Source organism: Ranitomeya variabilis, chromosome 4 (assembly GCF_051348905.1).
Source record: "Ranitomeya variabilis isolate aRanVar5 chromosome 4, aRanVar5.hap1, whole genome shotgun sequence".
Lineage (NCBI taxonomy): Eukaryota > Metazoa > Chordata > Amphibia > Anura > Dendrobatidae > Ranitomeya > Ranitomeya variabilis.
The window spans coordinates 468546246-468834603 of record NC_135235.1 but is presented as its reverse complement, the minus strand read 5'-3'; the positions used below and the strand labels follow the sequence as shown (position 1 = coordinate 468834603).

Below are 288358 nucleotides of genomic sequence, written 5' to 3'. Positions count from 1 at the left end.
GCATCGTGTGGTGGTCTTGACTGATCACAAAAATTTGATGTATCTCGAGTCTGCTAAGCGCCTGAATCCTAGACAGGCTCGTTGGTCGTTGTTTTTCTCCCGTTTTGACTTTGTGGTCTCATACCTGCCTGGTTCGAAGAATGTGAAGGCTGATGCTCTTTCTAGGAGTTTTGTGCCTGACTCTCCGGGAGTCTCAGAGCCAGCTGGTATTCTTAAAGAGGGAGTAATCTTGTCGGCCATTTCTCCTGATTTGCGACGTGTGTTGCAGAGATTTCAGGCTGGTAGACCTGACCCTTGCCCACCTGATAGACTTTTTGTTCCTGATAAATGGACCAGCCGAGTTATCTCCGAGGTTCATTCCTCAGTGTTGGCAGGGCATCCTGGGATTTTTGGTACCAGAGATTTGGTAGCTAGGTCCTTTTGGTGGCCTTCCTTGTCGCGGGATGTGCGTTCTTTTGTGCAGTCCTGTGGGATTTGTGCTCGGGCTAAGCCTTGCTGTTCTCGTGCCAGCGGGTTGCTTTTGCCCTTGCCCATCCCGAAGAGGCCCTGGACACACATTTCCATGGATTTCATTTCAGATCTTCCGGTGTCTCAAGGAATGTCTGTCATCTGGGTGGTGTGTGATCGCTTTTCCAAGATGGTCCATTTGGTGCCCTTGCCTAAGTTGCCTTCCTCTTCCGATCTGGTTCCTTTGTTCTTTCAGAATGTGGTTCGTTTGCATGGCATTCCTGAGAATATTGTGTCTGACAGAGGATCCCAGTTTGTGTCCAGGTTCTGGCGATCTTTTTGTGCTAAGATGGGCATTGATTTGTCGTTTTCATCTGCCTTTCATCCTCAGACTAATGGCCAGACGGAGCGAACTAATCAGACGCTGGAGGCTTATTTGAGATGTTTTGTTTCTGCGGATCAGGATGATTGGGTAACCTTCTTGCCATTGGCTGAGTTTGCCCTCAATAATCGGGCTAGTTCCGCTACTTTGGTTTCGCCATTTTTCTGCAACTCTGGTTTTCATCCTCGTTTTTCCTCGGGTCATGTTGAATCTTCTGACTGTCCTGTGGTGGATTCCGTGGTGGATAGGTTGCAGCGGATTTGGAATCATGTGGTGGACAACTTGAAGTTGTCACAGGAGAAGGCTCAGCGTTTTGCCAACCGCCGCCGCGGTGTGGGTCCCCGACTTCGTGTTGGGGATTTGGTTTGGTTGTCTTCTCGGTATGTCCCTCTGAAGGTTTCCTCTCCTAAGTTTAAGCCTCGCTTTATTGGTCCTTATAAAATTTTGGAAGTCCTTAATCCGGTCTCTTTTTGTTTGGATCTTCCGGTGTCGTTTGCCATTCACAATGTGTTCCATAGGTCTTTGTTGCGGCCGTACGTTGTGCCTGTGGTTTCTGCTGTTGACCCTCCTGCTCCGGTCTTGGTTGAGGGCGAGTTGGAGTACATGGTGGAGAAGATCTTGGATTCTCGTCTCTCTAGACGGAGGCTTCAGTATCTGGTCAAATGGAAGGGCTATGGTCAGGAGGATAATTCCTGGGTGGTCGCCTCTGATGTTCATGCGGCCGATTTGGTTCGTGCCTTTCACGCTGCTCATCCTGATCGCCCTGGTGGTCTTGATGAGGGTTCGGTGACCCCTCCTTAAAGGGGGGGTACTGTTGTGAACTATATTTCTTGGCTCCCTCTTGTGGTCACTAGCGGTATGACACTTGGATTATCTTTCTCCAGGTTGGTACCCACCTGGTTCGTTAGGCCTTGGGTGTTCCTATTTAGACTTCCTGGAAACTCAGTCTAGTGCCTTTAATCGATGTAGTCAGTCTATGTCTGTTTGCTCCTGACTCCTGGTCTCCGGTTCTTTGCAAAATAAGCTAAGTCCTGCTTTCTTATTTTTGTTATTTCGCATTGCTTCTATTTTGTTCCAGCTTGTTCATAATGTGAATTCCTGATTTTTGCTGGAAGCTCTAGGGGGCTGATATTCTCCCCCCACACCGTTAGTCGGTGCGGGGGTTCTTGGATATTCAGCGTGGATATTTTTGTAGGGTTTTTGCTGACCGTATAAGTCCTCTTCCTGTTTTCTGCTATTAATTAGTGGGCCTCTCTTTGCTAAATCTAGTTCATCCTTACGTTTGTCTTTTCTTCTTACCTCACCGTTATTATTTGTTGGGGGCTTGTATTATAACTTTGGGGTCCTTTCTCTTGAGGCAAGTGAGGTCTTATTTTCTCTGAAAGGGTTAGTTAGTTCTCCGGCTGGTGCGAGACGTCTAGAATCAACGTAGGTACGTTCCCCGGCTACTTCTAGTTGTTGTGCTAGGATCAGGTATACGATCAGCCAAGTTACCACCTCCCTATGAGCTGGTTTTTGTGTTTGCGGACTTAGCTGGAACTTTTGCGATCCTCTACCACTAGGATCATAACAGGAATGTTCCTGTCACTCCCTGGACATCTCATCACAGCCGGAGAACTAGCTACCCCTAAAGGTAGAAACAGGAAAGCTATCTTGCCTTAGAGAAAATCCCCAAAGGATAGGACAGCCCCCCACAAATATTGGCTGTGAGAGGAGAAGGAAATGACATACGTAGTATGAAACAAGATTTAGCAAAGGAGGCCAATTCTAGCTAGATAGACAGTAAGGAAAGAAACACTGTGCGGTCAGTAATAAAAACTAGAAAAAGTCCACCGCAGAGATATGCAAAAATCTCCACACCTGACTAAAGGTGTGGAGGGCAAAATCTGCAGCCCAGAGCTTCCAGCTTAGCTAAATATATACATACTGATAAGCTGGACAAATGAACAAAACATAAATGTGCTGAACAATAAGTCCACAACAAGTGGACTGCAAAAGGACAAGCAAGGACTTAACTTTGCTGAACGGGTCAGAGAGTCAGGGAAATCCAAGAGCCGTGCCTCCAGGCAAGAACAATTGACAACTGGCATTGATTGAGGGATAAAGCCAGACTAAAATAGCCGAGCAGAAAGAAGATCAGTGGAAGCAGCTGCTGATACTAAATCCAAGAAGCAGCTATACCACTCAAAACCACAGGAGGGAGCCCAAGAGCAGAATTCACAAAAGTGCTACTTACAACCACCGGAGGGAGCCCAAGAGCGGAATTCACAACAGCGTAGATGGTAAATAAGGTATGGCACGCACAGTGCATTTTAAATCCTTACTGGATGCTACATAATGTTAATGGTCCAGTGAGCCTAGTTTAATCCGGCGATCCAGAACCTTGCACATCAGTAATCTGTTTCCAGCATTTAGCTTACTGTGTGCGCACGGAGCACTACTTCCGGTTATGCGCAGTGGTGTGGCATGCAGGCTACAGCCTTAACGTGGAACGCTGAAGTTACCAGTACTAGACGGAGGTTAGACTTCCATTCATGCGTACTAGAATGGAGGCACGCTGCAATTTGAATTTGCGTTAACAACATTGAGTGGACTTCCGCACTTGCGCAGTAGGTTTACATCCACGCCGGAGCAGCATGATCTTCTTTGGGATTTGGCAGGTAAACAATCTATCACCCAGGTTGCGTTTTGCCATCATTAATTAGTGATGGCGCTGATTGGAGCACTCGTATGAACGGGGGTACTTAACTCCACCCGTTCAGGCCGCTGGCTATGCTACTCATCCATGGCATCTGGTATCTGACATTTTTCTGATGGGCCGAACCACGGGGAAACGCGTTGAGGCACAAAGTGTTCTGATAAGTAACACGCATCAATGCGGATACTATTGACATACCCTATAGTTTGGCTCAGTGTATCTCTATGGGCATTCTATAGTAATAACTGATGTTGTCAGCCTCATCTATGGGCAGCTATTGGACTGATGATTGATATATATATATCTGTGCTCAAATCGGCTAGACAGCTACAGGATATAATCATGTGTGGTATGGGTAATAGTTCTTGTTTATACTGAAGTACTATGTTTATGTGGCATATCTGGTAGCATACCCACTGCAAATTAGCAGTATTTAGCGATTAATGTATCGAAGGGGCTGGATCCCTGTAAAAAAAATTACAGCATTTATCCTGCTCCTGCCTCTTTTTTGCTAATTTCATTATATTGTGTTTTTTTTATTTTTTTTACCATTTTTTTGCTTTTCTTCATCTCTATTCTTATACATTATTGTTTTCTCACCTGCATAGTAGGGTGAGATAGGGCAGTGAGGGTTAGTCCACGTTGAGTGGGGGCGCCAAAAAATCGTTATTAGGGTGCCAACCTCCACAGCCAGGCAGGTGACAGGAAAGGTTATTGCAGGGTATGCGCTAGACCTTAGTCTTTTTTGTCTCTTTTAGGCAGATTTTTTTTTTTTTCCCTGCCATTAAGCACTGGGTTGGTGTGTGTTTTAAAATTTATAATAAAATTTTGTTTTAATGGGATATATGTTCACTAAGCTTTAACTCTAGTTCCCAGTATGTGATTTTTTTCTAGTATTAATACCAGAAATTAATGTGCAATTAATTGATGCTGCAGATCGAGAATTGAAAATATGCCATTTTAGAGCAATACATAGGGCCCGGCTTGTGCTTCCTGAGACATGTGCTGCATAAATTGTTAAAAGGGTTGTTTAGGACCTAATACTGGATGATTCACCTCAATATAAGATTGGTGGGTGTCCGACTCTCTCAAGAACAACTGAAACTGCTTCAGAAGCAACCCGAAATAAGGCAAGCTCACTGTTGGGTGCATACGCTCAGGAGGTATGCATCCATCACTGTGCACTGTCAGGATGGATCCCAAAGCATCAGTCCACCATGGTGACCCACTGTAAAGAGACGTATATGACATGGTATTCATCTCTGTGCGGTGTTCCCCTGTATGGGAAAGTGCAATCTGCTGCACTTTCCTATATAGTTACATAAGTGCAAGCTGGCCCAATGGAGGCTTAAAGAACATAAATTTAGCTTGCGTATAGTGAATGATCAGCCTTCGCGACTTTACAGCATACACATGGAAAGGTTTTTGGATGTATACTGTAGGCTAGGTGCACGGATGCATTATGCAGGTAGCCTAAGCAATCTACGGGCTATATACTGCAACCCCATACATTGTTTTGTGGCCACTGCCTGAATACTGCAGTACATTCACTCCAATCGGAGAACATGCTCAGTACTCACCTACTAAGAAATATGCAGGGCTGCATTATTTTGCCCGTACATCACTTAGGTCTGAACGCTGCCAGAACAGTTTTCAGTTGATGGCTGGGTGTGCTGGTGTCTGAGCTCCAACTATCTGATAATGAATAACTGTCCAGCGGATAGATAATCAATTATTAGACCCGGAGAAGCCATTTAAGTGCATTCTCCCCTCTGCAGTAATGCCATACATGTTGACGTTAAGTGTGGTTTGGGCACGTTGCTTGGCTCAGAAAAAGGGGCCATTTGGCATTCCGAGTTTGGATTTTACTGGATTGTTTTTTGGGAGTCATATTTTTTTTCCAAAGCTTCTGAACTAGTAGGAACATTATTATTATTATTATTATTATTATTATTATTATTATTTATTTATATAGCACCATTAGTTCCATGGTGCTGTACATGAGAAAGGGGTTACATACAGAGTTACAGATATAGTTTACAGTCAACATGTTTATAGTGACAGACTGGTACAGAGGGGAGAGGACCCTGTCCTTGCAGACTTACATTCTATGGGATAGTGGGGAAGAGACAGAAGGTAGGGGGCGATGGCGATGCGGTGCCTCTGGCGATGGAGAGGCGGTGGCTCTGGCGATGGCGAGGCGACAGAATGGTTATTGCAGGCTGTAGGCTTTTTTGAAGAGATGGGTTTTCAGGTTCCGTCTGAAGGATCCGAGGGTGGTGGATAGTCGGACGTGTTGAGGCATGGAATTCCAGAGGATGGGGGATATTCGGGAGAAATCTTGGAGGCGGTTGTGTGAGATACGAATAAGTGTGGAGGAGAATAGGAGGTCTTGGGAGGATCGGAGATTACGTGAGGGAAGATATTGGGAGATTAGTTCAGAGATATAGGGAGGGGACAGGTTGTGGATGGCTTTGTAGATCAGTGTTAGTAGTTTGAACTGGATTAGTTGGGGAATTGGGAGCCAGTGGAGAAATTTGCAGAGGGGAGAAGCAGGGGAGTAGCGAGGAGAGAGGTGGATTAGCCGGGCAGCAGAGTTGAGGACAGACTGGAGTGGTGCAAGAGAGTTAGCGGGGAGGCCACAGAGGAGGGTGTTGCAGTAGTCAAGGCGGGAGATGATGAGGGCATGCACAAGAGTTTTGGTAGATTGATGGCTGAGGAAGGGACGGATTCTGGCAATATTTTTGAGTTGGAGGCGACAGGAGGTGGCAAGAGTTTGGACGTGCGGTTTGAAGGACAGGGCAGAGTCGAGACTTACCCCGAGGCAGCGGATTTCAGGTGCGGGAGAGAGCGTGATGCTGTTTACCATAATAGATAGGTCAGGTAGGGGGGATACGTGAGATGGGGGAAAGATGATGAGTTCGGTTTTGTCTACATTGAGTTTAAGGAAGCGAGAGGTGAAGAAGGAGGATATGGCTGACAGACACTTCGGGATTCTGGACAGCAGAGAGGTGACATCTGGGCCAGAGAGGTAGATCTGAGGGGCCCTAGGACAGAGCCTTGAGGGACTCCAACAGAGAGAGGGCGGGATGAGGAGGTGGTGTGGGAGTGGGAAACACTAAATGTGTGGTCGGAAAGGTATGAGGCAATCCAGGACAGGGCAAGGTCTTTGATGCCAAGGGAAGAAAGAATCTGTAGCAGTAGGCAGTGATCGACTGTGTCGAAAGCAGAGGACAGGTCAAGAAGGAGGAGGATGGAGAACTGTCTGTTAGCTTTGGCTGTGACTAAGTCATTAGTAATTTTGGTCAGAGCAGTTTCGGTGGAGTGGTGGGGGCGGAAGCCAGATTGGAGGTTCTCAAGGAGAGAGTTAGATGAGAGGTGGGAGGAAATTTGAGTATGGACATGCTGCTCAAGGAGTTTTGAAACAAACGGGAGCAGTGATATGGGGCGGTAGCTGGGCATAGCAGTTGGGTCAAGGTTAGTTTTTTGAGGATGGGTGTGATGGTGGCATGTTTGAAGGCAGAGGGGAAGGTACCAGAAGATAGCGATAGGTTGAAGAGATGGGTTAGGGCTGGAATGAGCATGTTAGTGAGGTTGGGGAGCAGGTGGGAGGGGATGGGGTCAAGTGCACAGGTGGTGAGGTGCGATTTGGAAAAGAGGCGAGTAAGCTCTCCTTCAGTGATGTTGGAGAGGGAGGTTATTAGGGAAGGGCAGAGGTCTGGTATATGGAGTGGTTGGGGTGGTGGAACAGTTAGGGTTTGCCTTGTTTGGTCGATCTTGTTTTTGAAGTAGGTGGCAAAGTCCTCGGAAGAGATGAGGGGAGTTGGAGGTGGCAGTGGTGGGCGGAGGAGGGAGGTAAATGTGCTGAATAGTTGTTTTGGGTTGTAGGATAGTGAAGATACTAGGTTAGTGAAATAGGTCTGTTTAGCGGAGGTGAGGGCTAATTTGAAGTCAAATGTAGCTTGTTGACAGACGAGAGATCTGAGTAGAGGCTTGTTTTTTTGTGTGATGAGATTACATTTTTATTGGTGCCATTTGGGGTACATAACTTTTTTTATTTGATTTTCATTCAAATATTTGAGAAGCAGAATGAACAAATAAAAATCAATTCAGAAATTGTCTGTTTTTTTTACATTTTATTTTATGCTGTTCATGTGATAAGGCGACATTTTTCTTCGTGCCAGTACAATTACAGAGACGCCAAAGTACCGTAATTTAGTATTTTTATAATTTGCTGTTTTTGAACGCTAAAACACTTTTGCAAAAAAAGTGTTTGTTATTACCATATTATGGGAGCTACACCTTTTTTATTTTTCCACTGAATGAGCTCTGTGGGGACTTGTTTTCTTGCAGGATGAGTTGACGTTTTTATTCGTACATTTGTGGACTATGTATGCTTTTAGCGCTTCTTTTTTAATTTTTGAGTGGCAGAGTGAACATAAACCAGAAATTCATAAATGTTTTTTATTTATTTATTTATTTATTTTTTTCACATCATTTACGGCGTAGTAAAATTGATCAGGGCACTATATTCTTCAGGTCATTATGATCGCAGTGATACCAGGTTTATAGAGGTTTTTTATGTTTTGCAACCTCTACACTCTAAAATAGATTTTTTACAAACAATAATTTGTTTTTCCATCATCATACACTGATAGCTGTAACCAGAGGCATAGCTAGGGTTTTGGTTCTGGGAGGCAAAGCTTCTGAGTGGGCCCCTAACCAGGTAACCTTGATTAAAATTGGCTGACGCACCCTAATAGTGGATGTAGGAGAACCTCAGCAGATGACTGCGATGTTGCTGAAAATAATCTCTATATAAAGACCAACATGGATATTACCGCCATATGGTCAGTGGTAGATACCAGTCCTGCAGAACATATAACAGATCAAAGTACAGTTACAGATGGTGACTTGCAGCTGACGTTCTTTCTGATGGAATTGTTCACTTTTCCTGTCTTTTCCATCTGGCTCAGACCACCATGATAATTTCTTCCAGCCAGGACTCGTCTGCAGAGATTACAACAAAGACACACTTCACGTCTCATATTTTCAGCACCGTCCCCATCTATTCCCAACCTGCACAAACTCTTTATCCTGCTGATACCCCATGACACGATAGGACTGGCGAGTAAGCTGGGACCAGAGGCACCTTTCCTGGCCCTAGCACTAAGGGGCACCCTAGCTCGCCCTGTTCCCTGGGATACCTCAGATGGCGAGAATGCCGGGGCCTCCACCCTTGTCCTATCTCCTAGCTGCAGCCCTGCATCTGCCCCTCCCCCACCTGGGGAAGAGAGGCGCTACCGCGTACCGCAGTACACCAACCCGAAAGATAGGGGAACAAAGACAAGGGTAAAAGAAAATTCCACTCACACAAATGATACTCTCACAAATAACAGAGGTATTCACCAGGGTGTGAAGGAAGGGGGGAAGAAAATAAGGTAGGTAAGGATGAGGAATTTCCAAACGTACAAACCAAGGAACAGTCTCACAGTAAACTCCTCAAGCTCTCCAAACACCAGCTTTTCCCCCTCCAGATTTCTGTAGCAAGTGCTAACTCAGACAAAGACCTGGGCAGAAGGCCTAGCTTTTATGGGAGAGAGGAGCACAGCTGAATGCAGGGATTTCCACATGGCCGATTAACCCCTGTCCTGCTGTAAGAAAACAAACACATATAAAGGGAATCTGTCACCCCAAAAATCGTATATATGAGCTAAGGCCACCGGCATCAGGGGCTTATCAACAGCATTCTGTAATGCTGTAGATAAGCCCCAGATGTAACCTGAAAGATAAGAAAAACAGGTTATATTATACTCACCCAGGGGCGGTCCCGGTTCGTTTCGGGTCAGATGGGTATCACGGTCCGGGTCCGGCACCTCCCATCTTCATACGATGACATCCTCTTCTTGTCTTCCTGCCACAGCTCTGGCGCAGGCGTACTTTGCCCTGTTGAGGGCAGAGCAAAGTACTGCAGTGCGCAGGCGCCGGGAAAGGTCAGAGTGGCCCGGCGCCTGAGCACTGCAGTACTTTGCTCTGCCCTCAACAGGGCAGATAAAGTACGCCTGCGCCGGAGCCACGGCAGGAAGACAAGAAGAGGACGTCATCGTATGAAGATAGGAGGCGCCGGACCCAGACCGCGACGCCCATTGGACCCGAAACGATCCGGGACCACCCCTGGGTGAGTATAATTTAACCTGTTTTTCTTACCTTTCAGGTTACATTGGGGTGTGTTATGATCCGGTGACCTTGGAGCCGCATGAGAGACTTTCTCAGGAGTAGGTGGTACCTGTACTGACCGCAAACCCTAAACTAACACAGCAACTAGAAGTAGCCGTGGGATGTACCTAACAAGTCCTAGACACCTCGACACAGCCGGAGGACTAAATACCCCTATAGATGGAAATGGGAATTCTATCTTGCCTCAGAGCAGAACCCCAAAGGATAGGCAGCCCCCCACAAATATTGACTGTGAGTATAAGAGGAAAGACACACGCAGGCAGAAAAACAGGATTTAGCAAAAGAGGCACTTCTAGCTAAATAGAAAAGGATAGGACAGAATTCTAAGCGGTCAGTATTAAAATCCTAAAAATATCCACAGCTGATAATACCAATATTCTACATCTAACTAAAGACATAGAAAGTATATCTGCATCTCCTGAGAATCCAGTATAACTGAAAAATCCAAACAAAGTCTAAGCTGGACAAAAACACAATGAATTGCACTGAATTGCAAAGCACACTGCATGTGTGCACAGAGACAATAAACCAGACACTTAGCTGAATTGGCAGTAGGGCATGAGGAACCAGAGAGAGATGCAATCCCTCCAAGTACAATGGACAACTGGCAAAGACTCATGGATCCTGCACACCTAAATACCTAATAGAGCTGCAATCAGCAGAAACACCTGCCCTGGATTACAACCCCAAGACAACTGCACTACCACCACCAACCACCGGAGGGAGCCCAAGAGCAGAATTCACAACAGTACCCCCCCTTGAAGAGGGGTCACCGAACCCTCACCAGAGCCCCCAGGCCGATCAGGACGAGCCAGATGAAAGGCACGGACCAAATCAGCAGCATGGACATCAGAGGCAAAAACCCAAGAATTATCCTCCTGGCCATAACCCTTCCATTTGACAAGGTACTGAAGCCTCCGCCTCGAAAAGCGAGAATCCAAAATCTTCTCAACCACATACTCCAACTCCCCATCAACCAACACAGGAGCAGGAAGATCAACAGAGGGAACAACGGGCACCACATATTTCCGCAATAAAGATCTATGGAAAACATTATGGATGGCAAAAGAGGCCGGAAGGGCCAAACGAAAAGACACCGGATTGATAATCTCAGAAATCCTATAAGGACCAATAAACCGAGGCTTAAACTGAGGGGAAGAAACCTTCATAGGAACATGACGGGAAGACAACCAGACCAAATCCCCAACCCGAAGCCGGGAACCAACACACCGACGACGGTTAGCAAAACGCTGAGCCTCCTCCTGAGACAACACCAAATTGTCCACCACATGAGCCCAAATCTGCTGCAACCTGTCAACCACAGAATCCACACCAGGACAATCAGAAGGTTCAACTTGCCCCGAAGAAAAACGAGGATGAAAACCAAAATTACAAAAGAAGGGCGAAACCAAGGTAGCCGAACTAGCCCGATTATTAAGGGCAAACTCGGCCAATGGCAAGAAAGCCACCCAATCATCCTGATCAGCAGACACAAAGCATCTCAAATAAGTTTCCAAAGTCTGATTAGTTCGCTCGGTCTGGCCATTTGTCTGAGGATGAAATGCGGAAGAAAAAGACAAATCAATGCCCAGCCTAGCACAAAAGGCCCGCCAAAACCTGGAAACAATCTGGGAACCTCTGTCGGACACAATATTCTCCGGAATACCATGCAAACGAACCACATGCTGAAAAAAACAACGGAACCAAATAAGAAGAGGAAGGCAATTTAGGCAAAGGCACCAAATGAAACATCTTAGAAAACCGGTCACAAACCACCCAGATAACCGACATCCTCTGGGAAACCGGAAGATCTGAAATAAAATCCATAGAAATATGCGTCCAGGGCCTCTCAGGGACCGGCAAAGGCAAAAGCAACGCACTAGCATGGGAACAACAAGGCTTGGCCCGCGCACAAGTCCCACAGGACTGCACAAAAGAACGCACATCACGCGACAAAGAAGGCCACCAAAAGGACCTACCAACCAAACTCTGGTACCAAAAATACCAGGATGGCCAGCCAACACAGAACAATGAACCTCAGAAATCACTCTACTAGTCCATCTATCAGGAACAAACAGTTTCCCCACTGGACAGCGATCAGGCTTGTCAGCCTGAAATTCCTGCAGAACCCGTTGCAAATCAGGGGAAATGGCAGAAAGGACCACCCCTTCCTTCAGAATGCCGACCGGCTCAAGTACCTCAGGAGAATCAGGCAAAAAACTCCTAGAGAGGGCATCAGCCTTAATATTCTTAGAACCCGGAAGATACGAGACCACGAAATCAAAACGGGAGAAAAACAAGGACCATCGAGCCTGTCTAGGATTCAGCCGTTTGGCAGATTCGAGGTAAATCAGATTTTTATGATCGGTCAAGACCACAATACGGTGCTTGGCTCCCTCAAGCCAATGTCGCCATTCCTCAAACGCCCACTTCATAGCCAACTATTCCCGATTGCCGACATCATAATTGTGTTCAGCAGGCGAAAACTTATGGGAAAAGAAGGCACACGGTTTCATCAAGGAACCATCAGAATTCCTCTGAGACAAAACGGCCCCTGCCCCAATCTCAGAAGCGTCAACCTCAACCTGAAACGGAAGAGAAACATCTGGCTGACGCAACACCGGGGCAGAAGTAAATCGGCGTTTAAGCTCCTGAAAGGCAGAGACAGCCACAGAGGACCAATTCGTTACATCAGCGCCTTTCTTCGTCAAATCGGTCAGGGGTTTAACCACACTGGAGAAGTTAGCAATGAAACGGCGATAAAATTTAGCAAAGCCCAAAAATTTCTGAAGGCTCTTCACGGATGTGGGCTGAATCCAATCATGAATGGCCTGAACCTTAACCGGATCCATCTCTATAGATGAGGGAGAAAAAATGAAGCCCAAAAAAGAAATCTTCTGCACTCCAAAAAGACACTTAGACCCCTTCACAAACAAAGCATTATCACGAAGGATCTGAAATACCATCCTGACCTGTTTCATATGAGACTCCCAATCATCGGAAAAAATCAAGATGTCATCCAAATATACAATCATGAATTTATCAAGATAATTCCGGAAGATATCATGCATGAAGGACTGAAAAACAGATGGAGCATTAGAGAGCCCAAATGGCATCACAAGGTATTCAAAATGGCCTTCGGGCGTACTAAATGCAGTTTTCCATTCGTCACCCTGTTTAATACGAACAAGATTATACGCCCCTTGAAGGTCAATCTTAGTAAACCAACTAGCCCCCTTAATCCTAGCAAACAGATCAGAAAGCAAAGGCAAAGGGTATTGGAATTTGACCGTGATCTTATTCAAGAGGCGATAATCAATACAGGGTCTCAAGGAGCCATCCTTCTTAGCAACAAAAAAAAATCCCGCTCCCAACGGTGAAGATGATGGCTGAATATGCCCTTTCTCCAAAGACTCCTTAACATAACTCCGCATGGCGGTATGTTCCGGCACAGACAGGTTGAAAAGTCGGCCCTTAGGAAACTTACAGCCTGGAATCAAGTCAATAGCACAATCACAGTCCCTATGCGGTGGAAGGGAACTGGACTTGGGCTCATCGAATACATCCTGAAAATCAGACAAAAACTCTGGAACTTCAGAAGAGGAGGAAGAGGAGATTGACATCACAGGAACGTCATTATGAACCCCCTGACAACCCCAACTAGTCACAGACATAGACTTCCAATCCAACACAGGATTATGTATCTGCAACCATGGAAAACCCAGCACAATAGCATCATGCAAATTATGCAACACCAGAAAACGACAATCTTCCTGATGGGCTGGCGCCATGCACATGGTCACCTGTGTCCAAAACTGGGGTTTATTTTTAGCCAAAGGTGTAGCATCAATGCCCCTTAAAGGAATAGGGTTCTGCAAAGACTGCAAGGGGAAACCACAACGCCTGGCAAATTCAAAGTCCATTAAGTTCAAAGCGGCGCCTGAATCCACCAACGCCATGACAGAAAATGACGACAATGAGCAGATCAAGGTCACAGATAACAGAAATTTAGGTTGTACAGTTCCGATGGTAACTGAACTAGCGATTCTCTTTGTACGCTTTGGGCAGACTGAAATGACATGAGAAGCATCGCCACAATAAAAACACAACCTATTCTGACATCTGAATCCTTGTTGTTCCGTTCTAGACAGAATCCTATCACACTGCATAGGCTCAGGCATCAGCTCTGAGGATAACGCCACAGCGCGCACAGCTCTGCGCTCCCGCAAGCGCCGATCAATCTGAATGGCCAGAGACATAGAATCACTCAGACCAACAGGCGTGGGAAACCCCACCATAACATCTTTAACAGATTCAGAAAGACCCTTTCTGAAAATTGCCGACAAAGCATCCTCATTCCATTTAGTCAGCACAGACCATTTTCTAAATTTCTGACAATACAATTCTGCCGCTTCTTGACCCTGAGACAGGGCCAACAAGGTCTTCTCCGCTTGATCCACAGAATTTGGTTCATCATATAATAATCCTAGAGCCTGAAAAAAGGCATCTACATTAAGCAAGGCTGGATTCCCAGATTCCAGGGAAAATGCCCAATCCTGAGGGTCGCCACGCAGCAGGGAGATGACAATTTTAACCTGCTGAATGGGATCACCAGAGGAACGAGGCTTCAGAGCAAAAAACAGTTTACAGTTGTTTTTAAAACTCAAAAATTTGGACCTGTCCCCAAAAAACAAATCAGGAGTAGGAATCCTAGGCTCTAAAAGCGGAGTCTGAACAATATAATCAGAAATACCCTGTACCCTAGCAGCAAGCTGGTCTACATGAGAAACTAATCCCTGAACATCCATGCTAGCACAAGACTCCTCAGTCACCCAGAGGAAAAGAGGGAAGAAAAGACAAAGCAGGCTACAGAAAAAAAAAGGCTCTTTCTTCCCTTCTTCTGAGATGCATTTAACTCATTGTGGGCCAGTTGTACTGTTATGATCCGGTGACCTTGGAGCCGCATGAGAGACTTTCTCAGGAGTAGGTGGTACCTGTACTGACCGCAAACCCTAAACTAACACCGCAACTAGAAGTAGCCGTGGGATGTACCTAACAAGTCCTAGACACCTCGACACAGCCGGAGGACTAAATACCCCTATAGATGGAAATGGGAATTCTATCTTGCCTCAGAGCAGAACCCTAGAGGATAGGCAGCCCCCCACAAATATTGACTGTGAGTATAAGAGGAAAGACACACGCAGGCAGAAAAACAGGATTTAGCAAAAGAGGCACTTCTAGCTAAATAGAAAAGGATAGGACAGAATTCTAAGCGGTCAGTATTAAAATCCTAAAAATATCCACAGCAGATAATACCAATATTCTACATCTAACTAAAGACATAGAAAGTATATCTGCATCTCCTGAGAATCCAGCATGACTAAAAAATCCAAACAAAGTCTAAGCTGGACAAAAACACAATGAATTGCACTGAATTGCAAAGCACACTGCATGTGTGCACAGAGACAATAAACCAGACACTTATCTTAGCTGAATTGGCAGTTAGGGCATGAGGAACCAGAGAGAGATGCAATCCCTCCAAGTACAATGGACAACTGGCAAAGACTCATGGATCCTGCACACCTAAATACCTAATAGAGCTGCAATCAGCAAAAACACCTGCCCTGGATTACAACCCCAAGACAACTGCACTACCACCAACAACCACCGGAGGGAGCCCAAGAGCAGAATTCACAACAGGGGTGCCGGTGGCCTTTGCTCATATACGGTTTTTGGGGTGACAGATTCCCTTTAATTCACCGGAGAAGTGCTTCTCAGTGGCGCAGCAGCTTCGGTCTTCTGGCACTGCTTTGTGGCGGTAACTCCGTGACTCCCCAATACTGAGCCGCTGCTGCCGTATGTGTCCCTATTACTGCACCTGCTGTGTGGTTCTCTGTGCCCTCTAAATTCTAAAGCAATCCTCTAGAATATAGTTATGCTGGGCTCAAGTGCCCTAATAAACAGTGCTCACACTTTGCCCCCCTAGAAAGTAATGCCTTCTGTGTGCCCCTTTGATAGTCACAGTAACCTGAGTTCCCCTATAACAATAAGCGCCCATTTAACATTGAATAATTGCCCGAGTCTCTGCCCCTGTACAGCTCCCCTATGCACAGTATGATTCTCTCTTATAATGTATATAACATGATGCCCCCTCACAGTAATATACCCCACACTGTATACTGATGGTATAACTGATGGCCCCAAACTGATGGCCCCAACACTGTGTGATGGCCCCTTCACTGTAATCCCCACACTGTATGATGGCCCCCTAGATAGCCTCCATATAGTACAATGTACCAGATAGTCCTCAATATAGCATAATGCACTCCCCATAGGCTTGTATAGTATAATGTACTACCCATAAGCCTGTATACAGTAGTATAATGCACTCCCCATAGGCCTGTATAGTATAATGCTCTCCCTATAGGCCTGTATAGTATAATGCGACCGCCCCCTCCTTCCTCCCCGATAGCAACACTAATGGCCATTACTTTTTTCATTTTGTTTTCAACAAAGCTATATAGGGGCTTGTTTTTTTGCGAGACATGATGATGTTTTCATTGATACTTTTTTTGTATGTGATTTGGCTATCACTTTTTATGTATGTTTTGTCTGTCAATATAATGAAAACACTATATTTTTGGTGTTTTTTTTATAGTGTCCACCCAACATGTTAGACAAAATTACAGTTTTATAGATTGTTTAGTTCTAGAAGCAAAATTTTTTTGTGTAAAACTGCATTTTCACTTGCAAAACATTTTTCCATTTTTTTTTACTTTCCCTTTCTTTTCACATTTCTACAAACTTTATTTATCTTTTTTAAATTATTTTACTTATTCGCAGAGCTACATCACCAGAACCACCATCAGTACATGAATAAATAACCAGAACCACCATCAGTACATGAAAAAGTCATCAGAACCAACATCATTACATGAGTACATCACCAGAACCACCAAAAGTACTTGAATACAAGAAGTAAGCTTAAGGCTGAGTCACACATAACGATATCGTTAACGATATCGTTTCAACGTCACGCTTTTGCTGACGTAGCAACAATCCCGCTAACGATCTGGTTATTTGTGACAGCGACCAATGATCAGGCCCCTGCTGGGAGATCGTTGGTCGATGGGAATGATCAGGACCTTTTTTTAGTCGCTGATCACCCGCTGTCATCGCTGGATCGGCGTGTGTGACGCCGATCCAGCGATGTGTTCACTTGTAAAGCAGAGCACAGCGGTGACGTCACCGCTGTTACTGCCGGCGCTGACACATTCAGTGCAGGGAAGCTCTCGGCAGCAGCGCGTGCATATTAGCAGCGCTCTTGCCGAAAGCAGTTTTAACCCTGTGGACGCCGGCGGGGGACGTGACAGACATCAGAATGTGAGTATGTAGTGTTTTTTTTTTTACTTTTACAATGGTAGCCAGGGTAAATATCGGGTTACTAAGCGCGGCCCTGCACTTAGTAACCCGATGTTTACCCTGGTTACCTGGGTGCTGCAGGGGGACTTCGGCATCGTTGAAGACAGTTTCAACGATGCCGAAGTCGTTCCCCTGATCGTTGGTCGCTGGAGAGAGCTGTCTGTGTGACAGCTCCCCAGCGACCACATAACGACTTACCAACGATCACGGCCAGGTCGTATCGCTGGTCGTGATCGTTGGTAAGTAGTTTAGTGTAAGGCTGTGTGCACACGTAGCAGATTTTTTGCGTTTTTTTAGCGGTTTTTCGCTATAAAAACCACGAAAAAAATGCTTACATTAAACATCCTATGTAACAGAATGCAATCCGCATTTTTTGTGCACATGCTGCATTTTTTTCCTGAGCGGAATCGCAATCCAGAAAAAAACGCAGCATGTTCATTAAAATTGCGGAATCGCGGCGATTCTGCACACATAGGAGTGCATTGATCTGCTTACTTCCCGCACGGGGCTGTGCACACCATGCGGGAAGTAAGCAGATCAAGTGCGGTTGGTACCCAGGGTGGAGGAGAGGAGACTCTCCTCCACGGACTGGGCACCATATAAGTGGTAAAAAAAAAAGAATTAAAATAAAAAATAGCGATATACTCACCCTCTGGCGGCCCAACCTGTTCTCAGCGGCTTCCGAGGTGTGTGTGAAGGACCTGCGATGACGTCGCGGTCACATGACCCGCGGTCACGTGACCGCTACGTCAATGGAAGGTCCTGAACACACAGCATTAGGAACGGACGCCTCTGAGGTGAGTATAACCTTTTTTTTTATTTTTTTTATTATTTTTAACATTCTACCTTTTACTATAGATGCTGCATAGGCTGCATCTATAGTAAAAAGTTGGTCACACTTGTCAAACACTATGTTTGACAAGTGTGACCAACCTGTCAAACAGTTTTCCAAGCAATGCTACAGATCGCTTGGAAAACGCTAGCATTCTGCAAGCTAATTATGCTTGCAAAACCCTAGTTTTCTGCGGGTATATGCATGCAAATTCTGCATGCGATATACCCGCGGCAGGAGGCGCAGAATTGCCGCGGAAATTTCCGCGGCAATTCTGCTACGTGTGAACTCAGCCTTACGGTACCTTTAGTGCAGTGATCAATTGTATGCCAACTCAGCTCCATGTACAATTGTATCTCATGAATCTACAACACCCTTAACAATGGTAATGAGATGTAGGGAATTGTTCTTATCAACCTGCAGACCATATAGCAATCACAGTACTGATGAGACATAGTCACTATCACAAATAAATATTTACATCCGAGTACCTTATAGATGACATCTTCTCTGATAGGAGCTTTACATTTCTTTTTGTCTCCATCTTGTCTAGATGCCATGATGACTAGTGTTGAGCGATACCGTCCGATACTTGAAAGTATCGGTATCGGAAAGTATCGGCCGATACCGGCAAAGTATCGGATCTAATCCGATACCGATACCCGATACCAATGCAAGTCAATGGGACTCAAGTATCGGACGGTATCCCTGATGGTTCCCAGGGTCTGAAGGAGAGGAAACTCTCCTTCAGGCCCTGGGATCCATATTAATGTGTAAAATAAAGAATTAAAATAAAAAATATTGCTATACTCACCTCTCCGACGCAGCCTGGACCTCACCGAGGGAACCGGCAGCATTCTTTGCTTAAAATGCGCGCGTTTACTTCCTTCCGTGACGTCACGGCTTGTGATTGGTCGCGTGCCGCCCATGTGGCCGCGACGCGACCAATCACAGCAAGCCGTGACGTAATTTTCAGGTCCTCAATGCCTAATTCTAGGCATTCAGGATTTTAAAATTACGTTCCGGCTTGTGATTGGTCGCGTCGAGGTCACATGGGCGACGCGACCAATCACAAGCCGTGACGTCACGGGAGGCAGGAAACGCGCGCATTTTAAAATTACGTCACGGCTTGTGATTGGTTGCGTGCCGCCCATGTGACCGCGACGCGACCAATCACAGCAAGCCGTGACGTAATTTCAGGTCCTGTATGCCTAATTCTGCATTCAGGACCTGAAATTACGTCACGGCTTGCTGTGATTGGTCGCGTCGCGGTCACATGGGCGGCACGCGACCAATCACAAGCCGTGACGTCATGGAAGGAAGTAAACGCGCGCATTTTAAGCAAACAACGCTGCCGGTTCCCTCGGTGAGGTCCAGGCTGCGTCGGAGAGGTGAGTATAGCAATATTTTTTATTTTAATTCTTTATTTTACACATTAATGTTGTTTCGATACCGATACCCGATACCACAAAAGTATCGGATCTCGGTATCGGAATTCCGATACCCGCAAGTATCGGCCGATACCCGATACTTGCGGTATCGGAATGCTCAACACTAATGATGACTTTTCAGAGCCACAATTCATTTTTGCAGATTTCCCTCTTCTCTAGTTCTCTGCAGCACCTCCCAACACAGTGCCATTAAAAACAAGAGTCATTAAAATTCCCTCTGCATATATCTGTTTATATTATACCCTAAATAAGCCTTCAATTATCTGTTTATATTATACCCTAAATAAGCCTTCTATGGTGTATAGTCTCCACACAGTCTGCCCTTAGGAGCCACAACTGTCACACTGCTATAACCAACACAATGTCTACCATTATCAGCTATAAACGCCACACCGTCCGCCCTTATGAATGACGGCTTCTACTATGGCTGTCCCCTCTCTAGTTTTCCATTACACTCTCTCTATATCTCCACACTGTCCCTCTGCTGTGCTAACTTCTTTCCATTTTATGCCTCCATTCTATGCTGCCCCTTCTCCATATCCATTCTGTGAACCCTCTTCACCCTATGCCCTCATAATATCCACCACGCTGCTCTCTACAAACTGTACCCTGTCCTCACACTGACCCCCCTACATGGTATAATGGTCACCACAGCCACAGCAACCCATAACCCATACAGTATGATATCCACAACAGCCTGTGATTATATAGTACAGTCACTACTACAGCCCCCATATAAAGTGTCTTGACAAAGTATTGAAACCCCATGTACTTTCCAAAACATTGCACGCTACACCCCCAAACGTAAATCTATTTTATGTGATATACCAACACAAAGTTGCAAGTATTTGTGAAGTGTAAAGTAAATTATATATAGTTTTCAATTTATTTTTAAAAATATACCGTATTTTTCGGATTATAATATGCACTTTTTTCCCCAAAATTTTTGGGGAAAATCGGTGTGCGTCTTATAATGTGAATGTACTTTACTGGTACCATTGCTGCATGCCGCAGGCTGGGATGAAGGGGTGTCCGGCGGTGCTGTGGGTGTCCGGCGCTGCTACCCAGTGCTCTGCATGTGTCTCCAAGGGTGTCTCCAGTGCCCGGCGGCACTGCGGGGGTGTCCGGCGGTGCAACTGTGGGTGTCCGGGGCTGCTGCCCGGGGCCCGGCTGGTGTCTCCGGTGCTGCAGGTGCGCAGCCGGCACTGTCCGATGCTGCTGCGGCAGTCTCTGGTGCTGCCGGGACCCACCCTGGCAGTCCCATGATTTCCTGTGCAGTGGACTCCGGTAAAATAGCCGCCAGGGGAGCGGAGCATGCGCAGATTGAGATCTTGGTACCGAGATCTCAGGAGATGAGATTTCAGCTCTGAAATCTCATCTCCTGAGATCTCAGTGCCGAGATCTCCATCTGCACATGCGCAACTCCCCCAGTGGCCATTTTACTGGAGACCACCGCACAGGAAATCATGGGACTGCCAGGGCTCTGGCCTTTCACAAAATGTTGCCAGAGCCTCGGCAGCACCGGAGACCGCTGCAGCAGCACCGGGCAGTGCCGTCCGGTCACCCGCAGCACTGAAGACACCAGCAGAGCCTCGGGCAGCAGCACTGGACACCCGCAGCAGGACCGCTGGGCACTGGAGACACCCGCAGAGCACCGGGCAGCAGCGCCAGACATCAGCAGCACTGCCAGACACCCTTCATTGCAGCCTGTGGCCTGCAGCATCACCCCACTCCTGCCTCCAGCAGCGACCCTGGGTCCCCGCTTCACCGCAGCCACCACCCCCGGTATGCAATAAGACGAAAGGATTATAAGAAGCACCACCATTTTATTAAAAAAAATTTTTTCCTATTTTTCTCCTCAAAATTTGGGGAGCGTCTTATAATCCAAAGCATTTTATAAAGCGAAAAATACGGTAAATCTGGAAATTGTGACTTGCATTTATATTCAACCCCTTGTTGTCTGATACCCTTAAATACAATCCTGAGTGACCAATTGCCTCCAGCAGTTACATAAGTAACTTAAGTCCACTTGTGTGTAATTTATTCTCAGTATAACTACAATTGTTCTGGAAGGCCTCAGAAACTTGCGTTTGAGAACATAGGGAGCAAACCAATGAATACCAAGGAACACACCACACAGGTCAGGGATAAAGTTGTGGAGAGGAGAATACTGTAAAGGGTTAGGTTATACAAAAAGTAGCCGAAGCTCTGAACATCTCACAGTGCAAATCATCATCCAAAAATGGAAGGAGTATGGTACGACTGCAAACCTGCCAAGACATGACCGTTCACCTAAACTTACATTTTAAGCAAGGAGAGCAATAATTAGAAAAGCAGTCAAGAAGCTCATGGTCACTATGGAGGAGCTGCAAAGCTCCACAGCCCAGGTGAGAAAATGAGTTCATAGGACAACTATTAGCCGTATATTCCACAATTTATTTATTTTATTCACTTATATAGAGCCATTAATTCCACAGCGCTTTAGACAATATCGGCAATGTCCCCATTGGGGCTCACAATCTAGATTCCCTATTAGCATGTCTTTGGAGTGTGTGAAAAAACTGGAGTACCCAGAGGAAACCCATGTAAACACAGAGACAACATAGAAAATCTAGTCTTTATGGAAGTGTGGCATCAAGAAAGCCATTTCTGAAAACAAGTTATAAGAAGTCCTTGGGCAGGCGGCGGCCGGACATGATGACGCATCCACACTCAGGACCCTGCGACGTCATTTCAAATTATATCATAATTGTGACAGCTCCCTACTTAGAGTGAAGGGCATTGACATAATAGATCCTGGTATTCGCGGGGGAAAGTTAACTCAAAGACTGGCCCAACGCGAAACCAGGTGGATCTGGACTCTCGATACGGTTCATCCCAAAGGACTAAATGAAAACATCAGTTATGTTCCATTTATCTAAAATCTACGGCTTTACATGCATGTGGTTGTTTTTTCTTTTATAATGTTTTTAATTATATTATTTTCCTTTTTATTTAGCCCTACCACCAGTGATATTTTTGATGGGAAATTCTATTGCAACAGAATATGGATTGGTTTGAAGTACCTTGTGGGATTCCAATCGTTGGATTTTGCGTGTTAAATTTATTATGTTTTATTTTGACTTGTTATTCTTTATTTTATTTTTTTATTTTTATTTTATTATAATTGTATACTTCTTTCTTCATAATTAATTGCTATTTTTGTTTTTTCAATATTTATATTTTTTATTTTTCATTAATTTACATTTTCCAATATTTGCTTTTTTTTGATAATTTTATTATTTTGGTAAATCTTTATTAGATGTGACCTATGGTGGTTACTATGTGTAAAAGCTGACTCCTAATTTATAGCATGACCTCTGCAGGGTCGGCGTTAGGGGCAGGCAGACCAGGCATCTGCCTGAGGCCCCCGCTCCCTCAGGGGCCCCCAGCTAGCGGCACATCACGCAGCCGCTATGGGGCCCCTGTGAGGCAAGGGGGCCCGCCTGCCGCCAGCGCCGACTCCCCCGCCACCGCCGCATTGAACTATACCGGCGTCTGCCGGTACAGTTCAAAGCAATGATGAAGGAGAGAACGTCACCTGATGCTCCCTCTCCCATCATTCCCCGCTCTGCCTCTGACACTGCGGGTGCGCGATGACGTCATTGCGCACTCACTGTGTGCCAGGCAGTGCAGCGGCATCCGCCGAGACAGGAGCAGGGAGCAGCGCGGGCATGAGGAGAGGAGTGTGTTGTTTTTTTACTGGACTGTGGGGCCATTCTCAGGAGATATGTGGGCTGTGCTATATACTACTATGTGGGCTGTGCTGTATATTACTATGCAGGCTGTGCTATATACTACTATGTGGGCTGTGCTATATACTACTATGTGGACTGAGCTGTATACTACTATGTGGGCTGTGCTATATACTACTATGTGGGCTGTGCTATATACTACTATGTGGGCTGTGCTACATACTACTATGTGGGCTGTGCTGTATACTACTATGTGGGCTTTGCTATATACTACTGTGTGGGCTGTGCTATATACTACTATGTGGGCTGTGCTGTATAATACTATGTGGGCTGTGCTGTATACTACTACGACTACTACGTGGGCTATGCTGTATAAAACTACATGCACTGTGCTGTATACTACTACGTGGGCTGTGCTGTATACTACTATGTGGGTTGTGCTGTATACTACTATGTGGGCTGTGGTATGTACTACTATGTGGGCTGTGCTGTATACTACTACACGGGCTGTGCTGTATATTACTATGTGGGCTGTGTTATATACTAACTGGCTGTGCTATATACTACGTGGGCTGTGTTATACACTACTATGTGGGCTGTGCTATATACTTTGTGGGCTGTGCTGTATACTACTATGTGGGCTGTGTTGTATACTACTTTGTGGGCTGTGTTGTATACTACTATGTGGGCTGTGTTGTATACTACTATGCGGGCTGTGTTGTATACTACTATGTGGGCTGTGTTATATACTAACTGGCTGTGCTATATACTACGTGGGCTGTGTTATACACTACTATGTGGGCTGTGCTATATACTACTATGTGGGCTGTGCTGTATACTACTATGTGGGCTGTGTTGTATACTACTTTGTGGGCTGTGTTATACACTACTATGTGGGCTGTGCTATATACTACTATGTGGGCTGTGCTGTATACTACTATGTGGGCTGTGTTGTATACTACTTTGTGGGCTGTGTTGTATACTACTATGTGGGCTGTGTTGTATACCACTATGTGGGCTGTGTTATATACTAATATGTGGACTGTGTTATATACTACTATGTGGGCTGTGTTATATACTACTATGTGGTCTGTGTTATGTACTACTATGTGGGCTGTCCTATACACTACGTGGCTGTGCTATATACTACGTGGCTGTGCTATATACTATGTGGGCTGTGTTATCTACTACGTGGGATTTGTTATCAACTATGCAGGCTGTGCTATATACTATGCGGGCTGTGTTATACTAGCGGGCTGTGCTATATACTATGGAGGCTGTGCTATATACTATGCGGGCTGTGCTATATACTATGGGGGTATACTATATTCTATGGGGGAGGCCGTGTTATATACTATGTGGCTGTGTTATATACTATTGTGGGGGTATATTATATTCTATGGGGGAGACTGTATTATATACTATGGGGGGTACATTATATTCTATGTGGGAGGCTGTGTTATATACTATGGGGGCTGCATTATATTCTATGGGGGGCTACATTATATATTATGGGGAGGTGGGCTGTATTATATTCTATGGGGGGCTGTATTAGATTTTATGAGGGATGATTGCATCATACTCATTGATGGGGCAACATTATATTCTGTGGGGAGGTGGGCTGTATTATATTCTATTCGGGGCTACATTATATTCTATGGGGGGCTGTATTATATTTATATTCTATGAGGGGTGATTGCCTCATACTCTATGAGGGGGCTGCATTATACTATGAGGGGGGCTGCATTATGTTCTATGGGGGGTTACATTATACTCTGTGGGGTGGCTGCATTATACTCTGTAGGGTGGTGGCTGCATTATACTATATGTGGGCTGCTTCGTACTGTATTGAGGACTATGGGGAATACATTATACTATATGAAGAACTATGGGGTGCATTATACTATGGGAAGTGAATTGCACTACATGGATGACTATGGCAGTGCATTATACTATATGGAGCACTGTGAGGAGTGTATTATGCTATATGGAGGACTATGAGGAGTGTATTATACTATGTGGAGGACTGAGCAGTGTATTTTAATATATGGAGGACTATAGGGAGTGTATTATACTATATGGAGGACTGTAGTGCACATTATAATATATGGAGGACTATGGGGTGTATTATACTAAACAAGTAAAATTCTGCATATTCAGATTGTTTTTGCTGGAACAAAAATCATTGTTCTCAGCAGCACATCGCCGGTGTAAACTGTAGATGTGCTGCTGATAACATGATACTGTATGGTGATCTGTTAGAGATCTATTAGTGATTGTTCTGTACCCATCATTCTTTCTGAGACGGTGGAAAGAGGTCGGGAAACAAGCGTTGAATGACTTCAGTATTGTCAATCACACTCATTTAGCGGCCTGAACTCAGCGCATGTAAATACAACCGAAATGCTTCTGTGTGATGCGCAATATGTTAGCATTTGGAGCCCCATTTTAAACTTTGCCTAGGGCCCCACTTTGCCTAAAACCGGCCCTGTCTGTATGATTGACCTTTTGACATTTATGGTGGAGTAATATGTATTGTAATATATTGAGGATTAATGAGTTGCATATCTATCATGGATCCCCATGGGTCTTTAGTTACTATTTTTCATGTTTTTTGTTATGAAACACGCTATAAATGATGGGGTATATATGATATATTGACGCAATCCCTGTAGGAACAATAAACCTATTCCCTCCCATGTTGCAATTGGTTTACCGCAACTTTAGGCCATCAGTGGGGTTCGGCTCTCTGCTGCATATTCGCCATGATACAAACACATTGGCTTACACTGGTACGCGTGCGTGCCATGGTTCCGGAGTTTTCGCTGGCTTGCGGCATCTCTTCTGTGTGTTGTGCGGTCATGTGACCATGATGCCACGCACACGTGATGCTGCCACCGAGCATCCTTTACCATGACAATGCATGCGTCACACACAGTGGGCGCTACTTTGAAGTGATTGCTTGTATCCTGGTTATCTATATGTCATATGCAGCGGATGCTGCAATCCCATTGGAGGGGGCGCCTTTTTATACAAACATCCTTTCCCTCCACACCACCCCTTGACAAAGGCTTCTTTCAAGCCAAAATGTGCATCGGGGAGGGCACATGGCGACACTATCCCAGGCCATTAGATCAGGTATACATGTGCATTATTATATAGTGGTTGATATGTTTTTTTGTATGTATACCCTGGACTCCCTGTTTTACTGTTTATGAGGCCAATTGGAAATGTGCAATTTATTTGGGTGACATAATATAATGTTACTTCATATGCCCTGTTAGCCTGTGTGCCCACACTCTGCATGTGCATGTCTTTTGTGTCCTTCCCCTGTGTTCCATATACCTATCTTTGAATAATAAAGGTTATTAATTCTTTGATTAAAAAAAACTCTTGGAATTTTTTGATCGCCCAATTTTCTCTCCAGTTCATCTTGCTTTATGGAAGAGTGGCATCAAGAAAGCCATTTTTGAAAACAAGTTATAAGAAGTCTGTGTGCAAATGCAAGATGCCATGTAGGGGATATAGCTAGCATGTGAAAGAAGGTGATCTGGTCAGATATTACCAAATGCAAAACGTTATGTGTTGTGGAAAACTTACACTGCACATAACTCTGAAAACACCATCCCAACTGTCAAACATGGTGGTGGCATCATCATGCTGTGGGGTTACTTTTCAGGGACCTTGAAAGCTGGTCAGAGCTGATGGGGAAAATGGACCAAGCTAAATACAGGTGTCATGGTTGTGGACAGGGTTCCCTTTCCTGTCTTCTCAGGGTTCATTTTTCATGGCCTCCTTTTGGTTTGGGGAGGGCTATATTTCCCCGCCTCCGTCTGGGGATCCTTGTCAGTGATACATTTGTTCCTGACTGTGTGTCTGACCCCTGGTGTGGTTGCATACTGTTTCATCCATTTGCCTTTTAGTGTATGATCCTGTCTGTTTACTCATCTGTGCATTTGCTTTGTGACTCTGTCTTTGTTATCCGTTTCTGGCTCTGACTCTTGGCTTGGTACTCTTTCTTCCCGTCTGCCTGCCCCGTTTGGACTGCATCACTATCTCCGGCTGTCTGACCTCTTGCTATGTCTTGACCACCCTTTTGTACTACGCTGTCCTCCCGGCTTGACTTCAGCACTTTCTGACTACTCTCCGGCATCTCCGGCCAATGCCGGCCATCTGGCTCCGCCTCTGGTCACTCCCCTGGTGGTCACGTGTTTCAGGTCCTGCAAGCCGGCAGGTAAGCTTGCCGCAGCTCTCCGCACCCACTCTTGGTCTGCTTAGAACACGTGCGCAGACTCCTGCTGTAAAGTCTGCAGATGGGTTCCTGATAACAGGGAAATCCTGGAGAAAAACCTGACACTGGAGCGTAGGTTCAACATCCAGCAGGACAACAACCCTAAACATACTAAAACCCAAAACCCTAAAAATCCAATGAATAGCTTCCAATGTGAATTGGAGGGAATTTTGGTTGAGGCACATGAGAGGGGCATTATTCCCAAACAGGTGTTGGATGGACTCCTCACTAAATCCCCTAGGGTTCCCACGCTATACTTTGTCCCGAAGATTCATAAAAATCCCATTGATCCACCGGGCCGTCCAATAGTCTCTGGCATTGGGGGGTTGAGTGACCCCATATGCAAATTTGTGGACTACTATTTAAAATCTATAGTGGAGTCTCTCCCCTCCTATGCCAGGGACACGTCTGACGTCCTGTGTCGGATCAGTGGGATCCAACTGGAAGACAACATGTGCCTTGTAACTGCCGATGTACAATCTTTGTACACCTGCATCGGGCATGAAGCGGGTCTTAAAGCGGTCCGCTTCTTCCTGGATGCTAGCAGCTGGGATGGCGCCATTTGTGACCTGGTCATGGAACTACTAACATTCATTTTAACAAAAAAATTTTTTGTGTTTAAGGACGTGTTTTATTTACAGCAGCGCGGCACTGCCATGGGCGCGGCCTGTGCGCCTTCCTTAGCCAATCTCTTCCTGGGATACTGGGAGCGGGAGATTTTTGGTGGGGGGGGGCCGCAGGCCGCGGACCATGTGCAGTGCTGGTTGCGCTATATCGATGACCTGTTCATCATATGGCAGGGGCCCGAGAACGTTTTGCATGAGTTCATGAAACAACTTAATGATAACTCATATAACATCAAATTAACGTATCAGGTAAGCAGGACGGAGGTGGACTTTCTGGACATCAAAGTGGAGGTTGATGGAGATCGATACTTACAGACGGATGTCTTCAGAAAGTCCACGTCCGTCAATGCACTCCTGCATGCGGACTCTGGGCACCCCTATAGCACAATAAAAGCCATCCCAGTTGGCCAGCATCTTAGGATGAGGCGGATCTGCTCTTCTACTACCAAGTTTGAGGCCCAGGCATTGGACCTCAAAAGCAGGTTCCAAGCAAGAGGATATAGTAACAGGAACATCAAAAAAGGCTATTTGAGAGCCAAATACTCCACACGGGAAGAATTATTGTGTTCTAGTAACAAAACCAATAATCAGAGAAGTAAGGAGATGTCTAAACAGCATGACATGGTACGGTTTATCTCTACCTACAATGGAGAATGGGCCACAATGAGGAGATGTCTCCAGAAACACTGGGGCATTCTTCAAAGTGACCCATTGTTCTCAAAATGCCTTAAGGATTACCCCTCTATGACGGCTAGGAGAAGTAAAAGTCTAAAAGACCTAATAGTTTCAAGCCACTATGTTCCCAGGGTGAACAAGTACAGTTTTGGATCGGGTGGACCACCTAGAGGATGTTTCCCCTGTGGCAGTTGTATTTCATGCCCAAATATCTCTCGCATGGCCACTTTTGACACAGCTGATGGGAGGAGAACCTTCTCTATAAATCATCATATAACGTGTAACACAACACAGGTGATTTATTATGCTGTATGCGACTGCCCAAAAATATACATAGGATTGACATCTCGACGTCTGGGCACACGCATACGCGAGCATGTGCGGGATATAGTGGCTGCGAGAGAGGAAAGGGACATGATGAGACTTAAAACTATACCACGTCATTATAAACAGTATCATGGGTGTAATCCCAAGTCCTTTAAGGCACGGGGAATTGACCATATACAATGTGGTATTAGGGGAGGAGATGTGAAGCGTATTCTAGCCCAAAGGGAATGCCGATGGATTAGTACACTAGGTACCATGACACCCATTGGCCTCAATGAAACTCATGGATTTTCCTCTTTCTTATAAAATAAATACTTAGGCGGATTACAATATGTTTGTCCCTTGTACCTTACACCATCAGTTTTAATTTGGTATCTCTTTTTATCTAGTTTTTAATTATTATTAATTATTTTTTAGTGTATTTATACTTACATCCATGTCGGTGTGGCATTGGGGAGGCCTGTGTGGAGTTGCCTTGCGGGACTGAGGAGATGGAGGAGATCCCGAGCACTTTAAAGAAAGAATAATGAAGAATTAAAATGGACAATTATACAACAACCGGGCTATATAATGTGAAACAATATGTCTATAATTCACACTTTTCTTATGTTCTCAATGTTTTTTTCACTGTCTGTGATGTCGGTATATTTTAATAGTGTCATGTCTATGTACTATTTATAATGTTATGTGCCTATCTTGTCTTATGCAGACTTATTCTATATAGGGGATATATATTTATTTTATGTACCACCACAATACACTTTCATCACAATTAATTACTTGCACTTGTTTTTGTTTAATTATTTATTTTTCATAAGGGATGTATCTGGTTTGAGATACCAGAGTAATTAATGCGGTGGTAATACAGTGAGGAATCTCCTGTTTTGGAGTATTCCCTTAATATGACTATATAGCGATATAGCTATGTGGTCATCCGTTTTCTATTTTTACTCATGCACTTTATAGGCACGGTCACCTTTATATACGCTGATGTTTATAAACCGGCTGCGCTTTGCCTTCTCTCCCTGGCAGTGTCCTGTGTCGCGTGGTGTGGGTGTGGCGCCGGCCCGCTCACGTGACCGGGACCTGCAGGGGATTGAGGCTTGGAGCGCAGTGCGGGGAAGTGTCGGCGTTTCACGCATGCGCACTTTCGTATATTTGCACTATCACATGGCCGGAAATGGGCCCTATTTAAATCGTAATGGGATCCACATTAAACCACGCCCCCTGAGGAAGCGACGAGATTTGCACGCGAAACGCGCGTTGGGGTCTGCGATCCAGGATCCACACAGGACGCCTGCACACATATGGGTAAATAAATTTATCTAACTATGTTAGTTGGTTTTTACTGCCTTATGATATATGGGGAATCGACTTGACAACGCTCTTAGAAGTATACTGCTTGGTTCTATCACCACTTGCCACTGTTAGCAGGTCCCATGTGTGTGAGAGTACTTATTTACATGCACATGTTTGGGAAGCAGTGTTTATTGAATTCACTTGTGCTCTGTGGTCCCCTGGATCGCCTTTTTGATGTACCTAGGATATAGTTGCTACTTACTACCGTATGATATAGTTTTATGTATGTGATTTTCTGAAATAAAATTTAACCTTTTGAAAATTTATATTGGCTAGTTTTGACTCTCGGTTCTCCTTAGTATTATTGCCACAGATACAATGAAATGGTTTAGCTCAAAGCATATTCATGTGTTTGAATGGCCCAGTCAAAGTCCAGACCTGAATCTCATTGAGAATCCATGGCAAAAGTTGAAAATTGCTGTCCATAGACGGTCTCCATCCAATCTCAGTGAGCTAGAGCTAGTTTGCAAAGAAGAATGTGTAAAAATTCCAGCCTCTAGATGTGCAAAGCTGGTAGAGATATAACGTATTTTTTGGACTACAAGACGCACTTTTTCCCCCCCAAAAAAGGGGGGAAAATGGGGGGTGCGTCTAATAGTCGCAATGCAGGCTTACCGTGGCGGCAGAGGTACGGTGGCAGAGGTGTGGTGGCAGAGGTGCGGCGGCAGACGTGCGGGGATGAGGAGGCGCAGTGAGCGGGGTCCCTTTCCCCGGTGAGGTGATGCAGCAGCCCGGTAATCAGCAGAGCCGGGTGAATCCTGTTGTTAGCGGTGGTGGCGGCCATCTTCCGGAGGCCGCGCGTGCGCAGATGGAGCGCTCTGCTTCCCGGGGCTTCAGGAAAATGGCCGCGGGATGCCGCACATGCGCAGATGGGGATTGCGGCGGCCATTTTCCTGAAGTTGGTGGCTTCAGGAAAATGGCCACCGCGATCTCCATCTGCGCACGCGCGGCATCCTGCGGCCATTTTCCTGAAGCCCCGGGAAGCAGAGCGCTTCATCTGCGCACCCGCGGCCTCGGGAAGATGGCCGCCACCACCGCTAACAACAGAATTCACCCAGCTCTGCTGCTTACCGGGCTGCTGCATCACCTCACCGGGGAAAGGGACCCCTCTGACGCCATACCTCTCACTGCGCCTCCTCATCCCAGCACCTCCTCATCCCAGCACCTCCTCATCCCAGGACCTCCTCATCCCAGGACCTCCTCATCTCAGCACCTCCTCATCCCACGACCTCCTCATCCCAGGACCTCCTCATCCCAGGACCTCCTCATCCCAGCACCTCCTCATCCCAGGACCTCCTCATCCCAGGACCTCCTCATCCCAGGACCTCCTCATCCCAGCACCTCTGCCGGTAACCACTGCTGCAACCCTCCCATGGACACCAGGCCGTGGCGTCGCCCACCTAAGCAGGAAGGGACCCTGCTCAGGTGCACGCCGTACCGCATCACCCCACCTCTGCCGACACCATGCCTCCTGTGACCCTGCTCTGCCACCGCCAGCCCTCAGGTAAGATACTGTAAATTCGGACAATAAGACGGACCCCCATCTTATAAAAAAATCTTTTTTTCTGCAATTTTCACCCCAAATTTGGGGTGCGCCTTATGGTCCGGTGCGTCTTATAGTCCGAAAAATACGGTATGTCAAACTACTTGTAGCAATAATTTAAGTGAAAGGTGATCCTACAAAGTATTGACTCAGGGGGGGCTAAATAGAATTGCACGTCACAATTTTCTAATTTATATTTTTCAAATATTTAGAAAGTCATATATCATTTTCTTTACACTTCACAAATATTTGCTACCTTGTGTTGGTATATCATACACAAATCCAAATAAAATACATATAGGTTTGTGGTTGTAACGTGAAAAAAATGTGGAAAAGTTTATATGGTATAAATACTTTTGCAAGGCACTGTATAGTATGGCTCTCACAGCACTCCATACAGTATTATGGCCCCACTGTCCCGCACACATTATAATGGCCCCGCAGTTCCCGATACAGTATATTGCCCCCACAGCCCCTTATATACAGTATGATAGCCCCCACAACCCCTTGTATATAGTTTGATATCCCCGACAGCCCCTCATGTGCTCTCCATCACGTGCTTTCTGCCACAGCTCCTCAAGTAACCCCCGGATAAGGCACGGAGGGTCCGTAAGGAGGGGGCCATGACCGGGCAGGTTGCAAGTGACGTATGAATGGGGGATTGGGAGAAGGCAGGGGGACGGCAAGGGGGTAAGCCGGGGGGGGGGGGAGGAAGTATTAGGGGACTAATTAAAGGGGAAGTGACATAGGGGAAGTGACATAGGGGAAGTGACCTAGGACAGAGGGAGAGGGGGGGGGGACACGGGGGGATAAAAAGGATGCAGGGAGGAGCCGTAGCTCTCTTTCCCTCTCTGGACGGCCGGACATCAAGCAGCTCCCACCCCGCACCGGGCTCTCCCATTTCACAAGCACACCTTACCAGGCATGGACGTCGTCTCCAGGCTCCAGGCGGCTGCCAGCGCTCACCCCCCAGGATGGTTAGAAAGCATTGCAGAAGGTATCCTGGGGGTGGGCGGTGGTGGTATTAACAGGGAATCCTCGGTGCCGGCTGGGGGGGCAGGTCCGGGGCGCAGGAGTGAGGGCAGCTCAGGATCCCGCAGGAGGAGGGCAGGGGGTTCCACCAGTAGTAGCCGCAGGAGAAGCAGGCCCCGGGCGACGGATGCTGCACGCTCCGCTGATCAGGAAAGGCAAGGAACAGGAGAAGCTGAGCAGACGGGGGGGCGGTGGAGGGATACCGCGGGACCCACGGCAGCCCAGCAGCAGGGACAGGGGCTGGGATCACCGGGGAGGGTTCCGGGGGCAACCCCAGCAGCCGAGGCGGCCGGGTGTGTGAGCATTGTCCCCGCGGCCATGCAAGAGAGCCAGAACACATGGGCGGCGCCATCTTGTTTCCGGGGTCCTTCTCAAAGGCCCCCGGGAAGCGGGATGCCCAGCGAGGCGCCTGTGGAAAAAACGCAGATACCGGGGTCGTCCAGCCAGATGCCTGTGGGGGAAGAAGGGGGGAGGAGGCCAACACGCAGGACTAGACCCCCCGAAAGGCTGTCCATGGAGTTGCCGGTAAGAGGGCAACAGCGCAGGGCAAGGAGCCCTTCGAGGGAGCAGGGGCCAGGCGGTAGCAGAAGGCGACGGCCCATGGCCGTGAGTACCCCCAGACAGCCAGGGACCCGCAGCGGTTTGCAGGGCCAGAGCCACCAGCAAGACACCCAGGGCAGAGCCAGGCAGGCAAATAGAACTAGATAGGAGGGCCATCTCACAGCATAGCCACGGGAGCCAAGAAGAGACGGGAGACGAGCACGCTGAGGACGGACGATGGTCGCAAGGAACAAGAGGGCCCTCATTCCGGGATGCGGACAGCGGCGGCGAGGAGGATTCCCGGAGCACAGCGGCCGGGGGGAGGATGACTCCCGCGCGGCCTGGTAATTATGAACACATGCTTTCTACAGATACATATGCAGGCACATTGCAAGCGGGCGGGGGGAGCCAGGGATCGCAAGGGAATAGTGTGGCTCCTATTTTAGGGTCCTTGGAGGCCACCGCTAGGGAAATGAGGGCAATGATAACGAGCTTGGCAGACAGGATGGATCGATTTGAGGGACGCGGGCCGGGGCATCTATCAGTCTGGACGAGCCCATACTTGCTTGCTGGGGGTGGGGGAGACATGATCAGGGCCCATGAGTCGGCTGGACCGGGGGATGGGGAGAATGGGCAGCTGGATGACACGGCTCGGGGGGATATATATTTTTGTTTTACGGGTAACTTAGGTAACCACCTTAAGAAAGAGATGAGGGAAAGAATATGGAGGGACGAGTATGTGGACATCTTCTCGCTTTTGCCGGTAGAAAGGGGGAGCACAAAGGTAGGAAGGGAAGGAGGGAGGAAGGAAGAAGAGCGAACAATTACGGTGGCACACACGTTCACAAATTGGTGGCATGCCTTTACGATATTGGGTAGCGTCATTGGGGAAAAGGCGCCAGAAAACTGCTCGCAGTTGTTTTGCTACATGAACGCCATTGGCGAGGCTTACAAGTCATATGGGGGACAAGCTTGGCTGCGGTATGACGAACAATTTCGTCAGCGCAAGGCGATGCGACCATCGATGAGATGGGATCAAAAAGATATTGGCCTGTGGTTGGACGTTATGTCGCAGAATCAAAGACATTGGATGCCCTTTCAGGGAGGGGCCGGTGGCGCCGGCCATGCAGGATATAGCGCAGGAAGCCCGGCAAGGGGGAGTTTTCCAGGCCGTGGTGGGAACCAGAAACAGGGGCTTTGTTGGCAATTCAATGAGGGTCAGTGCAAATTCGGAACAGGCTGTAAATTTAGGCACATATGTTCCTATTGTGGCGGATCGGCACACGGGGTCAATAGGTGTCAGAGGAAGTACAGTGGGAAGGTGGGAGGAGCCGGTCATGGTCAAGGGGCAAACACCAGTCAAGCTGCACGCGATGCTCCCTTATCTAAGTAGGTACCCGGACAGGAAAAAAGCGGATTTGTTGATCAAAGGCTTCAAGGAGGGATTTTCTATCCCTTCCCCGGCGTGCCAAATGCCCGGGAAGCTGAAGAATCTCAGTTCGGCCTATCAGCACCCCACTGTTGTCAAACAGAAACTTGAGAAAGAGGTGCTGATGGGCCGAATGGCGGGTCCGTTTAGTTTCCCACCCATATCGGGCTTGGTGGTTTCTCCATTGGGCATTGTACCAAAGAAGGAGCCGAACAAGTTCCGAATGATACATCACCTGTCATATCCCCGTGGTAAGTCCGTCAATGACGGCATCGATCCGGATTTGTGTGCGGTGCTATACGCATCATTTGACCTGGCATTAGAATGGGTAAGAAAATGCGGAAAGGGGGCGCTGATGGCGAAAACGGATGTGGAGTCTGCCTTTCGGTTATTGCCGGTTCACCCGGACAGTCAGCGGTTGCTCGGGTGCTATTGGGAGGGAGAGTATTTCATAGACAGGTGTTTACCTATGGGATGCTCGTTGTCATGTTCGTTGTTCGAAGCCTTTAGCACATTCCTGGAATGGGTAGTGAAGGATATCACGGGATTGGGATCATTGATCCACTACCTTGATGATTTTTGGTGCGTAGGTCCTGCACAATCAGGGGTGTGCGATACCATGTTAAAAAATCTGCAAGGGGTGGCTAAAGAGTTCGGGATACCATTGGCTCCTGAAAAAACTGTCGGCCCGACGTCATGTATCTCCTTTCTGGGGATCATGATCGACACAGTAAAGTGGGAGTGTCGTCTCCCGGGAGAGAAGGTGGCAGCCCTGAAATTGGAAATAGGCAGGGCTAGGAGAGCTAAAAAGCTGAAGCTGCGGGAGGTACAGTCCTTGCTGGGGAGTTTGAATTTCGCATGTCGAGTCATGCCGATGGGCAGGATATTCACGAGGAGATTGGCGGCGACAACGGCCGGAGTAAAATCACCGCAGCATTATGTGCGATTGACAGCAGATAACAAAGCAGATCTGGCGGTTTGGGACACATTCTTAGAAAAGTACAACGGGCTGTCCCTGGTTATGGATGGGGGATGTTGTAATTCGGATATTGAATTGTACACGGACGCAGCGGGCAGTCATGGTTTTGGAGCTTACTGTCAGGGGCAGTGGTGCGCGGCAGCATGGCCAGAGGAGTGGGTGCGTTCAGGGCTGATAAAAAACATTGCACTACTGGAAATTTTCCCAATCCTGGTGGCGGTAACACTATGGGGGCATCGGCTGAGGAACCGGAAAGTTCGGTTTAAGTGCGATAACATGGGAGTGGTCATGGCCATAAATAACATCACCGCGTCTTCGCCGCCAGTTATTAGAGTGTTGAGGCAGCTGGTGTTGGAATGCTTAGTTATCAATGCTCATGTGACAGCATCTCATGTCCCGGGAGAATTTAACTCTGTCGCTGATGCGCTTTCTCGTTTTCAGTGGCAGCGGTTTCGGGCGTTGGCCCCCGAGGCGGAAGAAGAGGGCCTACCCTGCCCTCCCGGATTATGGAACGTGGCATCTGGGCGGCTGAACCGCTGATCAAGGCATCCGTAACAAGTAGAACGTGGGCGGCGTACGGACGGTCGTGGGGCCAGTGGGAACAATGGCTAGGCTGGGGGGACGAGGACATGTCGGAAGAGGAGCAGATTGGGGTGTTATTGATGGGAATTAGGCAGGCCGCAGACGATAGTTGGTCGGCGGCAAAAATGAGTCAACTAATTGCAGGATTAGCATTTGGGTTTAAACTTAGAAACAGAACCGATTTGACAAAGAGTTTCTTAGTCAGACAGGCCTTAAAAGGTTACCGGAAGGGAAAGGTTAACAAAGACAACAGGCGGCCCGTGTCTTTCGGCATGTTAGAAGTATTAGGAGAGCAGTTGGAAGGGGTGTGCAGGACACAATTTGAGGTTGGCTTGTTTAGGTTGGCCTTTTCACTCGCATTCTTTGGAGCAATGAGGATAGGGGAGCTGGTAGCGCCAGGCAAGGCCATAGCAGGAGGCATTCTAGCCGAAGACGTGATAAAGACAAAAAGGGGATTGGAATTTTGGATTAGGAGGTCAAAGACTGACCAAAGGGGAAAAGGAAAAAGGGTGTTATTGGGAAGAGTAAGCGGTTCTATGATGTGTCCATGTAAGTGTTTCGGGATATTCTCGGCAGCCAGGCCTAAGCAGGACGGACCGCTGCTATGTCACGAGGATGGGTCATATTTGTCCAGGTATCAATTCATTAAAGTATTCCGGACATGTATGGTAAGGGCAGGTGGGAACCCTGGGAGATACACAGGCCATTCCTTCCGGATCGGGGCGGCAACGGAGGCCGCGGTGGGGGGGCTGAGCCCGGAAACAGTAAAGCGAATTGGCCGGTGGGAGTCGCGGCGGTACAGGTCTTACGTACGACCTCAAGGATATGAGGCAGCGATCCCCCCCCCCGGAATTAACGCATCACACTGATTTCTTTCTGTTTGTTACAGGACAAGTCCCGATCGTGATTTGGATTCTAGGACATTCATACGTTTACTGGGGAGCACAGCGGGCTGACAGACGGACGGGCGGGAGACAGTTAGGTATGGCAAGGAATGGGGCGGTGATTAGGTGGTTGGGATACCGGGGTTTAACATGGGGCCGGGTACTGCACGAGTTTTTCAGGGCGGTAAACCTCTATGGGGTCCCAGATATATTAGTTTTACACGCAGGGGGGAACGACTTGGGGGCTATCTCGGGAAAAGGGCTGAGTGCAAAAATTAGAACGGATATAAGACAGCTGGGATTAGCATTTCCAAACTTGAGGCTGGTGTGGTCAGACATGGTACCTAGAAAAAACTGGCGAGGGGCACGGTCAGTGAAAAAAAATTAACAAAGCCCGGATAACAGTGAACAAGGAGGTATCTAAGTTCGTGTCACGGAACGGAGGGGTGACGATACGTCATGCAGGCTTGGACTCTACAGAGGGAGATTACTGGCTAGGGGACGGGGTACATTTGAACACCGCGGGAACTGACTTGTGGATTGAAGGCTTGCTTGGGGGGATGCGGAAGGCCGCAGCAGGGTTGGTTGGTGGGGTCTCGAGCACTTGAAGGTCAAGGGCTCTCGGTGTGGCGTTGGTGGGTCCTCGAAGCTGGCAAAAAAGTACGGTAGAGGGGGGATTCTTGCACTGCGGGACCCCCCACCCACTGCCATGGATAGTTACTTAGTTCGTGGTCTGGTGATACTTGCGTGATACCCGACGAGGTAGGTCGGGGTCACGCTATCGGGGGACCCGGAGGGCCACCCTGATGTTGGAGGTCGGGTGCGCGGTACCGATGGGTGGGTACCCGACGAGGGAAGTCGGGTACAGGTTAACGGATGGAGGCAACCTCTTCCCTCAACTCAGGATGCTTCTGAGCTTGGGTAAAAACGCAGCTGGAAGTAAGGCTGAGAGGGAAGAGGCAGTGCCGACGGAATAATCGCCAGACCAGGAGCGGGTTAGCTTCGAGGGCCGCACCAAGGGTCCGTTTTTATTAATATCAATAATAAATTGGCTGCTGTGGCCGTTATTATCCAAATTACTGATGTGGTGTGGTTATTCAAGAAGGTGGGGGAAGTCACGGGTAGTCAACCTTGCCAAGGTCAAGTAACCCCCGGATAAGGCACGGAGGGTCCGTAAGGAGGGGGCCATGACCGGGCAGGTTGCAAGTGACGTATGAATGGGGGATTGGGAGAAGGCAGGGGGACGGCAAGGGGGTAAGCCGGGGGGGGGGGGGAGGAAGTATTAGGGGACTAATTAAAGGGGAAGTGACATAGGGGAAGTGACATAGGGGAAGTGACCTAGGACAGAGGGAGAGGGGGGGGGACACGGGGGGATAAAAAGGATGCAGGGAGGAGCCGTAGCTCTCTTTCCCTCTCTGGATGGCCGGACATCAAGCCCCACCCACCCATCCCTGACGAAATGAAGGAAGACCGGGTCGCAGTAGCCAGATGAACCATTCGGACGCGGACAAGAGCGAGACTGATACAAGAATTACTTATTTGGCAGTTACCTTTAAGCCCAGGGGAAGGGCAGTCCATCACCATGGTTCCCTGGAGGTTTCCCCCACAGGGGGTTTTTCCTCTCCTGACTGGTGGCGGATAGCTCTTTGTGAGCGCGAGGTTCTGTTACATCATCGGATGATGATTTGAGCGTTGGTGGGTCCTCGAAGCTGGCAAAAAAGTACGGTAGAGGGGGGATTCTTGCACTGCGGGACCCCCCACCCACTGCCATGGATAGTTACTTAGTTCGTGGTCTGGTGATACTTGCGTGATACCCGACGAGGTAGGTCGGGGTCACGCTATCGGGGGACCCGGAGGGCCACCCTGATGTTGGAGGTCGGGTGCGCGGTACCGATGGGTGGGTACCCGACGAGGGAAGTCGGGTACAGGTTAACGGATGGAGGCAACCTCTTCCCTCAACTCAGGATGCTTCTGAGCTTGGGTAAAAACGCAGCTGGAAGTAAGGCTGAGAGGGAAGAGGCAGTGCCGACGGAATAATCGCCAGACCAGGAGCGGGTTAGCTTCGAGGGCCGCACCAAGGGTCCGTTTTTATTAATATCAATAATAAATTGGCTGCTGTGGCCGTTATTATCCAAATTACTGATGTGGTGTGGTTATTCAAGAAGGTGGGGGAAGTCACGGGTAGTCAACCTTGCCAAGGTCATGTGATGTCTCCAACAGCTCCTAATTTGGTGTCCAAATAATGTAAGAATTAAAAAAAATTGTTACCTAATCCTATCTCCCTATACAGTGCACCCAATCTCCACTGCTACCTTCAATAGCAGTGGGTGCTGGACGGGGCGATGCAGAGATGTCTTGCACCTCCTGACATCCTTTGCATGCGCCATCTCCAACATAGTACAGACCAAAAGTAGCCTGAGTTCTGAGAGAGTTACCAGCAGAGCAGAGAGCAGATTACAGCTCCACTGCTCCAGTCCAGGGCAGCACCAAAAAAAAATTGTATTTGTGTCTTAAAGGGAACCTGTCACCCCCAAAATCGAAGGTGAGCTAAGCCCTCCGGCATCAGGGGCTTATCTACAGCATTCTGGAATGCTGTAGATAAGCCCCCCGATGTAACCTGATGGTAGAGCAAAGTACTGCAGTGCGCAGGAGCCGGGCCTCTCTGACCTTTCCCGGCTCCTGCGCACTGCAGTACTTTGCTCTGCACTCAACAGGGCAAACAAAGTACGCCTGCGCCGGAGCCGCGGCGTGAAGACAAGAAGAGGACGTCATCGTAAGAAGATAGAAGGCCCCGGACCGGACCGCGACGCCCATCGGACCGGACCGCAGCAGGACCGCCCCTGGGTGAGTATAATCTAATCTCTTTTTCTCATCTTTCAGGATACATCGGGGGGGGCTTATCTACAGCATTCCAGAATCCTGTAGATAAGCCGCTGATGCCGTTGGGCTTAGCTCACCTTCGATTTTGGGGGTGACGGTTCCCTTTAACCCCTTAATCCCATATGACGTACTATCCCGTCGAGGTGGGGTGGGCCTTAATTCCCACCGACGGGATAGTACGTCATAGCGATCGGCCGCGCTCACGGGGGGAGCGCGGCCGATCGCGGCCGGGTGTCAGCTGCCTATCACAGCTGACATCCGGCACTATGTGCCAGGAGCGGTCACGGACTGCCCCTGGCACATTAACCCCTGGCACACCGCGATCAAACATGATCGCAGTGTACCGGCGGTACAGGGAAGCATCGCGCAGGGAGGGGGCTCCCTGCGTGCTTCCCTGAGACACTCGGTACAAGGCGATGTACTCACCTTGTACCGAGCGTCTCCTCCCTGCAGTCCCCGGATCCAAAATGGCCGCGGGGCTGCATCCGGGTCCTGCAGAGAGTACTTCCGGGTGCCGTGCAGGCGCTGGTAAGCCTGCAACGATGTGAGTGAGATCGCCGATCTGATAGAGTGCTATGCAAGCTGTCAGATCGGTGATCTGTGATGTCCCCCCCTGGGACAAAGTAAAAAAGTAAAAAAAAAAATTTGCACATGTGTAAAAAAAAAAAATAATAATAATTCCTAAATAAAGAAGAAAAAAAAAATTATTCCCATAAATACATTTCTTTATCTAAAAAAAACAAAAAAAAACAATGAAAGTACACATATTTAGTATCGCCGCGTCCGTAACGACCCAACCTATAAAACTGTCCCACTAGTTAACCCCTTCAGTGAACACCGTAAGAGAAAAAAAAAAAACGAGCCAAAAAACAACACTTTATTATCATACTGCCGAACAAAAAGTGGAATAACACGCGATCAAAAAGACGGATATAAATAACCATGGTACCGCTGAAAACGTCATCTTGTCCCGCAAAAAACGAGCCGCCATATAGCATCATAAGCAAAAAAATAAAAAAGTTATAGCCCTCAGAATAAAGCGATGCCAAAATAATTATTTTTTCTATAAAATAGCTTTTATCGTATAAAAGCGCCAAAACATAAAAAAATGATATAAATGAGATATTGCTGTGATCGTACTGACCCGACGAATAAAACTGCTTTATCAATTTTACCAAATGTGGAACGGTATAAACGCCTCCCCCAAAAGAAATTCATGAATAGCTGGTTTTTGTTCATTCTGCCTCACAAAAATCAGAATAAAAAGTGATCAAAAACTGTCACATGTCCGAAAATGTTACCAATAAAAACGTCAACTCGTCCCGCAAAAAACAAGACCTCACATGACTCTGTGGACAAAAATACGGAAAAATTATAGGTCTCAAAATGTGGAGACCCAAAAACTTTTTTGCTATAAAAAGCGTTTTAGTGCGTGACAGCTGCCAATCATAAAAATCCGATATAAAAAACGCTATAAAGTAAATCAAACCCCCCTTCATCACCCCCTTAGTTAGGGAAAAATAATAAAATTAAAAAAATGTATTTATTTCCATTTTCCCATTAGGGCTAGGGTTAGGGTTAGGGCTAGGGTTAGGGTTAGGGCTAGGGTTGGAGCTAAAGTTAGGGTTGGGGCTAAAGTTAGGGATAGGGTTGGGGCTAAAGTTAGGGTTAGGGTTGGGGCTAAAGTTAGGGTTGGGGCTAAAGTTAGGGTTAGGGTTTGGATTACATTTACGGTTGGGATTAGGGTTGGGATTAGAATTTGGGGTGTGTCAGGGTTAGGCGTGTGGTTAGGGTTACAGTTGGGATTAGGGTTAGGGGTGTGTTTGGATTAGAGTTTCAGGTAGAATTGGGGAGTTTCCACTGTTCAGGCACATCAGGGTCTCTCCAAACGTGACATGGCATCCGATCTCAATTCCAGACAATTCTGCGTTGAAAAAGTAAAACAGTGCTCCTTCCCTTCCGAGCTCTCCCGTGCGCCCAAACATGGGTTTACCCCAACATATGGGGCATCAGCGTACTCGGGACAAATTGGACAACAACTTTTGGGGTCCAAGTTCTCTTGTTATCCTTGGGAAAATAAAAATTTGGGGGGCTAAAAATCATTTTTGTGAAAAAATAATAATTTTTATTTTCACGGCTCTGCGTTATAAACTGTAGTGAAACACTTGGGGGTTCAAAGTTCTCACAACTAGTGTTGAGCGATACCTTCCGATATCGGAAAGTATCGGTACCGGAAAGTATCGGCCGATACCGTCAAAGTATCGGATCTAATCCGATACCGATACCCAATCCCAATGCAAGTCAATGGGACGAAAATATCGGAATTAAAATAAACCCTTTCTTTCCTTGTAGGTTCATTCTACATGAAGGAAAACAACTAAGAATAATGTAGGATGTATTGGGGGAGGTGGCGGAGACATTAAAGGCACAGAGGTTTAGCCCAAACAAATAGAATAGCAGGTTTTTTTGTTTTTTTTTATGACGTTCGGCGTTAGAAAGATTTTGACTGTTATTTTTTTTTTTTTTTTTCAGATATTGATGTTTCACTACTTCCACGTCCTTCACCTTCTTTTTTACTTCTCCCACTTTCTTCTTCATTATCCTCATCATCAGCTTCTTTGACATCAACTATCTTCACCTTATTCATCTTCTTCTTCTTCTACCTATATTTTTTTTTTTTTACATTGTTCATATTCTTTTTATTTAACTATTATCTTTTTCATATTCAACTTCTTCATCATATTCTTATTTGTGACAGGCATTCCCGTAGTTGTTATCTATAAAAGTTTGAAGATTACACCTTCCGTTCTGCCTGTCACAAAAGAGTTACATTTGTCCGCGTTCAGTTTGGCCTGCAGCATCAGGCTTTATCCAGGGGCACCACGAGGAGGAACGGACTCACCCCCATACACTGCTTAGTCTTCTTCTGCTTATAATTTAGATAATATCTTTTGCTCTGATATTTAGTCTTATGCTTAATGTTCTTCTGCTCTTTGTTCTGCAGCCTCTTGTTCTTCTGCTTCTCGGTCTCCCATGTCGTCGTCGTCTCCAGGGTCGTCGTCTCCAGGGTCGTCGTCTCCGGGGTCGTCGTCATCGGGGTGGTCTTCAGGGTCATCGTCTCCAGGGTCGTCGTCATCTCAGTGGTCGTCGTCTCTGGTGTCGTCGTCATCTTAGGGGTGGTCTTCAGGGTCGTCGTCTTTAGGGTCTTGAACTTGGAAATGTAGCAGAAGGTACAAGAAGGCTGAGAAAATGCCGAGAAACAGCTGATGGAACTGGAACTCGGATGGCTACCCGAAGGTCCAAGAGCCAATGGAACTACCGAGGACCAGCTGACGTTACTGGAACCCGGTTACTAAGCAGGAGGTACCCGTGCCTGAAAGCACTACCAAGGACCACCTGATGTTGGTGGAACTCGGATACCCAGAGGGAGGCACCTAAGCCAAAGGCTCTGCCCGGAACCAGCTGACGGTACTGGAACCAGGATGGGGAGCAGAAGGTACAAGAGCAAAAGACACTGCCGAGAACCAGCTGACGGTACTGGAACCCGGATGGGTAGCCGAAGGTCCAAGAGCCAATGGAACTACCGAGGACCAGCTGACGTTACTGGAACCCGGTTACTAAGCAGGAGGTACCCGTGCTGAAAGCACTACCAAGGACCACCTGACGTTGGTGGAACTCAGATACCCAGAGGGAGGCACCTAAGCCAAAGGCTCTGCCCGGAACCAGCTGACGGTACTGGAACCAGGATGGGGAGCAGAAGGTACAAGAGCAAAAGACACTGCCGAGAACCAGCTGACGGTACTGGAACCCGGATGGGTAGCCAAAGGTCCAAGAGCCAATGGAACTACCGAGGACCAGCTGACGTTACTGGAACCCGGTTACTAAGCAGGAGGTACCCGTGCCTGAAAGCACTACCAAGGACCACCTGACGTTAGTGGAACTCGGATACCCAGAGGGAGGCACCTAAGCCAAAGGCTCTGCCCGGAACCAGCTGACGGTACTGGAACCAGGATGGGGAGCAGAAGGTACAAGAGCAAAAGACACTGCCGAGAACCAGCTGACGGTACTGGAACCCGGATGGGTAGCCGAAGGTCCAAGAGCCAATGGAACTACCGAGGACCAGCTGACGTTACTGGAACCCGGGTACTAAGCAGGAGGTACCCGTGCTGAAAGCACTACCAAGGACCACCTGACGTTGGTGGAACTCAGATACCCAGAGGGAGGCACCTAAGCCAAAGGCTCTGTCCGGAACCAGCTGACGGTACTGGAACCAGGATGGGGAGCAGAAGGTACAAGAGCAAAAGACACTGCCGAGAACCAGCTGACGGTACTGGAACCCGGATGGGTAGCCGAAGGTCCAAGAGCCAATGGAACTACCGAGGACCAGCTGACGTTACTGGAACCCGGTTACTAAGCAGGAGGTACCCGTGCCTGAAAGCACTACCAAGGACCACCTGACGTTGGTGGAACTCGGATACCCAGAGGGAGGCACCTAAGCCAAAGGCTCTGCCCGGAACCAGCTGACGGTGCTGGAACCAGGATGGGGACCTATTCAAGCTTGTCTTCCTAGAGCCCCAACTAGCGGTGTTGGAGCAAAGGGTCAGCAGGGGGAGAAGAGTGTAGGCCGAAGCCTGCACTGGAGGCATTTGTAGGTCTGTTGTGTCTGCGTGGCTGTTGCAGGACACGTTGCCGGCTACACAGCAGGGGAACAGCTGGCGGTGCTGAACCCCACTGACACATTGGCTGGTGTTTATCTCTGTGCAGCTAGCAGTAGTGGGCCCCAACTGGCGGTGTTAGAGCCCAGGGTCAGCAGGAGGAGGAGAGGGAGCAGAGTGTAGGCCGAAGCCTGCACTGGCGGCAGCTTTGTGTCTGCGTGGCTGTTGCAGGACACGTTGCCGGCTACACAGCAGGGGAACAGCTGGCGGTGCTGAACCCCACTGACACATTGGCTGGTGTTTTTCTCTGCGCAGCTAGCAGTACCGGGCCCCAACTGGCGGTGTTAGAGCCCAGGCTCTGCAGGGTGAGCAGAGTGTAGGCCGAAGCCTAATTGAACCAATTTTAAAGATAACCTTTAACCCCCCTCAGGGGTTACAAACTAGAAGAGCCACACCTTATGCAGCAGTAGTGCTGCACAAGTCAAAGGTTGCTCTTTTAATTTTTCTCCTTGCACACGCTGAATGAAACACGTATAACATTTAGCCCTTTATACAGTCAAACTGTGTTGGAGGCGCGAGTTCCCTTCGTAATGAGACGCAGCACAGATGTCAAGAATCCCACCTTGGTGCTGGGTGCAGCCTCCTGAGCGTTGTTATTTGCTGTACAGGAGTCTGCACTGTCGTGTTATCCCTTGGCCTAGCGCTGTTAGCGCTGCCCATCTTCTGACATCATTTAATGTCGGCCGGTGCGGTTCGCGATGACCATGAATCCCAGCCCCGCAGTGTCTTAACATTGTTAAAACACTGCGGGGCTGGGATTCATGGCCTGGCGCAGTACATATGTTCGCCTCTCACACTGGGGTCCTTACACCCGCTTCAGACTGTGCGGCGTCAGCTGATCCCTTATCGCATGCCACGGACATGAAGCCGCACAGTCTGAAGAAGGCGGAAGGAGATGAGGGACAGGCGAACTTATGCACTGCTCATGCCCATCAATCACACCCTCGCAGTCCAAATAAATAAGACACCGAGGGGCGTTGTGTGGGTCAGGGCGGCCGCAGAGGCGCAGGCAGCCAAACAATGATGCCAGAAGACGGGCAGCGCTACCAAGGGGGTTGCAGCGTGTCATTACAAAGGAAAGTCACACCTCCGGGACGGTTAAATGGTCACACAGAGGACACATTTTAGACGTGTTTTCAGTTCCACATGTGCGAAGAGAATACGTTTATGAGCCACCTTGCACACATGCAGCATTACTGTCGTACAAGGTGGCTGTAAAACGTAGAAACGCCTGGGGGAGGGGGGACAGGTTTCCTTCAATTTCAGTTCTTGTGTCTGCGTGGCTGTTGCAGGACACGTTGCCGGCTACACAGCAGGGGAACAGCTGGCGGTGCTGAACCCCACTAACACATTGGCTGGTGTTTGGCTCTGTGCAGCTAGCACATCTGGGCCCCAACTGGCGGTGTTAGAGCCCAGGGTCAGGAGGAGGAGGAGAGGGAGCAGAGTGTAGGCCGAAGCCTGCACTGAAGCAAGTTGAAAGGGAAACTTTAACCCCCCCCCCCCAGGCGTTTGTAGCTGAAAGAGCCATCGTGTACAGCACTAATGCTGGAAAAGGTAAACTTAGCTCTTTTAATTATGGTCCTTGCACATGCTGAACCTAACACTTATGAAAAGTGTCCCCTCCTACCGTGATACCGTCCGGTTGGTGGAACTTTCCTTTGTGATGTGACGCAGCACAGCCGTCATTCTTACCCCCTTGGCGCCGTGCGCCGCCTCCTCAGCGTTGTTTGAATCAGTCCCGGAGCCTGCGCTGTTAGGTTAGCCCTTGGCCATGCACACATTTTGCGCTGCCCGTCTTCTGACATCATTTGGTGTCAGACTGGCTGCACCTGTGCGGCTGCGCTGGCCGAGATCCCGCCTCGCAGTGTCGTCTAATGTAATCCCACCGCGGGCCTGGGATCCGTGGCCATGCGCAGTGTATATCCTCACCTCTCACTCCCCTCCCTACGGCTTCTTCAGACTGTGCGGTGTCACGGCCGTGGCATGCTATTAGGGACCAGCTGACACCGCACAGTCTGAAGAAGCCGTAGGGAGATGAGTGAGAGGTGGAGGTTCAGATATGCACTGCGCATGTCCATGGATCTCAGGCCCTCAGTGGGATTAAATCAGAAGACACTACGAGGCGGGATCTCGTCCAGCGCGGCCGCACAGGCGCAGCCAGCCTGACACCAAATGATGTCAGAAGACGGGCAGCGCAAAATGTGTGCATGGCCAAGGGCTAACCTAACAGCGCAGGCTCCGGGATTGATTCAAACAACGCTGAGGAGGCGGCACACGGCGCCAAGGGGGTAAGAATGACGGCTGTGCTGCGTCACATCACAAAGGAAAGTTCCACCTACCGGACGGTATCACGGTAGGAGGGGACACATTTCATAAGTGTTAGGTTCAGCATGTGCAAAGAGGCACTTTTTCCCTTTGCATCATTACTGCTGCACAAGGTGGCTCCTTCAGTAACAAACGCCTGGGGGGGGGGGGGACAGGTTCCCTTAAATTTAACTTGTTGTGCCTGCGTGGCGGTCGCAGTACACGTTGCCGTATACACAGCAGGGGAACAGCTGGCGGTGCTGAACCCCACTAACACATTGGCGAGGTGTTTGGCTCTGTGCGGACAGCACTTTTGGACAGCAACTAGCGGTGTTGGAGCCCAGGGACAGGAGGAGGAGGAGGAGGTGGAGGAGATAGGAGGGATTGCGACACACACAGCTGGGGAACAGCTGACGTTACTGAACCCCAATAACAGAGGAGGGACTGTTGACTGTGCGGACAGCACTTCTGGACGGCAACTAGCGGTGTTGGAGCCCAGGGACAGGAGGAGGAGGAGGAGGTGGAGGAGATAGGAGGGATTGCCACACACACAGCTGGGGAACAGCTGACGTTACTGAACCCCAATAACAGAGGAGGGACTGTTGGGACTGTGCGGACAGCACTTCTGGACGGCAACTAGCGGTGTTGGAGCCCAGGGACAGGAGGAGGAGGTGGAGGAGATAGGAGGGATTGCCACACACACAGCTGGGGAACAGCTGACGTTACTGAACCCCAATAACAGAGGAGGGACTGTTGGGACTGTGCGGACAGCACTTCTGGATGGCAACTAGCGGTGTTGGAGCCCAGGGACAGGAGGAGGAGGAGGAGGTGGAGGAGATAGGAGGGATTGCCACACACACAGCTGGGGAACAGCTGACGTTACTGAACCCCAATAACAGAGGAGAGACTGTTGGGACTGTGCGGACAGCACTTCTGGACGGCAACTAGCGGTGTTGGAGCCCAGGGACAGGAGGAGGAGGAGGTGGAGGAGATAGGAGGGATTGCCACACACACAGCTGGGGAACAGCTGACGTTACTGAACCCCAATAACAGAGGAGGGACTGTTGACTGTGCGGACAGCACTTCTGGATGGCAACTAGCGGTGTTGGAGCCCAGGGACAGGAGGAGGAGGAGGAGGTGGAGGAGATAGGAGGGATTGCCACACACACAGCTGGGGAACAGCTGACGTTACTGAACCCCAATAACAGAGGAGGGACTGTTGGGACTGTGCGGACAGCACTTCTGGATGGCAACTAGCGGTGTTGGAGCCCAGGGACAGGAGGAGGAGGAGGAGGTGGAGGAGATAGGAGGGATTGCCACACACACAGCTGGGGAACAGCTGACGTTACTGAACCCCAATAACAGAGGAGGGACTGTTGGGACTGTGCGGACAGCACTTCTGGACGGCAACTAGCGGTGTTGGAGCCCAGGGACAGGAGGAGGAGGAGGAGGTGGAGGAGATAGGAGGGATTGCCACACACACAGCTGGGGAACAGCTGACGTTACTGAACCCCAATAACAGAGGAGGGACTGTTGGGACTGTGCGGACAGCACTTCTGGACGGCAACTAGCGGTGTTGGAGCCCAGGGACAGGAGGAGGAGGAGGAGGTGGAGGAGATAGGAGGGATTGCCACACACACAGCTGGGGAACAGCTGACGTTACTGAACCCCAATAACAGAGGAGGGACTGTTGACTGTGCGGACAGCACTTCTGGACGGCAACTAGCGGTGTTGGAGCCCAGGGACAGGAGGAGGAGGTGGAGGAGATAGGAGGGATTGCCACACACACAGCTGGGGAACAGCTGACATTACTGAACCCCAATAACAGAGGAGGGACTGTTGGGACTGTGCGGACAGCACTTCTGGACGGCAACTAGCGGTGTTGGAGCCCAGGGACAGGAGGAGGAGGAGGAGGTGGAGGAGATAGGAGGGATTGCCACACACACAGCTGGGGAACAGCTGACGTTACTGAACCCCAATAACAGAGGAGGGACTGTTGACTGTGCGGACAGCACTTCTAGACGGCAACTAGCGGTGTTGGAGCCCAGGGACAGGAGGAGGAGGAGGAGGTGGAGGAGATAGGAGGGATTGCCACACACACAGCTGGGGAACAGCTGACGTTACTGAACCCCAATAATAGAGGAGGGACTGTTGGGACTGTGCGGACAGCACTTCTGGACGGCAACTAGCGGTGTTGGAGCCCAGGGACAGGAGGAGGAGGAGGAGGTGGAGGAGATAGGAGGGATTGCCACACACACAGCTGGGGAACAGCTGACGTTACTGAACCCCAATAACAGAGGAGGGACTGTTGACTGTGCGGACAGCACTTCTGGACAGCAACTAGCGGTGTTGGAGCCCAGGGACAGGAGGAGGAGGTGGAGGAGATAGGAGGGATTGCCACACACACAGCTGGGGAACAGCTGACGTTACTGAACCCCAATAACAGAGGAGCGACTGTTGACTGTGCGTACAGCACTACCAGGCAACAACTAGCGGTGTTGGAGCCCAGGGACAGGAGGAGGAGGAGAGGAACACAGTGTAGGCCGAAGCCTGATTGGAGAAAGTCGAAAGGGAACCTTTAACCCCCCCCAAGGCGTTTGTAGCTGAAAGAGCCAGCTTGTGCAGCACAAAGGATGCAAAAGGAAAAGGTGGCTCTTTTCATTATGCTCCTTGCAAACACAGAACTGAACACTTATAAAATGTGTCCCCTGATACCGTGAGACCGTCCCGGAGGTGGGACTTTCCTTCGTAATATGACGCAGCACAGCCGTCATTCCTACCCCCTTGGCGCCGTGCCCCGGCTCCTCAGCGTTGTTTGATTCCTTCCCGGAGCCTGCGCTGTTATGTTATCCCTTGGCCAGGCACACTTAGCGCTGCCCATCTTCTGGCATCATTTGGTGTCAGGCTGGCTGCGCCTGTGCGGACGTGCTGGCCGAGAGCCCGCCTCACAGTGTCGTCTAATGTAATCCCACCGCGGGCCTGGGATCCATGGCCATGCGCAGTGCATATCCTCGCCTCTCACTCCCCTCCCTACGGCTTCTTCAGACTGTGCGGTGTCACGGCCGTGGCATGCTATTAGGGACCAGCTGACACCGCACAGTCTGAAGAAGCCGTAGGGAGATGAGTGAGAGGTGGAGGTTCAGATATGCACTGCGCATGTCCATGGATCTCAGGCCCCCAGTGGGATTAAATCAGAAGACACTGCGAGGCGGGCTCTCGGCCAGCGCGGCCGCACAGGCGCAGCCAGCCTGACACAAATGATGTCAGAAGATGGGCAGCGCTAAGTGTGCCTGGCCAAGGGATAACATAACAGCGCAGGCTCTGGGACGGAATCAAACAACGCTGAGCAGCCGGCGCACCGCGCCGGGGGGGTAAGAATGACGGCTGTGCTGCGTCACATTACGAAGGAAAGTCCCACCTCCGGGACGGTTTTACGGTATCAGTGGACACATTTTATAAGTGTTAAGTTCTGCGTGTGCAAGGAGCTAAACAAAAATAGCTACCTTTTCCTTGTGCAGCATTACTGCTGCACAAGGTGGCTCCTTCAGTAACAAACGCCTTGGGGGGGGGGGGACAGGTTCCCTTACATTTCAGTTGTTGTGTCAGCGTGGCGGTCGCAGGACACATTGCCGGCTACACAGCTGGGGATCAGCTGACGTTACTGAAACCCAATAACACTGGGTCGTATGTTTTGACTGTGCAGACGGCACTTCTGAGCCTCAACTGGGGGTGTTGGAGCCCAGGAATTTAAGTTCAGGTGGTAGAAAGATGAACACAACAGGAGACCTGGATACTGTAGACAGTCACCTAATTATTTAATCAGGAAGAGGAGTGGCAAATTCCGGCGAGATCCAGGCCTTGTTCATTTTCAGGAAAGTAAGCCGGTCAACGTTATCGGAGGATAGTCGCATGCGACGGTCAGTTAGTACACCACCTGCAGCACTAAAGACGCGTTCCGATAATACACTAGCCACAGGGCAAGCCAGCACCTCCAATGCATACTGGCTTAGCTCTGGCCATGTATCCAGCTTTGAGACCCAAAACTTGAAAGGTGAAGAGCCGTCTGGGAGTACAGCAAGAGGGCAAGACATGTAGTCTGTCACCATCTGACGGAACCGTTGCCTCCTGCTGACTGGAGCCGTCTGTGATGGTGTTGACTTTTGTGGCGGGCACAGAAAACTGTGCCACAGTTGGGCCATACTGCTCTTGCCTTGGGCAGAGGCACTGCTTCTGCTCCCTCTTTGTGCAGAGCCTCCACCACTGCCTGGATGCACTGAGCTGCTTTGTAATGCACTAGCAGCACTTCTCTCACTTGGAATGGAGAAGATGATGGAATTCACCAGTGTGTCTTGGTACTCCCGCATTTTTCGCTCCCGGTTCAACGGTGTGATGAGGCTTTCCACGTTGTCCCGGTAGCGAGGATCGAGGAGGGTGAACACCCAATATTCAGACATGTTGAGAATGTGGGCGATGCGGCGGTCGTTTCTCAGGCACTGCAGCATGTAATCCACCATGTGCTGCAGACTGCCAACTGCCCAAGAAACGCTGTCCCCTGCTGGAGGCGTGATCTCTGCCCGCTCATCATCACCCCACCCTCGCTGTACACACTGAGTACTGGACAATTGTGTAACTCCCTCCTCTGGACGGATGTCTTCCTCCTCCATTGACTCCTCCTCATCCTCCTCACAAACTGTCCCCTGCCTAAGCCTTTGTGAGGAACCACGTGGCGCTGACTGTCCTGAAGATGATGGAAATGTTGAATCCTCATCCTCCACCTCTTCCACAACATCATCCCTTAGCGCTTGCAGTGATTTTTCAAGCAGGCAGATAAGGGGGACAGTCATGCTGACTAGTGCATCATCTGCACTCGCCATCCGCGTGGAATAATCGAAGGGACGCAAAACCTGGCAGACGTCATTCATAGTGGCCCACTCTGTGGTTGTGAAGTCTGAACGGCGCGGAGTGCGACTTCTTTGCGCCTGATGCAGCTGGTACTCCATTACAGCTTGCTGCTGCTCACACAACCGCTCCAACATATGTAACGTGGAATTCCACCTGGTAGGTAGGTCACATATGATGCGATGTTCCGGCAGGTGGTGTCGGCGCTGCAGAGCCGCAATGCGCGCTTTTGCCGTGCTGGAACGCCGCATGTGAGCACACTCTAGGCGGACCTTGTGCAGCAGTGCATCAAGATCCGGATAGTCCCTCAAAAAACTCTGCACGACCAAATTGAGCACATGTGCCAGACATGGGATGTGAGTGAGGTTGCCGAGGCCCAGAGCTGCCACCAGATTTCGGCCATTATCACACACTACCATGCCTGGCTGGAGATTCGCTGGCACAAACCACACATCGCTCTCCTGCTTGATGGCATTCCAGAGCTCCTGCGCTGTGTGGCTTCGATTCCCCAAAGAAATTAATTTCAAGACGGCCTGTTGACGTTTGGCCACGGCTGTGCTCATGTCGGTCGTAACAGGTAAACGTTCATCACGGGTCCATGTGGAGGTGGACTGTGACGGCTCCTGCAGCGATGATTCTGAGGAACTGGTGTAAGAGGAGGAGTCAATGCGTACAGAATGGATTCCTGCAATCCTTGGAGTGGGCAGGACACGTCCTGCGCCACTCGCACGATCTGTACCCGGCTCAACGACATTAACCCAATGGGCAGTGAGGGAAAGGTATCGCCCCTGTCCATGTTGACTGGTCCACGCATCGGTGGTGAGGTGGACCTTGCTACTGACGGCATTCAGTAGCGTGTGTTTTATGTGTCCCTCCACATGCTTGTGCAGGGCAGGGACGGCTTGCCTGCTGAAGTAAAAGCGGCTGGGCACATTGTACTGTGGGACTGCCAATGACATCAAGTCACGGAAGCTGTCAGTCTCCACCAGCCTGAATGACAGCATTTCCAGTGACAGAAGTTTGGCAATGCCTGCAGTCAGAGCCTGTGCTCGTGGGTGGTTTGACGAGAAAGGCCGCCTTTTCTCCCATGCCTGTACTACCGATGGCTGTACACTGGGCTGGGAGTGTGTGGATGACTGGGAACGTGGTGCTGCGGGTGGAATTACAGCGGGTCTCTGGACAACAGGGCCAGAGGTTCTTCCACGGCGATCCTGGGAGGAAGCCGAACCAGCTGCGTGTGAGCTGGAGGAAGAGGCAACACGAGCTGAAGAGGTGGTAGCTGCCGCTGTTGTTTGGCCTAGCTCTTCAGTGTGTTTTTGTAACTCCGCCGCGTGCCTGTTGCGCACATGTTTCCACATGTTGGAGGTATTGAGGTTGCTGACATTTCGACCTCTTTTTACTTTGTGATGACACACCTTGCATTTGACATAGCAAATGTCATCTGCAACTGTGTCAAAAAAAGGACCAGGCACTGCAAGTCTTGGGAGCGCCCTTTTTGGCTTTTGGAAGAGACATGCTCCTAACGGGTGCCAAAGCGGAGGCTGCAGGATCTGCAGTCTTCCCCCTCCCTCTCCCTCTTTGGGCCGTACAGGGAATCCCTTCCTCAGAGCTGCTCCCACCACCTTCCTGTCCCTCACGCCAAGATGGGTCAAGGACCTCATCATCTACACTACCCTCTGCCCCCAACTGCTCCTCCTGGGTAGTCTCAGCAGCAGAGCACGCACCAGAAAGTGGCACCTGAGTGTCATCATCAGCGGATGCGGCCTGCGATGTGGTGACCGGAAGCACTGGCCCACCCGCCTCTTCAGAGGAAGAGAGAAAAAGCTGTTGGGCATCACTGCACCCTGCCTCTTCTTCCATTTCTCCAATGCTGCTTGGCTGGCCCCCTGTTTCCAAGCCAAGAGATTCAGAGAACAGAAGTAGAGACGGCTCCTGTCCTGGGCTCTCTGTCTGCCTGGGCAATTTGGCAGGTGGTGAAGAGACAGATGGCTGCTCTCCAGTGCTCTGTGTCTGAGAGGATGTGGCACTAATTGAAGTTGATGCATTAGCTGCCATCCATCTGACAACGGCTTCAATTTGTTCTTCACGCAGCAGCGGTGTACGGCGCTCTGCGACAAAGCTGCGCATGAAGGACTGTTCCCTGGTGAAAGTGGGTGCTGATGAGTCACCGGTGCCCGCAGCAGGCACAGAATCCCCACGTCCTCTCCCTGCTCCGCGCCCACGCCCACGTGCCTTACTCACTACCTTCTTCATCTTGGTTGACTGATAAAGATAAGCAGAAAAGTACTAAAGGCTTTGTGTGCTTATTCCTGAACAACTCCTAACAGGTATAAGAAACACTAATTTTCTAAAGTGTGGACTAGACTTTAATATGAGCTAATGTGGCCTACACAAATGTTAAGTGGTGTCACTGGTGTGTTTGGTGAACTTTATTTATTTATTTTTTGGGGACTGAACTGACAACAGAGAGAGCTGCAGTCACACGGAGACCGTGCAGACAGCCGTAAACGGCGCTGCAAGGCCCAAAAACCCTCCTCTACGTTATCCTATGTAGTGTTTTTCCACAAGTTAGCTGGAGACGGGTGGAAAGACACTAATAGGAATTTTTTGAAAAAATGTGCAGCAGCCTGCACTACTTAAAACAAAAGGAAAATTGATTTTACGGTATGACGCAGTGAAGAACCCTGAGCTGGAGACAACCAGGCTATGGCTGCTCACAGACTACAGGGCGAGCTGCAGTCACACGGAGACCGTGCAGACAGCCGTAAACGGCGCTGCAAGGCCCAAAAACCCTCCTCTACATTATCCTATGTAGTGTTTTTCCACAAGTTAGCTGGAGACGGGTGGAAAGACACTAATAGGAATTTTTTGAAAAAATGTGCAGCAGCCTGCACTACTTAAAACAAAAGGAAAATTGATTTTACGGTATGACGCAGTGAAGAACCCTGAGCTGGAGACAACCAGGCTATGGCTGCTCACAGACTACAGGGCGAGCTGCAGTCACACGGAGACCGTGCAGACAGCCGTAAATGGCGCTGCAAGGCCCAAAAACCCTCCTCTACTTTATCCTATGTAGTGTTTTTCCACAAGTTAGCTGGAGACGGGTGGAAAGACACTAATAGGAATTTTTTGAAAAAATGAGCAGCAGACTACACTACTTGAAAAAAAAACAAAAAAAAAAAACAGTATGGGGCAATGAACCACCCTCCCTGAACTGAATACAACCAGCTATGGATGGCCTATGGCTGCACTCAGACTAGAGAGTGGGCTGCACTCACACACACACACACACACAGACCTTGCAGATCGCTGTGAAAACAGCGCTACAAGGCAAAAGCAAGGTGAATAGTAGGTGAACACAGCGGTTGCTAAATTAGCCTTTGAAAAGCACAAAGAAGCAAATCGCTATCTCTAAACTGGCCCTCAGTCAGCAAACAGCGTCCTGTCACTAACTGAATTCACAGCAGAGTGAGCGCAAAATGGCGCCAGCGACTTTTAAACTGCATCATGACATCATTTCAGCAGCCAATCACAGCCATGCCAGTAGTTTCATGCCCTCCATGCTGAACAGGATGTGCCCACACTTGGAATCATTCTCATTGGCTGAATTTGTGCAGTTTGAATCTGGGAACTTCCGATTCCGGTATCCGATACGCGGCAAGTATCGGAATCCCGGTATCGGAATTCCGATACCGCAAGTATCGGCCGATACCCGATACTTGCGGTATCGGAATGCTCAACACTACTCACAACGCATCTAGATAAGTTCCTTGGGGGGTCTAGTTTCCAATATGGGGTCACTTGTGGGGGGGTTGTACTGTTTGGGTACATCAGGGGCTCTGCAAATGCAACATGACACCTGCAGACCAATCCATCTAAGTCTGCATTCCAAATGGCGCTCCTTCCCTTCCGAGCTTTGCCATGCGCCCAAACAGTGGTTCCCCCCCACATATGGGGTATCAGCGTACTCAGAAAAAATTGGACAACAACTTTTGGGGTCCAATTTATCCTGTTACCCTTGTGAAAATACAAAACTGGGGGCTAAAAAATCATTTTTGTGAAAAAAAAAAGAATTTTCATTTTCACGGCTCTGCGTTATAAACTGTAGTGAAACACTTGGGGGTTCAAAGTTCTCACAACACATCTAGATAAGTTCCTTGGGAGGTCTAGTTTCCAATATGGGGTCACTTGTGGGGGGGTTGTACTGTTTGGGTACATCAGGGGCTCTGCAAATGCAACGTGACGCCTGCAGACCAATCCATCTAAGTCTGCATTCCAAATGGTGCTCCTTCCCTTCCGAGCTCTGCCATGCGCCCAAACAGTGGTTCCCCCCCCACATATGGGATATCAGCGTACTCAGGAAAAATTGGACAACAACTTTTGGGGTCCAATTTATCCTGTTACCCTTGTGAAAATACAAAACTGGGGGCTAAAAAATCATTTTTGTGAAAAAAAAAAGAATTTTTATTTTCACGGCTCTGCGTTATAAACTGTAGTGAAACACTTGGGGGTTCAAAGCTCTCAAAACACATCTAGATAAGTTCCTTAGGGGGTCTACTTTCCAAAATGGTGTCACTTGTGGGGGGTTTTAATGTTTAGGCACATCAGGGGCTCTCCAAACGCGACATGGTGTCCTATCTCAATTCCAGTCAATTTTGCATTGAAAAGTCAAATGGCGCTCCTTTCCTTCCGAGCTCTGCCATGCGCCCAAACAGTGGTTTACCCCCACATATGGGGTATCAGCGTACTCAGGACAAATTGTACAACAACTTTTGGGGTCAATTTTCTCCTGTTACCCTTAGTAAAATAAAACAAATTGGAGCTGAAATAAATTTTGTGTGAAAAAAAGTTAACTGTTCATTTTTATATAAACATTCCAAAAATTCCTGTGAAACACCTGAAGGGTTAATAAATTTCTTGAAAGTGGTTTTGAGCACCTTGAGGGGTGCAGTTTTTAGAATGGTGCCACACTTAGGTATTTTCTATCATATAGACCCCTCAAAATGACTTCAAATGAGATGTGGTCCCTAAAAAAAATGGTGTTGTAAAAATGAGAAATTTCTGGTCAACTTTTAACCCTTATAACTCCCTAACAAAAAAAAATGTTGATTCCAAAATTGTGCTGATGTAAAGGAGACATGTGGGAAATGTTACTTATTAAGTATTTTTTGTGACATATCACTGTGATTTAAGGGCATAAAAATTCAAAGTTGGAAAATTGTGAAATTTTCAAAATTTTCGCCAACTTTCCGTTTTTTTTCACAAATAAACGCAAGTTATATCGAATAAATTTTACCACTAACATGAAGTACAATATGTCACGAGAAAACAGTGTCAGAATCGCCAAGATCCGTTGAAGCGTTCCAGAGTTATAACCTCATAAAGGGACAGTGGTCAGAATTGTAAAAATTGGCCCGGTCATTAACGTGCAAACCACCCTCGGGGCTTAAGGAGTTAAAGACGCGAATACTATTGCGTGCAGGGAGTGACGGCCGGGGTGCAGGCGGAGAGCACGGTGACCGGTGCCAATGCCTCACTGACACTGCTCACCTGAGTGCTCCCAGCAGGCTGTCAGTGTGCTGAATATCTGCGACTGAAGGTTGTCACTGCTCAAAGTCATGTTTTGTTTTGCTTTTTTTCAACGTGCACCCCCTCAGGTAAACGTGCACCCCCTCAGGTAGCGCCATAGGTGGTGCTTACCCCTTGTACTTGCCCTGCTGATGTCACCCCAAAGTTTGACTATGCCTTGGAGAATGTTACACTTCGTTGACCCCCCAAAAGTTTTGGAAGCAACATTTTACTACCCTCCTGTGGTGTGCATATACCCTGCTACTGAAACCCACCCCGTTGTGTGAGAAAACCGCAACCACAAAACGCTAGGAAGCCCACAAGACTCGGACTGCACGGATCTTGCCGTCCATTGCTTCCTTCCCCGCCTGCAGTATTCTCCGCAACCGCCCTGTAGTCATAAACCAGTAAACACTGCCCCCTACAGGCAAGCAGTGATATACGCCACTGCGAACTTTCCACTGCTGATGTTTTGTCGCTAGAGAGAAAAGTGTGTTCGTTGCAGATGGACTACAGTGTCCTCCGCTGTATCTCCATAAACACCGCAAAGGCAGCCATTTTATTGGAGATCAAACACGGGTTTGTTGAAAGTAATTCGTCAACAAAATGTCTTCAGCAACGGGGACAATTGTGAACAGCAGGTGAAAACTGTCAGAGAACGCGGCTAGTGATGACAGAAACATGGCGGCTTGTGGCTAAGCTGGGACCCGGGAGAGGGTGGTGACAAGACGTTTGTGGAGACAAAGGCTGGACTGGTGAGGAAAAGTGTTTTATACGGAGTTTCTAGGTCTGAGAAGCCATGTCTGTGGTTACATTTGTGCATGGTGTTTGCAGTAGTGTGTATTACAGTGGCTGATAGCCGCCTTCCACTGGTGCCAGCCACCTTCCGCTGATGCAGCCACCTTCCGCTGGTGCTAGTCACCTTCCACTGGTGCCAGTCACTTTCCACTGGTGCCAGTCACCTTCCGCTGGTGCCAGCCATCTTCCCCTGGTACTAGTCACGTTCCGCTGGTGCTAGTCACCTTCCACTGGTGCCAGTCACTTTCCACTGGTGCCAGTCACCTTCCGCTGGTGCCAGTCACCTTCCGCTGGTGCCAGCCACCTTCCGCTGGTGCCAGCCACCTTCCGCTGGTGCCAGTCACCTTCCACTGGTGCCAGTCACCTTCCGCTGGTGCCAGCCACCTTCCGCTGGTGCCAGTCACCTTCCACTGGTGCCAGTCACCTTCCGCTGGTGCCAGTCACCTTCCGCTGGTGCCAGCCACCTTCCGCTGGTGCCAGCCACCTTCCACTGGTGCCAGCCACCTTCCACTGGTGACAGCCACCTTCCCCTGGTACTAGTCACGTTCCGCTGGTGATAGTCACCTTCCGCTGGTGCCAGTCACCTTCCGCTGGTGCCAGTCACCTTCCCCTGGTGCCAGTCACCTTCCGCTGGTGCCAGTCACCTTCCGCTGGTGCCAGCCACCTTCCGCTGGTGCCAGCCACCTTCCCCTGGTACTAGTCACGTTCCGCTGGTGATAGTCACCTTCCGTTGGTGCCAGCCACCTTCCGCTGGTGCCAGTCACGTTCCGCTGGTGCTAGTCACGTTCCGCTGGTGCTAGTCACGTTCCGCTGGTGCTAGTCACGTTCCGCTGGTGCTAGTCACGTTCCGTTGGTGCCAGCCACCTTCCGCTGGTGCTAGTCACCTTCCGCTGGTGCTAGCCACCTTCCGTTGGTGCCAGCCACCTTCCGCTGGTGCTAGTCACCTTCCGCTGGTGCTAGTCACCTTCCGCTGGTGCTAGTCACCTTCCGCTGGTGCTAGTCACCTTCCGCTGGTGCTAGTCACCTTCCGCTGGTGCTAGTCACCTTCCGCTGGTGCTAGTCATGTTCCGCTGGTGCCAGCCACCTTCCGCTGGTGCTAGTCATGTTCCGCTGGTGCCAGCCACCTTCCGCTGGTGCTAGTCATGTTCCGCTGGTGCTAGTCATGTTCCGCTGGTGCCAGCCACCTTCCGCTGGTGCTAGTCACGTTCCGCTGGTGCCAGCCACCTTCTGCTGGTACTAGTCATGTTCTGCTGGTGCCAGCTACTATCTAATACATACTCAGTTTTCCATAATTGGTGTCAAGCATTAATAGAACGTGTTTGGAAATGTTTTAGCTGTGTGACAAATGGCTATAAGATTGCACTCAGCCAGGATTTCTATGGCCGACCTTTTAAAGGGGTATTTCATCTTTGGGGCCATTTTTATTTACTTAGCTGCATGTATTTGGGTATAAAATAATTGTTGCAATTTGGTTTAATTAAAAAATGGTGCACCATTTGCCCTTTATAGCCTCTGTATTGCACTGCTTATACACTGTTCCAAATTATTATGCACAAAGAGTTTAGGAGTGATAAGGTTAGAATTTTTTGTTTGTCATTTAAACTCATTGATGCTGATGTGTGTCAGGGCTCTTTATATCACTGAAAGCAATTGCAGATACCTGTGCACATTAGTTTGGCAGGTGTGTCCAAATAAAGGCAAGACTACTTAAGAAGGCTGTTCCACATTATTACGCAGCCTACATTTTTTGCCAAAATGGGAAAGAAAAAGGATGTGTCGGCTGCTGAGAAGCAACAAATTGTGGAGTATTTAGGTCAAGGCATGACTGCAATCAACATTGCCAAGACACTTCATCGTGATCATCGCACAATCAAGAAGTATGTAGCTGATTCCCAGCACACACGTGTGCGTGCTGATAAGGAAAAATTAAGGACTCTTTCCAACAGGCAATTGCGCAAGGTTAAAAGAGCAGCTGCATAAATGCCTTGTCATAGCAGCAGACAAGTTTTTGAAGCTGCTGGTGCCTCCAACGTCCCCAGAACAACAAGATGCAGGGTCTTTCAGAGGTTTGCAGCTGTGCGTAAGCCATCCTGTCGACCACCTCTATCCATTGCACACAAGCAGAAACGGCTCCAGTGGGCCAAACGATACATGAAGACTGACTTCCAAACTGTTTTGTTCACCGATGAGTGCCGTGCAACGCTCGATGGTCAAGATGGATGGAGTGGAGGATGGCTGGTTGATGGACACCCCATGAAAACACGGCTAAGGCGCCAACAAGTAAGAGATGGAGTAATGTTTTGGGCTGGAATCATGGGGAGAGAGATTGTCGGCCCCTTTATGATCCCTGAAAGGGTAAAGATGAACTCCATAATCTATGTGGAGTTTCTAAAACAACACTTCCTGCCATGGTTCAAGAGGAAGAACCGTGCTTTCCGGAGGAAGAACCGTGCTTTCCGCAGCAAGATCATTTTCATGCATGATAATGCACCGTCTCATGCTGCAAAAAACACATCTGCATCTCTGGCTGCTATGGGCATAAAAGAGGACAAACGTATGGTGTGGCCACCATCTTCCCCTGACCTCAACCCCATTGAGAACCTCTGGAGCATCATCAAAAGGAGTGTCTATGATGGCGGCAGGCAGTTCACATCTAAGCAACAGCTCTGGGAGGGTATTCTGTCCACATGCAAAACAATTGAAGCAGAAACCATCCAAAAACTGACAAATTCAATGGACGAGAGAGTTCAGAAGCTTCTTTTGAACAAGGGGTCCTATGTGCAAATGTAACATCACCTAGAATAAAGTTTTCACTTAAAAACTGTTTGATTTCATTTTGTAATAAGCTGATAATTCTTATGACTTCACAATTGACCATTTTTTTGTTCAAAATAAAAAAAAAAGGTTGAAAACTCTGCTGTGCATAATAATTTGGAACATGCATTTTGAGTGTTTATTTTTTTTTTAAAAGATACTGTTTTCATAGGCAGTTTGTTCCAAAACATTGCAATTATACTAGAATAGTAGATGACTGGAAAATAACAATGACTGCAATTCAGATAGGTAATTTAGAGAAAATATGAGGAAATATTATTTGCATAATAATTTGGAACACAGTGTAGCTGGCTGGAGAATGAGTCAACTTAGAATCTGTCAGTGAGCTGGCTGTGATGGGGAGTTTGTAACTTTTTTGTGTGTTCTTTTCAGATGATTTTTGTTCACAAGGTTGAATGTGCAGAGAAACAATGAGCCTGTAAAAGCCAAAAGGTGCATTTTAAAAAAAAATTAAACCCAATTGCAATTATTTTCTTTTAGCCGTGAATACATGCATTTAAGGAAAATTCTAAATATAAATGTTCCTGAAAGGTTGGCCAACACCTTTAAATGGATCAAAATTAATATTGATGGATCCAAAGTAATGAGCTTCATCAAAGGTTTAAATATTTGTAACAGCAGAATAGTGCACAGAGGATTAATATGCTAATTTCACACTGTTGTTACATTGTAGTGATGATTAATAGATGTTGGTTGTAAAGGTTATGTACTCATGCATAGTAGGCATCTAGGGATATGCCAATACCTATTTGTACTGAAAAGCCACAACTGGTCGTGATGTCCTGAGCTCCTCAAAAATCTGCACATATGATGCCAAATGCTGTGGGAAGAAATGTTTGGGGGACAAAAACACACACACACACACACAGAGCAGTATCACCTGGTAAGGATAGTGAAAGGCGGGAGTATGCATTCACCTTGTTGTAAAGGCACAACACCTTTAGATGCGTGTAACTGCTGTTGCAACCCGTGACTGGAGGAGGAAAAACTTCTTCCAGATGGATATTAGTAGAAGAGGACGATATCACCTTGATCGGACTGCGCTGCGATAAATGTGTTACTAAATGTTTATTGTACCAACGCATTTCAGCGTTTTTCTTAAAGTAAAAATTTTTACTTGAGAAAGTTGATGGTCTCTCGCCGAAACGCATTGGGCTAATAAAGAACTATTCTGGAAAAGGCTTCTCCTTTATAACAGATCTACTCTATATTTTAGGGAGTGATATTGGAGCATTATTTCAATACACTTATAAACCCTGTTCCGTCACTTCCAGCGTTACCCAACAAGCTCCGTATGGACTGCTGCCACCAGCTCCTATTCCTATGACTAATAGCGGGTCAGGAGCCAACCCAATCAGTAGCGTAATTTACTTCAGAGGACGCTGGAAGTACGTTTTAGAGCAAGAAGGATGAGACTAGTAAATATTATAATTTTTACTCCAAAAAGATTAGGCAGTGTTTACAAAAAATATAAAAAGATATTACCAAAATGAGACAATTATAATATGCACAGACAATTACAAAATAAAAGGGACTAAAGGCAAAAATAAACTTGTATTTGTCTTATATCATGGCTGACCATGCGGTGTGGGGGAGGGGTGACATCAAAATGCATCACAGAGCGTCTCTTAGCCGGCTCCCTGGGCGAAGACTTAAGGTACCTTCACACTAACCGACTTTGCAGCGATAACGATAGCGATCTGTGACGTTGCAGCGTCCTGGATAGCGATATCGTTGTGTTTGACACGCAGCAGCGATCTGGATCCTGCTGTGATATCGCTGGTCGTTGCTGAAAGTTCAGAACTTTATTTGGTCGTCAGATCGGCGTGTATCGTCGTGTTTGACACCAAAAGCAACGATGCCAGCGATGTTTTACAATGGTAACCAGGGTAAATATCGGGTTACTAAGCGCAGGGCCGCGCTTAGTAACCCGATATTTACCCTGGTTACCATTGTAAAAGTAAAAAAACCAAACCGTACATACTCACCTTCTGATGTCTGTCACACGTCCCCCGGCGTCTGCTTCCTGCACTGACTGTGAGCGCCGGCCGTAAAGTGAAAGCAGAGCACAGCAGTGACGTCACCGCTGTGCTGTGCCTTATGGCCGGAGCTCACAGTCAGTGCAGGAAGCAGACGCCGGGGGACGTTACAGACACCGGAATGTAAGTATGTACTGTTTTTTTTTTTTTTACATTTACGCTGGTAACCAGGGTAAACATTGGGTTACTAAGCGCGGCCCTGCGCTTAGTAACCCGATGTTTACCCTGGTTACCCGGGGACTTCGGCATAGTTGGTTGCTGGAGAGCTGTCTGTGTGACAGCTCTCCAGCGACCACACAGCGACGCTGCAGCGATCGGCATCATTGTCGATATCGCTGCAGCGTCGCTTAGTGTGAAGGTACCTTTAGTGCAAAATGAGCTCCCACTATCTTATACCCCCTGGCGGTGACATCACTGAGTGGGCTGAGTTATGACACCACTCCTCTTTGCTAAGCAACCAACATCTTATTCATTTTCATATCTCGGGCTGGGAAGCCCGAAGAAGGACAACACAATTACCATTTTTCTCAGCACGAAAGTGGCATTCATTTAAATCCAAACACGACTTGTCTATGTGCCTCGGTTAAGCAGTAATCTGTTTCTCGGATACTGCCGGTACAGGGTATTAGGAAACGCACTGGTGTGTAGGTCTATTAATGCACATTCCAAAAATATAACTTTAACACCTATCTCCCTACCTGGGGTCCAATTATTCCCTCTTGATTAACTCTCATACACAACAGAACGCACAAGGATGGAAACAAAATAACTGGTTTTCTGCTAACCCCCACATTCTTGAGGGAGAGGGAACAGAGTCACACTGGAGTTTCACATTACAGCTGTATTGTCAGCAGGGAGGAGCTGGGGGGAAGGGGGGGTCAAAAGCCCACAGCTTGTGTCTGTACCCTGACCTCATGGATGTAGCAGAGCTTAGTGTGCGTGATACTAGAGAATCAAATGCATAGTATTCTTGACAAGCGTGCACTACTGTGATCTGTTTTTTTAAATATACTTGCCGATTATATTCAATGGGTGCATAAAAAACAAACTGATGCCACAGGCATCATCCTGTTAGATCCACTGCAATTATCAAAACTGTGTCTTTGGCTTTTTAATTTTTATTAAATTATGAAAAACCAGATTTCATACAGATAAAAAAAAATGATCTTGTTTTTTTCTTAACGATTTTGCAAATGCTCTTCTGAACCCGGCTTTAAAGGGAATCAATCGGTAACACTATTTACCAGCAGATTTAGGGGTAATCTTCAGGTAAATAGTATTTAAATCCTTTATGGTCGGAATACTGGACCAGCGGCTACAGGGAGAAAATGAAGTTTTATTTTTTTTGCAGCCCCTGTTCTAGTGAGCGATCTGTAGTCATTCTCTGGCACATTGATTGACAGCTTCGTCTGCACACACATGCTGTAGATCTGACTGGCTGTTGGTCAGGGTTCAGGTGAGTGATCACAGCGCACTCAGTGTGTAGTGAGAGGTGACTGTAACCGCTCCCTCCCCGCCCCTATGACTTTGGGTTCAGGCCAGGAGACAATGTCGGTCTGTACAGATTGGTCTACGCTCAGACCCTGAATGTCGGATGTGTGAAACTAGCCCCAGACAGCTTATAAAGAATGGATCAGCTCGGTTCCTTGTATACAGAGACATTCGCCCTAGCACCAACAGTAAGTACAGTACAGTGAATCCATATTATGGCTGTGTACAAACAGCCGTAATCCATACTGCTTGCATCTACAGCAGGCTTTAAAAGTCTTCTGCGCACATTTTGTTTTCCCAACACTTCCATAAAAGCAAATCAATAGCATACGCCATAATGGCTTGGTATGTGAGTAGAAGCTGAAAGCCCCCATCAATTCTGAGAAAGCGGCGATGCATTTGCTGCCACCTTACCGGTATGTTCACATAGGATGACTTTTGTTTTACATGCAAATTTTGTCATGGATTGTGAGGGCATTTTTACCTTTTGTATGTGAAATCCCTAGTGAAATTACACATAGATATTTTAATTCTGCATCGCATGTAAACTTTCGCACAGATTTTTTTTGTTCCCTCAGAGTGCAAATGAGATTTGTTAAAATCCTACCCACTTTGCTGCTTTTGTGATGTGTTGCAGATTATCTGATGGAAAGTCCGCAGACCATCCTTCCCATGAGAACATTTTCTCTGCAGACTTGTGCACATAGAACCCCCAATCTCAAAATCAAAGGAAGTTCTAAGGATGAAAACATTCTGCATCTTTAGCCAATGATGAATTCTTTAGTTTAGAGTCTTCAGCTCAGACTTGTTAAATGGACAATGGGGCCCAGATTTTGTTATCCTGGTAAATAGTTGGAATGCGTAATTTAGAAAAGGCAGTCTTAGGCCGGATTCACGTTAGGTCAGTGGCTCCTTCGGAGCTTACTGTACATCTGAAGCGGTGGAAAATGGGATTCTGGTGGATGCACTGATGAGGTCATTGGCTGTAATCAGGCTTGGACTGGCCCCCTGGAGAACAGGAGAATCCTATGGTGGGCCCCTGTACAAGAGTGGGCCACCACCCTCTTATATGAATCACCACGTGCAGACAAAAGCCACATATTATTCATTTAATAATCTACCAAGTTCGTTGTTGTGATTGAGGATAATGTCACATTTGCATTTAGCTGAAAAGTGGGGCCCTGGAGTGGTTACTGGTGGGCTCTTGGCAGCCCAGTCCGACACTGGCTGTAATGATGCATATTGTCACTTTCTGCTCTGTTGCCCATAATTTCCGGCCATATCTAAATATTGTAGGCACTCACCATATCAGCATCCACATCACTGATGCCCCATGTTTGCGTTACATCCCTTTTTATTCTTTTGTATCCTCCTTTCACTTTGCTGTTGAGTGTTTAGCTTTACTTCTTTACCTGATGAGCTACTTCTTGTCTCCATCCGTCACCATCAGCTTGGATGTCATCTAACATGCTCTTGGGAGAAGTGTAGCTATGTGATGGTGTACTGTCGTCCCTGAAGGCTGACAGTCTCGGGAAGCTAATAGCTTCTCATTATTCTTTGTTGCTTAGCATCAGCAAATCCCGGATTATGCCGAGGCATTTGTATTCTTGTTTTGTTATGTAATTGGAAATCACAGTTAAATAAAAGTAGAGAATTTCTTTGCTGCGATCTATCCATGCTTGGACTCTAACAGTTATATTTTAGATATTTAGGAACGGTGGCGGGGGTGGCAGCCGAGAAGCCTTTACATGACTGCCTTCCAAGGATATGCCCTATGGATCCAAGTGAGAAGATCCAGGTAGATAAGTGCATGTCATTCATTTCTCTGTTTGTTTGAGCCTGGGTTTAATAGATATGTTCTGCTTATTTCCAGGATGGTCTTCATCCAGCTCTGGGACTCTCCACACGCCAGGCTCTGTCACGCTTACAGGAGCAACTGTCATCTGCACTGAAGAATCATCAGCAGAAAAGGACAGTGTTTTGGAGGGTGAGGTTACATGGAGTGCTGTGCACAAGGAAAGCATTTAAAATAGCTTCCATCTTATTTTTAGACTGCCTCTTTAAAGGTTTACCATACAGAATAACACACATAGACCTTATTGATGTCTCAGATAACATCTGTGGTTGAGTTTTTTCTTTTTGTTACTTGTACTGATCCATTTGGATAGACTATGCATACTAATTCCTTCAGGTCAGAACTTGTAATCAATTTTGTCACCAGTGTCTCTTTATGTGGTAATAACTCTAAAATGCTTCAACAAATCCCAGTGATTTTGAGATTGTTTTTTCGTGGCATATTGTAATTTATGATAATCGTAAGTTTAGGTCATTATGTTTTGTGTTTATTTACAAAAAATATCAGATATTTGAGAAAAATGTTAAAAATTATACATTTTCAAACTTTGAATAATTATTCCTTTAATCCAGATAAAAAAAGGAAGGAAGTAAATCCCCAACGCGAAACTTGGATAAAAGTTCAATTTATTTAGACAAATCCATTAAAATCCTTGTTTCATAGTGGTACAGCAAATAATGGGGTACATGATGCGACTAACGCGTTTCGACCTGTTAGGCCATGTGCACACGTTCAGGATTTTTCGCGTTTTTTTCGCGTTTTTTCACTATAAAAACGCGAAAAAAACGCTTACATATGCCTCTTATTATTTACAGGGTTTTCCGCATTTTTTGTGCAAATGTTGCATTTTTTTCCGCGAAAAAATCGCATTGCGGAAAAAAAAGCAACATGTTCATTAAAAATGCGGAATTGCGGGGATTCCGCACACCTAGGAGTGCATTGATCTGCTTACTTCCCGCACGGGGCTGTGCCCACCATGCGGGAAGTAAGCAGATTATGTGCGGTTGGTACCCAGGGTGGAGGAGAGGAGACTCTCCTCCACGGACTGGGCACCATATAATTGGTAAAAATAAAAGAATTAAAACAAAAAATAGTGATATACTCACCCTCTGATGGCCCCCGAAGTGTTCCCGCCTCTCCCGTGCATGCTCTCTCTTCCGTTCCTATACTGTAGATGGTGTGGTTCAGGACCTGTGATGACGTCGCTGTCTTGTGATTGGTCGCGTGACCACTCATGTGACTCACGCGACCATTCACAAGCTGCGACGTCATCGAAGGTCCTGAACCACACCGGCATCTATAGGAACGGACGCCGCTGAGATCGGCTGTCTGCAGAGGGTGAGTATAACCATTTTTTTAATTTTTAAATTATTTTTAAACATTCTATCTTTTACTATAGATGCTGCATAGGCAGCATCTATAGTAACAAGTTGGTCACACTTGTCAAACACTGTTTGACAAGTGTGACCAACTTGTCAGTCAGTTTTCCAAGCGATGCTACAGATCGCTTGGAAAACTTTAGCATTCTGCAAGCTAATTACGCTTGCAGAATGCTAAAAAAAACGCAAAAAAAAAAAAATGCGGATTTCTTGCATAAAATTTCCGTTTTTCTTCAGGAAATTTCTGCAAGAAATCCGGACGTGTGCACATACCCTGAAGGTCTTAATTCATTAAGAAGGGTGATCCCTGTGTGTGATAAATCCCCCTATGTTGGAGTGCGCAGCTGCAGATGGGTTGCTGTGTACTTTACTAAGCCTTTAACCCCTTTCTGCCAGCTGACGGGATAGTACGTCAGCTGGCAGTATCCCCCGCTTTGAGGTGCGCTCTTGCTGTGAGCCCACCTCAAAGCCTCGACATGTCAGCTGTTTTCAACAGCTGACATGTTCATGCAATGGGCGCGAGCGGAATCGCGATCCGCCCTGGCCAATTAACTAGGTAAATGCCGCTGTCAAACTCTGACAGTGGCATTTAACTAGCGCTCCCGGCTGCGCGTCCGTAAGTACTCGCACCGCTGACCCTCATCACACGATCGGGGGTCATCGGTGCGTTGCCATCACAACCAGAGGTCTCCTTGAGACCTCTATGGTTGTTGATGGCAGATTGCTATGAGCGCCACCCTGTGGTCGGCGCTCATAGCAAGCCTGCAATTCTGCTGCATAGAGGTGATCTGTGCATTACCTCTATGTAGCAGAGGCGATCAAGTAGTGCATGCTTCTAGCTCCCCATGGAGGCTATTGAAGCATGCCAAAATAAAAAAAAAAAAAAATTTGATAAAAATATATATATAAAAAAAAATATATAAAAGTTCAAATCACCCCCCTTTCGCCCCCGATCAAAATAAAACAATATAAAAAAATCAAACCTACACATATTTGGTATCGCTGCGTTGAGAATCGCCCGACCTATCAATAAAAAAAAGGAATAACCTGATCGCTAAACAGCGTAGCGAGAAAAAAAATAAAAATGGCAAAATTACGTTTTTTTGGTCGCCGCGACATTGCATTAAAATGCAGTAACAGGCGATCAAAAGAACATATCTGCACAAAAGTAGTATTATTAACCCCTTCATGACCGTGGGATTTTTCGTTTTTCCGTGTTTGTTTTTCACTCCCCTCCTTCCCAGAGCCATAACTTTTTTATTTTTCCGTCAATTTGGCCATGTGAGGGCTTATTTTTTGCGGGACAAGTTGTACTTTTGAACGACTTCATTACCATGTCGTGTACTAGAAAATGGGAAAAAAACTCCCAAGTGCGGTGAAATTGCAAAAAAAGTGCAATCCCACACTTGTTTTTTGCTTGGCTTTTTTGCTAGGTTCACTAAATGCTAAAACTGACCTGCCATTATGATTCTCCAGGTCACTACGAGTTCATAGACACCTAACATGACTAGGTTATTTTTTACCTAAGTGGTGAAAAAAAATTCAAAACTTTGCTAAAAAAAAAATAAAAATTGTGCCATTTTCCGATACTTGTAGCGTCTCCATTTTTCATGATCTGGGGTCGGTTGAGGGCTTATTTTTTGCGTGCCGAGCTGGCGTTTTTAATGATTCCAATTCGGTGCAGATACGTTCTTTTGATCGCCCGTTATTGCATTTTAATGCAATGTCGCGGCGACCAAAAAAACGTAATTCTGGCGTTTCGATTTTTTTTCTCGTTACGCCGTTTAGCGATCAGGTTAATGCTTTTTTTTATTGATAGATCGGGCGATTCTGAACGTGGCGATACCAAATATGTGTAGATTTGATTTTTTTTTGTTATTGATTTATTTTGATTGGGGCGAAAGGGGGGTGATTTAAACTTTTATATTTATTTTTTTTTTTTCACATTTTTTTTAACTTTTTTTAAATCTTTTGCCATGCTTCAATAGCCTCCATGTGAGGCTAGAAGCAGGCACAGCACAATCGCCTCTGCTACATAGCAGCGATCTGCTGTTCGCTGCTATGTAGTAGAAAATCAGGTGTGCTGTGAGCGCCGACCACAGGGTGGCGCTCACAGCTACCGGCGATCAGTAACCATAGAGGTCTCAAGGACCTCTATGGTTACTGTCCTGACACATCGCCGACCCCCGATCATGTGACGGGGGTCGGCGATGACGTCATTTCCGGCCGCCCGGCCGGATGCGGTAGTTAAATGCCGCTGTCTGCGTTTGACAGCGGCATTTAACTAGTTAATAGCGGCGGGTGAATCGCGATTTCACCCGCCGCTATTGCGGGCACATGTCAGCTGTTCAAAACAGCTGACATGTCCCGGCTTTTATGCGGGCTCACCGCAGAGCCCTGCATCAAAGCAGGGGAGCTGACATCGGACGTACTATACCGTCCGATGTCAGTAAGGGGTTAAAAACATCAGCCTGGCGCGCAAAAAATAAACCCTCACCCAACCCCAGATAACGAAAAATGGAGACGCTACGGGTATCGGAATATTACACAATTCTTTTTTTGTTAGCAGATTTTGGATTTTTTTTTTACCACTTAGATAAAAGAGAACCTAGACCTATGAACTCGTAATGACCTGGAGAATCATAATGGCAGGTCAGTTTTAGCATTTAGGCTACTTTCACACTAGCGTCGTGCACTGCACGTCGCTATGCATCGTTTTGTAGAAAAAACGCATCCTGCAAAAGTGCTTGCAGGATGCGTTTTTTGTCCATTGACTTGCATTAGCGACGCAGTGCGACGGTTGTGTCGTGTTGCGTCGGACCGTCGCCACCAAAAAACTTTGCATGTAACGTTTTTTGGTGCGTCGTGTCCAGCATTTCCGACTGCGCATGCGCGGCCGGAACTCCGCCCCCTCCTCCCCGCACCTCACAATGGGGCAGCGGATGCGTTGAAAAACAGCATCCGCTGCCCCCGTTGTGCGGCGCTTCCACAGTATGCGTCGGTGCGTTGCAACGTCGCATTGCGACTTGCAGTGCACGACGCTAATGTGAAAGTAACCTTATTGAACCTAGCAAAAAAGCCAAACAAAAAACAAGTGTGGGTTTGCACTTTTTTTGCAGTTTCATCGCACTTGGAATTTTTTTCCCTTTTTCTGTTACACAACATGCTAAAACCAATGGTATCGTTCAAAAGTACAACTCATCCGGCAAAAAATAAGCCCTCGCATGGCCATATTGACTGAAAAATAAAAAAATAAATAAAACACAATCATGTTTCTTGTTTTTCAGTACATTATGTGGTAGATTAAAAGGTATACTTGATCAAGCAAAATAAATAAACAGCACATCACCATGTTGACTGAAAATATAAAAGTTATGGCTGAAAACAGGTGGCCTAATTCTTATCCCGTTGGGGTATGTGCCCACGGTCTGGAGTTGCTGCGGGTTGGACACTGTATACTTTATGCAGTGTCAAACCCTCAGCAGCCAGATGTTACAGCATAGTGGATGGGATCACTATGCATCCACAGATGCTCATGGTCACCCTTGGAGACTGACATGCGGTGCATCCTTCCTGCATGTCTATTTCTCTTTCAGAGACGCGAGTCTCCGCAAGAGAAATTACAACATGTGCTGTTCCAAAGCGCTGCTACTTCCAGAATGTGGGCACCCGGCTTTAAAGAGTTAATATATTTTTATTTTATTTTCCTATAATTTTGTCCACCATGGAATGTTATGAAACTTTGCAAATCACTTTTTTGGATTATTTGTCTTCATTCCTGTAAAGAAGTCGCTTTATAGGGAGGTAGCAGTTTTCTATTGCAAAAAAGAAAAAAAGATATTGTTGGGTAATTTCTTGGCTAGCGCATTAGGGAAGTGTACGTCACATTTTTAGTGACAACCATTTTTCTTTTGCAAGAACAAAAAAAAGGATAATGCTGAGTAAATTTTTAGCTAGTGCGTTAGGGAAGCGTACATCGCAGTGTCAGTGACCTCCGTTTTTCTTTTGCAATAAAAAACAATAGCGTGTAACTTTAGGTAGGGCATTAGTGTAGTGAATGTCACTGTAAATTTTTGTTATACAGACTTTGTCCTTTTACATCTACTGATGTTTCTTTTCATTTTTTTCTTCTAAGTGTTTCTTCTGAATATGTCCTTTTTACTTTTTTCTATGTTTTATAATAAATAGTACCCTTTACACAAGCCCCACGCAATACACATGGAAAAGCACCACTTACACACACACATTACCACTGTTTTGAAGAGCAAAATAAAAATGGCCTGTACACTTTCCTTGCCTCCAACACAAATTCAGGCAGTGAGGAAGATCCCACATTCCTCCATTTCTTTCTTCTCCTCTTGCTCCTCATCTAGTGAGGAGGGACCTCAGCAAGGAGCCCTAGGACGCAGGCTACCCCTTCAGTAATCAATGCCATATGGACTCCACCCCCAGAAAATGATGAGCCTAAGAGTTCCGGATTTCATCGGCAGCTCAGGAATCCAATTTAACACCACTGGCCTCACTGAAATTGACTTTTTCAAATTCTTTTTCAGTGAGGAAAAAATAAATCTTATGGTGGTCCAGACAAATTTGCCTATCAATTTTCACTCAAAATCCCACGTCATCATACGCCAGATGGATCCCTGTAAATGCAGCAGAGATTGACATTTTGGGGCATTGTGGTACATATGGGCATAGTCAGAAAACCTGAGCTTAGGCAATACTGGAGTACTGATATACTCTACAGTACACCAGTATTCTGTATGGCCATGACAAGGGCACGATTTGAAGCAATCCCCACTTTTTTGCATTATAGTGATAATGCTCAGTGTCCTCCCCTAGACGATCTATACAAAATTCATCCAGTACCGTATATACTCGAATATAAGCCAACCCGATTATAAGCCGAGGCACCTAAGTTTGCCACAAAAAACTGGGAAAATTTATTAACTCGAGTATAAGCCGGGTATACATGGTCTCCTCATCCCTATCCTAGTATGCATGGCCTCCTCATCCCCATCTTTGTATGCATGGCCTCCTCATCCCCATCTTTGTATGCATGGCCTCTTCATCCCCATCCTGGTATGCATGGCCTCCTCATCCCCATCCTGGTATGCATGGCCTCCTCATCCCCATCTTTGTATGCATGGCCCCTTCATCCCCATCCTGGTATGCATGGCCTCCTCATCCCCATCCTGGTATGCATCGTCCTCTCATCCCCTTCCTGTTATGCATGGCCTCCCCATCCCTATCCCTAGTATGCATGGCCTCCTCATACCCATTCTGGTATGCATGGCCTCCTCATCCCTATCTTTGTATGCATGGCCCCTTCATCCCCATCTTTGTATGCATGGCTATCTCATCCCTATCCTGCAATGCATGGTTTCTCATTCCTATCCTGGAATGCATGGCCCCTCATCCTTATCCCGGTATGCATGGCTCCTCATCCCTATCCCGGTATGCATGGCTCCTCATCCCTATCCCGGTATGCATGGTTCCTCATCCCTATCCTGGTATGCATGGCTCCTCATCCCCATCCTGGTATGCATGGCTCCTCATCCCCATCCTGGTATGCATGGCTCCTCATCCCTATCCCGGTATGCATGGATTCTCATCCTGGACTGGTATGCATGGTTTCTCATCCCTTCCCTGGTATGCATGGCTCCTCATCCCTATCCTGGTATGCATGGTTTCTCATCCCTTCCCTGGTATGCATGGCTTCTCATCCCTATCCCGGTATGCATTGTTTCTCATCCCTATCCTGGTATGCATGGTTTCTCATCCCTATCCTGGTATGCATGGTTTCTCATCCCTATCCTGGTATGCATGGTTTCTCATCCCTTTCCTGGTATGCATGGTTTCTCATCCCTTTCCTGGTATGCATGGTGGTTTCTCATCCCTTTCCTGGTATGCATGGCTCCTCATCCCTTTCCTGGTATGCATGGCTCCTCATCCCTATCCTGGTATGCATGGTTTCTCATCCCTTCCCTGGTATGCATGGCTTCTCATCCCTATCCCGGTATGCATGGTTTCTCTTCCCTGTCCTGGTATGCATGGTTTCTCATCCCTTTCCTGGTATGCATGGTTTCTCATCCCTTTCCTGGTATGCATGGTTTCTCATCCCTTTCCTGGTATGCATGGCTCCTCATCCCTATCCTGGTATGCATGGTTTCTCATCCCTTTCCTGGTATGCATGGTTTCTCATCCCTTTCCTGGTATGCATGGTTTCTCATCCCTTTCCTGGTATGCATGGTTTCTCATCACTTTCCTGGTATGCATGGTGGTTTTTCATCCCTATCCTGGTATGCATGGCTCCTCATCCCTACCCTGGTATGCATGGTTTCTTAACCCTTTCCTGGTATGCATGGTTTCGCATCCCAATCCTGGTATGCATGGTTTCTCATCCCTATCCTGGTATGCATGGCCCTCTCATTAGTGATGAATATACTCGTTACTCGAGATTTCCCGAGCAAGCTCGGGTGTCCTCCCGAGCATTTGTAAGTACTCGGAGATTTAATTTTCCTCACCTCAGCTGAATGATTTACATCTGTTAGCCAGCTTGATTACATGTGGGGATTCCCTAGCAACCAGGCAACCCCCACATGTACTTATGCTGGCTAACAGATGTAAATCATTCAGCTGCGGCGATGAAAACTAAATCTCCGAGCACTAAAAAATACTTGGAGGACACCTGAGCGTGCTCGGGAAAGCTCTAGTAACGAATATATTCGCTCATCACTACTCCTCATCCCTATCCCTAGTATTCATGGCCTCCTTATACCCATTCTGGTATGCATGGCCTCCTCATCCCCATCTTTGTATGTATGGCCCCTTCATCCCTATCCTGGTATGCATGGCTATCTCATCCCTATCCTGGTATGCATGGAACCCCTCATCCCTATCCTGGTATGCATCGCTCCTCAACCATTTCCTGATATGCGCGGCTCCTCATCCCTATCCTGGTATGCATGGTTTCTCATCCCTATCCTGGTATGCATGGTTTCTCATCCCTTTCCTGGTATGCATGGTTTCTCATCCCAATCCTGGTATGCATGGCTGCTCATCCCTATCCTGGTATGCATGGCTGCTCATCCCTATCCTGGTATGCATGGCTCCTCATCCCTATCCTGGTATGCATGGTTTCTCATCCCTTTCCTGGTATGCATGGTTTCTCATCCCTATCCTGGTATGCATGGTTTCTCATCCCTTTCCTGGTATGCATGGTTTCTCATCCCTTTCCTGGTATGCATGGCTGCTCATCCCTATCCTGGTATGCATGGCTCCTCATCCCTATCCTGGTATGCATGGTTTCTCATCCCTTTCCTGGTATGCATGGTTTCTCATCCCTATCCTGGTATGCATGGTTTCTCATCCCTTTCCTGGTATGCATGGTTTCTCATCCCTTGCCTGGTATGCATGGCTCCTCATCCCTTTCCTGGTATGCATGGTTTCTCATCCCTATCCTGGTATGCATGGCTCCTCATCCCTATGCTTGTATGCATGGCTTCTATCAGAAAAGCATAAAAAAACGAGAAAAACCCCCCCCATCCTACTTACTGTCCATGCGCTCCATTGCAGCATCTTGTTCCGGTATCAGCTGCCCGAGCGATCACGTGTCCCCGCTACGTAAAGGAATGAATATTCACTACTCTCCATGCCTATGGGGGCGTAGTGGCGGGCATACGTGATCGCCCAGCAGCTGCTGGAATTAGCCGGCTGCAGCTGACACTGTGCGAACTATTACAGTGAAATTAATATTCACTGCCAGCGCAGTCTCTCCCCCTCCATCTCCTGGGACAATGACTCGAGTATAAGCCGAGGGGGGCGTTTTCAGCACAAATAAATGTGCTGAAAAACTCAGCTTATACTCCAGTATATACGGTAGTCGACCACTAAAGCAGAAAATTGCTGAGGCATACAACCACCATAGGAACATTGCTATAATTGAATCTCTGGTTCATTTCACAAGGAGGCTAAACTTCCAACAATACCTGCCCAGTAAGAGGTCCAGGTCCGAAATAAACCTGTGCAAGCAGGGCAAGAGTACTTCAGGGTACACCCACAGATTTAGGGTCTACGAAGGGAAGGATCCCCAGATTGCCCCCCCTCCCCCCGTCCTGGGAGTGAATGGTAAAATTATGTGGGAATTGCTGCATACACTGCTGGATAAGGGTTATCACCTCTACATTGATAACTTTTACACCAGCATTCCACTTTTCAAGACCTTGTCTGTCAGAGGTACCGTTGCAATCGGCACCATGCACAAAAATCAGCGAGGCCACCCTAAGAAGTTAATTGACCAAATGCTGAGAAAGGGCGAAAGTATAGCCAATGCAGCGACAGCATGCTGATCGTCAAGTATAAGGACAAGAGAGATGTCCTTATCTTGACCACCATACACCGTGACAACAGCTTTCTTGTCACTCTCCTAGGTACAACAACACAACTCCAAAAGCCAGAGTGTATCTTGGACTATATGAAGTACATGGTGGGTGTAGATCTCTCAGATCAGGTACTCAAACCATACAGTGCCATGTGAGTAGCTGTGTTACAAAAAAAATAAGCCATACACATTTTTCAGATGCCGCTATACAATGCTTTTGTGCTGTTTCGATCTGCAGGCTGTACAGGGACCTTCCTTCTGTTTCAGGAGGTAGTCATTAAGGCCCTAATGTTTGGCACTCAGGAAGGTGAGGGTCCCAGTCGTTCTAAAACTAATGGTACCCATATCGTGCCAGGTCAACATTTCCCAGCACAGGTTCCCCAAACAGCAAAGACGTGAAGATCACAAAAAAAGTGCTGAGTATGCTACAAGAGGTGAATCTGAAAAGATACAATTTACTATTGTGAAACCTGAACTGAGAAAGGTGGCTTTTACATTAAGGATTTCTTCAAACAGTTCCACACGTCCACAAATTAATAAAATGTGTTTTTACCCTGTTGACACAACACCCTTTTATAATCTGATTTACTCCGCACAACTTACATAACACCACATAAATTCATACACCAGTAAAACCAAAAGCATTATAATCATTACTCTAAATATGCCTCTAGAGAATTCCTTGAGGGGTTTAATTGCCAAAGTGGGGCCATTTGTGGGGGATTTCTACTGTTTAGGCACATCAGGGGCTCTCCAAACACAACATGCGCTAGTAGACCATGCCATCCAAAACTGCACTTCAAACCATCACTCCTTGACTGCCAAGCCCTGTTGTGCGCCCAAATTGTAGTTTTCCACCACACATGGGGTATCTGTGTACTCAGGGGAACTTGTACAGCAATTTTTTGAGTCCATTTTCTCCTGTTACCCTTGTGAAAATAAAAAATTGGGGCTAAAAAATATTTGTGTGGGAAAAAAGTGAATTTTTTTATTTTCGCAGCTCAACGTTCTAAACTTCTGTGAAGCACCTGGGGGGTTCAAAGTGCTCACCCCACGTCTAGATATATTCCTTGGAGGGTCTAGTTTTCAAAATAGGGTCACTTGTGGAGGGTTTCCAACTGTTTAGGCACATCAGGGGCTCGTCAAATGTGACATGGCGTCCACTAATGATGCCACATAATTTTACTTTAAAAAGTCAAACTGTGCTCCTTCCCTTCCGAGCCCTGCCGTGCGCTGAAACAGTGGTTTTCCCCCAAATATGGGGTATCGGCGTATTCAGGAGAAATAATATTTTGTGGTGCAACTTCTGTTACCCTTGTTAAAATAAAAAAAATGCGTCTTTAGTAAAATAATTTTGTGAAAATAAAGTTGAATCTTCATTTTTTCCTTCCACATTGCTTCAGTTCCTGTGAAGCACCTGAAGGGTTAATAAACTTCTTGAATGTGTTTTTGAGCACCTTGATGGGTGCAGTTTGTAGGATGGTGTCACTTTAGGATATTTTCTGACATATATACCCCTAAAAGTCACTTCAAATGTGATGTGGTCCTTAAACAAAAAATGGTGTAGTAGATTTTGTTGGTAAAATTGCTGGTCAACGATTAACCCTTATAACTTCCTAACCAAAAAAAAATGAAAACAAATGTTGCTTCCAAAATTGTCCTGATGGAAAGTAGACATGTGGGAAATGTTATTTATTAGCCATTTTTGTGTAACGTAACTCTCTGGTTAAAGGGCATAAAAATGAAATGTTTGAAAATTGAAAATTTTCAACTTTGTTTTGACAAATTTTCCAATATTTTCACAAGTAAACGCAAGTCATATCAAACAAATTTTACCACTATCACGAAGTGCAATATGTCACATGAAAACAGTCTCCAAATCGGTGGGATACTTTGAAGAGCTCCAGAGTTATTACCCCATAAAGTGACAGAATTGAAAAAATTTGCCTGATCAGGAAGGTAAAAACAAGCTTCAGGGTGTAGTGGTTAATGACTGCAAACATGTTTTATTACTGCGATCATTAACTAGCTTTATTCTACCGTGCAGTAAAATAAAAGAAATGCTGCAAGCAGAGGTAACATTTTCGTCCCCACTGTGAGCTTACTTGAGCATGGGGAGTAGTTTTTATTTTGCTCTGTTCTCAGATTTGCCCTCACCTTATATGACATGCTTGCTGGTTTGTTTTTCAGCATTTGCCATTTGAAGAGCCTCATGTCTCTTACGGCACCAAGGTCATTTTTTTTTTTATAGGTAGGTTTTCTCTCTGCAGGAATGGAGACGGAGCTTCCTCTATCATGGCAACCGCTCGTCTTGCTTTCATTGGCCTGGGGCTGCGCTGATGTTGATTGCTACACTGCTACTCTTATGTTGTTATGGCAGTCAGCCAGATGGGAGGTGAGCTTGGCACTGCTTCATGTCATTCCATTTATGCTAGCACATCTCATCCTACTGCTGAAAGCAGCTGTCAAATCTTACAGGCCTTTGCTTTTAAGACAAATTCTCACATGGTGATATATTATTGCCACGTACTGTTTTCTGTTTCCTTCATTGGAAGATAGTTCTTGATATTGCCAATTTCCGAGAGTGCCTCAATCTCCTCTCCTAATTAATGCTAACTGCTCAGAGTGACCTAATTGGCTGCTCCTTGGTATCAATTGTGATAAATTTCCTCCAAGGAGCAGACAATTTGTGGGGCATTCAGGGGTAGCGTTCACATTTTTCATAGGCTCCCAGTTTGCATAAGAACCATCCCCCATTACATACTACACGGTAACCAAAATTAGAGGCACATTAACCTTTGTGCAAATGTAATAGGTCTCACCTGCAGTCCTATGTAACACCACAGGTTGGTCTCTCAATAGAGATAATGTAGTAGATGTCACCCGCAGTCCTATGTAACAAAACAGATAACAATAACAAGTACAGAGAATGTAATAGAGGTCAACCACAGTCCCATGTAACACCTCAGATAACAGTGATAAATCTCTCAGTGCAGGTCACATGCAGGCCTGTGTGAAAACTTAGATAGCAGTGATAATGCTGTATACAGATATTGTTGTAGATCATGCTTATTGTCCTATGTGACATTAATTGTACAGCCATACAGTGACCATATAGTGTTAGATACCAGTTGTATACATACGCTCTGTAGGTCATATATAATTTTTAGCAAACATCCTCAGTGTTATCTGAGCATGCTCGGGTGCTGTCAGAGTGTCTTTGGCGTGCTCAAATACTATGTTTGAATCGCCGTGGCTGCATGTCTCGCAGCTGTTCAACAGCCGCAACACATGCAATGATTGGTTGTTTGTTAGGCAATCCCTGCATGTGTTGCGGCCGTTGAGCAACTCGAACATAGTATTCAAGCACACCAAAGATACTCTGTTAGCCCCTGAGCACTTTATCTATTGCTCGAAACGCGTCTGCCAGTACTACTATTCCCCCATGGGGGTTGAGATTTTTTATGATGTGTGAATATTTTTAATGGGAAAACTTTTCCTTCAATAAAAATTTCAATGAAATAATTTTTAAAAACGGACCCATCTGAGCTGGATTTCTCCTTGGATGCTTATCCGATCACGGTTTTCTCAACACTAGACTCATATACAGTCATGGCCAAAAGTGTTGACACCCTTGAAATTGTTCCAGAAAATGAAGTATTTCTCCGAGAAAATGATTGCAATTACACTTGTTTTTCTTTTCAGTGTATCGGAACAACACAAAAAAATACTGAGAAAAAAGGCAAATTGGACATAATTTCATACAAAACTCCAAAAATGAGCCAGACAGAATTGTTGGCACCTTTTCAAAAATGTGGATAAATAAATTTGTTTCAAGTATGTGATGCTCATTTGAACTCACCTGTGGCAAGTAAGTTTGCAACACAGGATTGTCCGGTTGGAGGATACGCAGCCCCAATCAAGTTCCAGAGAAATTCATGCTATCCTGTAGGCTCAGGGTGCATCAGTGTTAGTGTAAACTATCCATCGCCATTTGAATGAAATGAAACGCTATGGTAGGAGACCCAGGAGTACCCCCCTGCTGACACAGAGACCTAAAAAAGCTGCATTGCAGTTTCCCAAAATGTACGTGAACGTAGAAGGGAAGTTCCCCAAAATGTACATATATTGCATATCAGCATATATATGCTAATATTTATTGCCCCCCGCCAGTGTGTAATAATACAGTGAGGAAAACAAGTATTTAGTCCACCAATTGTACAAGTTCTCCCATTTAAAAAGATGAGAGAGGCCTGTAATAGACATCGTAGGTAGACCACAACTATGAGAGTCAAAATGAGAAAACAAATCCAGAAAATCACCTTGTCTGATTTTGCAAGATTTATTTTGCAAATTATGGTGGAAAAATAAGTATTTGGTCATTAAAAAGTTAATCTCAATAATTTTTTATAGATCATTTGTGGGCAATGACAGAGGTCAAGCGTATTCTGTAAGTCTTCACAAGGGTCAAGCATATTCTGTAAGTCTTCACAAGGTTGGCACACACTGTTGGTGGTAAGTTGGCCCATTCCTCCATGCAGATCTCCTCTAGAGCAGTGATGTTTTGGGCCTGTCGCTGGGCAACACGGACTTTCAACTCCCTCCAAAGGTTTTCTGTGGGGTTGAGATCTAGAGACTGGCTAGGCCACTCCAGGACCTTCATATGCTTCTTACGCAGCCACGCCTTCGTTGCGCTGGCGGTGTGCTTGGGATCATTATAATGCTGAAAGACCCATCCACATTTCATCTTAAATGCCCTTGCTGATGGAAGGAGGTTTGCACTCAAAATCTCACAATACATGGCCCCATTCATTCTTTCATCTACACGGATCAGTCGTCCTGGTCCCTTTGCAGAGAAACAGCCCCAAAGCATGATGTTGCCACCCCCATGCTTCTCAGTAGGTATGGTGTTCTTTGGATGCAATTCCGCATTTTGTCTCCTCCAAACATGACGAGTTTTGTTTCTACCTAACAGTTCTACTTTGGTTTCATCAGGCCATATGGCATTCTCCCAATACTCTTTTGGAGAATCCAAATGCTCTCTAGCAAACTTTAGATGGGCCTGGGCATGTACTGGCTTAAGCAGGGGGACATGTCTGTCACTGCAGGATCTGAGTCCCTGGCAGCATAGTGTGTTAATGATGGTAGCCTTTGTTACGGTGGTCCCAGTTCTATGCAGGTCATTCACTAGGTCCCCCATGTGGTTCTGGGATTTTTGCTCACCGTTCTTGTGATCTTGCATGGAGCCCCAGATCGAGGGAGATTATCAGTGGTCTTGTATGTCTTCCATTTTCTTATTATTGCTCCCACAGTTGATTTCATTATAGCAAGCTGCTTGCCTATTGCAGATTCAGTCTTCCCAGCTCTTTGGTCTTCACCATAGTGGAGTTTGGAGTGTGACTGTTTGAGGTTGCGGACAGGTGTCTTTTATACTGATAACAAGTTCAAACAGGTGCCATTATTACAGGTTATGAATGTCGGACAGATGAGCCTCTTGAAGAAGTTACAGGTCTGTGAGAGCCAGAAATCTTGCATGTCTTAAGGTGACCAAATACTTATTTTCCACCATAATTTGCAAAATAAATTTTGCCAAATCAGACAAGGTGATTTTCTGGATTTGTTTTCTCATTTTGACTCTCATAGTTGTGGTCTTCATATGATGTCAATTACAGGCCTCTCTCATAATTTTAAGTGGGAGAACTTGCACAATTGGTGGTTGACTGACTAAATACTTTTTCCCCACTGTATATGCAGTGGCGGAAATAAGTATTTGATCCCTTGCTGATTTTGTAAGTTTGCCCACTGACATAGACATGAACAGTCTATAATTTTAAGGGTAGGCTAATTTTAACATTGAGAGATAGAATATTAAAAATAAGGTCCAGAAAATCACATTGTATAAATTATATAAACTTATTTGCATTTTGCAGTGAGAAATAAGTATTTGATCCCCTACCAACCATTAAGAGTTCTGGCTCCTACAGACCAGTTAGACACTCCTAATCAACTCGTTACCTGCATTAAAGACAGCTGTCTTACATTGTCACCTTTATAAAAGACTCCTGTTCACACACTCAATTAATTCGTCAGACGCTATCCTCTACAACAGGGGTGTCAAACTACATTCCTCGAGGGCCTCAAGCCGTGCTTGTTTTCAAGATTTCCTTCTCATTGCACAAGGTGCTGGAATCATTCTGTGCAGGTGATTAAATGATCACCTGTGCAATACAAGGAAATCCGGAAAACATGACCTGTTTGCAGCCCTTGAGGAATGTAGTTTGACACCCCTGCTCTACAACATAGGCTAGACCAAAGCTGGAATGTGCTACAAAACCATAAGTAAGACGCTGGGTGAGAAGGAGACTGTTTGAAATTTGAAGAAATACAGAATGACTGTCAATCAACATCGATCTGGGGCACCAGGCAAAACCTCACCTTGTGGGGTATCCTTAATCATGAGGAAGGTGAGAGATCAGCCTAAAACTACACGGGGGGAACTTGTTAGTGATCTCAAGGCAGCTGGGACCACAGTCACCAAGAAGTGGACCAAAATGCCTCCCGACATGTGCAAGCCTCATCAACTACAAAAACGTCAGATTGCTGTGCTTGTCAACAAGGATTTTGCCACCAAGTATTTAGTCTTGTTTGCCAGAGGGATTAAATACTTCTCTCCTTCGCCTCATAGGGGGACACAGGACCATGGGTGTTATGCAGCTGCCACTAGGAGGCTGCCACTAAGTTAATACAAAGAAAGTTAGCTCCTCCTCTGCAGTATACATCCTCATGCTGGCTCCCAGAGAACCAGTTCAAACTTAGTGTCCACCCGTGCAATGACAAGCTCTGGCGGCTCCGCCCAGAAATCTTGCGCTTCTCGTCCAGGATGAGAGAAACCTCTGTAATCTCGGCGGCCATATTTTGGGGACACAGGATCTTCACCTGCTGCCTCCGGACTCAAGCTGACATCTGAAAGCGGGGTTTTCTCTGCAGGATCCGTGCGGTACTTAGCGCCGAGGACAGCGCTAATCCAAGGACACAGGATCTGGGTAAGGGAGTGCTACACACTCCTTCCTCCTCCCATCTGCAGTTACCCTTTGGTCTGTAGGAATCCCTATAGAAGGCACACATAGAGGGGTACACCATGTCCCAGTCAAAAGCACCTAGGAAACTTAACAAGACTGTTAGTCTTCTTCACCTCATGTAACTCTTGCCTGTCTGCATTTTCTAAAGCACAGAGTTCACTACTCTGCAATGACTGCAACTCCAAATATGCTCAGGAGCTGCTGCCGAGCCCAGTGTGCTTAGTCCCCCTGAGTGGGCTTCGTCACTGTCACAATCCATGGCTTCTCTGGCCAAGGCGATTTGAATCCCTCCGTGATCCCTCCGTGGATTGGAGCTTTCCCATGACTGTTGCAGATGGATCCTCCTTAGCATCTGTGAGCTCTGCTTCTCGCTCTCCCTCACCTGGCATTTGTAGTGATCATAGTTCTGAGTATGAATGTGATGCTTTCTTGGATCTGGACTCGCCAGAGTTTCAGAAAACGGTGGATGAGCTTATTGAGGCAGTCAACCAGACTCTGAAGGTTGACGAGGACTCTGGTTCTGCTCCAGGTCATGCACTGTCCTTTAAGAGGACTAAACGTCAGCATAGAACCTTTGCCTTTCACCCGGAGTTTCGCGCTATAATTATTTGGCACAGGGAGCGAAAAGATAAACGCTTCACTGCTCAGAAGCCTCTTGAAGCGAGGTTTCCTTCTTTAGCTTATCTGCGGAAAGATTGGGCTGAGTCTCCGGCAGTAGATCCTTCGGTATCTCGCCTTGCTTCCAAAACCCTTCTGTCCCTACCAGATGGATCATTGATTAAGAATCCTACAGATCGCCAGATTGAAAATCTGGCCCACTCCGTCTTTGACGCCTCAGGCTCAGCACTTTATCCATCATTTGCTGCGGTGTAGGTAGCTAAAGCAATGGTCTCCTGGTCGGAGACCTTGGTTAATTCCATTCAGAACAGTAATCTCCCCCCGGAAGCAGCACATCTGGCCAGTCAAATTTCACGGGCAGGAGACTATTTGGTATATGCCACTTTGGATGCGGCTAACAGTGCTGCACTGTCAGTGGCAAATGTCATCACGATCAGAAGAGCATTATGTCTTAGAGAATGGAAAGCGCTCTCTGCGTCCAAAAAATCTCTGACGTCCCTCCCTTATCAGAGTGGCCGTTTATTTGGAGAGAAGCTGGATCAACTTATATCCCATGCTACAGGAGGGAAGAGCAAGTTTCTTCCCCATCAAAGGCTCAGGCGACCCTTTCGGCTTCAACATCAAACTCGTTTCTGTTCCTTTCGCACCAATCCGGGCTGGTCCACTACTTCCTCCACATGGGAGTGCTCCCCACGCAGGGACAAAAGAATCCCAGGTTTGCTAGAGGTCCAACCAGCGGTGGAAGGGTCGACCCATACAGTCTAGATCTAAAGGATCTAGGTCCCAGAGACTTTCCGCACAATGACTCTTGGCTTTGTCCGGTCGACAGCACCAAGGTAGGCGGCCGTACACTCCTGTTTCGTCAGGCCTGGCGAATGGGTCATATAACTGGTGTCTTCCGGATACAAGTTCGATTTTTTCCATCATACATGACGGCACCACAAGAGAGGGGATCCGCCCATCAAGGACAGGAAACCTTCAAGATAAAAGGGGCGGCTCCTCTCTCCACATCAGTTGGTTTCCTGTCCTTGACAGGGAACCCTCAAGATGAAGACTTCTGATGAAGACAGAAGAGGATGCCTGGGTCGGGTGGATATGGGGCAGGCGCTAGTCTGCTGCACCCGTCACCAGGTTCTGGTAGTCGCCTCGGGGGCCATGTATTCCATGCCCCCCTGAGCGAAGCATGGCCGCAGCCCGTGAGGCGAACGCCCGGGTGAAGACTGGGCCTCGGAGGCCATGGCGGTGTAACCTCCCTGTGACCATAAAACCTGCTGCTCCCTTGGGATCCACGGAGGTCACAGTTATAGTGCCCTCCCTGTTGATCCATGGTGGCCATGCAGCCTGTGAGACACATCGGTGCCCAGGCTAGGTAAGGCTCCTCGGAAGGTATTGAACCCTCCCTGTTGAGCGCTGAAAGGGGGGTTTTCCTCTCCCTCCCTCCCCCTCCTTCCCTCTCCTTCCCTGTATGGAGTACCTGTAAGCAGGCTGGGGCGCAGGGGGGAGAGCGGTGTATGTGGCAGCGAAGGCGGGGTGACTGCAGCTTCAGTTCGGTGACCAGGAGCCCAGCACACGGTGAAGTTTCTTCTCAGCGCGTGTGTCGGCCGGAAGCAGGAAGTGCGCACGCGCATGGGCTTCATCCGGGATTCGGCAGCACTCGGAACCTTAGTTGCAGGCGAAGGGGCAGGGAGACCAGGAGTTCCAGCGCGCACCGGAAGTAGTGGCCGGGTGCGCGCATAGAAGAGGATGCGCAGATGCTGGCACTGGGAGCAGGATCAACCAGGTGAAATAGTTGATTAAGTAGCGCACACCGGACTTAACTACCGGTGGCGCGCATGGGCACAAATGAAATTACCAGCTGAGGCTGGATGGCGGCAGAGGCAGGTTCAGCCAGGTGATTGGTTGTATTCACGTGCACCGCAGGTGGTACAGGCACAATCAACCAGGTAATCAATCAATAAGCCGGTGCGCACATGCACCTAATTACTGAAGCGACCAGTAATGGCAGGATCAACCAGGTGATTCATTAAAAAAAAACAAATAACCACCTCCCTAAAGAGAAGATATCCTTTTGAAGAGGAGGCGTCCTCATCTTGGGATAGAGCCCCAAAAATTGATGTGGCAATTTCAAAAGTTGCCAGAAAATCCTCCCTGCCATTCGAGGATTTAGGTTCTCTAAAAGAATCTCTGGATAGAAAAGTGGATGGTTCCCTGAAAACAGCATGGGAAGTCTCAACAGGGGCACTAAGGCCAGCTATCGCAGCCACTTGTGTAGCCAGATCCCTTAAAATCTGGATAGACAACCTGGAGGAACAGGTAGAACAAAAAGTTCCCAGAGAAACTCTCCTAGAGGCAATACCAACCATGAGAGCAGCGGCAGTGTTTCTAGCTGAAGCATCAGCAGACTCGGCTAGACTGGCGGCAAAGTCAGCAGCTTTAGCCAACACAGGACACCGGGCGGTATGGCTTAAATGCTGGCCAGGAGATACACAGGCAAAGATGAATCTTTGCTCTTTGCCTTGTCAGGGGAACTTCCTGTTTGGACCGGCATTAGACGAGGTGTTGGAGAAAGCCGGTGACAAAAAGAAAAATTTTCCAAAACAGCCATTTCAGCCCTTTCGGCACTCCTTTCGGAGAGGCCAAAAATTCTGAAGGCAGCAGTATAGAGACCGAGACAGGAGCAACTTCGATAAGCGGTCCAGGGGAGGAAAAGGCTTCTATTTTGGCAAGTCTCCCAGTGACGGTCCTTCTCAGGTGGGAGTGAGGCTCTCTCACTTCCTTCCAGCCTGGGAGAGGATCTCATCCAGCGTATGGATCCGACAGATCATAGGATCAGGCCTAAAATTAAAATTCCACCACTGGCCTTCAAGAAGATACATGCAGACCCCGGTACAGTCCTCCCAAGAGAAACAAGACAGTCTGGAAGGAGAAATAATATCACTCCTAGACAAACACGTCTTGGAAGAAGTTCCAACAGAGGAAAGGATGGAAGGGTTTTACTCCCCCCTTTTTCTCATTAAAAAACCGGACAATTCTTGGAGGACAATAATAAATTTAAAAGGCTTCAACAAATATCTAATAATTCCATCTTTCAAAATGGAAACCATAAAATCAGCGGTGAAACTTCTATATCCTCAGTGTTAAGGTACCTTCACACTGAGCAACTTTCCAACGAGAACGACAGCGATCCGTGACTTTGCAGCGTCCTGGATAGCGATCTCGTTGTGTTTGACACGCAGCAGCGATCAGGATCCTGCTGTGATATCGCTGGTCGGAGCTAGAAGTCCAGAACTTTATTTCGTTGCTGATCACCCGCTGTCATCGCTGGATCGGCGTGTGTGACGCCGATCCAGCGATGTGTTCACTTGTAACCAGGGTAAACATCGGGTTACTAAGTGCAGGGCTGCGCTTAGTAACCCGATATTTACCCTGGTTACCATTGTAAAAGTAAAAAAAAAAACAAAAAAACACTACATACTCACATTCTGATGTCTGTCACGTCCCCCGGCGTCCACAGGGTTAAAACTGCTTTCGGCAGGAGCGCTTGCTAATGCTGCGCTGCTGCCGAGAGCTTCCTGCACTGACTGTGTCAGCGCCGGCCGTAAAGCAGAGCACAGCGGTGACGTCACCGCTGTTACTGCCGGCACTGACACATTCAGTGCAGGAAGCTCTCGGCAGCAGCGCAGCATTAGCAAGCGCTCCTGCCGAAAGCAGTTTTAACCCTGTGGACGCCGGCGGGGGACGTGACAGACATCAGAATGTGAGTATGTAGTGTTTTTTTTTTTTTTTTTTTTTTTTACTTTTACAATGGTAACCAGGGTAAATATCTGGTTACTAAGCGCGGCCCTGCACTTAGTAAACCGATGTTTACCCTGGTTACCCGGGTGCTGCAGGGGGACTTCGGCATCGTTGAAGACAGTTTCAATGATGCCGAAGTCGTTCCCCTGATCGTTGGTCGCTGGAGAGAGCTGTCTGTGTGACAGCTCCCCAGCGACCACACAACGACTTACCAACGATCACGGCCAGGTCGTATCGCTGGTCGTGATCGTTGGTAAGTCGTTTAGTGTAACGGTACCTTTACATGTCCGTCCTAGACCTCAAGCACGCTTATTATCACATCCCAATCAGACAACAAGATCGTCAGTTTCTCAGAGTGGCAGTTCAGATGGGGTCCCAGTTGCGTCACTTTCAGTACAGGGCTCTGCCCTTTGGGATAGCAACAGCCCCACGGGTGTTTACAAAACTGATTGCAGAGGTCACAACACATCTCAGAGAAAAAGACACTCTGATAATACCCTACTTAGACGACTTCCTGATAGTGGGGAAAAACTTTTCTCACTGTCAGGAGCAGGTCAGAATAGTGATGGACACTCTACAGACACTAGGATGGCAACTGAACCTCAAGAAATCCAAACTAGAGCCAGCAATGGTCCAGAATTTCCTAGGGATAACGGTAGACTCCGTGGCGCAGGAATGTCGCCTCCCAGAGGAAAAAGAGGAAAAGATAAAACAAATGATTATGTCCACATTAAAAAAACCAGAGATGACTTTAAGAAGAGTCATGTCGGTGTTAGGGTCTCTAACCTCCTGCATACCGACAGTAAAATGGGCCCAGTTCCATGCAAGAGAACTGCAATGGTGTGTGCTGCAGAACGACCTGGAACTTCAGGGGCAGCTAGAGCAGAAGCTCATTCTCCCACTCTCTGTACTCCAATCACTCAGATGGTGGTTACAGATAGTCATCTCCGAGAGTTCCCTGGACATACACAGCCTCCAAAGTAATTTAATATTAGTTGTTAGTAGCTTTCAGCTTGTCTGCATTGTTGGGTTTGGTGTCTCTCATCTTCCTCTTGACAATACCCTATAGATTCTCTATGGGGTTAAGGTCAGACGAGCTTCCTGGCCTATAAAGCACAGTGATACGGTTGTCTTTAAACCAGGTATTGGTACCCTTGCCAGTGTGGACAGGTGCCAAGCCCTGCTGGAGAATTAAATTTCCATCTCCAAAAAGCTTGTCGGCAGAGGGAAGCATGAAGTGATCTAAAATTTCCTGGTAGACAGCCGCACTGACTTTGCTCTTGATAAAACATGGAGGTGGAGCAAAGGGATGTCTTATGTAATAAAGAAATACAAGCAAGTTTATTCTAAAATGGAGGCAATTTGTTGTGAATTGACGCTCTTTGGGTGGAAAAAAGGAATATGGTTGAGCCCTTCACATCTACAGCATGGTATATACTTGAGGATCTCAATAACAACCTGGGGCTATTGGAACTGAATTAAAGTAGGAGAGGTTATTTCTAGGTCAGTGCTCATAATTTATAATTTGATTACAAAATAACAGTTTTTCATGATGTTGCTCAATGTCAGCTAGGTCACATGTTTAAATAGTTGATGATAGTTTAAAGATTTTAATTTTGATCTTTGTGTTTGTCATGCCAGCTTAATTTGCAAAAGTATTATTTGTCCCGTCTGCGCACAGGCATTTGATTTTCTTCTACAGTCTGGTGTGTTAATGTATTTTCTGAAAATTTCAATAAATATGCGGTTTTATAAAAAAAACGACACAGTGGACCTACACCAGCAGATGACATGGCTCCCCAAACCATCACTGATTGTGGAAACTTCACAGTAGACCTCAAGCAGCTTGGATTGTGTACTTCTCCACTCTTTCTCCAGATTCTGGGGCCTTGATTTCCAAATGAAATGCAAAATTTACTTTTATATCAAAACATCTTGGACCACTGTGCAACAGTCCAGTTCTTTTTCTCCTTGGCCCAGATAAGATGCTTCTGGCATTGTCTATTGGTCATGAGTGGCTTGACACAAGGAATACAACCTTTTTGTGGCTTACCCTCCCTCCTTTGGAGTGTGTCAGTGACTGGCTTCTGGACATCTGTCAAGTCAGCAGTCTTCCCCATGATTTTGGAGCCTACTGAAACAGAGTAAGGGGCTATTTTAAACGCTTAGAAAGCCTTTGCAGGTGTTTTTTGTTCATTATTCTAATTTACTGAGATGACTTTTGGCTTTTCATTGGCTGTAAGCCATAATCATCAACATTAACAGAAATAAACACTTGAAATAGATCACTCTGTTTGTTATGACTCTATATAATATGAGTTTCACTTTTTGTATTGAAGAACTGAAATAAATTAAGTTTTTTAATGACATTCTAATTTTGTGAGAAGCACCTGTAAATCCCATTTGAACACCAGTGGAGAGATCTTAAAATTAATAATAATAATAATAATAATAATAATAGTAATAATAATAATTTTATTTCTATAGCGCCAACATATTCTGCAGCACTTTACATTTTAGAGTGGACTTGTACAGACAATAGGCATTACAGCATAACAATGAACACATAGATCAAAACATATACCAAGAGGAATGAGGGCCCTGCTCGCAAGCCTACAATCTATGAGGAAAAAGAGGAGACACAAAAGGTGGATGGTAACAACTGCTTTCGTTGTTCGGACCAGCCATAGTGTAAGAATCTGGTGTTCATTAGTGATGGGCGAGCACTAAAATGCTCGGGTGCTCGTTGCTCGGGTCTAGCAAGTTGGAATACTCTGGTATTCGGACAGAACAACGAGCCCAATGTCAGTCTATGAGAGGCCAGAGCATTTTTACTGCGATCACCCTCGGGGGTCCTTTTAAGGTATAAAACGTCTGAAAATGATGGAAACACTGCTCAAATGACATGGGAACATCATGGCAAATGTCCCTGGAAGCATTTCTGACTCCTAGGTCACAGCTGTAAACAATGTTGTCAGAGTTTCCATTTTTACAGGTGTACCAAAAAACGAAACCAAAATGGATTTTGCTGGGAAATATGTTAAGGTACATCCTTTCCAGGGTAATGACTTGTATATAAGGCAAAATAATTAACCCCAGACCAAAATGTTCCTCCACCACTTGAGCTATGTTCACACGCAGCGTTTTTGATGCGTTTTTCAACTTTAACATTGCTTTCAACCAATACAAATGCATTCACTGGGAAATGTCATTGTAACATTTAACAACCCTAGCTGGCCATGTGGTGTGTGACACATAAGGAGACGCATCTTATTTCATTTATGAAGGAGGGACTCTGAAAGTCACAAAGCCTATTTTTAGAGGGGCATCAGGCGGCATTAATATTCTTAAAGGGCCATTATTAAACAGTGGGTCTCCTATGCTGTTATTGCCTATGCAGTGAGTGGCTGTGCTGCCAAGAATTACAACGCACCCCAATACCCCTTTCACGAGAGGTACAGGAGGGCTTCCTAAAAAAATTTTGCTTTGACTGAAAAGCTTGCCCTGCTACCAAGTCATATGCACCCCAATAAGCCTTTGAACCCAGGTATTGGATGGCCACAGGAAAACCCACTTCACATTATTCATTTTGTTCTCCCATACTGTTTTCTTATGCATTGACTGCAAAGCCTGCCCTGCTACCAAGTCATATGCACCCCAATAAACCTTTGAACCCAGGTTTTGGATGGCCACAGGAAAGCCCACTTCACATTCTTCAGTTGGTCCTGCTATACTGTTTCCTTATGCATTGAATGCAAGGGCCGCCTTGATTCAAATTTGCACACACCCCAATCCCCGCTTGGAAGAAACATGGAGGAGGGACTCATAAAAAAAACTGTCATATTCCAAAGGTGCAGCGGGTCTCCTAGACTCGTAATGCCCATACACTAAGTGTATGGGCTGACAAACATTTTCTCCTGGGGGGTACACATCAACATACTGTGTAATTATTTTTATTACGGGCATTATAAACACCCTTTCAAAAAACTAGAGTGGCTGTAGCAGCACGGAATACGTTAACCCTGGTGATCTAGTGGCGGTGGATGATGAGACGTGGAGGAAGGCCTCATTAAAAAAAGGCCCAATTTAAAGGAGCGGGTCTCCTAGACTTGGAATACCCATACTTTAAGTGCATGGGCTGACAAACATTTCCCCATGGGGGGGGTACATTTTTTAAAAATTATTTATGGGGATCATAGACACCCTTGCCAAAAAATTGACTGGCTGTAGCAGCATAGAACACGTTCACCCTGGTGTTTTAGTGGTGGTGAATGATGAGGATGAGGACAAGGAGGAGTACACCAAACAGCCATAATCAGGAAGCGTATACCCATGTGTGGGTATGAAGAGGTGCATGGGAATACACCTCCCAAAAAGACATTGTATTGGAGGTTATGTTTCGCTGTAATTTGGTGGTGTAGAGAAGTCTGGCCCAATTCAGCCCTTGTTCATTTTTATAAGAGTCAGCCTGTCTGAATTTTCCGTTGACAGGCGGTTGCGCTTATCTGTTATAATTCCACCAGCGGCACTAAAAACCTGCTCTGACAAAACGCTAGCGGCAGGGCAGGCCAGGACCTCTAAGGCATAGAGAGCCAGTTCTTTCCACGTGTCCAGCTTGGATACCCAATAATTAAAAGGCACTGAGGAATCACGGAGGCCGTTGGTACGATCAGCAAAATACTCCCTCAGCATCTTAGAAAACATTCCATTCCTTGTGACATTACCCCACGCCTCAGGGCCAGGGCGATGGGAGGGTCTCAGAAACCTGTCCCAGAACTTTGCCAGTGTTCCCCTGCCTCTGCTGGATTGGAGTTGTATCTCTCTCTTTCCTGTACTCATTGGTTGTCCAACGAACTATTATGTCTGCCGCCAGCGTTTTGAGATGGGAATTGTTTTTACTAATTCTGCAACAATGGCCCTCTGGTAATGCAGCATTTTAGTACACCTGTCTACCTCTGGAAGAAGAGATTGAAGGTTCTCCTTGTAGCGTGGGTCTAAAAGTGTCACTACCCAGTAATGACTGTCACCTAAAATTTTTACAATACGAGGATCACGGGAAAGGCAGCGCAACATAAGGTCAGCCATGCGTCCCAGACTGGTAACAGGCAAGCCTTCCGTGTCCTCACCAACAGGACGACTGACCAAGGTGCTCTCCCCTCCTCCTCCTCTTCCTCCCTGTCCTAAGGCTATCCACGCTGAACAGACGGTATGACAGTTGTGCTTGTAGTACCGTCTACAGCGCATGAAAGTAGCTCTTCCTCCTCCTTTTCCGCATTGTCAAACATTCCATGTTGGGATGACATGAGGCTGGGCTGTGTAATCACCCTGTATGGTTCCTTGCTCCATGTCCTTCTGCTCCGCCTGCAATGCCTCCTCTTTCATTGTGAGCAGAGAGCTTTTCAGAATGCAGAGAAGCGGGATGGTGACACTAATTATGGCGTCATCGCCACTCACCATCTTGGTGGACTCCTCAAAGTTTTGGAGGATGTTACATATGTCTGACATCCATGTCCACGCCTGAGGTTTTATGTGTGGAGTCTGACCTGAAAACTACGGCCTTGTTGATGCTGGTATTGAACAACTGACCTCTTCTGCTCACAAATCCTTTCCAACATCTGCAGTGTAGAGTTCCAACGCGTAGGGACATCACACACCAGTCGGTGAGCCGGAAGCTGCAATCGCTGCTGAAGTACGGCAAGGGTGGCTGAAGCTGTAGCTGACTTTCTAAAATGAGCACACAGGTGGCGTACTTTCACAAGCAGATCCGACAGCTCCGGGTAGCTTCTTAGAACCCGTTGAACAACGAGGTTAAGCACATGGGCCAGGCATGGTACATGTGTCAGTTCGCCTCGCCTCAGAGCCGCCATCAGGTTCCTGCCATTGTCACACAACCATGCCTGGCTGGAGGTTCAGTGGTGTCGGCCACAGATCTGCCTGCTCTTTCAGAGCTGTCCACAACTCTTCAGCATTGTGCGGCTTGTCACCTAAGCAGATTAGCTTCAGCACAGCCTGTTGCCGCTTGGATTTGGCAGTGCTGCAGTGCTTCCAGCTTGGGACTGATGTGCTCATTTCAGAGATATAGGTTGAAAGGAGGAGGAGGTGCTGGAGCTGTAGACTGTGGGGGCAACCCTGATTAATGTAGGGCCTGCAATCCTTGGCGTCGGGAGGACATGTTCTATCCCAAGGTCTGACTGGGTCCCGGCTTCCACTATGTTAACCCAGTGTGCCGTCAGCGAGATGTACCGTCCCATGGTTAGGTGTACTTTCCCAGTAACTGCATTGTTGAGGGCATGGGTAATGTTGTGGGACACATGCTTGTGTAATGCCGGGACGGCACAGCAGGAGAAATAGTGGCGGCTTGGGACCAAGCACCTTGGGACTGCCTCCATCAGATTGCGGAAAGATTCCGTCTCATCGCGCCTAAAAGGCAACATTTCCAGCGCTAGTAGACGAGAAATGTGTGAATGTAATACTGTAGCCTGTGGGGTGTTTGCTGCATATTTCCGCATGCGTTCCAATGACTGGGGTATGGACAACTGAAAGCTGCGCTGGGACAAGGATGTGGACGTGCGTGATGATGGTGCTATTTGAGTGTGGGCAACTACAGGTGCAGGGCAGGAGGCATCTACGCATGCACCGTGGGCAGAGGATTGGCTTGCACTCACAACAGTGGAAGAAGCAGTGGTGTCACCCACAGACACTGTTACTGGAGCTTGGGGTTGGGCCCACAAAGTCTGGTGCTTTGCTGCCATGTGCCTGATCATGCTGGTGGTGGTAAGGCTGGTAGTTTTGCTACCCCTGCTGATGCTGGCATGACAGGTGTTAAAGAGGCATAGATGCTCATGAGGAGAACATAATTTTACCTCTATACAAGTCACTAGTGCGACCACACTTAGAATACTGTGCACAGTTCTGGTCTCCGGTGTATAAGAAAGACATAGCTGAACTGGAGCGGGTGCAGAGAAGAGCGACCAAGGTTATTAGAGGACTAGGGGGTCTGCAATACCAAGATAGGTTATTACACTTGGGGCTATTTAGTTTGGAAAAACGAAGACTAAGGGGTGATCTTACGTTAATGTATAAATATATGAGGGGACAGTACAAAGACCTTTCTGCTGATCTTTTTAATCATAGACCGGTGACAGGGACAAGGGGGCATCCTCTACGTCTGGAGGAAAAAAGGTTTAAGCATAATAACAGACGCGGATTCTTTACTGTAAGAGCAGTGAGACTATGGAACTCTCTGCCATATGATGTTGTAATGAGTGACTCTTTGCTTCAATTTAAGAGGGGACTGGATACCTTTCTGGAAAAGTATAATATTACAGGGTATATATATTAGATTCCTTGATAAGGCGTTGATCCAGGGAACTAGTCTGATTGCCGTATGTGGGGTCGGGAAGGAATTTTTTTCCCCATGATGGAGCTTACTCTTACCACATGGGTTTTTTTTGCCTTCCCCTGGATCAACATGTTAGGGCATGCTAGGCTATGGGTTGAACTAGATGGACTTAAAGTCTTCCTTCAACCTTAATAACTATGTAACTATGTAACTATGTTTGGGGTTATCGGCAGAGTCTTTAAAAAGTAACCAGACTCGGGAAGACGTAACAGTTGGACTGGCAAATTCCGTCATGTTGGTGTTACGGGGAACGTTGCCTGCCTTCTGTCTGCAGCCACCACACTGCTTCTTCCTGCCTGAAGGCGTGCTGCGCCTCGTTCCCCCTGTGTTCTGCTGTCCTCACTCTGCATGTCCTCCTGCCAGGTTGGGTCAATTACTACACTGTGTTCCAAATTACTATGCTATAAAAGAGTTTAGGAGTGATAAGGTTAGAATTTTTTTGTTTGTCATTTAAACTCATTGATGGTGATGTGTGTCAGGGCTCTTTATATCACTGAAAGCATTTGCAGATACCTGTGCAAATTAGTTTGGCAGGTGTGTCCAAATAAAGGCAAGACTACTTAAGAAGGCTGTTCCACATTATTAAGCAGCCTACATTTTTTGCCAAAATGGGAAAGAAAAAGGATGTGTCGGCTGCTGAGAAGCAACAAATTGTGGAGCATTTAGGTCAAGGCATGACTACAAAAAACATTGCCAAGACACTTCATCGTGATCATCGCACAATCAAGAAGTATGTAGCTGATTCCCAGCCCACACGTGTGCGTGCTGATAAGGAAAAATTGAGGACTCTTTCCAACAGGCAATTGCGTAAGGTTAAAAGAGCAGCTGCAAAAATGCCTTGTCATAGCAGCAGACAAGTTTTTGAAGCTGCTGGTGCCTCCAACATCCCCAGAACAACAAGATGCAGGGTCCTTCAGAGGTTTGCAGCTGTGCGTAAGCCATCCTGTCGACGACCTCTATCCATTGCACACAAGCAGAAACGGCTCCAGTGGGCCAAATGATACATGAAGACTGACTTCCAAACTGTTTTGTTCACCGATAAGTGCCGTGCAACGCTCGATGGTCCAGATGGATGGAGTGGAGGATGGCTGGTTGATGGACACCCCATGAAAACACGACTAAGGCGCCAACAAGGAGGAGGTGGAGTAATGTTTTGGGCTGGAATCATGGGGAGAGGGATTGTCGGCCCCTTTATGATCCCTGAAGGCGTAAAGATGAACTCCATAATCTATGTGGAGTTTCTAAAACAACACTTCCTGCCATGGTTCAAGAGGAAGAACCGTGCTTTCCGCAGCAAGATCATTTTCATGCATGATAATGCACCGTCTCATGCTGCAAAAAACACATCTGCATCTCTGGCTGCTATGGGCATAAAAGAGGACAAACTTATGGTGTGGCCACCATCTTCCCCTGACCTCAACCCCATTGAGAACCTCTGGAGCATCATCAAAAGGAGTGTCTATGATGGCGGGAGGCAGTTCACATCTAAGCAACAGCTCTGGGAGGGTATTCTGTCCACATGCAAAACAATTGAAGCAGAAACCATCCAAAAACTGACAAATTCAATGGACGAGAGAGTTCAGAAGCTTCTTTCGAACAAGGGGTCCTATATGCAAATGTAACATCACATAGAAAAAAGTTTTCACTTGAAAACTGTTTGATTTCATTTTGTAATAAGCTGATAAAGCTTATAACTTCACCATTGACCATTTTTTTGTTAAAAATAAAAAAAAGGTTGAAAACTCTGCTGTGCATAATAATTTGGAACATGCATTTTGAGTGTTTATTTTTTTTAAAAAGATACTGTTTTCATAGGCAGTTTGTTCCAAAACATTGCAGTTATACTAGAATAGTAGATGACTGGAAAATAACAATGACTGCAATTCAGATTGGTAATTTAGAGAAAATATGACAATTTTATTTGCATAATAATTTGGAACACAGTGTATATCATCCACCACCTCATCTTCCACTTCCGCACCCTGGTCCTCCTCCTGACTTTCTGGCAATTGTGGCTCCTCATCGTCCACCTCTTGTGACCGTGGCTGCACAAATATTTGGTCATCACTACATGGAATCTCATCTTGCCCCGCTTCAAGTGGACCGGGCGAGAGGGGCTAATCTATAATTGGAAAAGTGAATAGGCCTTCGGAGTGTCCAAGTGTGGGATAAGTTGTCTCCGGGCACTCGGCATGGTGGGAAGAAGGAGGATCAGGGTGAGGAATATGCGGTCCAGACTCACGGCTACTCAGACCTGACCGTGTGGAAGACAGGGTGCTGGTGGTGGTGGCCAAGTAACTGGAAGTATTATCCCTATCCAACCTTTTCACACTGCTCTGGCTTCAATAGTGCTGTCTTGCTACGGTCCCCTAGGACTCATCAGGAGCATGCCCAGGCGTTGTAGGGAGGTCATACAGACAAGTGGAGGCCACAGACTACTGAACATCATTTCCTTGTCTTGAGGCATTTCCACTGAAGTTGGGTCAGCCTGTAACTTCATTTTCCACTTTGATTTTAAGCATCATTTCAACTCAAGAACCTTTCGCCCCATTCAAAATAAAACAATAAAAATAAATTCAAACATACACATATTTGGTATCGCTGCGTTCAGAATCGCCCGATCTATCATTTAAAAAAAGGATTCACCTGATTGCTAAACTGCGTAGTGAGAAAAAAAGTCAAAATGTCAGAATTACTTTTTTTTGGTTGCCGCGACATAGCATTAAAATGCAATAACAGGCGATCAAAAGATCGTATCCGCACCAAAATGGTATCGTTAAAAACGTCCGCTCGGCATGCAAAAAATAAGCCCTCACCCAACCCGAGATCACAAAAATGGAGACGCTACGGGAATCGGAATATGGCGCAATTTTTTTTTTTTTTTTTACAAAGTTTGAATTTTTTTTTACCACTTGGATAAAAAAAGAACCTAGACATGTTTGGTGTCTATGAATGACCTGGAGAATCATAATGGCAGGTCAGTTTTAGCATTTAGTGAACCTAGTAAAAAAAAGCCAAGCAAAAAACAAGTTTGGGATTGCACCTTTTTTGCAATTTTACCGTACTTGGAATTTTTTTCCTGTTTTCTAGTACAAGACATGGTAAAACCAATGGTGTCGTTCAAAAGTAAAACTCGTTCTGCAAAAACAAAGTCCTCACATGGCCATATTGATGGAAAAATAAAAAAGTTATGTCTCTGGAAAGAAGGGGAGCAAAAAACAAAAACGCAAAAACGCAAAAAGTTTTGGGGCTTAAGTGGTTAATTTGAGGGTGCCGACAATTTTTGTCTGGCCCATTTTTGGGGTTTTGTGTAAAATAATATCCCAATTTGTTTTTTGTTTTTTTTTGTGTTGTTCCATTACACACAAAGGAAATAAGTGTGTAATTGCAATCATTTTCTGGGAGAAATACTTAATTTTCTGGAATAATTTGAAGGGTGCCAACACTTTCAGCCATGACTGTATGTGTATCATGTACTAATAAATCCAGTGACTCACATGTGACCATCTTTCTAAACAAAGTACCGGTAATTAATTTTGCCTTTTCCTCTCCATTTAACCCAGACCGACATGACAATTTTTCTATCCACATCTTTTCTACGTACAATGTTGCGCACAGACATCTTTGGCTTATTGCTTTTCCAGCACCTTCTCCACTCTTCTCCCCCTTTGCAGAAACTATGTGTCTATTAACAATAGACACGCTATAAGCAATTCATTTCTATATTTCTAACCGCTGCAACATTTAGGAAGTCACTTCTCAGCTAGTACAGCTTGGAGCTCATGCACAGAGCACTGTTTGACCCCAGCCTATACCAGTTTACAGATCCCCTAATGGTCACATCATGTAGACTATCATTTACAGATATACTGTATGTGTGGAAGAACATGGGAACAGAGCGTTGTAACCTTATCAATGTTTTGGGGGAAATGCTCCAAGTCTTTGATGCTGCAGGTTTCACCAAAGGGGCTTTTAGGGTTTACAAGAACTGAGCAGTGGATGGTATGAAGAGCAACCTCAGCATGATGGGCCATCCTTTTGTTCTCACTTCTAGACAGTAATATAAATGTACACTTTTTTAGCCAGGAATTTCACAGCATAATTTCCATTAATAATCAATGGATGTAAAATTGTAGCGTTTATTTCTGTTGAAATCCTTAAAGCAAGAACCAATTGGTTCATGGAGTGGTCTGACTGGTTCCTAAACTCTACATTAGTTTGTCCATCTCTAAAAACTAAACCTATAATTAATTATACCCAAGAAATTAGTCATTAGTTGCTGACCTCAGGGTCATGTTTCTGAGAAAATATATTAATCATTGAACTTTTTAATTTTTGTTTTCATCCTCATCTCTTCTAGCCAGGGGGCAGAGGTGGGTAACGCGTGCGCCTTATTGCTGTTGCTCCTTCTCGACTTGTTTTTAATGAGACGCTTTGAAAGGTTAAAGGACAGAGAAGTGAGCAGGAGACTGCGGAGCATCATTAAACAGATTGATGGTAAGTTATTTTTATGTCCATAGCAGTCTTTACTTTCTGTGTATGCTACTGCTCTGATTTACAAAGCCACACTGTTGGCCACAAACAGGACCTGTCAGTGTGCTGGAATGGTTCAGGAAAATAGCTTGTGCAGCGATGGCAGCAATATGGAGAGAAATGCTGGATAAAAAGCGCAAGAGAGTCCTATCCAAGCAGTATAGAGGAAACAAAGGGTAAATGTGAGGTTGTGTGCGATGCAACCACTAGAAGCACATGAATTGCTTCCACAGAATTGTATATGAATTATGCCAGGGAAGGTGGAAGCATCCTGCTCTGCTTGATAACAATGACAATCCAAGACAAGAATGGAGGAATGGTGGTTTAATGTCAACACGTTTCAGAGTCACTTCAGCTGCTTCTTCAAGACAACCTTCCGTGGTTGTACTGAGGAAGGAGTCAGAGTGACTCTGAAACACGATGACATTAAATCACCATTCCTTCATTCTTATCTTGGATCGTCATTGTTATTCAGCAGCGCCGGATGCTTCCATCTTCCCTGGCATAATTAACATGAAGAAAAAGTCTCAACTGTCAATAGTGTGAAACCCCATTAAGTGAAGATCAATTACGGTATATGATTTCTAAAAAAAAACAAGCGTGTTCACAATTTTCAAGAACTCTTGACAGTAAATGGAAACATTCTTGTAAAAAGGTCATCCTGATCATGTCCTCACAACTCTTTAATCTAAAAAAAATATGTAAAGGACCTTCCTGTGTGAGTGGGACCTGTCATGTTGAACATGGTATAGAGCAGGAAACGCTGACCTGATTGATATTTAGATTTCTAGACAAAGGTTCAGTAAACTGTTTAGGAGTCCAGTGGGTCAACCTTTTCAGCGACTGACAACCTTGCCTCTTTTACTGTGCATGCAAAGATAGTAGTCAAATGCCAAGTATGCCTGCCCACTGGACTCCTCGGCATAGAAAGGAAGGATTTCTATGACAAGTTATAATGTACCTTATCACACAACACTATCAGTGTTTTTGGTTCCTCCTGTCTATATCATACTGCCCAAAGATTCAACTGTTCGATCTACGTGACAGGTTCTCATTGTGGGATAACAACTTCATCGTCCCTGGTATACTGAACACCGGGTTCTATTTTCCAGTGGTTGTTTTTTTTCTCATCTGGATGTATACTGTGGAATGCCCTAAAGGGATATGTTTTTCCTCTTACTCCATGCCAGTTGTGGGTTGTTGGCTAGGAACAATAGCTGGCACTGGCTCTCTTGAATTTGTAAAACACGAGTCTTACTGTTATTATACCTGGTACAGTAAATGGAACTTTTTTCATTGCCACAAAGGGTGCCTCATTGCCAAGGGTGCTAATACATCCCTGATGTCTTCTGCTTGTATGGAAACTATAATTGTATAGATCACATTTATACAGGTGGAGCTTGTATCCGATAAATGCAGGATAGACATAAGTTGTGTGTTTCCTGCCCCTATGTCACCCCCCCATACCTTGTCTTTGCTGTTCTCTGGAAAGCTAATGGATCATATTTCATTAGTCTCATCATCTTTTCAGTAAACCTTGTGTCATATTCCTACACAGGATAGGAACCACAACTCCTTCGTCAAACCGGAAGGCCAATTATTTGAGGTCTTGCTCTTTTTATGCTACGTTCACATTTGCGTTGTTGGGCGCAGCGACGCGACGCAACCAACAACGCATGTACACAACGCAGCGTTTTGCGACGCATGCTTTGTCATAAGATCCTACAGATCGGGACTTTCGGCGCAGGGAAAACGTTACAAGTAGCGTCCCCTGCGCCCTTTCTTGTGCGTCTATATGACGCATGCGTCGTAAAACGCAGTACAACGCATACCGGCGCATGTCCATGCGCCCCCCATGTTAAAGATAGGGGCGCATGACGTATGCGTCGACGACGCTGCGCCCAACAACGCAAATGTGAACGTAGCCTTAGCTGCATTGTTATGCACATTTAATGCTACTTGCACACTTACAGTGGGGGAAATAAGTATTTGATCCCTTGCTGATTTTGTAAGTTTGCCCACTGACAGACGTGAACCGTCTATAATTTTAAGGGTAGGTTAATTTTAACATTGAGAGATAGAATATCAAAAATAAAATCCAGAAAATCACATTGTATAAATTACATAGGTTTATTTGCATTTTGCAGTGAGAAATAAGTATTTGATCCCTCTGGCAAACACGACGTAATACTTCGTGGCAAAACCCTTGTTGGCAAGCACAGTAGTCAGATGTTTTTTGTAGTTGATGATGAGGTTGATGAATTTTGGTCTACTCCTCCTCGCAGATCATCTCTAAATGATTAAGATTTTGAGGCTGTCACTTGGCAACTTGGAGCTTCAACTCCCTCCATAGGTTTTCTATGGTATTAAGGTCTGGAGACTGGCTAGGCCACTTCTTGACCTTAATGTGCTTCTTTCTCTAGTCACCTTCCACAACAGCATAGGAGGTTGTCTCCACGCCCTAATGGGGGACAAGAAGCAAAAAGAGCTTAAAAGCCGCTCCCACCTCCTACTCACCAGTGTCTTTCCTGTCCCCCATGGAGCACGGAGAGGTTTTTTGTTCTCTCGTATGCTGTGTGGCCAGCGCCGCAGTATACCTGTCTCTTGTACAGAAGCCAGGCAGTGGTGGTCGTGGGCTCCGCTCTCCTCCTCCATGATGCTCCCGTCTCCTTGCTTTGTAGTGGATTCAGGACCTCCTGGCCCTCCCCTCCTGCACTCCCGCTGGAGGTAAAGTGGGCCAGTGATCCCCATAGCCGGAGGCCTCCCTGAGCTCTCCGGCTTCTTTTTCCTCTATGCACTCCATTCAGCGCGACCCAGAAGTGACGTCATACCACGCGCGAGTCACTTGCGGGGTTTGCTTTCCACAGTGGATCGATGTGCTTCCGAGTTTGGCTTTCTGCAGCCTCCCGGCTCACGAATGGTGTGCAGAGCACGCTGACCTTGGTGACGCCTGCTCAGGACCCGGAGGGGGAGGAGGGAAAATCTGCCAGAAGACACCTCAAGGTAAGGCTAATGCCTGCAGTATGGATGGTGTGTCTGCTTCCTGCCCTGCACCTGCAGAGCCCAGCACTGCCCCAGCCTCAGTAAGTCTGTGGAGAGAGGTGGGTCCTAGCTCGTAGACCTGGGTACAGTACTGTAGTTGGGTCTCTTTAGTTATACTTCTCCCCCTCTTTTTCTAGGGAGACAAGTCTGCCCACAAAAGACCCTACTATAAAGGTTCCTAGATGTTTCATCTGCAATAAAAAGCTTTCCTCTCTCTGGGAGAAGAAGCTATGTCAGGAGTGTACAGGTAAAGTGGTCAGGGCTGAGCATCCTTCACTCCTGGATGAAATACATACCCTTGTCAAGCAGGAGGTCCAGTCCTCCTTGGCCGCTTTTACACCTCCACCTCCTTCTCCGAGACCATCTCCCCCTAAGAAGAGAAAGATCCAAATTGAGGATTGTGACTCTGATTCTGAAGGCTCTTGTGACTCTGCTTCGAAAAAATGGGAGGAAGCTTCGGAGGCTGAGAAATATCTTTTCTACGCAGAATATATGGAGGAGGTAGTTTGTGTAGTCTGTAGCACTATGCGTTTGGAGGAGGAACAGGTTCCCCAAACAATTCAGGACGAAATGTTTGGAGGATTAAAAGCAGGAAAACAGATTGGTTTCCCGGTCCATGAAAACATCCTGAAAATGATCTCTCAGGAGTGGGAGTCCCCAGAGAAGCGGCTGAGCACCCCCTCGGAGCTTAAACATAGGTTCCCTCTGGAAGGTGAATCAGTTAGTTGGGATATTCCTAAAGTGGATGTGCAGGTGGCAAGAGTACCACTCCCCTTTGAGGAGAGGTTCCCTACTCTTCGGGCAGCCATTTCTGTCCTGTGCTCCATAAATTCTTGCATTCAGTCAGTGCCTTGGGCTCAGGCCCACTCCAGGGTCCTACAGTCTCATATTCTCAGGAGCTGGAACAGGAATCCCATCTCACTGAACAGGAGAATTCAGACTCCAGGCTGAGTAAAGGCTTCCCTGGCTTGGCGGTTGAGCCACGAAAATCTACACAGGGGTATAGCCTGGTTCCAAAAGCCTCTAGTCACAGTAACAACTGACGCCAGCAAGAGAGGCTGGGGTGTTGTAGTATCCCATACTCCTTTCCAGGGACTCTAGAGTCCAGAGACAAGTGGCAGGTTTTCCAACTTCAGAGAGCTGAGGGCAGTGGAGGAGGCCCTTCTTGCAGCAGACAACCTAGTCATTGGCTGTCACGTCAGGGTATAGGGTCATTCCATGTCAAGTGGACCAGTGGTCCCCACTCGACCTTCTCCGATTTTGCTGAAAATTTATAAGGATGTACATATATGTTTGAAAAGAGGTTCTGTAAATTTTTAGGGCCAGATCTCAAATACATTGGGCACTGTTGACCTTTCACTGGAGGTTCCACCAAGCCTGCGGCTTCAGCTAAGAGGATTTTGCAAACTTTGGCACATAGCCATTAGAGTTCTATACTGGCTATGATGCTGAAATTTGGCATACTAGCTCAACTTTTGCTGCTAAACACCATAAAATTATTACCGGCTATGACAAAACAATATTTTGGCCGGAATTTTGTGTCAAAGTAGCTTGAAAAACGCGTCGCATAAAATTTATGCCAAACTTTGCCCATATATAACTCAAGACCAAAAACCAATAGTAACTGGTGCTTTGCCCTGTACACCAAACATCTACATGACTTTGCATTGCTGCAATATCACGGTCAAAGCATATGTACCGTATATACTCGAGGATAAGCCGACCCGAGTATAAGCCGACCCCCCTAATTTTGCCACAAAAAACTGGGAAAACTTATTGACTCGAGTATAAGCCTAGGGTGGAAAATGCAGCAGCTACCGGTGAATTTCAAAAATAAAAATAGATGCTCCATATCATTCATTATTGCCCCATAGATGCTCCATATAAAGCTGTGCCATATATAATGCTCCATACCATTGATTATTGCCCCATATATTATCCATATATAGCTGTGCCATATAGAATGCTCTGCACCGTTCATTATGGCCCCATAGATGCTCCATATAAAGCTGTGCTTCATATACAATGCTCTGCACCGTTCAGTTTGGCCCCATAGATGCTCATTATAAATCTGTGCCCTATATGCTCTGCACCGTTCAGTTTGGCCCCATAGATGCTCATTATAAAGCTGTGCCATATATGCTCTGCACCGTTCAGTTTGGCCCCATAGATGCTCATTATAAAGCTGTGCTATATATGCTCTGCACCGTTCAGTTTGGCCCCATAGATGCTCCTTATAAATCTGTTCCCTATATGCTCTGCACTGTTCAGTTTGGCCCCATAGATGCTCCTTATATAGCTGTGCCCTATATGCTCTGCACCGTTCAGTTTGGCCCCATAGATGCTCATTATAAAGCTGCCCCATATGGAATGCTCTGCAGCGTTCAGTTTGGCCCCATAGATGCTCCACATAAATCTGTGCCATATATAACGCTGCTGCTGCAATAAAAAAAACAAAACACATACTCACCTTTCTTGCTTGTAGCTCCCCAGCGTCCGGTCCCGGCGTCTCTCAGCACTGACTGATCAGGCAGAGGGCACCGCGCACACTATATGCGTCATCGCGCCTTCTGACCTGAACAGTCAGAGCGGAGAGACGTCGGGAAGATGGAGCGGCGCCCGGCGTGTGGATCGTGGACAGGTAAATATGCGATACTTACCTGCTCCCGGCGTCCCACTCCTTCCCCCGGACAGCTGGTCTCCGGGTGCCGCAGCCTCTTCCTCTATCAGCGGTCACCGGCACCGCTGATTAGAGAAATGAATATGCGGCTCCACCCCTATGGGAGTGGAGTCCATATTCATAAGTTTAATGAGCGCTGAACAGGGGAAGAGCTGAGGCACCCGGAGACCGTGGGACTGCAGGGGGAGCGCCAGGAGCGCCGGGACTAGGTAAGTAAGCCTCATCGCCCTCTCCCCCTCACCCGCAGACCCTGCCACAGACCGTGACTCGAGTATAAGCCGAGAGGTGCACTTTCAGCCCAAAAATTTGGGCTGAAAATCTCGGCTTATACTCGAGTATATACGGTATTTGTGGAAATATTCACACCCACATATGATGAAAAACTTAAAAAAATGAATTTTACCTATTTTTAGGTCAAATTTCTCAAAAAGGGTACCCCTAAAATATATTAATTCTGATATCATTAGAAAGAGCACATTTTTCTCTACAAGGATCATTGGTTTTTTTTTTTTGGAGTCTCTCAGTTTAAGAAATGAAAAATGCCACTGAACATGGTGTTATTTATTAATACGCAATGAATAGTAACTGCACTATTCAAACCCTTGCGTTGGTCCATGGTGGTTATACCATAACCAATTCCCTAAGAATTGGTATTATAATCCTATTAAGAATTGTAATAATGCTGTCTTTCGAGAATTGGCAGCCCCATCGCCTAGGAGCCATGGCCGATAGCCGTGCAAGGCGAGCCTCGGGCAGTCTCTTTATCGCAGGTTCCGGAGCCTAAGGGTGGGTGTCTTTGCCTAGGATCCCAAGCCTAATATTGGGTATCTTTTGTTGGTTCCCAAGCCATAATGTTCGGTCTAAGTGGTCTGGAATTGTTGCTGAATTTGCAACATAATCGGTTCAGAGAAGCTGTATTGTTGGCCCATTGCTGTCCAAAAAGGTCCAAATCTTGACATTGGCACCTAAAAGTTGGTCCATTAAGGCTATATCAGACGAATTCGGTGTCTCTGAACGAATGGTCAAACAAGCTCGAAAGCTTAAATGTGAACATGGGATCTTAGCCTTACCTAGAATGAAGTGTGGCAAGAAAGTTTCTGAGGAAGTGAAGAAAAAGGTGCAGGCATTTTTTGAGGATGAATTCAGTCGAATGTGCCCTGGTAAAAAAGACTATGTATCAGTGCGAATAGTAGGAGAAAAAAAGCAGATGCAAAAGCGACTATTACTGAGCAATATGAGGGAAATGTTTGTTGCCTATCGGGATCGGAATGGCCCTGAAATTGGATTTTCCAAGTTTCGTGAGCTTCGACCAAAGTGGTGCATAACCGTTGGATCTGCTGGAACACATTCCGTTTGTGTGTGTGTGTACCATTCACCAAAATGTCAAACTAATGCTTGCAGCATGCCCAATCAATGATGACTACAAAGAGCTCATATGCAAAATGGTCTGTGGAATTGAATCCAAGGACTGTATGCTTGGCCGTTGTGATAAATGCCCGGGTCCTGAAGTTTTAAAAGAATTTCTAGTCAATGTGTTTGTCAACAGTGACCCTGAAGATATTATTGAGTTCAAACAATGGATTCACACTGATCGAGACACGCTTGATACCAAACAACTGACTATAGAAGATTTCATTGAAGAGTTGGCTTTGAAAATTTGTAAACTTTGTAGCCATCACTACATCGCCAAGCATCAAAGTTGATATCTGAAATCGTTGAAGGAAAATCTGAGACCTGGAGAGCTTGTGATCCTTATGGACTTTGCTGAAAATTACTCATTTATTGTTCAAGATGCCATTCAAGGTTTCCACTGGGAAAATAGTCAAGCTACAGTACACCCATTTGTAATTTACTTCAAGGAGTTAAATGGTGAAGCTGCGCAGAACATCAGCTTGTGCATAATCAGTGATTGCTCACGACATGACACAGTTGCAGTCCACACTATCTTAACAGTAATTTTGGAGTATCTCAAGGCTCTCATCTATGGGATTCGTCATATCCACTACTTCAGCGATGGATCTGCAGCCCAGTACAAAAATTTCAAAAATGTTCTCAACTTGTGCCACCACAATGCTGATTTCAATATCAGCGCTGAATGGAATTTTTTTGGTACCAGTCATGGAATGTCGCCCTGTGATGGGATTGGAGGGACAGCAAAGAGGTTGGCAGCTCGTGCCAGTCTTCAACGCCCAACTGAAAAGCAAATACTGACCCCGGTGGATTTATTCAACTTTTGCAACGAGCAACTGCATGGAATCAAGTTTTTTTTTGTTCCAAAAGAAAAAATTGACGAAATACGGGTAGTTCAAGAGGAAAGGTTCAAAGATGGACATACAATTGCTGGAACAAGAGAAAATCACCAGTTTGTGCCAACTGATGACAAAAAGATTTGCATTTCAAGGGTGTCAAATGACCCATCATCTTTCATTGCCCATGTAGATAGATCTGTCAGATCAGAAATGCCTTTTGTGCCAATTGCAAACCTCCAGCCAGGGCAATACATTGCCTGCATTTACGATAGGAACTGGTGGATTGGAAATATTTTTGAAATTTCAGTCGACGAGCATGATGCATGAATAAATTTTATGCATCCTCATGGACCAGCTAGCTTCTTTCACTGGCCTGCGAGAAATGATTGACTGCTCGGGAATCCAGCATGTATCATTGCAATAATTCCAGCACCAGCTGCAACAGCAATGGGCCGACAATACAGCTTCTCTGAACCGATTATGTTGCAAATTCAGCAACAATTCCAGACCACTTAGACTGAACATTATGGCTTGAGAACCAACAAAAGATACCCAATATTAGGCTTGGGATCCTAGGCAAACACACCCACCCACAGGCTTCGGAACCTGCGATTAAAGAGACTGCCCCAGGCTCGCCTATTCTTAATAGGATTATAATACAAATTCTTAGGGAATTGGTTGTGGTATAACCACCATGGACCAACGCAAGGGTTTGAATAGTGCGGTTACCATTCATTGCGTATTAATAAATAACACCATGTTCAGTGGCATTTTTCATTTCTTAAACTGAGAGACTCCAAAAAAAAAAAGAAAAAAAGATCCTTGTAGAGAAAAATGTGCTCCTTCTAATGATATCAGAATTAATATATTTTAGGGGTACCCTTTTTGAGAAATTTGACCTAAAAATAGGTAAAATTCGTTTTTTTTTAAAGTTTTTCATCATATGTGGGTGTGAATATTTCCACAAATACATATGCTTTGACCGTGATATTGCAGCAATGCAAAGTCATGTAGATGTTTGGTGTACAGGGCAAAGCACCAGTTACTATTGGTTTTTGGTCTTGAGTTATATATGGGCAAAGTTTGGCATAAATTTTATGCGACACGTTTTTCAAGCTACTTTGACACAAAATTGCGGCCAAAATATTGTTTTGTCATAGCCGGTAATAATTTTATGGTGTTTAGCAGCAAAAGTTGAGCTAGTATGCCAAATTTCAGCATCATAGCCATTATAGAACTCTAATGGCTATGTGCCAAAATTTGCAAAATCCTCTTAGCTGAAGCCGCAGGCTTGGTGGAACCTCCAGTGAAAGGTCAACAGTGCCCAATGTATTTGAGATCTGGCCCTAAAAATTTACAGAACCTCTTTTCAAACATATATGTACATCCTTATAAATTTTCAGCAAAGTCGGAGAAGGTAGAGTGGGGACGATTTTTAAAACTGGTCCACTTGATGTGGAATGACCCTATATTCGGACATCACCACCGTAGCCCACCTCAGACATCAGGGGAGCACGAAGTTCGACAGCTTGAAGAACGTATCAAGCTGGATATTTTGTTGGGCCGAAAAACACCTCTCCCTGACGGCAGTCCACCTAAAAGTTTAATCCAACCTCCAGGCAGATTTCCTGAGTCGCCAGGACATACAGCTGGGAGAATGGAGCCTGAACCAGGGAATCTTCCAGATGCTGGTAGCAAGATGGGGTCTGCCAGAGATCGACTTATTCGCCTCAGCCCAAAATGCACAGGTTGAAACCTATTTCTCCCTGAACCCCCGGGACAAGTCCAGGGGGGTGCATGCCCTCGCTCATCATTGGAGCTTCCAGTTAACCTATGTGTTCCCTCCAATTCCGATGCTAGCAAGGACTCTTTGGAAGATCGAGAAGATCAGGTACCAACCATCCTAGTGGCTCCAATGTGGCCAAGAAGGAGCTGGTTCAACCTTATCATCGATTTCCAGATAGTCGGTCCAGTTCAGTTACCACTGGGAACCGACCTCTTGCAGGGACCTCTGCATCATCCGGATGATCTTCAAATGATGAATTTAGCTGCCTGGTTACTGAAGCCCAGATATTGCATGCAATGGGCTTTTCGGACAAAGTAATTTCCACCTTAAAAAAGTCCAGGAAACCAGTCACCAATGCCATTTATAACAAAGTGTGGAAAAAATTTTCATCCTGGTGCATTTCTTACATATCAAATCCATTCCACCCTAATATTTGGCAAATATTGGACTTCTTACAGAAAGGGTTAGAGTTGGGCCTCAGCTAGCGTCGGTGCGCCGCAACGTCGCATAGCGATGTGCAGCGCACGACGCTAGTTAGAAAGTAGCCTAACACTATAGATTGGACTTGCTGTCCAATAGGGATTTAGCCTTTGGCCAGAAAGTTCTTCAGGCCGTTGTCCCTCCCTAGTGGAGAATTGGTTGGTATTCCTCCTATGCTGTCGTGGAAAGTGACTAGAGAAAATAGAATTAGTCTTGCCTGTAATTCGGTTTCTAGGAACCTTCCACGACAGCACTATTTTCCTGCCTATGTTCCTTGGATAATTCCTGGGAATCTAAAGGTAACCAGTGCTATGGTGTTAGTTGTAAGTCACTGACGAGTAGGAGGGGCTTTTAACCTTTCTATGCTTCCTGTCCCCCATTAGGGCGTGGAGACAACCTCCTATGCTGTCGTGGGAGGTTCCTAGAAACCAAATTACTGGTAAGACTAATTCTATTTTTTGAGCCACTCCTTTGTTGTCTTGGCTGTATGTTTTGGATCATTGTCTTGCTGGAAGACCCAGCCACGACCCATTTTTAATGTCCTGGCGGAGGGAATGAGGTGGTCACTCAGGATTTCACGGTACATGGCTCCATCCATTCTCCCATTGATGCGGTGAAGTAGTCCTGTGCCCTTGGCAGAGAAACACCCCCAAAACATAATGTTTCCATCTCCATGATTGACAGTGGAGATGGTATTATTTGGGTCATAGGCAGCATTTCTCTTCCTCCAAACACGGCGATGCCAAAGACCTCAATTTTTGTCTCATCCGACCAAAGAACCTTCTCCCAATCACTCACAGAATCATCCAGGTGTTCATTGGCAAACTTCAGACGGGCCTGCACGTGCTTTCTTGAGCAGGGGGACCTTACGGGCACTGCAGGATTTTAAACCTTTTCGGCGTAATGTGTTACCAATGGTTTTCTTGGTGACTGTGGTCCCAGCTGCCTTGAGATCATTAACATGTTCCCCCCGTGTAGATTTAGGCTGATCTCTCACCTTCCACATTATCAAGGATACCCCACGATGTGAGATTTTGTATGGTGCCTCAGATCGATGTCGATTGACAGTCATTTTGTATTTCTTCCATTTTCTTACTATAGCACCAACAGTTGTCTCCTGCTCACGCAGCATCTTACTTATGGTTTTGTAGCCCATTCCAGCTTTGTGCAGGTCTATGATCTTGTCCCTAACATCCTTGTAAAGCTCTTTGGTCTTGCCCATGTTGTAGAGGTTAGAGTCTGACTGATTATAAAAGACTTCTGTCCACAGACTCAATTAAAGGTGACTATGTAAGACGGCTGTCTTTACTGCAGGTAACGAGTTGGTTAGGAGCGTCTAACTGGTCTGTAGGAGCCAGAACTCTTATTGGTTGGTAGGGGATCAAATACTTATTTCTCACTGTAAATTGCAAATAAATGTATATGATTTATACAATGTGATTTTCTGGATTTTATTTTTGATATTCTGTCTCTCCATGTTAAAATTAGCCTCCCCTTAAAATTATAGACTGTTCATACCTTTGTCAGTGGGCAAACTTACAAAAACAGCAAGGGATCAAATACTTATTTCCCCCACTGTATGTAATGGCTTTTTACAGGTTATGTACAATATAAAATTGTGCAATATGATCCAATGTGGTATTACTGAATAGAATAGACTGGCTTGCTGCCTCGTTTTTTACTGTAAATAAGTAATTTGTAGCTCTTGGAAATGAGCTGAAGCACTAGCCTACTACATCATGTATTTCCATTTACTGTATTGTTGCAGATATACTAAATTGTGGACCGGAACTAATATGGGAGGATACTGTGTATCCTGATCTGTATATGCCATCAGCCCCATCATGGTCTCTTCACTGGGTTTATAGAGATGGGCGACTAGTGAACCTCCCAGTTAGTCTGCTGGTCGATGGCGATGTCATAGCTCTCAGGCCAGGGCAGGAATCATTTGCATCTCTTCGAGGCATGAAGGTAAGTGGGTCAATATAAGCTTTATACCAACGTCAAAATGACTGTGTTCCTGTGATGTTCTATTTAATTTTAATGGAAACTTAAGTATAGAAAGTACACCAAATTTTTACAATTCCATTGCATTGCATTAAAATTGATAATTCTATTAATAATTCCTCCTAATTTGTTCTAGTAGATTAGGCATTTCCTCCACAAAATTCTGGGTCTGACTGCAGGAGAAGACTTCAGGAAACTTTAGGTCTCTATTCTCCATGGCTGCCCCATGATTAGGGCCCAGCCTCTAATTTTTCTAATAATGGATGCTAATTTTTCTTTATCGTTTCATTGGGGAACACGGATAACCATAGATGCGTGCTGCTGTTGCTTGGAGGCTGACACTAGGCAAAAAAAAAAAATTACCGTATATACTCGAGTATAAGCCGACCCGAGTAAAAGCTGAGGCACCCAATTTTGCCATAGAACACTGGGTAAGCCTATTGACTCGAGTATAAGCCGGGTATATATTGTCCCCTCATCCCTATCCCGGTATGCGTGGTTCCCCCGTCCTGTGCTGCTCTGTGTGGCTCCTCCTGTTGTATGCATGGCTCCCTCAGTCCCTTCCTTGTATGCTCGGCTCCCTCGGTCCCATCCTTGAATGCTCGGCTCCACCGGTCCCATCCTTGTATGCATGGCATCCCCTTCATATTCGCCCTCCTCGCTCCGTCGCTGAATGTCCCTGCATCTCCTTTGTCCCAGCGCGGCAGTTCTTCCTATGCTGAGCGGTCACGTGGTACTGCTCATTAAGGTCATGAATATGCGCTCCACGTCTATGGGAGTGGAGTCGCGTCCATATTCATGACCTTTATGAGCGGTAAAGGAACAGGAAAGAGCTGCCGGAGCCAGGAACAGGAAAGAGCTGCCGGAGCCAGGGCAGAGATACAGGGACGAAGATGCAGCGATGGAGGGTGAGTATTGATGTCTTCTGGAAGCTGGCGGCTGCAGCTGTCACTGTGCTACAGCCGCCTGCTCCCTCTTCCCATCCCGCACCGGCTTTCTGGACCATGACTCGTGTATAATATGAGGAGGTTTTGCGTTTTCAGCACAAAAAAATGTGTTGAAAATCTCGGCTTATACACGAGTATAAACGGTAGCTCCTCCTCAGCAGAATACACCTACCAAGTGGCACAAAGCTCATCATCTGCCTCCTACTTGTTTGCAAGTAGGAGGCATACCTGGATCTTAACCCAGATCCGTCTTTTCCTTTTCAGGTCACCCTATTGTTTTTTATTAATCTTTTCCCCTTTGTCTTTTTGGTTCTCCTTCTTCAGGGTTACAGGGTGTAATTTCTCACCCTGTTGTTCCCATTCCCCACGACAGCACGATTGGAGAGAGTTGATCCACCCCAAGGATAGGAAACCCTAAAGCTTTAAAAAGCAAAGCCCTCTAGTGCGCGTCAGTGGTTTCCTGTCCTTGAGGGAGGCCCTATGACTCCCCGCTGCTGCCAGGGAGTGAAGATCACCGGGTTCCAGGGCGCTGCAGACCAGCGATGTCCTGGGCGGGTGTAGAAGCCGACGTCCGTGGACATCTCCCTAAAAGCGCAGACGGACCAGGTTAGGTGCACTTCTGGGAGCCGGCGGAAGTGGACTGACACCAGTTCCAGGGGCACGGTGCTTCCCCGGAACCCAGTGGCCGACGTCACACCCGATGGTGCAGGTCATCACTGGGAAGCCGGCGTAGCGAGGCATTCCAAAACACCAAAATAATCACCATGGACGCAAGCCCTTTTGGCTGGGGAGCACACACAGGGAAGAATTCTCTAAGGAGGATGGACGCATCCGCATCTTCTAACAGGAAAGAACTAGAGGCTGTCATACTGGCACTTCTAAAAATCCTACCAGAGATAAAAGGCCACCAAGTCAGTTTTATCAGACAACAAAACAGTCTTGTATATAAACAAGCAAGGGGGCATGAGGTCAAGGAGTCTCATGACAGAAGCAGGCAATATAATGATTTTAGTGGAAGAAAACTTAAGGTACCGTCACATTTAGCGACGCTGCAGCGATCTAGACAACGATGACAGCTCTCCAGCGACCAACGATGCCGAAGTCCGCGGGTAACCAGGGTAAACATCGGGTTACTAAACGCAGGGCCGCGCTTAGTAACCCGATGTTTACCCTGGTTACCAGTGTAAAAGTAAAGAAAACCAAACACTACATACTTACATTCCGATGTCTGTCGCGTCCCCCGGCGTTCTGCTTCCCTGCACTGTAAGCGCCGGTCTTAAAGCAGAGCGGTGACGTCACCGCTGTGCCCTGCTTTACAGCCAGCCGGCGCTGACACAGTGCAGGGAAGCAGAAGGCCGGGGGACGCGACAGACATCGGAATGTAAGTATGTGGTGTTTGGTTTTTTTTACATTTACACTGGTAACCAGGGTAAACATCGGGTTACTAAGCGCGGCCCTGCGCTTAGTAACCCGATGTTTACCCTGGTTACCAGTGAAGACATCGCTGAATCCGCGTCACACACGCCGATTCAACGATGTCTGTGGGAGATCCAGCGACGAAATAAGGTGCTGGCCTTCTAGCTCCGACCAACGATGTCACAGCAGGATCCTGATCGCTGCTGCGTTTCAAACACAACGATATCGCTATACAAGACGCTGCAACGTCACGGATCGCTAGCGATATCGTTGTTAAGTTGTTCAGTGTGAAGGTACCTTAAAGGTCACTATCAGCAAGTTATCTAAAAGGGGAGGTGAACACAAAGGCAGATTACCTCAGTTGTCATATAGTAGATCAGGACGAGAGGTCCCTAAACCCAGGGATATTGAAAAACATTTTCAGACGCTGGAGGGAACCTCAGATAGACTTGTTTGCAAGCAAATCAAACAGAAAATCTCGAAAGTTCTTCTTCCTGGATCCAAAAGACCTCCCCTACGGAGTCGACGCCCTACTCCCCAAATGGCCAAAACAGCTAGTTTATGCATTTACCCCGATTTCCTTAGTTACGATTGTTCTCAGGAGAATTTGGTCGGATCAAGCCGAAGTGATATTAATAGCCCCCTTCTAGCCCAGAAGAACCTGTTGCACCTGGCTACGTCATCTGTCACTATGGGTACTAGCAGAAATCTCAGATCTTCTATCCCAGGGGCCCATATTAGGTCCCAAAGTCAGGGACTGCCACTTGACAGCATGGCTCTTGAGCGGAAGCTTCTTGCAGCTAGAGAATGTTCAGAGGATTAATCTCCACCCTAATGAAGTCTAGAAAAAAAATTACACCAGACATCTACTCTAGAATATAGTGAAAATTCCTAACCTTTTTAAGGGTAGACTTGTTAAAAAATAGCCAGGTCCCCTGGATTCCTATTCTAGAATTTTTACAGAAGGGGTGGGAGATGGGGTTGAAAAAGAGTACCCTTAAAGTCCACACTGCAGCACTAGAGGCTTTCTTCAACCAAAAAATTGTCGATCACTCTCTAATAATAACATTTTTCAAGGCAGTCAGTAGCACTGGGGATATTCCCACAGCCACGAGCCGCCCCCTGGGATCTAAACCTAGTGTTGAAAGCTTTAGTCAAATCTCCATTTGAGCCCCTGTTAGACTGCTTGATGAAAATCACCCTGAAAACAGCCCTTCTGGTAGCCCATACATCAGCTACAAGGGTGGGGAAGCTGCACTATCAGTCAACCAACCCTTTACTCGAATCTTACCAGATAGGTCATACTTAGCCCTAACTCAGCCTTTCTCCCAAAGGTGATGATAACCTTTCACAGATCCCAGAAGATAGTTTGGCCATCCTTCTGTGATAACCCTAAAAATGAGGGGAAAAGAGAGATTCCCACCCTGGATGTTTGATGTCTGTTACAATACTTAGACCCAACCAGGGAATTCAGTAAGTCTACCTCTCTGTTTATCTTTCAGGGTCCCAGGAGAAGCCAGACGGCATCCAAAGAGTACATAGCCAGATGGGTCATGACCGGGATTGCTTTGGCCTACGCTTCGGGAGGTGTTCTGCCCACCCCCCAGACAATATAAAAGCACACTCCACAAGCACACTACAAATCTGTAGAGCTTCCACCCTCCATTTTTTTCAAGCATTACAGGTTCGACTTGGGTCCTGGGGATCTTACTTTCGGAAGGAAAGTTTTACAAGCTTTAGTCCCTCCCTAGGGGATTCCTCTGAAATCTCTCTCCATTGGTGCTCTCATGGGGAATGATAACAATGATGATTACTTAACGGTAATCGGATTTTCCAGAACCCACAACAGCAACCTTATCCCCCCCCTTTCTTGCCTCTCCTTGGTAGATGATCATGGTTGACTCACTGGATGTTGCAGTAAAAAAAAACAAAAAAACCCCACACTTTATTTTCGGATCTAGTCATGTGCAGGGTATGACATATTACCACTGGAATATCATGTATTACCAAACTTGTATATATGTATGTCTACTAAACTAACCAAATGGAGTTCCTATCAAGCTCTATAGACCACTGAAGCGTACTAGAGGGCTCCGCCTTTAAAAGCTATAGAGTGCCCTGTCCTTGGGGTGGATCCTTTCTCTCCAATGGTGCTGTCGTGGTTTCTGGAAGATCCGATTACTGGTTAGTAATCATTTTCCTGCACTTGTGCGACACCGAGAACAGTGTGGTGTCACCCACATCGCCCACTATCAGACCCGCAGGGCAGGACCTAATCCACTGTCACCTCATGGTGCTTCAGGGTAATTCCCAGTGGCGGGTCCTAGCCCTTTACCCCATGCCAGCCTTCTCAGAGCGGGCCAGGAGAAAGTCACTTGTCTGTGGCCTACCCCCTTTTTAGGGGTTGACAGTCTTCTGCATCGTCCGGGGATCCTCATGTCATCCTCACAAGCAAAATGATTCGGGACTCGCTTCAAGGTATGTCCCGTGTCCCTTCCCAGGGTCTCCCATGTGCTGGTCCTGTCTCAGCTGGCGCCGATGCGTCGTGGCTAAATCCAGGCCCTTCTGCTAATTTAGTCCCCAGCTTTGGGCCATCTCCTGGCTCCGCTTAGCCACGCCCCCTTACCAGCTCGCCGGCCAATCTGCGCACTCCATCCGGTGCGCGTTCGCTTTTAGTCCAATGAGCGAGTCTGTCAGCGTGCGGTTCCTTTTGCAGCCAGTTACAAGGCTTCTTCCCACAGATCAGTCCATGCCCTCGGTGAGACAGCCAATAAGCGAGCGGGATCTATTTACACAGGTGTCTCAGGCCTGTTGGAGCTGCCGGCCCATCTCCATGGGCCGTTACTTCTAGTGTCCGCTTCTCCTTCCGGTTCCAAGGAACACAGCACATCATCCATCATCGGCGTCCATCTCCTGCAATGGGGACACTGCAGCTTGCACCAGGATCTGGGGGACACAGCAGCCTACGCAGCTACAGCACTGACTCTGATCTCAGGGAAGCCCATTTCAGACTGGTTATATCCTCTTCCTTCAGGGGCTTAGCCCTCCTCAGCAGTATCCCTTGGCCCTCACTTATGCAAAATCTCAGGGAAACCTATTCCTGTCGCACTCCTACTATAATCCACTACGCCTGTGCCCTCTGCAAAAAGAAGTGACCCTCGGGCCAGTCCTCGGCCTTCCGCCAGGCTTGTAGCCCTTCCACCATGCCTGCATCACAGGAGTCTTTCACTGACCGGGACAAGAGCAAACCCCCTCCCCCGAAGTGGGCTGTTGCTATGTCTCAATCTGTCTCTGACCTGCCAAAGGTGTCACAATCCCTGGTCCAGGTCCTAGAGCGACTACCGAACTTGTCTGCAGCCACCAGTGCTCCGAACGCTTCCCATGATGATTCACATGCACCTGAAAACTACCCTCAGAAGGGCAGATCAAGGACTAAGTCCAGGAAGCAGGCTCATTCCAGTTCCTCATCCAGCTCTACATCCTCTAGGATGCCCTCCATGTCCCACGCCTCCTCTTCCGAGGTGGCTCTGGAGTCTGATCAAGAGTCCCAGTCAGATTATGATCCTGACACGGTCCAGAACTCCAAACTCCAGGATGTGGTTGACAGCCTCATTATGGATGAATTTCCCCCTCCAGGATCACGCCGTGTCATTCAATTGGGTTTAACGTACTTCTCGGTCGTTTTCTAATCACAAGGAATTTGAGGCAATCTTCATTAAGCCAATGGGAACATCCTGAATAGCATTTCCCTGTTAGAAAAGAACTGGGTATTTTGTACCACTTTTAGTCCGGAACTCATCACCAAATGGACAGAGTTCCCGACCGTTGATCCGCTTGTCTCCCATCTGTCCTCCAAGATGGTTCTGTCTGTTCTAGTCTTTTCCTCCCTTAAGTACTTCACTGACAGGCAGATACAATCCCTAGCTAATTCCGCTTTTGAAGCCGCTGTCACCTCTCTATGTTCCATCTTTGCTTGCACTAGGGTAGCCAAGACTGTCTCCGCCTGGGCAAAACTCCTCCGACGGGATTTTATTGGCCACCTCTCATGATAAGCCAGCTGACCTTGCGGATCAGATCACTCATTCGGGGAAATACCTACTGACCGCGTCCCTGGACTCCACCAGTTGCTCAGCTTGTGTCACCAGCAATATCATTGCCATACAGAGGATTCTTAGGATCTGCATTCCAAGCCTTCATCCGATCTCCAAGAAGTTCCTTGCTAACCTTCCTTTCCAGGGTTCGAGTCATTTTGGGTTCAAGCTGGAACAGATCATTTGAGACGCCACTGGCCATGAGAACACTTCCCCCTCATCAGCCTAGGATTCCAGAAAGTGGACTATTTTGTTTTGTCCCTTTCATCCTTTTTCGCCTCCCAGGGCCTCCTCTCAGCAGGGCCGCTCTCCCGCTCAATGGAAGAGGAAGAAAACGGCCTTCAATCCAGCTAAACACTGGCACCCTAGAGGCCGTTTCTCCAATCCCTCAGGATCCGGCTCCAACAGGTTCTCTTCTGCATGATGGGTCACTCCCACCTGGGATTCCTCCCATTGTGGGAGACCAGCTTCTTCTCTTCCAGGACGCATGGTTGTTGGTGGTCGATGATGCCTGGGTCAGAGAGATTGTGACCTCAGGTTACAATATCAAATTTTTTCCAGTCCTCAACAACCAGGCTCTCAGCTCAGGTCTCGGGGATCTTCCAAGCATTCTGCTCCCTCCTTCAGACATGGGTAATTGTAGGATGTCTCTCTCTGTCCGATTCTGGATCTCAACCGGTTAAACTGTCGAGTCCGATCCTGCCACTTCTGGGTGGAGTCTCTATGCTCAATAATGGCCTCCATGGAACCTGAGGCGTTTTTCTGCACGGTGGACATTTAGGATGCTTACCTGCACATCCCAATTTGTATCGCCAATCAGTTCACGGCCCTGTCCTTTGGCCTAGCCTCTGCTCCCAGGGTGTTTATGAAGGTCATGGTGACTGTCATGGCAAATGTCGTGGCTATTCTTCGATTCAAAGGGATACTCATCATCCCTTATCTGGAAGATCTGTTGGCCCGTCCTTCCAAGACTGCTACCAGAGTCTTCAGATCTCCCTGGATACACTCGTCCATCTCGGCTGGATAGTCAACAGGGAAAAGTCTGATCCCGTCCCGACTCCTGGTATTCTTAGGCATACTATTTGACACAGCTCCTGCCAAGATCTTCCTCCCAGAGGAAATGTTCTCAGCTGCCCTACCTCTCCTCCTCTCCCCCTGATTTGGAGAGTCAAAAAGATCAAGGCAGAGGGAGTTCCAATAATTCTGGTAGCTCCGGATTGGCCCAAAAGGACCTGGTACACAGAGTTAGTAAACCTGCTCGCGGACATTCCCTGGAGACTTCCAGACCATCTAGACTTACTCTCACAGGGGCCTCTCTTCCACCAGAATTCTTTGTCTCTGAATTTAATGGTATAAGTCTTTTAAATTGTCTTGTTAGTGGTCTACGGAGCTTGTTTTTTAGTTATCTGACCGGTTAGGACTGTGATCGGCGGCAGTGCTCAGGTGACTGGAAGGATCTGCTATTCCAGTCACCTGACCCCTGATGGCAAAAAAAAGCTTCACCAGTTATGTGACTGAGGACTGGGACATCACCTCTTTCTAACCTGATGCAGAGCACAGGAGTGGCTTGTACTGGATCCACAGGGGTGACAGCAGGTGAGTATATCGGAAATTGTTAATTTGAAGACATTCTTGCGCTTGTCCAATTTCCCTTGAGGCTAGACAACTCCTTTAAAGAGTAATGTTTCTGGTGCCTAAAATCTGTAATGTAGCGATACATGGTCTGTCTCTTCCATTGCTTGCAGGATGATGAACATATAGTCCTAGAACCAGGAGATCTTTTCCCTCCCTTCTCTCCACCGCCATCCCCTCAAGCTGAAGGCAAGAAAGCACCGCAGTACCCTCAGCAGCATCATCTGTTTCGTGTCTTGAAAACGCCTGTGATGGATAATCTAAGGTACAACAAACACGCACTTGAAATTTTGCATTTTCCACATCTCTGGATCCTGAACAGTTTTGGATTTGGCTCCATCTTGTTCTCCATTAGTATGTATGAAACATACCTGTAAACTGTCCTGTGAGATGACCTTTTTGTTTCAGGAGCTGGCTGGACCAGGCTCTCTCCCGTCCTGTTACGGCTCTGGATAATGAAAGATTCACTGTCCAGTCTGTGATACTCATCCGTGCTGTCCCTGTCATTATGGTGAGTTGATTTAGCCCTAGTTTCAGATATAGACACTGCACACTTTCAATGTTAATAAGAAAGTGTTTAATATTTATGATGGTTACATTTATTGTGGATTTTTTTCTGTGTATTGGGAAAATATGGCACACACATGTGAAGAACCTGTATTATAATGTTTACTTTTCCAAACTACAGGCTGCGTTCCTCATCACCAATGCACTGCGTTTCATCTTCCATGCTCCGGGCACACCCCCTGCCTCCTATGCTTTTCTTCAGCTTCAGGTATTGGGTCTGCATAGTTTGCATTTGGTTCTGTTTTTGTTACTATGATTTTATTTTGCTTGTAGAAATATTACCAATTTGTTTTTTTCTGAAATTTTCTAACGTAAAGAAGCACTTCTATCAAAGTTTTTAACCTCTTAATGTACTGCAGTCATCATATTATATAGCACTGGGCAATTACAATTGCTCATTTCTCCTTCGCCTCGTTGGTGGACACTGGACCATGGGTTTATGCTGCTGCCACTAGGAGGCTGATTCTAAGTGAATATAACAAAATTAGCTCCTCCTCCTCTGCAGTATACACCTACCACTGGCTCTAGCCGAACCAGTTCATGCTTAGTGCCTGTAGGAGGCACATGGGTCTAGTCTTCAGACCACAATTTTTTTATTTTCATTTTTATTTTTTATTCTTTTTTCATTTCCATCCTTTTAATGGATTACAATGGGCGACAGATCCCTTCAGGGTTCCGATGTCCCCCAACCAACAACAGGCGGGAACATGGAGTGTCGCATCCACGTACCCCCTCCTGCACCGTTAAAAGGTATGCCTGAGCTCTCTTTAGGGGCAATGGGTCCATTCAGGGCACCGATCTCCCCAAACCAACAACAGACGATAACAAAGAATGTCGCCTCCACATACCCCCTTCTGCACCAGGCTTGTTTCAGCCAGACCAACAGCCCTGCTACATCCTAGGGGAGTTAACCCCTATGGTGTTATGAGGCATTTATGGCATCCGTGCAGCCTCCACTGACAAAAAGCGGTGATGGAAGGAGGCAGACAGTCCCTTCCCACCTCACGGTCAACGGGATGGTGGATGGAGGGTTCCCTGCAATGTCCACAGCGGGGACCTAGTATTTCAGCAGCTGACCTGCATACGAAGCAGTCTGAACTCTGTGCTTCATCCTCCGGTTCTCTGTGGGACACCGTCCACTCTGAAGCCAGGCAGCCGCGGCGGCGGCCCCATGCCAGGATGCGCACCGCAGGTAGGAAATCCAGGACAGCGGTGGGTTCCTGCAGCAGAGACGCTTGGGGGAAGGGGCGAGTGCAGAAATGTTTGGTCACCGGCAGATGACTGTGGCTGGTATGACCTGATGGGAACAGGACGTTGCCCATGTTCCCGTGGCGTTCCCCTCCCTCGCCGGGTAACGCTCCTGCCGACTGCAGAAATTTAGGCCCCGGCTTGGGCCTTTTCATGGAGCAATCCTGAGGTGCCGCCCGCCGGATGAGGTTGCGCCCGTAGCCCTGAACTGGCGCATCTCGCTCTCCGTGAGATTTCCTCATATTCAACTCCCGGGTGCAATCTTTATACACCTGGCCGGCTCTTCGCAATGCTGACGCGGCGGCAAGCAGATCCCAGGGCATTTTTAAAGGGAACGCAACAGATCCACAGATCTGGGTAAGAGCCTTGACCTTGCGGCGAACACATCAGCCCACATTGGCCCTTCCCTGCATTTCCTCTACACTTCCTATTAGAGGATGATAACAGTAAAAGAAGTCAGGGGGCATACTGTAGTGCATTATGTTACTCCCTAAGACATCTATGGTGTACTTTACTTCATGTACTACTTGCCAGACTTTACCATGGGGACATAGGATCCCACCCTGCAGGGACTGTGATCCCGGCTGCACTCAAGATCCCTCCAAGGATACCTAGCCCCCCTGAGCGGATTTCGTCGCTGTCACAGTCCATGACGTTACTGGCAAAGAGATACTGCCCCTCTATCTGGGGGCCTTCGCCAGCCTGTCTCGGAGGATTCCTTCTCACATTACAGAGGGGCGACGGACCCCTTAAGGGTTCCTCTCTCCCCAATCCTACAACAGGTGGGAACGCAGAGTGTCAACTCCATGTACCACTTTCGACACCGTTTTTTGGGCATGCCTGTGATCTTCCAGGGCGATGGATCCCTTAAGGGTACCGCTCTTCCTATACCAGCAACAGATGGGAATGTGGAGTGTTGTCTCCACGTACTCCCCTCTGCACCAAGGCTCATACCGCCCTTTTTCCCGGCGCTGGACAACTATCCTGACCCATCCTCGGCAGTTAGCCCCTTGGATGTCCAGAGGCATTTACCGTGTCTGTGCGGCCCCCTCCCCGTCGCCCCTGATGAACAGTGGTGATGGAAGGAAGACAGACGGTCCTTTTGTCCTCTGACATCGGAGTGGATAGATGGAAGGCTAGGACATATACTAAAAAAATACTTTGCAAGTCAGAAGCCTAGAGGCGAGATACTCCTTTCCCCTGATTGCGGAAGAAATGGGAAGAATCCCCTCCGATCTGCTTGGCTCCCGCTTGGCCTCGAAAACCCTTGTGTCCTTACCAGATGGTTCATCAATTAAAGACCCCTCGGACCGGCAGATAGACAACCTGGCCCGTTCGTTTTTTTGAAGTTTCGGGCTTAGCACTCTCCCCCTTTTTGCCATCCTGTGAGTATTTAAAGCTTTGGTCTCTTGGGCTGATACTCTAAGCAGGACCATACAGGATAGTGACCTTCCTTTGGAAGCAGCAGAATTAGGCAATCACATCTCAGCCAGGAAATATTTGTGGCATGCGTCCCTAGACACGGCTAACCGTGCTGCGCTTTCAGCCGCAAATACCATTACCATCCGATGGACACTGTGGCTCAGGGAATGGCGAAAAAAGTCCTTGACGTCTCTGCCCTACGAGGCGTTTATTTGGTAAGAAGCTGGATCAGCTTATCTGTGTTGCCACAGGAGGAAACCGTAAATTCCCTGCCCAGCAAAGACTAGGCGTCCTTTTTATCATCAACAGCAGACATGTTTCCGGTCCTTTCGTAGCAATTCCGCCTGGGCAAAGGCAACCACCTATTCCAGCTCAGGGCGTTTCCCTCGTAGGGACAGGAGTACCCAGGTGTAAGTTTAAAATCAGCCAATCATGGAAGGGCCGAACCGTGCAAACTAGATCTAAGGGACACAAGTCCCACAGAATTTGGGCCCAGTGACTCACTGTCTTAGGGTAGGCGGACGTCTACTCCTACTTCGACATATCTGCCCTTCCGTCGTCCACGACGAATGGTCAGAGACCCGTTGTCTTTTGGATGCAAGATATTTTCCTTCCGCCCTCCAGCACTGTTCTTCCCTTCACGTCCCCCCAAAACAGTGGCGCGGGCTTGGCCTTTCTACCAAGCCATCGCTTTGTTACGCTGAGATGGGGTCGTTATTCTGGTTCAAGAAAGCGAGAGGTTTCTGGGGGTTCTACTCGATCTTAGTCGTGATCCCAAAGAAGGACGGAAGGTACAGCCATCTTGGACCTGAAGTTACTCAACAAGTTCCTCAGGCTTCGGTACTTCAGGATGGAGTCCTCCGCTCTATCATCACTACCAAAGGTTACTGCTCTTCACCGTCCGAAAGGAACATTTCCAGTTTACGGCTTTGCCCTTCGGCCTCGCCACCGCTCCCAGGCTGTTCTCAACGGTCATGGCGGTCATCGCGTCCATTCTGCTCTCTCGGGCTGTGGTCATTCCGCCATATCTAGACGGCCTCCTGATCAAGGGACCATCTTTCCAAGACTGCGTGGAGGTGTCCGTATCTCTCTGACACATTTTCTCGCCTGGGCTGGCTGATAAACTTTAACCAATCTTTCCAAGTCCGGCTCAGCAGATATCCTTTTTAGGCATGACCCTGCACACCTCCCTAGGTTTGGTAATTTTTCCTTGCGATAAGGTCATAGCCCTTCAACAGGGGGCCTGGACACTTTGTTGCCCATTTCCTCACTATTGGCCTGGGACAGGAATCCATTCTCTCTCGACCATCTATGCCGCTTGTCTCTGCGGGTCAAGCGGACGCTCAGGTGGTGGACTTTACTGTCTTCCCTCACCCAGGGAAAAATCTTTTTCTCCTAGTACAATAACTGGTGGTCTCCACCAATGCCAGCCCTCTGGAGGGGGCTGCCTTTTGTCATCACATGGCCCAGGGGCCCTGGTCTCCTCCAGAGTCACCTCTTCCGATCAATGTCTTGGCGATTCGGTTGTTCCCGTGGCGGTTCCATTACCTCCTGGCGGGTTGTCCCATCCGAATACAGTTGGACAACGCCACGGCTGTGGCGTATAACATCTCAGCGGTTCATATCCCGGGTGTGGAATACTGGAAGGCAGACTTGCTCAGCTGTCAGGGTCTGGCTTTGGGAGAGAGGTCACTTCATCCGGAGGTTTTCCAACAGATTTGTCAGTTACTTCTGAGGGTTATCAGGAAGATCAAAGCGGAAGGGATTCAGGTGATACTTGTAGCTCCGGACTGGCCTCGCCGGGCATGGTACGCGGAGTTGGTTTATCTCATTGTCAATGCTCCCTGGCGGCCACTGAATTGACCAGATTTGTTTTCCCAGGGGCCCGTTTTGCCTCCAGAACTCATGGGCCCTGTGCTTAAAGGCCTGGCCATTGAATCCTGGGTCTTCAACCGAAGTTGAGTTCTCCTGAGAAGTGGTTTTCACCATGTTTAGCGCTTGGAAACCGCATTTATCACCACACCTGGAAAGCGTTTTCTCGCATGGTGCAGGGAACGCCGGCGTTCTCTTGCCTTCTCCGTTCCGACTATTTTAAAGTTCCTTCAGAAGGTGGCTGGATTCAGGCCTAGCGCTTATTTTCCTCAAAGGACAGATCTCTGCTGTATCAGTTTTGTTTCAGTGCCAGACTGCTTCTAAGCTGCAGGTGCAGACTTCATTCAGAGGGTCTCCCAAATGTTATTCCCCTACAGAGGGCCGTTGGATACCTGGGACCTTAACTTGGTCCTGAGTGTTCCGCAGGAGGTTTCGTCTGAGCCGCTGCAGGACGTCTCTATGACTCACCTTTCCTGGAAGGTCGCCTTCCTAGTTGCGGTGACTTCGATCAGGCAGGTATCGGAGCTAGCCGCTCTTTCCTGTCAAGTTCCTTTTCTCTTTATTTCACCAGAACAAGGTGATTCTCCAACCATCCCTGTCCTTTTTAACCAAAGGCGGTCTCTTCCTTTCACCTTAACAAGGACATTGTCCTGCCCTCGTTTTGCCTGCCACCAATGCGCCATTTTGAGAGGGCTCTCTACACTCTAGATTTCGTGAGGGCTTTCAGAAGATATATCTTCCAGATGGCGTCCTTCCGCAAGACGAAAGCCTTATTCGCTCTTCCTGTGGGTCACAGGAAAGGACTAGCTGCTTCCAAGTCCACAATAACCAGGTGGATTCGCTCGTCTATTCGGGAGTCTTACCGTGTCAGAGGCAAGCCTATCCCAGTGGGGATTAAGGCACACTCCACTGGTTCGGTGGGTGCTTCTTGGGCCATTCAGCTCCAGGCGTCGGCGTAACAGGTTGCAAGGCTGCGACTTTGTCCAGTCAGCTTACCTTCTCGAAGTACTACAACATTCACACTCAGGCCTCAGCAGATGGGAGCCTGGAAAGACGGATCTTTCACGCCGTGGTAACGCATCTCTAGGCAGCTCTTGCGTGCTGTTTTGTCTGTCCTGTCGTTTTCCCACCCAGGGACTGCTTTAGAACGTACCATGGTCCTGTGTCCCCCAATGAGGCGAAGGAGAAACAGGGATTTTTGTGTGCTTACTGCTAAATCCTTTTCTCTGAGCCACTCATTGGGGGACACAGTACCCACCCTGTTGGCCTGATGGCTACGTTTGTTCTTTGGTTTGACATATTGTACCCGAATTTAATGGGTTTTATCTCCTTTTTCACTGAACTGGTTCGACTAGAGCCAGTGGTAGGTGTATACTTCAGAGGAGGAGCTAATTTTGTTACATTCACTTAGTGTCAGCCTCCTAATGGCAGCAGCATACACCCATGGTCCTGTATTCCCCAATGAGTGGCTCGGAGAAAAGGATTTTACGTTGAGTACACAAAAATCTGTTTTACCCTTCTGCCCAATTCTTGTATTTTCCATTAGTTCTATGACATCACGTGATTAAAAATTGACCAGCTGAATCATTCTAAACTCTATGTAGACATTTTTCCTGTATGAGTCATAAGTCACTGCTTAAGTCCATGGCAGGAGGGAGGAGCCGAACACCTGGGGTAGAAATTGAAGAGGGGGGATGATAAATGCAGGGACAAGAGACAACTTCCTCTTTCTATATAGAGCAGAGAAAACAGAATAATTAGCTGGGTAGAAGGGCAAAATGAGCAATTGTGAGTACACAGTGCTATATAATATGATGATTACAATATGGATGGGAGTGATTCTTACTTTTCAATATCATATGCAGAGTTTACAAGTTATTATATATGCATTGACAATGTATTATATCCCAACCTGTATTTTATGATGAAATTTGACTTGGGAATGTTTTAACTATGTGAAATAATACAACGTAGCCCACACAATGCCAGAGAGATGCAAGCTTTTTGATAAAGCCAACATATTCCTGTAGCAACAGCAGACAGAACGACTTTGGATAGCTGCTGTTTTTCAAATGCTGCTTTTGGTCTCTGACAGGGACATGTTAATATGTTAATTGCACGATTTCTGGTATGCTCATGTACTGTCTCCCATCATCCTTGAAACCGCGAGAAACTGATAAGTTGCCATGGCAGTCGGGAGCCTGCTGAAGTCCCCCACAACTGCAATCTTTATCATCCTTTGAAGTCCAACCTGATGGCTACAGAGAAGTGGCTGGTATGATAGGACTGAGTTACCTTTTTTCCTGGAATGTACCAGTGCTTCTCGCAAAATTAGAATATCGTCAAAAAGTTAATTTATTTCAGTTCTTCAAAACAAAAAGTAAAAGTCATATATTGAATAGAGTCCTTACAAACAGAGTGATCTATTTCAAGTGTTTATTTCTGTTAATATTGATGATTATGGCTTACAGCCAATGAAAACCCAAGAGTCATTATCTCAATAAATTGGAATACTTTATAACACCAGCTTGAAAAATCATATTAAAATCCAAAATGTTGGCATACTGAAATGTATGTTCAGTAAATGCACTCAATTCTTGGTTGGGGCTCCTGTTGCATCAATTACTGTATCAATGCGCCGTGGCATGGAGGCGATCAGCCTGTGGCACTGCTGAGATGTTATGGAAGCCCAGGTTGCTTTGATAGCAGCCTTCGGCTCGTCTGCATTGTTGAGTCTTGTGTCTCATCTTCCTCTTGACAATACCCCATAGATTCTGTATGGGGTTAAGGTCAGGCGGGTTTGTTGGCCAATCAAGCACAGTGATACTGTTGTTTTTAAATCAGGTATTGGTACTTTTGGCAGTGTGGATAGGTGCCAAGTCCTGCTGGAGAATGAAATTTCCATCTCCAAAAAGCTTGTTGGCAGAGGGAAGCAAGAAGTGCTCTAAAATTTCTTGCACTGACTTTGGTCTTGATAAAACACAGTGGACCTACACCAGCAGATGACATGGCTCCCCAAACCATCACTGATTGTGGAAACTTCACACTAGACCTCAAGCATCTTGGATTGTGTCTCTCTCCACTCTTCCTCCAGACTCTGGGACCTTGATTTCCAAATGAAATGCAAAATTTACTTTCACCTGAAAACAACACCTTGGAGCACTGAGCAATAGTCCAGTTATTTTTCTCCTTGGCCCAGGTAAGACGCTTCTGGCGTTTTCTATTGGTCATGTGCAGCTTGACACAAGGAATGTGACACCTGTAGCCCTTGTCCTCAATAACGTGTGTGTGTGGTGGCTCTTGAGGCAATGACTCCAACAGCAGTCCACTCCTTGTGAATCTCCCCCAAATTTTTGAATTGCCTTTTCTTAACTATCCTTTCAAGGCTGCGGTTTTCCCGATTTCTTGTTCACTTTTTTACCACACTTTTTCCATCCACTCAACTTGCCATTAATATGCTTGGATACAGCACTCTGTGACAGGGTGGATTTGATTTAAATCTAACTGATTTAAATCACGATTTAAATCACTAGTCAGTAAGGCTTGATTTAAATCAGTGATTTAAATCAAAGTTTCTACCTAAACTAGTTCTTGCTACTTTAACATGCAAGTAGATGAAGATTTTTAGAATCACTTTTTATATTACTTTTTTCTCCCCAGTTTAATGGGTTAATCATTCATATTTGGACACCACTGTTCTGTTGTACTTAGGAAGGAGAAAAATAATCCTGACCTTAATAACAATTTAAATAGATTTATTCAACTGAAACAATAACAACATTACAGCATAAGTTATTTGCTTAGACAAACATCCATGTTTGATAACTAATTTGGCTAAACAAAATATATATATATTTTAAGAAACTTAGACTGTCAGCCCAGCCGACACATGAAAAACTTAAATACTACTGTTCCTGCTGTCCTCTGTAGCTCACTTGTCGTCATCTTCATCATCATCTTCTTCTTTGTTCCTATTCATAATCTGGAAAAGAAAAACAAGCTTTCCTGCTTTATTGGGTCCCAACCGATTTCTCAATTTAGAATGAATGAGTCCAAAGGAAGAGAATATTCTTTCAACGCCTGCAGAAGAAGCTACTGCTGTTAAAAGTGAAATCATTACTTGAACAGTCTCTAAATCCAAGCGCTTAAGTGACTTCCACCAGTTTACTGGTGTGACCTTCCTTAAAATATCTTCAGCAAACATATATTTCTTGAATGGTTCCCCCTTAGCTCTGAAGTTTATTATAGTTGGCATTAAAGATGGATGATTGCTGGATACCCATGTCATAGCTAACTCCTCTTCCTCAGCACTTAGGTTTTGACCCTGATATTGGATATTGACAATATTTGCCAAAAAATGAGCTGGAGTCAGTGCTTGTCCCATTCGTTGGTTTACTGCTTGTAATTTAATTCTGTCTATGTGTAGTTCTGTTTTTAAGTGTTCACTCAGTTCCTTCCAAATTTCAACAGCATCCGCAATAAAACAGCTATTTTTCTGTATTTTGTTTAAAGCTTGAGAGATGGGTTTCAGGAAGCTCAGCATATGTTCAACATTTCTCTTAAGCCCAATGTTGAGGATTTTGGCCGTGACAGTGCCATCTATTTTATCTCGATTTTCTTCACAAAGTGTCATCAGAATAGGCCAGTTTTTTATATACTGCTCAAAACAGTCCACCACAGAGTTCCATCTAACATCTTGTGGGAGCGTTAGCTTGGTTCCACCCATCCTTTTCAGAGCTGCTGCAGCAAAATGATTATTACGGAAGTATTTAGCAATTTCAACAACATTAGCCTTTATTTCTGGAACACTTAAGTCTTTGGCTAAGAGGTGCAGCAAATGAGCACTGCAACCATATGTTATTAGCAGCTTTGTATTCCCTCCCTGCTCTTCTAAATCTCTTCTCATCTTGGATACGTTTGCAGCATTGTCAGTGACCAAACTGCGTACTAGACATTTGAATTTTTGTTCACATGTCGTTATAGCTTTTACTGCCACTTCTTGTAAGTATTCTGCTGTGTGTGCATTTCCTGACGTATCAGTTGTTTGTGCAAGGAAGACTTTACCTTCTTCTGTTGTTATACAAGCACATACAATAGGATCATTGTGGACATTACTCCACCCATCAATACTTAGGTTAACAATTTTACCCTCCAGAGCTGTTGCACATTGCTCCATTTCTCTGTCAAACACTTGATCCAGCAGTTTCCCTGCAACATCAGCTCTGCTGGGTGGACTGTATCCTGGTCTCAGTGACTGAACCATATTAATGAAATGTGGGTTCTCAGTCAGACGGAAAGAAGAGTTCGTTGCATAAATAAACTGGGCAATTTTTTCATCAATCAACTCTTTTTCTAATCTGCTAGTTCTTATCACAAACCTATCTATGGTGGTTCCAGGAGGTAAAGGTTTTTTCTTCCTTTTGGGTGATGGTGATATGTGGCTGTGGGTGTCTGATGATGATGCTGCTGCTAATGAAGCACTATCCTGGATGGATAACTCTGAAACTGTAGAACAGGATGATGGTGATCTTGGAAGTGGATAGTTTCCAGAATCCATGAATTCCCCTAAACAAAAAAAGTCAATGCTGTTATTTTATTGTTTATACAATTTCTGCTTATTGTACACAACACATCACTGCCCCTGCCCCAAAAGGAATATTTGTTTTTCTTCATAACTGTACCAAATGACAGTAACATGCAGTAATAATAAGAAATATAATTTTTTCCCGTCTCCCATGACAGCACACCTGAGAGAGGGATCCGCCCAGTCAGGACAGGAAACCTACTGAAATAAAAGGGCGGTACCTCTCCCTCGCTTCAGTTGGGTTTCCTGTCCTGATGGGAACCCCTTGTGCTGAAGAACGGCGGTTCATTTCTGTTGATAGAAGATCCACTTACCCGCTCCTGTCCCGGCACTGGAAGCACAGGCAGGGCGCCTGTATGTCGGCCTTCAGGAGCGGTAGCGCCGTTCGCAGATCCCATAGGGCTCTTGCGCACGTGCGGGCGTCGGTCCGGCACAGTCCGGACTCCTGGGGCCGGTCTCTGTCCGCCACGCCGCTCTCTCCCCCTCAGCTGGGCCACTTCCGGGTGCGCGGCTGACGTTGCGCGCAAGGTACGCTGGGAGTGGGCGTGCCCGCGTGACGTCAGACCGGCGCGCCGGATCCAAGATGGCGGCGCCCATGCAAAGAACGCCGGTAGCGCCACAGGCTACCCGGCGGTATCCAGGGGGAGGAAAAAGAGCGCAACGGTCACCGGAAGAGGTGGAGAGCACGAGTACCCTTTATTAAGGGAGAAATAACGCTGGAACAACGCTCATTTCCATACTGCTATTCCAGACATGGAGGATCGTATGGAACTACAGCAGCAGCAGCAGCCTTTACAGCAGCAGCAGCAGCGTGAGCCCCTTTCAAGTGATACACCTGCTCACCAGCGTACCAAAAAAGATAGCCGCTCGAGTGCAAGGAGTGGCAAACGCCCTGGTCGGTCGTCTCAGGATTCTACCCCCAGGAGAATCGTTCCGCGTGCTCCTAGTCCGCCTCAGATTCCGGTACCGTTTGTGGTCAGCGGGTGGTGAGTGATCTACGTGAATGTCACCCTGGTGGTAATGGGCTACATTTTCTGTTTACTTGGCAGGCGCCGAGGAAGGCTAGCTCCAAGACCAGGAATAAGGAATGTGCCCTCTGTAGAGCTCCGTTGGCAGTCCAGTGGCAGAAAAGTCTTTGCATAGATTGTATTCAAAAAACCATCCAGGAAGAAACCCCTGACTTTGCCTCTAGTCTTAGGGCAATAATTAGAGCTGAAGTAGAAGGCTCTGTTAAAGCGGCCCTTAAGAAAAAGGGTAGTAGAGACCCAGAACCGGTTTCCGCGTCAGAGGTTTCTCATTCTGAAGAGGAATATCAGGAGGATCCATTATCTCCCTGCTCCTCCGCCTCTAAGTCCTCTGGCTCCTCTTCAGATAGTGATATTGGGGGGCGTCCATGCTTTCTCACCGAGAACATGGACAAACTGGTTAAAGCCGTTAGAGCTTCTATGGGCCTAAAAGACGAGAAAACAGCCAAATCCCTGGAGGACATTATGTTCGGAGGGTTGGAGGAAAAAAGAAAACGTACGTTTCCCGTTAACTCCACAATAAAGGCCCTTATTGAAAAAGAATGGAAAAAGCCGGAAAAATCGGGTAATCTGCCCTCGGCTTCTAAAAGACGGTACCCCTTTGAGGAAAAAGATTCAGAGACTTGGGATAAAGTGCCTAAAATTGATGGCGCAGTAGCAAAATCTTCTAAAAAGCTATCCCTTCCCTTAGAGGACTCTGGGGTATTAAGGGACCCCTTAGATAAAAAGGCGGACGGTTTCTTAAGACACACTTGGAAAGCAACCGCAGGCGCTCTGAAACCTGCAATTGCAGGAACCTGTGTGTCTCGTTCCCTTATTGTTTGGTTACAGCAAATAGAGGAGCAGTTGACATCTAAAGCTCCAAGAGACGAAATTTTATCTAATGTGACTATGGCTAAAGGGGCGGCCGCCTTTATAGCAGACTCATCAGCAGATTCCGTAAGGCTGGCGGCCAGAGCTGCAGGTTTATCCAATGCAGCTAGGCGTGCTCTCTGGTTAAAGGGGTGCCCGGGAGACCTGCCCTCAAAGAATAGACTCTGTTCTATACCATGTGATGGCCATTTCCTCTTCGGTAAAAAGTTGGAGGACATTCTGGAAAAAGCCGGTGACAGGAAAAAGGGTTTTCCTCGCTTTCCAGTAGACTTTAGAAGGCCTTATTTTCGGAGGGGCAAATTTAGTAGGGGCCGCCCCCCGGGAGACAGAAGGGGCTGGGACTCCAGAGACAAAAGGGGATCTGGATATATGTTTAAAGGTTCCTCAACTTCAGCTAAAAAGCCCTCCCAATGACGCCAGGCCAGTAGGGGGGAGGCTTTCATCTTTTTTCCCAGCCTGGGTAAACATCTCCCCCTCTCATTGGGCTCTGATGGTGGTCAAAGATGGCCTAAAAATAGATTTTGTTTATCCACCGCGACGAAAAACCCCGGAAGAGCAGCTAGCCTTGGAAACAGAGGTACTAGAGCTGGTTTCAAAACGTGTTTTGATAGAAGTCCCGCGGAGGGAACAAGGAAAAGGTTTTTATTCCCCTCTTTTTTTGATAAAAAAACCAGACGGGTCACTAAGAACTATCGTCAATCTAAAAAACCTCAATCAATCGGTGGTAAACTGTTCCTTCAAAATGGGAGTCTGTAAATACAGCGATAAAACTCTTATTCCCACAGTGCTTCATGGCAGCTATCGATTTAAAAGACGCCTATTATCACGTCCCAATTCATCAAGATTTTCAAAAATTCCTAAGGGTAGCGGTTTATGTCCAAGGTTGTCTCAGGCACTATCAGTACGCTGCCCTCCCGTTCGGCCTGTCAATAGCGCCAAGAATTTTTACCAAGCTGATGTCAGAGGTCATGTCCTTCCTCCGCTCACGGGACGTGGTAATAGTTCCATATCTGGACGACTTCCTGATAATAGGGAACTCAGCGGCACACTGCCTGTCACAAATAGAAGAGGTTATGACGACACTAGAATTGCTGGGGTGGAAAATAAATCTTGCCAAATCAAGGTTGACGCCGGAGCCGGTTCAGTCCTTTCTAGGCCTGGTTCTGGACTCCGGGCGTCAGCTTTGTCTCCTACCAGAAAACAAGCTGGTCAAAATCCAAAATCTTGTGGAAGCAGCAATTCAACACCCTGTAATGACTTTGAGAAAAGCAATGTCCTTGCTGGGCTCTCTGACGTCCTGTATACCCGCAGTAAGATGGGCTCAGTTCCATCTAAGATTGTTGCAGTGGGAGGTCCTGTCGGCGCAAAAACTGTTAAAAGGGCGTTTAGAGGGCAAGCTGTGTCTTTCTTTGGGGGTAACGGATTCCCTAAAATGGTGGACCATAAGAAATCATTTAACATCGGGGGTCCAGTGGGTAACTCCGATAGAACAGGTCATCACCACAGACGCAAGCGGTACAGGATGGGGAGCTCATTTAGGGACTCTCTCAGTTCAGGGATCTTGGTCCCATATAGAGTCACAACAGGCGTCAAATTTAAGGGAATTATGGGCCGTAGAAAGAGCTGTGAAACACTTCCTTCCCATCATTCAGGGCCACCATACCAGGGTCATGTCGGACAATCGCGCAGTGGTGGCATATATCAACCACCAAGGGGGGACGAGGTCCCCTTCCCTAATGAAGTCGTTGTCTGTCCTCCTACAAATAGCAGAGCACCACCTGCTATCCCTCTCTGCTCTTCACATAAGGGGAATCGAGAATTCGAGAGCAGACTACCTAAGTCGCAAGACACTAAGGCAAGGGGAGTGGTCTTTAAATCCCCGGGTCTTTCAAAAGATAGTGCAGGCCTGGGGCTTACCTGTGATAGATTTGTTTGCCACTCTAACCAACAGGAAGGTAGACAGGTTCTGTTCACTAGACCCGAGGGAGAATCCCTTCGCAGTAGATGCCCTGCAGATTCAATGGGATTTCAGTCTCGCTTATGTGTTTCCACCAATAGCAATGATTCCAGCAGTAGTGAGGAAAATCAGAATGGAACAAGCGAGAGTAATCTTAATTGCTCCATTTTGGCCGAAAAGACCTTGGTTCTCCCTCCTGAGACAAATGTCTATAACCGATCCGTGGATCCTACCAGAGATTCCGGACCTACTAACCCAGGGCCCAATATGCCACTCTCAGGTGAAGGGCTTACATCTTGCAGCCTGGAATTTGAGAGGGCATTACTGAGTAGGCGGGGGTTTTCGCCGGGGTTAGTTTCCACCTTATTAAAAAGTAGAAAACCAGTAACATCTAGAATTTATGGTAAAACGTGGAAAAAGTTTCTGGATTTTTCGGGGCAACCTTTGGGGGACAAGGCTCCTGTGGGTACCATCTTAGAATTTTTACAAGCGGGTTTACAACTGGGGTTGGCAACCAATACACTCAAGGTCCAGGTATCGGCATTAGGTGCTTTATATAATTGCAATCTTGCCTCCAATAGATGGGTATCCCGCTTTATTAAATCCTGTAGTAGGTCTAGACCGATAAAAATTCAGAGACTTCCCCCGTGGGATTTAAATCTGGTATTAAATGCTCTAACCAATAGTCCATTTGAACCCCTGCAGGAATCATCATTAAAGATACTCACTCTTAAAACGGTCCTCCTGGTTGCGTTAACATCAGCCCGTAGGGTGAGCGACTTACAGGCCCTGTCCGTCTCCCCTCCTTACACGCAAATTTTTGATGACAGGGTAGTACTCAGATCCGGCATACCTTCCAAAAGTTGTACTTAAATTTCATAGAAGTCAAGAGATTGTGTTGCCCTCCTTTTGTAATAATCCTAGGAACCCAGGGGAGGCAAAATTTCATACACTGGATGTGAGGAGGGCTATTGTGCAGTACATATCCTTGACTAATCAGTGGAGAAAAGATCAATCCCTTTTCGTAGCCTTCCAGGGTAGTAGGAAAGGATATGGGGTATCCAAGGGTACTATTGCTAGGTGGATTAGGGAGGCTATTTCATTATCCTATGCTTCCTGTGGCGCCCCGATCCCTGATGGCATCAAGGCTCACTCCACCAGGGCCGTGTCTACTTCCTGGGCTGAAAAAGCAGAGGTATCGATAGATCAAATTTGTAAAGCCGCTACCTGGTCCTCTCCGTCTACCTTCTTTAGACACTACCGGCTAGATCTATCCTCCTCGTCTGACCTTACCTTTGGTAGAAGGGTGCTACAAGCGGTGGTCCCTCCCTAAGGTGGTTCTTTCTCCAAAAATCTCTCAGGTGTGCTGTCATGGGAGACGGGAAAACACCAAGGTTACTTACCGGTAGCCGGTTTTTCCGGAGCCCATGACAGCACCTGTATATTCCCTCCCTTCTCTTTTTCACCCTTTGGTGCGCACTTTTTAGCTGGGTGTATTTTGTTATATTTATAATGTGGTGATGGATTACCATGTACTAACCAAAAGGGCCTCTCATGCTCTGAAAACCAACTGAAGCGAGGGAGAGGTACCGCCCTTTTATTTCAGTAGGTTTCCTGTCCTGACTGGGCGGATCCCTCTCTCAGGTGTGCTGTCATGGGCTCCGGAAAAACCGGCTACCGGTAAGTAACCTTGGTGTTTCTCACACATGACAGTTCAGTCTTTAGAAATAGGATTCAATAAAAATGTTTACCAACCTGAAGATCCTGCCTGTTCAGAAGTGTTTCTTTGGTCATCTTCATCACCGCACTTCTCATGATGTTGCCTCATTCACGCCACCAGGCCTTGCATCTCTTTGTTGCATCGTTTGCATTTTGCACGCATGCCTGCCTTACCGATAGGCAAAGGAGCTTCATTAAAATATTCCCAAACTGGGTCTCTTTTACGGCCTGCTGCCATTATAAGGAAAGAATGTAATAAACCTCAGATCGTACACACAAACAGATCCAGACTTGTCTGTCTGTGGCTATGCTGCAGTATTGTGCTCAAAGTTTCACTTTAATTTTTTTGTCTGCTTGCCCTTCCTCCTCCTCACACTTAGATTCACATTCTTCTTGTGTTGTGCAGATCTATTCCACTCCAAACAATCAGAAACATATTGTCTAACTTCTTGGACTTGGCACTGAAGGGGTTGATTCTGTATTCATAGGTTTGTAGAACAATAGGATTAAGGTCTTTTTCTCAACTCTGTTCATGTTGTAACATTTTTGCCGTGAAGAACAGGCTGGGACCTCTGCGGAGTCAAATTCAGTTTTGAGAACTGCGTAAGTAAAGCGAGCGTCTGTGATAATATAGGAGAGAAACTGTCCACTAATCCTACAGAAACCTCTGGAAGAGCATGGCATTGTGAATGTTACACATATACAGCCTTTATTCTACTGAGTTAAACAACTCAGCTTTATCTCATGATGGAAGAACCTTTGGATGGTAAAATATTTTCCTCAAAAAGCAGTTTATTGAAAAAAATCCGATTTAAATCAAAAAAATCCGATTTAAATCAAAAAAATCCGATTTTTTTGATTTTTTTTAAAAAAACATTGATTTTTATCCACCCTGCTCTGTGAACAGCCAGCTTCTTTAGCAATGACCTTTTGTGGCTTACCTTCTTTGTGGAGTGTGTCAACGACTGCCTTCTGGACATCTGTCAAGTCAGCAGTCTTCCCCATGATTGTGGAGCCTACTGAAACAGACTAAGGTAACTATTTAAATGCTTAGGAAGCCTTTGCAGGTGTTTTTTTTTGTCAACCCGTTACTGACATCAGACGTACTAATACGCCGATGTCAGTATCCCCTGCTTTGAGGTGGGCTCCGGCGGTGAGCCCACCTCATAGCTGGGACATGTCAAATGTTTTGAACAGCTGACATGTGCCCGCAATAGGCGCGGGTAGAATCACGATCCACCCATGCCTATTAACTAGTTAAATGCCGCTGTCAAACTCTCATTTAAATTTAAATCGCGCTTCCGTTCCATCGGTCCGGAAATAAGTGCACCGCTGACCCCCCCCCCCCCCCTTCCCGTCACGTGATCAGGGGTTCATCGGTTCGTCGGCATGACATCCAGAGGTCTCCTTGAGACCTCTATAGTTGTCAGTGCCGGATTGCTGTGAGCGCCACCCAGTGGTCGGCGCTCATAGCAACTCAGCAATTCTACTACATAGAGGGGATCTGACCATCGCCTCTATGTAGCAGAGCCAATCGAGTTGTGCCACTTTCTAGTCTCCTATGGAGACTATTGAATCATGGAAAAAGTAAAAAAAAAAAGTGTTTAGAAATATATAAAAAAAAAATATAAAAGTTCAAATCAACCCCTTTGGCCCAATTTTATAATAAAACAAAATAAAATCAAACCTACACATATTTGGTATCGCCAAGTTCAGAATCGCCCGATCTATCAATAAAAAAAAAAAAGCATTAACCTGATCTCTAAACAGCGAAGCAATAAAAAAGTTAAAACGCCAAAATTACATTTTTTTTGGTCGCCGCGACATTGCATTAAAATGCAATAATGGGAGAATAAAAGTTTGTATCTGCACCAAAATGGTATCATTACAAATGTCAGCTTGGCACGCAAAATATAATCCCTCACCCAACCCGAGATCACGAAAATGGAGACTCTACGGGTATAGGAATATTGCGCAATTTTTTTATTTTTTTTTTTAGCAAACTTTGAATTTTTCTTCACCACTTAAATAAAAAAGAACCTAGACATATTTGGTGTCTATGAACTCATAATGACCTGGAGAATCATAATGGCAGGTCAGTTTTAGCATTTAGTGAACCTAATAAAAAAGCCAAACAAAAAACAAGTGTGGGATTGCACTTTACTCTGTCGCCTCATTGGGGGACACAGGACCATGGGTGTTATGCTGCTGTCCACTAGGAGGCGACACTATGCATAATCTGAAAAAGATTAACTGTGGCTCCTCCTGTGCAGTATACACCCCTGGACGGCATCAGCCTTCTCCAGTTTTTGCTTAGTGTCGCAAAGGAGGCACACCTAAAAGATTTTTACTCCGTTTTTCCGACGGGATTGCAGATGAAGAAAAGAAGGTCTCTTGTGAGACTCCCGGCATGGCTCCTTCCTCGGCCCCCTATTATGGGGTGCCCAGTTGAAGTTGAGATGGCTATTCCCCATGTTGCTCCTTCCCCAGTCCTTCGGGTGCTGGTTCGAAGTCGAGATCCCCCCTCCTTCCCCAATTCCTTTTGGTTTCTGGGTTGAGGTCGAGGCGAGGATAAAGGCCCCTGAAGGTGACAACAGCACCCTCCCTATCCCCCTCTGGGGGTATTAGGTTGAGACACCTCAGGTAGGGCCTGTACAGGCAGCATTCTACAGCTCCCAGCAATGGGCCAGCACACTGCGCCTGCATCCAGGGACCCCAGCCCAGCTGCGGGCTCCTGTTGGGGCCGGGGGGAGTGCAGGAAGGCAGGCATGGCACATACAGACACAGGGCTCCCTGCGCCCCTGTCTCTGCGGCAGCACCAGCTCTACACTGACTCAGGGAGACCCCTACCGGGCTCCCCCTTCCGCTTATAGCCCCACCGCCATCCTGCCTTTAAATCCGGAGGGGTCCGGTTCAGATCCGACCACCTCCCGGACTTTCGCGCCGGCCTGGAGCCCTTCTGGGCCTCAGGAATCTAATTTAGGCCCCAGCTTCGGCCTAGCTGAAGCTGCCACCTCCTCTCCGCCCCCCGGCCCGCCCCCCGGATGACAAATATGACACTCTACAGTGTCATACAGGGGGTGGATCGAGACAGAAAGGGCGTGTTTTTACACAGCCTTGCCGCCTTTTTCCAGCTCTCCGCCCCCTTCTCCTTTCCTCTCTGTCTCAGCAACCATTTTCTGCTGCAGATTAACCCTGCATCTGCCGGTCTGCAGGACCAGGACCAGGCAGCCAGTCTCCGGGGGGCACAGGACTGTGGATCTTCGGCGCTGGACCTAGGGGCACACTGGGTGGGTAAGATCACAGCTGGGTGTTTTGCTCAGCTGTGAATCCATATTACCTATAAGGCTCCCCAATAGGTTTCTCTACCCCTGTAAGGTCCTCTGCTGGCAGCACTTCTGCACTCTGTGCACTATGCCGGGCTCAAGGTCCAAGAGAACCAGGCAGAACTGCTCTTATGCATTCTGCACAGCCTGCGGGACCGCTCTCCCCAGTAGTAGCACGTACCCGCATTGTCAGAACTGAACTACTAATGTGTCAGAGCCCCAAGAAGCCCCTGCCAATGCCTCGGTGTCTAATGCCACGCCGGAATGGGCTACTCAGATATCGCAATCTATGACGCAGTCTATAGATAACCTAACCTCCACATTGCTTCAGGCTCTGCAGGTTCATGCCCCGGCTATGACCGTTACCCAGCAAAGGGACAGCTTGACTCAGGAACAAGATGACCCTGGCACATCCACGTCTAGGTCAGGACGCAAGCGGACCCATAGATCAAGTCCATCTGCGTCATCCCATAGCACACGGTCATCCCCCTCTAGGGAGAGACACCGTAGCTCCAGGTCATCTACACCGTCCCATTCCAGGGACAGACAATGCAGATCTCCGCAATCCCCGACCAGAGAAGGCCTCCTCCCCAGCCCACTCAGCAGGGGACGCCTCAGTGATACACAGGATTCGGAAGGCATCTGCGACTCTGACTCAGACAGAGAAACGGATGGGTCTCTGATCCCAATCCCTCCTAGCAATACAGCGCTAGTCGAGGACATAATTTCATCCATCCATCGGGTGCTGGACATTTCTGATTCGCCACCAGAGGCCCCAGAACATAAGATTTCTTTTGAAGGACCTCTGAAGCAGCCTAAGGTTTTCTCTAACCACCCAGAGTTTAAGGCAATCCTTAAATAGCAGCTCTCACAGCCTGAGAAAAAATTCGCTAATCGCAAATATCTGGAGGCGAGGTACCCCTTCCCACAGAAGGACTCCAAGGAATGGACAGATCCACCTGAAGTGGACCCCCCAGTCTCTAGGCTAGCAGCACAGACCCTCCTTTCACTGCCAGATAGCTCAACCCTCAGGGACGCAGCAGACCCACAGGTAGAACGCATGGCTTGTTCAATTTTCGAGGCAGCAGGGGCCTCCCAGGCTCCCGCATTCGCCTCAGTTTGGGCTGCCAAGGCCATTCTGGCCTGGGCAAAGAATTTACAAGCTCTCCAAGCATCCGCTCCTGAGCTGTCGGACCAAGCGGTTCAAATAGCAGTTGTAGCAGACTACATGCTCCATGCAGCTCTGGATTCAGCAAGGGGAGTAGCGGGGATAGCATCAAACGCCATCACGATTCGGCGTATTCTCTGGCTGCGGGAATGGAAAGCGGACGCAGCCTCAAAGAAGTCCCTCACGCACCTCCCCTACCTCAGTGGGAGACTTTTCGGTGAACAGTTGGACACTATGATATCCAACGCCACCGGGGGTAAAAGTACTTCTCTTCCCCAACTGAAACCTAAACGCACTTACAAGAAGCGTAACCAAACTCGATTCCGATCCTTTCGGAATTCCTCTGGCTGGTCCGTCTCGCGTCCAGCACAAAATCGTAACCGTTCCCCACGCAGGGAAAACTCACGATCGACGCAAAGGTCGGACAAGACCTGGCAGTCAAAAGCAGGCCAGCCTAAGCCCAGAGGAGGAAAATCTCAGACTTTCTCCTCATCATGACTCACGGACTCCGGAAGACACCACACCAGTAGGCGGCCGACTTTTGCTCTTTCATTAAGTCTGGCTGCCTATTACAGAAGACAGGTGGGTCATGGAACTAGTGTCTTCCGGATACAAAATAGATTTCACCTCCAACCCACCGGACCGATTCTTCCTCTCTGTCCCCCCAAAACTGCCAGCCAAGGCTCGTGCCTACCACCAAGCGGTCCCCTCGCTTTTTCAAGCAGGAGTCATAGTACCGGTACCCACGACCGACCGCTTCCGAGGGTCCTACTCCAATCTGTTCGTAGTTCTCAAGAAAGGAGGCAGCGTACGGCCCATACTGGACCTAAAACAGCTCAACAAATATGTACGGGTCCGTAATTTCCGCATGGAGTCCCTTCGGTCCATCATTGCGTCCATGGAGAAGGGAGAATATCTCGCCTCCATAGACATACAAGACGCATACCTGCATATACCCATTGCACCTGCCCATCAGAGGTTTCTCAGGTTCGCAATAGGCCAGGACCACTACCAATTCGTGGCTCTCCCTTTCGGACTCGCCACGGCTCCCAGAGTGTTCACCAAGGTCATGGCAGCCACCATGGACGTCCTGCACTCCAGAGGCATAGTAGTCGTTCCATACCTGGACGATCTACTCATCAAGGCTCCCACCTTCAAGGACTGCGAGCTCAGCGTCTCAATCACAACCGATACTCTCAGTCGCATGGGCTGGTTAATCAACCTACAAAAGTCATCACCAACCCCCTGAGTCAGTCCCTGACCTTCCTGGGAATGTTATTCAACACCTCCAGGGGTCTAGTGCTCCTTCCCAAGGACAAGGCACTGGCTCTCCGACTAGCAGTTCGCACCCTCCTCCGCAAACCCCCTCGATCTCTCCGGTTTGCCATGAGAGTACTCGGCAAGATGGCAGCAGCAATAGAAGCTGTCCCATTTGCCCAGTTTCACCTCAGACCTCTCCAACTAGCCATTCTCAAGTCCTGGGACAGGAATCCCTTTTCTCTCGACAGGGAGTTCCAGCTAACGTCGTCAACCAGGAGGTCCCTGCACTGGTGGCTCAAGCCAACCTCGCTAGCAAAGGGGAAATCCTTTCTCACAGGTCAATGGAAGGTTCTGACCACCGACGCGAGCCTGACGGGTTGGGGTGCGGTGCACCTACACCACAGGGCACAGGGCAAGTGGTCCCCAGTGGAAGCGACCATGCCCATCAACATTCTGGAAATTCGTGCCATCCTTCTGGCATTGAGGGCCTTCCATCACTTACTGGCAGCCTCTCACATCAGAATACAGTCGGACAATGCCACGGCTGTGGCATATGTGAATCACCAAGGGGGGACCCGCAGTACCCAGGCGATGCGAGAAGTGTCACACATCCTCCGCTGGGCGGAGGACACAGGGTCGGTTCTTTCGGCGGTCCACATTCCGGGTGTGGACAACTGGGAAGCAGACTTCCTCAGCCGACAAGGAATAGACTCGGGAGAGTGGTCTCTCCATCCCAAAATTTGTCAACAGATCTGTCTCCGCTGGGGGACCCCGGATGTGGACCTAATGGCATCCCACTTCAATGCCAAGGTCTCCAACTTCATGGCCAGAACACACGATCCACGGTCGCTCGGGTCAGACGCTCTGGTTCAGGACTGGACCCAGTTCCAGCTTCTGTATATTTTTCCACCTCTCCCCCTGATATCCAGAGTGGTGAGGAAGATCAAACAAGAGGGAGTTCCAACCATCCTAATTGCACCGGACTGGCCCAGACGCACATGGTACGCCGACATCGTACAACTCACAGCAGACGCCCCCTGGCGTCTCCCCGACCGCCACGATCTTCTATCACAAGGCCCGTTCTACCACCAGAACTCAGGGGCTCTCAATTTGACGGCGTGGCCCTTGAGACCTGGGTCCTAACCCAGGCAGGGCTCTCGACGGACGTCATTGGCACCATGATCAGAGCACGGAAACCAGCCTCTGCCAAGATTTATTACCGTACCTGGAAAGCTTTCTTTACCTGGTGCGAATCTCGTGGCCAGATCCCACTCCCATATTCCCTACCCAAAGTACTTGGTTTTCTCCAATCGGGACTGGAGGCCAGGCTGTCATTGGGCTCGCTTAAGAGCCAGGTGTCAGCCCTCTCAGTGCTTTTTCAAAGGCGCATTGCTACCAAGCCGCAAGTAAGGACTTTCCTTCAGGGGGTTTCCCGATTGGTTCCCCCCTACAGACAACCACTAGAAACGTGGGCCCTCAACCTGGTCCTGACAGCATTGCAGGAACCACCCTTCGAACCCCTTAAGGAGGTCCCGCTCCGCCTTCTTTCCCAGAAGGTGGTTTTCCTGGTGGCAATCACCTCGCTATGCAGGGTGTCTGAACTGACAGCACTCTCCTGCAGACGGCCCTTCCTGGCTTTTCACCAGGACAGGTAGTTCTTCATACGGTCCCATCCTTCCTTCCGAAGGTTGTGTCCGACTTCCACCTCAATGAGGAAATTTCACTACCATCCCTTTGTCCGGTTCCGGTTCATAGAGTGGAGAAGGCTCTGCATATTCTTGACCTTGTCAGGGCATTGCGTATATACGTGTCTAGGACTGCGTCCTTCCGGAGGTCTGATTCTCTTTTCCTCCTTCCGGAAGGCGGCCACAAGGGTCTGCCAGCTTCCAAAGCTACCCTTGCCAGGTGGATCAAATCCACCATACAAGAGGCCTACCGCCTTAAGAATTCTCCTCTTCCAGCCGGTATTACGGCACACTCTACACAGGCGGTAGGGGCCTCCTGGGCCATTCGGCACCAGGCTTCGGCACAACAAGTGTGTAAGGCGGCCACTTGGACTAGCTTACACACGTTTACTAAACACTATAGGGTTCATACCCAGTCCTCAGCGGAAGCGAGCCTGGGTAGATGTGTCCTGCAGGCGGCGGTGCCCTAAGTATAGGGGCCTGTCTGCACAATATTCGTCCATTGCTTCCCACCCAGGGACTGCTCTAGGACGTCCCATGGTCCTGTGTCCCCCAATGAGGCGACAGAGTAAAGGAGATTTTTGTGTACTCACCGTAAAATCTCTTTCTCTTAGCCTCTAATTGGGGGACACAGCTCCCACCCTGTTGCCCTTTCCGGGCCGTTGTAACTGTTGAGTTCTCATATTATTTTCTTGAGCTCGTACATAGTTGCCTTCTTACAGGCATAATTCTGTTATTCATGTTACATAGTTGCCTTCTTACAGGCATAATTATGTTATTCATGTTACGTTCCTCCTACTGCTTTTGCACAAAACTGGAGAAGGCTGATGCCGTCCAGGGGTGTATACTGCACAGGAGGAGCCACAGTTAATCTTTTTCAGATTATGCATAGTGTCACCTCCTAGTGGACAGCAGCATAACACCCATGGTCCTGTGTACCCCAATTAGAGGCTAAGAGAGAGAGATTTTACGGTGAGTACACAAAAATCTCCTTTTTTTTGCAATTTCACCGCACTTGGAATTTTTTTCCCGTTTTCTAGTACACGGCATGGTAAAACCAATGGTGTTGTTCAAAAGTACAACTCGTCTCTCAAAAAATAAGCCCTCACATGGCCATATTGATGGAAAAATAAAAAAGATATGTCTCTGGGAAGGAGGTGAGCGAAAAACGAAAAAGCTCTGGTCATGAAGGGGTTAGTTATTCTAATTTATTAATCATCAACATTAACATAAATAAACACTTGAAATAGATCACTGTTTGTCATGACTCTATATAATATGAGTTTAACTTTTTGTATTGAAGAACTGAAATAAATTAACTTTTTGATGATATTCTAATTCTGTGAGAAGCACCTGTAAATACTATCCATACTCTCATACTATAGTGGCTGAGGTCCTTGGAATCAACCTGTAAGCTATGTATTTACAAACATGGGAATATCTCTAACTCAATAACCAGAATTTTTTTCCTGTTTTCCAGTACATTGAATAGTAAAATCAGTGGTGTCATTCAAAACTGCAACTCGTCCTGCAAAAAAACAAGCCCTAATATGGCTCTGTAGGCTGAAAAAGAAAAAAATATAGCTTTGAAAAAAAACAAAAGCACTGAATATTACCCAGTTTAAAATGAGTTTATTCAATTTACAGATGCTGCTATAATCCTGTGCAGTATAGCATTATGGGTTATCCTGCGTCAAATGTTGGTGCGACATCGTATTGGCCATGGGTCAGGATTCTGAACAAATTGCGTTCTCCTTACCACAATAAAATATTCAGTACTGGTTCATTATCCTTATAAGATTACTCCTTTATTACACAGCTAAAGGCTGAGTCACACACAACGATATCGTTAACGATATCGTTGCAACGTCACGCTTTTGGTGACGTAGCAACGATCCCGCTAATGATCTCGTTATGTGTGACAGCGACCAACGATCAGGCCCGTGCTGGGAGATCGTTGGTTGATGGTAATGATCAGGACCTTTTTTTGGTCGCTGATCACCCGCTGTCATCGCTGGATCGGCATGTGTGACGCCGATCCAGCGATATGTTCACTTGTACCAGGGTAAATATCGGGTTACTAAGCGCAGGGCCGCGCTTAGTAACCCGATATTTACCCTGGTTACCATTGTAAAAGTAAAAAAAAAAACAGTACATACTCACATTCTGATGTCTATCACTTCGGCTTGATCCGACCAAATTCTCCTGAGAACAATCGTAACGAAGGAAATCAGGGTAAATGCATAAACTAGCTGTTTTGGCCATTTGGGGAGTAGGGCGTCGACTCCGTAGGGGAGGTCTTTTGGATCCAGGAAGAAGAACTTTCGAGATTTTCTGTTTGATTTGCTTGCAAACAAGTCTATCTGAGGTTCCCTCCAGCGTCTGAAAATGTTTTTCAATATCCATGGGTTTAGGGACCTCTCGTCCTGATCTACTATATGACAACTGAGGTAATCTGCCTTTGTGTTCACCTCCCTTTTAGATAACTTGCTGATAGTGACCTTTAAGGTACCTTCACACTGAACAACTTAACAACGATATAGCTAGCAATCCGTGACGTTGCAGCGTCCTGGATAGCGATATCGTTGTGTTTGACACGCAGCAGCGATCAGGATCCTGCTGTGACATCTTTGGTCGGAGCTAGAAGGCCAGCACCTTATTTTGTCGCTGGATCTCCCACAGACATCGTTGAATCGGCGTGTGTGATGCGGATTCAGCGATGTCTTCACTGGTAACCAGGGTAAACATCGGGTTACTAAGCGCAGGGCCGCGCTTAATAACCCAATATTTACCCTGGTTACCATTGTAAAAGTTAAAAAAAAACAAACCAGTACATACTCACATTCTGATGTCTGTCACGTCCCCCGGCGTCCACAGGGTTAAAACTGCTTTCGGCAAGAGCGCTGCTAATATGCACGCGCTGCTGCCGAGAGCTTCCCTGCCCTGACTGTGTCAGCGCCGGCCGTAAAGCAGAGCACAGCGGTGACGTCACCGCTGTTACTGCCGGCGCTGACACATTCAGTGCAGGGAAGCTCTCGGCAGCAGCGCGTGCATATTAGCAGCGCTCTTGCCGAAAGCAGTTTTAACCCTGTGGACGCCGGCGGGGGACGTGACAGACATCAGAATGTGAGTATGTAGTGTTTTTTTTTTTTTTACTTTTACAATGGTAACCAGGGTAAATATCGGGTTACTAAGCGCGGCCCTGCACTTAGTAACCCGATGTTTACCCTGGTTACCCGGGTTCTGCAGGGGGACTTCAGCATCGTTGAAGACAGTTTCAACGATGCCGAAGTCGTTCCCCTGATCGTTGGTCGCTGGAGAGAGCTGTCTGTGTGACAGCTCCCCAGCGACCACACAACGACTTACCAACGATCACGGCCAGGTCGTATCGCTGGTCGTGATCGTTGGTAAGTCGTTTAGTGGCTTATGAATCCTTCCCAGTGCGTGCACTGTGCGCTGCTGGGATTTTTCTGGGTTTCTGCGCAGGGACTGAAGGGTACTACTAGTGGGCGCAGCCTCACTCCATAGGCTTGTGTTGAGCGAGGCTGCGCCCACTAGTCTGATTCTGGCCAGGAATATGTATAATGCATACATTCCTACCCTCCGGTTCCAGCTCATAAACCACCGAATCTCTGCAGCGCAGTGTGCGCGCAGGGGGAATTTATAAGTCTGTAGTTACACAGATTCACTGCAGACTTATCGATTTGGACCGGACAACCCCTTTAAATGAATAAAATGTAAGTTATATGAAATCTTTTCCTACAAACCAGTATATAATTCTGCTTAACTTAATTTGCTTTTTATGATAATACTGGGAATACCTGGGAATTAGCAAGCTCCTTGACTATCCCATACCCTTTAATGATTAGACCAAAGAAAAAATGTTTATAGCCATAGGGGAGGGTCGAAGATCTGCTGCAATTCACCAATTTCAGCACTACTCTCACAGGTTGCTAAAATCAATTACAGTCTTTAAAATGTGACTTGTATTGATGATATAACATAAATATGGATGCTATATCATCCGTACAAGTCAAATTTTAATGACTGCCTCTCCTGTATCTATGTGTACCCAGTGAGAAATGTCTACGTTTTTTTTTTTTTTTTGGCATATAGGTCAATGCTGTGCTGCCAGTTCTTCCTCTTCTTTTCCCTGTCATGTGGATTTTGGTAACGGCATTATGTGAAGCTCGTGTGCTGGCCCAAATGAGCCGAAAGTATCCAACTTCTCTGGTGAGTGTTCTTTAAAATAACCTGTGCCAAAAAAGTTAAGAGCACTGGTTCACAATAATCTTGCAGCATAAACAGACTGCTGATCGTATGACAAAGGAACTAAGCTCTTGCTTATATGAAGAAACGATTTTTAAACTTTAAAAAAAAAAAAAAAAGTTGGTGGCAGCACGTTTTCCTGTGCAAATGGGACCCATGTTATCAAGAACAATGACAACCTATGCACACAGATCTATCTGTTTTTGCTCGTTCTGTGTGCATCGTGGGTTTAGACAGGCTATCGGCAAACATGTAGCCTGTTGGCTGTCATTTAATGCCGCGATTCATGTAGCGCGAACAAGCAATAAAAAAGTTTTTGCCTCTTCATAGTTGATTAACTTCCGCCGCATTTATGTGAAAACTGAAAGGGATATTTCTAGAGCAGGCTTTGTGTTAAGAGGATAAACAAATTGTATACTAGTTATATGCCCTTTTTTAAGCAGTTGTTTGCCTTTATTTTTCTTAGGTTGCAAAGTTCTCCGAGGATACTCTTAGCAGTTATACAGAGGTTGCATCAACACAGGTCTGTAAGAAGAGGATTAGCTGATGTACAGTTCCCCTTTTCTGTGCTGTATTTTTATAATTACATTATGTGCTTATTTAATAGGAGATGCTGCGCTCTTTGTGTTCTCACTTTCTACATGTTGTTAGGGGGACGTGTGAGACTCTGGCATATACTTCTCGTTTGTTGCATGGTCTAGGATCTGTCACGGTGAGTACAATAGATTGGTATAGTGAAACATTATAAGCAAGCTCATTGAGTATAGTGAGTATACCAATATCAATCTCTCCTGACTTTCACATACACATGAATGCTTAGCAGAGGCAGCTGCCAAATTTCCCTCTTTCAGTAAATGGACTTTTGGTCCCACTAAAAATGTCAGGTATGGTAACTTGTGATAATTATAAAGCTTTTAGGCAATTTAATTCACATGAAAACTTCTCTGAAGGCTAAAAATTATAAAAATGAGGGGTTTTTTTTATGTCTAGAGGAGTGATTTTTTTTCCCAACACAGATGAGGATTCTTTACACTAAGAGCAGTTAGACTGCTCAACCTTCTGCCAGAAGACTTTGTTGTGCTAAGTTGTTTAAGAGCTCGAAAGGGGCCTGAATAGCTTTGATATTATTATATATTTATGAACAAAATGCTGCTGTTTGTTTGTTTTCATGTGTAGGTTGATTGTTTGGTAAAGTTCTATAAACCTGAGGATGTTTTCTTGAGTAATGTAAACTGTGCTCTTTTAAAAGGTTATTTGCTGTGTGGACAAACAGGGAGTCCTTTCCTGGCCAAATCCCAGTCCTGAGACTGTTCTGTTTTTTAGTGGACGAGTAGATCAGACCACTGATAGACACGATGATCTCACTGATCAATTATCCCTACGTTCCTACTGCCAGACCGATTTGGAAGATGAGGTGATGGTCAAATCTAATTTTTTGTGCATCATTCTATTGATCATTTCCTTGAATTTAGCATTTCCTGGAATGTCTTTCCTATCTGTTTTCTCTGCAGCCTCAAGAGATGGTGGCACTATTAGCAGAGACCAATATCCTACAGCTAGTAAATGAGCAGGATACTACGGAGCGTCAGAATGATGTCGCTAGACCTTCTGAAACTCAGAGAAAACCTCACAGTCGGAACAAACATGCATCAGGCTCTAATGTGAGCTTCAGCCAGGACACTGGTGGTCAGGTATATAAAAAGTTTGCTAAAGTATAATGAGCTATCATTTCCAATCACACTCTTCATACGCAGAAGAATAACTCTGTTCATACATCTATTACTGTTTTACCTTAAGGTTTCTTTGTAGTATAGCATAGTATACTATTCTTTCCTGTAAAAAAAAAAAAAAGAAAAGGCAACTGAAGTGAGAGAGGCGCACGTGCTGGATTAACAGCTACAGTACACTTCTCACTACTGCTTTCTAATTTCTTAAATGCTGCTGTCCTTAGGGTTGTGCTGCAGAGAGTTAGGGGAGCAGGATCCTCCTTTCTCCTTGTGTTACATGTGGGTGACCTTAGCTAGTCTCCTGGCTTAGCATTGCTGCAGGCCTGATTGGTGGGGAACAAGGCATTTTCCTTTAGGAGTTGCTGTATATACTCATGTATTAGCCGAGTTTTTCAGCACATTTTCTTGTGCTGAAAACGCGCCCCCCAAACTCGGTTTATACACGAGTCTTTGTCCCAGAAGCTGGCGGGATATGAAGAAGGGCGGAGCAGTGGGTCACAGGAGGCAGAAGGCTGCTGCTAAAGCCTGTGCCCGCTGCTAAAGAGAAATGAATATTCACTGCACTGGCAATGAATATTCATTTTCTCTTGTAGCATGCACAGTTACAACCGCAGTCGCCAGCTTCCAGCAGCAGCCGGGCTGTCACGGGTGCCCGTTCATTAAGTTAATTAATATTCAACTCTCTCCACTCCCATAGGCGTGGAGAGAGGTGAATGTTCATTACCTTAATGAGCGGGAACACGTGATTGTTCAGCTGGAAGAGCTGCTGGCACTGGAATGAGATGTTGTGAGGGCCCGCAGGGAAGGTACCATAAGTAGGATTTTTTTTTTATAGGGATGAGGAACCATGCATACAAGGACATGGATAGGGAACCACACATACAAGGATAGGGGATAAGGAGCCATGTATACAAGGATGGGGATAAGGAGCTATGCAGACAAGGACAGGGATGGGGAGCCATGCAGACAAGGATGAAGATGAGGAGCCATGCATATCAGGATAAGGATGATGGGACAATGCATACCCGGCTTATACTCAAGTCAATACGTTTTCCCAGGTTTTTATGGCAAAATAAGGTGCTTTGGCTTATACTCTGGTTGCTCGAATATATGCTCGAGTTTGTACGGTATTGCAAGGTTTCTTATCTTTTTCCTTACCATTGATGGAAAGTTGTTTTCTAATACGCGCTTTAACCCCTTAACGACCTTTGACGCATACGCTGCGTCATGAAAGTCGGTGCCAAAACGACCTATGACGCAGCGTATGCGTCATGGAATGATCACGTCCCTGCAGATCGGGTGAAGGGGTTAACTCCTATTTTACCCGATCTGCAGGGAGAGGGGGAGTGGTGCTTCAGCCCAGGGGGGGGTGGCTTCACCCCCCGTGGCTACGATCGCTCTGATTGGCTGTTGAAAGTGAAACTGCCAATCAGAGCGATTTGTAATATTTCACCTAAAAAACTGGTGAAATATTACAATCCAGCCATGGCCGATGCTGCAATAACATCGGCCATGGCTGGAAATACTAAAGTGCCCCCCCCCACACCCACCGATCGCCCCCCCAGTGCTCCGTTAGTCCTCCGGTCCCCTCCGTCCGCCTGCCGGCTCCCCCGTCCTGCTGTCCGCTCCCTCCTTGCTCAGATCCCCCCCCCCTGTGCTCCGATCACCCCCCCTGTGCTCCGATCCACCCCCCCACCACCCCTTCATACTTACCGATCCTCCCGGTGTCCGGCCGTCTCCTCTCTGGGCGCCGCCATCTTGGAAAATGGCGGGCGCATGCTCAGTGCGCCCGCCGAATCTGCCAGTCGGCAGATTCCTTACAGGTACATTTTGATCGCTGTGGTAGGTTCTATCACAGCGATCAAAATAAAAAAAATAATAAATAACCCCCCCCCCCCTTTATCACCCCCATAGGGACAATAATAAAATAAAGAATTTTTTTTTTTTTTTTTTTCCACTAGGGTTAGGGTTAGAACTAGGGTTAGAACTAGGGGTAGGGTTAGGGGTAGGGTTAGGGTTACGGGTAGGGTTAGGGGTAGGGTTATGGCATGTGCACACAGAGCGGATCCGCAGCGGATTGGCAGCGGATTGGCCGCGGATCCGCAGCGGATTGGCCGCGGATCCGCAGCGGATTGGCAGCGGATTGGCCGCGGATCCGCAGCGGATTGGCAGCGGATTGGCCGCGGATCCGCAGCGGATTGGCAGCGGATTGGCCGCGGATCCGCAGCGGATTGGCAGCGGATTGGCCGCGGATCCGCAGCGGATTGGCAGCGGACCCGCAGCGGATTGGCCGCGGATCCGTCGCGGATCCGCAGCGGATCGGCAGCGGATCGGCAGCGGATCCGCAGCGGATCCGCAGCGGATCCGCAACGGATCCGCAGCGGATCCGCAGCGGATCCGCAGCGGATTGGCCGCGGATCCGCAGCGGATTGGCAGCGGATCCGCAGCGGATTGGCCGCGGATCCGCAGCGGATTGGCAGCGGATTGGCCGCGGATCCGCAGCGGATTGGCCGCTGCGAATTCGAAGCAGTTTTCCATCAGGTTTACAGTACCATGTACACCTAAGGAAAACCAAATCCGCTGTGCCCATGGTGCGGAAAATTCCGTGCAGAAACGCTGCGTTGTATTTTCCGCAGCATGTCAATTCTTTGTGCGGATTCCGCAGCGTTTTACACCTGTTCCTCAATAGGAATCCGCAGGTGAAATCCGCACAAAAAAACACTGGAAATCTGCTGTAAATCCGCAGGTAAAACGCAGTGCCTTTTACCTGCAGATTTTTCAAAAATCGTGCGGAAAAATCTCACACGAATCCGCAACGTGGGCACATAGCCTTAGGGTTAGGGTTGGAATTAGAGTTAGGGTTGGAATTAGGGCTAGGGTTTGAAATAGGGTTAAGATTAGGCTTGTGGTTAGGGTTACGGATAGGGTTAGGGGTGTGTTGGGGATAGGGTTAGGGGTGTGTTGGGGTTACAGTTGTGGTTAGGGTTGGGATTAGGGTTACGGTTGGGATTAGGGTTAGGATTAGGGTTGGAATTAGGGTTACGGGTGTGTTGCGGTTAGGGTTGTGGTTAGGGGTGTGTTGGGGTTAGGGTTGTGATTAGGGTTATGGCTACAGTTGGGATTAGGATTAGGGGTGTGTTGGGGTTAGTGTTGAAGTTAGAATTGAGGGGTTTCCACTGTTTAGGCACATCAGGGGTCTCCAAACGCAACATGGCGCCACCATTGATTCCAGCCAATCTTGCGTTCAAAAAGTCAAATGGTGCTCCCGCCCTTCCAAGCCCCGACGTGCGCCCAAACAGTGGTTTACCCCCACATTTGGGGTACCAGCGTACTCAGGACAAACTGGGCAACAACTGTTGGGGTCCAATTTCTCCTGTTACCCTTGCAAAAATAAAAAATTACTTGCTAAAACATAATTTTTGAGGAAAGAACAATTATTTTTTATTTTCACGGCTCTGCGTTATAAACTTCTGTGAAGCACTTGGGGGTTGAAAGTGCTCACCACACATCTAGATAAGTTCCTTCGGGGGTCTAGTTTCCAAAATGGGGTCACTTGTGGGGTGTTTCTACTGTTTAGGCACATCAGGGGCTCTGCAAATGCAATGTGACGCCCGCAGACCATTCCATCAAAGTCTGCATTTCAAATGTCACTACTTCCCTTCCGAGCCCTGACGTGTGCCCAAACAGTGGTTTACCCCCACATATGGGGTATCAGCGTACTCACAACAAACTGGGCAACAAATATTGGGGTCCAAATTCTCCTGTTACCCTTGTGAAAATAAAAAATTGCTTGCTAAAACATCTTTTTTGAGGAAAGAAAAATGATTTTTTATTTTCACGGCTCTGCGTTGTAAACTTCTGTGAAGCACTTGGGGGTTGAACGTGCTCACCACACATCTAGATAAGTTCCTTGGGGGGTCTAGTTTCCAAAATGGGGTCACTTGTGGGGGGTTTCTACTGTTTAGGCATATCAGGGGCTCTGCAAATGTAACATGATGCCCGCAGACCATTCCATCAAAGTCTGCATTCCAAAACGTCACTACTTCCCTTCCGAGCCCCGGCATGTGCCCAAACAGTGGTTTACCCCCACATATGGGGTATCAGCGTACTCAGGAGAAACTGGACAACAACTTTTGGGGTCCAATTTCTCCTGTTACTCTTGCAAAAATAAAAAATTCTGGGCTAAAAAAATATTTTTGAGGAAAGGAAACACATTTATTATTTTCACGGCTCTGCATTATAAACTTCTGTGAAGCACTTGGGGGTTCAAAGTGCTCACCACACATCTAGATAAGTTCCCTTGGGGGTCTAGTTTCCAAAATGGAGTCACTTGTGGGGAGTTCCTACTGTTTAGGCACATCAGGGGCTCTGCAAACGCAACATGATGCCCGCAGAGCATTCCATCAAAGTCTGCATTTCAAAACGTCACTACTTCCCTTCCGAACCCCGACGTGTGCCAAAACAGTGGTTTACCCCCACATATGGGGTATCAGCGTACTCACAACAAACTGGGCAACAAATATTGGGGTCCAAATTCTCCTGTTACCCTTGTGAAAATAAAAAATTGCTTGCTAAAACATCTTTTTTGAGGAAAGAAAAATGATTTTTTATTTTCACGGCTCTGCGTTGTAAACTTCTGTGAAGCACTTGGGGGTTGAACGTGCTCACCACACATCTAGATAAGTTCCTTGGGGGGTCTAGTTTCCAAAATGGGGTCACTTGTGGGGGGTTTCTACTGTTTAGGCATATCAGGGGCTCTGCAAACGTAACATGATGCCCGCAGACCATTCCATCAAAGTCTGCATTCCAAAACGTCACTACTTCCCTTCCGAGCCCCGGCATGTGCCCAAACAGTGGTTTACCCCCACATATGGGGTATCAGCGTACTCAGGAGAAACTGGACAACAACTTTTGGGGTCCAATTTCTCCTGTTACTCTTGCAAAAATAAAAAATTCTGGGCTAAAAAAATATTTTACCCTTCGCCACGACAGCACCCACTTTGAGAGAGGGACCCGCCCATAGGAACAGGAAACCTACAGAGATAAAAGGGCGGCCCCCCTCTCCTCCTCAGTTGGTTTCCTGTTCCTATCGGAACTCTCTGGATTACCTACAGACGGAGGTGGTTGGAGCGCCTCCACTTTTTCTTACCCGAGCCGGTACATCCGCCTGCGTGGTTCTCTCGGTGACAGCAGGGGCTGCGGCATCGGAAGCAGCGGCGGGGGAGCCACTGCATGCAGCCTCCCCCCTCGTCTGGGCACTATCCGGCAGGTTCCGGGCATGGAAGGCCCGGCCTATGGAGGGAGCCTGTGTGTACGGGGCGCCGATTCCAGAAAGCAGCGGCGCCGGCTCTGGCGCGCGGGTAAGTCTGCGCTGCTTCATTGAACCGGAAGTGTTAGTGCACTTCCGGTTCGCGGGGGGTGCGGCACGCTGCCTGGGACCGCGCGATTCAAAAGCGCCGGGGCACAGGGCTAGTTGCTCAATATGTCGTCCCCGGCAGATACTGAGCTTCCACTTGCTGTGGAACGTGATAGCGCTGACAAAAGTAGCGCTAAAAGCTTAAAGTCAGCGGCTAAACGGAGTGGTCATTCCATGGATGGATCTGACACTCGCAGAAGTAAATCAAGAAGTACGGATGCAGTACTCAGACCCCACACAGTGTCTCCATCTCCTAATCCGGTATAATGATGAATATAATAGCTTCACTGGGTGAGTGTTATAATCCTTTTCCCATAAGCTGATCCCTTCCTTCTCTGATTTTCCCCTAGGCTAAAAGGACTAGTAAATCCAAGCATAAAGAATGTGCTCTATGCAGGCAGCCCTTACCTGACACATATTCTAAAAGGCTGTGTCAATCCTGTATCAGCCAGACCTTACAGGATGAGGCAGCTGTTACAGCCACAGATATTAGAGCCTTAATACGGCAAGAAATACAGTCCCTGGGGTCAGAATCCTTGAAAAAGCAGGGCACTAAGCACCTATCTCCAATCTCTAGCTCAGAGTCTGAAGAGGGCCTAATTCGATCCTCCAACACCTCAGGATCATCTCCTAGTTCCTCTGAGGATGAAGGTGGAGCGTGTTTTCCAGTTGAGAGCATTGACAACCTTATAAAATCTGTAAGGAACACTATGGGGTGTCCAGACACTAAGGGAGTTAAATCTGCACAGGACATTATGTTTGCAGGCCTGGGTCATAAAAAGAGGCGAGCTTTTCCTGTAGTTTCTGCCGTTAAAGACCTTGTAAAGAAGGAATGGGACAAACAGGGGAAGGGGTTTCTCCCATCCTCTTCTAAAAGACGCTACCCCTTCAGCGATGAGGAATTGGCAGTGTGGTCTAAAGTCCCGAAGGTGGATGCAGCGGTGGCGTCAACTTCGAAACCGGCATCTCTACCTGTGGAAGATGCAGGGATTCTATTAGATCCCTTAGACCGCAAAACAGAAGCTCTTCTAAAAAGGTCCTGGGAGACAAACACTGGAGCTTTTAAACCAGCCATATCAGGCACGTGTACAGCCAGGTCCCTATTAGTCTGGGTTGACCAGCTTGAACAACAGGTGAAAGGCAAGATCACAAGGGATAAGATTCTTCAATCCTTGCCTCTGATTAAAAGTGCCGCAGCATTTCTAGCTGACGCTTCAGCGGACTCCCTCCGTTTAGCAGCCAGGTCAGCAGGTCTGGTTAATGCAGCTCGTCGTGCCCTTTGGCTCAAAGGATGGAAGGGAGACGCACAATCAAAAACCAGATTATGTTCAATCCCATGCCAGGGTGAGTTCTTGTTTCGGAAGGTTCTGGATGACCTACTTAACAAGGCAGGAGAAAGAAGGAAGGGCTTTCCTAAACAGTTTCTTCCTTCTTATAGGAGAGCGTTTAGAAGACGGCCATTTAACAGGAGGAGGCCGTATGAGGCCCAAAAAGATCGGTGGGAAACAAAAGAAACCAGACCGAAAGGTGCCTTATATAGTAATCCCGAAACATCTAAGCGGGGGAGATACCATCAGTGATGACTACCCAGTAGGGGGCAGACTGAAATTCTTTTATCATCAATGGGAAAATATAACCTCAAATCAATGGATCCTTCAGCTAATAAAATCTGGATTAAGATTAGATTTCTTTAAATTACCACAAGACAACTTTGTAGTAACATCTCTAAAAGCGCCGGAACAACAGGAAGCGCTTCAGTTAGAAATTCTGAGCCTTTTGGCAAAGAATGTTCTCATCGAAGTACCAATAAACCAGGAAGGGAGGGGGTTTTATTCCTCTTTATTTTTGGTTCCAAAACCTGATGGTACTTTTCGTACTATAATTAATCTAAAAAGACTAAATGCCTTTTTGGTTGAACACACCTTTAAGATGGAATCTATAAGATCTACTATAAAACTCTTGTTCCCTAGGTGCTTTATGGCAGGTCTGGATTTGAAGGATGCGTACTATCATCTTCCAATTCATATAGAACACCAACAATATCTCAGAGTTGCAGTAGTTCTACAAGGCCGGATCCGGCACTTCCAATTTACGGCCATGCCATTCGGCCTATCTATGGCGCCTCGGATCTTCACGAAACTTATGCTAGAGGTGATGGCCTATCTACGTCATCAAGACACATTAATTGTACCCTATTTAGATGATTTCTTAATAATTGGTAATTCAGCATCTCAATGTGAAAAACGCTTGTCTAATACCGTTTCATCATTGCAGGCCTTAGGTTGGATTATAAACTTCAAAAAATCCAGACTTCTTCCAGAAACTCGTCAGTCCTTCCTAGGACTAGTCTTGGACTCTGTAAGTCAAAAATGTCTTTTACCAGAATCCAAAAAGTTAATCATAGTTTCAAAGGTCGCTACGGCAAGATCAAATCCTCGTATGTCCCTCAGAGAGGCCATGTCTCTCTTGGGCTCTCTCTCCTCCTGCATTCCTGCGGTTCAATGGGCCCAATACCATACCAGAACCCTACAACACCAGGTGCTTCATGCTCAGTCTCATTTCCAGGATCATCTAAATTCAAAAATCACCTTATCTGAAGACGTACTTCATTCACTTCGTTGGTGGTTAAATAAAGTCCATTTGTCCAGAGGAGTCTCATGGGCATTTAGGTCCCCTAAAATACTTACTACTGACGCAGGCCCAGAGGGGTGGGGAGCCCATCTGGGTCAAAATATAGCCCAGGGTTGCTGGACTCCTTTAGAGACTCAGCAGTCTTCCAACTGGAAGGAGTTAAATGCAGTATATTATGCTTTAAATTCTTTCCTTCCTCAGCTTCGAGGTTCTCATGTCAAGATCCGGTCGGACAATACAACTGTCGTCGCGTATTTAAATCGGCAAGGCGGAACGCGATCGGAAGGTCTCATGTGTTCAGCGGCAGACATCTTCGATCTAGCAGAACCCAATTTTCTATCTCTCACGGCGGTCCACATCAGAGGTATAGAGAACTCAAGGGCCGACTTTCTAAGTCGCCACACGCTCCGCCAGGGAGAATGGACCCTCAATCCTCGCATATTCAAAAACATAGTGGACATTTGGGGTCTTCCGCAGATAGATTTGTTTGCGACCAGGAGCAACAGGCAAGTACCAATGTTTGCATCCCTGAATGTGGCAGATCGTCCAGATCTAGTAGACTCGCTCCAGTATCCATGGAATTACGATCTAGCCTACGCCTTCCCACCAATGATGCTAATTCCTTTGGTGATCAAGAAAATAAGAGAAGAAAGATCGAAGGTGATTCTGATAGCTCCATTTTGGCCAAAGAGGCCTTGGTTCTCCTGTCTTCGAGCGATGTCAGTTTGCGATCCGTGGATTCTGCCAGTGACTACAGACCTACTCTTTCAGGGTCCATTCTACCATCCACAAGTAAAGGGCCTCCACCTCACGGCGTGGAACTTGAGAGGCAGATACTAACTTTAAGAGGGTTTTCTCAAGAACTAATCAATACATTACTGTTGAGCAGAAAAAAATCTACAACTCTAATCTATAGCAGAGTATGGAGAAAATTCCTCAACTTCTATACAAAACCCTTCTCTAAGGTTCCTATTAAACCAATCCTTGAATTTTTGCAGAAAGGTCGTGAGATGGGGTTATCAGTTAATACTCTGAGAGTTCAAGTGTCTGCCCTGGGAGCCCTCTATAGTGCTAACATTGCTAGTAATAGATGGGTAACTAGATTTATTAGGGCATGCGAGAGGTGTACACCGGTTCATGTTCCACGCCTGCCACCCTGGGACCTGAATCTAGTCCTAGACTCCTTATCTGGTCCTCCCTTTGAACCTTTATATTCTATCCCTCTTAAAAACATCACATACAAGGTAGCTTTACTGATAGCCTTAACTTCTGCCAGAAGAGTGGGTGACATCCAGGCCCTCTCTATAGACCCTCCATTCCTAATAACATATCAGGATAGGATAGTTCTCAAACCTGATCCTTCATACCTCCCTAAGGTAGCTACAAAATACCATAGAGCCCAAGAGATTTTTCTGCCTTCCTTTTATGATAATCCAGCAAATTCAGAGGAGGAAAAACTACATATGCTTGATGTTAAAAGAGCAGTCCTGGGCTACATAGACAGAACCCGCTCTTGCAGACAGAGTAGGGCTCTGTTTGTGTCTTTTCAGGGTCATCGAAAAGGCCATGGAGTCACGAAAGCTACCTTGTCCCGGTGGATCAGAGAGGCTATCCATCTTGCATACTTGTCAAAAGGCGAAAGTCCTCCAGAGGGAGTAAAGGCGCATTCAGCTCGAGCCGTATCATCCTCGTGGGCGGAGAATAAAGACATTCCCATCGAGCTCATATGTAAGGCCGCAACCTGGTCGTCGCCTTCAACTTTCTATAGACACTATAGGCTTGATCTGTCTTCCGCTTCTGACTTGGCATTCGGGAGAGCCGTCCTTAGTACGGTAATCCCACCCAGGTGAAGGGTCTCTGAAAGTCTCTCAAAGTGGGTGCTGTCGTGGCGAAGGGTAAAAAGCCGGATTACTCACCGGTAATGCCCTTTTAATGAGCCACGACAGCACCCTGTCACTTCCCACCCTTGTAGATATGTATAGTTATTAATACAAAATATTCTCATGGGTGATTATAGATATAATAAAATGTACTAATAATTAAGAATGTATACTAATTTAACAATGGCGGTTCCTCTTGTACTCTGAAAAACAACTGAGGAGGAGAGGGGGGCCGCCCTTTTATCTCTGTAGGTTTCCTGTTCCTATGGGCGGGTCCCTCTCTCAAAGTGGGTGCTGTCGTGGCTCATTAAAAGGGCATTACCGGTGAGTAATCCGGCTTTTTTGAGGAAAGGAAACACATTTTTTATTTTCACGGCTCTGCGTTATAAACTTCTGTGAAGCACTTGGGGGTTCAAAGTGCTCACCACACATCTAGATTAGTTCCTTGGGAGGTCTAGTTTCCAAAATGGGGTCACTTGTGCGGGAGCTCCAATGTTTAGGCACACAGGGGCTCTCCAAACGCGACATGGTGTCCGCTAATGATTGGAGCTAATTTTCCATTCAAAAAGCCAAATGGCGTGCCTTCCCTTCCGAGCCCTGCCGTGCGCCCAAACAGTGGTTTACCCCCACATATGGGGTATCATCGTACTCAGGACAAACTGGACAACAACATTTGGGATCCAATTTCTCCTATTACCCTTGGGAAAATAAAAAATTCTGGGCTAAAAATCATTTTTGAGGAAAGAAAAATTATTTTTTTATTTTCACGGCTCTGCGTTATAAACTTCTGTGAAGCACCTGGAGGTTATAAGTGCTCACTATGCATCTAGATAAGTTCCTTGGGGGGTCTAGTTTCCAAAATGGGGTCACTTGTAGGGGAGCTCCAATGTTTAGGCACACAGGGGCTCTCCAAACGCGACATGGTGTCCGCTAACGATTGGAGCTAATTTTCCATTCAAAAAGTCAAATGGCACGCCTCCCTTTCCGAGCCTTGCCGTGCACCCAAACAGTGGTTTACCCCCACATATGAGGTATCGGCATACTCAGGAGAAATTGCCCAACAAATTTTAGGATCCATTTTATCCTGTTGCCCATGTGAAAATGAAAGAATTGAGGCTAAAAGAAATTTTGTGTGAAAAAAAAGTACTTTTTCATTTTTGCGGATCAATTTGTGAAGCACCTGGGGGTTTAAAGTGCTCACTATGCCTCTAGATGAGTTCCTTGGGGGGTCTAGTTTCCAAAATGGGGTCACTTGTGGAGGAGCTCCAATGTTTAGGCACACAGGGGCTTTCCAAACGCGACATGGTGTCCGCTAACGATGGAGATAATTTTTCATTCAAAAAGTCAAATGGCGCTCCTTCCCTTCCGAGCCTTACCATGTGCCCTAACAGTGGTTTACCCCCACATGTGAGGTATTGGTGTACTCAGGAGAATTTGCCCAACAAAATTTAGGATCCATTTTATCCTGTTGCCCATGTGAAAATGAAAAAATTGAGGCTAAAATAATTTTTTTGTGAAAAAAAAGTACTTTTTCATTTTTACGGATCAATTTGTGAAGCACCTGGGGGTTTAAAGTGCTCACTATGCTTCTAGATAAGTTCCTTGGGGGGTCTAGTTTCCAAAATGGGGTCACTTGTGGGGGAGCTCCAATGTTTAGGCACACGGGGGCTCTCCAAACGTGACATGGTGTGGGCTAAAGATTGGAGCCAATTTTTCATTCAAAAAGTCAAATGGCGCTCCTTCCCTTCCGAGCCCTGCCGTGCGCCCAAACAGTGGTTTACCCCCACATATGAGGTATCAGCGTACTCAGGACAAATTGGACAACAACGTCCGTGGTCCAGTTTCTCCTTTTACCGCTGGGAAAATAAAAAAATTGTTGCTAAAAGATCATTTTTGTGACTAAAAAGTTAAATGTTCATTTTTTACTTCCATGTTGCTTCTGCTGCTGTGAAACACCTGAAGGGTTAATAAACTTCTTGAATGTGGTTTTGAGCACCTTGAGGGGTGCAGTTTTTAGAATGGTGTCACTTTTGGGTATTTTCAGCCATATAGAACCCTCAAAATGACTTCAAATGTGAGGTGGTCCCTAAAAAAAATGGTTTTGTAAATTTTGTTGTAAAAATAAGAAATCACTGGTCAAATTTTAACCCTTATAACTTCCTAGCAAAAAAAAAAAATGTTTCCAAAATTGTGCTGATGTAAAGTAGACATGTGGGAAACGTTATTTATTAACTATTTTGTGTCACATAACTCTCTGGTTTAACAGAATAAAAATTCAAAATGTGAAAATTGCGAAATTTTCAAATTTTTTGCCAAATTTCCGTTTTTTTCACAAATAAACTCAGAAATTATCGACCTAAATTTACCACTAACATGAAGCCCAATATGTCACGAAAAAACAATCTCAGAATCGCTAGGATCCGTTGAAGCGTTCCTGAGTTATTACCTCATAATGGGACACTGGTCAGAATTTCAAAAAACGGCAAGGTCATTAAGGCCAAAATAGGCTGGGTCATGAAGGGGTTAAAATATAACCTGTTATGAGCAACAATGATCTGATTTATGAGTTTATAATCTCTATTTTAATTGAAGTGAACACTTTCACTTTTTTATGGTTTTCTCATTATCTTTTTTATTTCTACAGTTAAGCTGCGAGGTTGACGATTATGTTTGTGACTGTCACTTAGAAATGCTTCGGCTGTCCCAAGATCAACAAAACCCTCAAAGTATTCAATTTGATGAGGCCAACTGGCAGCTCCATCTTAGCTCTTTAAAACCTTTAGGTCTTAATGTGTTGCTGAACCTATGTAATCCAGGGGTGAGCACAACACTTTCCCGCTTTTCAGATCATCTGCGCCATATAGCTCTGCAAGAAACCCATAGCTCTGTGCTACCTGGACACATTCCTTGGGGACTTTGTGACTTTTCAAGACTCATAGGTACTGATCAACGATAATGTTTGCTTGCTTCTTCTCTGTCTTGTCCTGTATTGTTTTTCTCTTGTGCTCCTTTTGTTCCACAGACTTTTTTTTTAAAGTTTTTGGAATTTTCAACTCCTCAATTGATAACTGCCTCTTTCTTACTTATATTTAGGTTTCATCCCAGGAGCTAAGGACCTTTTTAAACTACAAAATCATGTTGCTCTCTATCACCTTCCAAGTGAGGAGCCCGTAAAGGAGACTTTACTTTCCAAGATTCCAACTGGTGCCAAACGTAAACCACCACTTAGTCACATGATCAGCCTTTTTGTCCGAGATGTAACTACTAGTATGTACTTTTTTTCTTCCCCTCATAATTGTCAAGTCTCATAAATGTACCTATACATGCATTCCACCTTAATGTCTTCTTTCTTTACCTCTCAGACACAGAGCAGATGCTGTCCCATGGAACAGCTGACATTATCCTTGAAGCCTGTTCAGATTTCTGGGACGGAGCTGATATTTACCCCCTCTCTGGGTCGGACAGGTACAATACATAACATTGTTTTTTTTCCCCCAGGAACCTTAAAGGAAAGGTGCCACCAGTTTTCTTGTAGTTTTTTTTTGTGAAATTAAGCTTAAAATAGAAATTTAAATGTATTAATGCAATTTTGCTTGCAAACATTTCTATATGAAAAATATTATATATTCTTACAAATATATATATTTACCACAAGGGGGAGCATTTTCCATTTTAAACCTCAAGCAGCTATAGGTACTGTAAGACTTACCAGCTTTACTGTTAGCAGCAAAATTGGGGCAGTAACTGCTGACATCACCATTTCCCTCCCCTTTTGGATGGTCTAGTATCCCTGGGGCAGAAAGAAGAGTAGCATCACAGGGCAGTGCCATTTTGGGGGTGACTGCACTGTGATCTGCTATCACCAGGAGTTACTGTTTTTCTCTCTCCCATCAGTGTCTCACCTAGATTACATGATTCTCTCACTGTAGACCACAGCTCCTTATCTTATTTTATGAAGGTATAAATCACTGCTCCTGCTGAGCAGCTGACAGCTTCTATTCCCATAATGCTAATGATACACTGTTCATTTTTAATGTCTGTGCTATTCTGCTGTGCTTTTCTCCTGCATTTTACTACTGTCAGCCCTCAATCTAGGATCTGTTCTGCTGGAATCAGTACTGCTTATGTTTTGTTAGCAGATCCGAGGGCTCCATGAAAATGGCAGCAGAAAACTCCCACTACTGTGAATTGTGCAGCCCAGAGAGGCGTGCCCAGTTCACAGCAGTGACAGTTCTATCACAATAGATAGGGTCTGAGCCCATCTGTTATCTACTATGACCATGGGGTGCCGTATTATGACAGTGATAGTGTCGTGCTGCTACTGTGAAAACAAGATGTCAGCCCCCAGTGCCTTCTTTACCACTGAGCAGTCGTTTGCACAGGCAGATCACAGTAATGTTCACTGAGCGACCTGTTTACATAGGTTGATGTGCTGTCAAGAATGATTAACTTAATCGCTTCATTGGGGGACACAGGAAACCATGGTTGTATGCTGCTGCCACTAGGAGGCTGACACTATGCAAATAGAAAAGTTAGCTCCTCCTCAGTAGTGTACACCCCACCGACCGGGGCCAGCCAAGCTGGTCAGTTTAGCTTAGTGTCAGTAGGAGGTGGACATGGGTCTTTCACTAGACCCATTTCTAGCTCTGTTTTCGTTTTTTTCTAGTAAAGAAGACACTTTGTCTGCTCTTTATGTAAATGCAAGCTCCCTTCAGGTCAGTCCTCTCCCTTCTGTCAGGACTACAGCAGCCCCCCTCTGCCCTATACCCAAGAGCCCCCTACTTCCCCAGGAGAGAGTGGTGCCCCTATCCCAGTGTGGGCTACTTCTGTCACAGTCCGTGGTGGACCTCACCAAAGTGTCGCAGACCCTGGTGTCCGTTCTTGACAGGTTGCCCCTGCCTCCGCCATTGCTAGTGGGTCGCAGGACTCACCGGATGTGCCTACCAACATAGGCCGTAAGAGATCCAGGCAGGAGCGTCGTTCTAGGTCCTCTTCCTGCTCTGTCTCTCCCCCTGGCCTCTTCCGGCAGTCAGCTTCTTCCCAGTCCTCCTCTCTCGAGTCTGGTGAGGTGGTATCGGATGTATTGTCAGAGGATGACTCGGACCTGGATTCTGACTTTTCCTCTAATATGAGTGACATGGTCCAGAGCCTCATTGTGGCAGTCAATCAGACCTTTAACATTAAGGATACCTCTGCGGAACCCGCAGAACAGGCGGTTTCGTTTATACCGTCAAGACCAGCTCCCAAGGTCTTTACCCTTCACAGAGAATTTGAGGAGGTACTTTACAGGGAACGGGAAAACCCGACCAGAGGGAAGCGCCCCGGGATCCTATATCCCTTCGCCCCTGAGCTCACTGCGAACTGGACCTCTTCCCCAACTCTGGACCCTCCAGTTTCCAGACTGTCCACCATCCTCCCGCTTACGAATGGAGCATCCCCCAAGGACTCCAATGACAGGATCATAGAGTCTTTCGCAAAGTCTGCCTTTGAAGCAGCCGCTTCTGCATTGTGCCCTGCCTTTGCCACCACCTGGGTATCAAAATCCATAGCTGCATGGGCTAAACAACTCTGTCAGGGCATTCTTTCTGGAGCTTGACCGGAGGAATTGGCCGACCACGTGGACCAGATTTCTCCTTCCGGTGAAGTACATGATATCTGCCTCCCTGGATGCCACTTCATGTGTGGCTCAGGCGTCCAGCAATATTATGGCCATCTGACGGACTATTTGACTTAAAGTGTGGCAGGAGGACTTATCTTCAAAAAAAAGTCCCTTACCAACTTGTCTTTCCAGGGTTCCCGTCTATTTGGCTCTAATTTGGATCAAATTATTAAGAAGGCTTGGGTTGAATTGGTGAATTCGGTTATCCCGTATGAACGTACATTGTATCAAAATAGAGGATGTCCAGGCAAATTTGAAAAGATCTGGGGTAGATGGAACTCCTCTTACCGTACACTATAGATCCATACTAATTAGATATCCGTGCAGGAAGCTGGGTTTATGGCTTTGGGGGCATCGCATGAAGGACAAAATAATGCAGAGTTTTCTTTTAAGCTGCAAACTAGTAGTTATTGTAGTTGATGTTATATAATCGGTTATTTACAGGATATCGTTTTTTTGACATACACAATTTGCTGTCCTTGAAATACTTTATCAATAATAGGTACAATATTTTTTGTTATGAATAAAGTACGCACCTTTTCGCATATTCAGTAAAGCAATATAATTATCTGTACTTTATGCTTTTCCTGATAATAACGAATGCAAATGTGTGTATTGTATGGTTTATTCAGAAATTAATAAACACATTTAAAATTATTAAGTAGGCCACTGGAGGGACGAGCTCCTTCCTTCCTCAGTCCAAACCTCGCCGGCCTTCTCTGAAGCGTCAGTTTCGGTCCTTTCGGCTTTTTCTTCGTTTCTCTGCGGTGGAGGTTTTTTCTAGCCAAGAGAGGCCACAGGCTCGCCAGGATAGGAAAAGGGCTTCCTTTAAACCCACCCCCTTATGACAACTCCCTTAAATCGCAAGGTAGATCGACCAGGCCTAGACCCGGCAGATCTTCCTCTGCATGACTCCACTCCAGATCCCAGAGAATCCTCCAGGCTGAGCGGCCATCTCTGTTTTTTTTTCAGAGACGTCTGGCTCGCCTCAGTGGAGGACGCATTGGTCAGGGAGGCGGTATCCTCCAGATACAAAAAGTAGATTTTTGGTTCTTACCGTAAAATCTTTATCAGAGCCTTCATTGGGGGACACAGGAAACAATGGATGTATTCTGCTGCCATTAGGAGGCTGACACTATGCAAATGAAATAAGTTAGCTCCTCCTCCGCAGTGTACACCCCACCGGGGCCAAGCTGGTCAGTTAGTATCAACGCAGTAGGAGAAACAACCTAAACGAAATCATTAGAAAAAATGGGTGGTTGCTGTGTCCCCAATGAAGGCTCTTAGAAAGAGATTTTATGGTAAGAACACAAATCTACTTTTCTCTATCGCTCCATTGGGGGACAAAGGAAACTATGGGACGTCCCAAAGCAGTACCCAAGAGTGGGAAGACTACAAGAACTTGTCAAAAACACAAGCAGAGGCGAGAATCGCTGGACGGAGACTGGTCTCTGTAGTAATAATAATCTTTATTTTTATATAACGCTAACATATTCCGCAGCGCTTTACAGTTTTTGAACACATTATCATCGCTGTCCCCGATGGGGCTCACAATGTAAATTCCCTATCAGTATGTCTTTGGAGTGTGGAAGGAAACTGGAGTACCCGTAGGAAACCCACGCAAACATGGGGAGAACATACAAACTCCTCGCAGATGTTGTCCTTGGTGGGTAATATGTGGAAGACCTTACTACCCAGGCGAAAAACGCCAGGAGAGCTGCTATTAGGAACCCAGGAAAGAATGTTACAGGAGGCTATTCAGTCAGATGCAGAGACAAGTGAGGAAGACAAAACGATGATGACTGTCCGAACAAAAGCAGGGAATCTGAGCATCCGAAGAAACTTTTCCCAGCAGAAGGAATGCAGAAACGCCCCTTTTTCCAGTTACTAAGAAATCCGGGAAAACTGCTAGAAAAACAAGAAGGAACGCGGGAAAAGAACTACCGCCAGAGACAAGCTATCCCAAAAACACCCAGGAAGCCGCTCTGAATCAAGGAAACGTGCAATTCACATAGGAAAAATAAAAACAAAACAACGAAAGAGAAACTGGTTTCCCTGAAAGGGAAAACAGAGAAGCAACACCAAGGAGGTCGAGAGACAACTGGGCTCCGGAAACGACCCAGGGAGGAGAGAAAAAAGCATTGTAACCTAATGGAGAGCAAAACACTGAAATCGTACTGAAGGAAACCTCATAGAACACTCAGGATCTCTTCAGAGCGACGCGGGTTCAGTTTCATCAACAAGCGGCTCAGAAAACAAGAACCGTCTGAAGAGACAACCCCTTGCCTGTCTACGTAGGTAGATCGTAGACTGCCGTGGTCGACTCCGCAGCCCGGATCAATCAGGAAGCTAAACTCAAGCATAATGGGATGAAAAAGGTCATAAGGGACTATGGAAATAGTTGTCTAGACGGCATGGGAAGGCACAATAGTAAATGAGCAGTCAAACCCGAATAAAAAGATGGATACCACCCTACTCTGAACATAAAGCAAATAGAAGAACTGAAGTATGCCACAGCACACATGGGAGGCGACCAGTCTAATCCATGAAAGGTTGGCCATGGGAAGGAGCACATAGCATCCAAAAGAAAACTTGACTGCCGAAAGGAACAATCATCACTATGACGTCCTGGGCAACCTTGTCAATCCTGAACAATCTGGGACGGGGCGAGAATTCTCGTGTGTGGACCCACTTACTTAAGTATGTCACAACACAACCGCAAATAACTGAAAAAATGTAAATGTGAAAATACTGATAAGGATACGATTCTTGCTGAAGGAAGAAATCTGTCGCCATGCTCCTCATTGGATCCAAGCCTGGAGTAGCCTTTGTACCCTGGTCAATGCTTGTGAAGAGTAAGGTCCAGTTCCTGTCAGAAGGGGAACTTGTTCCTGTAACGTTCGGAAATCAAATCCCGGAGCTGATAGACTCTTGTGCTCAAGACTTTATCCGGTGTCTGTAAGAAAGAAGACTGACAAACAGAGAGCTCGGGTATTGAGATAGCTCAAATGCCTCTAGGATCGTACAGTGAATAGTCATGAGAATCATAGCATATATAGGACCTAGCTCAGTAAAAATTAGCCAGAATGTATAAACGGCAATGGTAAATCAACTATGGTAGGTGTAAACCACTGGATAGTAAAGACAGCCTGATGGCAGCGCTGTAAACTGACCTACTGGATAGTTAGCGGTAGGCTCGAATAGCCAGAAAGTGAAGAAAGGCACCTGGGGAGCAAATGCATCCAGGACACAGTGTATGGCTGAAAGACACCATCCAGTACTTGACACCTGCGTGTCTGATCTACCTGAAAGTGAACTGGCAACTTAGGCTGCCGCTGTGAACAACCGTGTGGTACATGGTAGAATGTCTGTCTCACTGAAAAAGACCACAGATGTTAATGACCACGAGACACGTAGACGCCTGACTCACCTGTGAGCGGACTAGCACCGCTGCTGCAGCCAGAAGTGATGAATACCAGACACCTCTGATTCAGTGAGTGGTGAATAAAAGGGAGTGTAGGCAGATACTGGCAAAGACCCTGAAGTACATGATAGAGAGTGCTTCTGTCTCACCTGACTATGGGACAGAAGACCAGGACCAATTCCACCAACAACCCTGGGTACATCTGAACCACTGGAAAGAGGCAGATATCAACTAGATGTATTCTGTAGGTGCTGCATCTAATTCCTGGATAGCGGATAGAGTACTGCTGCAATTGAACGAGAGGAACATGAAGGAGAGTGCTTCTGACTCACCTGAATGTACTTGAGTATAGTACTGCAGTACTGAGTATAGTACTGCAGCAATCAGCCCAAGACACATCTAATGTACTGGAAAGACGACTGCTTCAATCTACCATACTGTACCTGGTGGGTGTGTTGCAATCGGCTCCGTGGAAAAATCCCTGGAGAAAAGGGTATAGGATAGAGCCGATTCTGTACTGCGGTACAGGTCTGGATGCCTGGCGGCATAAGGCAGATTAACAGTCTCACATTCGGCCATGTAGTAAGCCGTGCCATGAAGTCTGCCTTGAAGCAGGTCCTGTCCTCTCTCTTGAAGGCAAAACAGTCAGCTTGGGATCAGAGGGAGACTAAACTCTACTCTCTGTCTCCAAGCGATTTGTGGTCGGCTTTTTTTTTTTTTTTTTCACTAAAGGAATAGGAGCAGCTCCCCTCTCTGCCTAGATCAGTGTAACGCTGGCATCACGAGAAGGGCTGCGGGGGGATGCCGAATGAGCACCTGAGTTGCCTGGAGGAAAAAAAAAGCCACCTTCCTGGTCCAGGTGCCGGCAGATGGCGACCGTAGGGAGTGAGAAGAGGACCTTCATATAAACAAAGGGCCCACAGATTCTACGCCACTGATTGAGGAAGGGGGGCGTGCCACTGGAAGAAACCACCTCAAGTTCCCTATGAGGAACAGAGCCATAGGTGCTGGTCTCGACCATCTAAATGAGACGAGTGTTTTGCGGGTTCCATGGTGGCATCCTGAAAGAAAAAGGTGTTGTTGACGGCCACAATAGGGCTCTGGACCATGTCTCTCCTATCACAGGCCCGGTCAGAATCCGGGTCCAAGTAATCCTCAGACATAACATCCGCACCTGCCACGGCAGACTCTGGAGGATCAGAAAGAATATGTTCGCTGGAAGAGGCCAGGGGAAGTACGGGAGGAAGACCTAGAACTATGCTCCTGCCAATAACTTTTGCTGCCCCTGTTAGAAGGCATGGTCGGTGAATACTGCTATTGGCTGGTGACTACTAAAGGAAAGGACAGGCCATCTGTCAATAACGGCCACCAGGGTCTGCGACACCCTGGGGAGGTCCGCTACAGAATGTGACCGAGAAGAAAAACCTACACTGGGAGCAGTAGGGAGACTTTTGAGTAGCAGGCACGGGGGAGCTACTGCAGTCCTGACAGAGGGGAGAGTACTGACCAGAAGGGATCTTGCATTTACATTAAAGAACCCAAAAGGTGCCTGACAAGAGCAGGGAAAAAGGGGCAGGGGGCGAGAGCGCACTCCCACAGATTGAGGCATGATAAACAGCAGACCCACTAACTAATGCCATAAGGTTAGGGGATAGAAAGATATGTGCTGAGGAGAAGGTCAGTCTGCAGAGCAGTGATACTTACCAGGTACTGAAGCCTACTTTCAGGAGGTCGGAACAAACAGAGCGATTGCAGGAGATGTTAAGTTCCCTGCAGAAAGGTGCCATCTTCCGGGACCGGATGCCGGAAATGATGACCACAGGGAGGAAGTGGAGGGGCCACCAAGAAAATGTGCGTGCAGAATACGTGCAACTGAAGAGAGAGAGCAGGGGGCGTTACCCAAAAAAGGCCGACTCGATGAGGCTGCCAGGGGCGGGGTTAACCGCCAGAGCATGACAGCGACGATCGGGAGAAGGAACCCGCCCGAAGCTGCCGGGAAGAGGAGTTAACCGCTGGAGACAGGGGAGGAGGCAGGCCACTGGCTGCTGGAGAATATCTGCCGAAATTGCTGAGGTGAAAGAGGCGGAGTCACCTGCTGACAAAAGAAGAGGGGGCATACCCGTGATGGGCGGAAGAAAAGCCCCCAAGATGAAGGGAAGGGGGCGGGAGCTAAAATGCAGGGACTAGGCGGCTCTGAAGCTGGAGCCTAAATTTAGAACCAGGCAGCGGTCGCCGAGCAAGGGATGATAGCGCGGAGGCCCAGAAATAACCTGTAAGGTAATCCTGAGCCCCCAAGGAGGCAGGAAATAAAACGAAAACAGGCCCCAGATAAAACAAAATAGGTCTATGCAGAGAGTAATAAAAGAGGATCTTTTGGGACTTTTGGGCTAGAGAGACCTTCTGCTTACTACCATTCTCCATATTTACCATTGTGGTAATCCCTTTCTTTATCTTCTTCTTTAAACTTCATCTCTATCTTCTTCTTTTTCTTTTCCAATATCTTCCTCTTTACTAGAGTCTTCTTCTGTATTTCCTCTGGAAAACCTGTGGAGAAAAGAGATGTACCTTTCCAGAAGATGCGACTGTGCCTCCTAAAACCATCAGGCTCTGGTGGGCAAGTGGGTAGGAGACGGGGGCCAGGACCAAATCCGGATCACCTAAACACTTTTCCGTGTTAGAGGTTGGGGTCCTGCCAACTAGACATATGAGGATACGGGGTAGCAGTTCTCCTAGTCTCTATGTGGGAGTACAGTTGTGACCGTTCACACTGTATCCCTCCTGAGGTAAATGAGAAGCTCCATCTGAAAAAAGAGACATTACTGGAAAACAAGGAAAACTAAAATAGAAATGGGTCTAGTGAAAGACCCGTGGTCACCTCCTACTGACACTAAGCTAACCTGACCGCCAACTGCAGGCCAGGTTGAATAAACATCGCCAGAACATTAGAAATGGCTTTCTCTTGCATAGCCTCTTTAAACATTTTCTAATGATGCACCAAAAAAAGCTAAAATCTCTGAAACTAACAATCATTAACCACATACCCAACACTGTGACAGACCGTTTTAGTAGCTTAATAAACAAAGAAAGCTTTTGGATATTTAAGCTCGGCACACTGGCCCCATAGAGACTGAATCTCATGATAGAAAAAGTGACCAGATAAACATTATTTTATTTTCTTCTATTTATTTTTTATTTTTCTTTATTATTTTTTATTATTTATTTATTCATTTTTATTATTTTTTATATTGCTTTGTTTATATTACTTTTTTAGGATCTTACTGTATTCACCCTATAGGTTTCCAAATGTGTTCAATACAAGTTCATGGCCATATTTTGTGACAGGCTGTGTTATACGTGACAGTGGTTTTTTTTTTTAAATAATTTGCCGGATAAACAACGCTTACCTCGTTGATCGGGTGATCATCAGCCTTTTTCGACTACAAGGTTATCATGAAACGAGCTGTCTAAGAAACACTCCAACCTCAAAGTGTTGCAGCATTAATGTATACTTGGGCTATAATAATAATATTAATTTGAGAAACAAGAACCTTCAACCCCTTGATTCTCAATTCTTAAGGGACGGTGAGTGCGTCCTTTACCTCTTCATATGTGCATCATATATGCATAAAAAAATTAACTCAATCGGAAAACATTGTAAATGAAAAACAAAAATCACAAATGCCAAAATAAAATTTTTTGGGTTGCTTGCAATGCCACAAAAAATGCTGTAAAGGCGATCAAAACATCATATTTATCCCAAAATGGTATCCATAAAAACATTTTCTCCTTGCCAAAAATAAGCCAACGCACAGCTCTGTCGACCAGAAAATGAAAACGTTCCGGACACAAGCCTAAAAAATGTATTTATTTTTTTAAAATTCAGATTTTTGTTTTCACCACTAAAACAAATTGGGCAAGTTTGGCATCGCTGTAATCGTACCGATGGGCAGAATCATGCAAGGTAATTTTTACCACATAATGTACACCATGAAAACAATTCCCAAAAAGCAATGTCAGAATAGCGTTTTTTCACAATTTCTCCCCACTTGAATTTTTTTCCTGTTTTCCAGTACACTATGTGGTAAAATGAATGGTGTCATTCAAAAGTACAACTCAACCTGCAAAAAAAAAGCCCTCGTACATACATGCGGAGCAAAAAAATAAAATGATTATGCTCTGGGAAGAAGGAGAGGAAAAAAAGAAAATGCAAAATCGTAAATTGGCCATGTTGTGAAGGGGTTAAAGTCCCCTTACAAATTAAAATTTTATTTTCTCTGTATGCTTTAGGTATGGCTTTGTCAGACGTGTTTTCTCTATAGGCTTCTCTATATAGGTCTTAGAAAAAAGAGATGCATGTCATTTATGTAACTAATAAATGCCCTTTTGTGCCCTTCTTTCTAACTTCAGGAAAAAAGTGTTGGATTTCTACCAAAGGGCCTGCTTGTCTGGCTACTGCTCGGCTTTTTCCTACAAGCCAATGCACTTCTCATTGTCACCTCAGCTACATGGCAAGTGCATAGAAATGCAGCACGGTCTTGGGCACAGCGCAGTTTCAGCCCCAGGTGACGTTGGTGGGATTGCTCCTATGAAGCACACTGGCCGACATGACAGCTGGAGCTCTGATGGTGAGTGTCCCGTCACTGACTTCTCAATAGGTCCCTGCTGTGTATGAATTTTGCCTAATACTCTGCTTATTTCTTGGTACCTTGTGCTTTGTTTCATAAGCTTTCATGTCAATGTCATGTTGCCTTTATGCTTCTCTTACATATTGTCTACATATTATCCCCCTTCAACTCAGAAGGTATTGGGGAGGTGACAGAGGATTTTACTCAAGCAATGAGCGGTCAGATCTTCATGGGGATGGTCTCGTCACAATATCAGGCACGTCTGGACATTGTCCGTCTGATTGATGGCTTAGTGAATGCCTGCATCCGTTTTGTGTATTTCTCCATGGAGGATGAGCTGAGAAGCAAGGTGAAGAGGAATATTTATTTATTTATTTTTTTACTGTTTGTAACTTTTTCTAAAATGTTATACTTTTAACCAATCATGTCCCTTTGCTCAGGTGTTTGCTGAGAAAATGGGTCTTGAGACTGGATGGAACTGCCACATTTCCCTAACTCCAAATGGTGATGGGCCAGGATCTGAGGTTCCCCCATCCAGCCCCAGTCATGCTGGTTCTTTGCGAGATGATTTCCATCAGGGTTAGTCAAGTCAAGTATTTTTATATTGCGATTCCTTTGTAATGTGTCACAATTTCACCTTAAAGATAACATTATATAGGTACAGGAGTTTTGTTGCTTTGGAACACATTGCTTGGCCTAGGGCAAATATCTCATGAGCTTCCCCTAAGTTTTTAATCCAGACTTTGAAATTAAAAGAAGTAGAACTGCCCCTTTCCACCTCCTGTCTGATGGAAAGTAATATGGCAGAAAGACACAAATCATCAGGTTCTGCTGAGCTAGGCTGATTTTTCTCTTGTTCCTTCCTATTTGGCACTAATGTTCCTTTAGCAGCATGCCTTAGCATGAGATCTCTCCATACAGAGACCGGGTCTTGGAAGTGCAAGTCCGAAGCCTTAGAAGGTGGTCCCCTCTTTCTCTGGGCTATGCTCCTTTACAGTGTATAGCCTTGCCCCAGTTTATATTTATTTTTTGTAACATCGTATACATTATATTTATCTTAAATGTTCTGTATCACGTTTCCACTTCTGTTAACATAGTTGCTACTAAGCGATTAATTTCAGTAAGCCGATCACGTGTTACTCAGTTACAATTCATTTGTACTTTTTTGTTTATTTTTCTTTTTTTTTTTACCTTATTTTACTTGTTAGTGTCTCGGGAAGATGCGGAAGGTCTTCTTCTCATGGATGACGAGGGACATTCTGATATGATTAGCTTCCAGCCTACTGACAGTGATGTCCCCAGCTTTTTTGAGGACTCCAACCGGGTATGAAAAATAATTAGTTCTTTACTCATTATATGGCATTTAATAGAGGTTTAAAGAGATCCTGTCAGCAGGATTTTGCTAGGTAAACTACAGGCATTGTCATGTTGGTGTTGTTACACTGATTAAAATGATACATGCAGTGAAAAAATCCATTTATTCAGTTGCCATGACAGCACAACGAGAGAGGGGATCTGCCCTTCAGGGACAGGAAACCTCAGACATAAAAGGGCGGCCCCTCACTCCCCCGTAAGTTGGTTTCCTGTCCCTGACAGGGGAACCTCTTCAGGCAGACCCTAGAAGAGGGTTGAAGATTAAAAACGATATCCCACTTCTGACAGGCCGACGCAGGTAGCGGGGGTCCCCTACCTCGGCCTGGTCAGATTGTGGAAGCACCACACGGCAGGGGTACTGTCTGTGTCGGTGACAGCAGTGAGAAGCGGCCTCTGATAGCGTGGGCTGACTTCTAATGTGGACCGCGCACGTACCTGGTAAGTATACAGGGCTGCGCTTTGCGGGGTCGTGTCTGCTGGGGCCTCCGGGGGTCTGTGCGCTGCCTGGTGCGGACGCGCTGATTGCTTCGGGCGGTGCTGGCGTCCTCCTGCACGTGTCGGCCGGCAATGCCGCGGTCGCGACCGGAAGTGACGTTTCCGGATGTTGCGGCTGGCGGCGCGGCCTGATGACGCGGCGGGGCATGCGCAGTAGCGCCGTCCCGGTCAATGGCGGTGCCCTGTTGTCCAGGTTGCGCTGGATCTCGGCGGGGGGCGGGGGCGCGACCCTGGGGAGCGTGCCTATCAGCGCCTGGTACTGATCGCACCACCTGGAGATCCTGCTGTCCCCCACCCGGGGGTGGTACCATGGGGGTATATTTAAGATGGCACATACCGGCTGTGAGGTGCTCCTATTCCTTTCTCGTGATGGATTCGCCAGAAGGAGCATCGCAGCTGGTCAGGCAGCAGGAGTTGGAAGAGCCTCAAGTGAGCTTCCAGCGGCGATCTAGTGGCAGTAGTCGCGCTGATGGAGCTAAAGCGGCTCAGAAATCAACCAAGTCCTCAGGCCATAAGGAACCTCCGGCTAAGAAGGACCCCCCGATCACGGTACCATTCGCTGCAGGGATGGGTAAGTGAGCTACGTGAAAGTACGCTTTCTGATTGCTGTCCCTCCTTGTATTCCCTCTCTCCTTATTAGGGGAGAAAATGTGCTTCCAAGTCCAAGCATAGGGAGTGTGCCATGTGTACGGAGCCACTTCCAGATGGGCATAAAAAGAAGCTGTGCAGATCCTGCATACAGCGTTCAATTGAGGAGGAGGCCCCTGACCTTACGTCTACTGTTAGGGATATGGTTAAACAGGAGGTCAGAGATTCCATGAGGTCCAGGTCTCACAAGACAGTTTCCAAAAAAAGAAAGGAAATTTCATCCCCTGCCTCAGATGTGGATTCAGAGACAGGTGGTGTGAGCTCGGATTCTCTTCCGTCATCTTCATCTTCAGAGGACATAGAATATAGCCAAGCCTGTCTATCACTAGATAGGATTAACCACCTAGTCAAGGCCGTCAACAACACTATGGGGATTGAAGAGACCCAGTCTGAATGTTCCATCCAGGACATAATGTTCAAGGGCATAGATCGTAAATCCCGAAGGGTTTTTCCTGTGGTAGATAAAATCAAGTCGCTGATTACAAAAGAATGGAAGAAACCCGAAAGGAAGGGGTCACTTCCACCAGCATTCAAAAGGAGGTATCCTTTCGAGTAGGAGGAGGCTTTATCCTCTTGGGACAAGGTCCCGAAATTGGATGCTGCAGTGGCCAAAGCGTGCAGAAAAACTTCTCTCCCATTTGAGGATTTAGGAAACCTAAAGGACCCGCTTGATAAAAAAGCTGATGTGTTCCTTAAAGGAGCTTGGGAGACATCAGCGGGATCCCTGAGGCCAGCAATTGTGGCCACTTGCACAGCTCGGTCATTGATGGTGTGGCTGGGCCACCTGGAAGACCAGCTTAAGGATAAAGTTCCTAGAAATGAAATCCTATCTTCTATGTCCATAATTGAAGATGCAGCAGCCTTCCTTTCAGATGCGTCAGCGGATTCTGTTAGGCTGGCCGTGAGGTCCTCAGCCTTGTCCAACGCAGCCCTTAGAGCACTTTGAATAAAATGTTGGCCAGGAGACTTACAGGCCAGATCAAAGCTATGTGGCATCCCCTGTGAAGGGGTTCGTTTGTTTGGACCGGTGCTAGATGATCTGCTAGAAAAGGCGGGTGACAGCAAGAGGCGGTTCCCTCTTTTGAGAAAACCCTTTTATAGGCGAGATTACAACAGAGGATGGTCTTATCGCCAAAGATCTGACAGAGATTCAAATAGAGAATCGACCAGATATAACTCCAACAGAAGAAGAGGTAGAGGATATATGTTTAACTCCTCTCGGGACTCTATAAAAAAACCTCAATGACTGGCGGTCCAGGTGGGCGGTAGGCTTTTAGCCTTCTACCCGGCCTGGTTGAAGATCACCAGTATCAGTATCATTAAAGAGGCTTTAAAATTCCACTTCCATCATATCCCTCAGGACAAATTTAAATTAACTCCCATCTGCTCTTCTCCTGCAGAACAATTGGCACTGGAGTCAGAAGTCCAGGATCTCCAACAAAAGAGGGTTCTGATTAGAGTACCCACGGAAGAGCGAGGTAAGGGGTTTTATTCCCCTTTATTCCGGATAAAAAAACCTGATGGGTCATATCGCACCATCATCAATCTAAAAGGCCTGAATGAATTCTTGCTGATCCCATCCTTTAAAATGGAATCTGTGAAAACGGCAATAAAACTTCTCTTTCACAATTGCTTCATGGTTGTCTTGGATCTGAACGACGCCTATTACCATGTCCCAATACATGTAAATCATCAGCGTTTTCTGAGGGTGGCGGATTCACTTGCCGGCACTGTGGAGCACTTTCAATATCAGGCACTCCCTTTTGGTGTTGCAGTTGCACCCTGTGTTTTCACTAAGATCATGGTAGAGGGTATGGCACACCTTCACGAACAAAACATACTAATAATTCCCTACCTAGATGATTTATTGATTGTGGGACGTTCAGAGTCACACTGTAAAGACCAGTTGGGGAAGGTGATACCAGTGTTACATAACTTAGGATGGGTTATTAATCTCAAGAAGTCGCGTCTACAGCCCTTAAGATCACAGGAGTTTTTAGGTCTTATCATAGATTAGGGTCAGCAGGAATGTCGCCTGCCGGACTCAAAAGTGGACAGTATTCATCGGCTGGTCACCAGAACGATTAATAATCCCGTAGTCTCCTTAAGAGGGGCGATGTCACTTTTGGGTTCTCTTACTTCTTGTATTCCGGCGGTGCTCTGGGCACAGTTTCACTCCAGATCTCTGCAGTGGGATGTTTTACATAATTTTCGTCAGCTGGGGGCTAATCTCGATTGCAAATTTTCACTATCTGTTGAGACCACTAATTCTCTAATTTGGTGGACACACATACCGAGTCTTCGTAGAGGGGTACCCTGGAGAAATCGAATAACACGAGTAATAACAACTGATGCTAGCCCTATGGGTTGGGGGGCACACTTCGAGAATAATTGGATCCAGGGTTTGTGGTCCCAGTCTGAACGAAACTCATCCTCCAATCTAAAGGAATTGTTAGCGGTAGAACGCGCATTGAATGGGTTCCTTGTACCCCTGCAGGGTAGACATGTCAGACTATTCTCTGACAACCAGGTGACCGTTGCCTATATTAACCATCAAGGAGGTACGCGGTCTGGGTTGTTAATGGACGTTGCGAATCGTATTTTTCAGATGGCCGAGAATCACCTACTTTCCCTTACGGCTCTTCATATAAAGGGAAAACTCAATACCATGGCCGATTATTTAAGCCGCAACGAACTCAAACAAGGGGACTGGTCTCTAAAACTGGCTGTCTTCAATCAGATCGTACATTTGTGGGGATGTCCAGAAATAGATCTCTTTGCCAGTCGTGGAAACAGAAAACTACATCAATTCTGTTCCCTAAACCCAAAGGACAACCCATATGCAGTCGACGCTCTCCTAATCTCCTGGAACTTCAGTCTTGCCTATGCCTTTCCCCCTTCTAAACCTAATTCCTTTAGTTCTGAGGAAAATACGGGAAGACAGGGCCCGAGTGATACTAATAGCCCCGTTCTGGCCCAGAAGGTCGTGGTTCCCATGGCTGAGAAACATGTCCATTTCCCAGCCATGGATCCTCCCAGAAATACCAGACCTCCTCTCCCAGGGTCCAATCTTGCATCCACGAGTAGCCAACTTACACCTAACAGCGTGGAATTTGAGAGGTCACTACTGAAGGAGAAAGATTTTCTCAAAATCTTATAAATACACTTCTTAAGAGTAGAAAAACCTCTACGACAAACATTTATCTCAGGGTTTGGAGAAAGTTCCTATCGAGTTCAGGGGCACAGATTGATCAAAAGCCTTGTATCACTCAAATTTTAGAATTTTTACAAGGGGGACTAGAAATGGGCTTAGCCACCAGCACCCTCAGAGTTCAGGTGTCGGCTCTGGGGGCGCTATATAATTCTAACTTAGCCAGTAATCACTGGATATCTAGGTTCTTCAAGGCGGTTACCAGATCCAGACCGGTTATTAAACAGAAGATAGTTCCATGGGACCTAAATCTTGTGCTCTCAGCTCTAACACAAGCCCCGTTCGAGCTTATTGATACTGTCCCAATCAAAATCCTGTCGGTTAAAACGGCCCTCCTAGTTGCCCTCACGTCCGCAAGAAGGGTTGGTGATCTACAAGCATTGTCTAGGCAACCTCCATATATGCAGTTTAGGGAAGATAGAGTTGTTATGAAACCTGACCCACTTTATCTTCCAAAAGTTGCTTCAAAATTTCATAGACCACAAGAGGTGGTCCTACCTTCGTTTTGTTCTAATCCCTCTAATGATAAGGAACATAGATTTCATTGTTTGGATGTACGAAGGTGTCTTCTCAAATACATTTCAGTTACAGACACATGGAAAAAAGATAACTCCTTATTTATATCCTACCAGGGAGTTAGGAAGGGGCTTAGGGTATCAAAAAATACACTAGCCAAATGGATTAGGGAGGCAATATCTCTCGCTTATACCGCAGGTGGCGTGGAAATTCCAGATGGTATAAAGGCTCACTCCTCTCGGGCGGTAGCCACATCCTGGGCTGAGAGAGCAGAGGTGTCGATTGAAGACATTTGTAAGGCGGCCACTTGGTCTTCTCCATCTACCTTTCTTAGACACTATAGATTAGATCTAGGTGGCTCCTCCGACCTCAGGTTTGGGAGAAAGGGTGCTGGAGGCAGTGGTCCCTCCCTAGTCACTTTTTACTTCTCTGAAAGTCTCTCGTTGTGCTGTCATGGCGACTGAATAAATACGTACGCTACTTACCTGGTAGCAGTGTTTTTTCAAGAGCCATGACAGCACCCTTATATTCCCTACCCTCTTTGCTTATTGGGGTCGACACTTCCTTTAGTTGATTCCTAAGTTTTTTCACTGGGTGAATTGTACCATGTTTTAAAATTGTTTATGTGCTACTGACCTAGAAGGCCCCTTCGTACTCTGTAAACCAACTGATGGGGGAGTGAGGGGCCGCCCTTTTATGTCTGAGGTTTCCTGTCCCTGAAGGGCGGATCCCCTCTCTCGTTGTGCTGTCATGGCTCCTGAAAAAACACTGCTACCAGGTAAGTAGCGTACGTATTTTGTGGTTATTTTGTATTATCTTTGTTTGAAGTTTTCATTTAATGATATGATCGCGCATCGTGGTGGGCCTACAGGCCCACCCCAAAGCATGAGCATCTTTGTAATCATTCTGTGCTTAAACAACAGGTCCCTGAACCTTCAGTGACCTCCTCCTAGTTTAAATATCACGCCTGAACAGTTAGTATAGTAGTCATTAAAAAAAAAAAAGGTCTCCAACAAAATGGTGGCGCATGCGTGGTAGCATCTGTCGGCAAACAATGCTTTCAATCTGTACCACACACTGTGTATAGAGGACCAGGCGCAGTGGCGATGTCATCCTCTTCTTTGTTGGAGACCTTTTTTTTTTTTTTTTTTTTTTTTTAAAGACACTATACTGACTGTGCAGGCACGATATTTAAAATACAAGGCAGGTCACTGAAGGTTCTGTGACCTGTCATTTAAGCTTGACTCACCTCCAGATGCTTTATCATGGTTGGATACCAATGAGAGGTCTCTGCAAAATGGAGCTGGGATGAGCGACTTCTAGAGGGGTTTTCTCCAAGTACTTTTCATATACCAGTATGAGAAAGTGCTTATATTATGCGCTAATTTTGCTAATAGCCAATTCTATTCCACTACTCCACTAAGAGCCAGGAAATGTTGACTTATGATAATATATGGACTTTATTCTACATACAAACTATTGTTCCTTTAAGGGCAGTCAGGTTTGTTATTGGACCCAATTCTCTTAAGATTATTGTGTCAATATTTTTGTTTGTATGGCTTCTGGTTTTATGAAGTGGAATCTTCTAGAGTGGATTTTTTTTTATACTGCGGACGGACATATAAGAGATAAGGGACTCAAATGGGGGGAAATTATGTTTTTGGGATTATTTTACTTTTTTTCTATATGTTTTATCCTGCTCTAAAATTACGTGCTTCTTAATATGCTGCATATAATTAATGTGATAGCCTGGAATGTCAGGGGATTGAGGAAAGCTGTCAAGAAATGTGCTATGTTTTCTTGGATTCAGCAATTTTAACCTGGTATTATTTGTTTTTCCGAAACTTGCATGACCCTCCCTGTGAGAGACTCTGATTTCTAAGGAGGTTGTGGGTGGGTCCAGAGTACCATTCAGTTTTTTCTACTCATGCACAGGAAGTAGGCATTTTAGTGCGTACATTAATTCCATTTATCTGTTCCTCTTCTAAAATAAATACTGATGGAAGATATAATCTTAACTTTATTATAGTAGCTTTGTATATTCCACCCCTTACTCAGTGGAAATCCTTAAAAGGATTATATCTTTTATAAATTCCCTTCCAGAGACACCAGTTCTTATAGTAGGGGATTTTAACACCTACTTCCACCCTTTCTGGGACAAATTGCATATAGGAAGTTTTTCTCAAAATGTGCAATATTCATCTCTAGATCTGCTAATGGAGGTTGGCATGGTGGACCTATGGAGAATATGGCACCCCGATGTCATTTGTACAGCCACCCATCATTCTTTGTAAAGAACAGACCTAGCCATTGGGTCTGAATCAATCATAAACTATACTAAATCAGTAAGTTTTCTGCCAATGAGTGTCTTTCCACTTGCTTATACAGGTACAACTGCAGATATGTGTTGTGATGTCTCCTGGGGTATATACATGGCGCATCATTTCTTTTTGGCTGCAACTAATTGGCCCTACTCTTAGCTACAGAATTTTAGGTATCCGCGCTTTCAATTCTGTTGCAGCGGAATTTGGCCTCTGGCCTCCAGTTCAAGACGATCATTCAGGGTGTTTGTCCGGCTAGCTCCAACATATCATCCCCCTGTGGACCTTAACCTACTTTTGAGCTTTCTTCAGGGATCGAATCTATTCAGGACATAGTGTCTCCTTTTCGTTCCTGGAAGGTGGCCTTTTTGGCTTCAATCACTTCTATCAGACGAGTCTCAGAATTAGCAGCTCTTTCTTGCCGCTCTCCTTTCCTTGTCTTTCATCAGGACAAGGTGGTCTTGCGACCAATTCATTCTTCAGGTAGTCTCCCGTTCCACATCAACGAGGATATTTTTGTTTCTTCTGCTTGTCTCCCGTCCATCACCTGGAAAGGTCCCTATACAAGCTAGACCTAGTCCGACGCTTTCATCTCTACCTCTCATGATGAGCATGTTTCAGGTGTTCGGATGCATTATTTGTCATTCCTGAGGGTCGTTGTAAGGGAATCCCTGTCTTCAAGTCTACTACCACCTGCTGGTTCTGTTCGGCTATACTGGAGGCGTATCGAGTTAAGGGTACACCACACTCAACCGAGATATGCAGTGCGCTACCTGGTCATCTCTTCATATTTTTGTAAGATTCCACGAAGTACAGAGTTTCGCCTCGGCTGATGCCGGTTTAAGTAGGTGTTGCAAGCAGCAGTTGCCCGTCATCTGACCTGACTTGGGCACGATAGTCTGTTCCCTCATTGGGCCTGCTTTAGGACGTCCCATGGTTACCTGTGTCCCTGAATGAAGTGATAAAGAAAGAAGGATTTTTGGAACTCACCATAAAATCTCTTTCTTGGAGCCTTCATTGGGGGGGCATACAGCACCCACCCTTTAATTCTTTTGTGCCTATGTTGGGCCTGTATGTCGTTATTGTTCTTGCTTCTCCTACTACTTTTTCACTAATTGACAAGCTTTGTGCCAGTCGGTGGGTGTACTTTGCTGAGGAGGAGTTAACTCTTTTTTTGCCTATTGTCAGCCTCTTACCAACAGCATCATATACCCATAGCTACTTTTGTCCCCCAATGAAGGCTCCAAGAAACAGATTTTACAGAAAGAACCAAAAATCCTTCTTTACAAACTCTTGTCCTTAAGGCCATGTTCACACTTTGCAGGTGACCTCTGTGGGTTCTCCCGCAGCGGATTTGATAAATCTGCAGGGCAAAACTGCTGCGGTTATCCCTGCAGATTTATCGCGGTTTGTTCCGCGGTTTCCGCTGCGGGTTTCCTCCTATACTATTGATGCTGCATATGCAGCAATATGCAGCATCAATAGTAATGTTAAAATAAAAAAAGTTTATATACTCACCCTCTGACGTCCCGATCTCCTCGGCGCTGCACCCGGCGCTCCGGTTCCAAAGATGCTGTGCGAGAAGGACCTTCGTGACGTCACGGTCATGTGGCCGCGACGTCACCACAGGTCCTGTTCGCACAGCAACTCTGACCGACCGGCCGCGTGCAGCGCTGAGAGGTGAGTATAACATGATTTTTTATTTTAATTCTTTTTTTTTTACCCCAAATATGGTTCCCAGGGCCTGGAGGAGAGTCTCCTCTCCTCCACCCCGGGTACCATCCGCACATTATCTGCTTACTTCCCGCAACGTGGGCACAGCCCCATGCGGGAAGTAAGCGGTTCAATGCATTCCTATGGGTGCAGAATCGCAGCGATTCTGCACAAAGAAGTGACATGCTGCGGGTTGTAAACCGCTGCGTTTCTGCGCGTTTTTTTCCCACAGCATGTGCACAGCGGTTTGCGGTTTCCATAGGGTTTACATGTAAATGTAAACGCAATGGAAACTGCTGCGGACCCGCAGCATCAAAATCGCCGCGGATCCGTGGTAAAAACCGCAAAGTGTGAACATGGCCTAAAAGTTTTCAGCAGCTCCAAGAGGAATTAAATTTATTGCGTAACACTTTTTACCATTACCTACAAATCTGACATGCTCTCTCAGTTCAATCGGGTCTGATGGATCTTGGCATACAGCATCATCCCCTAATAGATACTATTGCTTCTACAGGTCATACAAAGGGTTTAATTTCTACCATAGATAAGTACCTATTGTCATCCCAACTGGATAATCACCCTTAACAGTTGAAGGTAAATGGGAGGCGGATGTAGGACCTATATCAACAGACAATGGAGAGAGATTATAGAAACTGTTCCCAAATTAGCCCCTTTGAGGCCCTAAGACAGGCATGTCAAACACGTGTCCCGAGGGCCGCATGCGGCCCTTCACAGGCATATCTGCGGCCCTCACAAAAGTCTCAAACTTTGTCTCTAAACACAAAGTTTGAGACTTTCGTGCGGGCCACAGATGCCCAAAACTTCACGATCAGCACTTCCGGCTCTTCATTCATTGGCCCATATCCCTGCATATGACCTGCTTACGTGATCAGCAGCCGACCAACTAGCTCCGTGTCAATCCATGACGCGTGTACTTTGGTCGGCTGCTGATCACGTAAGCAGGTCATATGCAGGGATATGGGCCAATGAATGACGACCCGGAAGTGCTGATCGTGAGTTTTGTACATCTGTGGCTCGCGTGGCTGCTGATCACCTAAGTCAGTTTTGTTGTGAGCGGAGGAAGAGTCGTGGCTGAGAGTGACTGGGGTACTGTGACCGTGCTGAGGAAGAAGGGACCCACTGCCGCACAGGCAAAGTCCGAGCAAGTGAGTGGCCCTCCTGTATGTAACCATTAAAAACTAAAGAGAGGGGTGAGCACTCAGATTATAAATAATTGTGATGCAAATGGAGAGCTGTTACTCTATGAACTGGTGGAACACCATCTGTATGTAATCTGCCATTGGTGCTGTTAGCGTAGCTACTGGGGGGGCAGAGGGGGCCATCGCCCCGGGCCCTGTCACATGAAGGGATCCACTGAGAGCCAGGGCCATTTCTGTGACGAGGCAGAACACAGCATAGGAGCAGAGCAGTATAATGTCTGCTCCCGTCTGACGGAGACTGCACGCTGCTAGCACAGTGGCCGGCTGCAGTCTCCCCCCCTGCAGTGAATGGTTTCGCCCGTCTGACCTGATGATGGAGCTTTTCCTCGGCTGCAGTTTTCTTCACTCTGTGCACGCTGAGATTGGCTCAGGCACGCTGGGTCCTAGTGCCCACCTTGCATTTCACTCACACTTCCTGGTCCTGCCTGCAGTGCAAACGTTATCAGTAAGTGCTGGGGATGGAACATTTTAGGTTTATTAAATTCAGGTATGTCACGGAGACCGTTGGGGTATTGTGGGGGCTGAAAGTGAGTGAGGGGGGACAGGGTACTGAGGGGTGAATGTGAGACCATTTGGTGGTTGTGAGGGCAGAAGGTGGGTGAGGTGGGACAGGGCCTGAGTGGGTGGATGTGAGTTGATGGGGGTATTGGGACTGAAGTGGGGGAGGGGGCAGGTCACTGGGGGCTGAATATTATAATGTTTAGTTATGATATTATATGTATTTCCATCACATAATATTTGCTGTCTGGGGAGGCTGGAGATGGGGGGGTAGGGGGCCTTTGATACGTACCACCTGGGCCTTTTATGAGTATTAGTATAAGGAGCCCCCATACAGTAACCAAGAGCTGCATCACATTTACAGCACCACTCCAGCATTATTTTTTATTTCATTGCTGGAGCGGTGCTGAAAATCCACGTCCCCTGCCCTCTGTCTGATACTCACCTTCTGGCGTTTTCATCTCCGCTCGGCTCCGTCTCCTGCAGTTTGTGGCCTGTCCAAATAAATGTTTAGTTTTTAATTGCTGTATTTTTGTTAAATATATTAGTTGCTGTTGCGCACTGCAAATATATGTTGCTGTTACATATTACTACTTCATATCTTGTTTTCATGACTGCTGTTAAAATACGTGTGTGACATTAGCTGCTGTGTGCGGCCCTCGCAACAACCTCTTGTTACTCATGTGGCCCTCAGGGTACCCTGAGTTTGACATGCCTGCCCTAAGACTATCTCAACTATTTTTAATAATCAGAGTATACAAAACTCCAAGCTTTTGTTCACAAGATAGGATATCGACATAAGGCACGAAGCCCTAGGTTTGGGATTAGTGAGGCACATTTGATGCATATGATGTGGGAATATATGTTTCCATTTTGGAATGAGGTCATCTTGATAGAAAGGGTGCATGAAGTGAAATTGTTAAAAGATTCCCATATATGTATAGATAGATGGAGTGGGTCCCGGCTTGCCTCAATTCATATGTATTTCTCGTATCATATTTCAAGCACGTAAACTTCTTGCATTTCATTGGACACACAACCTTCATTTATGAGAGAACTACATCGAAAGATCATTAATAGACTCCTCTTTCCAACCGGTTTATCTAATAAAATTTAAAAAGATATGGATTCCTTGGTTGCATACTCCCAGGGCTTTCCTCAAAATCTTCTAATTAGAGATATTATGTATTATATCCCTTAATTGTTAGTCCTCTTTTTTACTTCTCCCCCCTTCTACGAATTGTATACTGTTATTCTAGAACTGCCATTAAAATGGAAATGGTCTTCTATGGAATGTTGGGATTTGGCATTAGGGTGGGTTAGGACATTGAAGTTGAGTTACTTTGTTTATGTTTTATACTATGGAATTACGGTATGTCATTTATGTTATTTGAAAGATGGAAAAATTGTATTGGAGTTTTCCCAATAAAAATAATTTGATTTAAACAAAAAAAACAAAAAACACCATGACAAAGATGACAGAAAAACCTGAAACGGATCTCTCCACCCCAGGTATCATTTTAATCAATGTAACAGCTCCAAGATGACAATGCCTGTAGTTTACTTAGCAAAATCATGCTGACAGGTTCTCTTTTAAAGGGTTTGTTCACTATGAGAAAACTTTCATGCAAAGTAGTAGGTATGAACAAAAATCAAGTATTACTTAACCATACTGGGGTCAATGCTGGCTTTCGACCACTTACCGATCTACTTTTGGTTGCAGCACTGATGTTACATTTACAACACAGTGGACATTCGTTGAGCTCAGTGGCTTGGCCCATGTAGATGACACAATGCAATGTCAGTGCCGCAGCCAAATTGGAAGCGAGGCAGTGGCGAAAAAACACTTTTAATAATATAAGTGCTGTCAGATAGCATGCAAAGTGGTTTTCTTAAACCTATTTTGAGACATCATGTATATATACTTGTAAGAAGAGGGACCGTGCCGTGGATACCTGTTCTGTGTCGGTTCTGGAACTGTCGGAGCTGTCTCCTCTGTTGTCCTGGGGAAAGCTTAAGGGACCGGACCAATCCTTGCAGGCGGAAACAGAGGGTGTGGCTAAGGGTACACAGCCTCAGAGCGTGCGGGAACAAGGCAGCGCGCAGCAGGGAGAAGTGTGCTCCGGCCCTCGAATATCAGTATAACGCGGGCCTGCGCCCGAGCATCGCTGTCACCGCTGACAGAATCTGTGTGGAGAGACGTGCAGTGTGCCCGTTGGTCACCACGAAGCGAGGTGCCAAATGCTCCGGGCCGTGAATACTGTGAGTTCGCTGAGAGACTGGGTGCAGGACCGCCATCTGCGCCTCAATTCCCTAGTGTATATTTGCAGGACTACGGTGAACAGAGCAGTGGCCCACGCTTTCCTGGCTACATCAATATATGGACTAGGGGCTCTGCGGAAGGTACCAGAGACCAACTGCTGCCGCCAGAAGACCGATTGTCGTTGCCTTCAGGACCTCATCGGATAAGCTGTGGGCGCCATTACCTGCTTTGTGATCCACCATGTCCTAAGAAATGACTGGCAGGATAAGTTGACCCGACAAGAACTGTTAATACCTTTTCTACTGTTTTTTAACCCTTCATACTATGTACATTTTGAACTGTCTACCTCCCTGTTAACCGTTCATCTCCCTGCGAGGAGTGTTAGTGTTAATTAAAATTGTTAACCCTTGCTCTGCCTCCTGCCCGTCACTGCATCCCGCAACCTGTTCACAGACTGCAACCACCAGTTTTTCCATGTGACCTTAATAACTTTTTTCCCTGTTCTAGGCAAAACTCCCTCGCGGTATCCATCAAGTTAGACCTCATCTGCAGAACATTGATAATGTTCCTCTTCTGGTTCCTCTGTTTACGGACTGCACCCCAGAAAGTGAGTAACGTATGACAAATATGAGTGACAGAAAGAGAGTATCATTGGGTTTTCTTTATTGCTTAATTGGGGGATACAGGTAACCATGGGTGTATGCTGCTGTCGCTAGGAGGCTGACACTAGGCAAAAAAGGAAAATAGCTCCTCCTCAGCAGTATACTCCCACCGACAGGCACAAAGCACTTCAGTTTAAGCTTAGTGTCTGTAGGAGGCGGACCTGGATCTGATCCCAGATCCGCATTTTTCCTTTGCAGATTCCTTGTTTGTGTTTACTAATCTTTTCCTTTTGTTTTTCAGGTTCATCTTTCTTAGGGTAACAGGGTGTAATTTCTCACCCTGTTTTCCCTTACGTATGCGACCAACAGAGCAGTGTGGTGTCACCCACATCACGCACTCTCGGACCCGCAGGCAGGACTTTATCCTCTGTCACCCTTATGGGTGCTTCAGGGTGATTCCCGGTGGCCAGTCCTAGCCTTTTCCCCACCTTACCCCTCTCCTCAGAGAGGGCTGAGAGGAAGGCGGTGGTCACCAGCGGTGGCCTCCCCTCTTTTTGTAAGGGGTTGATGCCGTCTTCTGCACCATCTGGAGATGGTGTGGGAAGGAGAATCCCTGATTCCAGTGACCCTCTCCCACCCGAGGGCTCCTGATGTGATCCTCATCGGCGAAAAGGAACCGTGGACCCACCTTGCAGGTATTGAATGTTTCTTTCCCCCGCAGTGGCGCAGGCAGGACCCTTCAGCATTTCCATCCCTTAACAGGGGACAGGGGGGCTTTAAGCACTATTTTTTTTGCAGCTGTGGCCATTTTCCCTGTCCGGTCCCAGGCATCCTCCTTCATCCCTGGTCACGCCCCCTCTCTGGCTTCACTGCCATTCTGTGCTGAGCGCTTGAATTTTGCACTCTTTCTGGGCCAATAGGAGGCCTCGCTGGGTCGTTCTCTGCTCTGACCAGGCCACGTTCCCCTTTGCTCTCATCTTCTCGGCGCCTATCGGAGCTCACTCTCCTTGCCGGAACACGCCCACAGGCGATCCTCCTATCAGAGGAGTGCTTTCTATTTCTGCCAGCCCCCGGGCTGTCCATGCCTCCCGGCACGTCAGCCAATTGGGTACACTGGCCAGCACCTGGGCCAAGCCCACCACTCCGCATCGCACTTGCTGTGTTCAGCGTTGTCAATGCCATCTGTGATCTTGTGCCTCAGCAGATAGTGCGTCCCGTCTGAGATTTCCTTTCCTGCCTTCTCCTGCGCATTAGGCATCCGACTGCATCTACCTGCCGACATCTGACAAGGGGGGACACAGCTAATCTAACAGTCATCTGCTAACCATCGCTGGCATTGAGTAGGCCCTGCCCTCTCTCTCCTTCCCTGCCTCTGTCCCCCTATATATAGCCATTTTCAGCAGTATCACAAGGCTCGACTTATGACCAACTCTTCAGGGGGTTTTTCGTCCTCCCTCTAAGCCCACTGTGATTCATTACACCTGCAAAAGAAAGTGGTCTTTAGGTCAGCCTTCCCCTTTCTGCCTGTCCTGCAGTCTTTCCACCATGTCTGCCCCACAGGAGCACTCTAACGCCCAGGATGAGAGCACACCCCTCTCTCCGGAGTGGGCTGTTGCCATGTCACAGTCGGTTTCTGACCTGACTAAAGTATCACTGTCCTTGGTCCAGGTCCTGGAGCGTCTTCCACATCTGTCTGCCGCCACCAGTGCTCCGACTGCCTCTCATGGTGATTCACAGGCACCTGACCACGACCTTCGCAGGGACAGATCAGGTACAAAGCCTAGGAAGCAGGCTCTTTCTAGCTCCTCATCCAGTTCCCCGGGTCCCTCTACGTCAGCCAGGATGCCCTCCTCTCCCCACTCCTCATAGGCGGCTTTTGGGTCAGATGTGGATTCCCAGTCTGAGTCAGACTCTGATTCAGACCAGGCCTCATAAATGTAGGATATGGTAGATAGCTTTATTTTGGCTATTACCCAAACTCTTAACCTGAAAGAGGATGAGGTTCCTGCTCAGGAGCACTCCGTTTCCTTCAAATGAGTAAAACGTCCTTCCCGGACCTTTCCCAATCATAGAGAATTTGAAGCGATTATGGCTAAGCTTTGGGAACATCTCAAAAAGCACTTCCCGGGAAGGAAGCAGCTAGACATCCTTTATTCCTATAGCCCAGACCTTGTTGGTAAATGGGCAGAATCCCCTAAGGTGGACCCGCCGGTTTCCCGCCTGCCTTCTAAGACAGTTCTGTCTCTACGGGATGGTGCGTCTCTTACGCTATAGATAGGCAGATCAAGTCTTTGGCTAAATCCGCCTTTGAAGCGGCTGGCGCCTCCCTCTGTTCCATCTTCGCTTCCACCTGGGTAGCAAAGTCCATGTCTGCCCGGGCAAAAAAAGGCTTCGCCAGGGTATTCTAGTGACAGCTCCTCCGGATGAGATGGCAGATCAAACTGCCCATGCTGGCAAAATATCTTCTGACTGCTTTTCTGGATGCGGCCAGTTGTTCCACCAGGGCTAACAGCAGCAACATTGCTATACACCGCATCCTCTAGTTGAAGGCGTGGAACGCAGATCCACCCTCAAAAAAGTCTGTCACTAACCTGGCCTTTCAGGGTTCTAGGCTTTTCGGGTCCAAACTGGATCAGATCATTTCGGTCTCTACTGGCGGTAAAAGTACCTCTCTTCCCCAGTCCAGACCTAAACGTCCATTCAATAAGAAAGGGTCCCTGCCTTTTCTTTCCTTTCGACCCTTCACTTCTTCAGGGACTTCCTCCCAACAGGACCGCCCTTCCGCTTCAGGGGAAAGGAAGAAACCACCCTTCAAACCCGCACCTCACTGGAGGCCAAAGGGTCGCTCCTCCAAGCCCCCTGGATCCTGTTCTAACAGGTTCTCTTCTAAGTGACGGGTCACCCCTACCCAGGAATATCTCCAGGGTGGGAGGCCGGCTTCTTCTCTTCCGGGACGCATGGCTGTCAGTGGTCAATGATGCCTGGGTCAGAGAGATGGTTATGTCTGGTTACAGAAATGATTTTTCTTCTTCCTCCCAGGAAGACGTTTTTCTCTCTCACCCACCAATACCCCCGTCTCAGGCCCCAGGGGTTTTTCAGGCTGTCTCCTCCCTACTACGCCCAGGAGTAATCGTACACGTTCCCTGGAACAAACATTTTTCAGGGTTCTACTCCAATCTTTTCGTAGTCCCGAAGAAAGACTGATTGCTCCATCTGATTTTGGACTTCAAACAGTTGAACCGTCACGTTCAGATCTGCCGTTTCAGGATGGAGTCCCTACGCTCGGTGATCGCCTCCATGGAACTGGGAGAATTTCTTTGCTCTGTAGACATTCAGGATGCTTATCTTCACATTCCTGTTTATGTTCAGCATCAGGGATTCCTTCGGTTCGCTATCCAGGAGGATCATTGCCAGTTCACAGCCCTTCCTTTTGGCCTGGCTTTTGCCCCCAGAGTGTTCACTGAGGTCATGGCAGTGGTCAAGGCCATCCTTCGCTCCAAGGGGATTCTTATAATTCCCTACTTGGATGATTTTCTGATCAAAGAGGCGTCCCGCCGAGACTGCGACCAGTCTCCAGATCACTCTGGTCACTTTGGTTCGTCTCAGCTGGATTGTCAACAGAGAGAAGTCCTCTCTAATCCCAGCTCAACACCTGGTGTTTCTGGGTATGAGGTTCGACACCACCCAAGCCCGTGTCCTCCTTCCAAAGGAGAAGTTTTCATCTCTCTGCCAGGGAATTCGCTCTCTAAAGCGACCAGCTCCTCTCTCCCTGCTGTCTTGCATGAGAGTTCTGGGGAAGATGATTGCATCTATGGAACTTTTGCCCAGTTCTATACCCGTCCTCTTCAGCTGGCCATCTTGTCTGCTTGGGACATGAGAATTGTCTCCCTGAACCGGCCCATTCTACTGCCTCTCAAGAAGGTGAGGCAATCCCTGACCTATTGGTCGCTATCTGCCTCAGTCCTGGGCAGGAGATCCTTGGCCGGTTATCACCACCGACGCCAGTCTCCTCAGTTGGGGAGCGGTGTTCCGTTGCTCAGGAGGCCGCTCTCCCATAAATCTTCTGCATATCAGGGCGATCTTTCTCGCCCTTCTCCACTGGCAGTCCCTCTTCGCAGGCAAGCCAATCCGCATTCAATCGGTCAACGCAACGGCTGTGGCTTACATAAACCATCAAGGTGGGACTCGCAGCAAGCAGATTATGACAGAGGTGACAATTATTCTGCAATGGGCGGAACGTCACATCCCATATCAGCCGTTACATTCCATGGTTGGAAAACTGGGCTGCCGATTTTCTGAGCCGTCAGGGTCTTGCATTGGGCAAGTGGTCTTTCAGCACCGCCGTCTTCAACCAATTTGCCAGCAATGGGGCATCCCGGACGTCGACCTGATGACGCCTCTCATGAACCATAAGGTTCCTCAGTTCGTAGCCAGGTCCCGGGATGCACTAGCCATCGGTTGCGATGCTCTGGTAATCCCGTGGTCTCAATTCCAACTGCCTTATCTGTTTCCACCTCTCCCCTTGATTCCGAGAGTCGTAAAAAAGATAAAGGCTGAAGGGATCCCTGTAATCCTGATGGCTGCGGATTGGCCAAGACGGACCTGGTACGTGGGGGTGGTGTACATGCTAATGGATGCTCCCTGGAGGCTTCCAGACAGTCCAGATCTCTCTCAAGACCCTCTCTTCCACCAGAGTTCTCAGTCTCTGAGTTTGAACGGCATGGCCATTGAGGCCGCAGTCCTGAAGGAGGCTTGTTTTTCCCACCAGGTCATTCAGATCATGATTAGGGAGAGAAAACCAGCATCCTCGCGTTACTACCACAGATATTGGAAGGCCTTCTTCCGGTGGTGCGAGGAAAACACTTTGTTTCCTAAGTCTTTTTCCCTTCCTTCCATCCTTGGTTTTCTTCAAGCGGGTCTTGACTCAGGTTTATCGCTCAGTACTCTTGAGGGACAGGTTTCCTCTCTATTCTTTTCCAGAGAGATCTGTCTTCCCGTTCCCAGGTAAAGACCTTTCTTCAAGGTGTGGCCCACCTGGCTGCCCCTTACCATCCTCCTATTGATCCATGGGATTTTAACCTCGTTCTTGGCGCCCTCCCTTTGAGCTCATTCAAGATATTACTTTTTCTCTCTTTTCATGGAAAGTTACCTTCCTAGTTGCCATTACGCTCATCAGGAGGGTTTCCGAGTTAGTTGCTTTATCCTGTCATTCTCAATTCCTGATCCTCCATCAAGATATTGTAGTTCTCAGACCCATTCCTTCCCATGGTGGTTTCTTCATTTCACATCAATGATGACATTGTCCTTCTCTATTCCTCTCTCCGGTCCATCCCCTGGAGAAGTCCCTCCACAAGCTGGATTTGGTCAGAGCTATTCGAGTCCACCTTTTAAGGACTGCTTTCTTTAGTCAATCCAATTCTCTATTTGTCATCTCTGAAGGTCGTCGTAAGGGGCTCCCAGCTTCTTAGTCCACTATTGCCCGTTTGATTCGTTTGGCAATTTTGGAGGCATACCGCGTTCAGGACAAACAGCCTCCTCCGGGAGTGAGAGCTCACTCCACCCGGGCTGTGGGTGCTTCCTGGGCTGTTCGTCACCATGCTAGAGCCTTACAGATTTGCAAGGCTACGACCAGGTCATCCTTGCACATTTTTGTGAGGTTTTATAGGGTTCATACCCATGCCTCATCTGATGCAGGCCTGCGAAGGGAAGGTGCTGCAGGTGGCGGTTACGCACCCGCCAACCTAAGTCTGTTTTTTTTCCTTGCATTCTTTCTGTTCCCACCCTTGGGACTGATTTGGGACATCCCATGGTTACCTGTGTTCCCCAATGAAGTGATAAAGAAAGCGGGATTTTTGGTACTCACTGTAAAATCTCTTTCTTGGAGCCTTCATTGGGGGACACAGCACCCTTCCTAACTGTTTGTACCGTTTTTTGGGCCTACGTGCCTTTGTTGTTGGGTTGGTGCATATGTTGTGTTTTTCGCTGCTTCTCCTACAGCTATAAGGGTATGTGCACACGTTGCGGATTTTGGTGCGGATCCGCAGCAGATTGGCCACTGCAGATTCGCAGCAGTTTTCCATGAGTTTACAGTACCATGTAAACCTATGGAAAACAAAATCCGCAGTTCACATGCTGCGGAAAAAAACACGCGGAAACACTGCGTTGTTTATTCTGCAGCATGTCAATTCTTTGTGCGGATTCCACTGCAGTTTACACCTGCTCTGTAATCGGAATCCGCAGGTGTAAAACCACAGGTGGAATCTGCACAAAAAAAGAAGTGGAAAAACCGCGGTAAATCTGCGGTAATTCCGCAGTAAATCCGCAGTTTGGATTTCCTGTGGATTTACCAAAATCAGTGCGGAAAAATCCGCACACCTTTCCGCAACGTGTGCACATACTCTACCACTAACTGAGGTACTTTGTGCCTTTTGATGGTTTGATGGGTGTATACTGCTGAGGAAGAGCTATTTTCCTTTTTTTTTGCCTAGTGCCAGCCTCCTAGCTACAGCAGCATACACCCATGGTTATCTGTGTACCCCAATAAAGGCTCCAAGAAAGAGATTTTACTGTGAGTACCAAAAATCCCTCTTTTACACCAGGGCTCTTGAAGTCTGTATGCCAAACCTCCGACTCCTCAATTTCCCTGACCACAACTCGACAGTCCTGCCTCACTACTGAGCCTGTTCATAAAGTGAAGCACAGATTCAACTACACTAAAAGCCGAAATCTTTAGATCAGGAACAGAACAGACATTTATAGGACATTTCATAACTTTCCCAATTTCTTATGAAAATATTTACAGCATATTCTGCATTGTATTACTGAACCCAATGTATTATATATTTAGGGAGTCGGAGTTGGTCCATTTTATACCGTCTCCACCAAAATAGGCACAGACTCCAACTCCACAGCCCTGGTTTTCATTCTTCTGTGTTTCCTAGCCATGTGCGAAATGATCCAGATCATGCAGGAGTACGGGGAGGTAACATGCTGTATGGGAAGTTCTGCAAGCATCAGAAACAGTGGATTGTTCTTACAAAGTGATATCAGGTCAGCCGCTTTATTTTTTTCCCCTTTTTATCTTTTTTACTGTCTTCTGGTTTGATCCAACAAAGTTTACAATAGTCAATCAATACCGTCTAACCGAATTTCTACTATAGTTAATGACATTTCAGCATACTATAGCCGCAACGTCTTTTCATTCTCACTCTGCCTATGTTTTTGTCTGTGCTCTATATGTTAGTATAGCCCAGCCCCCTTCTCATGCCCGTCTGTTTGATTTATGACCTTTTTCATTGTTCCTGTAATTATCAGCAGTGTTTACTCTTTTACATAGACAATTGTGTTTCTGGACCTCTGTCTTGCTTGTCGTTTTGTGATGCCGGAGCCGGATTTTGTCCCCTGTTCTTGTATCACTCCACCTTCACTTGCATGCAAATGGAATTGTTCTTCTCGAGATGTGAATTTCCTTCTTGCTTGGATCCGTTTTTGTTCTTTGTAATTTTCAATATTCATTAATCTCTCCCTGTCTTGGCCAAGTTTAATTTTTGTGTTTTTGTTTTTTTTTATTCCCCCTTTCCAAGACAAATATTTATTTTATTTTTCAGTTGACATTGCCATGTGAGGGTGTGTTTTTTGAAGGACTAGTTTTGAATGTCTCCTTTCATATTATCATATTTCAACAAATTCTCCATATGGGAAGGAGAAAAACCGAGGCATCCATAAGATAATAAATGTCCAATATTTTATTAGAATTTTTTTTTTTTTCTTTAAACATAAAATTGATTAACCAACGGGTTAAATCCATACAATGGGAAACTCAATTAAAAACAAGCAACAACGGGCAAGAATGAAAAATGAGACTACTATATAGCATGTAAGATATATAAATATTATGATGACATTCAGATCCCCATATGATGAATAACATTAAATAATCTATAATAATTGTAATGAAATACAAAACTTTGCTGCGGACCTATGTCAGCCCAAAGACATGTGAAATATCAGCAAATACAATTATACAAGAAAAGGGGACTAATCATAGAGCATTTAGAACTGGAATCCAAGTTATGAAAAAATGTAAAAAAAATTGCAAAAAAAGTGCAAAGTGCTGAAGATCAATAGTCTTAAATAGATCTATTGATCACTTTTTAAAGCAAAAATTTGTGTCCATCCACCCATCCACTGAATTTTGGATATAGTATGGTGTTCTTTCAGTGGGTAATATACATGACCGGGGGATTTTTGTTTCCTTTGAACAATTACAAAATACTTATAATATACCGAAGTCCCAATTTTTCCGCTATTTACAATTCAGATCAGCAGTCCAATCACATGTACCGAATATGGGTACAGGTCGAACTATTTCAACTCTACCGTTAATAGGAATTCTTAATTCGCAGGGCCCTCAAGGACTTATTTCCTCTTTATATACCTATCTATTATCCATAGGCGAAAGATCTATCATAGACTCAATTAGGGGGAAGTGGGGGAGGCTCCTTCCAGATACACTAGGAGAAGAATGGGATGAAATCTTGGAATCTCCAACTAAGGTCTCCCCATCAATCAATAACAGGATGACCCAATTATACATTATATATCAATCCTATCTGACCCCGATTCGTCTCTTTAACCCCTTCCCGACCTGTGACACAGCGTATGCGTCATGAAAGTCGGTGCCAATCCGACCTGTGACGCATATGCTGTGTCACAGAATGATCGCGTCCCTGCAGATCGGGTGAAAGGGTTAACTCCTATTTCACCCGATCTGCAGGGAGAGGGGGAGTTGTACTTCAGCCCAGGGGGGGTGGCTTTGCCCCCACGTGGCTACGATCGCTCTGATTGGCTGTTGAAAGTGCAACAGCCAATCAGAGCAATTTGCAATATTTCACCTATGAAAATGGTGAAATATTGCAATCCAGCCATGACCGATGCTGCAATAGCATCGGCCATGGCTGGAAATCATGTTCTGCCCCCCCCCCACCGCCCCCGATCTCCTCCCCAGTCGTCCGTTATGTGGCCCGGTCCTCTCCGTCCTCCTGTCCGCTCCCCCGTCCTCCTGCCCGCTCCTTCCTTGCTCCGATCCACCTCCCCTGTGCTCCGATCCACCCCCCGAGCTCCCCCCCTTACCCCCACATACTTACCGAGCCTCCCAGTGTCGGTCCGTCTCCTCCCTGGGCGCCGCCATCTTCCAAAATGGCGGGCGCATGCGCAGTACTCCCGCCGAATCTGCCTGCCGGCAGATTCGTTCCATGTACATTTTGATCACTGTGAAAACCTATCACAGTGATCAAAATAAAAAAAAATGTAAATGACCCCCCCCTTTATCACCCTTATAGCTAGGGACAACAATAAAATAAAGAAAATATATATATATTTTTTTTCCCCCACTAGGTTCAGAACCAGGGTTAGGGTTAGGGTTAGGGTTTTCTGGTCCTCTGTGGATTTTTCCTTAGGGTTAGGGTATTCTGGTCCTCTGTGGATTTTTCCACAGCGCATTTGATAAATTCGCAGTGTAAAACCGCTGCGGACTTATCGCGGATTCAACGTGGTTTTTCTGCGGATTTCACTGCGGTTTTACAACTGCGGTTTTCTATTGGAGCAGTTGTAAAACCGCTGCGGAATCCGCAGAAAGAAGTGACATGCTGCGGAATGTAAACCGCTGCGTTTCCGCGCAGTTTTTTCCGCAGCATGGGCACAGCGTTTTTTGTTTCCCATAGGTTTACATTGAACTATAATCTCAAGGGAAACTGCTGCGGACCCGCAGTTGTGGAAACGCTGCGGATCCGCAGCGTTTTCCGCAGCGTGTGCACATAGCCTTAGAATTAGGCTATGTGCACACGGTGTGGATTTGGCTGCGGATCCGCAGCGGATTGGCTGCTGCGGATTCGTAGCAGTTTTCCAACAGGTTTACAGTTCCATGTAAATCTTTGGAAAACCAAATCCGCTGTGCCCATGGTGCGGAAAATACAGCGCAGAAACGCTGCGTTGTATTTTACGCAGCATATCAATTCTTTGAGCGGATTCCGCAGCGTTTTACACCTGTTCCTCAATAGGAATCCGCAGGTGAAATCCGCACAAAAACCACTGGAAATCTGTGGTAAATCCGCAGGTAAAACGCAGTGCCTTTTACCTGCGGATTTTTCAAAAATGGTGCGGAAAAATCTCACACGAATCCACAACGTGGGCACATAGCCTTAGGGTAAGGATGGAATTAGGGCTAGGGTTGGAAATAGGTTTAAGATTAGGCTTGTGGTTAGGGTTATGGTTAGGGGTGTGTTGGGGTTAGGGTTGTGGTTAGGGTTGAAATTAGGGTTGGGATTATGGTTAGGGGTGTGTTGGGTTAGGGTTGTGGTTAGGGGTGTGTTGGGGTTAGGGTTATGGCTAGAGTTGGGATTAGGGTTAGGGGTGTGTTGGGGTTAGTGTTGGAGTTAGAATTGAGAGGTTTCCGCTGTTTAGGCACATCAGGGGTCTCCAAACGCAACATGGCGCCACCATTGATTCCAGCCAATCTTGCGTTCCAAAAGTCAAATGGTGCACCCTTCCTTCCGAGCCCCAACGTGCAACCAAACAGTGGTTTACCCCCACGTACGGAGTACCAGCATACTCGGGACAAACTGGGCAACAACTATTGGGGTCCAATTTCATCTGTTACCCTTGTGAAAATAAAAAATTGCTTGCTAAAACATCATTTTTGAGGAAATAAAAATGATTTTTTATTTTCACGGCTCTGCGTTGTAAACTTCTGTGAAGCACTTGGGGGTTCAAAGTGCTCACCACATATCTAGATAAGTTCCTTTGGGGGTCTAGTTTCCAAAATAGGGTCACTTGTGGGGTGTTTCTACTGTTTAGGCACATCAGGGGCTCTGCAAATGCAACGTGACGCCCGCAGACCATTCCATCAAAGTCTGCATTTCAAAACGTCACTACTTCCCTTCCGAGCCCCGGCATGTGCCCAAATAGTGGTTTACCCCCACATATGGGATACCAGCATAGTCGAGACAAACTGGGCAACAACTATTGGGGTCCAATTTCTCCTTTTAGCCTTGTGAAAATAAATAATTGCTTGCTAAAACATCATTTTTGAGGAAAGAAAAATGATTTTTTATTTTCACAGCTCTGCGTTGTAAACTTCTGTGAAGCACTTGGGAGTTCAAAGTGCTCAACACACATCCAGATAAGTTCCTTTGGGGGTCTAGTTTCCAAAATGGGGTCACTTGTGGGGGGGTTTACTGTTTAGGGACATCAGGGGCTCTGCAAACGCAACGTGACGCCCGCAGAGCATTCCATCAAAGTCTGCATTTCAAAATGTCACTACTTCACTTCCGAGCCCCGGCATGTGCCCAAACAGTGGCTTACCCCCACATATGGGGTATTAGCTTACTCAGGAGATACTGGACAACAACTTTTGGGGTCAAATTTCTCCTGTTACACTTGGGAAAATAAAAAATTCTGGGCAAAAAAATTATTTTTGAGGAAAGAAAACGTATTTATTATTTTCACGGCTCTGCGTTATAAACTTCTGTGAAGCATTTGGGGGTTCATAGTGCTCACCACACATCTAGATAAGTTCCTTTGGGGGTCTAGTTTCCAAAATGAGGGTTACTTGTGGGGAGTGTCTACTGTTTAGGCACATCAGGGGCTCTGCAAACGCAACTTGACGCCCGCAGAGCATTCCATCAAAGTCTGCATTTCAAAACGTCACTACTTCCATTCCGAACCCCGACGTGTGCCCAAACAGTGGTTTACCCCCACATATGGGGTATCAGCGTACTCAGGAGAAACTGTACAATAACTTTTGGGGTCAAATTTCTCCTGTTACCCTTGGGAAAATAAAAAATTCAGGGCTAAAAAAATCATTTTTGAGGAAAGAAAAATTATTTTTTACTTTCACGGCTCTGCGTTATAAACTTCTTTGAAGCACCTGGTGGTTTAAAGTGCTCACTATGCATCTAGATAAGTTCCTTGGGGGGTCTAGTTTCCAAAATGGGGTCACTTGTGGGGGAGCTCCAGTGTTTAGGCACACAGGGGCTCTCCAAAGGCGACATGGTGTCCGCTAATGATTGGAGCTAATTTTCCATTCAAAAAGTCAAATGGCGCTCCTTCCCTTCCGAGCCTTGCCGTGCGCCCAAACAGTGGTTTACCCCCACATATGAGATATTGGCGTACTCAGGAGAAATTGGCCAACAAATTTTAGGATCCATTTTATCCTGTTGACCATGTGAAAATGAAAATATTGAGGCTAAAAGAAATTTTTTTGTGAAAAAAAAGCACTTTTTCATTTTTATGGATCAATTTCTGAAGCACATAATGGTTTAAAGTGCTCACTATGCATCTAGATAAGTTCCTTGGGGGGTCTAGTTTCCAAAATGGGGTCACTTGTGTGGGAGCTCCAATGTTTAGGCACACAGGGGCTCTCCAAACGCGACATGGTGTCCGCTAACGATGGAGATCATTTTTCATTCAAAAAGTCAAATGGCGCTCCTTCCCTTCCGAGCCTTACCATATGTCCAAACAGTGGTTTACCCCCACATATGAGGTATCGGTGTACTCAGGAGAAATTTCCCAACAAATTTTAGGATCCATTTTATCATGCTGCCCATGTGAAAATGAAGAAATTGAGGCTAAAAGAATTTTTTTGTGAAAAAAAAGTACGTTTTCATTTTTACGGATCAATTTGTGAAGCACCTGGGGGTTTAAAGTGCTCACTATGCATCTAGATAAGTTCATTGGGGCGTCTAGTTTCCAAATTGGGGTCACTTGTGGGGGAGCTCCAATGTTTAGGCACACGGGGGCTCTCCAAACGTGACATGCTATCCGCTGAAGATTGGAGCCAAATTTACATTCAAAAAGTCAAATGGCGCTCCTTCCCTTCCGAGCCCTGCCGTGCGCCCAACCAGTGGTTTACCCCCACATATGAGGTATCAGCGTACTCAGGACAAATTGGACAACAACGTCCGTGGTCCAGTTTCTCCTTTCACCCTTGGGAAAATAAAAAAATTGTTGCTAAAAGATCATTTTTGTGAATAAAAAGTTAAATGTTCATATTTTCCTTCCATGTTGCTTCTGCTGCTGTGAAACACCTGAAGGGTTAACAAACTTCTTGAATGTGGTTTTAAGCACCTTGAGGGGTGTAGTTTTTAGAATGGTGTCACTTTTGGGTATTTTCAGCCATATAGACCCCTCAAACTGACTTCAAATGTGAGGTGGTCCCTAAAAAAAATGATTTTGTAAATTTTGTTGTAAAAATGAGAAATCACTGGTCAAATTTTAACCTTTATAACTTCCTAGCAAAAAAAAATTTTGGTTCCAAAATTGTGCTGATGTAAAGTAGACATGTGGGAAATGTTATTTATTAACTATTTTGTGTCACATAACTCTCTGATTTAACAGAATAAAAATTCAAAATTTGAAAATTGCGAAATTTTCAAAATTTTCGCCAAATTTCCATTTTTTTCACAAATAAACGCAGAAATTATTGACCTAAATTTACCACTAACATGAAGCCCAATATGTCACGAAAAAACAATCTCAGAACCGCTAGGATCCATTGAAGCGTTCCTGAGTTATTACCTCATAAAGGGACACTGGTCAGAATTGCAAAAAACGGCAAGGTCATTAAGGCCAAAATAGGCTGGGTCATGAAGGGGTTAAAATGGGTCGTCTTCATTCATCAGACTGCTTGAGGTGTCACTCCAGTGATGCAGATTTCATTCATATGATCTGGAAATGTCCTGTTGTTTTTCACTATTGGAAAGAGGTGACGACATCATTGACATCCCTGGTGTCGATCCCTGTCCCGCTTGAGCCACTGATATGTTTATTTGGAGTATGGGAGGCGGAGGCCTGGGACCATTATACGGGGATCTTTCTGAGAGAAACACTGTTTATGGCGCGAAGGGTGTTAGCACTACGGTGGATGGGTGGACCTTGTCCATCTCTTAGAGCATGGGTTGACTTAGTGAATTCAATTATTCCGTATGAGCGGACATTGAATCAAAATAGAGGATGTCCAGCTAAATTTGAGAAAATATGGAGAAGATGGAACTCCTCCTGCCATACTGTATAGGTTGTAATAATTTCAGTATATGCGTAAGAAGTGGGTGTATGATTATGCAGACATTATTTATTTGCAGGGCGGAATCTATATAGAACTCTCCTCTAGGCTGCACTATATTAGTTTTAGAGGTTTTATTAGAGTTAATGTAGTTAAAGTTTAAATAAGATATTAATGATCAACATGCACTGTTTATTACCTTTTCAATACTTTAGACATGGCTATGCATGACAATTGCCTGTAATTAATGGATAATGAGGAATACAAAGCAAATGTGTGTATGATTTATCCTGCAATTAATAAACGAATTAAAAAAAAAAAAATCTGTGTCCATAGTTAAATAAACCTCAGGTAAGAGGAAAAAATGTGCTAAATATGTATCATAGCATTTAAAGACCTATTCCATTGCTCAGACCCAGTTAAATTTATATGAGATGAGGATAACTTACATGTTATGTCAGAAAATGCACATATTGTGCCCATGCCGCCACCCCGACAGCACCGTTTCGCCTACCAGGCTTCTTCCATATGGGGGCCAGATGTGACAAATGGCAACAAAAATTCCATTTACAATGAAATGGTGGGGAAAAAAAAAACAACCTACAGTTCTGCCATTGTATCTTGTGTCTTGTTTTTACAGTTTATTGTCCAGTTTTTGTATCATTTATTCTCCAGTAAAAATGACCTAGCAACATGATTTTTCATGTAGACATGTATATGCATTTTCTCCTTCGTCTCATTGGAGGACACAGAACCATGGATGTTTGGCTGCTGCCACTAGGAGGCTGACACTAAGTAAACACAAAAGGATGAGCAGTATGCACCCACACGCTGGCTCCAGCCAAGCCAGTTCATACTTAGTGTCTGTAGGCGGCACATGGGTCTGATTCAGACAACATTTTTTATCATTATTTGTTTTTTATTCTTAATTTTTTCCCCAAGGAGTAAATAATAATAATATAATAATAATAATTTTTATTTATATAGCGCCAACATATTCCGCAGCGCTTTACAACTTATAGAGGGGACTTGTACAGACAATAGACATTACAGCATAACAGAAATCACAGTTCAAAATAGATACCAGGAGGAATGAGGGCCCTGCTCGCAAGCTTACAAACTATGAGGAAAAGGGGAGACACGAGAGGTGGATGGTAACAATTGCTTTAGTTATTTGGACCAGCCATAGTGTAAGGCTCGGGTGTTCATGTAAAGCTGCATGAACCAGTTAACTGCCTAAGTATGTAGCAGTAAAAGGGGTGACGGATCCCTTCAGGTTTCCGATCTCCCCAAACCATCAACAGGTGGGAATGTGGAGTGTCGCCACCATGTCCCCCCTACACCGATTGACTATGGCATGCCTGAGCTTTTTTTTTTTAGTTTTTAAGGAGTGACGGGTCCCTTCAGGACACCGTTCTCCCCGCACCAACAACACATGGGAACATGGAGTGGCGCCTCCATGTACCTTCTGCAGCCAGGCTTTTTGCGCCGGACCATCAGCCCTGTCCCATCCTGGAGGAGTTAACCCCTAGGATGTCCAGAGGCACTTACTGGAGTCCGTGCAGCCCCCTCTGCATCACCACTGATAAACAGCGTTGATGGAATGAGGCGGACGGTCCCTCTCTGCCTCCCTGTCAAAGGGATGGTGGATGGAGGGCTCCCTGCACCGTCCATACTACAGCAGCTGACCTGTAGCAGAGACGCCGGGCACTGCGATCTCCGTCGGTTTCTCAGGAACTCCGCGGGTATGTAGGGGCCCAAGTCTCTATCGGCAGGAGGGCGCACCATCCCCCGGGGCGATCCCAGTGTGCTCTGGCCGGCACTTACAAATTTAGGCTCCGGCTTCGATCTCATCTAGGCCACAACCCAGTAGCTCTGCCCACTTCCTTGCATCGCCCAGCGGCTTTTCCCATGCCCTTGGCACTTCTCGCTCATCGCGAGACTGTCTCCTAGATTCCCGGTGGCCACTTTTATCTCCCGGGCACTTAGTTACATGTGCAGCTTCCACTGCACAGCATGGCCGCAACTCACACCAGCAACTCCCAGCTGATTGAAGCCTCGGGCTCACAGTCTCTTCATCCAGCCGGATTTCTACTACCGATGGCCTGCTCTGAGGAGTGCAGCGCCGGGAGGACCGACAGGGCCACAGGACCTGTGTAAGAGCTGCGATACAAAGAATCAGGGACTTAATGGCTCTTCTCTGCAGTATTCACCAGGGTTTCTTAGCCATTCTACCTATTGGGGCATATTGGCAGTTGCTGGGACATACTGGGGTACACCATGTCTCTCCCTAAGACATCCAGGAAGGCTAACAAAACACATACAGTGTTTTTAATCTCATGTACCACCTGCCAGACTGCGTTGCCACAGGTACAGAATACACCAACCTGCAAGGCCTGTGATCCCAAATGCGCTCAGGAGCCCTCCACCACTACCGAGCCCCGTGCACCTAGTCCCCCTGAGTGGGCTTCATCACTGTCGCAGTCCATGGCTTCACTAGCTAAAGCGATTGAGTCCCTCCACGATCCTTCCAAGTGTTGGGGCATTGGCCTGCCTGTTTTGAGGGATCCTCTACTTCACGGGAACCGTCGGCCAGCAGGGACCGTTCTCATTCTTAAAATACACAGGCATCTAGAAAACGGACCCATAGCACGTCTCCCGGGCCCTTTCATGCCTCAGCATCCGTCAGCTCCGTTTCTCGTTCCTCATCACCCGGGGGCTGCAGCGACCAGGACTCTGAGTACGAGTCTGACGTATCCCTTGACCTAGACTCACCAGATTATCAGGCGATGGTGGACAGTCTCATTGAAGCCGTCAACCAGACTTTGAAGGTTGATGATGACTCTAATTCTGCCCCCGGATCACGCGGTATCCTTCAAGAGGACGAAATGCCCTCATAGGGTTTTCTCCAACCATCCTGGGTTTCAGGACATAGTTCGGCAGCATAGGGAGCGTCCAGACAAACGCTTCACAGGTCAGAAACCTCTGGAGGTGAGATACCCTTTTCCATCGGATCTGTGGAAGGAATGGGTTCAGTCCCCTCCAGTTGGACCACCTGTATCCCGCCTGGCCACCAAAACCCTCATGTACTTAACAGATGGTTCCTCCATTAAAGACCTCATAGACCGTCAGATAGAGAACCTTGCCCATTCAGTTTTTGAAGCCTCAGGCTCGACACTCTCTCCTTCGTTTGCCGCGACATGGATAGCTAAATCTATGGTCTCTTGGGCAGATACCCTGACCAGAACCATTCAAGGTAGTAACCTTCCCCAGGAGGCAGCAGATCTGGCCAATCAGATTTCTCTGGCCAGGAACTATCTAGTACATTTTTCTCTGGACGCGGCTAACTGTGCTGTACTTGCAGGCTCCAACGCCATCACCATCAGATGGGCACTGTGGCTCAGGGAATGTAAAGCGGGCTCTGCATCAAAAAAGTCCTTAATGCCTCTGCCTTACCAGAGCGGGCGTCTATTTGTAGAGAAGCTGGATCAGCTTTGTCTCTGACGCTGCAGGAGGAAAGAGTAAATTCCTCCCCAGCAGAAAACTAGGCGACCCTTCTGCCGTCAGCAACAGACGTGTTTCCAGTCCTTTCGCGGCAATCCCAGTTGGTCCACTACAACCACCTCTTCCGGATCGGGGCGCTTATCCCATGGGAACAAAGGTCCCCAGGTCTCGTACAAAACCAACCAGTCCTGGAAACAATCTAGATCTAAGGGTTCCCGGTCCCATAGATTCTCAGCGAAATGACTCATGGCATTATCCGGTAGACACTAGCAGAGTAGGTGGTTATCTACTTCTATTTTGTCGCGTCTGGCTCTCCGTCGTTAACGACGAATGGGTCAGGGACCTGGTGTCTTCCGGATAAAAAAATATAATTTTCTTTCCGCCCTTTGCTACGATTCTTCCCCTCTCATCCCCCCAAGATAGAGGCGCAGGCCCGATCTTTTTTTCGAGCTATCGATTCTCTACGCCAAAGCGGAGTCATTATTCCGGTCCCAGAAAACAAGAGGTTCGAGAGGTTCTACTCAAACTTATTCATGGTTCCGAAGAAGGACGGAATTGTGCTGCCCATTCTGCACCTCAAACTCCTAAACCAGTTTGTCAGGGTCCGGCACTTCAGGAGTCCCACCGCTCCGTCATCACCTCAATGGAAAAGGGGGAGTTCCTAACATCCATCGACATCAGGGATGCTTACCTTCATATCCCAATTTTTTTCCCCCTCACCAGAAGTTCCTGTGCTTTGCTGTCCGCGAGAAACATTTCCAGTTCACAGCCTTACCCTTCGGGCTCGCCACCGCCCTCAGAGTGTTCACAAAGGTCATGATGGCTGTCATGTCCGTTGCACTCTCGGGGAATGGTCTTTCTGCCATACCTAGATGACCTCCTGATCAAGGGGCCGTCTTTCCAAGCCTGCTTGGAGTGCGTCTGTTTCACCTTGGATACACTTTCTCGCCTGGACTGGCTGATAAGCTTAAACAAATATTCTACGGCCCCAGCTCAGCAGATATCATTTTTGGGAATGACCCTGGACACCTCCAGAGGGTTGGTGATTCTCCCTCGAGACAAGGTCTTAGCCTTTCAAGGGAATCTGTCACCCCGGTTCATTTCGGGTCCGATGGGCATCGCTGTCCGGGTCCGGCACCTCCTATATTCATACGATGACCTCCTCTTCTTGTCTTCCTGCCGCGGCTCTGGCGCAGGCGTACTTTGTCTGCCCTGTTGAGGGCAGAGCAAACTACTGCAGTGCGCAGGCGCCGGGCCTCTCTGACCTTTCTCAGCCTCAACAGGGCAGACAAAATACGCCTGCGCCGGAGCCGCGGCAGAAAGACAAGAAAAGGACATCATTGTATGAAGATAGGAGGCGCCGGACCGCAGCGGGACCGCCCCTGGGTTAGTAGAATATAACCTGTTGTTCTTACCTTTCAGGTTACATCGGGGGCTTATCTACAGCATTACAGAATGCTGTAGATAAGCCCCTGATGCCGGTGGCCTTAGCTCATATTCGATTTTTTGGGTGACAGATTCCCTTTCAGCAGGGAGCCCATTTCCTCATTCCTTTCGATTCGGCATGGGTGCCTTGGGTTAGATGGTGGCAGTGATGGAAGCTGTTCCCCTCGCCCAGCTACACCTCTGCCCTCTGCAGCATGTGCTTCTGGCAACCTGGGACAGGAACCCTTTCTCCGTCACCTGGCGGTGCCGCTTATCTCCGCAAGTCACGCAGACGTTCAGTTGGTGGACTTTACGGTCTTCTCTCACAAAGGGGAAATCCTTTCTCCCGGTTAAATGGCACCGACGCTAGCCTTCTCGGCTGGGGCTAGCCTTCTCGGCTGGGGAGCTGTTTTTCGTCATCACACTGCCCATGGGTGCTGGTCACTTCGGGATTCGCGTCTTCCAATCAACCCCCTGGTGATTCGGTTGAACCTGTGGCAATTCCATCACCTCCTGGCGGGTCGCCCCATCCGAATACAGTCGGACAACTCCACAGCTGTGGCATATATCAACCATCAAGGTGACAGCAGGACGGCAATACGCGAGGTGGAACACATTCTCCGCTGGCCAGAGGGGAACCACTCAGTCATCTCAGCAGTGCACATTCTGGGTGTGGAAAACTGGGTGGCAGACTTCCTCAGCCATCAGGGTTATACCTCGGGAGAGTGGTCACTCCATCTGGAGGTCTTCCAACAGATTTGTTCCCGCTGGGGGACCCCGGGCGTCGATCTGATGGCATCAAGACAAAACGCCAAAGTGCCCGTGTTCATGGCTCGGTCCCGGGACCCAGAGGGCATTGGGGCAGATGCACTGGTCCTTCCGTGGCAACAGTTTCGGCTTCCGTACATGTTGCCCCCACTTCCGTTACTTCCAGGGGTCATCAGAAAGATCAAGGCAGAAGGCGTTCCAGTGATCCTAGTTGCTCCGGACTGGCCATGCCAGACGTGGTACACGGAGCTGGTGCAGCTCGTCGAATTTCCCTGGCGACTACCAGATCGACCAGACCTACGCTCCCAGGGCCCGAATTGCCACCAGAACTCAGGGGCCCTGTGTTTAACGGCCTGGCTATTGAATCCTGGGTCCTAACCCATTCTGGGTTCTCCCAAGAGGTGATTTCCACCATGAATAACACTCGGAACCCTGTATCGGTGCACATCTATCACCCCACCTGGAAAGCTTTCTTTGCATGGTGCGGAGACCGCGGTCATCTTCCTCTCGTCTTCTCCATTCCCACCATCTTCGAGTTCCTTCAGACCGGTTTGGAATCAGGTCTGGTGCTCAGCTCTCTCAAAGGCCAGATCTCTGCCTTATCTGTTTTGTCCCAGCGCATGATCGCTTCCAAGCTGCAGGTGACATTCATTCAGGGGGTCTGCCATGTGGTACCCCCATATAGAATGCCATTGGATGCCTGGGACCTTAATTTGGTCCGGGGGGTTCTACAAGAGTCTCCCTTCGAGCCGCTGCAGGACGACTTTCTGGCCCACCTTTTATGGAAGGTGGCCTTTTTCATTGTGGTGACCTGTCCTATCGAGCTACTTTCCTGGTTTTCCACCAGGACAAGGTGGTTCTCTGGCCATCCCCGTCGTTCTTGCCCAAGGTGGTCTCCTTTCACCTTAACGAGGACATTGTCCTGCCCTCGATTTGCCCAGTACACCGTGTGGAGCGGGCTCTTCAAACTCTGGATCTGGTGAGAGCTTTCAGACAGTACGTCTCACGGACAGCGTCCTTCCGTAAGACGGATGCCGTGATCGTTCTTCCTGAGGGTCACAGGAAGGGACTCACCGCTTCAAAGTCCACAATAGCCAGGTGGATATGCTCGGCTATTCAAGAGTCTTACCGCCTCAGGGGCCAGCCTATCCCAGCGGGGATTAATGCACACTCCACTTGCTTTTGGGAGGCTTCTTGGGCCATTCGGCACCAGGCGTCGGCGGAACAAGTTTGCAAGGCTGCGGCTTGGTCCAGTCTGCATATATTCTCGAAGCATTGCAACATTCACACTCAGGCTTCCGTGGATGTGGGCCTGGGCATACGAATCTTGCGGGGGGGGGGGGGGGTTTGATTTGTTCTGTCAGTTCCCCACCCAGGGACTGCTTTAGGACGTCCCATGGCCCTGTGTCCCCCAATGAGGCAAAGGCGAAACAGGGATTTTTGTGTACTCTCTGTAAAATTCTTTTCTCCGAGCCACTCATTGGGGGACACAGCACCCACCCTGTTAGCCTGAAGGTTTGAGTATTTTCTTTGGTTTGACGTTTTGTACCTTCGTATGTTGTTCACGTTCTCCTACTGCTTTGTCACTGAACTGGTTCAGCTGGAGCCAGAGTGTGGGTGTATACTGCAGAAGAGGAGCTAATCTTTTTGTGTTTACTTAGTGTCAGCCTCCTAGTGGCAGCGGCATAACACCCAAGGTCCTGTGTCCCCCAATGAGTGGCTCGGAGAAAACGATTTTATGGTGAGTACACAAAAATCCCTGTTTTTCTATTTAAAAATTGTTAAACAAATTTGAAAATTTGTAGAAAAAAACGTTTCTATTTTTCCGAGGATGAAGAAGGATGTGGGCTTGCTTTTTGCTTTTCATTTTATCAATATTTTTTGGGGGTACATGCAACATTTTGTTTACATTTTTTTTTCAGGACTTGTGGCAACTGGAAAACTAAAATACTGGGGTTTCTATTGTTTCTTTACTGCTTTTACTCTACAGGTTAATTAATTTCAGATTTTATTAGGATTTCTACAGATATGGCGATGCCAAATATGTTTATTTTTTATTGTAATTTATATTTTCCTTTAATGGGAACCTTTCATGTCTCAAAATGCTATTAACCTGCAGATATTCGGTTAATCTGCACGTTAATAGTATTGTATAGAAATGCGGCTGCTGCACTGACAGTCTGGCTACAGGTAGGAAATTAACATTATTCCTTCTGGAAGTCTCTGGCTTTCAGACATAGAGGCTTGGCTTAAATCACTGATCAGTACATAGTGAGTGGTGGCCATAACCATGCCACGGAACAGTATTAACTTGCAGGTTTCGACATGACGTGATTCAGATTTTAAGTTTAACTTTTTTAATATTTTTTTTTCCTTTTTTTTAACTTTATTTTTTTTAGGGACTTGAATCTGCGATTGTTAGATCACTTGTTCTATATACTACTTGTTCTATATGCTAATTTTGCAACATGTAGTCAAAAAGATGTTCTCCCATCCATAGGCTGAGCTTATCAAACTAATTTGCCAATTAAGTAAGCTTTTAGTACATAGATTCAAAATTCAGTGGTGATTGATATCTTACTTTATCTTCAATGCGGCTGCTTCTCTTCCAGCATAGAATCCATGGCTGTGTTCCTCTATGTCCTTTTGAAACCTTTTCACTTTCAAACTACCGTATATGCTCGAGTATAAGCCGAGATTTTCAGCCCAAAAAAATGGGCTGAAAGTGCCCCTCTCGGCTTATACTCGAGTCATGGAAGGCGGGGGGTCGGCGGGTGAGGGTGAGCGACACCTGTCAAATACTCCCCTACTCCCGGCGCTCCTGACGCGGTCCCTGCAAGTCCCACGGTGTTCGGCGCGGCAGCTTCAGGTTCTTCCCCTCTTCAGCGGTCACGTGGTACCGCTCATTAAAGTTATGAATATGGACTCCACGCCCATAGGGGTGGAGCCCGCATATTCATTACTGTAATGAGCGGTACCATGTGACCGCTCACTACAGGAAGAAGCTGCCGCGCCGTACACCGTGGGACATGCAGGGACCGCGTCAGGAGCGCTGGGAGTAGGTGAGTATATTTACCTTCACTCGTTCCACCGAAGCTCCGTGTTCCTGTCCTCTTGCTGTGACTGTACAGGCAAAGGGGGCGGTGACGTATTAGTGTGCGCGCCGCCCTCTGCCTGAACAGTCAGTGCAGAGAGACGGGACGCTGAGGAGCAGCGGGCAGCGATGAGAGGTGAGTATTAGGGTTGAGCGAAACGGATCGTTCATTTTCAAAAGTAGCTGACTTTTGGCAAAGTCAGGTTTCGTGAAACCCGACCCGACTCCAGCGTGGGATCGGCCATGTGGTCGGCGATCTTGGCGCCAAAGTCGCGTTTTGTATGACGCCTTCCCCGCCATTTTTTCAGCCAATTAAGGAGTGTGGACAGCGTGATGACATAGGTTACGGTCTGGTTTCTGACACAACATATGCTTTGCACGGAGGGGGGAGGGGGGGGGGAGAGAGAGAGATAACGAGATATAACTGCATGGAGCATTATATGGGGCATCTATGGGGCCATAACTGTGTGGAGCATTATATGGGGCCATAACTGCATGGAGCATTTTATGGGGGCATCTATGGGGCCATAACTGCATGGAGCATTATATGGGGCCATAACTGCATGGCGCATTATATGAGGCATCTTATGGGGCCATAATGAACTGCATGGAGCATTATATGGAGCATCTTATGAGGCCATAATGAACTATATGGAGCATTATATGGGGCTCCTGATTCAATATGGATATTCAAAAACACTTACCTACTACTAACCTAACCTACTAATGTCTCAATTAATTTTACTTTTATTGGTATCTATTTTTATTTTTGACATTTACCGGTAGCTGCTGCATTTTCCACCCTAGGCTTATACTCGAGTCAATAAGTTTTCCCAGTTTTTTGTTGCAAAATTAGGGGGGTCGACTTATACTCAGGTCGGCTTATACTCGAGTATATACGGTAACTGTTTTTTATTACTTTCATACCTCTGCCCATTCTTATTTTATGCCTGTTTGTGTTGACCTTTCATCTTTGTCTTATTTTTCCTCTTAGTATTTCTCTGGATCCATTGTTTCCGTCTCGGTGTTCCTGGGAAATGTTTGGATATGTGAGCGACTCTCTTAGGGCATCAGAAGAGTTCTCTCCTTTGCACCTCTCTGCTGCGCTTAACAGCCTGCCTTGTTCTCTATCCTTCAAGCGGGAGGAGAGTGTCAGCATTATCCGCCTCATTGAACAGGTCAGTGGTGGCACCAGTATGGGCAAGAGCTTTGAGGTTTGCAATGCCAGTGGGGCCTACCAGAAAGCAGTTTTGGAGCCACTAGCATATTGTTCTGGTTGGGCGAGATGCCAGCCTTCTGTTTCCTGATGGGGAGAAAAAATTTGGAAATCGTGCCATCTGCAAGTCTGTGTCTCTGATTTGACTGATAACCCTCGTCATCTTCATGCTCTCATCTCTCATGTAACATTGATGTGTCTGATATTTGCTTACAAGCTAGCTACCTATAGATGACAGTTCTCTTCCTTTTGGAGGAGAGCTTATTTGCATACCTTTTCCCAGGAAGCATTGTCTGTGCCCTCTCCTCAAAGAGAACCAGTGCCAAACAAAAATATACAAATAGGTTAAATATGATTGAAAAACTCATGGAAACTGTTGAGAATTGATCAGTTGCAGAGGAAGAAAACCTCCTTGGAGTTTGGATTTTATGTATACTTTCTTTGCAGATATACATTTTACTGTATATTCATATGCAGTTTACAGAGATTTTATGTGGGGTCAGCATAAAAATGCAGAATGCTTAATGAATGGAATGCTACATATTTAGGTATTTTTCACTATTTATTTATCTATATATATGAGGCATCGTGATTACTCGGTAATCCCGCCCCTTGCACAGTAGCTCCGCCCCCACCACATCACCACACATAATCCCACCCCCACCCCATTACCACACAATCCCGCCCCCCACCACATTACCACACACAATCCCGCCCCTCCACCACATCACCACACACAATCCCGCCCCCCACCACGTCACCACACAGTCCCTCCCCTTCAACACATCACCACACATAATCCCACCCCCAACACATCACCACACATAATCCAGCCCCCCACCACATTATTGCACATAATCCCTCCCCCCCACCACATCACCACACACAATCCCGCCCCCCCACCACATTACCACACATAATCCCGCCCCCCCACCACATTACCACACACAGTCCTGCCATCCACCACATTACTACACATTAACCCGCCCCCCTACCACATCACCACACATAATCCCGCCACCCCAGCACATTACTACACATAATCCCGCCCCCCACCACATTACCAGACATAATCCCGCCCCCACCACATTACCACACATAATCCCGCCCCACCACCACATTACCACACACAATCCCGCCCCCCCAACACATCACCACACATAATCCCGCCCCCCACCACATCACCACACATAATCCCGCCCCCCACCACATTACCACAGATAATCCCACCCCCACCACATTACCACACACACTCCCGCCCCCAACACATCACTACACATAATCCCGCCCCCCACCACATTACCACAGATAATCCCGCCCCCCACCACATTACCACAGATAATCCCGCCCCCACCACATTACCACACATAATACTGCCCCCCACCAGATTACCACACACAATCCCGCCCCTCCACCACATTACCACAGATAATCCCGCCCCCCACCACATTACCACAGATAATCCCGCCCCCCACCACATCACCCCACACAGTCCCGCCCCCCCACCACATTACCACAGATAATCCCGCCCCCCACCACATTACCACACACAATCCCGCCCCCAACACATCACCACACATAATTCCGCCCCCCACCACATTACTACAGATAATCCTGCCCCCCACCACATTACCACAGATAATCCCGCCCCCCCACCACATTACCACACATAATCCCGCCCCCCACCACATTACCACACACAATCCCGCCCCCCCACCACATCACCACACATAATCCCGCCCCCCCACCACATTACCACATAATCCCGCCCACCCACCACATTACCATACATAATCCCGCCCCCACCACATCACCACACACAATCCCGCCCCCCACCACATTACTACAGATAATCACGCCCCCCACCACATTACCACAGATAATCCCGCCCCCCCACCACATTACCACACATAATCCCGCCCCCCCACCACATTACTACAGATAATCCCGCCCCCCCACCACATTACTACAGATAATCCCGCCCCCCCACCACATTACTACAGATAATCCCGCCCCCAACACATCACCACACATAATCCCGCCCCCCACCACATTACCACAGATAATCCCGCCCCCCACCACATCACCACACTATTGTTATTAACTTCATTTTAAGTTAAATTACCACCTGCGTAAGCACTATTGAATGTTGTCATTATTTACTTTAGTTTAATCACCAGCAGCGTTAATTATTATTATTATTTATTTATATAGCACCATTAATTCCATGGTGCTGTACATGAGAAAGGGGTTACATACAGGGTTATAAATATCGTTTACAGTAATCAAGTTTACAGTGACAGACTGGTACAGTGGGGAGACGACCCTGTCCTTGCGGACTTACATTCTATGGGATAGTGGGGAAGAGACAGAAGGTCGGAGGTGCAGCAGCTCTGGCGGTTGTGAGGGGGCTGCTCTGGCGATGGCGAGGCGGCAGAATGGTTATTGCAGGCTGTAGGCTTTCTTGAAGAGATGGGTTTTCAGGTTCCGTCTGAAGGATCCGAGGGTGGTGGATAGTCGGACGTGTTGAGGCATGGAATTCCAGAGGATGGGGGATATTCGGGAGAAATCTTGGAGGCGGTGTGTGAGGACCGAATAAGTGTGGTGGAGAGTAGGAGGTCTTGGGAGGATCGGAGATTACGTGAGGGAAGGTATTGGGAGATTAGTTCAGAGATATATGGAGGGGACAGGTTGTGGATGGCTTTGTAGATCAGTGTTAGTAGTTTGAACTGGATTCGTTGGGGAATTGGGAGCCAGTGGAGGGATTTGCAAAGGGGAGAAGCAGGGGAGTAGCGAGGAGAGAGGTGGATTAGCCGGGCAGCAGAGTTGAGGACAGACTGGAGTGGTGCAAGAGAGTTAGCGGGGAGGCCACAGAGGAGGGTGTTGCAGTAGTCGAGGCGGGAGATGATAAGGGCATGCACAAGAGTCTTAGAAGATTGTGGGGTGAGGAAGGGACGATTCTGGCAATATTTTTGAGTTTGAGGCGACAGGAGGTGGCAAGAGTTTGGACGTGCGGTTTGAAGGACAAGGCAGAGTCGAGAGTTACCCCGAGGCAGCGGATTTCAGGTGCGGGAGAGAACGTGATGCCATTTACCATAATAGATAGATCAGGTAGGGGGGATACGTGAGATGGGGGAAAGATGATGAGTTCGGTTTTGTCTACATTGAGTTTTAGGAAGCGAGAGGTGAAGGAGGATATGGCTGACAGAGACTCCGGGATTCTGGACAGAAGAGAGGCGACATCTGAGCCAGAGAGGTAGATCTGAGTGTCGTCCACATACAGGTGGTACTGGAAGCCATGGGACTTTATGAGTTGCCCTAGGCCAAGGGTATAGATGGAAAAAAGTAGGGGCCCTAGGACAGAGCCTTGAGGGACTCCAACAGAGAGAGGGCGGGATGAGGAGGTAGTGTGGGAGTGGGAAACGCTAAATTTTCGGTTGGACAAGGCAATCCAGGACAGGGCAAGGTCTTAGATAGCAATGAGCATGCCGAGCGTTAGCTGGCTGGAAACATCTAGTTTTTTATAAAGATGATGCGATCTAATAATTTTGTTCTTATTTTCTTACCTAGCCAAAATAATTATCACTTTGCCTAAATTCTTCTTCCTTGTATTTATTACAGGCTCGAAATGCAACGTATGGTATTAGGAAATGTTTCCTTTTCCTCTTACAATGTCAGCTCACACTTGTGATTGTGCAGGTAAGCTTCATGTGATGCATCGCTGACTGATTTTCAAGCCTTAGGCTACGTTCACATTTGCGTTGTGCGCCGCAGCGTCGGCGCCGCAGCGCACAACGCAAACAAAAACGCGGCAAAACGCACGCTAAAACGCTGCGTTTTGCGCCGCATGCGTCCTTTTTGGCCGAAAGTTGGACGCAAAAAAAATGCAACTTGAAGCGTTTCTTGCGTCCAACGCTTGCGGCCATGCGGCGCAAAACGCAGCACAACGCATGTCCATGCGCCCCCATGTTAAATATAGGGGCGCATGACGCATGCGGCGCCGCTGCGGCGCCCGACGCTGCGGCGCTGACCGCAAATGTGAACGTAGCCTTACCTGTACACACTATGGCTGCTTGCCAGTGATGACGATATATATATACTTATTAACAGTAGAATAATGACTCATGAGAATAATAGTATGACCGATTCGGGTAGGAGCCATGGATTAGGTGCCAAGGAAGGGCTGTCTTGACATCAGAGGATTGGTTCCAGTCCTGTGCCTAAATATTTGGCTCTTTTAGTAATAGAACTATGTGCATTAGACATAATTGTTATCCTTGTGTATTTGCTTACAGTGATGGCGAATAACAAATGTAGTAAACATGGAATGTCTTAAGCTATGTTTCTTTACTTGTTTCTTGTTTTCGGTCTTAATTTCCATTTTTTGCCTTTTCCTTAGTTTTTGGCCTGTCTCATTCAGCTACCTCCTTGCCTCAGTACTACAGATATTCTTTGGCTGTCCTGTTTCTGCTTTCCATTACTCAGGTGAGTGTAGAAATATGTTTCTTTTAAAAAGGGTATTCCAGTCTTCAAAAATATGGCTGTCATAATTGTTAGACTGGTGTGGGTCCCCTGTTTTCCCCTATTTCAATGTCCATAGCACTGGCAAAGACAACCTAGCACTGCAGTCGGCTATCTTTTTCCCTCGAGCAGACAATGAACCAAGTGGCAGAGCACTACTAACTACTCCAGGCAACAGTCTTACAGTTGGGAGAATGGGAGGTATTTAGACAAAAATTCTCTGTTCTAGCAGCTGGAAGACTTGCCATCTAACAAATGAGTTTTTATTTTAACATTATATCTTCTCATTTTGCTAATTGTTCTTTCGCTATCGCTTCATTGGGGGAAACCTAATACACCATGGATGTATGCTGCTGCGTCTAGGAGGCTGACACTAGGCAGAAAAAATGAATTCCTCCCCAGCAGGCTAAACCCGCCAACTGGAACAAAGTTAATCAAGTTTTGCTTAGCCGCCAAAGGAGGCAGGCACAAGTCTGCGTTCAGACCTGTCTGTACCTATTTGTTGTGTTTTATTAATTAATTACCTTTTTTGTTACAGATACAGCTTGTGACTGAGGGCAACAGGGTGTAATTGCTCACACCCTACCTAGAGACCAAGTGAACAGTGTGGTCTAATCCAAATCATAGCCTTTCGTGTCTACCAGGCAGGACCCATCCCCCTAACACATCAAGAGTGTTTTAGGCATCAGCTCAGAGGGACAGGAGAACTGGTCCTTACCATCTACAGGTGCTTGTCACAAAATTAGAATATCATCAAAAAGTAAATTTATTTCAGTTATTCAGTACGAAAAGTGAAACTCATATAGAGTCATTGCAAACAGAGTGATCTATTTCAAGCGTTTATTTCTGTTAATGTTGATGATTATGGCTTACAGCCAATGGAAACCCAAAAGTCATTATCTCAGTAAACTAGAATAATTAACAAAAAACACATGCAAAGGCTTCCTAAAAAGGTCCATTAATCTGTTTCACAATCATGGGGATGACTGCTGACTTGACAGATGTCCAGAAGGCAGTCATTGACAAGCTCCACAAGGAGGGTAAGCCACAAAAGGTCATTGCTAAAGAAGCTGGCTGTTCACATAATGCTGTAGCCAAGCATATTAATGGAAAGTTGAGTGGGAGGGCAAACTGTGGTAGAAAAAGGTGCACAAGCAACCGGGATAACTGCACCCTTGAAAGGATTGTTAAGAAAAGCCGATTCAAGAATTTTGAGGTGATTCACAGGGAGTGGACTGCTGCTGAAGTCATTGCTTCAAGAGCCAACACACACAGACATATCCAAGTCATGGGCTACAAGTGTCGTATTCGTCATGTCTAGGATGCCAGAAGCATCTTACCTGGGCCAAGGAGAAAAACAATTGGACTGTTGCTTAGTGGTACAAAGTGTTGTTTTCAGATGAAAGTAAATTTTGTTTTTCATCTTGAAATCAAGGTCTACAGGAAGTGTGGATAGGCACACAATCCAAGCTGCTTGAGGTCTAATGTGAAGTTTCCACAATCAGTGATAGTTTGGGGAGCCATGTCATGCAGTAATTGACGCAAAAGGAGCCCCAACCAAGTATTGCGTGTATTAACTCAACTTAACTCAGTAGGCCAACATTTCAGATTTTAAAATAATTTTTCAAGCTGGTGTTATAAAGTATACTAATTTACTGAGATAATAACTTTTGGGTTGTAAGCCATAATCATCAACATTAAGGGTGAGTTTACACAGGGTGTTTTTGCTGCGTTTTTTATGCTAATTTTCATCTGCTTTTTACAGTACCAGCAAAGCTTGTGAGATTTCAGAAATCTCTTGCACACGCATGGGTTTTTTGTGTCGTCAGGATTTTGTGCTTTGCTGCGTTTTTTGGACATAGAGCATGTCACTTCTTTCAGCGTTTTTCCAGCGTTTTTCACCCATTGACTTGAATGGATGCTGAAAAAAATGCTGCAAATACACAGGTTGACTTTTCTTGTAGCATATTTGCTGCAGATTAATCAAGGACAGCCGAATGTGACCTCACACTCCGCTCTGCTACATCTAGATGGCAGACTGCATGGTGCGTCCATACAGCCTGTCATCCAAAAGAGCGGACCCGAACCCCATTCACTTGAATTGGGGAGCCCGACAATACAGTGTTGTCTTATGCATGACATCGCAGCAAACACTGCTTGTGATCGGTGGGGAAATCATCCCTGCCAGTCAAAGAGCCGCGGTTCCCACGCTGTTAGAAGACAGCGGGAGAGCTCAGCTGTGATCGGAGGTATAAACTTTACCTCCGGTCACTGGTGTCAGCTGATGAGACTACTGATCTCATCATCTGACACCTGCTAACGCTAATTACAGTGACAGCAGGAGCGGTGGATGGGAGCTTTCATCTGCCGCTCCTGCGCTATAAATAAATAATAATTGAAAAAAAAAAAAGGAGTGGGTTCTCCCCTATTTTTGATAACCAGCCAGACAAAACTCACAGCTGGGGGCTGCAACCCCCAGCTGTCAGCTTCAACAAGGCTAGTTATCAAGAATAGAGGGGTCCTCACGCTTTTTTAAAAATTATTTAAATAAATAATTTAAAAAAAACAGTGTGGGGTCCCCCCCATTTTTGACAACCAGCTTTGCTAAAGCTCACAGCTGGAGGCTGGTATTCTCAGGCTGGTAAGGGCCATTGATATAGGCCCCCAGCCTAAAAATAGCAGCCCGCAGCTGCCCAGAAAAGGCACAGCTATTGTATGCGCCAATTCTGGCTCTTTGCCCGGCTCTTCCCACTTGCCCTGTAGCGGTGGCAAGCGGGGTAATAAAATTTGTTGGGTTAATGTCACCAGTGACATTAAGCCCACGGCTTAGTAATGGAGAGGCGTCTATAAGACACCTATCCATTACTAATCCTATACTTGTTACATGTAAATAAAGACACAGCAAGAATAAAGTCCTTTAATTAAATAAAACACCACACAGTTTTACCATTTTATTATTCAGGTAATCCATGCGACGCTCTCGATTTCCTGTAGTAAAAATAATAAGCCAACACAAATACTCCCTGGTCTGACGCAGTCCAATATAACGAGTGTCCCAAGCAGTAATCCATATCTGGGGGAGATAAAATCTACAACCGGGAGTGCTGCTAATGCGACCGCTCCCGACTGTAAACTACTGGGGAATGAATGATATGCAGCTGGCACGGGCTCAGTAACTAGCGGTGACGTCACTGAGCCTGCGCGCCCTCACAGCCTGACATGAGGTAACCTCTGCACCGTGGGAAAATGCCAGTCAAGAGGTTATCGCAGGTAATCTATCTATCTATTCTATCTATCTATTCTATCTATCTATTCTATCTATCTATTCTATCTATCTATTCAATCTATCTATTCTAGCTATCTATTCTAGCTATCTATTCTAGCTATCTATTCTATCTATCTATTCTATCTATCTATCTATCTATCTATTCTATCTATCTATCTATCTATTCTATCTATTCTATCTATCTATTCTATCTATCTATCTATCTATCTATCTATCTATCTATCTATCTATCTATCTATCTATCTATCTATCTATCTATCTATCTATCTATCTATCTATCTATCTATCTATCTATCTATCTATCTATTCTATCTATCTATCTATCTATTCTATCTATCTATCTATCTATCTATCTATCTATTCTATCTATCTATCTATTCTATCTATCTATTCTATCTATCTATTCTATCTATCTATTCTATCTATCTATCTATTCTATCTATCTATTCTATTCTATCTATTCTATTCTATCTATTCTATTCTATCTATTCTATCTATCTATCTATCTATCTATTCTATCTATCTATCTATTCTAATCTATCTATTCTACAGTCATGGCCAAAAGTATTGACACCCCTGCAATTCTGTCAGATAATACTCAGTTCCTTCCTGAAAATGATTGCAATCATAAATTCTTTGGTATTATTATCTTCATTTAATTTGTCTTAAATGAAAAAACACAAAAGAGAATGAAGCAAAAAGCAAAACATTGATCATTTCACACAAAACTCCAAAAATGGGCCAGACAAAAGTATTGGCACCCTCAGCCTAATACTTGGTTGAACAACCTTTAGCCAAAATAACTGCGACCAACCACTACCGGTAACCATCAATGAGTTTCTTACAATGCTCTGCTGGAATTTTTGACCATTCTTCTTTGGCAAACTGCTCCAGGTCCCTGATATTTGAAGAGTGCCTTCTCCAAACTGCCATTTTTAGATCTCTCCACAGGTGTTCTATGGGATTCAGGTCTGGACTCATTGCTGGCCACCTTAGAAGTCTCCAGTGCTTTCTCTCAAACCATTTTCTAGTGCTTTTTGAAGTGTGTTTGGATCATTGTCCTGCTGGAAGACCCATGACCTCTGAGGGAGACCCAGCTTTCTCACACTGGGCCCTACATTATGCTGCAAAATTTGTTGGTAGTCTTCAGATTTCATAATGCCATGCACACGGTCAAGCAGTCCAGTGCCAGAGGCAGCAAAGCAACCCCAAAACATCAGGGAACCTCCGCCATGTTTGACTGTAGGGACCGTGGTCTTTTCTTTGAATGCCTTTTTTTCTCCTGTAAACTCTATGTTGATGCCTTTGCCCAAAAAGCTCTACTTTTGTCTCATCTGACCAGAGAACATTCTTCCAAAACGTTTTAGGCTTTTTCAGGTAAGTTTTGGCAATCTCCAGCCTGGCTTTTTTAATGTTTCGGGGTAAGAAGTGGGGTCTTCCTGGGTCTCCTACCATACAGTCCCTTTTCATTCAGACGCCGACGGATAGTAGGGGGTTGACACTGTTGTACCCTCGGACTGCAGGGCAGCTTGAACTTGTTTGGATGTTAGTCGAGGTTCTTTATCCAACATCCGCACAATCTTGCGTTGAAATGTCTTGTCAATTTTTCTTTTCCGTCCACATCTAGGGAGGTTAGCCACAGTGCCAAGGGCTTTAAACTTCTTGATGACAGTGCGCACGGTAGACACAGGAACATTCAGATCTTTGGAGATGGACTTGTAGCCTTGAGATTGCTCATGCTTCCTCACAATTTGGTTTCTGAAGTCCTCAGACAGTTCTTTGGTCTTCTTTCTTTTCTCCATGCTCAATGTGGTACACACAAGGACACAGGACAGAGGTTGAGTCAACTTTAATCCATGTCAACTGGCTGCAAGTGTGATTTAGTTATTGCCAACACCTGTTAGGTGCCACAGGTAAGTTATAGGTGCTGTTAATTACACAAATTAGAGAAGCATCACATGATTTTTCGAACAGTGCCAATACTTTTGTCCACCCCTTTTTTATGTTTGGTGTGGAATTATATCCAATTTGGCTTTAGGACAATTCTTTTTGTGTTTTTTTCATTTAAGACAAATTAAATGAAGATAATAATAACAAAGAATTTGTGTTTGCAATCATTTTCAGGAAGAAACTGAGTATTATCTGACAGAATTGCAGGGATGTCAATACTTTTGGCCATGACTGTATCTATCTATTCTATCTATCTATTCTATTCATCTATTCTATCTATCTATCTATCTATCTATCTATCTATCTATCTATCTATCTATCTATCCTATTCATCTATTCTATTCTATCTACCTATCTATCTATTTGAAGTTTTTTTTTTCTCTGGGGGCACTCAACTTTATTGGCATGCACAAAGAGAAAAAAAAAACGCACCAAAAACGCAATGCAAAACGCCCCTAATCCTTCGTTTTTGAGGCAGCTTCTTACCTGCCAAAAAGATCAGGTTTTGCTGCAGAAAAAAAAGCAGCAAAAACACCCTGTGTGAACTTACCCTAACAGAAATAAACACTTGAAATAGATCACTCTGTTTGTAATGACTCCATATAATATGAGTTTCACTTTTTGTATTGAAGAACTGAAATAAATTAACTTTTTGATGATATTCTAATTTTGTGAGAAGCACCTGTATTTTCGGCCCACCATAACAAGATGTGTGCAGGGAGGGAAGACATACCTTATACCAGTAACTTCTGTGATGAACTCTTGAAGGAGTTAGGATGCCAGATGTCAGCACAGAGGTCTTCAGGTACTGTCATCGCAAGACTTCGGACCACATTTTTTTCTTTATCAGGCTGCGTTCCCAGGCTCCTCTGGCAGATCGCTGGAGGAGAGCCAAGAAGCAGATACCTACAAACTCATCCTCCATGTTTTGTTAGTTTCCCTATTTCGGAGGTCTCTCCCAGGGTGGGCAGCCGTCTCCTTCTTTTCCTTGGACACTTGGTTTTCTTTTGTCGATGACATCTGGGTCAGAGAGGTCATTTCCTTCTGTTTTTTTCATGTCTTGACCAAGCGAAAACTCCCTAAATTCTGGGTTTTTCAAGGCCATCCCTGCGCCAATGAGGCGTCATAGTCGCCATTCCCAAGACAGAATTTTTTAAGATCTCTAGTCAAACTTATTTGTAGTTCTGAAGAAGGACTGATCCATCCATCCTATTCTGGACCTAAAATGACAAAACACGTGTGTCTGCCTCTGCCATTTCAGCATGAAATTTCTCCTCTCCGTGATAACTTCTTTGGAGCGCCTTTGCTTGGTAGACATCCAGGATGCTTAACTTCACATTCCTATCATTCCACGTCACCAGAGATTCCACTGGTTTTTGGTTCAGGACTTATATTACCAGTTTACGGCCCTTCTTTTCAGCCTAGCCACTGCTCCTTACTTTACGACGGTTATGGCCGCAAACATGGCTATACTCCACACCAGTTGGATTATATCCATTACTTATCTGGATAACATTCATATCAAGGCACCGTCTTACCAATACTGTTACGAGAGTCTTCACTTTATTCTCAACACATTGTCCTGTTTCGGCTAGATCATCAACAGATAGAAGTCGTCATTAATCCCGGCCCAACACCTAGTATTCCTTGACATGGATTTTGACACAGGTTGCACATGGGTCTTTCTTCCCAAGGAAAAGGTCTCTGCCTTTCTTCTCAGAATTCAGCCTGTCTGAGAGGCATACCTTTGCTCTCTTCAGTTCTACATGAGTGTGTAGGTAAAGACGGCGGCAATGGAAGCGGTTTCATTTGACCAGTTTACACCCATCCTCTTCAGCTGACCCTTCGCTCACATTGGGACAGGTCAATCCCATCAATGGATCAGCCTATTGTTTTCCCTCCTCGGCTAAGACTTTTGCTAACTTGGTGGCGTTCCTCTCCCCTCGTCACGGGAGATTCTTTTTGCCCATCTGGTGGAAGGTTGTGACAACAGATGCCAGTCTCCTGGGTTGGGGAGCTGTCTTCCATGATCTCACAGCTCAGGGCTTCTGGAAGGACCAGGAATCCTCTCTTTCTATCAACTTTCTGGAGATGAGATCCATTTACCTGGCCCTCCTCCATTCCTAAGACCCCCTGACGGCCGTCCCTTCTGCATCCAATTTTACAACGCCACAGCCATGGCATACATCAGCCACCAGGACAGAACACAAAGCTGACCAGTCATGTCGGAGGTGTCCCTCATCCTGGTTTCTGCCTAACAGATGGTCCCGGGTCTCTCCTTGTACACATTCCTGGGGTGGACAACTGGGCTACCGATTTTCTCAGCAGTGAGAGTATCTTCACGAGCGAGTGGTTTGTAAACCTGACTGTCTTCTCCCAGATTTGTCTCCGGTAGAGCACACCCAATGTCGACTTGATGGCATTCAAAATGAACAAAAAGGTTCCGCAGTTCGTGTCCAGGTCTCGCTATCCCCTGGCAATAGATTCTGACGCTCTGGTAATATCCTGGGCTCAGTTCAGCCTCCCTTATCTGTTTCCTCTCATCCCTCTAATTCCCAAGCGCCTCAAGAAGATTAAATCGGAGCAGAGGGCATTCTAGTCATCCTCATAGCTCCAGGCTGGCCCAGAAGAGCCTGTTACGTGGAGATAATCCATCTTCTCGCAGACCTCCCCTGGACGCACCCAGATCGTTCAGACCTTTCTTCCCAGGGTGCCCTCTTCCTCTAAAATTCAGTCTCTCAGTTTAACTGCATGGCTGTTGAAGCTGCAGTCTTGAAAGCTGCAGAGTTCTCTGACCAAGTTATTCAGACAATGATCAAAGCGAGAAAAACAGTCTTCCTCCCTCATATGCCATCGCACTTGGGAAGCCTTTTTTTCAATGGTGCGAGACCAGTCCTTTTCTCTTCCCTCCCTCCTGGATTTCCTGGAGTCAGGCTTGAATTCTGGCTCTCCGCTGTCTAAGGGTTCAGGTCTCTGTCTTTTCTATTCTCTTCCAGAAAAACTTGCCTTAACCTATTTGGGATATTTCTCTCACCTTTATCTCCTGCAGGGTTTCATTACTTGTAGCCATCATCTCCATCAGACGTGTCTCCAAACTTGCTGCTCTTTCCTTTCATTCGCCTTTCCTTGTGTTCCACGAGGACAAGGTGGTCCTTCTTCCGGTTTTCTTTCCTAAGGTGGTTTCCTATTTTCATGTCAATGAGGACATTATCCTTCCTTCTTTCTGTCTCTTGGTCATTCTCTCGAGTGGTCTGTATACAAACTGGATCTTGGCAGAGCTTTAAGTTTCCACGACAGCATCTTTTGTATGTTCGGATTCTCTTTTCGTGATTCCTGAAAGTTCTTGTAGAGGTCTCTCTGCTTCCCAGGCTATCATTGCTCGGTGCATTTATTCTACTATCTTGGAAGCGTATTGAGTGAAGAGAAGATCGCCCTGACCCAGGGTCACTGCTCACTCCACACGTGCAGTGGAGGACTTCCTGGGTAGTTTGCCATCAGACCTCTTCACTGCAGCTCTGCCAAGCCGCCACATGGTTTTCGGTCCAGACCTTTTCCAGTTTCTACAGAGTTCACACCTATGCCTCGGCCGATGCCAGGAAGGTTCTGTGTGCAGCAGTGGACTGGTCTTAGATCTGTGAGTAGCTGTTTTTCCCACCTTTTGGGACTGCTTTCGGACTTCCCCTGGTTTTCTGTGTGCCCCAATGAAGCGATAGAGAAAAGAAGATTTTGTGTACTCCCCGTAAAATTTTTATTGGAGCCTTCTTTGGGGGACACAGCTACCTACCTTTATTTTTGCCTTAGTTGGTTAGTTATAGCATGTCTGTTTCTCCTTCCTACTGCTTTCTCACTAACTGATTAACTCGATTCCAGTTGGTGGGTACATACTGCTTTGGAGGAGTTAATTTTATTCTGCCTAGCGTTGGCCTCCTAGTGGCAGCAACGTACACCCATGGTTTCCTGTATCCCCCAATAAAAGCTCAGAGAAAAAGATTTTACAGTGAGTACCCAAAATCTTGTTTTGTTTTTGTTTTTTCTTGACTAAAAGCTTTGTTTTGTCTTTTGACCAATCTTCATCTTATGGTGAAATACTTTAGAACTGAAAACAGGGCATTTTATCATTTATGATTAACCCTTAACTAATATTAAATATCAATTAATTGATTAATAGTCATTCATTAATGAGCTTTGAGCAATGGGGCCTATTGGATTTAAAGCATTCATTTCAGTGTTTGTTCTTACATGAACCATCTTTATGGAAGATTAGACAACCTTCATAAATCGTCCTGAACCTTTTTATAATCCTTAAGTACATAGTAACCAGCTTATTTTGTTTCGTTTTTTACTCTTTATCTTTTGTAGTGTATCTCTACTTGGAAAGCCATCTGATAATTCCATTATGACTGTAGCAACTGGAAAAAATCTCCAGTCTATACCTAGAAAGGTAAATCCAGAATGTGATAATTGTGAAATAAATCGACTATATTATTCATTTTAACCCCTTCACGACCTCCACTGTACACCTGCTTTGATGCGGGCTTCGGCAGTGAGCCCACATCAAAGCCGGGACAAGTCAGCTGTTTAGAACAGCTGACATGTGCCCACAATAGCAGCGGGTTAAATCACAATTCACCCTCCGCCATTAACTAGTTAAATGCTGCTGTCAAACGCTGACAGCGGCATTTAACTACCACTTCCGGCAATCGGGCCGGAAATGAGCGCATCGCCGACCCCCGTCACTGTGGTTGGCGCTCATAGCGCTTATCTACTACATAAGGGCGATGTGACGATCGCTACTATGTAGCAAAGCCGATCGAGTTGTGCCAGCTTCTAGGAGGCTATTGAAGCATGGCAAAAGAAAAAAAAAAAAGTTTTAAAAAATACGAAAGAAAAAAAAAAAATTTGAAATCACCCCCCTTTCGCCCCATTCAAAATAAAACAATAAAAAAAAAATCAAACCTACACATATTTGGTATCGCTGCGTTCAGAATCGCCCAATCTATAAATAAAAAAAAGGAGTAACCTGATAGCTAAACGGCGTAATGAGAAAATTCAAAACGCCAGAATTACGTTTTTTTGGTCGCCATGACATTGCATTAAAATGTAATAACGGGCGATCAAAAGAATGTATCTGCACCAAAATGGTATCATTAAAAACGTCAGCTCGGCACGCAAAAAATAAGCCCTTACCTGACCCCAGATCACGAAAAATGGAGACGCAATGGGAATCGGGAAATTGCGCAAATTTTTTTTTTTTTTTTTTTAGCAAAGTTTGGAATTTTTGTTACCACTTAGATAAAAAAGAACCTAGACATGTTTGGTGTCTATGAACTCGTAATGACCTGGAGAATCATAATGGCAGGTCAGTTTTAGCATTTAGTGAACCTAGCAAAAAAGCCAAACAAAAAACAAGTGTGGGATTGCACTTTTTTTTGCAATTTCATCGCACTTGGAATTTTTTTCCTGTTTTTTAGTACATGACATGGTAAAACCAATGGTATCATTCAAAAGTACAACTTGTCCCGCAAAAAATAAGCCCACACATGGCCATATTGACGGAAAAATAAAAACGTTATGGCTCTGGGAAGGAGGGGAGCGAAAAACGAAAACGCAAAACCAAAAAAAGGGCAAGGTCTTGAAGGGGTTAAATTATGCCTATGAAAAAGTTTTTGCCATTAGTTAATAAATTAATAAGGTTACCCACATTGTACAGAAGGGTTCCAATGATGAGTTGTTCACAGGGTATACCGCTGCTAGAGCATCTAGCTACAATGCCTACAAGTAGTATTCAACCCCCTGCAGATTTAGCAGGTTTAATAAGATGCAAATAAGTTAGAGCCTTCAAACTTCAAACAAGAGCAGGATTTATTAACAGATGCATAAATCTTACAAACCAAAAAGTTTTGTTGCTCAGTTAAATTTTTAAACATAAAAGTGTGGGTCAATTATTATTCAACCCCTAGGTTTAATATTTTGTGGAATAACTTTTGTTTGCAATTACAGCTAATAATCGTCTTTTCTAAGACCTGATCAGGCCGGCACAGGTCTCTGGAGTTATCTTGGCCCACTCCTCCATGCAGATCTTCTCCAAGTTATCTAGGTTCTTTGGGTGTCTCATGTGGACTTTAATCTTGAGCTCCTTCCACAAGTTTTCAATTGGGTTAAGGTCAGGAGACTGACTAGGCCACTGCAACACCTTGATTTTTTGCCTCTTGAACCAGGCCTTGGTTTTCTTGGCTGTGTGCTTTGGGTCGTTGTCTTGTTGGAAGATGAAATGACGACCCATCTTAAGATCCTTGATGGAGGAGCGGAGGTTCTTGGCCAAAATCTCCAGGTAGGCCGTGCTATCCATCTTCCCATGGATGCGGACCAGATGGCCAGGCCCCTTGGCTGAGAAACAGCCCCACAGCATGATGCTGCCACCACCATGCTTGACTGTAGGGATGGTATTCTTGGGGTCGTATGCAGTGCCATCCAGTCTCCAAACGTCACGTGTGTGTTTGGCACCAAAGATCTCGATCTTGGTCTCATCAGACCAGAGAACCTTGACACAGTCAGTCTCAGAGTCCTCCAAGTGATCATGAGCAAACTGTAGACGAGCCTTGACATGACGCTTTGAAAGTAAAGGTACCTTACGGGCTCGTCTGGAACGGCGACCATTGCGGTGGAGTACGTTACTTTTTGTATTGACTGAAACCAATGTCCCCACTGCCATGAGATCTTCCCGGAGCTCCTTCCTTGTTGTCCTTGGGTTAGCCTTGACTCTTCGGACAAGCCTGGCCTCGACACGGGAGGAAACTTTCAAAGGCTGTCCAGGCCATGGAAGGCTAACAGTAGTTCCATAAGCCTTCCACTTCCGGATGATGCTCCCAACAGTGGAGACAGGTAGGCCCAACTCCTTGGAAAGGGTTTTGTACCCCTTGCCAGCCTTGTGACCCTCCACGATCTTGTCTCTGATGGCCTTGGAATGCTCCTTTGTCTTTCCCATGTTGACCATGTATGAGTGCTGTTCACAAGTTTGGGGAGGGTCTTAAATAGTCAGAAAAGGCTGGAAAAAGAGATAATTAATCCAAACATGTGAAGCTCATTGTTCTTTGTGCCTGAACTACTTCTTAATACTTTAGGGGAACCAAACAGAATTCTGGTGGGTTGAGGGGTTGAATACTAAATGACCCTCTGAAAAGACTTTTCACAATTTTTAAAAAAACTAAACAAAGAAATAACATTCTTTTTTGCTGCAGTGCATTTCACACTTCCAGGCTGATCTACAGTCCAAATGTCACAATGCCAAGTTAATTCCAAATGTGTAAACCTGCTAAATCTGCAGGGGGTTGAATACTACTTGTAGGCACTGTATATTTGTTGTAATCTGTTAGGAAACGGCAGACATTTTAGATTTTCTTTTGTGCCATCACAGAGAAAAGAAGCCTTTCATGCTTCTCAATTTAATCCACTAGCTTGTCTGTGTAGAGTATAAGTGTGCCAGGTCCACCAGAGTATGAGATGCTCTTTGCTCTGGCTAATAGATAGAAATCCTGAATAGGGAACCCACCTTTAACTCTGTATGTTTTACTGTACCCTGTGTGCACAATTAGGCAATTAGTATATTTCATGATTCATTTTATTATTGAATAACTACAGTGCTGTCAGTCAGTACAAAAGGATAATAAATTTGAAACCTGAACCCTATTCAAATTTGAGAATCCACAGTGGTTGATACCTTTTAATGGTTATCTGAAAAGATGTTAACAAAGTGCAAGCTTTCGCGACTACTCTGATCTCTTCATTAGGCATAGAATAACACAAAATCTGAAGAGTCACATATTTATGCACAAAAGAACAGAGACATAATGCAATAGATAAGACAAGATAATTATCAGTTTGGGAGATGGAGAAGCAGTTGTGGTTGTAAATATTTTGGAACAGATCTTGGAGATCTGTTCCAACTACATTCCAGCTACATTCAGGACACAACTGACCTATTGAATAAACCATCGGCAATAGGTCCTCTACCAGAAGGAAACATCCTCGCCACTATGGATGTGGAATCTTTGTACTCGAATATCCCACACCAGGGTGGATTAAATGCCTTGCAAAGTCTTCATGGAAAACACAGGGACTGATGCTGATTCTGTGGTGAAACTTAAAAAATTCATCCTCACCCACAATTACTTTGAATTTGATGACAAGATCTATCTACAGGAGACTTGTACAGCAGTGGGAAGTAAAATGGCCCCACAGTATGCAAATCTTTTAATGGACAAGCTTGAAAGCGAATTTTTGTCCTCATGTCCCATCAGGCCTCTGGCCAGCTACAATTACTTTGCTGATATTTTAACCCCTTTACCCCAAGGGTGGTTTGCATGTTAGTGACCAGGCCAATTTTTACAATTCTGACCACTGTCCCTTTATGAGGTAATAACTCTGTAACTCTTCCATGGATCCCAGTGATTCTGACATTGTTTTCTCGTGACATATTGTACTTCATGATAGTGTTAAAAGTTATTTGATATTACTTGCGTTTTTTGTGAAAAAAACGGAAATTTGGCGAAAATTTCGCAATTTTCCAACTTTGAATTTTCATGCCCTTAAATCACAGAGATATGTCACACAAAATACTTAATAAGTAACATTTCCCACATGTTTACTTTACATCAGCACCATTTTGGAACCAAAATATTTTTTTGTTAGGAAGTTATAAGGGTTAAAAGTTGACCAGCCATTTCTCATTTTTACACCATTTTTCTTAGGGACCACATCACATTTGAAGTCATTTTGAGGGGTCTATGGAAACTAGACCCCCCAAGGAACTTATCTAGATGTGTGGTGAGAACTTTGAAGGCCCAGGTGTTTCACTAAAGTTTATAACGCCCCGGCGTGAAAATAAAATAATCTTATTTTTCCACAAATATGATCTTTTAGTCCCCAATTTTTTTTTTTTCCCAAGGGTAACCGGAAAAATTGAACCCCATATGTGGGTGAAAACTACTGTTTGGGCACATGGCAGAGCTCAGAAAGGAAGGAGCGCCAGATTTTACTGTTATGATTTGCAGGTGCCATGACCCACTGGGAGAGCCCATGGGGTGTCACAGAACTTTATACCATTGGGCAGCCATGCGGAGAGACTCGAGAGGAATGGTGTGCTATTTGCCTACTCCAATTAATGGGTCTGTGCACATGTCAGTGTGTTTCCACGGACCGTGTGTCTGTTTTTTTTAATGTTCGCACGAGCCACAAAACATACAGCACACGTGCATACACATAACACACATGGATGTAATCCATGTGACACGCATCGGCGCCGGGGAAGAAGCGTTACAGTAAGCGCTGTTCCCCAGCGCTGGGTGCTGAACACGGCTCTCATCATTCTCCCCTGCTCTGCCAGCGATCGGCATAAGCAGGGGAGAATGATTCTCCGACTGCTTGTGGCCGATCGCCGGCAGAGCGGGGGAGAATGATGAGAGCCGTGTTCAGCATCCAGCGCCGGGGAGCAGTGCTTACTGTAATGCTTCTTCCCTGGCACCCGTCCTTGTGGTACTGATGCGGCACACGCATGCCATACGTGTGCAGCAAGTATTACACACACGGACACTGACTTCTCCGGTACCGGAAATATCAGGATGTGTGAAAGAGGCGTTATAGCGGGTTTTTATGTTTGGCTGCTGTCACACACTAAAAGATGCTTTTTTTTGCAAAAATAGTGTTTTCATCACCATATTTTGAGAGCTATAATTTTTACATATTTTGTAAATGTCATGTCATGTGAGGTCTTGTTTTTTGCGGGACGAGTTGACGTTTTTATTGGTACCATTTTCGGGCACATGACGTTTTTTGATCTCTTTTTATTCCGATTTTTGGAAGGCAGGATGAACAAAAACCAGCAATTCATGAATTTCTTGGGCGGTGGGGGCGTTTATACCATTCCGCACGTGGTGAAATTGATAAGGCAGTTTTATTCTTCGGGTCATACCTCATTTATATCTTTTTTTATGTTTTGGCGCTTTTATACAATAAAAACTTTTATATATAAAAATTATAATTTTGTATCACTTTATTCTGAGAGCTATAACTTATTTATTTTTCTGGTGATGAAGCTGTATAGTGGCTTGTTTTTTGCAGGACAAGACGTCTTCAAAGGTACCATGTTTATTTATACCTGTCTTTTTGATCACGTGGTGTTCCACTTTTTGTTTGGCGGTATAATGTTAACCCCTTAAGCCCCGAGGGTGGTTTGCACGTTAATGACCGGGCCAATTTTTACAATTCTGACCACTGTCCCTTTATGAGGTTATAACTCTGGAACGCTTCAACGGATCTTGGCGATTCTGACATTGTTTTCTCGTGAGATATTGTACTTCATGTTAGTGGTAAAATTTATTCGATATAACTTGTGTTTATTTGTGAAAAAAACGGAAATTTGGCAAAAATTTTGAAAATTTCACAATTTTCCAACTTTGAATTATTATGCCCTTAAATCACAGAGATACGTCACGCAAAATACTTAATAAGTAACATTTCCCACATGTCTACTTTACATCAGCACAATTTTGGAACCAAAATTTTTTTTTGTTAGGGAGTTATAAGGGTTAAAAGTTGACCAGCAATTTCTCATTTTTACAACACCATTTTTTTTTAGGGACCACATCTCATTTGAAGTCATTTTGAGGGGTCTATATGATAGAAAATACCCAAGTGTGACACCATTCTAAAAACTGCACCCCTCAAGGTGCTCAAAACCACATTCAAGAAGTTTATTAACCCTTCAGGTGTTTCACAGGAATTTTTGGAATGTTTAAATAAAAATGAACATTTAACTTTTTTCACACAAAATTTACTTCAGCTCCAATTTATTTTATTTTACCAAGGGTAACAGGAGAAAATGGACCCCAAAAGATGTTGTACAATTTGTCCTGACTACGCCGATACCCCATATGTGGGGGTAAACCACTTTTTGGGCACATGACAGAGCTCGGAAGCGAAGGAGCGCCATTTGACTTTTCAATGCAAAATTGACTGGAATTGAGATGGGACGCCATGTTGCGTTTGGAGAGCCCCTGATGTGCCTAAACATTGAAACCCCCCACAAGTGACACCATTTTGGAAAGTAGACCCCTTAAGGAACTTATCTAGATGTGTGGTGAGCACTTTGACCCACCAAGTACTTCATAGAAGTTTATAATGCAGAGCCGTAAAAATAAAAAATCATATTTTTTCACAAAAATGATCTTTTCGCCCCCAATTTTTATTTTCCCAAGGGTAAGAGAAGAAATTGGACCCCAAATGTTGTTGTGCAATTTGTCCTGAGTACGCTGATACCCCATATGTGGGTGTAAACCATTGTTTGGGTGCATGGCAGAGCTCGGAAGGGAAGGAGCGCCATTTGACTTTTCAATGCAAAATTGACTGGAATTGAGATGGGACACCATGTTGCGTTTGGAGAGCCCCTGATGTGCCTAAACATTGAAACCCCCCACAAGTAACACCATTTTGGAAAGTAGACCCCTTAAGGAACTTATCTAGATGTGTGGTGAGCACTTTGATCCAACAAGTGCTTCACAGAAGTTTATAATGCAGACCCGTAAAAATACAAAATCATATTTTTTCACAAAAATGATCTTTTCGCCCCCAATTTTTTATTTTCCCAAGGGTAAGAGAAGAAATTAGACCACAAAAGTTGTTGTGCAATTTGTCCTGAGTACGATACCCCATATATGGGGGTAAACCACTGTTTGGCCGCATAGCAGAGCTCGGAAGGGAAGGAGCGCCATTTGACTTTTCAATGCAAAATTGACTGGAATTGAGATGGGACACCATGTCGCGTTTGGAGAGCCCCTGATGTGCCTAAACATTAAAACCCCCCACAAGTGACACCATTTTGGAAAGTAGACCCCCTAAGGAACTTATCTTGATGTGTTTTGAGAGCTTTGGACCCCCAAGTGTTTCACTACAGTTTATAACGCAGAGCCGTGAAACTAAAAATTCTTTTTTTTTTCTGAAAAAAGATTTTTTATTCCCCAGTTTTGTATTTTCACAAGGGTAACAGGATAAATTGGACCCCAAAAGTTGTTGTCCAATTTGTCCTGAGTACGCAGATACCCCATATGTGGGGGGGAACCACTGTTTGGGCGCATGGCAGAGCTCGGAAGGGAAGGAGCGCCATTTGGAATGCAGACTTAGATGGATTGGTCTGCAGGCGTCATGTTGCATTTGCAGAGCCCCTGATGTACCCAAACAGTATAAACCCCATATTGGAAACTAGATCTCCCAAGGAACTTATCTAGATGTGTTGTGAGAACTTTGAACCCCCAAGTGTTTCACTACAGTTTACAACGCAGTGCCGTGAAAATAAAAAATCCTTTTTTTCCCACAAAAATGATTTTTAGCCCCCCAAATTTTTATTTTCCCAGTGATAACAAGAGAACTTGGACCCCAAACGTGGTTGTCCAATTTGTCCCGAGTACGCTGATGCCCCATATGTTGGGGTAAACCCCTGTTTGGGCGCACGGGAGAGCTCGGAAGGGAAGGAGCACTGTTTTACTTTTTCAACGCAGAATTGTCTGGAATTGAGATCGGACGCCATGTCCCGTTTGGAGAGCCCCTGATGTGCCTGAACAGTGGAAACTCCCCAATTCTACCTGAAACTAATCCAAACACACCCCTAACCCTAATCCCAACTGTAACCCTAACCACACCCCTAACCCTGACACACCCCTAATTCTATTCCCAACCCTAATCCCAACCGTAAATGTAATCCTAACCCTAACTTTAGCCTCAACCCTATCCCTAACTTTAGCCCCAACCCTAACTTTAGCTCCAACCCTAGCCCCAACCCTAACCCTAGCGCTAACCCTAACCCTAGCCCTAATGGGAAAATGGAAATAAATACATTTTTTTAATTTTATTATTTTTCCCTAACTAAGGGGGTGATGAAGGGGGGTTTGATTTACTTTTATAGCGTTTTTTATATCGGATTTTTATCATTGGCAGCTGTCACACACTAAAAGATGCTTTTTATAGCAAAAAAGTTTTTGCGTCTCCACATTTTGAGACCTATAATTTTTCCGTATTTTGGTCCACAGAGTCATGTGAGGTCTTGTTTTTTGCGGGACGAGTTGACGTTTTTATGGGTAATATTTTCGGGCACGTGACATTTTTTGATCGCTTTTTATTCCAATTTTTGTGAGGCAGAATGACCAAAAACCAGCTATTCATGAATTTCTTTTGGGGGAGGCGTTCATACTGTTACGCGTTTGGTAAAATGGATAAAGCAGTTTTATTCTTCGGGTCAGTACGATTACAGTGATACCTCATTTATATCATTTTTTTATGTTTTGGCGCTTTTATATGATAAAAACTATTTTATAGAAAAATAATTATTTTTGCATCGCTTTATTCTGAGGACTATAACTTTTCTACTTTTTCATTGATGACGCTGTATGGCGGCTCGTTTTTTGCGGGACAAGATGACGTTTTCAGCGGTACCATGGTTATTTATATCCGTCTTTTTGATCGCGTGTTATTCCACTTTTTGTTTGGCGGTATGATAATAAAGCGTTGTTATTTGCCTTGTTTTTTTTTTTTTACGGTGTTCACCGAAGGGGTTAACTAGTGGGACAGTTTTATAGGTCGGGTCGCTACGGACGCGGCGATACTAAATATGTGTACTTTTATTGTTTATTTATTTATTTACAGAAATGTATTTATAGGAACATTATATATATATATATATATATATATATATATATATATATATATATATATATATATATATATATATATATATATATATATATATATATACTAGCTGTACTACCCGGCTTCGCCCGGGTTAATGACTGCTGTTAGCAAAATAGAATGTGTTAACAAAAATTTATTCTGCACACAAAAACCACAAAACAAATAGATAGAAATGTAATTATTAAAAGGCAAAAACTAAGCAAATAGAAGCATTTCACAACATATATTAGCTTTGTTATACTGAGAATGTCTTTGTTGCCTGTATTAACCAATCAGAGCTCAGGTTAATTAACTGTAGCAAAATAGAAGCTGAGCTGTGATTGGTTGCTATTGGCAGCCTGATAAATCCCCAGCCAACAGGAAGCCCTCCCCCCTGGCAGTATATATTAGCTCACACATACACATAATAGACAGGTCATGTGACTGACAGCTGCCGTATTTCCTATATGGTACATTTGTTGCTCTTGTAGTTTGCTTATTAATCAGATTTTTATTTTTGAAGGACAATACCAGACTTGTGTGTGTTTTAGGGCGAGTTTTATGTGTCAAGTTGTGTGTGTTGAGTTGCGTGTGGCGACATGCATGTAGCGACTTTTGTGAGATGAGTTTTGTGTGGCGACATGCGTGTAGCAACATTTTGTGTGTTGAGTTGCATGTGACAGGTTAGTGTAGCAAGTTGTGTGCAGCAAGATTTGTGCATGGCGAGTTTTGCGCGTGGCGAGTTTTATGTGTGGTGCATTTTGAGTATGTGCAAGTTTTGTGTGAGGCAACTTTTGCATGTGGTGCAACTTTTGTACATGTGGCAATTTTTCTGTGTGTGCAAGTTTTGCATGAGGTGAGTTTTCCATGAGGTGAGTTTTGCACGTGTGGCGAGTTTTGCGTGAGCCTAGTTTTGCATATGGCGAGTTTTGCATGTAGCGAGTTTTGAGTGGTGACTTTTGTGTTTCGACTTTTATGTGGCGAGGTTGGTGTGTGTGTGTGGTGAAATGTGTGCTGAGGGTGGTATATGTGTTCAAGCACGTGGTAGTGTGTGGCGCATTTTGTGTTTGTGTTCATATCCCCGTGTGTGGTGAGTATCCCATGTCGGGGCCCCACCTTAGCAACTGTACGGTATATACTCTTTGTCGCCATCGCTCTCATTCTTTAAGTCCTCATTGTTCACATCTGGCAGCTGTCAATTTTCCTCCAACACTTTTCCCTTCACTTTTTCCCCATTATGTAGATAGGAGCAAAATTGTTTGGTGAATTGGAACGCGCGGGGTTAAAATTTCACCTCACAACATAGCTTTGACGCTCTCGGGGTCCAGACGTGTGACTGTGCAAAATTTTGTGGCTGTAGCTGCGACGGTACAGATGCCAATCCCGGACATACACACATACATACATACACACATTCAGCTTTATATATTAGATATACCTGTATGTAATCTCCTGTATATAGTATATACCTGTGTGTCATCTCACCTATATATAGTATATATCTGTGTGTCATCTCCTGTATATAGTATATACCTGTATGTCATCTCCTCCTATACATAGCATATACCTGTGTCATCTCCTCCTGTATATACTATATACCTGTAGGTAATCTGCTCCTGTATATAGTATATACCTGTGTGTCATCTCCTCCTGTATATAGTATATACCTGTATGTCATCTCCTCCTGTATGTAGTATGTACCTGTATGTCATCTCCTCCTCTATATAGTATATACCTGTGTGTCATCTCTCCTGTATATAGTATATATCTGTGTGTCATCTCCTCCTGTATATAGTATATACCTGTGTGTCATCTCCCCTGTAAATAGTATATACCTGTGTGTCATCTCCTGTATATAGTATATAGCTGTATGTCATCTCCTCCTGTATTAGCCCTCGTTCACACGTTATTTGGTCAGTATTTTTACCTCAGTATTTGTAAGCTAAAATGGCAGCCTGATAAATCCCCAGCCAACAGTAAGCCCACCCCCTGGCAGTATATATTAGCTCACACATACACATAATAGACTGGTCATGTGACTGACAGCTGCCGGATTCCTATATGGTACATTTGTTGCTCTTGTAGTTTGTCTGCTTATTAATCAGATTTTTATTTTTGAAGGATACCAGACTTGTGTGTGTTTTAGGGCGAGTTTCGTGTGTCAAGTTGTGTGTGTTGAGTTGCGTGTGGCGACATGCATGTAGGGACTTTTGTGAGATGAGTTTTGTGTGGCGACATGCGTGTAGCAACTTTTTGTGTGTCGAGTTGCATGTGACAGGTTAGTGTAGCAAGTTGTGTGCAGCAAGTTTTGCGCATGGCGAGTTTTGCGCGTGGCGAGTTTTATGTGTGGTGCCTTTTGAGTATGTGCAAGTTTTGTGTGAGGCAACTTTTGCATGTGTTGCAACTTTTGTGCATGTGGCAATTTTTCTGCGTGTGGCAATTTTTCTGCGTGTGCAAGTTTTGCGTGTGGCGAGTTTTGCACGTGTGGCGAGTTTTGCATGTGGAGAGTTTTGCGCGTGGCGAGTTTTGAGCGGCGACTTTTGTGTTTCTACTTTTATGTGGCGAGGTTGGTGTATGTGTGGTGAAATGTGCACTGAGGGTGGTATATGTGTTCGAGCACGTGGTAGTGTGTGGCGCATTTTGTGTGTGTGTTCATATCCCCGTGGTGGTGTGATTATCCCATGTTGGGGCCCCACCTTAGCAACTGTACAGTATATACTCTTTGGTGCCATCGCTGTCATTCTTTAAGTCCCCCTTGTTCACATCTGGCAGCTGTTAATTTGCCTCCAACACTTTTCCTTTCATTTTTTCCCCATTATGTAGATAGGGGCAAAATTGTTTGGTGAATTGGAAAGCGCGGGGTTAAAATTTCACCTCACAATATAGCTTTGACGCTCTCAGGGTCCAGACGTGTGACTGTGCAAAATTTTGTGCCTGTAGCTGCGACGCCTCCAACACTTTTCCTTTCACTTTTTCCCCATTATGTAGATAGGGGCAAAATTGTTTGGTGAATTGGAAAGCGCGGGGTTAAAATTTCACCTCACAACATAGCCTATGACGCTCTCGGGGTCCAGACGTGTGACTGTGCAAAATTTTGTGGCTGTAGCTGCTACGGTTCAGATGCCAATCCCGGACATACATACATACATACATACATACACACACACACACATTCAGCTTTATATATTAGATATATATATATATATATATATATATATATTTTTTTTTTTGCATTTTTTGGGGGAATTTTTTTTACAAATGTGAATATATATATTTTTTTTACACTATAACATTGCCCCGGGGGGGGCATCATATTATAGTGTAAGATCGCTGATCTGAAGTGCACAGATCCAGGCTTCCCGGCGCCTGCTCTGAGCAGGCGCTGTGAAGCCACCTCCTTGCAGGACCCGGATGCCGCGGCCATTTTGGATCCGGGCCTGCTGCAGGGAGGAGGAGGTAAGAGACGCTCGGAGCAACGCGATCACATCGCGTTGCTCCGGGGGTCTCAGGGAAGCGCGCAGGGAGGGGGCTTCCCTATACCGCCGGAACACTGCGATCATGTTTGATCGCAGTGTGCCGGGGGTTAATGTGCCGGGGGCGGTCCGTGACCGCTCCTGGCACATAGTGCCGGATGTCAGCTGCGATAGTCAGCTGACACCCAGCCACGATCGGTCGCGCTCCCCCCGTGAGCACGCCCGATCGCTATGACGTACTATTCCGTCGAGGGTCAGATAGGCCCAGGTCACCTCGACGGGATAGTACGTCTAAGGTCAGAGAGGGGTTAACTGGAATAATGAACACATGGAGACAGCCGACACCTCACAGTCTCAGATTGGATAGTCGAGCTGTCAATCAACACACTGACAGCTCAGCACGCCCCTGTACCAGATTGGATGACCAAGCTGTCAAAGTACTGACAGCTTCAGCACACCCCTATACCAGATTGGACGGCCGAGCTGTCAGTAACTGCATCCCAGACACGCTGAGTGGTGGAACCGTGACAGTTCTGCTTCACATCACTTGTCTTATCTATTGCATTATTTCAGTGCTGTGTTGTGTATAAATGTGATTCTTCAGATTTTGTATTTTTTTTTTTTTAAATCAGATAATTTTTATTAACAATATTCAAATTGACAACTACACACAATTGTGTCAGCAAAGGAGAATAAACATGGTTACAAACATTTTGAAACAATCCCCCAGTTCCCTCCCTCCTCCCTTAAAGCCTTTGTAAACAAGAATAGGACAAAAGCGTACATTGCTTACATAATAAAACAACATCCCACTGGAATTAGTTCCTCTCCATCCAAGGATTCCAAAGTGTTTCAAAAGTTTTCATACTTTTCCTTTTTTCATAAATACCCTTTTCCATATTAATAACCATATCAGACTGTCTATAAAATTCCTGCACAGTCGGCGGTACCTCACTCAACCAGTGCCTGGCAATTAGCTTTCGCGCAACATACAATAATCTAGCTATGGCCACTTTATGATGATTTGGAACTCGGATCTCTTCCACAGATCCCAAAATATGTATCACAGGATCGCTTGTGATTGTACAGCCATACGATTTCCCAGTTGCTTCTCCCACCACCAACCAATATGAATTCAATCTCGTACATTGCCATAACGTGTAGAATCCCTGCCCCCTCGGACTGGCACCTAGGACACTCGGAAGTCTGTCTCAGCCCTGCCTTATATAGCCTATCTGGAGTTCTATATACTCTGTGAAACACATATATTTACGAAAGTCTACCCGGCTCACTTAATGATAATTGGGGAATATATTTCATGATATCCTCCCATTTATCCTCTATCCTTCCGAACTCTTCCTCCCATTTCTCTTTTGCCTTAATAGGGAGTCTATTAAGAAAGGTATATAACAAATCACTATAAATATCCGAGACTACCCCCTCGTTCCTCCCGTCGCACAGACATAGTCCACCAGAATGTCTCTATAAATTCCCATATCCATCGTTTTACTCTGCACAAGATAGGCATGTCTCAACTGTCCATATTGAAACCTACAGGTCTCCTGCAACCCGTAACTTTCCTGCAGTGCTTCAGAGGATAACATTCCTTGTGTGTCCTGAATTTGAGTCATATATTGAATACCCAATGCTTTCCAATTTTTGAATTCCCCCATTTTAATAAATTCAGGTAGTATTTCATTATGCCATATTGGGGAGAGATTTGTTAAAAGTCCCACTTCTCTTGTCTTTTTAATTGCCTCCCATACTTTTTGAACCAGTATCAAAGTATGATAGGCTGTTCCAAACTTCCCAAATCCCCCTGCCTCTAGTCCCTGAACAGATGGGTCCCTTCCCACCAACCAAACCAAAGTCCGCTGAACCGAACCCAGTCCATTCACCTCTCTCCAACCTCTCATCTGCTGACCCTGCGCTGCCAAAAAGTAGATCCAGGGATTCGGAAGGGCCAATCCCCCCCCATCTTTAGGCCTCTGAAGCAATTCCAGCCTAATTCTTGGCTGTTTCTTCCCCCAAACAAGGTCTCGAAATATAGTTAATGGTATGAAACCACTTTCGGGGCAACCAAACGGGGGAATTATGCAATATACACTCACTGGCCACTTTATTAGGTACACCATGCTAGTAACGGGTTGGACCCCTTTTGCCTTCAGAACTGCCTCAATTCTTCGTGGCATAGATTCAACAAGGTGCTGGAAGCATTCCTCAGAGATTTTGGTCCATATTGACATGATGGCATCACACAGTTGCCGCAGATTTGTCGACTGCACATCCCTGATGCGAATCTCCCGTTCCACCACATCCCAAAGATTTCATGTTGTTTACGCCAAATTCTGACCCTACCATCCGAATGTCGCAGCAGAAATCGAGACTCATCAGACCAAGCAACGTTTTTCCAATCTTCTACTGTCCAATTTCGATGAGCTTGTGCAAATTGTAGCCTCAGTTTCCTGTTCTTAGCTGAAAGGAGTGGTACCCGGTGTGGTCTTCTGCTGCTGTAGCCCATCTGCCTCAAAGTTCGACGCACTGTGCGTTCAGAGATGCTCTTAGGCCTACCTTGGTTGTAACGGGTGGCGATTTGAGTCACTGTTGCCTTTCTATCAGCTCGAACCAGTCTGCCCATTCTCCTCTGACCTCTGGCATCAACAAGGCATTTCCGCCCACAGAACTGCCGCTCACTGGATTTTTTTTCTTTTTCGGACCATTCTCTGTAAACCCTAGAGATGGTTGTGCGTGAAAATCCCAGTAGATCAGCAGTTTCTGAAATACTCAGACCAGCCCTTCTGGCACCAACAACCATGCCACGTTCAAAGGCACTCAAATCACCTTTCTTCCCCATACTGATGCTCGGTTTGAACTGCAGGAGATTGTCTTGACCATGTCTACATGCCTAAATGCACTGAGTTGCCGCCATGTGATTGGCTGATTAGAAATTAAGTGTTAACAAGAAGTTGGACAGGTGTACCTAATAAAGTGGCCAGTGAGTGTATACAATAATTGGGGCATAAGAATCATTTTAATTAAGTTTATCCTTCCCACCACTGAGAGATATAACTTGCACCACGCCCCTATTTTCTTCCTAAACCTGTCCAACGATGGTGACAGATTCAGATCGACGTCAGATTTTGTATTACCGTATTTTTCCGACTATAAGACGCACTTTTTCCCCAAAAAAATTAGGAGGAAAATGGGGTGTGTGTCTTATAGTTGGAATGCAGGCTTACCGACAGTGTGGCGGCAGAGGTGCGGGGATGATGAGGCGCGGTGAGCGGTATGGCGTGAGCAGGGTCCCTTCCACAGGTGAGGTGACGCCGCGGCCCGGTATCCAAGGAGAGCAGCAGAGCTGGGTGAGTCACGGCTTTCTCGGTGGCGGCAGCCATCTTCCTGAGGCCACGCGTGCGCATATTGAGTTTTCTGCTTCCTGGGGCTTCAGGAAAATGGCAGCGAGAGGCCGCACGTGCGCAGATTGAGATGAAGCCCTGGGAAGCAGAGTACTCAATCTGCGCATGCGCGGCCTCAGGAAGATGGCCGCCGACACCGATAAACTGATGAGTAACACAGCTCTGCTGCTCACCTTGGATACCAGGCCGCGGCGTCACCTCACCTGAGGAAGTGACCGCACATCTGCCGCCGCCACAGCACTGCCGCAACCCCCCCATGGACACCAGGCCATGGCGTCTCCCACCTAAGCAGGAAGGGACCCTGCTCAGGTACACGCCGTACCGCCCACCGCGCCTCAGCATCACCGCACCTCTGCTGACACCATGCCTCCTGTGACCCTGCTCTGCCACCGCCTGACCTCAGGTAAGAGATCTTAAATTCGGACAATAAGACGGACCCCCATCTTATAAAAAATCTTTTTTTCTGCACTTTTCACCCCAAATTTGGGGTGCGTCTTATGGTACGGTGCGTCTTATAGTCCGAAAAATACGGTAGTTTATGCCTGATGAAGAGACCTGAGTAGTCTCAGTCGAAAGCTTGCAATTTGTTACCATCTTTTCAGTTAGCCATTAAAAGGTATCAACCCCCGAGGACTCCCAATTCTAAATATTTTGGAACAGGATAGATAAGAAGTGTGAAAATTTTATTGTCCTGTGATTGAGGACAATGGTTGGGATGCGCTCAAAAGGTCTGAGGAGCACGTTCCTTTGTTGATGTAGAATGACATAAATCCCTGCGACACATTTATTCCTGCTCTGAATGTGTCAAAGGTTGTTATAAGTTTGTACTCTTACATTTTTCTGTCTCTCTGATATTTGAAGTTACCTTTTAATACAAGTAATTTCTTGTCCTTGATGCTGTGATCAGGGTTTAAAAAATGTTTAGCCACAGATAGATCACCTAGCACTAGTTCTGATCATTCAGGAAGTGAGACAAGGAGATTGTCTCTGTATCCTTGCATCTCACACACTAGAATCCTAAACTATGGCGGGGCATGTTCTCTCTGTAGATGGTTGCTGCCTGCTTATGATTGGGTAACTCATACAGGCAGAAGATGTACATTGTGGTTTTTCGTTAGTATTTAAACTGTCCATCTGGACCTATACAGCCGCTGGTTACTGATATATAATATAGTTTTTCTTATATGTGTATTCAACACTAGGATTGTTTCTTTGTTTTTTATACATGATGTTCTTAATCATAATATGTTCATTTGTGTTTAAATATCTGTAGACTTCCTTGATAAAGGCAATGGTGCCGAGACGTCGATCAGAGCATATAAATGATGATATGGTCAAAATACTTATTTGGCTAATGATTGTGTATTTGAAATAAGATTTTCTAGACCAGACAAGCCATATGACAGTGGTTTCTAGGGACCTAAACTTCCAAGAATTTATCTTATTACTGGCCTAAACTTAGAGTGAATAAACGTAGATCACACAGGCCGAAATTTCAACTAATTTGCCAACCACTGTGCTACTCTGTTATAAATTTGGAGTTCTCTACTAGATGTTTAGACATGTTTAGTTCTGCCATCTCTTTCCTGGCATACTGTAAACCAATATTTTGTGCTAAAATAATTATTTTCTCCATTTATCATTTGGGCACTTTTATTAGCCATGTTTTGTAGCCTAGATCCACCTCAAAACGGTCAAGACATGAACTGTATCTAAAACAGTACAAATGTAAATATTCACCCTGCTAACCATCCATCTGTATGATATTACCTATCTAGGTCTTCACTTGTCTGATGATTCTTTTCTCCTCTTTCAGACCCAGCACTATTTCCTGCTCTGTTTCCTGTTGAAGTTCCTTCCTTCTTCCTTCTGCTGTCTAGCCTGCTTCGGGTTCTCGCTGCAGACGTTCTGTGAGATTTCCTCCCATAGCAACATGACAAACTGTTCTGGGATTGCTGTGTACAAGTATGGGTACCTATGTTAATAACAATATCTGAACTGTTTCTCTGTCCTTGTTCTGATGTCATTCATCATATTCACTTCCTTGTAGCAACTCTCCCGGGACACCGGATTGGTTTGGCTCTTTGTCTGGGGCTCTTCTGCTAGCTCAGAAATTCTGTGCTTGTCTCATTGTTTTGCACACAGGTAAGTGCCTTGCTTTATTGTAGATTTGAGAAAGACAGCACAAATTGTAGTTTTTAACCCCTTTCTGGCAATGGATGTAATGATCCTTCCATGTGCCCTGGGCAATCGCCGCCGGGTGTCAGCTGATTCTCACAGCTGACTCCCAGCACAAGGGACCAGGAGCGGTCACAGACCGCTCCCAGCACTATAACCCCCGAAATGCTGCGATCTAACACGATCATAGCATTCCGGAAGCCGGCAGAGGGTTGAGAGCCCCTCTGCCTTTGGATCGGAGACCCCACGGCGTGACGCGATGTCCCGATCATTGCCATGGTGACCCGCAGTGCATGATCAGCAAGTCTCTCTGTCAGTGCAGAGCTGACAGTTTCTATAGCATGCAGATGCAGCTGCACCTGCATGCTACAGAAGCGATCAGCCTGTAAAAATGATTATCCAATAGTGGGACAAAGTAAAAAAGTTAGAAAAAAGTAAAAAAAAAAAATTCTCCTTCGCCTCATTGCGGGATACAGGACCATGGGTGTTATGCTGCTTGCCACTAGGACGATACTAAGAAAACTTGAACAAAATTAGCTCCTCCTCTGCAGTATACATCCTCATGCTGGCTTCAGTCGAACCAGTTCTTGCTTAGTGTCCATAGGAGGCACTTGGGTCTGGGATTCGGACCCCAACGTTATTATTTTACTTTATACATTTTTTATATTTTTACGTTTTTTCCTTCATGAAACAAAGGGGCGACGGACCTCTTCAGTGGTCCAATCTCCGTGAATCATCAACAGGCGGGAACACGGAGTGTCGCCTCCTCGTACCCCCTCCTGCACCGTTTCTTTGCCATGCCTGGGCTCGCTTTAGGGGCGACAGTTCCCTTAGGGTCCCGATCTCCCCACACCAACGGACGGTAACACAGAGTGTCGCCTCCATGTACCCCCTTCCAGAGCCAGGTTACAGCCGGACAATAGCCCTGACCCATCCCTAGGGATTGAACCCATGGGATCTACAGAGGCCCCCCATTGGCAGCCCCCACTGCATCACCACTGACAGAAAGCAGATGATGGAAGGAGGCAGTCTGTCCCTCTCCACCTCCTTATCAAAGGGATGGTGGATTGAGTGGCCTAATAAGCACAGCACATTTTCAGCTCTGCTACATCTGCGCTGCAGCACCTGACAGTGAGTAAGCTCAGCGTCCAGCGGCGGCAGGAGGGTTCCCCTCAGACGCAGAGAAGGTCCTGGTCCCTGTGGGGGTGTCCCGATGTCCGGGGGCATTTTCGCCGCTTCTGCGCTCCCCTCTCAACGTGCGCCGGCCGGCTCTGAAAATTTAGTCTCCGGCTTCTGGCCGGACTAGGCCGTGGTTCTCTCCTTCCTCCACCCACGGCCCAAAATTGAGTCCCCGGCTTCTGCCAGGACTAGGCCAGACTCTGCCCTTAATTCCGCCCACAGGGGCAGTCCCCTTGGTGCTTCAGGCACTTCTCATACCAAACGAGAAGCGCCACTGTAATCTTGGCGGCCATCTTGGACACACGTGTGTGGCTGCGTTTTTCATTGCGGTATCTGGCACAGCAGAGCGGGCAGGAACAGCAGAAAGAGCGGGGACAAGGGACATCATCCTTGGGGGCACAAGACACAGGACCAGGGTAAGCTACAAAACTGAGCTTAACCCCTTCTCTGCAGTACACTTCCCTGAGTACAGTGGGGTATCAAGGGTACACTATGTCACAGCCTAAAGCAAAGAAGGCTAGCAAAACTCAGTGGTTTTTTTCTCATGTACTACTTGCAAATGTTCTTTACCCCGGGGCCATAATACTCCTCCAGGAGCCCTCCACTAATGCAGACCCTAGTGGACCTAGACCCCCTGAGTGGGCCACGTCTCTGGCACAGTCTATGTTTTATCTGGTCAAAGCAATAGAGTCTCTACGGGACCCCTCCTCAAGTCAGGGCGTCCTTCTACCTGGTATGGAAAGCTCCCCTTCTGTATGGGAACAGTCAGCCAGCAGAGGTCGTTCCCTTGCAAGATTCGCACAAGATTCTAGAAAGAGGATCCATACCACGTCCCTCGCGCACTCTCGTGCTTCGGCGTCCATGAGTCCCAATTCCCGCTCCCCCTCTGAAGGGGTTTGCAGCAAACATGACTCAGAATACAAGTCGGACGTCTTCATAGACCCAGACTCGCAGGAGTATCAGGAGATGGTAGATACCCTCATCGAGGCAGTCAACAAGAATCTGAGGGAGGAGGAAGACTCCTCCGCTATACCAGATCACGCGGTGTCCTTCAAAAGGGCTAAACGTCCCCATAGGATGTTTGTCAATCACCCTGAGTTTACGGACATTGTTCAGAGACATAGGAATCATCCGGACAAACGTTTCACTGGGCAGAAGCCCCTTAAAACAAGATATCCCTTTGCTCCTGATCTAAGGAAGAGCTGGATAGAGTCCCCGTCAGTATATCCTCCCATATTGCGCCTCTCATCAAAAACTCTCTTATCCCTATCAGACGGCTCATCGATTAAAAATCCCACTGACCGACAGATTGAAAATCTTGCTCGGTCAGTCTTTGAAGCCTCCGGCTCTGCACTTTCTCCATCCTTTGCTGCGACATGGGTGGCTAAAGCTATGGCCGCTTGGGCAGAGGACCTTTCTAAATTCATTCAAGAGAGTAACCTCCCTCCTGAGGCAGCGAGTCTATCTAATCAGATTTCCTGGGCTGGCGATTACGTGATACACGCTTAACTAGACGCAGCTAATTGCGCTGCGTGGGCAGCCACAAATGCCATCAGGAGGGCATTATGGCTCATAGAGTGGCGCGCGGATTCTGCTTCAAAAACGTCCCTAACCTCTCTGCCTTACCAGAGCCGTTGCCTATTTGGAGAGAAGCTAGATCAACTTATCTCCGATGCTACTGGAGGGAAAAGTAAATTCCTTCCCCAGCCGGCCTTTTCTAAGTCAACAGCAGACCCATTCTGGACTTTTCGCTGCAACACAAGCTGGCCCTCTATGTCCACTTCTTCCGGCTCGGGGCATCCTCCGCGTAACGACAGGGGCTCCCAGGTCTCATATAGACCCAATCCCTCATGGAAAAGCAGGCAAAACAGTCTGGATCCAAGGGATCCAGATCCAACAAATTCTATGCGCATTAACTCCTTCTGGTATGTGACGGACACCAGCAAAGTAGGCTGCCGTCTGCTTTTGTTCCGTCAGGGATCTGGTGTCTTCCGGATACAAATACAAAATAGAGTTCTCTTCTTCCCCGCCCACACGTTTTTTCCAGTCTTGTTCCCCCAAAATCAAAAGAATCACGGGCGACAGCTTTCTACCAGGCCATAGACGCACTCCGCAAAAACGGAGTCATCATTCCGGTGCCCCAAGACGAAAGGTTCAAAGGGTTTTACTTGAACTTGTTCGTGGTTCCAAAAATGGATGGACCAGTGTGCCCCATACTGGATCTAAAACTGTTAAACAAATTCGTCAGAGCTTGTCACTTCCGAATGGAGTCCCTCCGCTCGGTCATCACTTCAGTAGAGAAGGGGGAGTTTCTCGCATCCATTAACATCCGGGATGATGATCTCCATATCCCGATTTTTCCACCTCACCAAAGATTCCTACGTTTCGCGATTCACGACGAACACTTCCAGTTCACGGCTTTGCCCTTCGGCCTCGCCACCGCCCCCAGGGTGTTCACCAAGGTCATGGTGGCAGTCATGTCCATTCTTCATTCTCGGGGCATGGTTGTTTTACCATACCTAGATGACCTATTAATCAAAGGCTCATCATTTCAGGCCTGCGCATACTGCATAAGCATCACGGTGGATACTCTTTCTCGCCAGGGTTGGATGATCAACTTAGACAAATCGTCGCCGGTACCAGCTCAGCAGATACCCTTCTTAGGCATGATCCTGGACACTTCTCGGGTGGTTGGTGATCCTTCCTCCAGAAAAAGTCGTGGCCTTACAACAGGGAGCTCGGATGCTCTCCCGATCTGTCCCTCACTCCATTCGGTTCGGTATGACAGTGCTAGGCAAGATGGTCACGGCAATGGAGGCGGTTCCATTCGTCCAGCTACACCTCCGTCCCCTGCAACATGCGCTTCTGACAGCCTGGGACAGGAACCCATTCTCTCTGGACTGTCGGGACCGGCTGTCTCAGCGGGTCAGAAAGACCATAAGATGGTGGACGGTGAGGTCTTCTCTGGATCAGGGAAAATCTTTTCTCCCAGTATGTTGGCTGGTGGTGACCACCGATGCCAGTCTGCTAGGTTGGGGAGCGGTCTTTCATCATCACACGGCCCAGGGACACTGGTCCGCTCTGGAATCACGTCTGTCGATCAATCTCTTGGAAATACGAGCAATCAGGTTGGCCCTTCAGCTGTTTCATCATCTTCTGGCAGGTTGTCCCATCCAGATTCAATCGGACAACGCCACGGCTGTGGCATACATCAACCGTCAGGGGAGCAAGCTTGCGATTCTCGAAGTAAGTCACATTCTCCAATGGGCCGAGAGGAATCACTCGGTCATCTCAGCAGTCCACATCCCGGGAGTAGAAAATTGGGCAGCTGATTTTCTCAGCCGTCAGGGTCTCGCCTCGGGAGAATTGTCTCTTCATCCGGAAATTTTTCAGCAGATCGCTGGGGGACGCCGGATGTTGATCTGATTGCCTCGAGGCTAAATGCGCAGGTTCCACAGTTCATAGCCCGCTCTCGCGATCCGGTAGCCATCGGGGTGGACGTATTGTTCTCACACGGTATCAGTTTCGCCTTCCTTATGTGTTTCTCCCTCCCATTACTTCCGAGGGTCATCAGGAAGATCAGAGCGGAGGGGATCCCAGTGATTCTGGTTGCGCCAGATTGGCCCCGGCGAGCGTGGTGTGCGGTACTGGTACAACTCGTCGCCACGTTCCCTGGAGGTTGCCATATCCTCCCGACCTGCTTTCCCAGGGCCCGATTTACCACCAGAACTCAGGGGCCCTGTCTTTAACGGCTTGGCCGTTGAATCCTGCGTTCTAGTCCAAGCCGTTTTTCTAGCCCAAGCCGTTTTTTCCCAAAAGGTAGTTTCCACCATGGTTAGCGCTCGGAAGCCCACATCAATGTACATTTATCATCGCATTTGGAAGACTTTTTTCTAGTGGTGCAAGGACCATGGACATTTTCCCCTTGTGTTTTCAATCCCTTCCATATTGTAATTTTTCCAGACTGGTCTCAAGTCAGGTCTAGCGCTTCGTTCTCTGAAATGCTAGATTTCTGTTTTATTCGTCCTATTCCAACGCAGGATAGCGACCAGATTGCAGATGAAGACCTTCATTCAGGGGCTGGCCCACATGGGACCTCCCTATAAAATGCCGTTGGAATCATAGGATCTTAATTTGGTCCTACGTGTTCTTCAGGAGTTCTTCCAACCGCTGCAGGATATATCGCTAACCTTGTTTTCTTAGAAGGTAGCTTTTCTGGTGGTGGTAACGTCGATCAGACAGGTCTCGGAGTTAGCGGCTCTATCCTGCCAAACTCCGTTTCTCATTTTCCACCAAGACAAGGTAGTCTTGAGGACGTCTCCATCCTTCCTACCTAAGGTCGTCTCTTCCTTCCACCTAAACGAGGACATTGTCTTGCCTTCATTTTGTCCAGCACCTGTCCATCGAATTGAGAGGGCTCTTCACACACTCGATGGGGTGAGAGCTCTTAGAAGGTACGTCTCACTGACGGCACCTTTCAGCAAGTCGGATGCCCTGTTTGTGCTTCCGGAGGGGCTCGGGAAAGGTCTACCTGCTTCTAAGGCTACAATAGCCAGGTGGATTCGCTCGGTGATTCAAGAGTCTTACTGTGTCAGAGGCAAGCTATCCCAGCGGGGATTAAGGTACACTCCACTCGGTCAGTGGGTGCTTCTTGGGCTATTCGGCATCAGGCGACGGCACAACAAGTTTGCAAAGCTGCGACTTAGTCCAGCCCGCATACCTGTGTGAAGCACTACAATATTCATCCTAAGGCTTCTGCAGATGCGGCCCTTGGCAGAAAGATTCTTCAATCGGCGGTAACACATCTGTAGACTAAGGTACATGGGGTTTTCAGCTGTGTGCGGTTTCCCACCCAGGGACTGCTTTAGGAAGTCCCATGGTCCTGTGTCCCCCAATGAGGCAAAGGAGAAACAAGGATTTTTGTGTACTCACCGTAAAATCCTTTTCTCCGAGCCACTCATTGGGGGACACAGAACCCACCCTGTTAGCTTGATGGCTTCTGTTTATTTGGTTTGACATATTGTATTCTGTTTGATAGTTATAAGCTCCTACTGCTTTGGCACTGAACTGAGGGTGTGTCAGCATGAGGGTGTATACTGCAGAGGAGGAGCTAATTTTGTTCACGTTTTCTTAGTGTCCTCCTAGTGGCAGGCAGCATAACAACCATGGTCCTGTGTCCCCCAACAAGTGGCTTGGAGAAAAGGATTTTACGGTGATTACACAAAAATCCGTTTTTAATAATTGTAAAAATATTTAAAAAAATCAATATATATTCTATCTCTAAATAAATATTTGAATGTTATGAAAAACAAACAAACAATAAAAGTACACATATTTGGTATAGCTATAAATGAGGTATCGCTGTAATCGTACTGACCCGATGAATAAAGCTGCCTTATCAATGAATTGCTGGTTTTTGATCATTCTGTCTCCCAAAAATCGGAATAGAAAGTCATCAAAAAATGTCATGTGCCCGAAAAAGGTACCAATAAAAACGTCAACTCGTCCCGCAGAAATCAAGACCTTAGGCTGGTTTCACACTTGCGTTTTTGTAAGCTGCGTTTTAGCGCTAAAAAACGCAAAAAAAGCATGCGGTTTTTTTCCTATACTTAACATTAAAAACACATGCGTTTTTTCGCATGCGTTTTGACGCGTTTTCGGCAACGCATGCGTTTTTTTACGCGTGCGTTCATTTGCAGAAATGCAACCTGTAGTAATTTCTAGCGGCGTTTTTTTGCCACAAAAAAATGCATTGCTGTCTATGTAAACGCATGCGTTTTTAAGCACATGCGTTTATTTGCGTTAAAAACGCATGCGTTTTTTTAGAAAAATACAAGAAAACACACAAAAAAACAAGAAAACCCTAACCCTAACCATAGGGATCCTAACCCTAAGGATTAGGATCCCTAGGGTAACGGTTAGGGTTAGGATCCCTAGTAACCCTAGGAATCCTAACCCTAGCCCTAGGGATCCTAACCCTTAGGGTTAGGGTTTGGATCCCTATGGTTAGGGGTAGGGTTAGGGTTTGGATCCCTTTATCACCTTGATGGTGGGGGGTGGCTTAGGGTTAGGGTTTGGATCCCTTTATCACCTTGATGGTGGGGGGTGGCTTATCAGTGACCTGGTGACCAGGACATTCTAATAAAAAGCTACCCCTAACCCTAGGGATCCTAACCCTAGCTAATTCTATTAATAGTGTGTTTTCTAGTTCATTTTGATGTTTGGCAGCTGTCACACACTTCTCAGCATGCGTTTAAAAAACGCAAACGCGGGAAAAACGCATGTAAACGCGGGAAATCGCCGCGTTTTGCCGCAATTTTTTTTTTTGGCGCAAAAACGCATGCGTCAAAAAAAGCACCGTTTGCATGCGTTTTCATGCGTTTTTTCACCACATGCGTTTTTTTTTAAAAACGCTGCAGATCAAAACGCAAGTGTGAAACCAGCCTTACATGACTCTGTGGGCCAGAATATGGAAAAATTATAGCTCTCAAAATGTGGTGATGCAAGAACATTTTTTGCAATAAAAAGCGTCTTTTAGTGTGTGACAATAGCCAATAATAATATATTATAAGGTCTCTTTCACATGTCCTGATATCTCCGGTACCGAAGATGTCGGTGTCTGTGTGTGTAATACTTGTGGCACACGTGTGCCGCATCAGTACCACACGGAGAGGTGCCAGGAAAGAAGCATTACAGTAAACGCTGCTCGCCGGCGCCAGGTACTGAACATGGCTCTCATCATTCTCCGCTGCTCTGCTGGCGATTTGGTGCGAGCAGAGGAGAATGATGAGAGTTATATTTAAGTGATAAAAGAGACAGCAGGCGGCGGCTGATGAGACTATTACTTCCATTAGCCTACCCCTGCTGCTGCTAATAACAGTGACAGCAGGAGTGGCTAATGGGGGCATTCATCAGCCGCCCCCTGCGCTATAAATAAATGAAAAAAACGGTGTGGGTTCCCCTGTATTTTCTATAACCAGCCAGGCAAAACTCACAGCTGGGGGCTGCAACCCTCAGCTGTCAACTTCAGAAAAGTTGGTTATCAAGAATAGAGGGGTCCCCACGCTGTTTTTTTGAATTATTTAAATAAATAATTTTAAAAAATGGCTTGAGGTGCCCCCCCCCCCATTTTTGACAACCAGCCTTGCTAAAGCTCACAGCTGGGGGCTGGTATTCTCAGGCTGATAAGGGGCCATGGATATTGACCCCCCAGGCTAAAAATAGAAGCCTGCAGCTGCCCAGAAAAGGCATATCTATTAGATGCGCCAATTCTTGCTCTTTGCCCGGCTCTTCCCACTTGCCCTCTAGCGGTGGCAAGTGGGGTTCATATTTGTGGGGTTGATGTCACCTTTGTATTGTCAGGTGACATCAAGCCCACGGCTTAGTAATGGAGAAGTGTCTATAAGACACCTATCCTTTTCTAATCCTATAGTTGTATGGTAAATAAAGACACAACCAGAATTAAGTCTTTTATTAGAAATAAAACAAAACAGTTTTCTATTTTTATTTAAAAATAACAAACACATACTTACCAAACGCCAATTCCACTGAAGCCCTCGTTCTCCTGTAATAAAACTAAAATAATAAATTAAAAATAATAATAAAAAAAACAACAATATACCATACCTGTCGGTTGTTCTGTCCCACGCCGTAATCCATGTCTGGGGGATAATTAGTTTTCAACCTGGACGTTGCCAAGATGCGACCGTCCAGGCTGAGAACCACTGGTGAATGAGCGCTCTATAAAAAATAGAAATCTTGAGATTTTTACATTGACCCCTGGAGCTATTTTAGAATCTAACTTCCTGTTGTTTCAGGAAACACGTGTACATAGCCACAATAGTCAGTTCACGACCCTATCTTTTGTTTTGAAGCCTGTGTTTTTAAGGTAATTGTGAAGTGAGGAGTACCAGGTCAGCCTATTGTGTTTGGTGGATTTTGTGTTATCAGCTGAGGTATGAATTAGATGCTTATTATTGTAATTCTGCCTCTGATAAGAAGCTTTGCTATAAAACCTGCATGAAAAGAAAGGGAATAAGATTCTAAAAAAAGCCTTTGTGGCCAGTGTGAATATTGCAAGATTACCATTTTTTTTAATAAAGATTGCGATATTAATAAAAATCACTGAAATGAAGAAAAAAAATGCAAAAGAAAGACTTGATTTAAACAGTAGGTAATTTATGTTGCTTCATTGGGAAGCATAGGAACCCATGGCCTACAAGAAAGAAATTTTAGGGTTAGTATCCTCTTTTCCTTAAAATGACCAAATTCTCTCTCTTCAGTTTTTATCTCTGTCAGCCATGTCCATCGATCAAGGTCACTGTGGATGAGAAACCCCTTTAGTAATGTGTGGTGGAGTTTAACTATTCCTGTGCTGTAAGTATTCAGCTGTTCTGTAGAAGGATGCATGCTTTCATGTTTTATAGGCTTCTCACTTTTTATATCTTTCCCTAGGGTATTGGCACAAGGACTTCAGACAGCACTAGACCTGCAACTCTGGACAAATCCTGGTGCACCTCTCACTTTTCACATATGGGACATCCCTTTGTTGTCCTGGTTGCTGGGGCCACTTTCTCTTTTTCTTGTTCTTATCATCAATGAAATTGTCAAATTGCACGAAATCAGGTATGAGAGCTGCCACAATACTGTGTTCATTGTAAATTCATCTCTAATAGCATACTTCTGTAATTTGGATTGAACAATTAAAATTCATTCAGACATGTATTGTACCTGTGTTTAAAGTGTTCCTACCATAATGACTTGTCAGAAATTTTCAATATGGGGTCAGAATGCTCATGATAATGAAGGGGCTGAATTGTTCTGTTTTTCATGTTGAGCTTTTGCTTTCACTTGTTATAAACTTTGTATGAATCTTTACTCTGCATGTTCCACTCTCTGAGCAGAAAGTAACGAACCCAGCTCTGGGCTCAGTGCTTCTGCCCTCTGGGTACTTTTCTAGCTGGCAATATTCGATCTGTAACACACAGTATTCAAATGATGGTGGAGGTTTTGCCAAGAAGAACGAAGTGTCTGGGTGTTACATACAGAATACAGATAGTTGGTCTAAATTGGTCTTTAGGTCCACTTCACACTTGTGTTACTTATTTTCCATAGTTATAACTACCTGCAATAGATAATTATAGAAACTTGATTCCAGCTCACCCAGTTGCTCTATGCTCATCCACCTGGGGCTCAGACACTGGCCTCGCCCTGGCCTAACATCAAGGAAAATAGAAAAAAATTGGAGTCCGGCTCAACAGGACTGGATTTTCCTTTTCTTTTTCAAAAGAAAATAGTGTATACAAAAGAAAAATTTACATGGTCGACATGACCCAGTCGACGCGTTTCGACTGCACTAGACAGTCTTAAGGTATGTGTACACGTCAGGATTTCTTGCAGAAATTTCCTGAGCAAAACTGGACATTTTCTGCAAGAAATCCGCATTCCTTTTTTTGCGTTTTTCTCGCGAGTTTTTTTGCGTTTTTTCCAGAGATTTCCCAATGCAATAATATAGTGGAAAATCCGCAAAATTAATGAACATGCTGCATTTTTTACCGCAATGCGTTTTTTTTGCTGAAAAAAACTCATCTTGTGCACAAAAATTGCGGAATGCATTCTAAATGATGGGATGCATATGTATGCGTTTTTATGCATTTTTATCGCGTTTTTATAGCAAAAATTCCGCAACGTGTGCACACAGCCTCACTCATGAGACCATGTAAATTTTTCTTTTGTATGCACTATATTTTCTTTTGAAAAATAAAAGGAAAATCCAGTCCTGTTGAGCCGGACTCCCAATTTTTTCTATTTTCTGCAATAAATAATGCAGGACAGAATATATAGTACACACGGCTTTGAACATACACGTCAGTAAGAAATATCCAGGTTGTCAACAATAATAAAAAAAACAGTAATTCAAGAAGGTTTGAAGTGAAATAAACCATGCCAAGTGGCATGGCAACATGTCTAGAAAATATTACCAAAAAAGGCACAGAATCCAGGCAGAAACCTTCGCCTGACACCACAGGATGCCCCTTTTGATGTATATACTGTATTTTTATTTCTATTGTAAAAGAAAGATTGTATTTTATAAATTTTGCCCTGCATTATTTATAGTAGTTAGTTGGATTGTTAACCGTGCTAGATTTGACTTTAACTCAATGGGAATGAAAGTTGTGTATATTTAAAGGCATCTGCCTTTAAAAGCAAAGATGGGGACTAACCCCGATCACCGTTTACCTCTTAAATGCCTCTGTCAATCACTGGCTTTTAAGGTACCGTTACACTAAACGATTTACCAACGATCACGACCAGCGATACGACCTGGCCGTGATCGTTGGTAAGTCGTTGTGTGGTCGCTGGAGAGCTGTCACACAGACAGCTCTCCAGCGACCAACGATGCCGAAGTCCCCGGGTAACCAGGGTAAACATCGGGTTACTAAGCGCAGGGCCGCGCTTAGTAACCCGATGTTTACCCTGGTTACCATTGTAAATGTAAAAAAAAAAAAACACTACATACTTACATTCCGGTGTCTGTCACGTCCCTCGCCGTCAGCTTCCCGCACTGACTGTGTCAGTGCCGGCCGTAAAGCACAGCACAGCGGTGACGTCACCGCTGTGCTCTGCTTTTACTTTACGGCCGGCGCTCACAGTCAGTGTGGGAAGCTGACGGCGAGGGACGTGACAGACATCAGAAGGGGAGTATGTAGTGTTTTTTTTTTATATATATATTTACAATGGTAACCAGGGTAAACATCGGGTTACTTTCCCGATGTTTACCCTGGTTACAAGTGAACACATCGCTGGATCGGTGTCACACACACCGATCCAGCGATGACAGCGGGTGATCCAGCGACAAAATAGAGTTCTGGACTTCTAGCTCCGACCAGCGATATCACAGCGGGATCCAGATCGCTGCTGCGTGCCAAACACAACGAGATCGCTATCCAAGACGCTGCAACATCACGGATCGCTGTCGTTCTCGTTGGAAAGTTGCTCAGTGTGACGGTACCTGTAGGCACTGCAATCCAGCCTATCATTCGGGTGCCTATCGCCCACAACATGACTTCAGGCAGCTGATGGGTTTCTGTGACAGCCGAGGGCTTGCTGATTAAGACCCCAGTGTCTGTCATTTTCTTCGCTGGTGACATCCATCCGCAAGCTAGGCGCCATGAATGAATATGATTTTTACTATATGTAGCATAAAAGACTGTGATGTATATAGATTTTTTTTTTTAGAAAGCTCAAATATTTTTGAAGCCACTAGTAAAGTAAAGAAACTATACAAGTTTGATATAATAATCTTTATTTTTTATATAGCGCTAACATATTCTGCAGCGCTTTACAGTTTGCACACATTATCATCGCTGTCCCTGTTGGGGCTCACAATCTAAATTCCCTATCAGTATGTCTTTGGAATGTGGGAGGAAACCGGAGAACCCAGAGGAAACCCACGCAAACACGGAGAGAACATACAAACTCTTTGCAGATGTTGTCCTTAAGTGGGATTTGAACCCAGGACTCCAGCGCTGCAAGGCTGCTGTGCTATCCACTGCGCCACCGTGCTGCCCTTACTCACTGCAATAGTATTGACCTGGAGGAATCATTTTTACTCCACAATTCATATCACAACAATAAAACCCAAAATAATATGGTGGAATTGCTTTTTTTCATAATTTCACCACACTTGTATTTTTTGACATTTTGTCATGCGTTCTATAGTAAAATAAATGTTGTCTTTTAGAAGTACACCTCGTCCCTCAGGAAAACAAGCCCTCATGTCTACTTTGCTGGAAAAATAAAAGTTATGGATATTTGATATCGGGGAGTAAAACATTTAAATTGGTTGCTTTCTAAAGGGGTTAAGTTGATTGTTTAAAGAAAATGTAATTCATAACTTTTGCATGAACGTTGCTTTTGTCTGCGTTAAATAGAACATAATAGCAATAAGGTTTCCTCAAAGTACCGCTGAATCTTCATACCTTCTTTTTCTTAATTCCAGGGTTCGTGTTCGTTACCAAAAGCGACAGAAGCTTCAGTTTGAAACCAAACTTGGCATGAACTCTCCATTTTGATTGCACTGCCCTCCTTTCTGTGTTCCGTGGGGGCAGGGTCTGTTTCCGACTGCTTAAGATAAAGGGGAGGTGGACAGAGCACCGATATAACTTTGTCTCAGTGTTCCCATTTAGAGGGATGCTACTCAGTTTTCTGTTAATCCTCCCAAAGCCAGCCGTGACCTGCCCGCTGGTGCCTCTCCCTCGACCGGTGCCTCCACAGTCTCCCTGCCTGTTTACATTGGATTAGCAGTTGGAGAAGCTACCCCATTTTTATTCTCTTGGACACCTCTTCACTGCACTGACAAAATTGAGGGAGGGGTAAAAAGTTTTTCTGGAGCAATGTCTAGTCCTGACACCTCTTGCATGGGCATCCCTGGTGGAGCAAAGCTTGGTTCTTCTATCTCTCTTCTTCTGGCCTTTTTCCATATGCATGGCTAACTAGCATGGGAATTTCTGATGTCCTGTATACTACTGGACTGCGTCTCACTTTGCATTTCGGCACAGAATGAAAGAAAAGTTGTTTTTATTTTAAAATGATGTATATTTTCTATCAAGAGATTGTGATTTGGTACTAAATCATGTAAATAAAACAAGTGATTAGATCTCGGGTGTCTGTAAAAATTACTTAAGACAGTTTTGTTTCTCTTCCATGGAGAAAAGTGTGCCTTTCTACGGCTCTGTTCACATGTCCAATAGTCATCAGTCACAACGGATCCAGCAGCATTATGTTGGCAAAAAAGTTGTGCAGACACAATTTTTTTTGTCCTCCTGGAAAAACTGATTTCAACTGGATCTGTTTTGTTTTGTAACACTGAAGTCTATGGAAAACGGATCCGTTAAATAGCCATCAGTTTTTCTCCCATTTGAAAAGGATCCGTTTTTTTGCTTACTGAATCCGTTTCAAATAGGTTATTTTTCCGCCTCCAGTTAGCAAAAAAAGATGGCTAATTAGTGGGTCAGTTTTCCATAGACCTCAATGTTAAATAATAAAAAAAAAAAAAGAATAAAAAAACGGGTCCAATTGAAATCTTTTTTTTTTTTTTTCAGGCGGACAAGCAAAAAGTTGTCTGCACAACTTTTTTGTCAAAGGATTGCTGATGGATCCGTTCTAATGAATGATTACTGGACATGAGAACTTGGCATAATCAAGCAGCCAACCAAAATTGTCATAGAATCATAGATGCCTCCCTCACAGAGGGATTAGTTGTCATCACCAGGAAGCTGCAAAACAACATTCCAAAATAAAAAGTATGTGTGGAACTGTCAACGTTAATGTGTCATTTAGTCAAATCATCTTTGGAAATGTCTCAGTTGAATTATCTCTTCTTGAGCAGACACAAGAATCATGGAAATTAGCTGCGGTCACCAAGAGACAGAAAATGATAAAAAAAAAAAAGTCAACTCCTACTCTGCAAACTACACCCTACTGGCACTAAGCCAACATCAGTTCAGCTTACTGTCTTATAGGAGGGAGACACAGATCCAGATTTCCCAGATCTGTTTCTTCCTAAGTTTTTAATCCTGGTTATCTTTTTCTGTTTTTATTTAACCAATGCATTTTAGGTTGGGAATAGAGTGGGGTAGGCCTCTCTGTTACCAATCTGTAATATAGAAAACCGTGCTAAACTAATCGCATTGTCGCCCCTACATTTCAGACAGCAGGACCATGTCACCTGCATTTACAGTCTCTATCAAGACAGGTGTTTTGGTCCTTGCCTCTTCTACTGCCCATACCCCAGCGCATAGCAGCCAGTACCATCATTCTAGGCTTCAGGATTTTTCTCTGCCAACATTTCCCTCGTATGTTTGCTCCTTATGCTCTTGCTTCCTGTATTTCAGTCGATTGCCTTGCACTGGTGCTACTTCCGCTCTTCCTGGCCTTTTCCCTAAGTTTATTTTTCTTTGACACAATGGCACAATTCCTGACGCTGGACTTCAGCTGTCAATTTAGTCCCGGCTTTGCGACAATTGCTGACCCGCCTCTTTTGCTTTCTGGCCCAGATGTGGTCATTTCCAGATGAAGTGCTTAACACTTTGAAACGCGTGGAAGAAAATCCACGTTTGAATAAATCGCTGAGATTTGATGTCTTGAGAACATAGCATACGTAGGAATTAAAATTAAAACATAACTTTTAATGTATAACCAAATAAAGGAATATATTAAATAAACTGTCACCCAAAAAAAAGTGTATCGATAAAGTACTACTGGGTATACCCTGTCAGGGGACGTGCCATAAAAAATGTAGTACTTATATAAGATTTTATTGCAGACGCTGGCAGTGGTCCAGTGTCCTATCACTCAATCCAAGGTACCTGATTAAATGGTGATAATGCCTGTAGAAGAAGCATTTATCAAGTGCCAATACAAATAAACAGATAGCCTTGTTTGCATTAATATTAGCAGTTATCACAAAGCAAAGGGAGGGGTAAGATCAATTGGAAAAGACATGTACACAAAAGTAATATTGGAACAATCTCACCAATTGCTGAGGATAGGTAAGGTGGAGCCCCAATTCGCTCTCCCTATTTCCAGGTCCCAACGTGAGATAAGGTGCTCCAGTGCTACAGATAGAGCTGCCACCCTCTATACTATACTGCAGAGATAGTATAGAATAGTATAGAGGGTGGCAGCTCTTTGTAGCACTGAAGCACCTTATCTCCCATGCAAGCTAGTCCCCTGATGATCCTGCTTGCAAAGAAACGCGTTGGGACCTGGAAATAGGGAGAGTGCAGGGCATGTTATACCTTAGGGGTAGATGTGGACTGTCCTTGTAAGGGCAGGAGCTCAGGGATTGAGATTTATTGATAGCCCTCCAGGGACTGACAGGGAATTGTCTCCTGCTGCTGTGGCTTGAAGAATCTCTCCACCTAAGCGAATTGGGGCTCCACCTTACCTATCCTCAGCAATTGGTGAGATTGTTCCAATATTACTTTTGTGTACATGTCTTTTCCAATTGATCTTACCCCTCCCTTTGCTTTGTGATAACTGCTAATATTAATGCAACCAAGGCTCTGTTTATTTGTATTGGCACTTGATAAATGCTTCTTCTACAGGCATTATCACCATTTAATCAGGTACCTTGGATTGAGTGATAGGACACTGGACCACTGCCAGCGTCTGCAATAAAATCTTGTATAAGTACTAAATTTTTTATGGCCTTTTCCCCTGACAGGGTATACCCAGTAGTACTTTTTTATTGATACACTTTTTTTTGGGTGACAGTTTATTTAATACTAGCTGAAGAGCCCGCCGTTGCCTGGGCATAGTAAATATCTGTGGTTAGTTATAGCACCTCACTTCTCTTATTTTCCCATCACGCCTCTCATTTTCCCCATCACATCTTTCATTTTCCCCCTCACATCTCTCATTTTCTCCCTCACACCTCTCATTTTCCCCCTCACTCCTCTTATATTCCCCCTCACTCCTCTCATTCCGCCCTAACACTTGTCATTTCGACCTCACATCTGTCATTTTCCGATCACTCCACTATTTTCCCTCACTCCTCTCATTTTGCACTCACACCTTTTCATTTTCACCTCACACCTCTCATTTTCACCTCAGTATATACATGTTTGTCACCTCCCATATATATAGTATACACCTGTATGTCATCTCCTGTATATAGTATATACCTGTATGTCATCTCCCCTGTATATAGTATATACCTGCTGTGTGTCATCTCCCCTGTATATAGTATATACCTGTATGTCATCTCCTATATATAGTATATACAGTGGGGCAAAAAAGTATTTAGTCAGTCAGCAATAGTGCAAGTTCCACCACTTAAAAAGATGAGAGGCGTCTGTAATTTACATCATAGGTAGACCTCAACTATGGGAGACAAACTGAGACAAAAAAATCCAGAAAATCACATTGTCTGTTTTTTTAACATTTTATTTGCATATTATGGTGGAAAATAAGTATTTGGTCAGAAACAAACAATCAAGATTCCTGGCTCTCACAGACCTGTAACTTCTTCTTTAAGAGTCTCCTCTTTCCTCCACTCATTACCTGTAGTAATGGCACCTGTTTAAACTTGTTATCAGTATAAAAAGACACCTGTTCACACCCTCAAACAGTCTGACTCCAAACTCCACTATGGTGAAGACCAAAGAGCTGTCAAAGGACACCAGAAACAAAATTGTAGCCCTGCACCAGGCTGGGAAGACTGAATCTGCAATAGCCAACCAGCTTGGAGTGAAGAAATCAACAGTGGGAGCAATAATTAGAAAATGGAAGACATTCAAGACCACTGATAATCTCCCTCGATCTGGGGCTCCATGCAAAATCCCACCCCATGGGGTCAGAATGATCACTAGAACGGTGAGCAAAAATCCCAGAACCACGCGGGGGGACCTAGTGAATGAACTGCAGAGAGCTGGGACCAATGTAACAAGGCCTACCATAAGTAACACACTACGCCACCATGGACTCAGATCCTGCAGTGCCAGACGTGTCCCACTGCTTAAGCCAGTACATATCCGGGCCCGTCTGAAGTTTGCTAGAGAGCATTTGGATGATCCAGAGGAGTTTTGGGAGAATGTCCTATGGTCTGATGAAACCAAACTGGAACTGTTTGGTAGAAACACAACTTGTCGTGTTTGGAGGAAAAAGAATACTGAGTTGCATCCATCCAACACCATACCTACTGTAAAGCATGGTGGTGGAAACATCATGCTTTGGGGCTGTTTCTCTGCAAAGGGGCCAGGACGACTGATCCGGGTACATGAAAGAATGAATGGAGCCATGTATCGTGAGATTTTGAGTGCAAACCTCCGTCCATCAGCAAGGGCATTGAAGATGAAACGTGGCTGGGTCTTTCAACATGACAATGATCCAAAGCACACCGCCAGGGCAACGAAGGAGTGGCTTCGTAAGAAGCATTTCAAGGTCCTGGAGTGGCCTAGCCAGTCTCCAGATCTCAACCCTATAGAAAACCTTTGGAGGGAGTTGAAAGTCCGTGTTGCCAAGCGAAAAGCCAAAAACATCACTGCTCTAGAGGAGATCTGTATGGAGGAATGGGCCAACATACCAACAACAGTGTGTGGCAACCTTGTGAAGACTTACAGAAAACGTTTGACCTCTGTCATTGCCAACAAAGGATATATTACAAAGTATTGAGATGAAATTTTGTTTCTGACCAAATACTTATTTTCCACCATAATATGCAAATAAAATGTTAAAAAAACAGACAATGTGATTTTCTGGATTTTTTTGTCTCAGTTTGTCTCCCATAGTTGAGGTCTACCTATGATGTAAATTACAGATGCCTCTCATCTTTTTAAGTGGTGGAACTTGCACTATTGCTGACTGACTAAATACTTTTTTGCCCCACTGTACCTGTATGTAATCTCCTGTATATAGTATATACCTGTGTGTCATCTCACCTATATATAGTATATATCTGTGTCATCTCCTCCTGTATATAGTATATACCTGTATGTCATCTCCTCCTATACATAGCATATACCTGTATGTCATCTCCTCCTGTATATACTATATACCTGCAGGTAATCTGCTCCTGTATATAGTATATACCTGTGTGTCATCTCCTCCTGTATATAGTATGTACCTGTATGTCGTCATCTCTATATAGTATATACCTGTGTGTCATCTCTCCTGTATATAGTATATATGTGTGTCATCTCCTGTATATAGTATATATCTGTGTGTCATCTCCTGTATATAGTATATACCTGTGTGTCATCTCCTCCTGTATATAGTATATATCTGTATGTCATCTCCTCCTGTATTAGACCTCGTTCACACGTTATTTGGTCAGTATTTTTACCTCAGTATTTGTAAGCTAAATTGGCAGCCTGATAAATCCCCAGCCAACAGTAAGCCCACCCCCTGGCAGTATATATTAGCTCACACATACACATAATAGACTGGTCATGTGACTGACAGCTGCCGGATTCCTATATGGTACATTTGTTGCTCTTGTAGTTTGTCTGCTTATTAATCAGATTTTTATTTTTGAAGGATAATACCAGACTTGTGTGTGTTTTAGGGCGAGTTTCGTGTGTCAAGTTGTGTGTGTTGAGTTGCGTGTGGCGACATGCGTGTAGCAACTTTTTGTGTGTCGAGTTGCATGTGACAGGTTAGTGTAGCAAGTTGTGTGCAGCAAGTTTTGTGCATGGCGAGTTTTGCGCGTGGCGAGTTTTATGTGTGGTGCGTTTTGAGTATGTGCAAGTTTTGTGTGAGGCAACTTTTGCATGTGTTGCAACTTTTGTGCATGTGGCAATTTTTCCGCGTGTGCAAGTTTTGCGTGTGGCGAGTTTTCCATGAGGTGAGTTTTGCACGTGTGGCGAGTTTTGCATGTGGAGAGTTTTGCGCGTGGCGAGTTTTGAGCGGCGACTTTTGTGTTTCGACTTTTATGTGGAGAGGTTGGTGTATGTGTGGTGAAATGTGCGCTGAGGGTGGTATATGTGTTCGAGCACGTGGTAGTGTGTGGCGCATTTTGTGTGTGTGTTCATATCCCCGTGGTGTGATTATCCCATGTCGGGGCCCCACCTTAGCAACTGTACAGTATATACTCTTTGGCGCCATCGCTCTCATTCTTTAAGTCCCCCTTGTTCACATCTGGCAGCTGTTAATTTGCCTCCAACACTTTTCCTTTCATTTTTTCCCCATTATGTAGATAGGGGCAAAATTGTTTGGTGAATTGGAAAGCGCGGGGTTAAAATTTCACCTCACAACATAGCTTTGACGCTCTCGGGGTCCAGACGTGTGACTGTGCAAAATTTTGTGGCTGTAGCTGCGACGGTTCAGATGCCAATCCCGGACATACACACATTCAGCTTTATATATTAGATATTCCTTTATTTGGTTATACATTAAAAGTTATGTTTTAATTTTAATTCCTGCTTATGCTATGTTCTCAAGATTTTGGTAGGATCATGTGATACATTCAAACTATTATATATTGCTGTTTTTGCGTTATTGTTTAACAAGGATATGGCAGGTTTTCTATCTGTTGGTCTTAATACAGACACTTGGCTATCAGAAGTTAAAGAGGTTTTTTCAGAACAGGCTTTTACACAAAAAAAGAGATTTGATGTATTCCATACACAGCTGTGAGGAAGAAATCCACAAATTATTCCTATCTTCATCCGATTTAGCCTCCAAGAACTGTTTTGCAGACCTGTCTTTCTTAGACTCTTGTCTTTTATGGGCCAGACTAGTCTGTTATTTCTGAAGATACGGGTACTTTGTTCCCATAATCTAGTCCTTTTACCAATTCTTCTCAAATGATCAAGAAAAGAAGTCTACAACTCGAGAGAAGAGGACACTTTCCTTTGAAGTCAACTCCATCCTGGCACCCTCATGCCCAGCTTATTCTACCTGGGATGTCCTTTTGGGTGGGTGGTGGTCTTTCCCCTTCCACAATGTTTGTGTCAAAGAGGTTGTGTCTACCGGATACAAAGTCTAGTTTTCTATCATCCAATATGACAAGGGGCCAGACTAGTCTGTTATTTCTGAAGATACGGGTACTTTGTTCCCATAATCTAGTCCTTTTACCAATTCTTCTCAAATGATCAAGAAAAGAAGTCTACAACTCGAGAGAAGAGGACATCTTCCTTTAAGTCTACTCCAGCCTGGCACCCTCATGACCAGCCTATTCCACCTGGGAGGTCGTTTTGGGTGGGTGATCATCTTTCCCCTACCACAATGTGTCAGAGGTTGTTTCTACCGGATACAAAATAGAATTTTCTATCCAACATGACGTTGTTCACATCTCGTTTACTCCGTTCTCATCCTCTGGCTTCTAGTTCTACCAAGCCATCTTTTCTCCTTTTCAGTGCAGTTATCCTTTGTGTCCCTCATCAAGCAAGATTCACAGATTTTTATTGAAACCTGTGTGTAGTTGCAAAGAAGATAGGTCAGTCAGACCCATTCTTGACCTGAAACCTCTCAAAAACTGGGTTTAGCTTGAACACTTTAGGATGCAATCTCTGCACTCTGTATTAGCTTCCATGAAGTCCAATGGGTTTCTGTACTTGGTGACCTTCTAGGTTGCCCGTTTCCACAACTCAATCTTTGCTTCTCACTAGAGGTTCCTCCACTATGCAGTTATCAAAACTCGCATTCAGTATGTGGCTCTGCCCTTTAAGTTGACCATAGATTATCATGTGTTATTGAAGGTCTTGGCTGCAGTCCTAACTTGTCATACTAGTCATTCCTTATCTGGTCAACGTTCTTATCAAGGCTTCTTCTCGGTCTGAGAACTTGGAATGTCTATTGATTAATATGGACACTATAACATTTTAACTGGATCATCAGTAGCGCAAAGTCGTCTGACTCCTTCTCAACACATGCTGTTCTTGACAATGCTACTAACACCGCCAAATAAAGGGTCTTCCAGAAAACTAAAAGAGGACCCCCTCCATACCGGCATCTTGACTCTGAGGCTCCCGCCGTCTCCAGTTGCTCTTCACTTTTGTATAAAGATGGTAGCATCCATTCTCTTTGCACAGCTCCATTCCAGGCCTCTTTAATTTGTCCCCCTACTCCAAAAGAGACAAATCTCTCCTTTCCCTGGATTTCAATTTGTCCTGTTTCATTAAGTCTCACAAACTGTCTTCTTGTGAGAGTGAGGCTCTCAATGCCTCTGATCTGGCATGTCTGCTCCTTTCTACCTATTCACTGGCAAATGGTGATCACAGTAGCCAGTCCCCTAGTCCTGGGAATGGCCTTTATGCAGTACACAGTTCAGGGATGTTGGGACCGTCAAAGCAGCCCTCCTAACCATCAAATTTATGGAGCTCAAAGCCTTTCAGGTGTCACATTGACATTGGCAGAACAAGATGGAAGGTCTCCTGGTCCACATTAATGCCACTTGAATCCTACATCAGTCATCAGAACTTAACATGCAGCCGCATGGACATGGTGGAAGTTTCCGAGATCCTTTTCTGTTATAGTCAAATTTCATTGATTTCAGCGGTTCATGCCCTGAAGAATCAATTGTGCCTCCAACTTCCTCAGTCTTGTGCAACTGTTCCCAGAAGAGTGGTCTCTTCACTCCAAAATCTTGAATCACAAAGTTCCTCAGTTCCTGTCAAGGACCCGTGACCCTTTAGCAACAGCCATAGATGCTTTGATGATTCCATAGTCTCATTCAATTCTACCTTACATCTTTCCTCCTCTTCTTCTGTTCAAAAATGAAGATCAAAGTGGACGGAACTCCAGTCATTAGCATGGCTCTTCATTGGTTGATATCCTGATAAGCAGAGGTGGTTAATCTCGTCGCATACATCTTCTGGCATCTTCCAGACTGTTCTGTTTTCCAGGGTTTTCTCTTCTGCTGAATTTAAAGGGAACCTGTGACTTCCAGAAATGCTAATTACCTCTTGATATATGGGTAAGATGTAGGTGAATAACATTTAAATCCTGTTCAACTGGCTATATCGGGCAGCAGCTCCAGGGAGAAAATGAAGTTTTATTTTCCCTGCCACTTCCAGTCATTGTGACGGCTGATTATTCAGTAAGCACAGTTCCAGTGCACTTTGATAGCCTGCTCTGCACACATGTGATGAGCAGGCGTTACTCTAACATGCCGGGGAGTCAATACAGCCGCACTCAATGTATAATCAGCGGTGATTGCACCACCCTAATGACTAGAGGCGAGCCACTGCATGGATAATAAAACCTAATTTTCTCACTGTAATTGCTGCCTAAGCCAGCTAAACAAGATTTAAGCTCTATATCTGCTGGTAAATATCTATACACTATATCCTATACATTAGTTTTCAAAATAATAGCCGTCCAATATGGCTAAGCAGATTAGTCACTGGTTTTGGTATAAATTATATTCCACATCTTAAACAATTTACCAGTTGGTGCAGTTGATTCTAAGAAAACCAACAGACTCCGCATTCATGATCTGCATGTTTTTTTGAGTCTGGCCCTTATTTAAGGGTGATGCCAGGACATTGTTCAGAAGTACAGCATACTTTGATTATAAGCTTTAACCTCTCAAATCAACTTTTTAAAGAATTGCAGACAATGATAGGCTGTTCAGCTAAAATGATCTCCAATTCTTTAACCCCTTAACGACCGCCAATACACCTTTTAACGACAGCAGATAAGGGTACTTAAACCACAGCACCGCTTTTTAACGGCGCTGATGTTTAAGGGTATAGCAACCCCCAGAGTTGGAATTTTTCCGGGGTCTCGGCTACCATGGATAGCTGAGAACATGATTTGGGTGCGTTTTTACTGACACCGGTGTTGCGATCGCTGTTATTAATGGTATAACGGCGACCACCAAAACAAACAAGTCAGATTTTCCATTTAATTTCTCCTCTGATGTGGTCGCACAATACCTCATTGTCTCTGGATCCTTCAGCATCCACCAGCGTCGTCTTCCAAGAGAAATTGGCGGGTGCAGTGCGCCCGCCGAGATCTGTCGGCCGGCACCCGGCAACAATAGGAATTGGTTCATTTTGATCACTGTGATAGACCCTATCACAGTGATCAAAATAAAAAAATAGTAAATAAACCCCGCTTTTATCACCACCTTAGTTAGGGTAAAATAATAAAATAAAAAAATATATATTTATTTCCATTTTTCCATTAGGGTTAGAGTTGGGCTAAAGTGAGTTGGGGTAAAATTAGGGTTAGAGTTGGGCTAAAGTTAGGGTTAGGGATTACGGTTAGGGTTGGGATTAGGGTTAGGGGTGTGTTGGGGTTAGGTTTGTGGTTAGGGGTGTGTTAGGGTTAGGGTTGTGGTTAGGGTTATGGTTAGGGTTGAGATTAGGGTTAGGGGGGTGTTGAGGTTAGGGTTGGAGTTAGAATTGTGGGGGTTTCCACTGTTTAGGTACATCAGTGGGTCTCCAAACGTGACACGGCGCCACCATTGATTGCAGCCAATTTTGCATTCAAAAAGACAAACTTTGCTCCCTCCTTTCTGAGCCCTGCTATACACCCAAACAGTGGCTTTTCCTCACATATGGGGTATCTCGTACTCAGGAGAAATTGCACAACAAATTTTGTGGTCCATTTTCTCCTGATACCCTTGTGAAAATAGAAAAAATTGGTTCCAAAGTAATTTTTTGGTGAAAAAAGTAAAATGTTTTTCACAGAATTTTTCTTGATGAAAGCATCCTACCTTAATCAAATCACCGCAGAAAAAGACAATATTTCAAATAAAGTAAATGACACAATAAAACTTAACATTTACTACCTTTAAATAAAACATTCTATACAACATACACGATCTAAAAAAAAAGAAGGCTGCAGACAAAGATACAGGGTGCACCAACTCCGTATTGGACCAACTATCTGTGCCCTTCCTTGCAGCAGAGGTTGGCACCCTATATACCTGCGCAATGGCGCCCCTGCTCAACGTAGGCTGATCCTAGCTATCCCTAATAGGCCCTATCGTGCGGAAGATAGAGATACCACATTCAGCAGACCATAAACAACAGACAGACAAATTCTTGTCACAAAACAAAAATAGTGCAAAGAGTGTGTTCAGAAGATATCGCACACCTTTTAAAATACGTTGCACATGTAATAGGAAAAAAGGGGGGATATATGTATAGGCTTGTGCATAAGTGTGTTCACTTCATCTGCCAATATACACACTTATATGATGTATTGCACACTTATTTCAGCCTGTAATAGGGCAATTAAGCCTATACCCCTATACTGTACCTAAATATACCCTACCTGCCTGCGGGGGTAGGCACCCTAGATACCTGCGCAAATGGCGCCCCTGCTCTAGTCGACTGTCCTTAATGCACCCTATTAAATGAAATAAGTGCGGACAATATGGCCAATAGCAAAAATACTAAGCAGGAAAAAGAGAAAAATTCTCAAAGGTAACAGTAAAGTGCAAAACCAGTGCACCACAGTGCAAATACACATGGATACACAGTGACATATAATTGTTCAGCTAATATCAACAAGTATGTTCATCTCAGAACATCAAATTGCTCAGTTCATATGCACAAGTATGTTCAGCTCTCGAAGCGTTTCCCCTATGTAGGTTCATCAGGAGACATACTTATATTAAAGCCCGTTATAGGAACATAAAGACTTATCTGACTGTAATCAGGAACGTAACTAGAGCGGTGTGTCCTCTATCGCAGTGGAGAAACAATGTCCATCCTGAGCCTGCCGGACTCTATCAGCCTCGTAGTAAGTGTACTTAGCGTACCTTTTATATCCTTATGCGATTCGTAACCCCCGCCGAAATGGAACTTCCGGGTCGCGTTCATTATTCATTACGCGCCGGCTCTCAAATGAGACGCTAGTGCGTTCCACCCAGCACATGCGCAGTAATAGCAAAACCGCGCACGCCCAGTGTAGCGATGCTTCTACACTACGGCTAAGAGGTGAGACGCTACTGCGTTCCAATTAGCGCCTGCGCAAAGGACACACATTAGAGCACTTGATTATACTAATACAGCGCTATTAAAACTATAATAAATCAATTACAGCGCTAAAGATAATGTTCAATTATGCTCCTTATATGTTAGACACTTACTATTTAGAGCACACCTTCATTCTTTATTAGACCGTGATAATAAAAAAGGATATCCCTAACGTATACCATACTTTAGTAATAGATAGTGACCTAATCCTATTCCGGACCAATGGATCAACGGGTTAAAACCGACTACCCGGGACTTTTTAGGGCAATGTTATTAAACAAAGCAACCAAACTGTAACTGATCATTGAGACCCTATGGTTTGATGCTTTTCATTCGGAAAATCCTTTTTGCTTCCTTCTGGAGAATTAGTCTGTCCCAATCTCCGCCTCTAACTGATATGGCATAACCACCTCAATCACAGAAAAACTACAACACTTCAAATCACCCCCATGCACATTTCTCACATGGTTAGAAATAGGGGTATCACTTCCGTTCAGTATATCCCCGATGTGTTCCCCCATCCTTCTACGTAACTCCCGTTTAGTTTTACCCACATAATCCATGGGGCAACTACATTGGAAGAGGTAAACAACTCCCTCGGTTTTGCAATTTGCAAAATGTCTCATCTCATATACCTTTTTTGTAGTGGAGCTTACAAATGTATTACTCCTGGAGACATACTTGCAAAACTTACATTTACCACACTTAAAAGTTCTGTTTTGCCTCCTTTCTAGCCAGGAAAAAAGGCACTATGCACCAGTTGGTCTCGGATTGACCTCCCCCTCTCCTATATGTAATAGATGGAACATCAGGGATTACATCATTCAGATCAGGGTCCATTTTCAAAATACCCCAATATTTTTCAATTGTCTTTCTAACTCGATGTGCCTGATCGTCAAATGTGCCTATAATTCTCAGATCATTTTTATCCTCCTCCTTGATCCTTTTAACAAGCAATGAAGATCTTTCTTTTTCTTTAGAGTTTTTAAACGCCTCATTAAGCACCCCCAAGGGATATCCCCTGTCTACAAATTTGTCTCTCAAATCCCTCGCCTGGTTGAAAAAACTAAAATCAGTTGAACAATTTCTTCTCGTCCGTAGGTACTGCCCCCTCGGTATACCTCTTTTTAGACTATTTGGGTGGTGACTCTCCCAGCGTAATAGATTGTCCATTGCTGTTGGTTTATGGAAGGTCTCAGTTACTATACGACCAGTATTACTCCTTGAGATCCTCAAATCACGGAAATTAATGAATTCATATCTGAACTCAAGTCAGTCTTAGACCGATTTCATTCTTATTAAATTCCTCCACAAACTTTGAGAATGATGTTACATCACCCGACCAGAGTATTATTACATCGTCTATATATCTGCCCCAGAATAATATCTGGGGCTTCCACCAATAGGCATCATCCTCACCAAACACTGACTGGTCCTCCCACCAGCCCAGGAACAGATTTGCGTATGTGGGGGCACAGGGGCTCCCCATCGCAGTGCCCCTGAGCTGGTGGAAGAACCCACCTCCAAATGCAAAATAGCTGTGTCTCAACACAAACTCAAGGAGTCCTAAAACACACTGATTATGTTGGAATAATTGTGTACCCCTTGATCGCAGAAAATAATTGACTCCCTGTAGTCCCTTCTCATGCGGTATATTACTATATAAAGATTCAACATCTATGGAGGCAAACCATACATCATCAGTGAGGACTATATCTTCCAATTTGAGGAGAAGATCAGATGAATCCCTTATATAAGAGGGCAATGAGGTAACGAAAGATCTCAATACTCTATCAACATATACGCTTGTGTTTTGAGTGATTGAATCAATTCCAGCCACTATCGGGCAGCATCTCCACAGCATCTAGTTCTGAGAATATGGATTATCGCACACGTGAAAAAACGTGGCTTACACAACTTGAAAACGTTTTTGTGAAGGATCGGGTAATGTTTTAGATTCCAAGTCTAGAGACATCTTTGAGTCCAGGAATAAGTTTAAAGAGCTATTAAAAACAAACAAGTTTGTGGTGGAATAAGGCATTCCTTGAAAGATACTTGTCCTGTGGCCTTATACCTAGGGGATTGAGAATTCAAGTCTTTCCCTCATTCTCTATAGAAGAGGAAATGTTTAAAAATAAATGGGAAGAGATTGCATTACAGTGCTCCAAAGGCTTTATGGAGTTATTAATTTAATCTTATGAAATTAATTTGAATGAACTGGATGTTGAATTGAACTCCATTCAAGAGGACATTATAAAGCAGGCTTCTGCTGAGATGGTGACTAAATTTAGTGGTGAGATGGATGGTGATCTTGAGAGATGGGAGAATGACTTGGTCACTAGAAAATTTAAAAAATATCAACGCCATTTGATGGATTTGAAAAATAATAGGATATATAAAAGGCCAATGTTAATCCTCAGTCACGTGGTCGATCGGTTTCATTTTCTTCTATCTCTTCTAATGAGGAAAGGAACACAAATATGGATATACAGAGACCCTCAGTTGATAGGAGGAATCCCCCAAAGGAGAATTGGCTGAGGAGTGGGAAATTGTATAACAAGCTGAAAAATCCCTGTCTCTCCACATATAGATAAGAAAGCCAAAACCAATGCCTTGGAGGGAATAAATCTGTCCACACATTTTTTCACTAAAGATCAAATTTATGTTTTACAGTTAGGGCTCTCCTTTGCACCAACTAATGCCTTTGATTTTTTTCACAGTCTTAAAAGACCTGAATTTATTTTCGCGAAAATTGGTTCTTAAGCGACTACATTCTAAGAACGGATCCACCTCTAACACAACCTCTATCAGAGCAGGTGTAACAACTCTGCTGGCATCACTGCATGGCCTCCCATCCCCCACCTGCATTACACTCAAACTCACTTACTTCTCTGGGCCTTGTTGTGACTTCTCTCTGCTGCCAGATCCATGCTGTGTGCCTCATGTCTGCTGTTTGCTCTGTGCATGCTCTGTCTGTGTGCATAGGGGGGCGGCGCCGGCAACTCCTGTTTCTTATAGAGACTGTGTGCACCTTGCTAAGGTGTCCCAGGCCATTCGCCATGAGGCTTCCTGTATTTAAGACATCCCCCACCCATTGGTGGGGGCCTGTGCAACTTACTCCCTCAGTCAGTTCTTACCTGCTGAGGTGCCAGGCCCTGTCTCGCTTGCTCTCATGTCTGCCACCCAGGGGGGCGTTGTACCCTGGTCTGTTTCCTCTGTAGCCACCCAGCGGGGATTCGTACCCTGGCCTATGTCCGCCACTCAGAGGGGCGTCATACCCTGGCTTGTGTCCATGTCTCTGTGCCTAGTCTCGTTCCTGACTCTGTCTTAGTTTAGTCCCGTTCCTGTGTCCGTTTATATCCCTGTCTTGGTTTGCTTTTTCTGCTGTGCGTACTCTGTGTCTTGCTTTGCTCTGCCCTCTGTGTCTTGCTTTGCTCTGCTTTCGGCTCTGCTCTCTGCAACCTTGCTTTGATCCTTGCTCTGCATTCTGTGATCTTGCTCTGCACTCTGTGTTTTTGCTCTTGGCTCTGCACTCTGTGTCTTGCTCTGCACTCCGACTTTGCTCTGCTCTCAGCTCTGCACTCTGTGGCTTTGCACTCAGCTCTGCTCTCTGTAGCTTTGCTCTGTATTCTGACTTTGCTCTGCACCCTGTGGCCCTGCTCTGCGGCTCCGCTCAGCTCTCGCTCTGCAGCTCCGCTTCTTGTGGTTCTACTTTGCTCCGCTCCTTGCGGTTCTACCTGGCTCCGCTCTTTGCGGTTCTACTTCTCCTGCTCTTGGCTCCACCTCCTGCATTTCTGCACTTGGCTCCGCCTACAGCTCTTGGCTCTGCCTCCAGCGTTTCTGCACTTGGCTCCGCCTCCAGCGTTTCTGCTTTTGGCTCCGCCTCCAGCGTTTCTGCTTTTTGTCTCCGCCTCCAGCGTTTCTGCTCTTGGCTCCGCCTCCAGCGTTTCTGCTCTTGGCTCCGCCTCCTGCGTTTCTGCACTTGGCTCCGCCTCCTGCGTTTCTGCACTTGGCTCCGCCTCCTGCGTTTCTGCACTTGGCTCCGCCTTCACCTCTTGGCTCCGCCTCCTGCATTTCTGCACTTGGCTCCTGCTCTTGGCTCCACCTCCTGCGTTTCTGTTCTTGGCTCTAGCTCCTGTGCTTTCGCTCTCCATCCGCTCTTGCGGTCTTTCTCTACCTATTCTTAAGTCCTCCTGTCTGAACAGGTTCTTACCTGTTTCACATACCTGCCTGCAGACCGGTCCCTACCGGTTCTTCCAGTGTACCAGCCTTGTCCGCCTGTCCTGCCAGAGAGCCAGCCGTACCTGCCTGCTTACCAGAGAGCCAGCCGTGACCGCCTACCTGCCAGTGTCTCTGTTGTACCCGCCTGTCTGCCTGTGTCCCAGCCGTGCTCGCCTGTCTGCCAGAGTGCCAGCCGTGCCCGCTTGCCTGTTTATGTTCCGTTCCCCGGTGGGATCAGCAGGCACAGCCAGACACCACCCTGGAGTGGTACCTGGTAGCTTCCTATTGCACAAGTCTGACCTCACCATCAGAGGCTCCAGCGAACACCTAGGAAGCTACTTAGTTACGCCCCTTCCAGGGAAGTTTGGTCTGTGGTCCGGTGGGGCTGCACCCCCAGACACCCGCGACAAACAGTCTGGGCGCGAGCGTGACAGCAGGAAGCCATTTGTATCTTGGAGGAACTGGAATCTGAATCCCATCTGGATTTCTCAGGTATTTCTCCTCCGTCTATTGCCCCCAGATCAACCACATTTCCTCACTTATAAAATCAAACCAGCTGACAAGGGTGGGAATTTGGTGGTCTGGCCGGTTAAGAAATATGAGAGAGAAGTTTTTAGGCAGCTGAAAAACAAAGAAACTTATTTGATGCTTCCTGAGAATCCGACTAAGACCTTTCAAACCAGGGTGAACCATATCCTGGAAATGGTATTTGAGAGAGGCATTATCACTAAAAAGATTTGTGATGGTCTGACTGTGGACTATCTACGTGTGCCCCCTTTCTATCTTTTCCCCAAGGTCCATAAGGACGCTCTTAATCCACTGGAGTGTCTGATTGTTTCTGGCATAGCGAACCAATATGCAAATACATAGATTACTATTTACGACCACAGGTTGAGACGCTGCTCTCCTATGTCAGGGACACCACGGACATCCTGAGACGTCTGGACGGAATGCATCTTGAGCCCGATATGCTCCTTGTGGCGCTGATGTGAAAACACTATACACCTGAATTGATCACGAGGATGGCATTAGGGCGACACTGTTTTTTCTTGAATCTAGCAATCTGGATCATGACATGAGGGATCTGGTGTTAGACTTGTTGCTGGTCATTTTGGTACGTTTTTTTTACTTTTAAAGACCGTTTTTTCCTGCAGAAGCATGGGACTGCAATGGGTATGGCATGTGCGTCGTCCTATGCAAATTTGTTTTTGGGGTATTGGGAGAGTACAATTTTCCCGGATGATACACATGCCGCTCCCCCTCCCCAGATCTTGAGATGGTACCGCTTCATTGACTATATTTTTATTTGGCAGGGGTCGGTCGATGATTTGGATTCATTTGTGTCCAATTTGAACCGCAATGACTCCAACATTAGACTCACATATTCCTGCCATCTGAGGGAAATTTCCTTTTTGAATATCAAACTACAGGTGCAGTCTGATAGGTCGATATACACTGATGTATATAGAAAAGATACCTCTGTTAATGCATTATTACATGTTTCACCTGCGCATGTTGGATCAACCATCAGGGCTGTACCTGTGGGCCAGTTCCTTCGGATGAGGAGGATTTGCACCGCTGATGAGGCATTTAAGAGGCAGGCTGTGGACCTTGGGGAGAGATTTCGGGAGCATGAGTACAGTGGTAGATGCATAAAGAAGGGTTAAAAATGAGCCAAACAAATGACTAGAGATTCCCTATTGTCTCAGGATCAGCTCCATCATTCGTCTAAAAATAAAATTGATAGAACTAATGTACAGCAAATGGTGACCAGGTTCATTACCACATGTAACTACAAATGGGATGGAATGCGATCTATTTTATCCCAACATCGGTCAATCCTTAGAACTGATCCAGTTCTAAATCAGCACCTACCAGAAAACCCTTTAATGATGGCAAGACGGAGCCAATTTACGTGACATTCTTGTTAAGAGCCACTATATTGCAAAATCTCCCACTTTCTTTGGGGTGGGCCAGCCTAGATGGGTTTTGTTACCTGTTCTGATTGCCTTGCGTGCAAAAATCATGATAGAACTATGTCTTTTATGTCATCGGACGGTTTACAGGAATTCAAAATTAGAGAATATATCGCATGTAACACCTCTTTATGTGATATATTATGCTAAATGTACCCGCAATCTTATTTAGATAGGACTGACCTCATGTGAACTACGTGTTAGGACACAGCATCACGTGAGAGATATCCTAGCCGCCAGAGAGGAAAGTGATATAAAGGCTTTAAAAACTATACCAAGACACTTCAGGGAAAAACATAAAGAACCCTAAAGAACTTAGAATTTGTGGCATTGATAGGGTTCATGCTGGAAAAAGGGGTGGTGATTTGAAACCTCTACTATTTCAACGTGAATGTAGATGGATCACTTTTCTGGATACATTGGTGCCTTATGGATTGAATGAACAACTCCGCTTCGCTTCATTCCTTTAGTCTCATTTTGTCTCTGGATTTGTTTTAAATTCTTGTGTGTCTGTTTTCTTATTTTAACATATTCAGTATGTCACGTCTGCCGCACCTCCCCCTGAGCCCCGTCATACTCACTTGGCCTCGGCGTGGTCCCGGAGTGAGCGCGCGTCACCCGGTCTCCTCACTTCCTGTCTTACGGCCGGCTCCTGGGTCCCGTTGGGTGCGCGTGCATACCTCGCATCCCAGGCTCAGCAGTGCACACGCACTTCCTCGGGCTTGTCTACAGCCGCTCCGTTACTCCACTCTATGACCCGGGAGTCCTGCAGCCTCCCACGCTTGATTCAGGCTCCTTCCTTCCCTGCGCTTTCCTGTCTACCTGCCCATCAGAACTGCCTTGTGCTCTGCCTTGCATCCTGCGCCACCTTACCTTGTGATCCCTCTCTGTTCTCTCCTGCTGCAGTCCGTCCTTCTGTTTCCTTTCTTCCTGTGTCACCAGTCCCTCCTGAGTGTTCCACCTCCGTCGCCCTCCTTCGAATCTTCAGCAGTCTCTCCTGGGGTCGCCGGTCTCCCAGTCTGTTTTCCGCTTGTGTCTCCTACCTCCTGTCCTTGTGTATCAGCTTCCGTGGCAATAGTCTCCCCTGGGCCAGCCGCTGATGCTCCCTGTATAGGGGGTGGTCCACTAGGCCAGCTCACCCGAGGGAGGTTCGTTGTCACGGTCCTGCGGGTTCACTTTAGGAGTTCCACAAGTCTCACAATATATATATTGTCTATTTTTTCTTTTTTATAGTTATCTTTGATGGGATATAGTGATTTGTTACGCCACATCACTTATGTATCACACGAAATTTCTTCATGATGTGTGGACCAAATTACCATCTAATAGACAGTTTTGAAGAAATGGATCATCTCCAGATAATAGAAAAATGCCTATGATGATTGGTACTGTATGTTTTTCATTTGAGATTGTTTGCATACCATGTTAATATATTACGTTTGTATGTTATTGTTATACATTGCTCAAAAAAATAAAAGGAACACTTAAACAACAGAATATAACTCCAAGTAAATCAAACTTCTGTGAAATCAAACTGTCCACTTAGGAAGCAACACTGACAATGAATTTCACATGCTGTTGTGCAAATGGAATAGACATCAGATGGAAATTATTGGCAATTATCTAGACACTCAATAAAAGGAGTGGTTCTGCAGGTGGGGACCACATCTCAGTACCAATGCTTTCTGGCTGATGTTTTGGTCACTTTGGAATGTTGGTTGTGCTTTCACAGTCGTGGTAGCATGAGATGGACTCTACAATCTACACAAGTGGCTCAGGTAGTGCAGCTCATCCAGGATGGCACATCAATGTGAGCTGTGGCAAGAAGGTTTGCTGTGTCTGTCAGCGTAGTGTCCAGAGGCTGGAGGCGCTACCAGGAGACAGGCCAGTACACCAAGAGACGTGGAGGGGGCCGTAGGAGGGCAACAACCCTGCACCAGGACTGCTACCTCAGCCTTTGTGCAAGGAGGAACAGGAGGAGCACTGCTAGAGCCCTGCAAAATGATCTCCAGCAGGCCACAAATGTGCATGTGTCTGTACAAACGGTTAGAAACCAACTCCATGAGGATGGTCCGAGTGCCCGACGTCCACAGGTAGGGGTTGTGCTCACAGCCCAACACCGTGCAGGACGATTGGTATTTGTCACAGAACACCAGGATTGGCAAATTTGCCACTGGCGTCCTGTGCTCTTCACAGATGAAAGCAGGTTCACACTGAGCGCATGTGACAGATGCGACAGTCTGGAGATGCCATGGAGAGTGATCTGCTGCCTGCAACATCCTTCAGCATGATCGGTTTGGCAGTGGGTCAGTAATGGTGTGGGATGGCATTTCTTTGGAGGGTCGCACAGCCCTCCATGTGCTCGCCAGAGGTAGCCTGACTGCCATTAGGTACTGAGATGAGATCCTCAGACCCCTTGTCAGACCATATGCTGGTGCGGTTGGCCCTGGGTTCCTCCTAATGCAGTGGACATGTGCGCATGCCTGTGACGCTTGCATTCCGGAGCATCGCCGCTGGCGCCAGTCACGTGAAGCTTGCAGGTCATGATTGCTAGGGGAACAGCTCCCTGACCCCTCAGGAAACGTGGGAAGCTTAGCGGTGATGCAAGTTCCAGTGCTTACATTTGTCCTGCAATTGGCATTAGGTGATGTTGGCATATAAAAAACCTGTTGTGACACACACTGCTACGGCCCCCCAAAGAGGCCTACATTAAACGCGTGTAGGGGCTGGTAGTCTGCTTCCACACTGCGACCATTATGGGTGAGGATCAATCTTTGGCTAACCTATCTGATTAGTTGCTCTTAAAAGACATATACACACTTTATTACATGGTTTATTAGCCTAAAGAACTTGATTCCTCTGGTCGGATCTTTATCAGTGTGGTTTTCTGGACTTCTTACCTGTGTCCTTCTTGCTTTAGATACCCATTTGATGTTTGTGTGTGTCTATTTATACTCTTGTAATTTTTACTCTACTATGTGATACTGGTATTCAACAAATGTCATTTTGTATTCATTTTGTAGACAGTCTTGGCTCCAAATTTTTCGAATTTTGCATGTGTTTGGGAGTTTTTCTGTCAATATCTCCAGATTTTTGTACAATACTTTTATTGCTCTGATCTGTATATTTACAACATGGAATGCTGCATGTAAAGCAAAACTGGCAGAGCACTTCCTTCAATTGTAATGAAGATACAGAACAATATGGAAATGTCCAGAGTGATTGAGGAGCGGGCGCGACCACTAATATGAACCAGTGCAACAGTATACAGTACAGACCAAAAGTTTGGACACACCTTCTCATTTAAAGACAAGAAATCCCACTTATTAAACCTGACAGGACACACCTGTGAAGTGAAAACCATTTCCGGTGACTACCTCTTGAAGCTCATCAAGAGAATGCCAAGAGTGTGCAAAGCAGTCATCAAAGCAAAAGGTGGCTACTTTAAAGAACCTAGAATATAAGACATAATTTCAGTTGTTCACACTTTTTTGTTAAGTATATAATTCCACGTGTGTTAATTCATAGTTTTGATGCCTTCAGTGTGAATGTACAATTTTCATAGTCATGAAAATACAGAAAAATCTTTAAATGAGAAGGTGTGTTCAAACTTTTGGTCTGTACTGTGTATGTGTGTATATATTATATATATATTTATTTTATTTTTTTTAATCTTTTTTTTTTTCAGGGCCCCCTTGAAACTCCGCCAATGCTCCACCCTAGCCCTGCTTCCACCCGTCAAACCTTCCACAGTCCCACCACACTCTTTTGGAAAAACTCCACTCCTGCACCATGTCCTCACAAATTACACATTAACAGTTCCCATCACCAGATCACATACATAGCCAGTGGCTTATTTTGGCAAAAAGATTTTTTAATCCGCCATCACGACAAGGTAGACTCTTTTGGCTGGGCTGTACCCTACTGTAATTTATTAAACATTTGTTAAAATATCCAATAAAATTTTAGGTATTTTTATTTATTGTTTAAAACTTGCCTGGACTCCTCTCTGTAGAAAATAAGTTACCTAGAGCACATTTCCCAACCTCTATACTATGCCAGATGAAGAGAAAAGCGAAAGTGTCACCCTGCACAGTAACAGGACCTCTCCTACCCCACACTGAAAACAGTATCCTCAAAAATATCATCCTTTAATTAGCCCCTACAGTAATAATATCCCACATTCTGAACCCCATGTATCCTCCCATTCTGGACCCCACATGTCCACCCATTCTGCCTCATGTCTCTCCATACTGCCCCCATAGTCATCCATAATAGTATAATGCATCCCATAGTCATATATAGTAGTGTAATGCACCCCCATAGCGGGATAATGCACCCCCATAGCGGGATAATGCACCCCCATAGTGGTATGTGCCCCATAGTATAATACAGCCCCATAGTAGTATTATGCAGCCCCATAACAGTATAATGCACCTAATAGTTTAATGCAGCCCTATAGCAGTATAATGCACCCCCATAGTATAATTCAGCCCCATCTGAGGATGCAAGGTAGTTACTGAGCTGGCAGATCCTGCCTCTGGGGCCCGGTGAGCAGGAGAGAGGGGGCCCACTGCTCATCGGGTCCCATATGCCAGTAAGGGCAGTAATGCCCTGATGGCAGCCCTGCATGCATACTCAGGGTAACTCCAACTGGAAGTTCCTAGGGCTGAGAACAGCCGACACCCGATATGGCCCGATCACCCTAGAACTCCAGACGGGTATTTCCACTTGATGTTTTCCACACGTACTCATTCACACACAGGTCCAGACCTGAACGTTTATTTCCATGCATGTGTTTGCCAACAGACAGTAATCTCCTTGAGGAACAGAAAACAGAGGCATCCCCCTGTGTCACCAAACTCACACCCTGACGATATTCATGGGGAACTACCACCCTTCCCTGATCCCTCCTCCTGAGAGGACAACGAGACTCAGGGTTTACCTGTGGTGAGGGTCAAATCTTGCCCCTATTCCCTGGTAGCACCTTAGCTGCCTCCACCAGAGAAGAAGGGGTAGATTTGAGAAGGACGGCCGAGACCATAGCTCCCAGGCAATAGTCTGGTCCAAATTAACTACTTTCCTTGACCGCAAATCTATGACCGGATTGTGTCTCTTCAGCCAGGGAAAGCCTAAGACTATGGGAGTTGGCATACGCTCCAAGATGAACCATGACAGAGACTGTTCATGAAGAGTTCCTATACGCAGGTTAATATTGTCTACGACTTGGAACAGACTCCTATGGCTGAGAGGGACAGAGTCAATCGCATGAATGGAAATGGGTCTCGCCAGCGTCCTACCAATCAGACCACGAGTCTGAACAAAGTGAGAATCCAACAGATTGACCCCAGCTCCACTATCCACAAGAACTGGTACAGTCTCAGTCTCCCCACCAACCACCACTTCAGCAGAAGTGGAAAACTGAGATGTGAATGTGGAGATGTACACACCCTGGTTGCCTCCCTCCATACGACCAGGGGAATGCGGCTTTGGTGACGAAGTACCAACTTTGGTGTGAGATGGGCAGACAGTAATGATCCGTAAGACCACAGTAGAAACATGCCCCCGTCCCACGGAGAACTGTAGGCAACCCATGAGTAATAGTAGGCAGTAATGTAGGCAACCCATGAGTATAGGTTCGTCCATCTGCACAAATGTGCAGATGGACACCAAATCTCCCTCGAAAGAACACCAGGTGGGAGATCTGGTGTACGTCTCTCCCTGAAGTGTCTATCCACCCGGATTGCAAGGGTCATGGTGGCCTCCAACAACCCAGGAATAGCATACTGCACCAGAGTATCCTGAAGCCTAGCTGACAGACCCTGACAAAAATTTCTCCTAAGAGCAGGGTCATTCCACTGAGTCTCAGTGGCCAGTCTCTGAAATTTTGAGCAGTACTCCTCAGCCAGCCCTCCTGCTTGATCTTACAGAGTCAAGACTCAACCAGGGAAATGCCATCAGGATCCCCATACACCAGCACCAATGCCGCAAAAATCTCGTCCACCGACTGCAAAGCTGGTGAATCGGTCGGCAGGGAGAAGGCCCAGGACTGGGGACCACCCTTGAGAAAGAAGACTCATCCCCAAACGCTGTTGCTCACTCCCAGAAGAACGAGAGTGAAGCCTGAAATATAATTTACAGGCTTCTTTGAACACAATAAACACAGAGAACCTGTCAGGGAGAGATATTGTGGGTTCCTGTTGAGCCTGGACATGAGCCAAGACGAAGAACCCAGACACCTGCTGAAATTGCTGCACCACCCGAGTCCGCAACTCAGTAACCTCATCCGTGAGGATCTGGATCTGGCGCACAAAAGCCTCCACTTGCGCCATAGGTTCACCAGAAGAATGGTACAGTTGGTAATAATGTCACGACCCAACAGAAGTCGGTACAGCAGACAACACAAAACACACAACGGGATAGAAAAAGGGAGAGGAAGGCCCTAACAATAGGGAACGATAAAAAACTTAGCTCAAGCTTCTGCTGCAAGCTCCACACAGCAGAGGATACGGAACCAGGACCTCATGTAGCTGATACACTGTTGGCACCAGAGAGCTCCCAACCCCTCGGCTGGTCTCCAGAGAAAAACTATTACCAACAGTCAGCTGATGGATCATGTGGCTTTTTAAAGGACAGTGGGAGTGGTCACCACCCACAGCAGCTGCCTGCAAGGAAACTGACATGAACCCTTGCTCGCCCAAAAGTAAAAACCACGTTTAAATTAAAGCAGAACCAGAGCTGCCATGACTCCTAAATATTAGTCGTGACAATCATACTGTTGGTGAACCATGATACTATGTGGGGAGGCAGTGGTGAACATCATACTGTGTGGGGTTTGTGGGACCATCATAATATGTGGGTGGAGGAATGAGTTTCATATAATATAAAACTCTGACCTCTAAGTTTAGGAGCTACATAACTTCCATTCCTATCCCATTTATTGTATGTTAAATTTTTTTAATAAAGTTTGTTTGAAAAAGGAACTACGTAAAGCAATGAATGACAGACAGTGACATCACAATGAGATACATTCTATGTGAAGAATCAGCACTGAGATCGCTCCTCACATTCCTGCTGCAGATCCATCTGAGGACATTGGATGCACACAACTTCAGGAAGAACACGACTCAGACCAGGAGTAGACACCATCACAAGATGACATGGGCATCGCGATTATCATAAGCAGCCGCTGGTCTTGGCCTCAGCAGCCTCCATATTATTTGTCACATATCTTTTAAGCACACCGAGGAAATTTGCTGAAAAGTCAAGAACAATGTTTAGGAAGTTTACCTTCCAGGGCAGGACATCCACCATGATGACACAGGTCAGTGGCTCAGAAGTGAAATAAATGCGTAGGGGGAGATTTATGAAGGCTGAAATGTTATATGATTTTCTTAATCTATAACCCTGCTGGAGTGAGGTGGGCAAATTAATTTAGCTCATACTGTGTGGGAGGCAGTGATGACCATCATACTGTGTGGTGTTTACAGGTCCATCATAATGTGTAGGTGGAGGAATGTGGGAACATCATTCTGTATGAGGGCATTTTTGGGGCATATTCTATGGGGCCATGCAAGGGGTATCATAATGTGTGAGAACACTGAAGGGCCTCAGTAAGTGCAAAAAACCAAGTCTGGCAATACATATCCTTCTCCGTTTCTAAAAAAATTGGGAATTTGTTTTCTTTATGGCTGTGCCTATGTTCCATGATAGGATTTTTGATATGGGGCCCCGTAATTTCTATGTACGCCCCTTCGTAGTCACTTAGGTTATTATAATGAGTCCCAATGGGGAAGCATTACAGGGGAAGCACAAGAGGCATTATAATTGTTATCAGGAGTCACAAGGGCACATTTTTTCTATAGGACGCTGTGTAGGTGCAGGGGAGCATTATTACTACAAGGAAGTACAGAGGGAATATTGCTATGTAGGGGCACAATAGGAGGGTACTACAATATATAGTAGGGCTGGCTGGCAGTCAGTGCAGGGGTGTGCTACAGAATAATATAACACCCAAAACTAGTGCTGAGGAATTCCATAATACACAACTTACGTGCTACATCATAATGTAATATATACCACAGCTGTTGATGTATAACATAATGCACCTCACCTACTGGAGAATATTATAATGTGCATATCACTTGCTGCAAAATATTATACTATACAGCTCACCCGCTAAAGAACAAGATCATATATACCTCACCTGCTGCAGAATAAGATTATTATTTATTTATTTATACAGCACCATTAATTCCATGGTGCTGTACATTAGATGGGGTTACATCAAAATACAAATATCACTTACAGTAAACAAACTAACAATGACAGACTGATACAGTGGGAGAGGACTACATTCTACAGGATTATGGGGAACGAAACAGTAGGTTGGGGGTTGCAGCACATATAGTGCTGGAGGACACATACAGGGCCTCTAAGAGAGCAGTAATGTACCACCACTACAACACAGGACATATAGTGCTGGAGGACACATACAGGGCCTCCAGGAGAGCAGTAATGTACCACCACTACAACACAGGACATATAGTGCTGGAGGACACATACAGGGCCTCCAGGAGAGCAGTAATGTACCACCACTACAACACAGGATATATGGTGCTGGAGGACACATACAGGGCCTCCAGGAGAGCAGTAATGTACCACCACTACAACACAGGACATCTAGTGCTGGAGGACACATACAGGGCCTCCAGGAGAGCAGTAATGTACCACCACTACAACACAGGACATCTAGTGCTGGAGGACACATACAGGGCCTCCAGGAGAGCAGTAATGTACCACCACTACAACACAGGACATCTAGTGCTGGAGGACACATACAGGGCCTCCAGGAGAGCAGTAATGTACCACCACTACAACACAGGACATCTAGTGCTGGAGGACACATACAGGGCCTCCAGGAGAGCAGTAATGTACCACCACTACAACACAGGACATCTAGTGCTGGAGGACACATACAGGGCCTCCAGGAGAGCAGTAATGTACCACCACTACAACACAGGACATCTAGTGCTGGAGGACACATACAGGGCCTCCAGGAGAGCAGTAATGTACCACCACTACAACACAGGACATCTAGTGCTGGAGATCACACCACTGCAATGACTGTTGGGGAATCACTCTGTAGTTACGCGGAGTCGCCGCAGGAGAAGATGGGGACCGGACATCCCCGACATCAGGGGAATAGCGGCTACACAGTCCTGGGCACGGACCGGAGAGGACGCGCAGCCTCAGTGTGGCAGGGGCCGGTCACACCGCTCCTCTGTCTGCACCGCGCAGTGAATGACGCGGTGTGTAGTGACACATACCGCAGTCCACGCGGAACTTCTCGTGCCTGGACTTCAACTGCTCACGTCACTCTGCTGCTCCACCAAGTACCGCTCCAGTTTTCCCTGCACGGCTTTGGGCAGCTTGGTCATCTCGGCCTTCTCCAGCACTTGCTGCAGAACCGCCGCCATCTTGTCGGACGCAGCCTCTCCGGGTCACACGAGCAGGACAAGGATAAGAATAAAGAATAAGATTATATATACCTCACCTGCTGCAGGATAAGGTTATATATACCTCACCTGCTGCAGGATAAGGTTATATATTCCTCACCTGCTGCAGGATAAGATTATATATACCTCACCTGCTGCAGGATAAGGTTATTTATTCCTCACCTGCTGCAGGATAAGATTATATATACCTCACCTGCTGCAGGATAAGATTATATATACCTCACCTGCTGCAGGATAAGGTTATATATTCCTCACCTGCTGCAGGATAAGGTTATATATACCTCACCTGCTGCAGGATAAGGTTATTTATTCCTCACCTGCTGCAGGATAAGATTATATATTCCTCACCTGCTGCAGGATAAGGTTATATATTCCTCACCTGCTGCAGAATAAGATTATATATTCCTCACCTGCTGCAGGATAAGATTATATATTCCTCACCTGCTGCAGGATAAGGTTATATATACCTCACCTGCTGCAGGATAAGGTTATATATACCTCACCTGCTGCAGGATAAGGTTATATATACCTCACCTGCTGCAGGATAAGGTTATATATTCCTCACCTGCTGCAGGATAAGGTTATATATACCTCACCTGCTGCAGGATAAGGTTATTTATTCCTCACCTGCTGCAGGATAAGATTATATATTCCTCACCTGCTGCAGGATAAGATTATATATACCTCACCTGCTGCAGGATAAGGTTATATATACCTCACCTGCTGCAGGATAAGGTTATATATACCTCACCTGCTGCAGGATAAGATTATATATACCTCACCTGCTGCAGGATAAGATTATATATACCTCACCTGCTGCAGGATAAGATTATATATTCCTCACCTGCTGCAGGATAAGGTTATATATTCCTCACCTGCTGCAGGATAAGGTTATATATACCTCACCTGCTGCAGGATAAGATTATATATACCTCACCTGCTGCAGGATAAGGTTATATATTCCTCACCTGCTGCAGGATAAGGTTATATATACCTCACCTGCTGCAGGATAAGGTTATATATTCCTCACCTGCTGCAGGATAAGATTATATATACCTCACCTGCTGCAGGATAAGATTATATATACCTCACCTGCTGCAGGATAAGATTATATATACCTCACCTGCTGCAGGATAAGGTTATATATTCCTCACCTGCTGCAGGATAAGGTTATATATACCTCACCTGCTGCAGGATAAGATTATATATACCTCACCTGCTGCAGGATAAGATTATATATGCCTCACCTGCTGCAGGATAAGGTTATATATACCTCACCTGCTGCAGGATAAGATTATATATACCTCACCTGCTGCAGGATAAGATTATATATACCTCACCTGCTGCAGGATAAGATTATATATACCTCACCTGCTGCAGGATAAGGTTATATATACCTCACCTGCTGCAGGATAAGATTATATATACCTCACCTGCTGCAGGATAAGATTATATATTCCTCACCTGCTGCAGGATAAGATTATAGATACCTCACCTGCTGCAGAATAAGATTATATATACCTCACCTGCTGCAGGATAAGATTATATATACCTCACCTGCTGCAGAATAAGATTATAGATACCTCACCTGCTGCAGGATAAGATTATATATACCTCACCTGCTGCAGAATAAGATTATAGATACCTCACCTACTGCAGAATAAGATTGTATATACCTCACCTGCTGCAGAATAAGATGATATATACCTCACCTGCTGCAGAATAAGATCATAAATACCTCACCTGCTGCACAATAAGATGATATTTTACTCACCTGCTGCAGAATAAGATGATATTTTACTCACCTGCTGCAGAATAAGATGATATATTACATGCTGCAGCATAAGATC

At 46.0% G+C, this 288358-nt stretch overlaps 2 protein-coding genes and 1 long non-coding RNA gene across 8 annotated transcripts in view; 2 read left to right on the top strand and 1 right to left on the bottom strand.

Annotated features, from left to right (window-relative positions):
- Positions 1-57742: 57742 nt before the first annotated feature.
- On the top strand, positions 57743-259011 carry TMEM94 (transmembrane protein 94). Of its 6 annotated transcripts, none has more exons than XM_077251723.1 (32): positions 57743-58591; positions 66704-66797; positions 66873-66986; positions 78887-79011; positions 99871-100007; positions 112049-112251; positions 120487-120638; positions 120782-120884; positions 121062-121148; positions 148196-148312; positions 148815-148871; positions 148956-149060; positions 149598-149762; positions 149860-150039; positions 162647-162941; positions 163096-163269; positions 163365-163467; positions 173493-173710; positions 173884-174059; positions 174151-174289; positions 174919-175034; positions 188477-188576; positions 195513-195621; positions 212416-212599; positions 216259-216336; positions 217037-217122; positions 226754-226835; positions 244813-244961; positions 245047-245141; positions 254636-254729; positions 254808-254978; positions 258355-259011. In XM_077251723.1, the coding sequence occupies exons 2-32, from the start codon at positions 66774-66776 to the stop codon at positions 258425-258427; spliced, it is 4011 nt and encodes a 1336-aa protein (XP_077107838.1). In that variant the 5' UTR covers positions 57743-58591; positions 66704-66773; the 3' UTR covers positions 258428-259011. The 6 variants fall into 6 exon arrangements, 5 of the variants coding, with proteins under 5 accessions (XP_077107838.1, XP_077107840.1, XP_077107843.1 ...); XM_077251725.1 differs by having other exon boundaries at positions 58459-58591; positions 173887-174059; XM_077251724.1 differs by having other exon boundaries at positions 58466-58591; positions 66693-66797.
- On the bottom strand, positions 129084-137535 carry LOC143769032 (uncharacterized). The gene is made up of 2 exons (XM_077257633.1): positions 136626-137535; positions 129084-131212 (listed from the first exon to the last, which is right to left on the bottom strand). The coding sequence occupies exon 2, from the start codon at positions 131037-131039 to the stop codon at positions 129414-129416; it is 1626 nt and encodes a 541-aa protein (XP_077113748.1). The 5' UTR covers positions 131040-131212; positions 136626-137535; the 3' UTR covers positions 129084-129413.
- A 25060-nt stretch (positions 259012-284071) lies between the features above and the next one.
- Positions 284072-288358, top strand: part of LOC143769031 (uncharacterized) — a 13352-nt gene continuing 9065 nt past the window's right edge. The window contains exon 1 of the long non-coding RNA XR_013214172.1: positions 284072-284314. This is a non-coding gene — a long non-coding RNA (uncharacterized LOC143769031). The remainder of the gene's footprint in view (positions 284315-288358) is intronic.

Excerpts from the sequence above, each read along its gene's own strand:
- TMEM94 (XM_077251723.1), top strand. The coding sequence starts at position 66,774 with ATGGATCCAAGTGAGAAGATCCAG. Across the intron at positions 188,577-195,512 it reads TACGGACTGCACCCCAGAAA|CCATGTGCGAAATGATCCAG; the intron begins GTGAGTAACGTA and ends TGTGTTTCCTAG. Across the intron at positions 216,337-217,036 it reads TCACACTTGTGATTGTGCAG|TTTTTGGCCTGTCTCATTCA; the intron begins GTAAGCTTCATG and ends CCTTTTCCTTAG.
- LOC143769032 (XM_077257633.1), bottom strand. The coding sequence starts at position 131,039 with ATGGATTCTGGAAACTATCCACTTCCAAGATCACCATCATCCTGTTCT.